At 40.5% G+C, this 288,358-nt stretch overlaps 2 protein-coding genes and 3 long non-coding RNA genes across 17 annotated transcripts in view; 3 read left to right on the top strand and 2 right to left on the bottom strand.

Annotated features, from left to right (window-relative positions):
* On the top strand, window positions 47,942–93,819 carry LOC110257606. Its single transcript, XR_002340464.1, has 3 exons — window positions 47,942–48,034; window positions 85,921–86,039; window positions 91,815–93,819. It is a non-coding gene; the product is annotated as an uncharacterized LOC110257606 (long non-coding RNA).
* PTN (pleiotrophin) lies at window positions 85,002–174,339 on the bottom strand. Of its 3 annotated transcripts, XM_013985586.2 has the most exons (6): window positions 174,001–174,339; window positions 128,639–128,696; window positions 106,086–106,201; window positions 105,003–105,176; window positions 102,642–102,803; window positions 85,002–85,747 (listed from the first exon to the last, which is right to left on the bottom strand). In XM_013985586.2, exons 3-6 carry the CDS (start codon window positions 106,198–106,200, stop codon window positions 85,692–85,694), a joined length of 507 nt encoding a protein of 168 aa, XP_013841040.1. In that variant the 5' UTR covers window position 106,201; window positions 128,639–128,696; window positions 174,001–174,339; the 3' UTR covers window positions 85,002–85,691.
* On the top strand, window positions 106,587–173,990 carry LOC106506761. Its single transcript, XR_002340463.1, has 9 exons — window positions 106,587–107,363; window positions 111,019–111,099; window positions 117,537–117,674; window positions 128,539–128,628; window positions 133,945–134,098; window positions 151,611–151,804; window positions 166,154–166,381; window positions 172,240–172,301; window positions 173,473–173,990. It is a non-coding gene; the product is annotated as an uncharacterized LOC106506761 (long non-coding RNA).
* On the top strand, window positions 191,215–235,150 carry LOC110257584. The gene is made up of 2 exons (XR_002340405.1): window positions 191,215–192,151; window positions 234,869–235,150. It is a non-coding gene; the product is annotated as an uncharacterized LOC110257584 (long non-coding RNA).
* DGKI (diacylglycerol kinase iota) overlaps window positions 206,949–288,358 on the bottom strand; it is a 482,044-nt gene continuing 400,634 nt past the window's right edge. For all 11 annotated transcript variants that reach the window (XM_021079007.1, XM_021079008.1, XM_021079004.1 and 8 more), the window contains 6 exons: window positions 271,471–271,496; window positions 239,972–240,009; window positions 235,822–235,942; window positions 222,387–222,423; window positions 220,614–220,713; window positions 206,949–217,304 (listed from right to left, as the gene is read on the bottom strand). In XM_021079007.1, coding sequence (XP_020934666.1) covers window positions 217,188–217,304; window positions 220,614–220,713; window positions 222,387–222,423; window positions 235,822–235,942; window positions 239,972–240,009; window positions 271,471–271,496 — 439 coding nt within the window. In that variant the 3' untranslated portion in view covers window positions 206,949–217,187. The remainder of the gene's footprint in view (window positions 217,305–220,613; window positions 220,714–222,386; window positions 222,424–235,821; window positions 235,943–239,971; window positions 240,010–271,470; window positions 271,497–288,358) is intronic.

Below are 288,358 nucleotides of genomic sequence, written 5' to 3'. Positions count from 1 at the left end.
AACTAAGTATGATGAGGCTACACATTTGACTAAGACCCAGTCTCTGCCCTCTAACATGGCAAGAGTGAATCATTGACAAGGGCAAGAATGGAAGAGAAGTCTAGCACAGAGTTGTTGCAAAACTCTGCAATCTCATGCACGTGCACTAAAGGAATGGAGAGATAGAGCAGCATAGAGAAAGGGAAATGTGGCAGGATGCTGGGAACCTTCGCATGGGGTTTTCTAGGTTTCCATGGAAACAGTTAGACTTGAATGCATGGGTGCATCAGACAGTCTTACCAGGTGCCTGTTATTGGTTTGGAGGAGGAAAAAATTACATTTCCATGACAGATACAGATTAGCTGAGCAAGTAGCTTTCCAAAGTGATGTACTTGCAAAAAAACAGATAAACACTGTCCAGAGTGAAAATGTTTGTATTCTCCAGTGCCAGCTGTGTAATTAGATCTCCCCTTAGAAAGGCCGAGATTGCAGTTTGTACTTTCTGACCATTTTACCCAAGATAGCAAGATCTACACAGAAGCAATTTTCGGGGGGGGGGGGGTGGAAATCTCATAATATATAGGTAGACAGTAAGAAAGAAAATTGAAAATGGGGAAAAATTGCCCCAAAGAGAACGATGCAGACCGTTTGGAGGTTACTAAAATAAGACAAGGAGTAAGAATGTGTGTCCACATAGGAGGTTATGAAATATTTATGACAGCATTGAGACATTGAGGCATTTGGCAGTGTAGTGAAGCAATACTTTCTGTTGTGAATTGGGATTTAAGAAAGCAACACCCAGCCATCCATCACAGATCAAGAGGTGACATAGAAAAAATGAAAATTAGACACTGTTGCAGGAAGAATCTAACTATGTGGGTATAAGCTGAGTTTAGCAAAATATACAGTTTAGTTCCACACATGTAGGGTTACAGAAGATAAAACTTTGTATTGCTTCTTCCAAACAAGATAGATTAAGTAGATAGATAGATAGATAGATACTATTATGCAATGAGTTATTTTTTTAATCCTAATAGTATAAATAATAGTGATGAAAGTCACAACAAACCCTCAAAAAACATAAAAACAATGACAACACATGCAAAACCCTGCCAAAAAGTTGTAGTATAAATTAAGGACTCTTTCTTAAATAAATGGGTCTTGCAGTGTTCAGAAGGGACTAGTTAATTGGAAAAAATCTTTGGAAAGGAGGTGAGTTTTGAGTCAGATTTCAAAGATATAGTTGACTAAAAAAAAAGATGTAGTTGATAAAGTGAAGACAGAGGTCTTGTCGGTGCATAGAAATGATATTTGCAACCAGAAATAAAGTCTATAGACTTTAAGCAAACGTTGATAAGTAGATGGTAAATACAAGAGCAAACATGTAAGTTAGTGGTACTGGAAGGAAGCTGTCAGTACTGGATTACCCCTATTCACAGATACAGTGTGATTGCTAAGCTAACTTTAAGTGTTGTGCTATCTCTCTGGGCTGGTATTTTTAGTACGAATTTCCGGCTTGTGCTTTTCACATCAAACTTATCATAGAACCAAGAATGATGATAGGAGTAACCAGTCCCCACCCTTGTGTTGCTTTTAGAAGCAAATAAATTATAGAAGTAATGTAGCAGTGTTACCACAAAGTGTATAAAATATAGAAACATACAAAATAACATGTATCCAGCATCCTTATGTAAATGCTATTTTTTAATGTATTCTCCTTTCCTTTCCATTATTTCCCAAGACCCTCACAGTATCTTTTACTGAATGGATGGGTAGGAAAAATGAAAAAGCAAAACATAAAACCTTGTGTGTATCTTTAAGGCCTGTGCAAGGAAATAAAATGTAAATGCTCAATGTTAAAACTCCAAAGACCAGAGAGATAGCGAATAGCTAAAATTAGGCTCTCTGAGGCCATGCTGATGTGGAACTGACTATTGGCTCTTATGTTTACTAGCTATGGAAACTTGGCCAAACTATTTAATATTGATGAGCTACAATTTCTTTAAATGTAAAGTAAGGAAAAACCAAACCCGAAAAGTTATTTGAGGATAAAATAAAGTTATACAAATCATTTACTTCAATACCTAATAAATATTAAGTAACTAGTAATTGTTTTCTCTTTCTTTCTTTCTTTTTCTTTCTTTCTTTCTTTCTTTCTTTCTTTCTTTCTTTCTTTCTTTCTTTCTTTCTCTCTTTCTCTCTCTCTTTCTTCCTTTCCTTTCCTTTCTTTCCCTCCTTTCTTCCTGCCACACCCAAGGCATATGGCAGCTCCTAGGCTAGGGGTTGAATTGGAGCTGCAGCTGCTGGCCTACACCACAGCCACAGTAACACCAGATCCAAGCCGCATCTGGAACCTACACCACAGGTCACAAGGAAACATTGGATCCTTAACCCACTGAGCCGAGCCAGGGATTGAACCTGCATCCTCACAGATGTTAGTCGGGTTTGCTACTGCTGAGTTGCAATAGGAACTCCCAGTTGTTACTGTTTCCAGACCCATAAGTTATTTGTGGCTCCAGATTTTAAAATGCTAAAATTAATAGTTTTAAAGTTAAATTATTTTTCAAAAATCAAATGTACAAAAGCTCCAAAACATTTATTCTTACTCCCTTACTGTCATCTCCACCCCCACCAAGAGCCCAGGAAAACCACTAATCTGCTTTCTAGAAAAAGAAATGATTTTTGTGTTTTCAGTTATGTTCTACATATGGAAACTATTTGAAATCTTTTGTGTCTAGCTTCTTTAACTGAGCATGATGTTTGAGACACATCCAAGTAATTGTATATATTGGCAAGAAATTGACAGTTTTTTTTTTTCTTCAGGCTTTTGTTATTATGTACAGGGCAACTATGTATTCTTGTACACACATCCTGGCGTACACATGCTAAAGTTCAATCCTGGCCAGTAGGCCCCATATTCATAGGCTATGTGAGTGTTCACCTCCCGTTGTGGCGCAGTGGAAACAAATCCGACTAGAAACCATGAGGTTGAGGGTTCCATTCCTGGCCTCGCTCAGTGGGTTAAGGATCCGGCATTGCCGTGAGCTGTGGTGTAGGTCTCAGACGCAGCCCAGATCTGGCAGTGGAACCTCCGTATGCCATAGGTGCGGCCCTAAAAAGACTAAATAAATAAATAAGGAACACAATTTTGTTTTTCAGGGTGGCTCATAACAATTTGCACTGTCACCATTAATGGCTAAGGACATTTCATCATTTCCTGTATTTTTCAATACTTGGTGTTTTCAGGTGTCTTAAATTTTGACAAGTGGTTGTGCAATAGTATTTTTTGAGGTTGTATTTATTTTTCTCAATGACTGAATTTCCAAAGAGATCAAACTTCTCTTCCAGTGTTTATTGGTTGTATTTTTTTTCTTTGTATTTTATTCGCTCATGTTTATCGTTCCTGTTTCTAGCGATTCTTCTTTTGAGTCTGAAGATTATTATTATTATTTGCTACTACTCCTTTATCAACTTTATATATGGAAGTAGTTGCCCTCAGTTTGTAGCTTTCATTGGCACCTTATTTTAAAGAGAAGTCCTAATTTTATGTGGTCTTATGTAACAGTTTCTTTCACTGGCAGATAATGCTCCTTCTCTCTTATTCAATACATTTACCTCTTGTTGCTTCACATAATTTCTTCCAGATGTTAAACTGTTAAACTGTGTTGTTGCTAAATGGTGCTGTTCCTCTGGAACATTAAGCCATGTGGCAGAATCTGTTTTCATTAGCCACCAGATCTATTGATTAACTAGGTCCTCCTTCCTCTTTTAGTTGGCAGTGTATCTCTGAACTCTACCTCCTTTTCACTCATGCATGTGTCTGATACTGCATTTACTCTTAAATCACTCCATTTTCCTATCCATGTCACAGTACCATTGTCCCTTACTTCCTATTGTTTCATTATGTCTTTATATTTATTAGGGTAATTCTCCCCTTCTTTATACTTTTTCAGATTATTCTGGCTCTTTCGGTCCTTTACGCACCCATGAACATTTCCTAATCAAGTGGTCAATTTTCACAAAATTGTCTTGCAATGTTAAATGGAGTTATATTTAATATAAGACCTAATGGTATTTATGGATGCTATGGGGACCAGTCTGTCTGTCCTATACAAGTTCATTTCATGGACGAAGATAAAACAGAGCTTTTTTTTTTAATTGTTAATTTCCCCAATACAGGCTTTTTTCTACTGTACAGCAAGGTTACCCAGTTACACATACATGTACACATTCTATTTTCTCACATTATGCTCCATCATAAGTGACTTTGACATAGTTCCCAGTGCCACACAGCAGGATCTCATTGCTAATCCATTCTAAGGGCAATAGTTTGCATCTGTTAACCCCAAGCTACCCATCCACCCCATTCCCTCAAAACTAGAGCTTTTAAGTAGAAGCGATTCCATCTTTCCATCTCCAGATAGCTCCATATGCATTTTCTCCCTTTTCACATGGTTGTTAATCTTAGTGCACGGCAAAATGCATCTTTTTGCTGATTCTCCATACTAGACATATAACTTTGTAGAGAAGTTAAGTTCTGCTCTCTGAATAATTTTGAGAAGAAATACTATCATTACCATAGCAGTTTTTTGTATTCATTAGCACATGCTATCTTTCCTTCCATCTAAGTATTTTTAATATTCTTTGGTAAGGCAGGTTTTTTTGTTTGTTTTGCTTTGCTTTTGTTTTTGCCTTTTTAGGGGCACACCTGTGGCATATGGAGGTTCCCAGGGGTAGGGGTCAAATTGGAGCTATAGCTGCCTGTCTACACCACAGTCACAGCAACACGGGATCTGAGCTGCGTTTGCTACACCACAGCTCACAGCAATGCCAGATCCCCAACCCACTAAGAGAGGCCAGGGTTTGAACCTGCAACCTCATGGTTCCTAGTCAGATTCATTTCTGCTGCATCACGACAGGAACTCTGGGTTTTATAATTTTATACGCACAACTTGAACATCATCTCTACGCCCAGAGAGTTGATAGTTTTTATTGCTATTATAAATGGTAGTATCCTTTTTATTTAAGTTATGCTTTCTAATTGTTGTGGTGGCTAGATCTGAATTGATATTTTATGTTTAGTCTCATTTCTAGCAACCTCGCTCTAATTCTGCTGATACTCTAATTTTCCTATGAGAACAGAAATGTATGAATTATAAGACTTTTAGTTATTCCTTTGTAATGTTTATACCTTAATTTATTTTACTTAATTTCATTCCAGTCTTTGACTTCTATAGGTGCTAAATAGAAATAGTAAAAGTCGAAATCCCTACCTTGTTCCTAAATCGAAAGGGAACAATTCCAATGAACCATTTATAATTTTGTGTATTATAGGCAGTTTGTTATCTTGTGTCAAGTTAGTTTCTATTTTTAGCTTATTAACTCAGTATTGAATATAATAATTTTTTCTATATCTTTGAGGTGAGCAGATGGCTTTTTCTAAGATCTGTTAATGCAGTGAATTAAATGCGTATACATTTTCTATTAAAACATTATTGCATTCCTGGAAAGTACCTAGTTTGTTTGTGGTGCATTTCTTCTTTTTCGAGAGTACTGAGTTTCTTTTGCTATTATTTTGTTTAGGATTCTTGCAATCATGAGGAAAAATGGACTATAATATTTATTTTAATTGATCTAGTTTTGGGTTGCATCAGAGTGAATTATGCTGCACCACAGGAAAAACACTTTCAAAATTTTAGTAGCTAAAACATTATGGTTTTATTTATTGCTCATGCTACATGCTCATCTCACATCAGTCACACAGAGACTTGGGATGACAGCACTTTTACCATCTGGAACATTGCCAGTCACCAGGGAGAGAGGGACATAACAAAGCCTGCACTGACTATTAAAGACTTTTTTTATGGAAGTCACACAAATCATAGCTACTCATATTTCCTTAGGCAAAACCAGGTCAGATGGCCAGGGCTCTCATGAAAAGATTAGGCAATTGCAGTCTTGTCAAAATGTCGGCTGCCTCTGTACACCAATGCCAAATAGAAACATAGAGACAAAGTTGGAGGAAGCAGAAAAATAAGCTTTAATTGCCAGGGAAAGAGGGGAACACAGCAGGCTAGTGTCTTGAGGACCCTGAACCCGCTCCCCTTGGAGGGGTAATGAGGTGTCTTAACAGTGTTTGAGGAGCAGGGCGTGATGAGCCCATGGACATTTTCCTGATTGGTGGGTGGTGAGGTAATTGGGAGTCAGCCTCATCAACCTTCTGGTTCCAGCGGCTCTGGGGTTTATGTGCTTGTGGGCAGCATACAGTTGACTTCTTCCACTGGTGGGGGCTTCAGCACCTGCAAAACAGCTTCAAGGACGTGGTTCAGAATATTATCCATAGTCTTTGAAGAATTGAATGTCCTCGACTTTGTTGAATGGCTGAATTATTATGACAGTTTTCATTTTGCTCTGTATTTTTTTCACCTCTCTGAGTAAATTGGTTCTTTGACTAAAGTTTTCTACAGATAAAACGGCAGGTAGAGGACATGAGTTGGGAGGGTCCACTCTGGGGAGGCCTCGCAGGGTCCTGCTCGGTTACATTCTCAGGTTCACAGAAGGGGAATCACTAAAAGACTGTTAAGTGACTCAAAGGACAACCATAGTCCATATTTCTGGTAAGAAAACATTTAGTTTTCTCCTCTCCTCCCCAAATATGTTCCCCTCCTCCAAAGGAATGAGTATAAAAGCCCTTTCTAGTCATGACATCAAATCCACAGCCCAGAATGTCTAGGGAATATGGTGGTTTTGTGCAGTATCTTGATATTAGGTCTAGAGATGGCTCGCTTGGTCTGAAAGCCTGTGAACGTCTCCCAAATCCAGTATGAACTTATGGAAGAAGGGCAGATAACTGCAGTAAACATTCTGGCAGAGAAAGAATTAGAGCCATACAATGGACAATGGTCCCAGGTAACAAAGATTTGTCTGTAATAATTCTGAAAAACATACTGAAGATTGCCCCCAAAAGTTGAGGAATGATTTTTAGCAGGCACTAATTCTCCTCTTTAGGGTAGCTAACTTGTCCATTTATCTCCCTGGATAATTATTTTTCTTTCCCCTTCTCCCTTCTCTATTACATTAGTCTCCTTGTCTGTGTCTGGACTGGACATCGGCGAGATGTTCTTCTTGGCACTGGAACCACTGTCTCAGCTGACTTTTTGCTTATGGACAGTTAGGAGACCCAGAATCTTTTTAAATATCAAACAGTCATGTCTATTTTAGTCTGAACTTAGATTTGGTTTCTCTAGTTTATTGTGGTCAACTCTATGAGCAATGACCACAACCGAGTTGCTTTTGAATCACAATTCTCACCTTGACTATTTCTTTGCCATCTCTTCTCTTTGCCTCTCTCTCTTTCTCTCCTCAGGTATGGGTATCTAAAACCTGTATCAATGCCTCAGTTTCTGTAGTTGTGCTTTTACCAACTATTTAGCCCCAAATTATAAAGACCCTCACTCTTATAGTCTGTGGTAAAAACCGTCCTTACTATCAAGTATACAACCCAGTAGGTCAATGCCACAAAGTTAGGGTTATTTGAGAGCACTTCCTGTATTAAGGTTCCAATATCTGTATCAGTCAGCACAAGCTTGATTTGCCATGTGTAATGTTATGATTTATAATAAGAAATACATATCCGGTCTTTGTCCACTATTCTTGGCATAGAGTTCCTTAAAACTCTTGGAATTTGAAGAGTGATAAAGGTGTCTATTGGTAGGTGAATAAGGAGACTTTGGACCAGCTGATTTCCAGAGCCCTGTGATTAGATGGAGGTTTAAAAGTACACACACCCCCATGCCCTGACTTCCAGGGAGGGGAGAGGGGTTGGATGTTGAGTCTAGCTGCCAATGACCATTGATTTCATCAGTTATGCCGATGTATAGGAGTATCGCCCTGCCGACCCATCCCCCAAAAGGAGAGGAATTGGAGATCTTCTAAGTTGATGAACATGTGGACATCTGGAAAGAATGACATGCCTGGAAGCTCTGTGCCCTTTTCCTATACCTCCCTCTATGCATTTCTTCCATCTGGTTCTTCCTGAGTTACATCCTTTTCTAATAAGCCAGTGATCTATTAAGTAAAATATTTCTCTGACTCTTGTGAGCCACTCTAGAAAATTAATCAAACCTAAGGAGGGCATTTGGGAACCTCCATCTATAGCCAGATGGTCAGAATCAGAGGTTATAACCTAGCCTTGTGACTGGCATCTTTATTATTATTGAGCGAGGAGGGTGTCTTATGGAACCGAGTGTTCAACCTGTGGATTCTGATGCTGTCTTCAGGTATAGTGTCAGAATTGTGTTACACTGTAGGACATCCAGCTGGGTCCAGAGAATTGCTTATTGGTGGTATGAGGGGAATCTCTCTCTCTCTCTCTCTCTCTCTCTCACACCACACCACTCTTCTGCTTCTGAATGAGGATGACCTGGTGGAGTCTAAACCAACCCCAAATTATAAGCATGATGTAAAACTTTGTTATTTTAAGCCTTAAGTTTGGAGTATTGCTTGCATTGCAAATGCCATGGTATTTTCAGTATGGATCCATTCCTGTGTGTGTGTGTGGTGTGTGTGTGTGTGTGTGTGTGCGCGCGCGCATGTGTGCACACACTTAGAAGCACAGGATTATGAAGTCCTCACTAATCATCCTGGTAGGATAAGGGAAATGTGGCAGACTACATACTGGCTCTTAATGGCATCCAATCTCAACTAATTGGCCAAAGGAAATCATATGCTCATGCCTAAATTCAATAAGATGCGAAGGTGCAATATTATTACATACCTAGAGAAGAAAGAAAATAATATGAGAAATTATTATGCTATCTACTGTATGTATCAAATCAATTTTTTTTCAGCTGTCAAAGTATGAAGGGAAAAAATGGACACAAATTTTGTGTGAGACTGTTTCAGCTCTGACCATGATGGAACCCTTAGGCTAATATGAGCACTGGGTCTTTCTGATTAGGTCTATTATAAAGATGGAAGCATCAAGCAATTAGTCCTGATACCACTAAACAGTCTCAACATCATACTAACTCATTTTATTCCAACCCATGCTCACCAAATTATCTTCTAATGAGTAATATTCTATTTAGTTTGTTCTCAAGGAGAAAAATGCACTTGGGAGATGTGAACAGTCTGTTCCTTTATGGTCATAATTCCCAGTGAAATTCAGTAAACCAGCATTATGCTTTTATATCTTGTATGAGATTTGTAGCATGAGTTGGCATCATCAAATCTGATCAGTTCTGCTACACGGACATGATCAAACTCAGAAAAGTGGTCAAGTCCAAAAAAAACTACTGATCAAAAATCTGAAGGCTGGAGGAATCAAACCTGATTTTTTTTTCTTTTGACTCAGGGCCACACAAAGCTGCATTTCTAAAAATCAAAAACAAACCCAAAGTCTTCCTTTCTCCTTTTCTTCAAAAGATATAAAGTAAAATAAATAAATAAATAAAAATTATACACACACACACACACACGACAAGGAGGTGTTTTTGGATCAGAATGAGATGGAGATACCTGCTTGTAAGGGAAAATCTGGGCACTAGATCAGAGACTACAGCTTAAAAAAAAGTCAAGTCAGAAAACAAACATGAGTATAATGCATGGTAATGAGTTGCTGAAGTGAAAAGCAGCCCTGGCTGATGGAAGGTGCAGAGGATGCAGGACGGACTCAGCAGATCTCCACTTGGTTCAGAACATGCTCCCTGTCCCACTGGCCTTTTCGTTGGTCCTGATGCACAACAACTTCAACCTTAACTGATTGACTTTACATTGGTTGTTACCTCTGCCTAAACGTGTTCTCACTAAATTGTTCATGCCACATAACAAACCTGGGCAAAAGAATTTCTTGGGGAAAGCATGTTCTGGCTGTACTGGCAAGTTCTTCTTCTCTTTATGCATCATGAGAGTAAAAATAAATACTTACAATGTGCTTTTTGAATAAATATGAGAGCAATAAGCAGCAAAGTCATTTAGTCCTTTCTTAGAAGAAAAGGCCAGTTGCCAAGCCCTTGGTGATACCATATACTGACAAAGGAGGCAGAGGAACAAACAGAAAGCTTCAAATATGATATCTTCACAGGCTACTCCTTAGTAGAACTAATCATAGTAGGATAATACTATGGTAAAACACGGGACAAGAAGTAAGAGTCAGGAAGTTCTAAGTTTATAGATCCTGGTTAATAGATGGTAAATAAATGCTGCATCATTGCACAGAATACCTATTAGATGAGTAGCTTCAGCACAAGCCAGAAAGAATTCCTGTCAGCCTGGAGCAGGGCAGGTATCTGAACACAAGAATGAGGATGAGCTTAAGTTCTGGGATGCCCACATCTCCTGTTTTCTACCCCTAAACTTCTATGTCCATCCCTCTTAAAGAACAAGCTCCATTTAGAGGTGAATAAAAACCAAAAATGGAATATCTTGTGTCCATCAGATTCAAGTTAAGAGGAAAGGCTGAACTATGTCCTCCCCTCTCCCACAAAAATGAGATATATGACTAGGCATCAGAAATATATAATTTTCATAAATTAAAATAATTTGATTAAAATATGAAATTAAAGAAAATAATTAAAAATTAGGAAATAAAGAAATCATTGCTGGAAAAAATAACTCAAGTAACACATGCAAGCTCTCAAGTCAGAGATGAAAAAAGGAGTTTAAAAAATGTAGAGAGAGGACTCAAATCAATAAAATTAGAAATGAAAAAGGAGAAGTAACAATGGACATCACAGAAATACAGAGGATCATAAGAGACTACTATATTCAACTATATGCCAATAAAATGGAAAATCTAGAAGAAATGGACAAATGCTTAGAAAAGTACAATCTTCCGAGACTAAACCAAGATGAGATAGAAAAGATGAATGGACCCATCACAAGAACTGAAATTGAAACTGTGATTAAAAAACTTCCAACAAACAAAAGTCCAGGACCAGATGGCTTCACAGGCAAATTCTATCAAACATTTAGAGAAGAGCTAACACCTCTCCTTCTGAAACTATTTCAAAAAATTGCACAGGAAGAGATACCCCAAACACATTCTATGAGGAAACCATCACCCTGGTACCAAAACCGGACAAAGAGTCCACAAAAAAAGAAAACTACAGGCCAATTTCACTGATGAACATCAATGCAAAAATCCTCAACAAAATACTAGCAAACCACATCCAACAATACACTGAAAGGATTGTACATCACGACCAAGTGAGATTTATCCCAGGAATGCAAGGATTCTTCAATATCTGCAAATCAATCAGTGTGGTACACCACATTAATAAACTGAAGAATAAAAACCATATGATCCTCTCAATAGACACGGAAAAAGCCTTTGACAAAATCCAACACCCATTTCTGATAAAAACCCTTCAGAAAGTGGGCATAACAGGAACCTACCTCAACATGATAAACTCCATATACAACAAACCCACAGCAAACATCATTCTCAATGGTGAAAAGCTGAAAGAATTCCTGCTGAGATCAGGACAAGACAAGGATGTCTGCTCTCGCCTCTACTCTTCAACATAGTTTTGGAAGTCATAGCCACAGCAATCAGAGAAGTAAAAGAAATAAAGGATCCAAATGGGAAAGGAAGAAGTAAAACTATCCCTATTTGCAGATGACATGATACTATACCTAGAGAATCCTAAAGACTCTACCAGAAAATGGTTAGAGCTCATCCACAAATCTGGCAAAGTCTCAGGATACAAAATCAATACACAGAAATTGATGGCATTTCTATATATTAACAATGAAAGATAAGAAAGAGAAATTAGGGAAGCAATCCCGTTTACCATCACACCCAAAAGAATAAAATACCTAGGAGTAAACCTACCTAAAGAGACATGAGGCCTGTACTCTGAAAACTATAAGCCACTGATGAAAGAAATCAAAGATGACACCAATAGATAGAAAGACATACCATGCTCTTGGATTGGAAGAGTCAATGTCATCAAAATGACTATACTACCTAAGGCAATCTACAGATTCAATGCAATCCCTATCAAATCACCAAGGACATTTTTCACAGAACTCGAACAAATATTTTAAAGTTTGTTTGGAAGCACAAAAGACCCAGGATAGCCAAAGACATCCTGAAAAAGAAAAATGGAATTGGAGGAATCATCAGGCTGCCTGACCTCAGACTATACTGCAAAGCAACAGTCATCAAAACTGTATGGTACTGGCACAAAGCAGAAATAGAGATCAGTGGAACAGGATAGAAAGCCCAGAATTAAACCCACACACCTAGAGCCAACTCATCTATGACAAAGGAGGCAAGAATATACAACGGAGAAAAGACAGCCTGTTCAATAAGTGGTGCTGGGAAAACTGGACAGCCACATAGAAAAGAATGAATTTAGGACACTCCCTACCACCATACACAAAAATAAACTCCAAATGGATTAAAGACCTACATATAAGACCAGACACTATCAAACTCCTAGAGGAAAACATAGGCCAAACACTCTCTGACATAAACAACAGCAACATCTTCTCAGATCCACCTTTTGGAGTGATAACAATAAAAACAAAAATAAACAAATGGGACCTAATCAAACTTCAAAGTTTCTGCACAGCAAAGGAAACCCTAAACAACACAAAAAGACAACCCACAGAATGGGAGAAAATCTTTGCAAGTGAATCAACTGACAAGGATTCATCTCCAAAATTTATAAACAACTTCTGCAGCTCCATACCAAAAAACAAACAACCCCATCAACAAATGGGGAGTTCCCGTCATGGCGCAGTGGTTAACGAATCCGACTAGGAACCATGAGGTTGCGGGTTCGGTCCCTGCCCTTGCTCAGTGGGTTAACGATCCGGCGTTGCCGTGAGCTGTGGTGTAGGTCGCAGATGCGGCTCGGATCCCGCGTTGCTGTGGCTCTGGCGTAGGCCGGTGGCTACAGCTCCGATTCGACCCCTAGCCTGGGAACCTCCATATGCTGCAGGAGCGGCCCAAGAAATGGCAACAACAGCAACAACAACAACAACAGACAAAAAGACAAAAGACAAAAAAAAAAAAAAAATGGGCAGGAGATCTAAACAGACAATTCTCCAAAGAAGACATATAGGTGGCTGAGAAACACATGAAAGGATGTTCAACATCACTCATTATTAGAGAGGTGCAAATCAAAACCACTCTGAGGTACCAGCTTACACCAGCCAGAACGGCCAGCATCCAAAAGTCTACAAACAATAAGTGCTGGAGAGGGTGTGGAGAAAAAGGAACCCTAGTACACTGTTGGTGGGATTGTAAATTGGTGCAGCCACTGTGGAATACAGTATGGACATGCCTCAGAAACCTAAACATAGAACTACCATTTGATCCAGCAATCCCACTTCTGGGCATTTATTCAGAGAAAACCACGACTTGAAAAGACACATGTACTCCAATGTTCATTGCAGCACTATTTGCAATAGCCAAGACATGGAAACAACCTAAATGTCCATTGACAGAGGAGTGAATCCAGAAGATGTGGTACATATATATACACAATGGAATACTACTCAGCCATTAAAAGAAATGAAATAAAGGCATTTTTAGCAACATGGATGGACCTAGAAACTATCATGCTAAGTGAAGTCAGCCGTACAATGAGACATCAACATCAAATGCTATCACTGACATGTGGAATCTGAAAAAAGGACAGACTGAACTTCTTTGCAGAACAGATGCTGACTCACAGACACTGAAAAACTTATGGTCTCCAGAGGAGACAGTTTGGGGGGTGGGGGGATGTGCTTGGGCTGTGGGATGGAAATCCTGTGAAATCAGGTTGTTATGATCATTATACAACTACAGATGTGATAAATTCATTTGAGTAATAAAAAAAATAAATAAAATTTTTAAAAATGTAGCTTGAAAAAATCCAGTGGAAAAAAATCCATCAATAAGGGTTAAATATATTTTAGAATTTTAGAAAATTAAGGGGTATAGGAAGCACAAAGGAAGTCCAGAGATATATAGATATAGATATACAGATATGAAAAACATGATGCTGGAATAAAATTTCTAAACTAAATTCAAAACTGGCTCATCTTACAGAGGAAAAATATATAACCTTTAGATTTATCTTCTTTTCTGGAGAAAGTCATTTGCATCTAATTAGCTTCCTATAAAATTACATCCACCTTTAAAGAGTTGTTAAATGTCTGCTGCTAATCAATGGTACGTCAAACAAAGACATATGTCTCTCCAGACAGAAAATCTTTAGGCAGGTTTATCAGCACAGCATGACAATGAAGGTCATGTTGCCATCCTTCTGCCTTGTGTCTATTTGGGATAACGTTCCTACCAATCCTTTCTTGTGATAAAAAGGAGTCACCAAATAGTATTTAATTTACCTAAATGACATTAGAATATGAGTACGTGACTTCATTTATTTTTTCACTTCCAATATTTCCTCTTTTTCTATTAGATGGTTAGAGAAAGTGAGATTTTTGTGGTTTTTTTGCCAGTGTGAGGTATTCCATGTGCTTTCACATGGTGCAGAGCTATGTTCAGGAAAAGGAAAGAGTTTAATGTGACGGAACATAAGGTCCATGGAAAGAAGTCTAGAAGGTAAAGCTGATTATGTCAACTAAGGACAGTCTCTAAGGGTATGTAATATAATGGTTTTTTGTTGTAGGTGATGATAGTAATGTAATACTAAGTTTCTATTCTTAGAAATTCATCCATTCTATTCACTGATTATTCCAGTCACCAAATATTTTCAAAGAGTGATATATGAAAAAAAATATATATGTATATACAATGAGTTAAAGATAAAATGTCTCATGTAACAAGATAGGTTTATTTTCCATCCATCAAAATGAAACACATTACACAGGTGACTCATTTCCTCAAAATTAGTTGCTTCACCCTTTTACCTATAAAACCCCTTCTCATCCTTAGGGCCTACTACAGATTCTACATCTTTTGAGGAAATCTCTTTGATTATCTCAAGCTGAGTTAAGCACACAACCATGGTCCTTAGTAGATGCTTCTGTTATCGGACTATTGTGTTAACACAGGGTGTTATTATTCACAGTGTGTGATTATTGCTGGTTTATTTATCTGGCTCCCCATTGAATTTTTTACTGCTTCTATTATATTGACTTTTTTTTCTGGTAGACAAATAACCTTTTATATGTGTTAGGTGAACTGAAAAATCAGTGACTAAAGAAATGAATTCTCTAGCAGAGAAACATAGTGTAAAAACAACAGCAATGATGAAAAGCCACTATGATTTTGTATGCCCTTTTAATTATACAAAGGACAGGAAGTCCTGGAAACTGATATTAAGGAAATAATTAAACGGGATGGAGATATTCATTGTAATGTTATATGTAACTATGAAAAGTTGAAAAACAAACCAACACCAAATATTATCAGAGGACCATGTAAATAATGGTATATTAACTGGTTGATTGATTTTTCATTAAAATTATGCTACAGTTTGGACAGTGTATAATAGTATGGAAAATATTTAAAATATAATTTATGGAATATTTTCTCAGGGCAGTCTCCCAAAGCAGTAGAAATAAGAGCAAAAATAAACCCATGAGACCTAATCAAACTGAAAAGCTTTTGCACAGCAAAGGAAACCAAAAAGAAAACAAAAAGACAACTTACAGGATGGGAGAAAATAGTGTCAAATGATGCAATGGACAAGGGCTTAATCTCTAGAATATATAAGCAACTTATACAACCCAACAGCAAAGAAGCCATTCAATCAATGGAAAATGGGCAAAAGACTGAATAGATTGTTCTCCAAGGAAGAAATACAGATGACCAGCAAATACATGAGAAAATGCTCAACATTGTTGATTATAAGAGAAATGCAAATCAAAACTACCATGAGATACCACCTCACACCAGTCAGAATGGCCATCATTAATAAGTCCACAAATAACAAGTGCTGGAGGGGGTGCGGAGAAAAGGGAACCCTCCTGCACTGTTGGTGGGAATGTAAACTGGTACAGCCACTATGGAGAACAGTTTGGAGATACCTTAGAAATCTATACATAGAACTTCCATATGACCCCCCAATCCCATTCTTGGGCATATATCCGGACAAAACTCTACTTAAAGAGACACATGCACCCGCATGTTCATTGCAGCACTATTCACAATAGCCAGGACATGGAAACAACCCAAATGTCCATCGACAGATGATTGGATTCGGAAGATGTGGTATATATACACAATGGAATACTACTCAGCCATAGAAAAGAATGACATAATGCCACTTGCAGCAACATGGATGGAACTAGAGACTCTCATACTAAGTGAAGTAAGTCAGAAAGACAAAGACAAATACCATATGATATCACTTATAACTGGAATCTAATATCCAGCACAAATGAACATCTCCACAGAAAAGAAAATCATGGACTTGGAAAACAGACTTGTGGCTGCCTGATGGGAGAGGGAGGGAGTGGGAGGGATTGGGAGCTTGGGATTATCAGATACAACTTAGAATAGATTTACAAGGAGATCCTGCTGAGTAGCATTGAGAACTATGTCTAGATACTCATGTTGCAACAGAACAAAGGGTGGGGGAAAAAATGTGTACATGTAAGGATAACTTGATCCCCTTGCTGTACAGTGGGAAAATAAAATTTTAAAAAATTAACTAAAAAATAAAATAAATAAAATAAAATATAAATTTAAAAATCTAAAAAATATATAGTCTGAAGAAATTTAATTATATTATAATCTGCGAAGGCAATCGTCAAATCAGGTGCTGATAAGATGAAACTATTTAACTCTTTTTATGTTATAAACACTTTGAATATATATACTTAAGAATTTAATTGAAATAACCCACTGTTACCTGATGCTAAAGCAAAATTTAAAGTGCAAAGTATTGGAAATAAATCATTTGTTAACTGGACATTTAAATACAAATGTTTGTTTCCCCAAAATTTAAGTTGAGTGTATTATTTTTCCTGTCACTTTATAGCCAAGATCTGTAGAGCTGAGCTAATGATGAATTTCAATTGAAGGGAGAGTGGACATGATTAATTTGGACTCTGGAAAGTACAACAGGAGCTGATTGCACTTTCAGCATCAGGGCATCAGGAGAATTTTCCATGTTTTTGACTCTCTTCCTTTTACTTAAACTTAAACACAAAGAGAAGAAGGTCTATCACATTTACCTACACAGTCTTACAGATGGTTCAGCTCCAACTCTGCTGATTGGATCAAGTTAGGTTCAAATTAAACTGTGTGAGCCATTACATCTCAAAATCAACATTTTCAGTTGTTTGTTTGATTTTTAAATCTTGTACAATGTCTATTGGCATCACTAATAGAAATAAAAATGATTATTAATCATATTTCTAATAAAGTAAAATTTATATTATTTAGAATTATAGCAAACTGAGATATTTAAGCTACTGGATAATTAACCATCAGGTGTATCCCTTCTGTTCAGAGCTGAGGAAACTCAGCTACCCCACCCTTCCCAAATTAAGGTATTTTTAACAGATGAACTTAAAAGAAATCAAGTATATTGCTTCTTTATTCTGTGCTATTACAACCTCAGAATTACCCTGATGTCTTTCCTTGTCAGGAAAAAAAAATTTCCATATTCAAATTATGTCATGTTTTTAATTCCTTCTCTGTAGAAAGTAATGCTAACAAATACTTAATTAAAGTATGTACACATCAGAAAAACACCTCTGGAGTCTTGTTTATTTGTGATATCATACCATTTTTCTCTCCATCTTTTGTCTTTGTGTTAAGCAGGAAGAACTCAGTTCAGGGAGAGCTTCCAGAACAGAGTAGCAGAGAAAGAGAGGTGTGCAGAGGAAGATCTCTGGAGATCTGCAGAGGACCTCCCTTAGGTATTCTACTGGATACTTACCAGCACACGCAAGGTGAAGAAACAAACTGAGGCCAGGGGAAGAATCACTCAACACCACTTAAAAGGATAAGAGGTAAGAGTATTCAGCACAGTTCCCTGACCGTGCTTATTCCCCTGAAGATTCTGATGATTTATGAGCCATTGTATCAAATACACAGAGGCTCTTTTCTCATTAATGCGTATTTACTTAGTCTGAGAAGTGCTCTGATCTCACCTAACAAATCTTAAAAGCTGCAATCAATAGCATCAAACTATCTTCAAATAACTCAACTACATTCTAGTACAAAGTTAAATGTTACTTATAGAAACAACAAAAATAACTTGCTCCCAATAAGGTCAAGTTCACAGTGTTTTCATCCAATCAAAAATTACCAAGCATGAAAAGAAACAAGGAAAATAAGACCCATAACAAGCATATAAACCAACTAATTGAAACCTACCCAGGACTGAAATAGATGTTAGAATTAGCAGATAAGTACATTAAAACATCATTATCACTACAACCAGAGTTATGAAAATGCAATGTGTTCAAAAAACTTAAGTAGCAGCATTGAAGGTAACAACAAGACCCAAATCAAACTCTTAGAAATAAAAACTACAATGAATGAGGTGAAAATACACTGGATAAAGTTAAAAGAAGATTAGACTTTGGAACAAAATATTAATGAATCTGAAGGGATAACAATAGAATGAATCCAAATAAACACAGAATAATAGAGAATGAGGGAAAATGAACAGAGTCTCAGTGAGCTGAGCTGTAGGAAAACTTTAGGAGTTCTAATATACCAGTCTATAAATAATGTCTATAAAAGAGGAAAGAGAGAACAGGATCAAAAAAATGTTTAAAGAAATAAATGGCTGAAATTTTCCAAAATTTGATGAAAGCTGTAAACACACAGATCCAAGAAACTCAATAAATGAAAAAATTTAAGAAGACACAAATAAACTACTCAAAATGGATAAAATTATACAAAGTAGCCAGAGAAAAAGAGGCACCTAACATTTAGAGGAATGTAAGGATGGTAGCAGATTTACCATTGAAAATAATGCAAAAGAGAAGACAATAAAATATTTTATTGTACTGAGGGAAAAAAAGAAAAACCTGTCAACTAAAATTCTATACCCTGTCAAAATCTCTTTCAAAATTTAAGTGAAATAAAGACATTTTCATACATGTAATTTCTAAAAGGATCATCATTAGCAGATCCACTATGTGAGTGTCAAATTAAGATCTTCAGGCAGAAAGAATGATAAATATCAGAAGAAAATATGGATCCATATAAAGAAATGAAGAGGATCAGAAAAGACAATTACATAATAAGTATATAAGACGTTTTTCTTATTACATCAAAAATATTATCTTTAAGGAGTTCCCATCATGGTCAGTGGAAACAAATCCGACTAAGAACCATGAGGTTGCATATTCAATCCCTGGCCTTGCTCAGTGGGTTGATGATCCAGTGTTTCCATGAGCTGTGGTATAAGCCACAGATGCGGCTCAAATCTGGCATTGCTGTGGCTCTGGCATAGGCCGGCAGCAACAGCTCCAATTAGACCCCTAGTCTGGGAACCTCCATATGCAGCGGATGCAGCCCTGAAAAGACAAAAGGCAAAAAAAAAAAATTATCCTTAAAATATAACTGAGTCTTTAAACAAAAATAAGAACAATGCAATGTTAAGTTTTCAACATATCTAAAAGTACAATTGGCCCCTGAACAACATGGTTTTTAACTGCACAGTTCCACTTATACTCAAATTTTTTCAATAAATGTGGGTTCAACTTCCTCTAATTGCTTGAATCTGCAAATGCAAAACTCACAGATACAAAAGGCCAACTCTATTTATTGAACTCTGCCTGTTTATATAAGGATCTTGAGCATCCTGGATTTTGGTATACCTGGAAACTCCTGAAACCAATCCCCTGTGGATACTCAGGGGCAACTGTGAAATATACGACCACCATTGCACAAAAATCAGGAAGAAAGAAGTCAAAGTGTGTTATTGTATTCTTACATAACACATGACTGTCATTTGAAGATAGACTTTGGTAAGTTAAAGATATAAACTGCAAAACCTCAAATAGGAAAATAAACTATAGCTAACATGCCAATTAAAGAGATTAAATGGAATAATAAATATATACCTATGATCCAATAAAAGACAGGAACATAAAGATAAGGGGGACAAGATCAGATGGGATAAATAGAAAACAAATAGTAAGGTATTTAAATATAATGTTATAAATAATGATTAAGTTAAATATAAATAGTCTAATTATCTCAATTAATAAAGAGCGATTGTCCGAACAGATAAAAAAGCAAGACCTAGCTATTTGCTGCCTGTAAGAAATACACCTCAAAATAAAAAGGCAGAAATAGTCATTTGACAATAATGATTCTGCAATCCAAGAACATGGTATATCTTTCCATCTGTTTGTGTCATCTTTGATTTCTTTCGTCAGCATCTTAACAGTTTTCAGAGTAGAGGTCTTTTGTCTCTTTACACTGTTGGTGGGAATGTAAAGTGGTACAACCATTATGGAAAACACTTCCTTGAAAAACTAAAAATTGAAGTTCCATGTGATCCAGCAATCCCACTCTTGGGCCTCTATCCAGAGAAAACTATAACTCAAAAAGATACATGTATAGCCCAATGTTCATTGCAGCACTATTTACAATAGCCAAGACATGGAAGCAACTTAAATGTCCATCAACAGAGGAATGGATAAAGATGTGGTATGTGCAATAGAATATTACTCAGCCATAAAAAATAATGAAATAATGTCATTTGCAGCAACATAGGTAGATCTAGAGAGATTATCATACTAAGTAATGTTAGACAATGAAAAACAAACATCATATGATATCACTTATATGTGGAATCTAAAAAAAAGGATACAAATAAACTTATTTGCAGAACAGAAACAGACTCACAGACTTTGAAAACAAACACGGTTATCAAAGGGGACAGGCGATGTAGGGGATGGACTGGTGGGTTTGGGATTAGCATATGCACACTGAGGTATATGGAATGATAGCACAGAAATCTCTACCCAATATTCTGTCATAATCTATATGGAAAATAATCTGAGAAAAAGAATGGATGTGTGTGTGTGTGTATATATATATATATATATATATATATATCTGAATCATTTTGTAGTAAAGCAGATATCACAAGAGGAGTTCCCATTGTGGCTCAGCAGGTTAAGGACCTGACATTGTCTCTGTGAGGATGTGGGTTCAATCCTTGGCCATATTCAGTGGGTTAAGGATCTGGTATTGTCATAAGTAAGCTTTGGCATAGTTTGCAGATGTGTCTCAAATACAGTGTTGTCATAGCTTTGGGGTAGGCCTCAGCTACAGCTCTGATTCAGCTTCTAACCTGGGAACTTCTATATGCAGCAGATATGGCCATAAAAATTAAAGAAAAGAAATTACCACAACATTGTAAATCAACTATACTTCAATAAAGCCTTAAAAAATAAAAGAAGGAAAACAAATTATAAGTAGAGGAGAAAACTACACCATGTGAAGTTCAAAGTCAGAGTGACTGTTTAAATAATAGATAAAGTATATTTCTTTTTTATAATGATTTTTATTTTTTCCATTATAGTTGGTTTACAGTGTTCTGTCAGTTTTCTGCTATACAGCAAAGTGACCCAGTCACACATACACATATACTTTTTTTTTCTCACATTATCCTCCATCATGCTCCATCGTAAGTGACTAGATATAGTTCCCAGTGCTATACAGCAGGATCTCATTGCCAAAGGGCAATAGTTCGCCTCTATTAACCCCAGATTCCCATCTATCCCACTCCCTCCCACTCCCTGTTGGCAACTGCAAGTCTGTTCTCCAAGGCCATGAGTTTCTTTTCTGTGGAAAGGTTCATTTGTGCCATATATTAGATTCCAGAAATAGGTGATACCATTTGGTGTTTGTCTTTCTCTTTCTGACTTCACTTAGTTTGAGAGTCTCTATTTCCATCCATGTTGCTGCAAATGGCATAACTTTGTTCTTTTCCATGCTGAGTAGTATTTCATCGTGTATCTATACCACATTTCTTAATCCATTCATCTGTCAATGGACATTTAGGTTGTTTCTGTGTCTTGGCTATTGTGAATAGTGCTGCAATGAATATGTGGTGCATATGTCTTTTTCAAGGAAAGTTTTGTCTGGGTATATGCCCAAGAATAGGATTGCTGGATCATTTGGTAGTTCTATATTTAGTTTTCTGAGATACCTCCATACTGTTTTCCATAGTGGTTGTACCAGCTTACATTCCCATCAGCAGTTCAGGAGGGTTCCCTTTTCTCCACACCCTCTCAGCATTTGTTATTTGTGGGCTTATTAATAATGGCCATTCTGACTGGCATGAGGTGGTACCTCATGGTAGTTTTGATTTGCATTTGTCTAATAATCAGTGCTGTTGAGCATTTTTTCATGTGCTTGTTGGCTATCAGTATATCTTCTTTGGAGAAATGTCTATTCAGGTCTTTTGCCCATTTTTCAATTGGGTTGTTGGTTTTTTTCTGTTGCGTTCTATAAGTTGTTTGTGTATTTTAGAGATTATGCCCTTGTCAGTTGAATGGTTTGAAACTACTTTCTCCTATTCTGTAGGTTGTCTTTTTGTGGGTTTTTTTTTTTTTTTTGTATGGTTTCCTTTGCTGTGATAAGCTTGTTAAGTTTGATTAGGTCCCATTGGTTCATTTTTGCTTTTATTTCTGTTGCCTTGGGAGACTGACCTAAGAAAACATTTGTAACGTTGATGGTAGAGAACGTTTTGCCTATAGATAAAGTATATTTCAAATCAACTATTATCAGCAAAAAAGAAAGTTATTACATAATATTAAGGGGATAATTTAATCAATTGGAAGTAATGGTCCTAATCATTTGTACCATAATAACACAGCCGTGAAATAGTTTAAGCAAAACCTACAGAACTGCAAATAAAGATAGAGAAAGCCACCACCAGAGATTTCAATGTCTCTCTCTATATAACTGACAGGAAATGCTGGCAGAATTATTAAGGATATAGAATATTTGAACACAATCAACAAACAACCTAATTGATAGTTGTAAAATACACTGCCCAGCAGAATACACACTTTTTTCAAGAACACAGGATGTTTATTAAAATAGACCATGTTTTATTCCATAAAACATGTCTGAATAATTTTTTTTTCACAAATGCAAGTGAAAATTTTATTCCTTATTCATGGTCCTAATTTAATGATATATTCTTAGCATTACCCCTGCTATTTCATATCTTAACAGACATTTAATGTTATTGTTTTTGTGCAGAATAAGTTTTAAAAGATTCAATTCATACAATGTATGTTCTCTGACAATGAGGAAATTAAATCAGAAATCACAGAATGATGTTAACTAGACTTATTGTGATGATCATTTCACAATGTACACAAATAGCAGCTTACTATGTTGTACACCTGAAACTAATGAAATATTATCTGTCAATTATACCTCAATTAAAATGATATAATAAGCAAGACAGGTGACAACACTGAAAATTCTACAGATATGAAAAGAATGATAATGAAATGCTATTACTTTAAAACTTGAAGACCATAAATTCAACTATTTAGATGAATACACAAATTCTTTGACAGACATAATATATCCAGACTCACTCATAAGTAAATAATATGACTATATGATATCTTTAAGGAAGTTAAATTTGTAGTTGGCAACATTCTCTCAAGGAAACGGCAGTCCTAAATGGCTTTACTGGGGAAGGAGCCCATCCTTTCAGGAGTAAGTGATGCTCATTCTATACACACTCTTCCAGGAAGTTGAAATGGACAGCATGCCCCCGTCTTAGTCTGCTCAGGCGGCCATGACAAAATACCACAGACAGAATGGCGTAAACAACAGAAACTTGTTTCTCATAATTCTGGAGGCTGGAAAGTCCAAGATCAAGGTGCCATCAAGGTAGGTTTCAATCTGAGGCCTCTTCTCTTGGCTTGTCGATGGCCACCATCTCATTGTGTGCTTATATAACCTCTTCTTTGTGCATGCATGGGGATAGAGGCTGGGGAGGGGCCAAAGTGTGAGAGAGAGAGAGAGAGACAGATTGAGCACTCACTCAAGATCTTCATCTTTTTGTCTTTTTTAGGGCCGCATCTGGGGTGTATGGAAGTTCCCAGGCTAAGGGTTGAATCAGAGCTGCAGCTGCCAGCCTGAGCCACCAGCCACAGCAGTGTGGGTCCAAGCCTTGTCTGTGAGCTACACCAACAGCTCATGGCAACACCGGATCCTTAATCCACTGAACGAGACCAGGTATCAAACCTGTGTCTTTATGGATCCCAGTCAGGTTTGTTAACTGCTGAACCATGACGGGAACTCCCTCGCTCAAGATCTTTGGAGTCTCCTCTTATAAGGTCACTAATGTCCTCATGAGGGCGCCACACTCATAACTTTATCTACCCCTAACTACCCGCTAAGGACCCCATCTCCAGATAATATCACATTAGGGGTTAGAGCCTCAACATTTGAATTTGGGAGGGACACAAACATTCAGTCCATAATACTCACAACTTGTTCTGCAAAATGAATATTACTTTGATGTCAAAACTAGACAAAGACATTTTTTAAAAAGTACAGATAAATATCCCTCATGAGCATAAATGCAAAAAATGAGTAAATTTTAATGGCAAAAAAAATTGTTTAAAAATTGAATCTAACAACGTATAAAAAAAATAACACATCATGATCAAGTGGAGTTTATCCTAGGAATCCAAGAATGGTTTATCATTCAAATGCTCTATCAGTGCACACAACATACTAACAAACCAAAAAAGAAGGAAATATAAGATAATATTTGTCCAGTACAGAAATGCATTTGGCCAAATTCAACTTCCATTTCTGATTAAAAAATACTCCTAGCAAACCAGGATTAGAAGGAAATTTTTGCAACCTGATAAAGGGAATATATTTTAAAAACTACAAAAATCATAATTTATTATGATTTTAGTTCTGACTATAGGAGATAATTCCATTACTGAAATTTATCTAACTGTTCACTTGAAGTGGGTGAAAATTATTTTATATAAGTGGTACCTCAATGAAGTTGGGGAAAAGTCATGTAATAAAATCTCTCATGCAGAATATTCTTTTGCATTGCACGCTTCTAATCATTATCTGGTCAGCACTTACATATTTCCATTGAAAGGGACTTCACAACCCCATGGGAAAAGAAAATCCCTATTCTATTTGAAAACAGCACAAATTGTGCTATTTCTTTCATCAAGACAATTATATATATATATGTCCCTGTAGGGTCTTCCTAAGAATTTTCATCCTATTTTCTTCAGTGACATTGTCCTGTCAACAATTCATCATATGTTTCTGTTTGAAGACCTTTTATAATGTTATAAATTTTTGTGCATCAACAGTATTGTAATAACATTTCTACACCTTTCCTTCTGATTATTTTGTTTTTTCCACTCAGTGAACAAATGTCCCTTGTTACTTCAAACTGCCTTTGTCCTGGAGAGTTTTATGTTTTATTTACCTCAACAAAATGATTAGCAAAAAAAAAAAAATGAATATCTTATCACTATTACATGATAGTGTCCTCAGGCAGAACCTGAAGTCTTGTTGGAACTAAAGCTACTAGAAGCTATTGCTATTTTTATCCAATCGTAGGTGAGACAACAGAGAGATATCAACATGAGTTGCTAACAGAAGGACCAGCTGGTCTCATTAATGCAACACAGATGAAAAAAGTCAAGAGTAGTCACAGGGTACAAAAATAAATGATCAATACATAAAAACAAGGAAATTAGAGCAAGTGATGGAAGAGCCAGGGAGAGAACTAATCTGAGAATGGTGGGATGCATTAAGACCAAACTAAAAATCAGAAAGTGTTGTCTACAAAAGTAGAGGAATTGGAATCGATGAATCACTGGAATCTTCAGAATCATACAAAAATGGAGAGGATGCATTCACAGGGATTAAGCTTGAGAACATGTGCCTGGTAGACACGTCATTTGCAGAAAATTCCTCCCATGTTTCTGTCTACAGTCAGTAACTTTAATTGAATGTTCCTCCTTGCCTAAACTCAAATAGATCCTGCTGATCCAGGAAACCCTTGGACCAGAAATCAGGGAAGAGGTTTATAAGAATGAGGGGGTCGGGGGGGAGATAAAGTGGCGGTCGGGGGAGATAAAGACAAACCATGTAATTAAAATAATCCTTCTAGCTGAATTATCAAGTCATTCATGTCCAGACCAGCTATCCCTCCTACTTTCAATTTCTGCTTCTACCCTATATTGTAATTTCTTTTGGTACCACCTTATAAAACCCTGTTATTAGCTCTCACCTGTTCATCCCCTGATTCACTGCTGTGGATGGTAGAATAGAGCTGTAGCTGATTTAAGGATGTGGCTAGAAACTGGCATGTCATTAGTTTCTTACTCAGCCTCATCCCAGCTTCATAGTGGCAGCAGGCATCATACACTGACAAGATGTATTGTTTGGAAGGCCTTTCTAAGATTTACAGAGAGTGCTTAGTGGAGATATGCCTTTGTGCTTAATGTTACTAAAAACACAGGAAGTTAATACTGTATCAGAATCCAAATGAACACTTTGGATTTAAGCAAAAGAGCTGAGAGCCCTTATTGAACTAGGCATAGAAGGCCAGAGTCAAATTATACCTGTTATTATGGGGGCCACATACTTTACTTGAACAAAATGAAGCTGTGAGTAAAATAGAAGAATATGAATTAGAAAGAGAAGTTCTGATTAAGAAGTTGTACAGAGTTCAGGGAAGTTGGGAAAACTCAGAGAATCACTAAATTGTTTATTTCCCCCCCAACACACACACACACACACACACACACTATAATGGAACCAAAATTTACCTTAAAATGCCATCAATCATCATTCTTATTAATATGTTTCCCATTTTGTCATTTTTATGAATCTGTTCACCCTTAATCCTATTACATGATCCCTTGGATATTAGTTGTAGTTTTTAAAAGGGGCATTTCCTAGCAGGTGTGCTCTTCATTGAGGTCTCTGTCAGCAGGTGAAGTTCAGTGGCCCTGACCAATAGGGAAAATTCCACTGATCTTTGCACAGGAATGTGCCTATTAGTCCTGAATACTGAATCATAGATCACTCAACAACTGCACCCACTGTATCTAAGCTATGTGCTTTCTCATTAGGTAAACTATATTATTTCTTGGTCTCCCTGCCCCCAAAACATACTCAGTTGTCATAAAGATTCTGTAAGACAATTTTGGGTAACACAGAAGGCATGGATGTGGTATGATATTGAGGCCATAATAAATATACAAAGTGATTTATGGCAAGTCACAAGCGACTCTGTCTCCTCTGAGGGATTTTTTTGTAGTTTTATTCAGAAAAATGAAAAATATATGCAGCAGATAGTGGACTGGAAAATATATAGAATAATTTGTTTTTTACCAAGGAGCAACCCCCCCCAAATCCAACAGGAGCCCCCAATTCTGTTCAGGCCTTTTAATTCCAGGATGGAATGGAATTATTTTATGGTAAATGTATTTTAATGTGATAGTTTTAAAGGGAGAAGTTGAGAGAGACACATAGAGGGGGGTGTTTTGACCTTAGGAGAGTAAAGGAAAATACTTGCAGTAATCTGCAAGTGTTATTCCATTTATGTCTCCAATCAGCACATGGCTGCAGCCGTCTCACTGAGCAATGCTCTGTCATGGAGCTGGATTCCTGTTGTAAAGCCCGCTGCTGCTGTCTTCCTTCCCCTATTCCATTTCTAGACGTTGCACTGTTGTGATGCCACAGAACTCACAGATGGTACTAGACAGTATGGTGGGAGATATTCGAGTCTTACTGCTGCCTCACGTACCCTTGACAGTAACTGCAGAATGAAGCCCTGGTTAGAGGGAGGAATTCAGTGACTGGTATTCCTGCCTGTGTTATTAATTAGAAGTCCTCTACACATAAACACGATGTGCAGAGGAGCCTGTTTTGAATGTAGCAAAGAGAGCCTTTCAGTATCTGCAATTCACACTGGCACAGCAGTTCCCAGGCATTCCCAGAAACTGTTCCTACCAGTCAGATCAAATTGTTTAGAACACATGGTCAGATTCCTCTCCTCTCCCCTCCCCTGGGCAGGACATGCTGGAATTAGTTATTGAGGCAGAATTTAATAGTAATACTATTAATTCATACATGCATATACTTCTCAGCAGTTTGTAAAACACATGCATACATGTTACATCAATTTGCACAACCACATGAGACAGATTATTAATATCACAGCCATTTTTACAAATAAGAAAAATGAAGTCTCTCAAGCATAAGAAATTTGCTAAAACTGTGTGGCTTTTAAATAGTGGAGCTGGAGTTGCTACACACACACACACCACACACACACACACACACACACACACACACTTTAATTGCAAGTTTGGGGGAGGGCTATCTAAACCAAACTAAAAAGTACCCAACTAGCTTCAAAACTGAATAGTACTCATCTGCTATTAGGCACGGCTCTGTCTGAACAAGGCAAGTTCTCTTTGCTGAGCACTCCGTGTCCATTCTAGGCGTAGGAGCAGAGACCGTTTTGAGCTTTTACCGCCTCTGCAGCTGCCCCCCTCAGAACACGGTTTCCGAGCTGGTGCTGGTCCCCTGTTTGTGACTGATGTGCTGTGTGATATGCCTCGAAATGGAAAGCGAGCAAGCATTTGGAACATTTTATGGCAGTTTGGCAGCGTCATTTTATGTCTGCTGAATAATAAAAAATTGAGGCCTGCATTTCATATGTCCTTTGTAAAACGTTTTATTTTTCTACTCATTTATGTTTACTGTATTTTACAGAAGGATCGGCCCACAACAGAATGGGGTGGGGGGGAATCCCTCTCCAAAATTTGCATGAGAAGCACTGCTTTAGGGAGGCTTGTCTTGTTCTGCCAGAGAGCAGACCTGTGTTCAAGTTCATCCGGGGGCTGTAGGTAGGCTCTTCTCTGTTGAAACCACTTAGTGCAGATTTTCGCTAAGGGCCCCTTTCTCATCGTTTTCTGAAGAAATCTGTGTTTACAACAAGCATGTCCTTCAGGGTCTGTAATGCCCACTTCTGAAGAGTGGTTGCGTCAGTTTTCGAATGCCGCATAACAAATTACCAGAAATGTAGTGACTGAAAACCACACCCCTCTGTTGTCCCCCAGATTCTGTAGATCAGAAGGCTGAGCATGACAGAACTGGGTTCTCTGCTCAGGGTTTCACAAGACCGACGTTAAGGTGCTGGCAGGGCTGCAGGCTCATCTAGAGTTGGAGGTGCTTTTCCAAGCTTATTCAGGTTGTTGGCAGAATCCAGTTTCCTGCAGGACTGAAGGACTTGTTCCTTACTGGCTGTTCGTGGGGTCACTCTCAGCTTCAAGAAGCTGCTCTCGGGTTTCAGCCTCATGGCCTTTCTCCAAGGCAGCTCGCAACATGTTTGTTTGCTTTCTTCCGATCGGCAGGAGAGGGATTCCAACATTTGACCCTCTGGAAAGGGGTCGCCTGATTAGATCAGGCCCATCCAGGACAAATTCCTTTCCAATTAACCTAAAGTCAACTGATGAGTGACCTAATCACTGGGCTGATATCCTGTCATGGTGGCTGCTCCCAGCCACAGTAAAAGGGAGAGAATTATACAGGGCATGTACACCAGGGGTGCAAATTTGAGGTACAGCTTAGAATTTTGCCACGATGATCAATACATGATTTAAAAAAAAAAAAAAAAAAGAAGAGAAAACATGTTGCCAGATGAACTTGTCTTACTACTTTCTTTAACTGATTTACTGGAAAGTATTATTAATTAAAATATGTGGGGAAAAAATGTAATTGTAATGTATACATGTAAGGATAACCTGACCCCCTTGCTGTACAGTGGGAAAATAAAAAAAATAAAAATAAATAAAATAAAATAAAATAAAATTAGGAGCCATCAAAACAAACAAACAAAAAAATAAAACCTAAAAAAAAAAATATGTGGGTTTCCACTCATGTTGAGTTACAATATGCCTGCTTGTGCCCTCAATTTCACAGCAGGAGGAATCATCTGCCCCAAGAGGCATTTTGATCTTCAGATATCAAAACAGCAGAGGTCACTAACGCCTTCAGGTAGCAAACCAGACTCCTCAAGGTTTTCCACTGTGGCACTGCCAGATTGCTGGAATGAATGCTCCTTAGAGCCAGTAGTTATGAGGTTACGGGACTGTGAATGGAATAGAGCATGTCATTTCAGGGATGAGGTCGGGAAAAGTCAGGCTCTGACACTAACAAAATCGACACATAGTACAACCATGCATGACAGCATCTGTAACTCATCCTGCAGTAGGTTTTTTGAGAGAGTTTACTTCTAAAACTAGCATAGGGGACAATATCCAGTCACTTGGAATGGAACATGATGGAGGATAAAGGAAGAAGAAGAATATTAAAAAAAAAATAAAACTAAGATATCAAAAATCAAAAACACACAAAATGAAAATAACAAAATAAGCTACAATTGTGGAACTCATAACAGTTCTGTTGAGAAATAATATGACAGAACACTTCGGACACTGATAAAACATACTAAAGAAGCCATTAAAAATTAGAAAATTTCCTTCTGTCTAGAGGACTACCTAAAGATGATGAAGCTCCAAATTATTACCATAAAAAAACAATATCTTTAATAGTTACATCCCCAGTAGGAAGGAATACCACAAGAGTTTTAATAATTATTCTCTTACTATGATTCAGTTCCATTAATCAGCAACAGAAACTAACAGTTTATGATATTTTCAAAAATAATATTTTATTATTTCTTGGATGTACTTTTACTTATTTTAAACTTCAGGTCTCAAAACAACCTTCTTGTCAATTTTTTTATTTTTTCTGGTCTAATTGATTTATAGTGTTCTGTCAATTTCTCCTGCACAGCAAAGTGACCCGGTCATACACATATATATATACATTCTATTTCTCACATTATCCTCCATCATGTTCAATCACAAGTGATAGAGCAGGATCTCATTGCTTATCCACTTCAGATGCAATAGTTTGCATCTACTAACCCCAAACTTCCAGTCCAGCTCACTCCCTCCCCCTGCCCCTTGGCAACCACAAGTCTGTTCTCCAAGTCCATGAGATGTTTTTCTTTTTTGTAGATAGGTTCATTTGTGCCATTTATTAGATTCCAGATATATGTGATGTCATATGGTATTTGTCTTTCTCTTTCTGGCTTACTTCACTTAGTATGAGAGTCTCTAGTTCCATCCATGTTGCTGCAAATGGCGCAAAATTGTTCTTTTTTATGGCTGAGTAGTATTCCATTGCGTATATATACACCACACCTTAATCCATTCATCGTCAATGGACATTTAGGTTGTTTCCATGGCTTGGCTTCTTGTCATTTATTTTTTGACAAGTTGATTTCCCTAATTGAGAAAAATAGTTTTTTTATATAGTTTGAACTCTTTAGTGCAAGTAACAGAAATTACTAATTAAAATAAGCAAAAAAAAAAAGTGAGGGTCATTTTTCAAGAATGGCAAAAAATAATTTTTTTTTTTTTTTTGCTTTTTATCCGCACCCACAGCATATGGAAGTTCCCAGACTAGGGGTCCAATTGCAGCTGTAGCCGCTGGCCTATGCACACAGCCACAGCAACTCAGGATCTGAGCCATGTCTGTGACTTACACCACAGCTCACAGCAATGCCAGATCCTTAACCCACTGAGGGAGGCCAGGGATCGAACCTGCAGCCTCATGGTTGCTAGTCTGATTCATTTCTGCTGTGCCACAACAGGAACTCCAAATGATAATTCTTAAAAAAGGATATACACATGGCTCATATACAGATGTAGAATAAGCACATGGCAAATGCTTTATTTAACTCTTTAGTTAATAAGGGAAACAACAGATGCTACAACTTATTCAAAAGAGAAAGAGTACCACACATTTACATACATGTAAGGAAGGCTGACACAAATATACAAATGTACAAAGTTACTCTGATATGAACTAAATAAATTGAATTTTTGTCCTAAGGGACAAAACCTGGACTTCTTTGGACTCTACCAAAATACAGCCAATATGTGAGACTCATACTGAATGAAGCAAGTGAATTTTTTATCATTAACATTAATGTAGACCATGGCATGATCAAATCAGCCATGTCAGTGGGCTGCAGGCGAGGAGAGAATTACCAAATTAAACTGTCTCAGTCTGGTTTTGCCAGTTAATTGATCTCATATAGATTAAGGCTTGGATTTATCTGCTTACGGTTTGAAATGAGAATTAGACTTACAACTTCTTTAAGCTTTCTGACTCTATCCTGTTGCAGACACAGATCAATGCATCTTTTTACTCAACCTTTCCTTCCCTAAAGACAGCCTTCCTGTTCCAGATTTGCTAACAGAAGGGGACACTGCAGGAACATCTTGATAATTGAGACATCGTTAGTCTAATTACTCTATCACACCCCTCTTCACCTTCGCCCTCCCCCACTTCTTGGAGAAGCATCTGCTAAATGTCAGTAGTTAAGATGTGTCAGACAGAATCCAGAACTGCATAGCTTAGTTTGTTGGGAGGCAGCCAGAGAGGAGAAGAGGAAGAAAAATATTTCTTTCCAATTCTTTTTTCAGTTGTCATCCTGATTGTTTTACAAAGAGAGAGGAGTCCAACAAAAATCTAAGGAGAGGTTATTTGTGTACCTGTGTGAGTACGTGTGAGGATATTGTGTGGGTGTGTTTGTGTCTATATGAGAAGGAGAGAGAGAAACAGAGAGAGAGAGATTTTCCCATCAGCCGAAGGTAGGGGTATACATGTATATATTCAGGAAAAAATGTGACTTCATGGGCAAGATTTATATGCCCATCAATGAGTTAATGGTTCAATGGCTTTTAAAATAGACCGGGGAGTAGAACATATATAAAACTCAGCATACCGCTTGTATCCATCCCTGGTGAATCAGACATTAAAATTTAGCCGCTGAACTAGGTGACAGTTATCTGTATGTCTATTTGGGGATGATATCTGTTATTAGCTCGTGATGATCAAAATTACATATACTGCTGTGCAGCACTGGGAACTATGTCTGGTCACTTAGGATGGAGCATAATAATGTGAGAAAAAAGAATGTATACATGTATGTGTGACTGGGTCATCTTGCTGTACAGCAGAAAATTGACAGAACACTGTAAACCAGCTATAATGGGAAAAAATAAACATCATTATATAAAAAAAGAATATAAAACTCTCGTTAAAAAAAGAAAATGTAAGGCATACATGTATGGAATACTATTCAACCTTAAAAAATTACATATACTCTCTATTCACTGCAAAGGTTATATAAAAGCAAAAACTTTTCTCATCTACAATAAGTGTTTCACACAATCTCTTTAAGTGTGGAATGGGGCTACCACCAACAGCAAAATAGGAATTCTTTCCTCAGTCTCTCAAAGGAATGGCTGCTTCACTGAAGCCATCAACATGGTAGTATTTGTGGAGAAAGCATTTAGGGAAGAAAGATCTATTTGTTCAAATGTTGCCACTTTATTTTGTAAATAGTGATGTCATCTGCTTCACTAGTATGTGTGTTTATTCCCATAGAACAGTGGCTTTCAACTTGGGGTACACCTAGAACCGCATATCTCCATGTAGACCTCCCATGTCATAATACCCAGAGGAAAGGCCCGTTTTTAAAGCCCCACAGTTGATTCTCATGTATACCCGTCTCCAAGAACCAGTTTAGAAACTTCTGCTCCCCATGAGCTGCCACATCAGTAGTCATTACGGGCAAATGGACACATGCACTTCTGCATGGGAATACACAAAGGAAAGAAAATATTCTTAATTTTTTTTGTCTTTTTTTTTTTTTTAGGACCGCACCCACAGCATATAGAAGTTCGTAGGTTAGGGTTCGAATCGGAGTTGCAGCGGCAGGCCTTCCCCACAGCCACAGTAATGCCAGATCCGAGCTGCTTCTGTGACCCATGCTGCAGCTTTTGGCAATGCCGGATTCTTAACCCACTGAGGGAGGCCAGGGATTGAACCTGCATCCTCATGGATACTAGTAGGGTTCTTAACCTGCGGAATCACAGTGGGGAAAGTATTTTTTGGAAAATAGTAATAATTAACATAGAAATCATTTAATAGTTTCATCAGTGGATAAAAACGAAGACCAAATAAAGGGATATAAACAAAGACCAAGGAAAATACACACTAATTCCCTCTACCTAAGCTTATCAGTAATTTTGATCACCACTGACCCCTGTTGCTCCTCACCAGACTGAACCCACAGCACTCTGTGATTTCAATGAAGGCATGGACTTTGCCATACTCTTTGCTGTAATTGTCCAGTTTGTTTTTGGTTTTGTTTTCTTCCTTGGCTGCCGCTTGGTATATGGAGTTCCTGGGCCAGGGATCAGATCTGAGTCAGCCGCAGTTGCAACCTGAGTCACAGCTGCGACAGAGCCAGAGCCTTTAAAATGCACTATGCCACGCCAGGGATCAAACCTGCATCCTGGCACTGCAGAGACACTGCCGATCCATTGCACCACAGCAGGAACTCCGATTTTCATTTTCATTGTTTAGAACAATCTCAAGCATAAAATGTGGACTTAATTGGTATTTGCTGAATGAAAGAATTGTGTTTTCTGAGCCAACTCACTTGGGGAGGGAACAGCTCTGCTCAGACACAACCCTTTTGTTTCCATGTCTCTGGGCACTTTTTTTTTTTTCCAATGTAAAAATTTGAATCAGTGATTCTATTACAAATACCTTCCAAGCCTTGCCCCCGCCCCACCGATAGCCAGGACCATATGTGAGCCATTCTTTTCCTTAATACCTACTCCTCTGCCTCTCAAGTCTAATATCCAGCTCTCTGTGCTCCCTAATGGAAGAAACTTGCCACCAAATTGTTATTTTCTGCTCCAAGGTCTGAATGCTGTTCTCAGGGACCGAAAACAAAGGTAAAGAAAGGAAATTGTAATGGTTAAATGCACCTTGTATCTACAACCCTTCCCCAGGCCTCCTTCTTTGAGAGATCTTTTCTCCCATCAGAAAGAGGTTTCTTTTGGCCGTGAAATCACTCACTTCCCTCTTCCACCTGTAGCAGACAGTCATACAAGCAGTGTTTTTGCTTACTTCTCTGGTTTCTGCGATTTACTGTTTGGCTCAGGCCTCTGGTTGAAAGAGCTCTGAATTATTCAAGGGAACAGTGTGTTTTCCTCTCTCTGAACGCTTTACAGCATTTAATAAAACAACGTATTCATTCACTTAAAGATATTTATTGGACACCTACTATGCTCCAGAGGACAGATTTTGTTCCGCAGCAGTGCAGAAGCGGGATCTCAAAATGTGACACACTTCTAAAGAAAGACTGTTTCGTGGAAGGAGGACTTGAATGGAGGTTTTGAAGACATGAAAGAGCTGCATGGTAAGGATGAGCGGATTGGAGGATGGAAGAAATTCTTACGGGAAAGAGAATAACACTGTCAGGTATGAAAGTGTGAACTACAGGAAGACTTCCTCAGGAAACTGCCATCTGGCAGAACAGGGAAGTATATGGAAGTGTGAAGGGAGATTGGATAAGAAAGAGCAGTAGGGTGAGATGGGGAATAAATGGAAATGAAACAGAAATGAATAAACTGATCAGGAGTGAGTCCAGAAACTGACTTAAATCTAATTTAGTATATGACAAAAGTGTTATTTCAAATATGAAAGAAAAAATGATTCTTCAATAGCAGCTTGGGCAACTGACTAGTCATTTTGGCAAAAAATTCAAACTATACTTCTGTCTCACTTCTAATAGCAAATGAAATTCCAGATGCCTCAAAATGCAGAAATCAAACCATAAAGGCTTGAGAAGACGATATACGTAATGATTGAGAATAATCCCTTCTAGGACATGATATGCGTTCTCCTGACTTTAAAAGAGCAGGAAGAAGTTCCCCCTGTGGTGTGGTGGGTTAGGAATCTGACTGCAGTGGCTAGGGTTGCTCTGGAGTTTGGGTTTGATCCCTAGCCCAGGGCAGTGGGTTAAAGTTTCCGGCATTGCTGCAGCTACAGCTCATATTCAGTCCCTGGTCTGGGAACTTCTGTATGCTGCGGGTGCAGCCACACAAAGAAGCATTTTTTAATTTAAAAAAATAAAAGAACAAACAATTTTGCATATCATAAAACAGCTAAAGAAAGTACAAATGATAGAATGAAAATATATTTCTGCAATATATTTTAATAGTAACCATCTCAGTAGCTACTCTTGTTTTATTAAGTGCCAAGCCAACTTTCAGCATTTAGGTACATCATTTACTTCAATATTCACAACTCTGTACTCTTATTTTACAAATAAAGGAACCTTGAAGCTTGGTGATCTTGTTCCCTAGGTCCCAGAATCAGTAATTCTAGAAACTGGAGTTCACACTAAGCTTGCATTGATTCCAAAGTCTGTGTGCTTAATTATAAAACTGATTCATAAGAGGTTAGCTACCTATTTATATAAAATTCATGCAGATCAATGAGGACAAAAAAAAAAAAAAAAAAAAGATGTCCCAAAGACAAATGGGAAAAATAGAAAAACAAAGGGCATCTCTCTCCCCTTCCTCAACATCTTTATCACTCTTATGTTGTCACATACATACAGATGGGAACTAAGTATTTTAAAAAACCAAACTTGAAAAAATTGGAAAAAAGATATTACTTTTCACCCATCAGACTGACAAAGATCAATAAGAGTCTATCTATTTTGAAAATAATGTGAGGGGCGTATACTCACTGATATTTTTATTGTAAGTGTAAATATGTATAAACTTCTGGAGAATACTCTGGAGATATTCATCGAAGTTTTAGTTGTACACATCCATTGAATCAGTGGTTACATCCAGGAAAATTTCCTAAATTGATGTCTGTATAAGCAGGCAACTTTATAACATGATATACAAATAAATTACCACAGTGTTATTTAAAGTATTACAAAGACTAGAAACAACTGAATGTCCACTATTATGAGATTTATTATATATAGCATGGCCATATAGCCTACTATATTTCTTTAACCAATACATTTCTCTATTGCTATTTAAAATGATATTAATCCATATCATCTGATACTAAATGTCATATGTAACATAGTATTAAGTAAAAAAAGCAGTGTATAAAACAGGTTATGAAATATAACTACTTACTTAAATACATATTTATATGCATACTCATTTTCCTATTGATAGTTATCTATCCTCAAATATGATAAATTATTAACTGGTTGTTACATAAATCTCCTAGAAGAAAACATGGATAGTATGCTCTTTGACATAGATCATAGTAATATCCTTCTAGATATGTCTACTCAGGCGAAGGAAGCAAAAGCAAAATTAATCAGGTGAGTGAACTAGAAATCTTCTGCACAGTGAAGGAAGCCACAAATAAAATGAAAAGGCAGCCTACCCAATGAGAAAATGTATTTGCAAATGATGTAGTCAATAGAGGGTTAATATCCAAAATATGTAAAGAATCATACAATTCAACAACAAAAATACCAACAAACTAATTTAAAAGTGGGCAGAGGAACTGAATAGATGTTTCCCCAAAGAAGACATACAGAGGGTCAACAGACACATGAAAAGATGGTCAGCATCACTGATTGTTAGGGAAATGCAAATCAAAACCACAGTTAGATATCACCTCCCACCTGTTAAAATGGCTATTATCAAAAAGGCAAGAAATAACAAATGTTGGAAAGGATGTGGAGAAAAGGGAACCCTCACACATTTTTGGTGAGAATGTAAATTGGTACAGCTGCTATGGAAAACAAACAGGATGGCAGTTCCATGAAAAATTAAGACTAGAACTACCATATAATCCAGCTATCTTGCTTCTGGGTAATTATCCAAAGTATACAAAAAAACACAAATCTAAACAGACACATATCCCTATAGTCACCACGGGACTATTTACAATAGCCAAGATATGGAAACCAACATGAAGGAGTGAATAAATTGTCCACCAAGAAGGAATGAATGGATAAAGAAGTTGTGTGTGTGTGTATAGATATAGATATATAGTACTACTTAGCCATGAAAAAGATGGAATCTTGCCATGTGCAACAGCATGGATGGACCTTGAAGGTATGCTAAGTAAAATAGCTGGAGAGAGACAAACATTGTGATTTCACTCATAAGTGGAATATAAAAAAGTAATAAACCCAAAATAAATGAACAAACCAAACCAAAATGAAGGATAGATACAAGAACAGAGTTCTGGTTAGCTGAGGGGTGGGACTGAGAAGGAGGGTGAAATGCAACCAAATATTTGGTGGTGGATGAAGATTGAATATTTGGTAGTGAGCACACTGGAGAACATACAGAAGCAGAAATAGACTTCATTCCCATGAAACATATAATGTAATAAATCAGTAATATTACCTAAATTAAGTAAATGAATCTGAGAATATTAAAAAATAAACAAATCATGTCCAATATGAACATGAAAGAAAAATACCTGTACATTGGACTTCAGGCATATTTTATTTTATTTTTTATAGTTTTATAGTTTGAACTTTTATAACAAATATGTATTATAAATTTTAAAATTAGGCTGTTTTTATTTGAGGAAAAGTTACAAACATGTTGATATCTGGTAAATAAGATCATATATAAGAAAATATTGTTGGCCAAGTTGCTTGTGCTCGTTAGATATTAAACTCTGCAGGTTAAAATATATTTAGTATTGATTAGGTCCTGCTGTATAGCACAGGGAACTGTGTCCAATCTCTTGGGGTAGAAAATGATGGGGGGTAGTATGAGAAAAAGAATGTAGATGTATATATGTGACGGGGTCACTTTGCTCCACAGAAGAAAATTGGCACGATATTGTAATTCAACTATACTTCATTAAAAAAATCTATATTCTATGAAAAGATACAAAGGATCATAAAATTCAGTGTTGAATACTAATGTTTAATAAAGAGATCAGAGGTAAATAGATAATTGTTCAAAAACTGAAGTCCCCAAGAATTTCATCAAAGAACCCTTAGGTCGTTTTCTTGGTGCTCTATTTAGTGTTTGATTTCATAGGCCCGTCTTAGGCCACTTGCTAAATACCAGCAGCTACTAAATCAACTAAAGTTGCTTAGAACGATCTCTGGCTTCTGCAGTTTTGCTACCGAATAGTTGATAATGGCAGTATCCTTAACGGAAAAAGATTGTGAAACAAACAAACAGACAAAACCAAAACTTTTTTCACTTCTGTCCTCTGAACTCTACTTCCCCCTGTCCTGCACTTAATGTCAGAGCTTTGAAAAGGGTGACAAAAGGAATTTCTTTAACGGCTGGAAACAAAGATAAAGCTGGATTTCATTTAAGTGTCGGATGCCTAATTGCCACTTTGTTCTTTCCCTCTAGTCACATACTAGACTTTTTTTCCTTTTTTTTTCATTTATTTTATAGAAAGTAGCTGAGAGCAAGTGTTACTATGGAGTAATATGCAGGAACAAAGCCAAAATCAAGACTCTGGGTTTGCCTGTCTTTTATTATAATTGTCCTTATTTTAATTTGCTTGCCTCCCAAGTTTTATTTGGAAAAAGCATTATTCCTCAGAGAGAGATGTAAAAATCACTAGTTCTGCAGAATCAGAAAAGTTTTGGTGCTCTTATAAAACTGTCTTTAATTCATAAGTGTCATTTTGAAAATTTGATATTTAATCCTTTAAATTACAATTAATAGGTACTTAGGTACTTTGATGATAAATAGGATGTACTATCTCTGTAGGGTCTGTATCTGTTTTTCAATCAAAATCAACAAAGGCCATAGGTTAAAAAATATAATTGATGACAAACCACCACTGAAGTACTAGAAAGACGACAAGACTTTCTGACTAAACTCTGCCACTTTGTTTATCCCTGTGAATAGTGATCGTTGAAAGTTTTTCAGAAATTTCCTTGTGACATGCGGGTTGGTTTTAATGCCATTGGAAGGCTTTCCCCCGCCTTCTACCACCAAGATCTGTCTTTCAGCCAGTGGACACAAATTCTGGAAAACTTTTAAGCAGATGTCAAGGGAAGGTGGACGACACATTTTAAGTGACCGTCAAGGTTGTCAGGATAACCCTGGCATTTGGAATGTTCCAAAGACTGTATACTTGGTACTTGGTCACTTTTGAGCAGGGATTCTAAACTTCAGAGGGTCCAGAGATACATTGTGTGCAACATTTATGCAACTGTAGACAAGCTAGAGGCTGCATCTTAATGATGACTTCCTTTCCCTTTGTGATGACTGTTATCCAAAAAGTTTATGAACACCTGATCCTGGGAGAAAACCAACAAAAGGTGGAATGATTCATTCAGATGAGGATAGGAGGTAAAGTCTAAGTCATACAGCCTGACTTCAGATCCTGGTGATCCTTTTCTTACCAACTGAGTGATCTGAAAAGGCTACCTAACCTCCTTATTCCTCAATTTTCTTATCTATAAAATAGGCATAAAAATAGTATCCACCTCATATGTCTTTGGAGAGGAGCAAGTGAATCGAATATATCAAGCTCTTTAAATCATGCCTGGTATATGGTTGATGCTATGTACGTGTTAGCTCTTATTATTATGAAATTCTGCCAGGGACTTGGTTTCAAACGCCTTGCTCCCAGCTATAAGCCCAAATAGAGATTTAGTATTTGGAGAGGTAAAACATTTTGCTCCTTAAAAAAAAAAAAAAAAAAAGTGTCTGGAAATTAACTTTTTTTTTTAATCACTCAAATGAATTTATCACATCTGTAGTTGTAAAATGTCATAACAATCCAACTTCACAGGATTTCCATCCCACAGCCCCAGCACATCCTCCTATCCCCCAAACTGTCTTCTCCGGAGACCGTAAGTTTTTCAATGTCTGTGAGTCAGCATCTGTTCTGCAAAGAAGTTCAGTCTGTCCTTTTTTCAGATTCCACACGTCAGTGATAGCATTTGATGTTGGTGTCTCATTGTATGGCTGACTTAGCATGATAGTTTCTAGGTCCATCCATGTTGCTAAAAATGCCTTTATTTCATTCCTTTTAATGGCTGAGTAATAGCCCATTGTGCATATGTACCACATCTTCTGGATCCACTCCTTTGTCGATGGACATTTAGGTTGTTTCCATGTCTTGGCTATTGCAAATAGTGCTGCAATGAACATTGGAGTACATGTGTCTTTTCAAGTAGTGGTTTTCTCTGAATAAATGCCCAGAAGTGGGATTGCTGGATCAAATGGTAGTTCTGTGTTTCATTTTCTAAGGCATCTCCATACTGCTTTCCACAGTGGATGCACCAATTTACAATCCCACCAACAGTGTACTAGGGTTCCTTTTTCTCTACACCCTCTCCAGCACTTACTGTTTGTAGACTTTTGGATGCTGGCCATTCTGGCTGGTGTAAGCTGGTACCTCATCGTGGTTTTGATTTGCATTTCTCTAATAATGAGTGATGTTGAACATCCTTTCATGTGTTTCTTGGCCATCTGTATGTCTTCTTTGGAGAACTGTCTGTTTAGATCTTCTGCCCATTTTTTGATGGGGTTGTTTTGGAAATTAACTCTTAATATTAGAAAAGTGAATGGAAAATTTTAAAACAATATCTATATGTAAATCTGATAAAAAAATATTGATGTTAAAAAGAAGTTCAACTTAAAGAAATTTTTTTTGTCTTTTGAGGGCCACACCCACGGCATGTGGAGGTTCCCAGGCTAGGGGTCTAATTTGAGCTATAGCTGCCAGCCTACGCCAGAGCCAGAGCCACAGCAATGCCAGATCCAAGCCACATCTGTGACTTACACCACAGCTCATGGCGACACTGGATCCTTAACCCACTGAGTGAGGCCAGGGATTGAACCTGCCACCTCATGGTTCCTAGTCGGATTCGTTTCCACTGAGCCACGATGGGAACTCCAACTTAAAGAAATTTGGAGAATGAACATCCTCTAAAATGTCTGTATAGCCAGAAAAAAAATTATGAAAAAAGTTTTAAATTTTCTAATTAAAAAAATTTTTTGCTTCCATGGACTAGGGAAAACACCAAAAAAGGACATAGGCTAATTTAAAGACAAAACAAGGGACAATGTATTAGAGACAGGTGGGATAAGAATTTCCCATACAGCTAAAAAGAAGAATATTAACCTTATTTGGCAGCCATAATGAGCAGAATTGGCACTATAGAAAATTGAATTAGTGCTATATCAGACAAACTTGGAAAGTTTCCCATAAGGCAGAAGGAAAGGGCAAGATAAGAAAGGAACAACAAGTACAAGAGATAATGAGAAGAAATAATGAAGATACAAACCAAGAGTAACAGTTGTTCCTAAATGAGCCACAGAGTGATTAGATCTAAAGCAACAACACAAACCTAATGAACATGCCCTTCGCTGAATATCCAACAAATAATTAGAAAAACATGAGCATGAAGATAGACTTTGATCCTTCATGTGCCCAAGAATTCAGTAAAATAAATCCACACTGAAATCCACACAACATTTTTCTTCCTATTACAAGGACAAAAGAGAAATTTCTATAGATATTCAGGATTAAAAAAAAAAAAAACTGAAACCAAAATGTTAAAAAAAGAAAAGCTGGTTATTTTCAAAAAAACAAAATCTGCCTGTACGTAGACTACCTTCTGCAAGAATGAGGTAAGGAATGAGAAAACAAACTCACTAGTTATCTGAAGATGGTGAAATTGTGTATCTAGAAAACCCAGGTAATTTAACAGAAAATATATTAGGAAAAATAAACCTCAGAATTAAGGAAATGAAAGGGCTGCAGGATAGCCACCCAGGCTTATGCTGTTTTTATGCTAGTTAATGTGCCTATAGAATTTATTAAAAATTGGCTGTAGTTTTTGTTTCAGCCATGGTTTGAACTATCCAATATGTCTTCTCACCACTCATTCCATTTAGTCATATTATATAGTGAAAATTAAAGCACTTTCTCATTGAAGAGTTCCTAATATGTTGACAAAGATGGATCATATACGCTTCCTCAAAAGAAGCCTCAATAAATTCAAAAAGCAGAAATTATCATGTCAGAAGCTTGGATAACTAGGTAATAAAACTAGAAATTAAAGCAAGATTTGAACAAAATAACACCAAAGACACTAAGAAATTAAAGTTCTTTTAAGTAGCTCCGGCAATGCTTCAAGGATTCCAAAGTAACCTTCCAGAGGAGAAAAATGTCTGGAACTGTCTCATTCCCAAGATAATTGTTTCTCTCTGACCAGCCTACCAGCCTTAGCACATCCTCTCTCCTCAGGGGTCAGACGCCTCTGGCTAGGATGTCTTCCCCGTCTTGCTGCCAGGCTTGGGATCGATTACACATCTTCATGACCTAATCAGTCTGTGCACGGAATGTGGAATGGATTCAGCAGTCAGAGGAGGAAGTGGCAGAAAAACAAGGCTGCTGTGATGTCAGATGCGGGATGACGTCGGTAAAAGCTGTGTTTGAAGCAACTGTATCCAAAGTCTGCAGCAGTCCCGTCTGGCTCTCCACACGGGTGTGCTTCTCTTCTCATATTTGATGCAGGGTGCTCGAACCCTAGACACACATATGTTTCCTCGATCCTTTTCAAAACAGGATGACTTTGTGTTGCCCACACTGCTGAAAACCAAGGGAGGCAGCAGTCTGAAGGAAAGGATGCAGTCGGATGTCCGTACTGCTGGGAAATAAAGTCAGAAAACTATGATGGTTGCGTTTTTTCTAGAGAACCAAAGCAAGTATAGAACATTCTCGTCTAGTCAAAATGAAAGCTGTTTTAATAATTGGAACAAATGGTTGCCAATAGAAATGTCTTGGGACCTCAATCACAGGTTCATAACGACTAGTCCCACTCTTCAGCAAATGATGGATTTGGTCCATTTAAAACTAAATAAAAAACATCTCTGAGAGGAGGAAGTCTGGGAAGAAGCATACTGTCTTGTCCCCTCTACTTCCCTAGAAAGATGAAATGAAAAATGTCCAGGGGCGAGTCCAGGAAGGGTTTGGGACAGAGAGAAATGTATAGAAAGCCAGAATTTTGTTTCAGAGAAGAGAATTTGTTGCAAGTGGGTAAACACCTTTAAGTTATTCTGGTGTTTTAATTCTAAAGGGTGGTATTATTTCACATAAGAGCAAAGATGAGCAATGGGCTTAAAGAAATCTTACCAGACAGGTGAACTGTCCATCTTAGGTTCCCTACTTTGTTGTCCTTTACTGCTCCAAGCTTGTCCCTTGACCCATCGTAATGTGACTGTTGAAGCGTGTGTGTCAGTTGCCATTAGACTCAGAAACAGAGAGGCAGGCTACCTGCCTGTCTGTTGGTTGTGCAGCACCTGGTGAGGATAACTGCTTGCGAGAAAATAAATGACATAGTTACATGGAGGAGAATTAGTGGTCAGACATATAGTCAGACCTCCAGCTGACAGCAGGCATCCCCTAGAGCTGATAATTTGGACTTTTTGGAATAGCTTCAGGAATAAAAAGCTCATTACTTGTAAAGGCAATTCGAGTAATTTAAATTATTGGGTAATTAATTAACAAATTTAGATGATTAGAGTATATTACATTAAATTCCTCTTCTTTTATGGATTTTGCCTTATAAAACTAACTGGAATACGTATTCTTCTGTGTATCCCATTTTTTTCTTAATTGAAGTATAGTTCATTTACTGTATTGTGTTACTTTCTGGTGTGCAGCAAAGTGATATATATATGTGTGTGTGTATATGTGTATATAAGTATATATACATATTTTCTTTTCCATTATTATTTATTATAAGATATTGAATATAATTTCCTGTGCTATGCAAATCTCATCTTCAAGATCTAACTTCTGTAGCATTTTGTCTCTTTTTCACTATTATTGTAAGCAGTTTAAGTACATGGAAACTCAGACTCAAATTAACTTCTCCAAATTCACAATGCTAGGGTTACTGGTTATTCTAGGACTTGAACTCAGTTCTTTTTGACTCCATAATCTGTGAGCTTAATCGCTCTGCTGAAAATAACTATAGTTCCTTAAAATGAACCTTTAATTAATTTTTTTTTTTTTTTTTTTACTTTTTAGGGCCATACTCACAGCATATGAAGGTTCCTAGGGTAGGGGTCTCATCAGAGCTACAGCTGCAGGCCTACACCACAGCCACAGCAATGCCAGATCCAAGCCACATCTACAACCTACATCATAGCTCACGGCAACACTGGATCCTTAACCCACTGAGCGAGGCCAGGGATCAAACCTGCAACCTCATGGTTCCTAGTCGGATTCATTTCCACTGCACCACGATGGGGCCTCCAAAAATGAACCTTTTAAAGGGGGACTGGGAGCTTGGGGTAAATAGATGCAGAATGTTGCTTTCGGGATGGATTAGCAATGGGATCCTGCTGTGTAGCACTAGGAACTCTGTCTAGTCACTTATGATGGAACATGTAATGTGAGAAAAAAAGAATGTATGCATGTAAGTGTAACTGGGTCACCATGCTGTTCAGTAGAAAAAAATATATATATATAAATAAATGATTAAAAAGTGGCTTCTGCAACACTTACCATGTCAAAATCCTTTCTACATACACCATTTAATTAGTATTTCTCGCAAAGTACAGCACAAAAATGAACACTGTATCTCAGATATTATCTTATGAGGACAGAGTATGGTGGGATTATTACCTATTTTGATTTGGGCCCAACAGTTCCATTTTATTAAAATAAATTTATGGGATGTAACCAAACCTATATTTATTTTTTAGTAAACAAAACTTCCAGATTATTTTTATACACATTATTCCAACTAAAAATCTTCCCAATCCAGTTGTAAAACTTACCGTCTTGACTAAAATGCAAGATCATTTATCTTTGTTAAATTTCAACATTTTGAATTAGACCTGCCACAAGCATTTTCAAGCTTGATTGTGACATCTATCATATTACCCAGCCTTCAAATGGGATGACATCTGCCCATTTGATAAGCATATTTTCTAAGCATTTGCTCATGTCATTGCTAAACTATTAAAAGGACAAAATAAATATTTACCAATGTTCTATTATTAATTCCCCTGGATATAGGAAAAAAAAAAAAAAAACAAACATCTCTAGACGAATTGCTCAAGTGTTTGCAGACAATAATGCAGACTGTGTTTCACTATATTATTAATCAGGAAATAAGAGTAACCTTTGTTTAAATGCCATGTATAAGTCATTACACCCTACATGCCTAACAAATTAGCCTCCCTACATACTCTTAGTGAATCCATATTGGCTCCTGGTAATTGCACAGTCTTTTCTACAAGCTCAGAAAGCTGAAGGTTAATAGTATGTCCTGAAATTTTCTAGGGAGCACATATCTGTGTGCTTGGGAGTACTTCCTAAAAAAAAAAAAAAAAAAAAAAAGAAAGAAAACAGGGATCTTTCTGTGGAATATAATGGTGCAAACGCAGATTATATTATTTGCAGTACCATGTTTTAGTACATAATCCAGTTCTCTTTCATTTTCTTCAGCATACAACTTTGGTCATTTCATTGACTTCACAGTTACTTGAGCTTGCATCTCATGCATTTGAATAGTTTGAAACACTGTTGATATTACATACTATGTTACAAACTAGAAGATAGACGATGTGTAGAATTGTTTTAGGAATAGGCTAGGTTCCTTGATATTGCCAAAGCAATTTGCCAATTGGAAGAAGACCTCTCGTCATTTCAAGTCTTCCTAATGACTGACCACACTGGCTTGAATACCTTTCAAAAAGAATAACTCATCCCATAGCATTTATTTTATTTAATTTAAAATCTATAGCTCCTCTTATAATAAAGATTTCCAAAAAGTTTCCTGTTCAAAAGTGTGAATTTCACCCAATGTTGCACTTCAAACTTTACCATGTAAACCCTGATTTCAGCAAGCACAGGTTTGACTAAGTCTCCATTTTACCTTTTATGATTTCATTGATTTTGAACACATATCTAGTTATTTCAGTCTATCTTTTATTTCTTTTGATGCAGTAATTGGTCTTCTCTGAACCTTCTCTGAATCGTCTCCAGGTTTCTCGCACATTTCCTAGGTACATTAAGCAGGCGTGCCGAAGTTTTCTCCTGTGAATTCACTTGGCCTTTGAGTCTCCCCCAGGCAATGGGGACGTGAATCTCACTGCAGTGCCATCAAACTCCACATGGTGGCGGCGTTGTCTCCGCAAACCAGACTTCAGGTCTCTATGTGCTAGAAGTTTATTGGCCTTCGTTTCAAGCTCCCTTAATAAAGCGGCTGTCAGCCTGCCAGAAGCCCTGTCAAACGGCTCAGGTTTTCAGCTTGGGCTCCACACCTGTGGCTGAAACGCAGGAATTGCTAGCTGTCTGGTGTTTGCAGAACAGCAGCAATGTCTGAACACTTTCAGATGCTTCTTATGTACACTGCAGTGCTTGGGTTTTGACTTTCCTTTTTTTGGGGGGGGAATATTTTTCTAACACAAAATTCACATTTTCAGGATGGAGGATGAAGATGCAGAGTGAAAACTTAAATAATAGTATGGTCCAAATTGAGATCTGCACTAAGTGTAAAACATACACAGGATTTCAAAGATTTAATAGGAAAAAAGACTAAAATTATTTATACTTATTTCATATGAAAATGATCATAACTGAGGGGTATATTGGGTTAAATAAAGTACATTATTAAATTGAATTTCACCTGTGACTTGTTACTTTTTAAAACGTGGCCACTAGAAAATTTAACACTGCACATTACTTGCATTTGTGGCTCACATTGTGTTTATACTGGACTGAGCTTGTCTAAAAGGCGGTGAGCAATGCTTGCTAAGTACTGAGAGGTCCTATATTCCTCTGAAATATTTCCTTAGGAAACCTCTAACTTCTTCAGCACGTTATCAGATCTACTCCAGAATCTGAATTCTCAGGAAGTGTTGGAAGCCTCTGTATGGTATGGTATGGTATGGATTCACTTTACAGCAGTCCCAAACAAGAGTTTCTGGATCATAACTCTTTATCAGAATTATACAGGAGCAGTTTTCTGATTGATTTCTGATCCTCTCTGCAGAGATTGATTCTAAGAATACGGATGCACTGAAGTTGAACTGTCCTCTATTTGTTTTCTTTCTTCTTCCCTCTTCTCCAGTTCCTGTACCTGCGAGGAGGGAGTGACTTCCAGGTAGAATATGGTGCTGCCTGAAGAAAATGATGTGAAAGAGACATGATGATAGGAGAGCTGCAGAGAAAGTGAGTTGAACAAGCATGAACTGAGGGTTGCTGCCTTCAGTGCTACTCCAGGGTGGTTGTGGTATTTCAGAGTAGGGCGTCTTTAGTTATATGATCAGACCGTCACTGGAAAACCAGCCAGTTGACCCTAATGTCTAAGAGGTTGATTTACAACTATCAAAATTATACAGAATTTCTGGAGTTCCTGTTGTGTCTCAGCAGAAACAAACCCGACTAGTATCCATGAAGATGTGGGTTTAATCCCTGGCCCCACTCAGTGGGTTAAGGATCTGGCATTGCTGTGAGCTGTGGTGTAGGTGGCAGACGTAGCTCAGATCTGGCGTTGCTTCGACCCCTAGCCTGGGAACTTCCATACGCCACAAGTGCAGCCCTTAAAACAAACAGACAAACAAACAACCCCCCACAGAATTTCTGCTTACTACTTTGTTATCCTAAACGTGATTGTAAAATTGCATATGCTGATGTGTTTTAAACTGGAGAGCCATCGGCCCTCCCCTCCGTTACTTAAATACAACTTTCCTACATTTCGAAGCACACCGAGATTTGCTTGAGCTGCATACGCTTTCTTCAGAGGAAACAAAAGCCTCTAAAAAAGTAAAATGCATTAATTTGGGGCATCCTACAGGATCAAGTTGTGTAGTTAGTGTACTTTTGACCATTTACTAGTTTCACTGTAACTTTTTGAGAGAGTTATAGTAATGTCACTATTTTGCTGGTAGGAAAATTTAGGTTTACTGAGATTAAGTTGAAAGTCACACAAGACTTGAAGAATCTGTGATATTAATACAAGTTGTCTAGTGGCACTATTCGCACAACCATTGAAGAATAGTACAAAGAAAATAATTTTACTTGCCATGACAAAAAATGAAATGTCTTAACCATCCAACATGGGCTTGCACCAAGGCTCAGAGCAAATGCCCCTTACCTTGTGAAATAATTGAATTGACCCCACCAAAAAATGAAAGAGAACTTCTCATCATTGTGTGCATATATTTTTCAGAAACAAATTACTTCCAAATTGTATGAACCATGGTAACAAATACCACTTTACAATATCTACCTATCACACAACTTTAATGATGAAGTTTTTAAGTCAATGAAAGTTTCTCCATTCCCTCAGCCTTCTCTTTTTATACGCCCATTCTTATGTCAGTACTCTTCCGCCTCAAGAAGAGAAAAACTACATAATTCAGACTAGCCCAGGCACCTTGGCAAGAAGAGGTAAATATATTCAGCCCTGGACCGCAGTAGGTGACCCCTAGATAAGAATGGAACCTTGGAGTTCCCTGGTGGTGCAGCAGGTTAAGGATCCCATACTGTCACTGTTCTGGCATGGGCTTGATCCCTGGAATGGGAACTGGTGCATGCCACAGGGGCAGTCAAAAAATAAAAGAGTGGAACACAGCAGGAAGAGCTGGATAGTAGCAATGGAAAGATTTATATCCCCACACCTCAAGTCACTGTGAGGTCTGAGACTCCCTTCACCATGTGCATGTCATTGAAAGGGCATCAGTTATTCCAGGGACCAGCCTGCATATTGTACCCATTCTTCTAACACTGATTTGTGAACTGGGCGAGAACAAAGCAAACGCATGGAACTCATGTTTCCTGAGATTACATTTTCCTTTTGAACATACAGTAGAGATAGATGGGGCAAGGTTCTTTGACTCTTATCATGGGTTTATATCTACTTTACTGGTTGAAGTGTGTGCTAATATAGTTAAGTGTTTTCACAATTACTATGCCCACCCAACATCCCTGAATGATACAAAATCCCATTTACTCTAGACTAATGGTTCTCAGGTAACAAAATTGCATGACCAAAACTGGCCTAAAGCCATGCTGTTCTGAAACACTTGTTCCCAGATAGGTCCTGATATCCCCCCCCTTTTTTTTTCTTGTTTGAATATTGGCTTGTTTTGCTGTCTAGGTAATCACAATTTGTGGTTAGATTTAAAGACCACAGCTCAAGACCAAAAAGAAAATATACTTAATAAGATTCAAAAAAATAATTTAGGTGAGAACTAATTTTCTCTTGCTCAAAGACTTCTAGTTTATATGGCAAACTATGCACATATATAATGATCCTCATTACTAGTGGATTCTACACTTGTGAATTTGCCTACTTGCTAAAATTTATCTATAACCCTCACATAAATAATCGCAGCATCTGCATGGTCAATCGCAGACACGCATGCAGTGTGGCGGAAAATTGGAGTGTCTCACTGGCAGGTCCCCAGCTGAGGGTAACAAAATGACCCTCTGCCTTCATATTTCAGCTCTCATACCAAGAACAAATGTCCTTTGAACAGTCTATTTAGTGTGATTTTTTCACAGTTTTGTGCCTTTTGTTGGTGATTTTTATATGACTGAAGGACACACAAGCATTTATAATGCAACGCTGTCTAGTGTTCTGATGCACAAGGATCTGGGATGTGTCTTATGGAGAAAATACATGTGTTAGATACACTTAGTTCAAGCATGAGTTACAGTGCTGTTGACCATGAGCTCAACATCAAAGAACCAACAATCTATGTTAAATACGGTGCCTTTAAACAGTAACACACATAGGAGTTCCTGTCATGACATAGTGGAAAACGAATCTGACTAGGAACCATGAGGTTGCAGGTTCGATCCCTGGCCTTGCTCAGTGAGTTAAGGATCCAGCGTTGCCGTGAGCTGTGGTGTAGGTTGCAGACATGGCTCAGATCCCGTGTTGCTGTGGCTCTGGCATAGGCTGGCGGCTACAGCTCCGATTGGACCCCTAGCCTGGGAACCTCCATATGCTGCGGGTGCAGTCCTACAAAGCAAAAATAAAATAAAATAAACAGTAACACATAAAACAAGGTTTTTTATTGATTGATTGATGAAACTGTTGTGAGCAGTTTCCCAGGAACCTAACTCTATAGTTTCAATTTCTTTACTATAATGTAAAGATTTTTTTTTTTTAATCTAAGACTTCTGGGTACCTGAAGACATTGGTGGCTGCCTAGGTCCCTGCTGCCTCCCAGTATTTCATCCCAAAACAATAAAAAGAAAATGAAAACAAAAACTACACAATAAAATCCTCAGTATAATTGGATCAGAAGAATGTTCAGACTGCTACAAGGCTTATGGCAGTCAGAGGCAGGCTGACTTTACTGCAGGGAAGAGAAATAGGGAAGTAAGATGAATAAGAGTAAGTCTACACTGAAGCTGAAAATATATTTTTATGTACTGGTAGGTCAGAACACATTTTACAAGGAAGAGACTTAAAAGTATGTCCAATCTGAAAAGTCAAAAAGAAGTAAAAAAGTTTTGTGTGTGGAAAAACAAGACTACAAAATGACTGAAGGACATACAAGCACTTTCCCACCAACACAAAAATAAAATATTCATAAAGAATCAGGACTTTGTTAAACAAAAAGATGCTGGTGCCATTAAACTAGAATCTTTAAAAAGCACCCAGTTCCAGAAAAATAAAGAGAAAAGAACAAATAAACCATACTTAAATTGTAATAAAAATAATCAGGAGTTCCTGTCGTGGTGCAGTGGTTAATGAATCCGACTGGGAACAATGAGGTTGTGGGTTCAATCCCTGGCCTTGCTCAGCGGGTCGACGATCCAGCGTTGCCGTGAGCTGTGGTGTGGGTTGCAGACGCGACTCGGATCCGGCATTGCTGTGGCTCTGGCGTAGGCTGGGCGGCTACAGCTCCGATTAGACCCCTGGCCTGGGAACCTCCACATGCCACGGGAGCGCCCCTCGAAAAGGCAAAAAGACAAAAAAAAAAAAAAAAATCGGAAAACAAAGAGCCAACACACACCCACTGGAGGGGTGGGGGAAACTCTCAAAATAACAAAAAAGAAAAAAAAAAAATACCAAACATGAAACAAAAGAAAACTGTAACACAGTTATGGTAACAGACTAAGATGTTCATAGTCCCATTTAAAGTCAGCATAAATCGTCTAAAATCAGACATGCAATCCTTAAAAACAGTGATTATCAAAAAAAAAAAACCAGAAATAAAGGTATTAAAAATATAGAATGGTAACCTCTAGAACGAAAATTCAACCTTCTTAAAGATAGATAGATAAATAGATAGCTAAATAGATACGTTTTACAAATTGAGGGGTAAAGAATACCTATCTTACAGAGAAAGTAAGATAGCACCAAAGATAGTAGGCCACAGAATATTAGCCAGAAACGTTCTGTTAAAGTGTAAGTGGATGGCAAGGCTGTATCCAGAAAAATGTCATCTATGCTAATAAACAATTGACCAGTGGGGGACGGAGATAGAAAACAGAAACGATGAGTAGGCGGGACCAGGGCATACACAGGGAAGTCGTGTCCTCGCCCTGGGTCCGGGCGACTAGTTGCTGGGAATGACTGTCTAAGCAAAGGACTTCCTGTGGGGATGAGTCGGGAGATTTTCAAGCCCATCCCATCCCTGTGAAGCACCTGCAGGTATTATTCCACCCTGAGAATGCAAGAGGAGCCTCCCTCATCTACTCAGCCTGTCTGAGCTTCACTGACCCACACGGCAACCCCTCCAACAAACTCACATTCTTGTTAGTGCCCAATAGTCTCTCTCTCTCTCTGTCCTTCCATTTTTTGATTCGGGATAGTAGAGAAAGAAGTCTGAATATTGCTGCTTAAAAGCCAGGTCATGACTTCCCCGTACTCTATGTCACTTTTATAAACTCAAAACTTTAGACAAAGTAAAAGAAATACCTCCTCAAACTGGTGCCAAGAACTTCACACATTATTTGGGCTTTGCCTGACCAAGGTAAAGACAGTGGAATTTTATCGCTGTGATACAGGCAATGCATTTACACTAGCACCAAGAGGGACTCAGATTTTTTTTTTTTTTTTTCCTTTTTTGGTATCATGGAGTTCCCAGGCCAGGGATCAGATCCAAGCCACAGTTGCTACCTACTCAGCAGCTGCAGCAACAGCGAACCCTTCATCCATTGTGCTGGGCTGAGCATCAAACCCGCATCCCAGTGCTGCAGAGATGTCACTGATGCCATTGCACCATAGCAGGAACTCCAAAGACTCAGATTTTTTAATGTTATTGATTCATACTGCCATTTGGATAGCTGTTCTTCTGGATGTAACCTGTTCTTTTCCTCCAGCTGGTATCAAGGTTTTCCTTCTGTCACTGGGTTCCACTAGTTTTACCATAATGTGCTGAGCAGTGGTTTTCTTCCTCTTCATTCTAATTGGCATTCACTCAGCCTTAAAATCAGAACATCAGAAAACCTCAAAAATTAAATTTGTCTCTCACTAAATTTGAGGATTTTACAGCCATTAAAAATTTTTCCTCCTCCTCCTCTTTCTGAAACTTTAAGTCCAGACCTTATGTATGTTAGACCTTATGTATGTTAGACCTTTTGACATCGCCCCCCAAGTTCTTGAGGCTGTTATTTGTTTTCAGTGTTTTCCCCCCAACTTTTATTGGTCTTCCATGCATTGTCTTTCTGCCATGTTATCTCCATTTGCCATTAATTCCATACTCCATTAATTTCCATTATTTTTGACTATTTTCCTCATTCTATTTCATTTCAAGCATTAAAAAAAATAATAACCATGAGTTTCAATATTACTGCTTTAAAATCTGCCTGTTTCTAATTCCAAAATCTGGGTCACTTTGCTATTATTCTCTGTCAGTGGTCTTTTGTTTTGACAATGAGTCATACTTTTCCCCCCATTATTTTAGTATCAAATAATTATAAATTTTTTTTCCTGGGTATTATGAATATTGTGACTGGATTCTGTTACAGTCTTCCAATGATGCATTTTGTTTTGTTTTTAACTTTAACAGCCAACCAACTGACCTTCTTGGATTTAAACTGCCAGCACTTGGGTGGCACCTGACGTTACATTATAGTTCTTTGGTTGGTTGGTTTGTTTTTGTTTTTATTTTGGTGGGCTGCTTTGAGTCTACCTGATGTAATGATATATATATATATATATATATACACATACATACATACATATATACGTACATATGGACCCAAGTGTCAGCCTGAGATTTGGGCAGAGATTTCCACAAATCTTGGGATGGCCTCTCTCTGGTTCCTTCCTCTCTAAAATTCCTCCCTCATAGTCCATTGGCTGTGGCCTCCCTGAACTCTCTAGACATAAAATGAATGTAGATTTCCCAGCAGAGATTTTGCCATAATGTGTGCTGAAGACCACGAGCTTTCGAAGGCTGAAAACCATACTAAGTGGGAAACTTACCCTATGCCTTTTTCATCTGTCGAGTGTTGGCTTTCCTCCCAAATCTCTGTGCTTATATCCTCTTTCAAGTGCTTTCAAGTAATAATATTTAATGCTTTGGCCAGGCCTTATAGTTGTTGCCTGATTGAGCCATGATGGAACTTGATTTTCTCCCCTTTGTCATTTCTTATTTTGTAAATTTGTGCTTTCTCCATTTTCCCGTTTGATTACTAGCTAGTGCTTTGTCTCTGTTTCTTCTTTTTCACCTTCCAGGATTTTGATTTATTAATTCTATTTAAAGATTTTCTGTTCTCTTCTCATTTTTCTGTCTTTAATGTTTCCTTCTTTTGGCTTTTTTGGTTTTTTTATTGCTCATATCTACCTTTTATAATAATGATTTAAATAATATATTTTTTCATGCTTTTATTTATATATTTATTATAATTATACAAAAATAACATGAATGTAGTCTGTGAAGTCTGTACATATATTTTTAGAGCAAAAGAGAGTTTTTGCTCCCTTTTTCCCTTATGTGTGTCTTTGATTTTTTAAATTAATTTATAAACTTTATGAGAAACAATAAACAAACATTGCCACACTGTTCCTTTTATGATTCCAATCAGTTTAATCTAATAACATCATTTATAAGTCCTGGAAAAGTTAAAATGGCTGTAAATAATTTTTAAATTAATATTTAATTTAATATTTAATTAACATTAATATTTATTTAATATTAAATTTAATTTTAAATTAAAATTAAATTTAAAATTAAAATTTTAAAATAAAATTTTAAATTAAATTTAAATTTAAATTAAATTAATATTTATTTAATATTAATATTTAATTTTTAAAAATTATAATATTTTAATTTTTAAAAATTTTACTGCTGTAAAATGCTAAATGCTGTGCATTTTCCTTTGAGTATTGCTTTCAAAGTATAAATACATGTATTCAGTATCTGATTTTCATTACCATTATTTTTCAAAAAAATTAAATTGCTGACATCTGTATCCTTTTATTCAAGAGTTGTTTAACAAAAAGTTCTTGAATTTATAGGTCATCCTTGGTCAAAAGAGAAATGAACATGAGATTTAGAGTGTGGAACAGAAGACGCAGCCATTCTTATGCTCAAATGGTGTGATGGTGGGTGTAGACCTCAGGGCAATGCGATGGTGGGTGTAGGACTCAGGGTCAATTCGATGGTGGGTGTAGGACTCTGGGCAATGTGGCACCCATTTGTGAAGTTTCATCTGCTAATTCAGTTGTTGGCATATGGCAGCATCCAATGCAGCCCCCTACTCCCATCAGATCTTCTCCTTTTGTTTCTCAAGTCCTGGCCTACTACGTGCATAAGCAGCTTCTTTATAAAAGTCTCCAGTTTTTTCTACAGGCCTTCAGCATCATCCTGGTAGGTCAGAAACAGACTCTGGTTCCAGTTTGTCTTTCTGGATTCTGGTTTATTTCCACAAGCTACAGTTTTCTCTGCTCTGGCTTCATAAAGACTTCAAGCCCAATCCAGCTTCAGGGGCAAGATTTGCATAGATTTGTCCATAGATACCAGTTGAGTATGGCCTAGTGTTCATACTAAATCTCTTGTTCTGTATCACTTATAAGAAGAGCTTCTCCGATAAAACCCTGACTTTAGAAATTGCTGTTGGAAGTGGTTCTCAAGAAACAGATCTTAAGAAGGTTCTTTACTCATAAAAGCAGCCTTTTAAGTCCAATAAGAGGAGTTAGTCCTCTTGTCTAAAGACCATGTAATGGCTTATTCTGATATAATTTCAGAATAATTTCATGATTTTATAAGTTTAGGGATCTATTGATCCTATTGACTCCCCCCCACACTACTCCTTATTGTTTCTAGTTCTATAAACAGACTCAATCAGTCCTCAGAGTGTAAAGCACAAAGTATAATCTCTGAGAAGGTGTAACACACACACACAAAGAATTACAAAAATTTGCCATTTTATAGCAATAGAAATAAATCTTGGAAAGGAGTTCCCGTCGTGGTGCAGCGGAAATGAATCCCACTAGGAACCATGAGGTTGCGGGTTTGATCCCTGGCCTCCATCAGTGGGTTAAGGATCTGGCATTGCCATGAGCTGTGGTGTGGGTCGCAGACGTGGCTCGGATCTGGCATGGCCATGGTGAAGGTCAGTGGCTACAGCTCTGATTAGACCCCTAGCCTGGGACCCTCCATATGCCGCGGGTGCGGCCCTAAAAGGAGAAAAAGACAAAAAAAGAAAAAGAAACCTTGGAAAGATGCATGGGAATGGATCCTAAGGTATTTGATGAGAGTGGAAGGAATCTACTGTTAGGTTGGTTCTAAATGTAGCTGTTGGCGAATTAAGACACAATTCTGTATTTACAACTTTAGCAAAGATGCCTGGAGGGGCCCTAATAGTTTGCTTGCTTGGTTGATGAAAACTTGGATCCAAAAGTGATCTATACAAAATGAGGATGAAACTTGCTAGATCTTCCTCGTTATGCCGTAAAGAAAGGTATCCAAAGGTTTAGGAGGCCTGGAATGCTATGGTGGTGTAAGAATATGCTCATAGTATTTGTTCCCTAAATACATCCCCTAGAAGGTCCAGAAGACACTTCCTTCATGATGGGCAGGGTGCATGGTGTGTGTGTATGTGTGCCAAAGAGCTTTGTGAGAGGGGTTCTGACATCTTACGGTGGCTATTCTCTTAGGCCAGGTTTGGTGGTGGGAATTGCTGCTGTCAAATGGAATTGCCTGATTTTCATGATGATGATGGGATTCCTGGGTGTCATGGGCCAAGTGGTGGCACTAAATCACCAAAGACAAGAACTGTACCGCTACCGGAAGGAGAGGCAAAGACAGAATCAGTAATAGGATGGTCTCACTGGTAGAATCTTTAGTATTAGCTAGTGGATCCTGGTACCCCTAGAACTGATACAGTTGGACAGCCCACTAACATTTTCCTAATTTATCATTAGAAAGCTCTGGATTTGTTCAACAGAGGACTGACTGAAATCACTGTAATTACCAAATGGATCTGAACCAGGACCATGCAGGCACCCTTGCTGGCTTCCTCGGGTTAGAAGTACCTCTATAATAATGATATCATGGAGTTCAAGACATCCTGCCATTGAAATTAAAAAGCAACTGCAGTATGGAGGTTCCTCAGAACACTAAGTATAGTATCACTATATGATCCAGAAATCCACTCATGGGCATATATTCAGACAAAACTATAATTCAAAAAGATACATGCATTCCTATCTTCATTGCAGCACTATTCACAATAGCCAAGATATGGAAACAACCTAAATGTCCATAGACAGATGAATGGATTAAAAATGTGCAGTACATATAGACAATGGAATACTACTCAGCATAACCAAAGAATGAAATAATGCCATTTAAAGCAACATAGGTACAACTGGAGATTCTCATACTAAGTGAAGTAAGTCAGAAAGAGAAAGATAATTATCATATGATATCACTTATATGTGAAATCTAAACTATGGCACATATGATCCTATCTACAAAATGGAGATAGACTCATAGACATAGAGAAGAGACTTGTGGTCGTGAAGAGGGAGAGGGAGGGGACAGGATGGCCTGGGAGTTTGGGGGTGAGTAGATGCAAACTGTTACACTTAGAATGGGTAAACAATGAAGTCCTGCTGTACAGCACAGGGAACTATATCCAGCTCATGGAATAGACCATGATGGAAGAGAAAAAAGAAAGGGAATGCATTTGTGTGTATGACTGGGTCACTTTGCTGTTCAGCAGAAATTGGCACAACACTGTAAATCAACTATAATAAAAATTTTAAAAGAATATTTAAACTTAAAAAAAGCAATTGTGGCAGAAAGATATCAATGATATAGCAAGCGCCCCCCCCCCATAGCAAAGCTGTTTAATCAGTGGGCAAATCATGTCTCCAGGTCATGATTTGGGGCTGCATGCTAAACCTGTGAGCTCAGTAATCTCTTGGGTACTGCAGGCCTTTTAGGGGTCCTGCTGATGTGACGACGGACAGTGTCAGCAAAATACCCAGCAACTTGGATATTAGGATAGATAGAAGAGACAGGCAGGCTATATCTGACTTCACATTCCTTATGGAACACTAGAGATCCATGACCTGCTCCTTTTGAAGTTTTCAGAATTGCTCGTAAATGACCATTTTCCAGGTCTAGTCCTGGTAAGGTCCACCTCTACTGAGATTTCTCCATCCCCTGATAAATCTTTGGGGTTTATTTTTTTCATATCTAATTGAAGTTATTACTAGAATAATTCCATTATTTCTACAATTTCTTTAATGTAACTCCATAAGTATTGATTTAAAACTATCAGAAATTCTTAGGATTTTTCTCAATGTTGTGTCTATAGGAAGGATATGATTTCTGATCAGCACGGCTTTGAGATGCTTTTGTGATGCTTTATAAAATCTGTCATATATGTAGTTACCATTGGTAGAGATTAATCTGTGGCAGCTGTTAACAACTGCATGTTTGTGTCCCCCTAAATTGTATGTTGGAACCCTAGCCTCCTATGGAATTAGGGGGTAATTCAGTCTTCAGGAGGCAATTAGATTCAGCTGAGCTCAGGAGGATGGCGCCCCCATGATGATGGGATTGGTGTTTTCATAAGAAGCAACTCTCGTCTTTCTCTCCCCCTGCCCCTTTCCCTTGTCTCCCTGCCATGTGACAGCATAGCAGATGGCCATCTGCAAACAAGAAAAAGGGCCCTCATCGGACACAAAGTCCACTGGCACCTTGATCTTGGACTTCTCAGCCTACAGAACTGTAAGAAGTAGTGTTTGTTGTTCAGGCCTCTTGGTCTTGGTCCTAGCAGCCCAAACTGACTAATACAGCAGCATTGGTCCTGCTTTGTTCTTTGAGGCAGTCAGATGTGGCATGTGTGTGGGACTGGGCAGTATCTGCCTGTGCACAGCCATTTAGCAGTATGTTTAAGTGGTTATTTAAATAAACAATAATTTAAGTAAACACATGTAAGAAACGCATCAGTTTGAGTTCCTGGATAGGGAAACTATGTGAGAGATTTTGCTGGAAAACCCAAAAGGCAAATTCACTTTGTTGTGGATTCTATCCGATTAATCAAGATAGTGATAGAAAGACCACATCTCTCATATGTTTTCCACATTGCCAAAATATTTTATTCCTTAGTAATTCCTGCTGGGCTTAGAATATACTGGAGTATCATTAAAAAATATGCCCATGACAGAAAGAAAATAAACCTCCCTTTGCTACATGTTATCCATCTCTGCCCTATTAAAATTTCCTTCTCAAATTGGCTTTTTAGCCAGCCAGAACATTTTGGTAATGACACAGTCTGCACACACTTTTTCTATGCGCCTTTATACAGCTCATATAAATACTGTAAGAAGTGTCATTCTGGTCTTGAAGATTTTTCTTGATATAGAAGGACTCTCCTCTCCCTATGTATCATCTCGAAGTCTCTCTCTTCTCCACTCCCATAAAATGTGAGAAGAGACTTCTTTCAGAAGGTTATTAAAGTTTGTTTTTCAGTCCACTGTTGGGAACACGATTTTCTGGTAATTTAGTTCTGATGTGTTTCCTAACTTGGGTTTAATTCTGTTCATCCCAATAGATATAAAAATAAAAACATACACATTACTATGAATATGTATTGTATTACTATGATGCTAATATTTTAAATAATTTAATACAGAGCACTTTCCACTGACAATTGTAATGACATATCAACTGTAGAAATTTCAGAAAGAGTGACATGAAACAGAAGTATCACTTGGAAAAGGCGAACAATACGCTGGAAATTATCCCACAGGGCAGTGTTACATTGAGTAGTATTTCTTGGTTCAAGGACTGACCCCCAACTTCCTCAAAGATTGAATTATCAGTGTAATAACTTTGAACACACTTGGCAAGGAAGACTCCCCAAAACCATGTCAGAGACCTGAAATATAAAATCATATTCTCCATGTATTAATTTATAATGATGAAAATAACTCTGTCTCAGGCTGAAATACTTGTCTTGACATGGTGCTGACTTTCTTCCTACATGTAGACATAAATGGGGTACAGATATTTGCTCAGCAAGATAAGTTCTGTCTCGGTAATGGTTATGGGCAGGATGGAGTGTTTTTGCTTCAAGTTCTCCCTGGTTCTGAGCATGCTCATAATAGCACTGCAACGTGGGCTACTGCAACTCTCCCTTCACTGTGTTGACCATCCTTTTCACCTCCAAGCCTCCCAGTTTCGATCAATGCATCCTTTTTGGATAACTCTGTAACATTAATCTCGCACCATTTAATTTCTTGATCTAACAGCCATGGTTTTTAAGTTTTATTTGCATATGACCTAGTAAACATTGATTCCTGGAGTTCCCATGGTGGCACAGCGGTTAACGAATCCGACTAGGAACCATGAGGTTGCGGGTTCGGTCCCTGCCCTTGCTCAGTGGGTTAACGATCCGGCGTTGCCGTGAGCTGTGGTGTAGGTTGCAGACGCGGCTCGGATCCCGCGTTGCTGTGGCTCTGGCGTAGGCCAGTGGCTACAGCTCCGATTCGACCCCTAGCCTGGGAATCTCCATATGCCGCGGGAGCGGCCCAAGAAATAGCAACAACAACCACAACAACAAAAAAGACAAAAGACAAAAAAAATAAAATAAAAAAAAAACATTGATTCCTTAGATTCACTTTCAGAGGTAATCTATTTCTTTTTTCTTTCTTTTTTTTTTTTTTTTTTTTTTTCTTTTTATGGCCATAGCTGTGTCATGTGGAATTTCCCAGGCTAGGGGTCGAATTGGAGCTATAGCTGCCAGCCTACGCCACAGCCACAGCAACACAGGACCCGAGGCACCTCTGCAACCTACACCACAGCTCATGGCAACAATGGATCCTTGTAATCCACTGAGTGAGGCCAAAGATCAAACCTGCATCCTCATGGATACTGGTTGAGTTTGTAATCTGCTCAGCCACAATGGGAATTCCAGGTATTTATTTCTTTTTAAAATCCATTTTGAAATGATTGGAGACTTCCTCTTCCTGGAATTCAACTACCGATAATTGATATCAATAATTTGACATAGTTGATTAGAAATTGAAATATGGTAAATTAAAAATAACTCTGAAAAGAGAAACATAATTAGGAATTATGAAGCAGTGCGTGGCGGTTGGCCATTGAAAAAACCAAGTACAAAGTAGAGATCAGAAAAAACATCCATGACTCTTGGAAATAATGTGACTTTCTTTGGCAAATCACACATTTATTATCAAAACTAAACAAAAGGCAAAGTATAAAAAAGTGAAAGACCCATATTATAAACATTTTCCTATACTGGTATTAATTTATAATGAGAAAAATGATGGCCTCTCAGGCTGGAATCATCGCTTTAACATGGAATTAATATTCTCTCTTAACGTAAAGATTAATATCTATTTTTTCAGACTAAACTAACCTTATTCATCACCATAGACAGTGGCTGTGGGCTCTTTAAGTCTCAGAGATAACAGAGCCCAGGGCAATATTCAGGATCACTGTTTCAGAGACGAAAGATTCTTACTTAGAGGATGTTAAATATACAAATAGGCAATGGGAAGAAAAGTAAAGAATATGGTCATTCATCCATGCATGATTAATATTTGAATGGAATTTTCATTTTTTCTCAGATGTTCTAGCATCCTCGAGACTTCGCTATCTCAGAGACAGAGCCAAATGCATCTGCATGGAGAGAGTAACCTTCTCTCCTTCTCCCGAATATGTTAAACTCAGCTACCCACATTTTTTATCATTATTTTTTATTTATGTATATACTTATACATTTATTTATTTATATATCTTCTTCTTCCTTTTTTTCTAAGATCTCAAGAATTAGAATATTATAATGTATTTTGAGGAATCTGAGATGGAAGTAATTAACAATATAAGAAAAAAAATTGCAAAGTATCAATTCCAGCCTGAGAGGCCATCATTTTTCTCATTATAAATTAATACCAGTATAGGAAAATTGTTTATAATATGGGTCTTTCACTTTTTTATACTTTGCCTTTTGTTTAGTTTTGATAAACTTCTGAAGCTTCCTTCTTTCCTTCCATATTATAAAAATTTATTTTCCCTGATTTTTAAAAAATTGCTATTTTCAGTGGAAGGAACTTTGGGTCTCAGATACTTTGCTTCTACTTATAAAAAACTGCCATCTACAACAGGCAACAGTGCTTAGAAATAAGGCTTTTTCCTCCCAGACAGATAGTATGAAATAGTATAAAAATTGGTTAAGTTTATATTTATTTCTTAATAACGCTGAGAAAAAACTCCCATACTCTACCAGTGGGGATGCAAATTTTGTGCAATAAATATGCAAGAATTTGCTTGCTTCAGAATTCCAAGGGCCTGTCGTAATATTTCCCCTGGGGTTCACCATGGCTGGATATATATATATGCAATGTCATGGAGTCTGCTAAATCATAATGCCCAATCTTCAGGGCTCCTCACACCATAGCTCAGGCCTGTCACTGAGTCTTTTCCTAAATAAGAGCCACACAATGTTGGCAGTATATAAGCCAAAACCGTAAGTCCTATCTATGGAATGTGTTATCTCCATGTGACTTCCGTTTAAGAAACACACATTTTTTTCCCCTTTTATAACTTTATTTTTTAAAATTTTTTCCATTATATCTGGTTTAGAGTGTCCTGTCAATTTTCTACTATACAGCAAGGTGACCCAGTCACACCTACATATATACATTCTTTTTTCTCACATTATCATGCTCCATCAAAAGTGACTAGACATAGTTCCTAGTGCTATACAACAGGATCTCATTGCTTATCCACTCCAAAGGCAATAGTTTGCATCTATTAACACCAAATTTCCAGTTCATCCCACTACTTCCCCCTCTCCCTCGGCAATCACAAATCTGTTCTCCAAGTCCATGAGTTTCTTTCCTGTGGAAAGGTTCATTTGTGCCCTGTATTAGATTCTTGAAATAAGTGATATCATATGGTATTTGTCTTTCTCTTCTGACTTACTTCACTTTGTATGAGAGTATCTGATTCCATCCATGTTGCAGCAAATGGCATTATTTTGTTCTTTTTTAATGGCTGAGTAGTATTCTATTGTGTATATACACCACATCTTCCTAATCCATTCATCTGTCAATGGACATTTAGGTTGTTTCCATGTCTTAGCTGTTGTGAATAGTGCTGCAGTGGACATGCGGGTACGTGTGTTTAATGTAAGTTTTATCCAGATATATGCCCAAGAGTGGAATTGCTGTGTCACATGATGGTTCTATATTTAGTTTTCTGAGATACCTCCATACTGTTTTCCATAGTGGTTGCACCAATTTACATTCCCACCAACAGTGCAGGAGGGTTCCTTTTTCTCCACACCCTCTCCAGCATTTGTTATTTGTGGACTTATTAATGATGGCCATTCTGACAGGTGTGAGGTGGTACCTCATAGTAGTTTTGATTTGCATTTCTTTAATAATCAGTGATGTTGAGTATTTTTTCATGTGCTTGTTGGCCATCTCTGTATCTTCTTTGGAGAAATGTTGACTCAGGTCTTTTGCCCATGTTTCCATTAGGTTCTTGGCTTTTTTGCTGTTGAGTTGTATAAGTTTGTGTATTTTAGAGATTAGGTCCTCATCAGATGCATCATTTGAAACTATTTTCTCCCATTCTGTAAATTGCCATCTTGGTTTTTTTGTTGTTTTTGTTTTTTTTTTTTTTTATGGTTTCCTTTGCTGTGCAAAAGCTTGTCAGTTTGATTAGGTCCCATTGGTTTATTTATGCTTTTATTTCTGTTGCTTTGGGAGACTGCCCTGAGAAAACATTTGTTAAGGTTGATGTCAAAGAATGTTTGGCTATGTTCTCTTCTAGGAGTTTGATGGTGTCTTGTCTTACATTTAAGTCTTTAAGCCATTTTGAGTTTATTTTTTGCATGGTATGATGGCATGTTCCAGTTTCATGGATTTACATACAGTTGTCCAATTTCTCCGGAATCACTTACTGTCTTTTTCCCATTTTATATTCTTGCCTCCTTTGTTGAAGATTAATTGATCGTAGGTGTCTGGGTTTATTTCTGGGTTGTCTATTCTGTTCATTTGGTCTGCATGTCTGTTTTTGTGCCAGTACCACACTGTCTTAATTACTGTGGCTTTGTAATATTGCCTGAAGTCTGGGAGAGTTATGCCTTCTGCTTGGTTTTTGTTCTTCAGGATTGCTTTGGCAATTCTGGGTCTTTTGTGGTTTCATATAAATGTTTGGATTGTTTGTTGTAGTTCTGTGAAAACTGTCATGGGTAATTTGTTAGGGATTACATTGAATCTGTAGATTGCTTTGGGCAGTATGGCATCCTTATGATATTAATTTTTCCAACCCAGGAGCATGGAATATCTTTCCATTTCTTTGATCCTCATCAGTTTCCTTGATTAATGTTTTATGGTTCTCAGCATATAAGTCTTTCACCTCCTTGGTCAGGTTTATTCCGAAGTATTTGATTTTTTAGGGTGCAATTTTAAAAGGTATTGGTATTTTTGTATTCCTTTTCTAATATTTCATTTTTAGTATACATAAATGCAACTGATTTCTGAATGTTAATCTTGTATCCTGCTACTTTGCTGAATTCATTGATCAATTCCAGTAGTTTTGGGATTGAGTCCTTAGGGTTTTCTATATACACTATCATGTCATCTGCATAAAGTGACAATGTTATCTTTTCTCTTCCAGTTTAGATATCTTGTATTTCTTTTGTTTGATTGCTGAAGCTAAGACTTCCAATACTATGTTGAATAAAAGTGGTGAGAGTGGACATTCTTGTCTTGTTCCAGATTTTAGTGGGAAGGCTTTCGGCTTTTCTCCATTGAGTATTATATTAGCTGTGGGTTTGTCATAAATGGCTTTTATTATGTTAAGGTATGTTCCCTCTATACCCACTTTGGTAAGAGTTTTTAATCATGAATGGATGTTGGACTTTGTCAAATGCTTTCTTTGCATCTATTGAGATGATCATGTGGTTTTGGACTTTTGTTAATGTGTGGTATATGATGTTGATTGATTTGTATATGTTGAACCATCCTTGTGAACCTGGGATGAATCCCACTTGGTCATGGTATATGATCTTTTTTATATTTTGTTGGATTTGGTTGGCTAAAATTTTGTTGAGAATTTTTGTGTCTGTATTCATCAAAGATATTGGCCTATAATTTTCTTTTTTGGTAGTATCTTTGTCTGGTTTTGGTATTAGGGTGATGATGGAATATCTTTGGGAATATTCCTTCATCTTCAACCTTTTGGAAAAGTTTAAGGAGGATGGTATAAGGTCTTCTTGGTATGTTTGGTAGAATTCACCTGTGAAGCCATCTGGTCCTGGATTTTATTTGTAGGCAGTGTTTTTATTATATACTCAATTTTATTTCTAGTGCTTGGTCTGTTCAGTTGATCTATTTCTTCTTGGTTCAGTTTTGGCAGGCTGTAAGTCAGTAGACAGTTGTCCACTTCTACGTTGTCAAATTTGTTGGCATATAATTGTTCATGGTATTCTCTTATTTTTGTTTTTTCTGCAGTATCCATTGTGATTTCTCCTTTTTCATTTCTTAAATTGTTTATTTGGGTTTTTTCCTCTCCTTTTATTGGTGAGTCTGGCCAGAGGTTTGTCAATTTTGTTTACCTTTTCAAAGAACAAGCTCTTGATTTTACTGATTTTTTTCTATTGTTTTTTGAATCTCTATTTTATTGATTTCCTCTCTGATTTTTTATTTCCTTCCTTCTGCTGAATTTAGGGTTTTTTTGTTCTTCTTTTTCTAATTCATTTAGGTGTTGTGTTAAGTTGTTGATTTGAGATTTTTCTTCTTTTTTGAGGAGGGCCTGTATCACTATGAATTTCCCTCTAAGCACTGCTTTTGTGGCATCCCATAGATTTCAAATGGTTTTGTCTTCATTATCATTTGTCTTGAGGTATTTTTAAATTTTTTTCTTGATTTCCTCATTGACCCATTGTTTTTTTAGTAGCATGTTGTTTAGTCTCCATGTAGTTTTTTCTCGTTTCTTTTCCTGTGGTTGATTTCTAGTTTCATGCCATTGTGGTCAGAGAAGATACTTGAAATAGTTTCTATACTCTTAAATTTGTTGAGGTTAGTTTTGTGCCCCAATATGTGATCAATCCTTGAGAATATTCCAAGTGCACTTGAGAAGAATGTATATTCCAGTTTTGTTTTGATGTAATGTCCTAAAAATTTCAATTAGGCCTAACTTTTCTATTGCATCATTTAGATTTCTGTTGCCTTATTGAGTTTCTGTCTAGAGGATTTGTCCATTGACGTGAGTGGGGTGTTAAAATCTCCTACTGTTATTGTATTCCCATCAATTTCTCCTTTTATGTCTGTTAGTATTTGTTGTATGTATTTGGGTGCTCCTATATTAGGAACATATGTATTGATAATTGTAATATCCTTTTCTTGTATGGATCCTTTTACCATTAAACAGTGTCCTTCTTTGTCTTTCTTTATGTCCTTCATTTTAAAGTCTGTTTTGTCTGATATGAGTATTGCAACTCCTGCTTTCCTGTCTTGTCTATTGGCATGAAATATCATTTCCCATCCCTTCACTTTCAATCTATATGGGCCTTTTGCTATAAGATGAGTCTCTTGTAGACAGCAGATTGTAGGTTTTTCCTTTTTTATCCAATCTGCCACTCTGTGTCTTTTGATTGGAGCATTCGGGACATTGACATTTAAAGTAATTATTGATAAATATGTATTTATTGCCATTTTAAACCTTGTTTTTCAGTTGATTCTATGTTTCTCCTTTGTTCCTTTCTTTTTTTGGATGGTTGATTTTCACTTTTTTTATGCTTGTATAATTTTCTTTTTGGTTTCTGTGAATGTAATGTTTGGTTTTGATTTGTGATTGTCCTGTATTGTAAGTATGTTAATGCCTTCCTGTATCTGCTTGCTTCAGCCTGATACTCATATAGGCTCAGACACATTGTTTAAAAAAAAAAAAGAGAGAGAGACAGTCTAGATTTTCTTACTTTCCTTCCCCACATTCTATGATTTTGAAGTCCTTTTTTAACATCTTCATGTTTGTCCTTTTGCTATTTCTTGTGTTTATCATCACTTGTACAGTAGTTTTTTTCTTTCCCCCTTTGAGTTCTGTATGCTGGCTTATTTAAGTAGTTGATTTCCAATTGTGGTTTCCTTCATCCTATTTCTTCTTACTTTTTTATTTAGAGAAGCCCTTTCAGTATTTCTTTTTTTAAATTACTCAATGAATTTTATTACATTTATAGATGTACAACAATTATCACAACTGGAGTTTCCTTCGTGGTACAGTGGAAACGAATCCACCTAGGAACCATAAGGTTCTGGGTTCGATCCCTGGCCTCGCTTAGTGGATTAAGGATCTGGTGTTGCCATGAGCTGTGGTGTAGGTTGCAGCTGTGGCTCTGATCTGATGTTGCTGTGGCTGTTGCATAGGCTGGCAGCTATAGCTCCAGTTAGACCCGTAGCCTGGGAACCTCCATATGCTGCTAGTGCAGCCCTAAAAAAAAGCAAAAAAGAAAACAGAAAAGATAGGATGCTTGTGAGAGGTGCAAGTGGGCAGGCGTGGAAGCTGCCCCGAGGATCCTGTGGGCTACAGTTTTATTATCCAAGGGGAGTGGGGGTTGGAAAAGACCACCTCTTGCTTTCTGGGAGTACTAGCTCCTCTTTAGTATCTGGTAAGGTGTGTATTCAAATCAGCAGAAGGGTGGTCCTCAAACTCCTGCCTTTGATCTGAATCTGAATACAGGCCTCATCCCATCCCCCACCCAATGACCTGAGGCAATTCTCGCACCTCCACTAGTCAAGCAAGCCTGCCTTGTTTTGAAGGCTATTTTGAGCAATTTATTAACTTACAGTGATCTCCCAAAATTCCCTGGATTTTGCTCTCTATCTGTGATCCTCTACTGGGACTTCTACAACTAACTGTGCCCACTCCATCCCTATCAAATCCACATTATAAACAATTTTCTTATCCTACTATCAATTTATAATGAAAGAAATGATAACATCTCAGGCAGAATAATCCCTTTCATATAATGCAAAGTCTACCAGGCCTTGTGTTTTCTTTGTGGTTGCAGGAATTTACTTTTTACTTTAGAGTAGCATATATCTTGGTAAGCTCCTTACCCATGGACCCCTGTAAAAACTTCACTGAAGTGTCAGTTCCCTGAATTTTCATAGGGCTTATCTTCCACTCTCTGGAGCACAAGTGCCTTATCAAGGTCTCCCACTTTCTGGCCCCCTCTTTCTCATCCTAGTTATTTGCATGATGTCCTTGTCTTAATTGGCTTTTTGTTTCGTAGGATATCCAGGTGGCCCAGATCTCCTCAGAATACACTACTCAGAGAATGGGATCATTTATATAGTCCTGCAGCAAAACTATAAATGAATAGTGTCTGTTCCACAAATGCAAACTGTTTTTAATTCTCTTTTACAGTTGGAATCAAAAGGAACACATTCGCCAAATTCATGGCTGCCTACAGTGTTCCAGAGGCATCCTTAATCTTCTCTCACAATGATAACAGGCCTGGCTCAGCTGCTCCAATTGGGGCTTCTACTTGGTTAAGCTTGAAGTTCTACAGTAATCTTCTACAGTTATTTCTGGGGCTATGTTGTGAAATTAAAGAGAGAGAGGGGCAGGGCCACTTCCCCATGTATCCTTGAAGTTTATAGTCGTGGCATTACTCTCTAGTCTCCCTGAGGATGGGATAGCATTTTTGCTGAACTGTGGTGGCTGCGGTGGGAGGTGTCCTATGGAATCTTTTACTCGAGGCCAATAACCCAGCATGACTAAGTACATCAATTCCAGTTACCCATTCTGAGACTGGAAAATGACCCCTGGGTGGGTCTTTATTATTTTTTTCCCATCTTTAACATTGCTATTGAAGTCTAGTTGATGCACAAGGTTGTGGTCATTTCTGCTGTGCAACAAAGTGATTTGGTTATACACAGACACACAATCATTCTTTCTCAGCTTCTTTTCCCCTATGTAGATGGAATGGGCCCACTCTGTCCTGAGCTTTATCTAGAGCACCATTTTTTACTTATTCCCTTAAGACCCCACTCAAGCCAAATGTAGAAGGTAGCAAATAATGATGGCAGGGGCTCTCAGTATTAATCTCAAGTCAGAAACTTTGTCACGATTTCTCAAAATGTCTAAATAGTCTCCTTTCCTCAGTGTACAGTCGTCTTGTTTAAGTATTCATATCCTTTGGGGAACAAACTCAAGGGATTATTGTAGTATGTTCTTACCACAGTATTGCTGTCTTTCCTTTCACAACCTGGACAAAAAGTAGCTCAGATTTAGTAAGGGAACAATAAATCATAATCACTTTGGGGGCAAATGCCCTGGTCCTTCTGCTCTTTTATTCTTACCTTTCTTGGTTGTGGATGTTCAGAGTCAACGTTGTGCACTGGCTTGCTTTACCATCTTGCCTCTAGAAACAATGGACTCCATTAATCATTTCCAAAACTCCCTGGAAGTCAATTCCAACTGGCTGCCCCTCAGGCTTTGCTAGTCCTTAATGTAATGACAGCCTCCTGGCTGCTGGCTTTTAAGCATCAACACCTGGCCTCTATTACTTGGGGGCCTCGTCATCCCCTTGGATATTAACCAACCCAGTCGGTGAACCACTGCTGAATCTGGCACCTTCCCTGTGATACAGTTCAGCGCCCAAACTCCACAGGTCTTGTTCCCAAGCTCACACATTAGCTGAGCTTTTATGAAGCCATTCTAAAGTTCTAAAGGACCAGCAGCTTCAGGCAATGCTGTACAATTTTAGGACCAGAGGATCCTGTGGTTGCTTGCCTATTGCTGTGTCTTTTTTGCTGTAAAATGAGGCAGTTTTCTGAAGGTTGTCAGTCAGTCTGGGACTCTGAGCTCTTACATAATGAGGGTGGCAGATTAGGGGAACTCATATCTAGAACATCAGTCAATCCTGTTAAGTATGACTTGGCTACCCACTCCAGGATTCTAGTCCCTTCTGATCTGGCTGAATACCTAAGAACATTTGCATGTATTATACACAGAGAATATTTTGGAATAATACATATAAGATGTTAACATTAATTACCTCTAGAAAATATTACAAAGTTATTAATTTTTCTAATATTTTTTCTTTTTGTTAGGGTTACTTTTTTAAAAAAATGAAAGCAGAGCTACCACAAAAGAATCTAGTAAATGTTTATAATATGTGAGTAATTCTTTAGGTACTTTTTCTTAATCTTGTTTCCCAGTCTACAATTTCTGAATTAACTTGATGAAATAATCATTATTCTTTTACTGTAAGAAAAATTTCAGGATTTTACCTCATCATTGAAATGAAGACAATATTTTTCTATTTAGACAGAAAGAACAAAAATTTGTTTATAACAAAGTATAGACTCCTAACAATGAGAGGAGTTGCAATAGAAAATACAACATACCAAAATTTGTAGCTGTGCTTAATGTATAATATATATCAATGCATAAGTTACTCTTCAAGTACAACTGAAGGTTGGTATTTGTACATTTTACCTGCAGAAGGGAGTTTTGAGGAGTTCCCGTGGTAGCGCAGTGGTTAACGAATCTGACTGGGAACCATGAGGTTGCAGGTTCAATCCCTGCCCTTGCTCAGTGGATTAACGATCTGGCGTTGCCGTGAGCTGTGGTGTAGGTCGCAGACGCGGCTCGGATCCTACACTGCTGTGGCTCTGGTGTAGGCCAGTGGCTATAGCCGCGATTCGACCCCTAGCCTGGGTACCTCCATATGCCACAGGAGCGGCCCAAGAAAAGGCAAAAAGACAAAAAAAAAAAAAAAAAAAAAAAAGAAGGGAGTTTTGAGATTCCTCTTATCTTGTGTTTTACAGCTGTTCCTCAGCTTAATAACTTCCAGCAGTAGTTTATATAAAATTAGCAGAATGGAGTCCATATTATTTAAATACGGGTAAACATTACAATACATGGTCATTTAACTATGAATTTATATAATTTTCATTCCACATAATGGGTGGGTGGAAAGGTGGCTAAGACAACTATTGATACAATTTCTTTTGTTCCTCAGTAATGAGTGTCCTTGGACAATCTATTTAACCTCTGCAAATTAGTTTCTTTATAAAATGAAGGTATTAATAGCTCCTATCTCTCAGAGTTATGAGACTTAAAGAGATAATCCACAATAAGCACTTATAATGGTGTTTAATGCATACCAGGCACTTAATAAAACTAAGTTATTATTAGTTTTGCCTTCAAAGGGTTCTACATTTTCAAGTCCACTATGGGATTTGATCTGTAGAAAAGGAAAATTATTATTAATATTATCCACCCAAAGGAAAGTATCATATTTGTAAATGTGCATCATGTATAATTGTAACTACTGACTTCCTAGCTATTAAAAAAGTTGAGTGTGAGAAATGCTGTTTTTAGAGGTCCGTATCAAGCAATGAGATGGAAAAGGAATTATTAAGCAGGGAATAGATTTTGAAATCTAATCTGGACAGAGATGTCATGCGCCTTTTTTGTAGCACTTTAAAAACTGTTGGTTGAATTAATGAATAGATCAATGTATGAGTTTGACAATGATGAGTAAGAAGGAAGCTAGGTGAGACTTGGGGAAGGAGATGCTGGTGGCCTTGGTGGAAGGACAACTAACATCCCAAATGGAGGAAATAACGGGAATGAAGGAGAAAAGAGGGGTATTTGGGGCTTTGCAGGAAGGGCAGTGTAGTGTTTGGGAGGAAAGGCAGATCCCAGTGTGAAAAAAGTAGTGAATAGGGCCACCAAGGAGCACAGTGCAACACTCTTTTCTGCCCTGTGACTGTGACTTCCATTGGGCTAGGGATCTTAAGTAACAGGTGCCTGGGGTGAACCTGGAGTCCAGGATTTAAATAGGAAAATGAGTCATGTTTATTTTCATTTGTCTTTCACCAAACTAAAATTTTACATTTTCTTCCATTGCAAATGTGGGCAACAGACCACAGCAGGATTAGCCAGATTTGTGACTTTGTCGTGAGTAGAAATCACAGTCTCATCATGTTACAGCTGTTGTGGATACTGCAAATGCCATGTATATGCATCACTGCTTTCATTAGTTATTAGACTTCACTCTAGATCTTATTATTCAATAAACTTAAATATTTAGTATTAGTTAAATAGTGAAACAAAACATTTCTTCATCACATATTTTTCTTGGTATAGTGACAGCAACATTTCAATATCATTGGAATCATTTATAATCCAATATGATTCATTTTAAGCATTTACAAACATGATTCTTTCTGAGAAGAAGGGATCCATAGGCTTCCCCAGACTGCCCAAGGAGCTCATGGAACAAAAAATGTTAAGAACCCTACATTAGAATTAGTAGTTTGGTTTTAGTGATCCTCACCTCTCTCTCTATCAAATCAGTAGCTCTGCAGCGGTCTCGGAGTAAACAAGTCCATCTATTAGCTCTCTCCAGGATTCTTATGTAATTGATATCTAGGACAGTTGCTATTAGTGTATATGTGGAGAAGGCAAAGAATGTTTACATTGCCCCTTTGCATTGTTTTCCTTACTGTCACTTTTGTCCAGTTCTCTTCCACTTAAATCAATTCTCTATCTCAGCACATACCTGGAGACAAAAAGAATAACTTCAAGCAGATAGGGAGATTCTGAAGGACTTCAATATAAAAGCAGAGCTCTCCACCCAAGGATAGGAGCTGCTGAATGGAGGGAAAGGAGAGGAAGGTGATGGAGGAGGAGAGAGAGTTACAGATGGTAGGAAGAAAGCCCAACCCAGCCGAGAGAACCCAGCACTCAGCATCTGGAAGATACAGACGTGGGCCACAGGTTGGCCAGAGGCTGGCATCAAGGACATCCAGAAAAAAGTGAAGTGTTGCTGAAATGTAGCCCAGGGAACATGGCAGCAAGTACTCTAAAATCAATCAAAATATGCATATCTACCCTGGCCTGGATATTTGATTTGCATCAGATGGGTCTGTCCAGATATGGAAGAGATTCAGAGCAGGACTATCCCTGGAATGGTGGTGGTGTGTTTGGAGCAGCGGATTGAGAAGGGAAAACAGTGCCCAGTCTTGTAAGAATTAGACTGCAAGGAAGTGCATTAAGGGCACAGTAGAAGAGGGTGATAAAGTGGAGGCTTCTTAGACCTGGACACAATGTGAGTGCAAGGAAGTAACACTGGCTTGACGACAGATTTTTCATTACACTGTTGAATCAGATTATCGTATATAACTAAAGGAGAGGACGGTTCACAAACCCATACAGGGACTAAGTCTGTCAGTCACAGTGACCTGATTTATGTTAATGGAAATGGAAGGCTCTGAAGGCAGAGAACCGGAAAGTTTACAACAACTCATCAGCTCACCAAACCGGCTTCACTCTCTCAGGTATCTCCTCGACGTGGCATCTGGTTTCCAAAGCATGAAGCAGAATGTGTTATTGTCAGATCTCTTTGGATCACAAAGAAAATACCAAGGCAACAGTGATAGAAGAAGAGGAAAAAGAAACAATCCAAAGGAAAAATGACTGGGTAGCCAGAGGCAAAATGTATGACAGATCCAAATGGCCACGATTCCTCAGCTGGAAAATTCCAACAACTTCCTAAATTACCTCCCCATCTTAAGTGCTTCTCTATTCAAATTCATCTTCTAAACCACTTCCAGGTGACAGACTAAAATTTTTCAAGTGTAAATACGGTTTCTCACTTCAGTTTTCTACTAAAAAATAGCAACAACTCTGTCACCTAGCAAGCTCGTTTGCATTTTCATTTCTGTGCCATATGATTCCAACCCATGTCAAGGCTTATTTCCTAATATTCTTTATTTTTAATACTGAATATCTTTAGAATAAACAAAATATTATTTTAGTGCCTCATTTGTACTACTTCGTTTTTGTTTCTGACACGTATGCCCTTCTTTGAGGAGTTTCTCAGCTTCATTTCCATGTGATTCTGGATGGGCTGCCATGCTGAAGACCACTTTTGACAAGAGGAGCTCCATGTGGCCCAAGTTAGGCCACCCAGGGTTTCCTTCCCTGGAGGAATGTCCCATGAATGCAAGGACAGAGAAGGACCAAAAATGATTGGAACTGAGGCTTGTGAGGAATTCTTGGGTATTTGTGTCTTTTATCTTAATGTTCCTCTGATCCTCTCTCCTTCTCTAGAATCTTCCAAGCAATTCTTTAGGCTACTCAGTATCCCTTCAAGAAATTCCTTTGTGCATGCACACACAGGCACACACACTTCAGTTTAAGGATAGTAGTAGTTTCTCTTGCTTGCAACCAAAGAACACTAAATGTTGCAGAAATGAGTGCAAAAGCACAGGAGAGGCTGTTAGAACAGGGCACAGACCCTGAGGGGTGATTCATTGTATGTGGAATTAATTATCAAGCTAAGATGTCATAAAAAGCAATGGAACTGACATGAAAATTCTAAGATGGAAAACTAAAAGTCCATGATAAATTTTGGAGAGCTAGTAAATAAGGTCGTTGGCTGGGCTGCCTGGAGCACTATGGGCAAAACTTCTAGGAACTATTGGCTTTGGCAATAGACCTGGATAAATAAAACTGAGGGAATTATGAGCTCAAATGTTGAAATTTTCATTTTGGTTAACAGACGAACATCCAGAATCTTCCTGTCACCATGCCCCAAGCCTCTCGTTTTACTAGTTGTCATGGACCTGGGATTGATGAAAACCAAACTCAGAGCTGCATCCTTTAGCCTATTAAATGAGATCAGGGCAATTGAGAATGTTGCCGCATATTCTGCATAAATCTTGAGGAAAATAATGGGATATGAGCTGTTCAGCAGTTATATGAGCTACCCAGTTGATCTTGAAGAAACCTGAACCACCGAAGCTCAGGCCAACATTCCCCCCTTGATTGAGGAAGCAGGTCTCCCACAGGAGAAATAAAATGATTCCTCTGGCACCAAACCTCACTGGTTCTGATCTCACCTTCCATTATGCTGGTGATCCCTGACTCCTTTGTCCTTTGCTTACTTTGCAGGCTCTCTGCTAACCTTTGAAAAAGCTGGAACCTCCCAGCTCAGAGCTTTCGCATTTACCACCCTTACTGCCCTCTCTTCCTGTAATGCTCTCCCTCCAGATAACCGAGAACGGATGACTGCCTAACTGGCTCCCTCATTTCCTTCCGGTTTTGACTGTCTTGAACGTCACCTTCTCCTGGAGGCTCCCTCTGGCCGTTGCATTGGAAACAGCAACACTTGCACAACATCGTGTTGCCTTTCAGTACTTTATTTCTCTCTGTTGCACTTACCATCTAATATATATATGTACTTTTGTATATATTTGATCCCTAAATCTGGTCCCCAATTAACCCTGCCTCCCAGGATTCACTCCCTGGGGGGAGTCCCTTCCTCTAAAATCTGGGCTGGCCCTGTGACTCTTTTTAACCATGAGAATGTGGCAGAAAAGATGCTGCCCCAGTTCCTGGCTTAAGCCTTAAGAGGTTGTGGGGGCTTCCAACTTTGTGCTTTGGAGAGCTCTGGGCTGCCCTGTGAAAAGGCTAGTTCCTCTGCTGGGTAGACTCTAAAGAGAAAGACAGTCCATGTGGAAAGAGCGAGTCCTTGGAGTACAGGCAGAAATAGACCTAACCCTCCAGTGTCCTGCTTGAGTCCAGGTCTCCAGCTATTTCCACTAAGAAGTCAGCCCTGTGAGTGAGCCATGCGGGACATCCCAGCCCTTCCAGCTAACATCACATGGCACAAAAGGGTCATTCAGATGAGAGTCATGAGATAATTGTGTCAAGCCACTAGGTTGTTTGTTATGCAGAGATATGTAACCAAAACATTATTCACTGTGTTCCTTGTGTGTCCCCAGCAAGATTGTTAATTCCATGAAAACGGGAGCTTCGAGCGTCCATGTTGTTCTTTGCTGCACCTGTAACAGTACTGAGCACTTAAACATTTTGAGCGCAAGAGTACATCAATTAGTTAATGAATTTAAACTAGTCACAGCCTATGGGTGACATGTGCAGTCACAAGTTGGAAGGGGAAATATACTCAAAGAGATTTATAGGAATCAATTAATCTCTGTTAATCAATATAATTATCATAGGGTGCTATTTGCTTAAACAGACTTTAGAGAAGCACTTCCTAGGAGAATGGAATCCTGTTTTGGATACAGTCAAATTTTTTGCTGAGGATGCACTCACCAAAAGGTCTGAATTCGGGAGTTCTCATCATGGCTCAGTGGTTAATGAATCCCACTAGGAACCACGAGGTTGCAGTTTTGATCCCTGGCTTCACTCAGTGGGTTAAGGATCCGGTGTTGCCGTGAGCTGTGGTGTAGGTTGCAGACACGGCTCAGATCTGGCGTTGCTGTGGCTGTGGCGTAGGCCAGCAGCTGTAGCTCCGATTAGACCCATAGCCTGAGAATCTCCATATGCTTTGGGTGCAGCCCTAAAATGACAAAATTAATTAATTAATTAATTAAAGGTATCATTCTAAAAAAAAAGGTCTGAATTCAATTTCCCAGCACTGGTTAAGTAGTTGCCTAATTTGATTAACACAAACCTAAACCAAATGCTGCCCAAAGGAAATTACCTTAGATGGCCAGACAGTGTTTGGCTTGATAGTGAGGGAAGGAATTCAGAGATTTCAGAAATCCTTGATCAGAGCAGTGGCATACAACTTGCCCACTTTCTTCCCTAACCACATCCCAACGGATCCTTGATAACTCTCCCGTTCTCCTTGCTAAAAGATAACAGACTGGCAAATCTCTAAAAAATTAAGACTTTTTTTTTAAATTTTTTTATTTTCCCACTGTACAGCAAGGGGGTCAGGTTATCCTTACATGTATACATTACAATTACATTTTTTCCCCCACCCTTTGTTCTGTTGCAACATGAGTATCTAGACAAAGTTCTCAATGCTATTTAGCAGGATCTCCTTGTAAATCTATTCTAAGTTGTGTCTGATAAGTCCAAGCTCCCGATCCCTCCCACTCCCTCCCCCTCCTGTCAGGCAGCCACAAGTCTTTTCTCCAAGTCCATGATTTTCTTTTCTGAGGAGATGTTCATTTGTGCTGGATATTAGATTCCAGTTATAAGTGATCTCATATGGTATTGTCTTTCTGGCTCATTTCACTCAGTATGAGATTCTCTAGTTCCATCCATGTTGCTGCAAGTGGCATTATGTCCTTCTTTTCTATGGCTGAGTAGTATTCCATTGTGTATATATACCACATCTTCCGAATCCAATCATCTGTCGATGGACATTTGGGTTGTTTCCATGTCCTGGCTATTGTGAATAGTGCTGCAATGAACATGCGGGTGCATGTCTCTCTTTTAAGTAGAACTTTGTCCGGATAGATGCCCAAGAGTGGGATTGCAGGGTCATATGGAAGTTCTATGTATAGATTTCTAAGGTATCTCCAAACTGTTCTCCATAGTGGCTGTACCAGTTTACATTCCCACCAACAGTGCAGGAGGGTTCCCTTTTCTCCGCACCCCCTCCAGCACTTGTTATTTGTGGACTTATTAATGATGGCCATTCTGACTGGTGTGAGGTGGTATCTCATGGTAGTTTTGATTTGCATTTCTCTTATAATCAGCGATGTTGAGCATTTTTTCATGTGTTTGTTGGCCATCTGTATATCTTCTTTGGAGAAATGTCTATTCAGGTCTTTTGCCCATTTTTCCATTGATTGATTGGCTTTTTTGCTGTTGGGTTGTATAAGTTGTTTATATATTCTAGAGATTAAGCCCTTGTTGGTTGCATCATTTGAAACTGTTTTCTCCCATCCTGTAAGTTGTCTTTTTGTTTTCTTTTGGGTTTCCTTTGCTGTGCAAAAGCTTTTCAGTTTGATGAGGTCCCATGGGTTTGTTTTTTCTCTAGTTTCTATTGCTTTGGGAGACTGACCTGAGAAAATATTCATGATGTTGATGTCAGAGAGTGTTTTGCCTATGTTTTCTTCTAGGAGTTTGATGGTGTCCTGTCGTATATTTAAGTCTTTCAGCCATTTGGAGTTTATTTTTGTGCATGGTGTGAGGGTGTGTTCTAGTTTCATTGCTTTGCATGCAGCTGTCCAGGTTTCCCAGCAATGCTTGCTGAATAGACTTTCTTTTTCCCATTTTATGTTCTTGCCTCCCTTGTCAAAGATTAACTGACCATAGGTGTCAGGGTTTATTTCCAGGTTCTCTATTCTGTTCCATTGGTCGGTCTGTCTGTTTTGATACCAGTACCACACTGTTTTGATGACTGTGGCTTTGTAATATTTCTTGAAGTCTGGGAGAGTTATGCCCCCTGCTTGGTTTTTGTTTCTCAGGATTGCTTTGGCGATTCTGGGTCTTTTGTTGTTCCATATAAATTTTTGGATTGTTTGTTCTAGTTCTGTGAAAAATGTCCTGGGTAATTTGATAGGGATTGCACTGAATCTGTAGATTGCTTTGGGTAGTATGGCCATTTTTACAATATTGATTTTCCCAACCCAGGAGCATGGAATATCTTTCCATTTCTTTACATCTTCTTTGATTTCTTTGATTAATGTTTTATAGTTCTCGGCATATAGGTCCTTTACCTCCTTGGTCAGGTGTATTCCGAGGTATTTGATTTTGTGAGGTGCAATTTTAAAAGGTATCGTATTTTTGTATTCCTTTTCTAATATTTAATTGCTGGTATACAGAAATGCAACTGACTTCTGAGTGTAATCTTATATCCTGCTACTTTGCTGAATTTATTAATCAGTTCAAGTAGTTTTGGGGTTGAGTCCTTAGGGTTTTCTATGTATAGTATCAAGTCATCTGCATACAGTGACAGTTTGATCTCTTCTCTTCCTATATGGATGCCTTTTATTTCTTTTGTTTGTCGAATTGCTGTGGCTAGGACTTCCAAAACTACGTTGAAGAGCAGTGGTGAGAGTGGGCATCCCTGTCTTGTTCCAGATTTGAGTGAGAAGGCTTTCAGTTTTTCCCCATTGAGGATTATATTTGCTGTGGGTTTATCATAAATGGCTTTGATTATATTCAGGAATGTTCCCTCTATACCCACTTTGGCGAGGGTCTTGATCATGAATGGATGTTGAACTTTGTCAAATGCTTTTTCTGCGTCTATTGAGATGATCATATGATTTTTGACTTTTTTTTTGTTAATGTGGTGTATGATGCTGATTGATTTGCATATGTTGAACCATCCTTGTGAACCTGGGATGAACCCAACCTGGTCATGGTGTATAATTTTTTTGATATGTTGTTGGATTCGGATGGCTAAGATTTTGTTGAGAATTTTTGCATCTATATTCATCAATGATATTGGCCGATAGTTTTCTTTTTTGGTGGTATCTCTGTCTGGTTTTGGAATGAGGGTGATGGTGGCGTCATAGAATGTCTTTGGGAGTATTCCTTTTTCTTCAACCTTTTGAAACAGTTTAAGGAGGATGGGCACCAATTCCTCTTTATATGTTTGATAGAATTCGCCTGTGAAGCCATCTGGTCCTGGACTTTTATTTGTAGGGAGTGATTTTATGACCTCTTCAACTTCATTTCTAGTGATCAGTTTGTTCAGTTGGTCTGTTTCTGCTTGATTCAGTTTTGGCAGGCTGTAAGATTCTAGAAAATTGTCCATTTCTTCCAGATTGTCAAACTTGTTGCCATATAGTTGTTCATAGTATTCTCTTATGGTTTTTTGTATTTCTGCTGTATCCGTTGTGATTTCTCCTTTTTCATTTATAATTTTGTTTATTTGAGTTCTTTCTCTCCTCTTTTTAGTGAGTCTGGCCAGGGGTTTGTCAATTTTGTTTACCTTTTCAAAGAACCAGCTCTTGGTTTTATTAATTTTCTCTATTGTTTTTTGAGTCTCTATTTTATTGATTTCTTCTTTAATCTTTATAATTTCCTTCCTTCTGCTGACTTTAGGCCTTTTTTGTTCTTTTTCTAATTCGTTTAGGTGGAGGGTTAAGTTGTCAATTTGGGATCTTTCTTCTTTTTTGAGAAAGGCCTGTATCGCTATAAATTTCCCTCTGAGCACTGCTTTCACAGCATCCCATAGATTTTGAAAGGTTGTGTCTTCATTATCATTTGTTTCAAGGTAATTTTTAATTTCCTTCTTGATTTCCTCATTGACCCATTGGTTTTTTAGTAGCATGTTGTTTAGTCTCCATGTGGTAGGTTTTTTCTCTTTCCTTTCCCCATGGTTGATTTCTAATTTCATGGCATTGTGGTCGGAGAAGATACTTGAGATAATTTCTATGCTCCTAAATTTATTGAGGTTAGCTTTGTGTCCCAATATGTGGTCGATTCTTGAGAATGTTCCATGAGCATTTGAGGAGAATGTGTATTCTGATTTTTTTGGAATGTAGTGTCCTGAAGATATCAATCAAGTCTAACTTTTTTATTGTTTCCTTTAGGATCTCTGTTGCTTTATTGGTTTTCTGTCTAGAGGATCTGTCCATTGATGTGAGGGGGGTATTAAGGTCTCCTACTATGATTGTATTCTCATCAATATCTCCTTTTATGTCTGTTAATATTTGTTGCATGTATCTGGGTGCTCCTGGATTTGGGGCATATATGTTGATGATAGTAACATCCTCTCCTTGGATGGATCCCTTAATCATTAAGTAGTGTCCTTCTTTGTCTTTCTTTATGTTGTTAAGACATTTCATTATTAGCCGTGACTAACTTTAAAGCATACAACTTTGAGCTTAGAAGTGTAAAATGTATATCACTTATTGCACGCATCTCAGTCTGTTGGTCCTTGATAGTGATTGAGTGACTCATGTAATTCTCCAAGCATCTCATAAACTAAGATCCTTGATATCTTTGTCCTGTATTTGATGGATCTGACAATCAAAAGGCAGAGGACAAAATATCATTCTCTGTGATGAATGTATTTTATGTAACATTTGTATCTCCACTAAGAGCAAGTTGAGTGTGTGGATTCAATCACTGTATCTGTATCCTCTCTAAGGCATCCTTCTAGTCCCAGGAGTTTAGGGATTTGATGTCACAATTTTCCATGTTGCCATTCTGTAATGTAAATTGTTTGGCTTCCCTGCACATTTCCAAAGAAAAAAGAAAATCTGTGGCAATAAGCTAGACATATAACCTCATTAGCAAACCCCAGGAATAACTTAATACAGTGGTTGGAATGGATATGTATATAATATATACAGCACTGTTCTGCTGGTTGAGGTTTTACTGTATATATTACATTACAGATGTTAGATACCGAAAGTGAATCGTTCTTTATTTTTCTTCTTAAATTAAGAAAAAACAAACATACGCTGGTCTGCATTCTTTTGTGTTGAAATATTCTTGAATTACATGATTTTACTTGAGATCCTAAGAGGACTGAGCATTTGCTTTACACTGGGTGCCTTGTTTAGAAAACTGAAAGATTGAGAAGAGCAGAAGCAGTGGGGGAGGCAGTGGATTTCTAAGATCATGATATGTTTTCCTCTGATTAAAATGTTCCATATCTTTTATTTCTAGGGGAATTAGAGTGCATATAAGTTTGAGGTGGGCATTACTTGCTGACGCTCAGAATAACATTGTATGCTTTCCTCCTTCTGTAAATGTATTCCAGGCCTCAATACCTTCTTTGAAAAGTGATTGAAAATGCATCTATGTGGCAGACTTGGAGCAGTTACTCTCTGCTGCTTAGGTCCTCTTAGTAACTAATTGCAGCAGCCCAGATGGAATGGGGGAATACGGGAGAGAAACATGTAATATAGGAAAAAATACGGAGAGGATTGTTGCAACTCAAATAAGCTTGCAGACAGTGAAAGGCCTGTTTTACTCCAGAGAAAAATCTAAAATTTGAATTTACATGAGATGAGGTGGAATATTAATCTTCCTACACCCCTGCCTTCTGTATTGATTCCACTTTTAAAAGCTTAAGGGTTAAAATTAATTCAATTAAAAGCAAGCTAGGAGTTCCTGTCGCAGCTCAGTGATTAACGAATCTGACTAGGAACCATGAGGTTGCTAGTTTAACTCGCTCAGTGGGTTAAACATCTGGTGTTGCCATGAGCTGTGGTGTAGGTCGCAGACGCGACTTGGATCTGGTGTGGCTGTGGCTGTGGCTGTGGCCAGCAGCTGTAGCTCCGATTAGACCCATGGCTTGGGAACCTCCATATGCTGTGGGTGTGGCCCTAGAAAAAGGCAAAAAGACAAAACAAAAAAAAAAAAAAGAAAGAAAGAAAGAAAAAAGCAAGCTAGAAAAATAAAGAGAGAATTATTGAATGTTTGATATTCTACCCTCAAGGATGCTGATCTGCCTTTCTTTTTTTGGAGATTAATGGGAAGAAAGCCCTTCGCTTCACTCCACTGGAAAAATCCTGTGACTAAAGTTTGATAAAACTCGAATTTTTATGTTTGGGAACTATTTTAAAATAATTCAATTTGTGAAAGATAGTATTTTCTATCGCCTCATTCAGTGCCTTCTAAAGCATATTTATCTCTGTTTTTCATTTAACGAAGTTGTAAAACAATTTAAGGCTTTCAGAAATATGAAGCCAAGAACGTGCATGTCTTTTTCCTAAAGTAATAGCTGTCTTCTCAATGAGATAAGGACTGTAGCCTTTCCTTCCTCAAATAACGCTTCTTATGGTCAAAGACCCACCAGTGAAAGTATTTCATTATTTTTTATATCCTTGCCTTCCCACCCACACAATTTAGAACTTGATATCCATTCAGGGCACCAAATGCTGTTTGGAGTTCTGCTCCTACAAAGTTAAGATGTCACAATGTCATTCCAGGAGGAGAGTGTGATAGGATTCAGACATTCAGGGTACATCAGAAAGTCCACTCGAGTGCGTGTGTGGAGGGTGGAGTCACTGAGCAGAATGAGGACCTGCTCCTCTTCCGGTCCCTGAAGGATCGGATCGGAAGGAAAGCTTGTCTTCAGTTTATTCCATTTCCATTTCCCTTTCAGTCCTCAAGGTTTAAAGAACCCCAGAGTAAATAAAGTTCATAAAACTCAGAACAACTGGGAAGCAAGTTTTCTGGGGGCCTCCATGAAATACTGAAGATAGTCTTTTTTTTTAATTTCCTATTCGTGAGAGTCAGGGATTTTTTAGAGCCTGTCCTTTTGTATTTATGTTTTCAATACTTCAGTGAGGTTTGGCAAGATGTTTAAAGCTGGGCCTGGGGTGCAATAATTCTTGAGACTTTTATTTCATGCCTTACTCAGTAGAAATTAGCATTCCCATCCTTGCTTTAACGGAGAACCAGAGAGTTAGTGTATGGCTATATGGCTTTAGGAATCACCTGCCACATGGTCAAGAACCCCTGGCTTCCTGTCATGTTCTGGGACTAAAGGGGAATGCCACGATTGCTTACAGGACTGTTTTTTCCTTTGGAAGATTTTGTTTTAGTTCACTTTAGCTCACTCCTGATTCATGGGTTGCTATTTTTGACTAAATGATGATGGAGGAACATTATTCAGTAAGAGGCTCACAAAGTAAGCTGCAGGCTCTTCCACCATCCCTATCCTTATAGGGTCTTTGCTGTCAAAAAATAAAACCCAGTCAAGATAACGCCTTCCTTTCATCTCCTCCGTCCATCTCCATGAGCACTTTTCTCCTATGAAGTTTCACTTATAAACGCACCGCATTCACCATCCGTGTCTCAGCATTTGCACTTTACATGGTATTCTGCTTTTATTTAGCACCAGGCCATAAAATGTTCATCCCTTTTTCTCCTCCCCGCTGGCAGGTGGCTTTGACTTAGTGAGGAGTTATGGATCCCTCTAACATTCCTAGCTCAAGTGGAGTCTCCCACTGGATGGCCAAAGTAGTTTACCTTTGAAGACACTTTGGCTGCATCATTAGATCAGTTTGCAATTATTTTATGGCTAGCCCATGGTGTGTTGTACTATCATTTCTGAAAATGGATTTAGAGTTTTCTTGGTAGATATGTGTTTGTTTATTGAGTCTCATTACTTTAAAATTGGAAGTGACAGAGTTCCCGTTGTGGCACAGTGGTTAACAAATCTGACTAGGAACCATGAGGTTGCAGGTTCAGTCCCTGGCCTTACTCAGTGGGTTAAGGATCCGGTGTTGCCGTGAGCTGTGGTGTAGGTTGCAGACGCGGCTCGGATCCCACGTTGCTGTGGCTGTGGTGTAGGCCGGCAGCTACAGCTCCGATTAGACCCCTAGCCTGGGAACCTCCATCTGCCATGGGAGCGGCCCTAGAAAAGGCAAAAAAAAAAAAAGATGGAAAAAAAAAAAAAAAGAAGAAGTGGCTTTTTCAAGAGAATACTTTGAGGCTAATTCCCACAGACTTCTGAGATGTTATTCCTCCAAGTAGTAGAATACAGACTTGTTTACTTAAAGACTGTTTCTAGCCCAGGAGATAAGGGAGTTCATTGTACAGAGAGTCTGTGGCGCTTGTGTGGTGGAATAGGAATACTTGTATGTTAGCGTATGAACATTGGTTCATAGAAACCACTACAAGCTACCATTTTGTGTGGTGTTACTAATTTGGACTGTGCAAGCTCAAACTTATTCAACACAGGGTGTTTTTCTCTTCCTAACCCTAGACTTCTTTGGAACTTTTGTCTAATCCAACAGCACCAGCCTAGCCTACTATGTACTTATAGAAAGTTAAAAATATACATATAGTTAGAGATCTATATCTACCACTACATCTATGCAAACTCTCTATAACATTTGTGCCCAAGAGTGATTTAGTTAGTTTGTATCATCAGTTCTCACTGCTAACAGGTTGGCTGGGCGAGTATAGGTGACAAAGGGAGGAAGATTACAATATCAAATCATTGCACACAAAAGCACTTTTTTTGACATCACCTTGATTTATTTTCCTAGTCCTTTTTTTTTTTTTTTTTGCTCATAAGGAAAAATAATTTCATCAAGAGAGCAAATATTTCTGCCAAAGTGAAACAATTTCATGTTTTAATGCTTTTCTTTAAAAAAAGAAATCAACATTGAACTAGGACATGCTCTGACCCCTCCCCTCATTTTGCAGACTAAAAGTTTTTTAAATCCACTGGCAGAAAACATATTTTCCTCAAATAGGATAATCATATTTTATTGTTGCTTTGTTTAGTATATATTTTTCTTAATTGGGAAAAAAAAAGTCTAGGTGAAAAAAATTACCTAACAAGAAAAGTAGTTTACATGGTCATAACATTTAAATTGCTGCCAAAAGAAAAAAAAATGTAAAAAAAAGATTTTAAATGTAAAATATCACATGACTTCAAAAAACTTACCTCAATTTCCTATCATTTATCATGTACTATAAGTCAACATTCTAAATAGGATTACAGTCCTTTATTATAAGCCCCTAATTGTACTATGGTATATATTTTAAAAATGCTACTACAAAATTTTTCTTTTCTTTTTATTTCTGCCTATTGTATACTTAAGCTATAGATAATTTTGGAATAAAAAGCCTACGGTAGGTATAAATGCAATAGTTAACTGATCCTGTTTGCTGATGTCCTTTTCCTGTTCCACAGAAGGTGGTGTCATTTAGTCCAGCATCTTCTCCTGTTTCTTGCCTTCCTTTTTCTTCTTCTTAGATTCTGCTGTGATTAAAAGTAAAAGAAAGAAAAAGAGCATCACATTAGTAAGCTATAGGGGAGGGAGCCACTTTTCATATAAGTGGCCAGGAATGAAATGATTAGATATACAGACAAGGTATCTGACAATTTCAAATGCTTCCACCCCTGATCTGCCCTCTGTTTACACATTTGGACAGCTCTTCATACATGGAGGACCACCTATGAATCAACCAAACTTGGAGCTTTGACCCTGCAGAAACACCTAGCCTTGGAGGAAGCAAATGGAATGTTCCAGCTTGGGCTAAACTAAGGGAAGGTAAGTGAAACTAAGAGGGATTTAAACCACTCAACCATCTGCCATCTCCCCTTTCCTAAGCAGAGGAGTATGCAGGATAGAACAGGACATGTCAGCCTTGGCTCCAAAGATATGAATGGTCAGCATCACCAGGCTAAGGAGTGAAAGGACATGGCTAAATATCTCTAGGAGGATTCCCCCATTCAGTCCACAAAAGTGGCAGAAATGTGTAGGTAAGGAGTTGGAGCCAGACTGCTGGAGTTTAAATTCTGACTCCATCACTAAGTTTCTGTGAGACTCTGAGAAAGTTAATTCATGTATCTGTGAACCGGCATATGAGTAGTACCACTTTGTAGGGTTATTATCCAAATTAAATGAATTGTATAAAATCCACTGAGAACAGAACATGGCACAATAACATGTACGCATAAAGATTAGCACTTATCATTACTGTGCTAATAGAGTAAGAGGAAGAGGTAATTTCTCTGTAAAATTAATATTATTTGTCATCACCAGGACATGTGCACTGAGCAGGTCACTAAATGTGCTAAGCAACAGAGAAATACTGGGATGAAAACAATGGCCAGCAGGGACTAGGGCACTGTTCATCCTAGGACACGTGCCCAAGAGGGTCCTGAGGCTTACGATGAGAGTGGACATGACACCAGCCACAAAAGTTGTACAAAACCCAGCTCATAATTGGGCTTGAATTTTTTCCATTCTTATCCTTACCACTTATTCAGATAAATTCCAAAGTCCATTGTATAATAGGCAAAGTAGGAATTCTGTACAAAGTAATTGTCCTAAACTTCCTTTACCGAAGCTTCAAGAGTGCAACATACGCAATTGGGTGAGAAGTTGCTAAAATTTTGCTAAACTGCTGCTCCTAAGTATTCATTTTGTTCTTTTACATCCTCAGCTTTCCCTTTCACTGTAGTGAAGAGACAATATTTTTAGTCCCACTCTTTTTACTTGTCATTATAAATATCTCTTTCTTCTGACCTACGAAAGGTGAAATGACCAGAACATCCAAGTTTAAAAATACCTCTAAGGGCAAAGAAGGTATTCTGCTGTTTTTTTTTTGTTTGTTTGTTTGTTTGTTTTTGTTTTTTCTTTTTAGGGCCTCACTCGCAGCATATGGAAGCTCCCAGGCTAGGGATTGAATTGGAGCTGCAGCTGCCAGCCTACACCACAGCCACAGCAATGCCAGATTTGAGCCACATCTGCAACCTATGCCACAACTTAGGGCAATGCTAAGGACAAGGATTGGACCCACATCCTCATGGACACTATGTCTGGTTCTTAACCCATTAAGCCACAACAGGAACTTCCATTCTGTTCAATTTCTGCAAAATCAGTGTCTGAACATTTAATAATTCCCAGTCTTTGGTTGACATTTTAAGCAATGGCTGCATATTAAAACAGTATCCTCAAGGAATAATCTAGGATGACAACTGAAATATCACTCTGATTTCCCTTGTCTCAGTTTCTCCAAATCCCTGGGAACCCTTAGTAATTTATAATCTTCTAGCTCTCCAGTGGAGTGGATGTTTGGGGCAGTAATTTATATATTTTGGCCAGCATGTCCCTATTTCACACAGAAGTAAATAGATACCATCCTGATCAGGTGTTAGTAAAATTTTATTTTATAAAATTTAAAGTTGTTCTTTAAATAAGAATAACTATATAAATTGGTACAACCACTATGGAAAACATTATGGAGGTTCCTCAGAAAACTAAATGTAGAACTACCATATGATCCAGCAACCCCACTCCTGGGCATATATCCAGACAACACTTTCACTGAAAAAGATACACGCACCCCTATGTTCACAGAAGCACTATTTGCAATAGCCAAGACATGGGAACAACCTAAATGTTCATCCATATATGACTGGATTAAGAAGATGTGGTATATATACATAGTAGAATACCACTCAGTCATAAAAAAGAACAAAATAATGCCATTTGCAGCAACATGGATGGAACTAGAGACTCTCATACTAAGTAAAGTAAGTCAGAAAGAGAAAGACAAATACCATATGATATCATTATATCTGAAATCTAATATATGGCCCAAATGAACCTATCTACAGAAAGAAAACAAACTCACAGACGTGGAGAAAGACTTGTGGTTGCCAAGGGGGAGGAGGAGGGAGTGGGGTGGATGGGGAGTTTGGTGTTAGTAAATGCAAAACTATTGCATTTGGAATGAAATCCTGGAGGTTAATGTGAGAAAAAGAAATGTATATATATTTATAACTGCGTCACTCTGCTGTGTAGCAGAAATTGAGAGAACATTATAAATCGACTCAATAATTTTTTTAAATAAGTAAGAACTATTCTTATAATTATTCCATAAGGATAACTAGCTTGCTAAGGTAGGTTGTTCATTTCAGTGAGAAGCTGGAGCATGGAAGTCTCTCCTCATTTTTCCTTGGTAAAGTCAAAATCACATCCTCTCTCTGCTATTTGAGCCTGACATTTATTTTATATTATCAATAAACAACTAGCTAAATACTAAGAAATCAACCAATTGCCTACTTAGTCTGCACAATGTCAATCAATTTATTTTGACCCAACTGGCAAGTTATCATGGCATTTGTCTGACACTACAGACCTTAAGTTCACTCTGGGTTCAATCGAACAGAAAAACAAAGAGTTTTCAGTAAAAAGTAGTGGAAAGAAGGAAGAATTTGCATAAGGTCAATTTCATTTCTCATGGAACAATTTGCTCAAATTTGAGAATAAAGAAGAAAATCAGGTCAGTAAAATTGCTTCCAATCAAAAGCATTTTTTTGTGACTTTCATGTACATTTTACTGACAAACAAAATGAGTTTTTCACTACTTGTCTCTGTGGCCTCAAAAATTTATGAACAAGCCCTCAAGCCTTACCTCATCTACATGAGAGTATTTAAATACTATCACAGAATCTATGATTTGGGAACAACTTAATCCAACCCCCCTATGTAATCCATGCAGAAATAGAGGCCAAAAGAGTATCAAGGTTGACAATGATTCAGCATTAGAATCAGATAAGAAGCCATTCGCTGACCCTTTGACCTCTTCACTCAACACAGCATAGCCTCTGCTAATCATCCCATCTGTAGCAAGTGCCTACCAGTCTTATTTTGTGCTTATATGTCACCCATTGTTCAAATCAACACCCCCCCCCAACCGCCCTTTACTTGAACTGATACATTTATTTCAATTCCCCAAGCACATCATTCCTTCTCTCTCCTAGTCTCTGGCCTTCAAACCCATTTTTCATGCCGTCAACCCTGCACTTCCACTACCACCTCTACCTCCCATCCTCCAGGTACCAGTTTTGACACCACTTCTAGTTTATTGACTTCTTGATCTGAGTTAGAAGCCCTATCAGAACACTTATCTTTAGTACTATAATTGCCACTATAAGCTGTGAGATGGCAGAATCTCAATGACTAGTAAACCCTTGGCCCCTAGCATAGTGCCTACTGCATGAGAGATAACTAGTACATCTTTAGTGAACCAAAGAAATCTTCAGCACGGCAAGAACACATGCTTCACTGGCTTACTGTGCACCCAGTTAACTTACGGTGGTTCCTGGAATTTTCCTTGGTTATTTCCACCTCAGTCTTTTCAAATTATGTTCTTCTCACCTGAGTGTTTTTATTCCTACTCTCTCAGCTTTGCTTAGCCAACCTCAACTCATCTTTAGGACCATCGATTTCACTTCTTCAAGTAAGCTCTTTCCAAACTTCCAGGCTAAGCATATTCCACCAATGGTTAGATACTTCCATCATGCCTCTCACTGACCTTATCAAAATTATAATTGAACAAGTAATATTGTATATGATTATTTGATATGCATGTTCCCCTTCCTATGAGGGTTGAGACCACCTGTCTTTTGCATCTGTGTCTTCTGTGCCTGATACACGATAAGCACTCATAAAATATTTGCTGCATGCAGAGCAAAGAAATAATAAACACTTGAAGGGTAGATAGAGTTAGCTCATTAGTATATAGAAAAGTAGTATTTCTTGAGGAAAGTAAATCAGAATCTTGTAATATTTTAATAAAATATTTAACGTTCTTTAGTCTTCAAAGAATTTTTATGAAGAATAAAATTATAAACATATATACATGAAATTGATCTAAGCAACTCAACAGTTTTTCTTTAAAGTGGAATCCTGAATTAATTCTGTGGGTGAAAAATCAATGTCTGATTTTAGTAGCCTTTCAAGGTTGCAGTGAAGTCTGATATATCCTCCTCAAAGGGCCATCATAATATCATGTGAGATTATGACCTCTAAGATCCCATTTGATGACTCTACAAAAAAGTTCATAGAGCAGGAGTTCCCATTGTGGCTCAGTGGTAACAAAACAGCCTAAATCCATGAAGACGCAGGTTCGATCCCTGACCTGGCTCAGTGGGTTAAGGATCTGGCTTAGTGATGCGCTGTGGTGTAGGTTGCAGATGCAGCTCGGATCTGGCTTTGCTGTGGCTTTGTCATACGCCAGCAGGTGCAGCTTGGATTCAGCCTCTAGCCTGGGAATTTCCATATGCTGCAGGTTTTTTCCTAAAAATAAACAAAAAATTCATAGAGCAAATATACACTGTATATCCACTACATGTCAGATGCTGTTCTGGGTGCTTTTATATCATGGCAAACCAGACAAAATTCTGCTCTCAGAGCTTATATTACAAGTAGTGTCTTAAGACTGCTTTATGTGAGAGTCTTTCAAACTTGTAAAGTATTCTAAAAGTGTCCATATATTTATTTTGAAGATCATGGTATATGGCCACTATTTTTATGTCTTCAAGGCTTAGTTCTCTTGCTACATCACAGATGCATGTGATGTAAAAGAGAAGGAATTAGTAGGGAGAAAAAGTGTCCATGGTAAGATACAGCCTGAAAGGGAGAGAGAATTTCTCCACTCTGAATTATTTTATTCTTCTTAAAAAATATTAATTAGCTTTCCAGTTTTAAAAGTGATATCAGCTTATCTAGAAAATGAAGAAACATATGGTAAAGAAATTACCCATGGTTTCACAATCCAGAGATAACACTTTGAGCAGCAAGTTCTATTGATGTTTCCTTTCTATAAGTCCCTCTAATGTATACTTTAGAAACATACTGACAGCTCGTACAGTATATTATACTCAAAGTTATATTGTGTTACTTTTCATGCCATTGTATAGTCTTTGAAACATGAACAAACGTAGTATTCCTAGACATCCCAACCCGTATTTTTGGTAACCTTTCTTCTTTTGTTGGTCAGTTGTGTTCTAACATTTTGCTTTTATAAATAATGATGCAGTGTCTGTTTTTGCAGACAAATAATTGTATGTTTAAGTTTTGCCCTAGTATTTATTATCAGAAGCGGATCTACTAGATCAAAAACAGAGTATTTTTAAAGCTCTAGGTGTGTGCTGGCATATTTCTTTCTTGAAAGGAAGTTCCAATTTAAATTTTTATCAGAACTTATATAAGAGTCTGTCATAGCAAACTCATTCTCAAAAGGCAAATAATCAAACAGCATGTATCGTCTCTTTTCCATCTAGTCACAGGGCCTTTTAGAAATAGGGTTGCTACGTGGTTGGTACAAGTAAACACCCACTCTCGTTTCCAATACAGGGAAATCTGGAAGAAATAAAATTGTGAGTGGGCATTGAAAGAAAGACATCAATTTCAAGATTTTGAAAACCTTAAGAGGAGATGTTATTCTAAGAAGCAGAAGAGTTGAAAATTCTAGAATAAGCTTATCCCATTTTCTTAGCAAAATGTCTTGGTTTGATTTCTTTTTTTCAGATGACCTATTGTGCATACAGAGAACATAAAATGAAAATTAAGAGATGAAATGACAGGAGAGCTGCTTGAATTTTAACTAAGTGAGTTGACTTCTATGTGCTACTGATTCAAATAAAATGGCTTTGGGTCATTCAACCAATGGGAGGGACTACTGATTAGAATAGGAAAAAGATTTTTTTTCTTGGCTTTTTAGGACCATACCTGCAGCATATAGCAGTTCCCAGGCTAAGGGTCAAATTGGGACTGTAGCTACTGGCCTACACCATAGCTCATGGCACTGCCAGATCCTTAACCCACTGAGTGAAACCAGGGATCAAACTTGAGTCCTCATGGATGCTAGTCAGATTTTTTACCACTGAGCCATGACGGGAACTCCTGGAAAAAGAGATTTGTACCTTCTAAGGAGAATTTCTGTGTGAGGAAGTGATGAACGGATGCTGAAGATTCAGAGGTCAAGAGTGCCAGTGGACAGGGACAGCAGGAAGCATGCCACAGAGATACGATAACATGTGGAGACTGATTCAATAAATCATGAAAGCCGAGCAGAGGAAAAGGCTCAGGTGACTGTCAAACAGTAACATCACAACATAAATACATCCAAAAGTCTAGGTACCACCAACACACTTTTAATGCTTCATGAACCTATTTAAAGGAACTCACTTGTGCTTGAGAATTAGCTTTCTAGTCAGCTGGGAATATCTAATTCCTGTACCATGCTGGCTGTGTCTCAGAACCTGTAACAAGGCTGGCTGATTGTAAATGTGCAGCTCAGTGATCCACCAGGAATCCAGGTACTAGTTGGCTACGCTTCTGGTTGGTGCCATTCATTAAATTTACCAATATTTTGGTTTAGACTGGGGTAGCATCTAGTAAAAGGCACAATACAGGAAGCCATTTCTACATATTTAAAATCGAAAGTATAATCTCATTTTTTTTTCTTAATATATTATTTTCAGATGTGGTCCAGTCCCTCATCTGTGTAATAATTTGTTGTTTCTTGATTTCTTATTTTGTAGTGTTCCTTGCTTCATTTCCTCTTTTATGGACTCGCTGCATTTGCTTCTAGGATTGTGTACGGAATACATACATACCTGTATACCTACATACCCACCCATATAAGGCTGCTCCTCAGTGCTGCCCACGTGTTGATACCTGCCCTTTCCCACTGCCCACATCCTTTTTGCTCTTCAAGTCTACTTGTTAAACCCTGCTGCTCCCTCCCAACTATCTGCCCCTCTACATGCTTGCTTTCTGCTATCAAGTAGATGCGCATAAAAACTAGTACACATTTGTGTCTAGACGCAAACTCAACATGTTGGGGCTTTTTTAGGAACCTGTTTCTCCCCCATTTACTCTAAGAGGCTTTTAACTGCATCACCTCCAAATACAAAGCTCAGCTATGAAAGCGGTGTTGTGTAATGTGGACTTAACAAAAGGTTTAATGGAGATGAGGACATTATTTCATCACCCACCCAGAGCAAGTTCAGTAAAAGTTCAGTTATGTTCCAAAGCAACTCTCCCCATCTCAATAGACTAAGCCCTTCTCCCCTCACCCAGAGATTTCTCTTTTAAGCCTTTTCCCTCTCCTGTCTTTCCCTTTTCCTTTCTTTAAGGGAGGCAGTTGAGATAACAGTTGGCTTCTCCATCCCATCAAGAAAGGAATCCTTTCTAGAAAGTGTTTTCTTTATATGGTAGACACGAGTGTGCTGGGGTCACTCTGTGATCTTACCTACACACATGTGTGTCCGAGGTGGGGAGTCACCAAGACAAACCCTTACTTTTAGCTCAGCCCGTTCACATGGTCCTAATGCATTCATGTGTTTGGAAATGTAAAAACAACTGAAATTTTTTGAAATTTTCTTCTGAGAGTCATGAGAGAAGAACAGTGAAGGAGGGAATCAGAAGTACTTCATTTGTACATCCTTTAATCTCAATGTGTTTGCATTCATATTCAGCTGCTAAATTTTGTCTTTTTCACCTTTGGCAAAAAAAAAAAAAAAAAAAAGTTTAAAATGAAGAGAGACCAATACAGATGAAGGAAGTAAAACTCTTCAAAGAATGCGTAATCTTATATAGGTAGCTTTGAGAATGTAGATTATAATTATGCCCATATATTTTCAGGTGCAATAGCAAGCAATTCTGATACTTGTGTTAGAGTCTCAGGGCGAGTGTGTGTGTGTGTGTGTGTGTGTGTGGTGTGTGTGTGGTGTGTGTGTGCTGGCAGTTGCTATGTGCTGTGATACTACCAGCCCTAACCCCATTCCCACATCTTCCATGTCTTTAGAAGTCAGCTAGACTAGAGAGATATACTTAAGCCCACATCTCTTTCTCTTTCTCTCTCTCTCTCTCTCTCTCTCACACACACACACACACACACACACACACACACACACACACACGCTTGCACACAAAACCATATATGTGGGAAAGAATGTTTAGGTTTTCTCTGTTCAGCAAAAGCATCTGCGCCTTCCTCAGTCCGTAGGCCACTCTCAGGACCCTGTGTGTCTTCACAGTGACCTCCCCCCCCACAGTTTAACTGACTTTTACATCAAAAGCAAAAAAGAAGAACATTTATTTCTAATATGACATTTAAATGTTTAAAAGCTTGTTTCTGCAATAATGAGGGCATAGGTAAAGAATGTATCTTGTTATAAAATATTATGTTATATTGTACCCTAAATCAGAAATGAAATGTATCATTAAAAACATTAAGTCTTTCCCACATCAGTGCATCAGTGCATCATCACTTTGCTATTATCATATCTGATGTTTAATACTGTATGACTGTACATTCAAATTACGATTTATGGGAAAAGGGAAAACCTTGAACTCTAGAATATTTAAAATTTCAATAAGTACAGCTCCATAAATCATTTTTATTCACTCTCAAATATATGTATATCTATCAAAAAATTGTGTACATATAATGTATATATAACAATTTATATCATATACATTATATATACATTACATATAATGCATATATTTATATACACATTATATAATATATACACACATTATATACATATATACACATTATATATAAATATATATATACACACACACATTAAAATCAGTTGTTGTGGGATGAATTATGTCCCCCTCAAAAACTCATGTTAAATTCCTAAACCTGATACTTCAAAATGTGAACATCTTTGGAGACAGAGTCTTAACAGAGGTAATTTCGGAGTAAGCCCTAATCCAGTATGACTGGTGTCTTTGTAAGAAGAGGAGATCTGGGCACAGACATGCACAGAAGGAAGATGACATGCCATCTGGAATCCCAGGAAAGAAGCCTAGAACAGACCCTTCCCTCATGGCATTCAGAAGGAATCAGCCCAGCTGAAATCTTGATCTCAGACTTCTGGCCCCCAGAACTGTGAAAAAATAAATTTGTGTTTTTAAGCCACCCAGGCTATAGTACTTTGTTATAGCAGCGCTAGCAAACAAATACATCAGCGACCTGGCACTAGGTTTCACTTTTGGATATCCTTCAGATCGCCCTCATTGGTTGTAGAGATGCAAAATGTATGCATTTATTGTTATTTTTTTAAAAACAATGTTCCCAGATTTTAAATAACATCATTAATATACATGACTTTGGGGGAGTTCCTGTTGTGGCTCAGCAGGTTATGAATCCAACTAGTATCCATTAGGATGTGGGTTCAATCCCTGGCCCCACTCAGTGGGTTGGGAATCTGGTGTTGTTGTGTGAGCTGTGGCGTTGGTCGCAGGCACGGCTCCAATCCTGAGTTGCTGTGGCTGTGGTATAGGCTGGTAGCTGCAGCTCCAATTCGATCCCTAACCTGGGAACTTCCATATGCCACAGGTGTGGCCCTAAAAAGGAAATAAATAAATAAATAAATAAATAAATAAATAAATAAATAGAAAAATAAATAAATGTGTGACTTTGGTACTGCCTACTCTAGGATTTTATGTTCATTAATGGTTTCACAAATGCTCGCTGCATTTGTCCTTGCACCCGTCTCCCTCTTTAAAGAATCTTTAAAGAATGCTGCTATGTTTTCTGTAGAATGAAAGCAATTCCTGGAATTATTTTTGCCTTGCAAGAGTGAGGATGAATGTGAGAACCTGCGGTAAACAGCTCTGGGCCTTGCCCCCTGCGTGCCCCTGCAGGAGGACACCGGCAAGATGTTTACCTGCTGCTTACTCTTTGGATTTCAGATGAGCTCTTCTACAAATACTGTTTATTCCTCTAGAAAAGGTCTTTTCATCTTCTCCTGGCCTCTGTGTGCCCAGCAACAGCCAGCCTCCTTTGATTTCCCTGTGGATTCCTGAAGGCTTTGCATCAGAACAAAGCTGGCTGAGTCACCAGGAGTGCAAAGTGTCTCACTGGCAGCACTTGTTACCAAGACACTGGGTGCCTTGGATCCTGAAAAAGCAGGACTGTCTCTATGAATCTCAAAGTGAAGAGAAGGTAGCCCTGAATCCAGCCCTAGGTTGAACCTGGAAGGCTACAGAGTGTAATGGAATGGGATGCGCTGGAGGAACTCAGCCCCTTTCCAGAACCCCAGCTGAGAAATGTGGCACTAAAAGGTATTATTTGGTTCCATGCAATGATTACACAAAGACAAGCTTGAGTCAAAAATTATCTGACATGACTCAATGATAAATGACCCCAAACATGCTTATACTAATGTCTTAGAATTATCATTAAAACAAAAACCAAAATTATTCATCTGTTTAGAATACCCAGAAACCCCACCAGAAGCACTCAGTTTAGAAAGCATTGGCATAGCAGAAAGGATCACTAGACAGAGATTGTGCTGACTTGAAGTTCAAGCCTGACCCTTCATGGCCAGTGACCTTGTGCAAGCTGCAACCTCAGTGTCCTCGTTTGTAAAATGTGAACCAAACTCCTTGGGGATAAAGTGAGACAGTGCATGCTAAGGGCTTAATATAATGCCTGTCACATAGTAAATACTCAATAAATAACAACTACTTGTGGGATGATTAAGAAATGCTGGTGTTAATAGCTGCAACCTAAAACAAAGCAGAAATTCTCAATCTGGAAGACATTAGAAAGGAGAAATGCAAAAGCTTCCAGGGGGGAAAAAAAAGAAGGTCCCTCAACCCAGTAACTAATTAATGAGAACATTGTTGTATTATGCAGCCTTCCTTAATACTAATTATTATATAGCTGTTTTGTGTGTGCACAGCTAATGAGCCTCCGAGCGTGGAATTTACCCAGGGAGATGAAAGCAGACGCACAGTGTGAAGTAAACGCTGCAAATATTTATAGTTCCTAGTTCTCACATCTGTCCCAGCAATTAGAACCAAAAATTCTTTAATAAGGATACAAGTACATCATCCAGGTGACTCTTCTTCCAAGTGAATGTCCTGTTTTTTAATGGTTTTCTCTGCACATTTTTTTTTGCAGACAGTGAATGAATGATGTGCTCTAGAGAACCAGACCAGGCCAGTCTAGTTGGACACATCATTCGTTCACTAAGTCAATACTATTCATCGGGCTCCTCTCACGGACTAGGGACAGGAGATGCAGTAACTTGTGAGAGTGAATGCACTGTGGCTCCTGCCCTGGAGAGGTGCAGCGTGGGACAAGGCAGACATGCATCCACTTCAGAGGAAGGGACAAGTCTTAATTGAGGAGTCAGCCCCCGGAAAGAGGCAGCGATTCAAGGCTTGGGAAGGGAAGTCTGGCAAGTTCTCATACTGATCTCTTTTCTAATTCCTGAACAAAATAAGCTCTTTTTGGCCTCAGGGACTTTGAACTTCCCCTTGTTTCATTGAGAACACAGTATGGCTAGTTGCTTCTCTGTCTTCAAGTCCAAGTTCCAAAGTTACCTCTTAAAGGAGCTTTCCCCAGTGACTCTATCTAACTTAGCCCCTTCCTCTTAGCCACTCTAACACTTGTCTTTAGATCTTAAGACCACTCATGCTAATGTGTAGTTCTCATTTTAATTATGAGGTATATGTTTTGTTCACTATCTGCCCACCCCAAGCACTAGAATATAGCGGTACAAGGAAAGGAAACATGTTTCATATCAGCAGCACCTAATAGACAATCTGCTCCATTGCAGGTTCTTAATAGATTTTAGAAATAAAAAAACAGATTGAAAATAATGCCAGAGAACTATGGGCTTCTCTCCTTCATAGCATTGGTCACTCTGTTTAGGACTTTGGGATTTACTGCCTTTTAATGCACTACAGGTTTATACAGATCCTTGATTTTTGTCCTGGTGCTAACTCTAGCATATAGCACACAATCCAGAAATATTTGCTGAATGAGGGAGCTGGGTTTTACAAAATGAAATATATCAAGGATAGAAGAAGGAGAACAGGTTCCAGGTTTTTAGGACCACGGGTACCAAGAAATGGACATATAAGAAATCACGGTCCATTCAGCCATCTCCAGGAGTGGCTGGAGCAGAGTATACAGGCAATGTCTGGAGCAAAGATCCAGCCGGAGTTAAACTGGATGACACGTGAGCAGCATGTCCTGCTAAGGAGCCAGGATCTGATTCTGTTGCTAGTGGCAAGTGATGACAAAAGTGGGATCTTAGCACAAATGAGTGGGTCTGAAGCTCATTACCTTTCTTGGATAAGAAACTGAGATGCCCATGTTGAGTAGATACATGGGAAGGAGCTGTACATAGTGCAGGCGATCTAGAGTCAGACTGCCTTGTATTTAAGTCCTGGCTCTTGTGTTTATTGGCTGTATCACCTTACCCTAGGTATCTAAAATCCTCTAAGCCATAATAATTTCCTTATATGTAAAACTGGGGATAATCAGAGTCACTTGCAGAGTTGTGAATATTCAGTGACACAATGTGTGAACAGTGTACCAAGCTATAATCAAAACTTATAGGTTCTTAAGTATTACCTATTGTTGTAATCACCATAATTCTCTTTCCTGAAAAGTGCTGAAGGAAACACCTCAAGGAATCCATTTGGAAGGAAGGAAATGGTCTTAAAAATACTGCACATTTATCAAGCATTTTTACCTAAATTATTTCATCTTTACAACAGGCTATGAGATCTTCATTATAGACTTTAGTTTACAGAAGACAAAACAGACATTATAATAAGAAAGGGGCAGATATAGATCTCACCTTAAGTACAGTGTCATGGATAAGAAGTAAAATATAGACGTTCAAAGATTTCCACAAGCAGAATAAAAAAAGAAGTGAAAACCTTGAGGCCAAACTGAATAAGAGTAGTTTCCTCTGATCAAGAACAAAATTCCCATAAGACATCCGAGCTGCCTCTTTCTGGTCAAACGCAAGGGCAGCAGTCATCAATCCCACTGGGGGTCTTAGAAGGGCGGGAGCCCATCCCAGGTCAGCCTACAGTGGGATTCTGTGCATTCACCTCTCTCGACACAGTTAAAAGACTCAGCCTACCTAAGCTCATCTACAGAGTGCTGCGCTGCTCATTCCCAAGAAATGTCAGAGCCTAGAAAATAGAAAGAAATTGTGGGGAGTGTCTTTTCTCTTTCAGAGAATTAACCAAAGAATCTATTTAGCAGGAGAGAACTGAGAATGCTGAGAATATCTCTTTACTGACCCCTTTTCCATTTAATAATCAGCTGCCAAATGTTGTGTCCTGCACACAGCTGAGTCTCGCACTTAGATGGTTGCCATTTTTTATCTTTCAAGATGAGTTGTCAAACCTGAGAGGGCTAGGCAATGAGCCAGAAAGGAAGAGTAGCAGCATGGAAAAACTTTTAGAAATAGGTAGGAAAAAATAAAAGGAATTAGGGTTAGCATGAGCAGGGAAATTTAACAAGGATCTGGTACCAGCAGAGTGTCAAGTGATGGAAAGGACAGAGGCAGAGATGAAAACTCTTGCCTGGACCACCTGTAACATAGACATCGGCCCATGTGCTCCCACCTCTGCCTGAGAATACCCTCCCAGACACTTGAAAGCAGATATATGCCAGGCTGGTCTGCTGATATCAAAAAGGAGCCTCACAATACTTCACAGTACTTACGTATCTTGATTATAAAGTAACTCATAACTTCCGCATCAACGATCACTCAAGATTCTTGAATGGTCCAAGACGATCATTAGGCTATATCATTTGTGGCACCTGGGCAAATCTTAGCTCTTCTAGGAACCTTTCACACAAACCCCCACCTCAGCCTCATCTTTGACTCTGCATTCTGGTGATGGTTACTGCTGGGCTGCACCTGCTCCCACAGACCAGTCTGCCTATGGGGTCACAGCTCCCCCACACACGAGCCCATCTTGCCGGCCCCACCCAGCTTAGCCATCTTCTAATTCTACAGGGAGTCCATCCTCCAAGGGGACCACTAAGCAACACTTGCAGTGGCTTGGAGAAGAGTTATATTATGCCCTCTATAGGGTTCTTTGCTCCGACCTTTTTTGATATAGCACTGTCTGCCCAGACTGGCCATGATCCCTACTTTCTCTCCCATTGTTCACAGTGCAGTTATCCCTGGGCATTGTTTTTTAATGTAAAGGCTGTAATGACTCAACAAAAAATGAAAAGTGGCTCTAATGAGACCTAACTCACCCTTCAGTGGGATACTCCACTGGCCCAATATGATTGCTCTCAGCAACTTCTTATCCTAGAAATGGCATCAATGCCTCTTCTAGCCCAGAAGGAGAGAGGACTAGGAGTAAAGATGCAGTCCAACACATCGTGACATTCCTGCATACTCCCCAGCTCCTGGCAGATCACTTACTAAATACCAAAACAAATCCCTTTCAGCTTCTCTTCTCATATTTAGAGGTAGAATTCAGAAGGTTAAAGACATTTCCCAGACTCCCTTGTGGCAGGATTTTATATGTGACCTAGTTTCCACTCTGCAGGCACCCTTAAATGAGTCTTAGAGGTAGAAGTGAACAAGCAGAAAATAAGGTCAAATTTGGGGAGACTGGCTATTTTGGCAAGAAAGGAGGTAGGAGTGTCTGGGTACAGAGATGAAGTTTCCAGTGTCCAGTTCTTAGCCTTATAGTGTGCTGAGCAGTGAGTAATTTCAGCAAGAGTATCTCTGCCATATCAGTCACATATGGTGTGATTAGACACATCTCTTGGATCTGTTGCCTTCTTGCAGTATTGCTGGATCCACGTCAAATACTCTGGCCCCTCTGGAGATTCTGTAAGCTATATGATATTCTTCAATCAACCCCTTTCTGCCTCACTAGCTAGAATAGATCTTGCTGCAGCTAAAAAACTCTGACAGATACAGGATTTTCTTAATTAAGAATTTTAATTAATGCTCTCAATCTCTTTTCCTAAGAAATTAAAATCTCAAGCGCCCAACATGATTGCTCACTAATTTATCTCTGCCACATTCTGGCAATGATTAAGCAAACTCTAGTTACAATCTTTCAGTCAATCAGTGACCTTCCCCAGAGCAATCTATCCCCATCCCAAAGAAAACTACATTCCAATTGTGCGTCTTTCAATTCTTGTATCTACCTAAGAATATCAATAGTCTCCCTTCTTCTGAGCATATAATTTAGAAGTGGATGACAAACAGCTCTCTTCAGATTAAGTGGGATTCCAACAAAAGAGAGACTTTGGATAGGATCTCCAATCTGGTACCGGGCATCGCTGAAATTGTGAACAAGGGCTAGAGTACAGAGTTTGTACAATATTGACATAGCAATAGGAAGGACCCTTTCTTTACCTCAAAAGATAATGCTGTTAAACTGAAGTGTAATAAATTTAAAGACAATTTTTTAATCAAAGCAACTGGAAAACTTAATTTCCCCAAATTTAGATTGCAATTCTAGATATTAAGCACTTTCCCTATGCAAGTCTGTTAATCTTTTAGCCTCATTAATAATCTAATCACAATAATTTTCCCACAAGGGGGATGTCCTCCCACCTTTCCTCAATTTAGTGCTGAGTCGTCACAGCCTTACCAACATCTTCACACTCCATTCTAAAATGTAAAGGGGATGCTTTCAGACTTCCTTCAGTGTTTATGTGTCCTAATCTCCTAGTCCTATATGCCAGTCATAGGGGATCAGGGTCCACACACATGACTTCATTTAATTCCAGGTACCTCTTTCAAGGCCCTCTCTCCAGGTACAGTCTCTGTGGTACTGAAAGTTAGGGCATGAACATCTGAATTTGGAGGATGTAACTCGGCTCACACAACCATGACCTAAGAGTGTAATACCTCCTTGTCTTCCCTCAGCTGGGATTTTGTTTGTGTGAAAACACAGCCATGACGTTTGGTGTAGTTTATTTTCTCCAGCATGAGAGCAGAGTCTAATTTTCTGGGTATGAATAGAAAGATAGCTCTACATAATTTTGAAATTCCAAGACAAATGAACTTGGTACGTTAATCTAACTAAACAAATATGAAGACTTTGAAAGGAGGAATAGACATACAGACCCTATCAAGTGATGTGGTAGACAAGGAAAGAGATAAAATAACTGATTTCCTGAAAACTGTAGATGTTGATAATCTAAGAAAGACTCGATTTTGAATTTTCAGCCTTGTGAACTGCCTAAGTTTGTTCGTATTTGTCAGGATGTAGTCCTGATTTAGGACTTGGATATATTGTCAACATACAGCTGTCTTAATTGGCCTATTTTGCTAAGTTGTTTATTTGTGCTAGAAGACTGCTCTAGTTCCCCAGTCTGGGCAGAGCACTTCAAGTTGAACTCATCAATTGCCTGCTGTAAAGTACTTGTGTAATGCTCAGTGTATTTTTTTTTTCAATCCCTTTCCTTAAAGAAATTCACCCAAGATTTCCTTCTGGAAAATTTGAGTTTGCACATCTGAAGGTCTTGCCTGAGTCCATCAATCCAGCCACATTAAACATGTAGTGTCATGGTGCAAAGGCAGAGCCTACCTTGAGGTTTGGGCTTAGTCACTTTGCCACAGGGCTTGGAGATGGTGACTGTCTTCTGGCAGTCGGCGTTGTGGAGAGCTCGCTTCAGGCTTCCGGTTCTGGTCTTCAAGGCCGTGTTCAGGTCACATTCGCCCCAGGCCTGGAACTGGTATTTGCACTCCGCTAGAGGCAGGAAGGCAGGACCAAACAGAAATCTCTGAATTCCTCTTGGAGTGCCAAAAATTAGACACACTTCTGTTTTCAACTTTTTATAGTGAGGTAAGTGTAGGTTCACATGCAGTTGTAAGAAAGGATACTGAGCATCCCCATATACCCTGCACCCAGATTCCCTCAGTGGTTATAACCTGTGTGACTACAGTCGAAAGGCACAACCAGAAAATTGAGTGGACACATCCCATAGAAGTTCCTTAGGTCTCCCCAGTTTCACATACACTCAGTGTGTATATGTGTGCGAACATTTAGTTCTGTGTGCAGATAAATATGAACACCCAACCATTAATATTCACACAAGTTCTAACCCAAGGGCCCCGTGGGTTATCCTCTTACATCATAGCTTAGCTACCTTCTTCCTTTCCCACCTCCTCTGCCCTTGGCAATTATCTGTTCTCCATGTCTATAATTTTGTTATTTAAGGAGTGTTACTTAAATGGAATCATATAGTTTGTAAGCTTTTGAGACTGGCTCTTTGCCCTCAGTAAAATCTCCTGGACGTCCATCCAAGTTGTGTGTATCAGTAGCCTATTCCTTTTATTGCTCAGTAGTACTCTGTGGTACAGATGTACCCCAGCTGATTAGCCATTCACTAGTGGAAGGACATCTGGGTTCTTTCCAGATTTTGGCTATGACAAGTAAAGCTGCAATATACATTGCTGTATAGATTTTTATAGGAACATAAGTTTCCATTTCTCTAGAGTGAGACCACTGCATTGTATGGTAAATACAAGTTGCGTTTTGTGAAAAACTACCATTCTCTCTTCCAATGTGGCTTCTGTATGTACCTTCCCATCACCAATGCATGCATGATCTAGTTTCTCTGCATCCTCACTAGCATCTGATGTGATTTCTAATGTTAGCCATTCTAATAGGTAATACAGAATGATAGCTCATTGGTGTTCATTTTAATTTCTCTAATAGGAAAAAGATATTGAACACTTTTTCAAATGTTTATTTGCCATGTATTTATCCCCTTCAGTAAAATGTTTGTTCCTATCTTTTGCCCACTTTCTAACTGGATTGTTGGTTTTGAGAGTTCTTATATATTCTAGACACAAGACCTTGAAGACACAGTTTTTAAGACATTTTGCATATCATTCTTAGGGTATCCATATACAATTCAAGATTAAATGTATCTGAATTTTACCATCCTTTTACAGAATTTACCTCTACTCATAAAAAGTTATAACCCCCAAAGTTATAAAGAATGAAAAAGATATAGTGTGTCTATTCATTATTCTTCTCCATTGGTCACTAGGTCAAAGCACCTTCCTGTAGACCAGGGAGAATATCTGGGGCATCGTGTCCCACTAGGCATGTGAAAAAATCAAGGAACTGGGTGTTCAGTGGTGGGTTTAAAGTTGAAGGAGTTGAAAGATTCTTCTCAAGTAGGTAGATGAAGTCAGCATGAAACTGGCAGTATTTGGTGAGAGAAAAATCTATGAAAAGGGGCTCACAGCAACCCTGCTGGGTTTGGAAAGTGAATCTACAAACCCATGTGGAAAGTGGAGAGAGAGCAAAAGAGAGAGAGGGCCTGCAAGTGACAGAAAGAGATCGGGAGAAGGAGAATAAATAAGAAAAAAGGAAGGGGAGACAGAAGGAATCTAGAAATAGAAGAAGGAAAGAGAACACTGTTAAGAGGGATCAAGGGTTCATTTCTATCCCTATTGGTAAAGCCTGTGGCCTCAGTCAGGGACTATTGCACCCCCCACTCACCCCAGGAAATGTGCAGCACTATCTGGAGGAATTTTCTTTATATGTGTGTGTGTGTGTGTGTGTGTGTAATGATTTTTATTTTTTTCCATTATAACTGGATTACACTGGAGATATTTTCAGTTGCTGCAGTTGGTAAGGTGGAGGGCATGCTCCCAGAAACTCATGGGTAAAAGCCAGAGAGTCAGCTAAATACCCTACAGTGCACAGAATAACCCTCCATCCAGGACAAAAAAATTATCTGAGCCCTCCCATGCTAGTAGTACTGAAAATGAGGTACCTGGGGGTAGGCAAAGTGCCCGGTTAGGCTGCATCTGAGAAAATAAATGTGTTAAAATAAATAGAATCGACCTCAAAAAGGTATTTGGTAGAAGAATGCAAGAATTATCTCAGGGTAGAAGATGACATCAACAGGACTGCAGGGGTGGGACTTACCTCCAAACTGCTTTTTCCAGTTGCACGGGATCTTACATCTCTGGGTCTTCATGGTTTGTTTACACTCAGCTCCAGTCCGGGTGCCCTCCCGGGTGCCCAGCCCACAGTCCCCACTGGTGGGCACACACACACTCCACTGCCATTCTCCACAGTCAGACTTCTTCACCTTTTTTTCTGGAAGGGAGGAAAGAAAAATAATCAACATCCAGAAAAATCTTTAACTCCTAGATATAACTAAGTCCATTCCTGATCTCCTTAATTGCATGGTCTGGGCATTTTACCTTTGTCTTCAGTGTTCAGTAAGAGTAGGAACTTGATAGGTGTTAGCTGAATGGTTCAATCAACCAATGACCAAGAGAAGGGAGAAAGAAAACTGTGGAGCTAGAACTGTTATTCATTTTAATTCTTATTATGTATCAAGGACTGTGCTAAGTGATTCACTGATCTCTCCTTTTAGAAGCAAACATTTCTGTAAAAAGAGAAGATGGTCAAAGTCAGTTAAACCTGAAAAATGAGAAACTAGTCTATGAGAAGTAAGAGTTGTCAGGTTAGCCAGTTCGACGCATGTCTCAACGTTCCTTTCTCGTACAGGAGGAATAGCGTAAGGCGAGTGTGGTGGACGCAGCTGTAAACAGACTCCCAGCTGCACAGCCCCTTAGGACAAGGGGAGTGACATAGAAAAGGTGCTTCATCCTCTCTGAGCTTCGCCTTCCTCCTTTTTCAATATGAGATAAAACAAAAATTCCTTTTAGGACTCTTTGGGAGGAAGGTATGAGCATAAGCAAAACACCTGATCGCTGCTGGTCGGTTTTCCAAACGCAGTAGCTGCTGCTGTGGTCTTTACTGTGATCACTGTCATGCGGCTCAAGTTAATGATCCTCATCCCTTTTTTAGGACTTACAGTTGAGGGGGATGGAAGTGAGAGGGGATGTCTCTTAGGTTCCTCTGAATACTTGGAGAGAGGAAAGGTAGGAAGAAAATGACGGAGGGAGGGGGAGGGAAGGAGAAAGGACAAAATCAGGTAGTTGGATTAAGGGGACATTACTTAAGGAAGAGTTTCGTGCTCATAACCGTATTGCTTACCTGGTTTCTCTTTCTTTCCTGCTTCAGCGGTATCCACAACTGCCAAAAGGAAAATGAATGCCAAGAAGGCAGCTGCAAATTTTCGACGCTGCTGCAGGAACTGTGGGGTCTGCATTCTGGGAATAAACAGAGAAACAGAAGACAGGGGTGTCAACCCAGGTCAGAGAGGAAGGCGCACTGAACTCCCTGATGAAGGCCTCCATTTTCCATTTCTGGAATACTCGATTTTAAGAAGATTTATATCAGGAGTTCCCATTGTGGCTCAGTGGTTAATAAACCCCACTAGTATCCATGAGGATGTGGGTTCAATCCCTGGCCTCGCTCAGTGGGTTTAAGGATCTGTTGAGGCCACGCAGATCTGACGTTGCTGTGGCTGGGGTGTAGACCAGTGGCTACAGCTCCTATTCCACCCCTAGCCTGGGAACCTCCACACACTGCGGGTGTGGCCCTAAAATAAAAAAAGACAAAAAAAAAAAGAAAAAAAGAAATTTTATATCATGAAGCAGTCCTATCTTCTCCAACAGTCTCTGAAATGTGTTCTTCTGCAATCAGTCATGTATTCACTAATTAAATACAACTGTTTTCCGTAGAAGACTTCACACACCACCGTTTGCTAAGTATGACTCAAGAATTATGTCTCAAAGAATTTTGATGGCATGTGTTTGAACAGACTCCTACAGTAAGTCTTGCTGATACTGACACTTGGTAATGTCAGTAACTACAGCCATCCTTACAACTCCTGGCCATTCCTAGAAACAAGCATGGTGCTGTAGTCCATGTGGATAATTGAATGGACACAATGAATGGATTATCTGCACAAGGATAGGTTTGCTGTTATCTTTAGATGCATCATTAATGACTGATATCTGATTTTTAAAATCATTTTCATGGTCATGATTATCTTATCATCCTTGTTCCATTTTTCACTGGTCCACCAAAGAGTGAAGCACGAAACAGAAGTAGAGCTGGCCCCTTTGATATATATCAAGAACACTTTTGTAAACTCTCATGTGGTGAAAATCCTCTAAATTCTAGGATGGAATGAAGAATTTATACTCACTCATGATTTGAAATTCTCCACATTTGATCTGAATCAAAATCCCAGGAAAGACTCATTAGAAAGACTCTCCTATAACTTGAAGTTACCTGTGACAGCCTCGTGTCACAAGTGGTCACCTTGACACAGCAGACTTGGGAGCCTCAGTCCAAGCCCCAGGACATCCACTTCTTGAAGCTACACACGTCACTGGCTGCAGCCACTCACCTGGCAGTCATCTGGTATGTTCATGGTATTTCATACTTCGTATAATAATGACAGTAATGACCTATGGCCATTAACTCTGAACATTTTTTTTTGAAGCGGTAGAGATTAGTTTAGGTGATTTTACATTCTCTTGAGTATGAACAATAAAACTGCTCATATATAAGGTGCTGAGATTACTCTCTTCTGCAATTTGCTTTTCTTCATTCAATCATAGCTATGAAATAATATCCTTGTCAGTGAATTTTTCCCTTTTATGTGACATTGGAAATGCTATTCTTTATTAGTGTTTTTTTATGAATGACTTTTTTTCATTTTTTAAAGTTTTATTGAAGTATAGTTGATTTATAACAGGCTAATTTCTACTGTACAACAAAGTAATTCAGTTATGCACATACATAATACATCCATTCTTTTTCACATTCTTTTCCCATACAGATAATCACAGACTATTGGGAGAGTTCCCTGATCCACTCCTAAGAGTAATGAAAATAAAAACAAAAATAAATAAATGGGACCTAATTTAAATTTAATTTGTACAGCAAAGGAAACCATAAGACAACCCACAGAATGGGAGAAAATATTTGCAAATGAAGTGACTGCCGAGGGATTAATATCCAAAATATATAATGAGTGACTTTGGATTCTATGTATGGATGAATCACATTTCTTCTACCAGTTAAAGTCACTATTTTGGTCATTTGGTCCTTTCGCTAAATCACAAGTCCTAATTAGCTGCTCAGCATCTCCATTGCTTTCTAAAATCTAAAATTAGGTGCTTTGTTCCTCCTCTGAATGCTAAATTTTATAACTATACCTCACTGACCATCAGACAGAAAAGTTCTGACTCTGAGGCTTTTCCTAGGACTTTCATTAGACGTGAATGATAAGAGAAGCCAGTCTAGACTTACTGGTTGGCAAGTCTTCTCAGAGTTGAATACCCCAGTGCATTTATACTACAGGACATACATCACATATTCCAATATCATTTACAATTATTAGCTTTAATGTAAACCACTTAAGGTCTCCTGGTTGTTTTCTTCAAAGGCTGTGTGACAGACAACATGCTCTCAGTGACTAACCACTTGGAGGCAGAGATGTTTCACTTCACTCTCCTTAAAGGGTGTGTTAACATTTAAATACAGAACTTTCAAATTTTTAAGTATTTGTTTCCAAGTTGGAATATACTTTTATTTTTAATGATTACCTACGAATACCTGAAGTATTTAGATTGTGAATTAGATGATTGTGCGAATGCGGAAATATCCATCATGAAAGCCCAGCTCTTGAGAGGACTTTCTGAACAAGTGATGAAGTGATCCTTGCAGAGCCTAGTACACATACAGCAGAAAGAGAGGTCACTGAAGAAACACGGCCATTCAGCGGAAACAGAAAGAACTCTTCCATAAATAACACATGCACACACAGAGTTATTAATAGAAAGGTGCTATCACTGGCTACTTTAACCTCAGCATTTCTAGTTTGACATTGCCCAGCTCTAACTTTTATAATTATTTTCAAAAAGCTTTCTCTCAATCAAGTCAAATTCACTTAATTTCAATAAAAAAAGTCTCGCAGGGCCAGAATTTCCTGACCATCCACTTTTTGGCATCATAGAATGGTCTATTCAACAAGTGATCTTAACTATAGTGAGAGCAAAGACGGAGGAGGGATAGAGGGATTGGGATGAAAGTTGGAGAATTGTTTATTTGTGCCGTATATTAGATTTCAGATATAATGATACTATATGGTATCTGTCTTTCTCTGACTTACTTCACTCAGTATGAGAGTCTCTAGTTCCATCCATGTTGCTGCAAATGGCATTATTTAGTTCTTTTTTGTGGCTGAGTAGTATTCCATTGTGTATATATACCACATCTTCCTAATCCAATTGTCTGTTGATGGACATTTAGGTTGTTTCCATGTCTTGGTTATTGTGAATAGTGCTGCAGTGAACATGTGGGTGCATGTGTCTTTTTTGTCCAGATATATGCCCAAATCTGGGATTGATGGCTCATATGGTAGTTTTATGTATAGTTTTCTAAGGTATCTCCATACTGTTCTCAATAGTGGTTGTACCAGCTAACATTTCCACCACCTTTTCTCCACACCTCCTCCAACATTTATAATTTGTGGACATATTAATGATGGCCATTCTGACTGGTGTGAGGTGGTATCTCATGGTAGTTTTGATTTGCATTTCTCTAATAATCAGTGATGTTGAGCATTTTTTCATGTGCTTGTTGGCCATCTGTGTATCCTCCTTGGAATAATGTCTATTCAGGTCTTTTGCCCATTTTTCAACTGGGTTGTTGGCTTTTTTGCTGTCGAGTTCTGTAAGTCATTTGTGTATTTTAGAGATTAAGCCCTGTCAGTTGCACTGTTTGAAACGATTTTCACCCATTCTATAAGTTGTCTTTTTGTTTTCGGTACAGTAGAAAAAAAAATAATGTATTGGGGAAATAAAAAAATAAAAATAAAAAAGTTGGAGAATGAATAGAATGGAAGTGCACTCTATTCTATAGTGTTTGTCCTATTAATTCAGAAAATTTCAGAATCTTACTGGCCAAATGGTTAATTTCAACTTTTAAAGAAAAATGCATGCAATTCCACGTATGCAAGGAAAATGTGTAAAATATGTGATCAGCAATTGTTTGAGTAGAATAATATCTTTCTCCTCAACCTCTCTCCCCTCTCCTCCTGTTTTGCCCGCCATTCTGCATAAGCCTATATTTTGACAGCTTAGGATTTTTCTGGGTAGAGCAAATGAGCAAAGGTTATTTAAAAGAAAAGAGTAAGAGGGTTTAGAAAAGGGGTGACTCAAATTATCCAAAAACCCAAGGAGCATGCTGGTGCCTTGCTGTGGTGGTAGGTTTCATTGTACTTACTCTGGCAGATTCAATTTCAAAGGATTTAATGGTTAAGTTGAAGACTACTAAAGAAGGATGCTGGTGTCTGGAATCATTGTTATCTCAACCATTAATAAGAATGAAGCTCAAATATGAAAGGAAATTAGTTAAAGAAGCCAACTCGGGGGAAAAGCGTTAATTTATTCAGTCCTGGCCACTTCGCTCAATCCTCGTGTCACTTCTATAGAGAAATTGCTGATGAGAAAGAAAAGAGCCTTCTTTTTAAATAGGATCTGGAATCTTTAAAGATGATTGACATCATTAACATCTGGTGTAAACATAAGGCGAGGATGTTGGACACTGTCTCTTAGTGATCTCCTTGGAATGACTGACATTGGTTTTAGAGGCAGAAGATTTGGCTTAAACTCCAGCTCCACCATATGATTTTTGGAATTTCTTGAGCAAATCACAACCATTTGAACCTCTGTTTTGACATCTACAAAGTGAGAGTGATTATAATAACAATTTAAGAGGTTTGTTGTGAAAATCAAGTTATGGACACAAAGCTAATCCAGAATACCAAGAAATATATCATTAGTCACTGAATATAGTTAATTCACCCCTACACTCTTATTATGTACCAAAGGGAAGTACTTCTTTTAATAAGAAATAGCAAGCATTACACTTTGAGTGATTTGATATTATCTAAAAGCAAAGACGAAAAATTTTAAAAAGACAGAGATGTGTTTTAACTAATGCCAACTAAAGACTCGTTTAGCTTTATTAGGGCATAAATTCATTCTGCTTTTTGACTTCTTGAAAGGTTAAAATAAACTCAAGGACCTTCATCCTCAGTATTCCCTTGAAGTTCACAGAAGTCAAGAGGCTCCATGTTGAAAATCAGGTAAAATATGAATGAAATTTAACATGCTTTTGTTTTATATTTTCACTTGATTGGTTTACTTAATACTAATAATTTCTTCTGTCTCCTAAGTTAGTTTTGAGAGATATTTGTTCCTATAGGCAGTTCAATAGTTTTAATTTTATCTTTCCTTATCTATAGGTCACTTTTCTTAATTTTCACTCCTCTCCAAGTCATAAAACACTCATATTGATTTATCCCCAAATGGTTTGATCATTGCCTTAGATTCCTAATGTCTCGTATAATAGCCATTGTGTTTATAATGGAATCTGTTGCTAAATCAGTCCCTCACTTTGACCTTGTTAAACTGCCTTATTTAAACACTAAGCCTTGAAGAGAATGTATCCCCAGCCTGTGTGTACATGACCTTAGGTATACTCTACTCACAGCACAGCAATCAGCAGTGTTCCATCTTTAATTTTAAATAAGTGCCTATCAAATCAATTGATAAACCAGAACCTAATTTCAGTGACTGCACTTAATTTTATATCACTGAATATCTCGAAAACAGGGAACTTTGAGGCTGAAATATTTTCATGACACGGTGGTTCCTGCAGGAGGAAGTGTGATATTTTTAGGGCATTTTCCTTGGACATCTATTCACTGATTTTCAGAGCAACTACTAAGGGCCGGGTGTATGTTGGGCATGGAAACATGATAAATAAGTGGGGTTCAGCCCCCCCCCAAAGAGTTCTAAGTGGGAGAAAAGGAAGAGGGATGAGTGTCATGATCCCCGTGGTAAATATCATGAAGAAAGTATGTGTTTGGGGCTGAGGACACAGTTCAAGTGGTAGTTTTGCTTAACAAGTTGAATGAAGTAGAGGGTTGGGGTATATTTTAACTGTTTGGGGGGAGAAAAACACTTGAAGTCTCCTAAATAAAGAAAGGAGAGAAGGAAGGAAACTTCAGGGAGAAGGGATGAAATAAGTGAATGTGTGGAGATGATGTTTATAATATATTCAGTGACAAAAATGTGATTAGAATAGAGGATTCAGTAGCAAGTAACAGTGGTTGGATCTCAGAAGGAGAGAGAGGAAATGAATTAATCCTTGCAGAAGTGAGGGAGGAAGGTTGAAAGTGCCCTTAACTGGTCTGGAGAAGAAAAGCAAAGGAAGTCAGGGAGAGAGGAAAAGCCTGTATCTTGTATACACATGACCAAGATCCTAAGTCACCCCCAAAGGGGCAGCCCCCACCCTCAACCAGTCATCCAGGTAGTACATTGGTTACTCTTTTGGCTTTGCTTTTATTTTTGTTTATCAGCAGTGTGGCTATTCTATGTACTTTGCTTCATTTGGGGGTGTTTATTACCCTAAGTACTATAATTGGAAGGGAAGAATAAGCCTAAAGACTTGAAAACTTTATACTCAGAAACTTTATGCACACACAGATTAAAAAAAAAAAAAATCCCTTGTGGAGTTCCCATCATAGCTCAGTGGAAACAAACCCAACTAGTATTCAAGAGGACATGGGTTCAATCCTGGCCTTGCTCAGTGGGTTAAGGATCTGGCATTGCTGTGAGCTGTGGTGTAGGTCACAGATGCAACTCAGATCTCACGTTGCTGTGGCTGTGATGTAGGCCAGCGGCTACAGCTTGGATTCAACCCCTAGCCTGGGAACTTCCATATGCCGTGGGTGTGGCCCCAAAAAGACAAAAAAAAAAAAAAAAAATCCCTTCTGATTTTCATGAGAAAAATAAAGTTGCTAAAGCAGTGATTTTTCAAACATCTGTGCTTCTGGGGAGGTCAAGGGCTGTGGCAAGGCGTTAACAGATCCCGAGCAGGTGTGTTGAAAGCCACCCCTCGGACCCCATATCTCCTACCCTTATCTCCGCTTCAACTAGAGCAGCAAGCTCCTCTTTAACTACTTTGCTTATTAGCTTCCTTGAAAGGTTTCATTTTTCAAGGAAAAAAATTACATTTAAAAGTCACCTGTCTGGCCCATCTGAAGGTTTATCATATCCAGCAGGGGATATGATGGTACAAAATGGTATTTTTTCAAAAGGTAGAAATGGGAAAATGCCTCAGGTAGGAGATATAAATACAAAATACATTTTGAGCATGCAAATGCCTTACTCATGATAGCAAAAATAACAAGCAATTTTGTGATAGGAAATTTATAAGTGTATGTTTTAACTATCCCGTACTTTGCATACAGTAAAGTTTGACGTGATTATGTATTCTTATCAGACATCAAACACACAGTATATAACAAGTGTGATTAAATTATGAGGAAAATATGACAGAAAATCATAAAGCATTAAAAACATTTTTTTTTTAATACTGGGAAAGAGAAGGGGCTCTGGAGTCAGCCAGATTTCTTCCACCCAAGTGTCATCACGTACGACATCTGTGATCCAGACAAAGCAGTCACTCCCTTTCCCTCCTCAAAGGAAATCTCGAGTTTTATTATGCAGACCCTTGGTTTGTTTAAAGATTACACTGAGATAACAGATATAAAATTCTTGGCATCTTGTCAGGCATGCCATAGATGCTCCAGCAGTGGTGTCTCTTGTGGCCCTTAGAGGAGAGAGTGGAGGTGGAAGAGTGTATATATATCTTCTTTAAAAAAAAAAAAATTATTGAGGTATCGTTGATTTACAATGTTGTGTTAGTTTCAGGTGCTGTAACTAAAACAAAGGTTATTTATGATAAAAGAGCAGTGTCTAGTATTTTTGCAAAAACTCTTCTGTGAAGTTGAAGGAATATTTATCAGTTTGGGTTAGGAAAAAATCAAAAGAAAAGTGTCTGAATTGGCAAACTGAATTAGTTTCTTTTTTTTGCTTTTTTCTTTTTTTTTTTTTTTTTTTTCTTTTTAGGGCTGCACCCAGTGCATGTGGAAGTTCCCAGGCTAGGGGTAGAATCTGAGTTACAGCTGCCGGCCTACACCACAGCCACAGCAACGCCAGAACTGAGCCACATCTGTGACCTACACCACAGCTCATGGCAACGCCAGATCCTTAATTCATTGAGCAAGGCCAGGAATCAAACCCACAACGTCATGGACAGGATTTGTTTCCGCTGAGCCATGACAGGAACTCCCCTGAATTAGTTTCTTAAAGCAAGAGTCAATGGTGTTAATAAGTTATGGATAAATGCCCCATGTTGACTGAAAACCCAAGTCCATATTCATTCAGCCTTGCCCAATAAGAAACCACATTTTAAAAAATATGTGGATCTCAGCTTCAAATAAAAAGGTATTTCCAGAGTTCCCATTGTGGCTCAGTGGCTAACAAATCCAACTAGGAACCACGAGGTTGTGGGTTAGATCCCTGGCCTTGCTCAGTGGGTTAGGGATCTGGCGTTGCTGTGAGCTATGGTGTAGGTGGCAGATGTGGCTCGGATCTCGAGTTGCTGTGGCTCTGGCATAGGCTGGCAGCTACAGCTCTGATTAGACCCCTAGCCTGGGGACCTCCATGTGCCGTGGGAGTGGCCCTAGAAAAGGCAAAAAAAAAAAAAAGTATTTCCTTCAGGATTACTACCACATTCTCATGCTCTTCTAAATAATCAAGTACAACTTTATTAACTACTGAGTTCAGATGGCATCTGACTAATAACTATTTGTTCAGATGAAGTGACTCAATCAAAAATAGTGGGTTTTTTTGGTTTTTGTTTGTTTTGTCTTTTTAGGGCTACACCCACAGCATATGGAGGTTCCCAGGCTAGGGGTCAAATCGGAGCTACAGCTGCCTACCTACACCACAGCCACAGCCACGCCAGATCCAAGCCACGTCTGCAACCTACACCACAGCTCAGGGCAATGCCATACCCTTAACCCACTGAGCAGGGCCAGGGATTGAACCCACAACCTCATGGTTCCTAGTCAGATTCGTTTCCGCTGCGCCATGACAGGAACTCCTCAATCAAAAATATAATTAACAGGACAGCATGCAGTTTCATGTTCACTAACATCCTGCTAAGCATTAGAAGAATATTTCTTCATCTTTGTATAGCACAGGCAACTATATCCAGTCTCTTGGGATAGAACATGATGGAAGATAATATGAACAAAAGAATGTATATATACATATATATTCATGTATATGTATACAGACATATATATTTATGCCTGGGTCACTTTGTTGCATAGCAGAAATTGGTACAACATTGTAAATAAATGATAATTTAATAAAAATAAAATAAAATAAGTATTTCACATTATTATATGAGAGGAGCTAAAGAATAAATATCGTATGGCTGTGTGAGGCAAAGATTTCACGGGCAGCATCAACTCAGAGAAGTTCTGTATTTGTCACAAAGGTTAGACACCTAATGAAAGTGTTACACCTGGCAAGAGAGAATTTTGAAAAGGGGTCTAAATTTGTTGAAGGGACCAGTAATTAAGCATTACTTTTGACCACAAAGAAATCACAGAAAATCTTAACCAGTAAATTTTGATTTTATCAGAGAGTCTATAACAGGTCTCTTACTTTGATCCCTAGAATTACCAAAGAGCTGGCAAGAAATAGGTTCCTATTTACAATTCAGTGCAATCCCCCCATCAAAAAAAAAAAAAAAAAAAAAAGCTACCATTACTAATAAGGGAATTCAATAATGTTGTAGGATACAAGTATCAACTACATAACTGTATATTTGTAAATATGTATCCATCAAAGGGTTTCTATCTAGAATACATAAAGAGCATTTACAACTCAATAGGAGAAAACATAAAAATATGGACAAAAGAATTGAATATTTTTCAAAAAAAAAATATCTGCAAATGACAAATAAGCAAATCAGAAGATGTCCAACATTATTAGGAAATTACAAACCCACTCCGCCGATTGAAAGTTAAAGACTAACCACACCAAGTGTTGGCAAGGAACGAAAGTAACTCTTAACTGTCATCATCTGCTGGCTGCAACCACTTTGAAAATCATCTTGGCAGTTTTTAAAGAATTTAAATATACACCTATCATACAACCCAACTAATTAGATATTTCCCCAAGAGAAATATGAAGAATTTTGAGCGAAGGAGGACCCCGACCAGCTGTGAATCTGAGAGAAAATCAGCAACCAGTAAGCAGAGTGATTGGAGGGTGATGAGCCTTGACTCAGGGTGGCTAAGAAAAGGGCATTTGCATGATCCAAGTAAGACACTATGAAAACCTAAACTGTGACACTGGAAAGGAAGTAAAGAGAAAAAGAAAAGTTATTTAAGAGATAAAATGTATTGGACTTATCACATTGACCAAATACATTATGGAAGGAAAAATCTAGGACATCTCCCAGATTCTAATCTTCAATCCAGAGATAAGTGCCAACATAGAGAATATGGTTTTAAAGTTTCGTAAGTGATACCATGATCTGTCCTAAGGACGGTGTTCTCTGCAACTGACATATATTAAATATCAGAATGTATAATATGGATTAATACATGCAACATAATTAATATAATACATTAATATATTAATTCTCAGACATCTGATTATTTAGGTTCTTTTACTATCCTTACTTTTCAGATCAGTCACTAAGGCTGAAATGAATAATGTTAAGGAAAGATAGTAAGGCTCTGTTTGTACATGTTGAATTTGAGGTATCAGTGGGACATCTAGGTTGAAAGAGACAGTAGTTATGGATCTGGAAGACAGTTCTGATCCTTAGTTCAAAATTAAAGTGAAGTCAACATATGCTATTTGAATTAGTAGGTGAACTTGAGATTTCCTAAATAAACCATAGAGGAGGAAGATAGAAAGTAAGAATCGAGGATGTACAGAAGAGATGAAGAATTCTAGTTCTTACCTAAGTGACTCAGATGTAGCAGCTGAGGAGGAGAGGCAAGCAAAGGAAGCTGGATCACGGAAACCAAGCAAATGGGAAGTTTCAAGAAATAAGAAATGGTGAACAAGGTCAAATTCTACAGTAAGTGCCTATGGCAATTAGCAGTAAGGAATCACTGCGGTGCAATGGAAAAAGACTCTGTCCAAGGGTGGAGGGACTAGGTCCCTGCTCATGGAATTGACAGTAAAGACAATAATTCACATCAGAAATAAAATCCCATGGGACTCTTTCAGATAATTTGGGTTAGAAGAAGGAATCCTTTATTCATAAAAGAATGAGAGAGATGAGACACCATCGCACTTCCTTTGGTTGTGATTCAGAGTGCCAGGCAGTGGCTACTTTGTGTTTTTATAAAGCTCTAAGCTTCCTTCTGAAGCCCTTGCTCCACAAAACACTACTCTAAGAACCAGCAGCACCAGCATCTCCTGGCAGCTTATTAGAAATGTGGACTGTCAGGCCCCACTTTCAACTTTAAAAAAAAAAAAAAAAAAAAAGGAGACTTTGAACCTAAACCAGTCAAAACCAAATTAGAACTGTGTTCTTAACCACAGAGTTGAACAGGGAAGTTCAAATACAAAGTGCCTGTGATGTACTGTTTTTACTGTTCAATAATTTACCCACATTTGGCTCTGTCCTTTCTAGAAGCTGATACGAACCAGAATATAAGAACAACTCTACAGAGTCCATATTTAATTCTCTGCCTATCAGAAGGCTATTCGTGGGTAGAGAAGAGACTTCACTACTTTTTAGAGGACATGCACATCCTTGTAAACATGTGAGGTATGTAAAACCTCTGCTAACTGAAATGTACACCATGGGTGTAAGTCTCCTTTCTTTAGCCATATCTATATAAGGTATATCCAAAGAACTCTGAATACTGGAGCAAAATCTTGAACGAACTGTAAACAGAGAACTGACGATGTATTATTCTGAACTAGAATATGGTGGGGGTGGGGTGGGATAATTGGTGAAGAAGAATAGACAGTCAGAACAGACAGTCAGGAACTAATCCCTTTCATCTGTGGCTATTTCATCCATTGGTTTCTATATTCAGAGCATCTACCCCCCCGCCCCCCACAGGCTTCTTGGAGACCTTCAAAAAAAAAAAAAGGAAATGTTCGATATACAGAAAAAAGATGTCTCTAAAAGAAAAAAATAACAAGACCCGAAAGTAGTGTTTAATAATGGCTATAAAACGAAGTGTTATTATCAGTCTTTAGACTGTCACTAGGTGTATTCAAGAATACCACAAAGTGAGCAAATCTAATCCAGGGATTATTTTTCACATATAGTGAATTTTTTATTTATATTATACCTTAGGAAGAATTTGCAGGAATTCTTGAATACACTTAGTGACAGTCTAAAAATGAATTACTTGAAGACAAATAATTTCCCAAAGCAAAATTTCAAATAATTTTTACCCCCAAAATGTGTATGTATGGAAATAGAGAAAGAGATAGAAAGTGAATAGATCTATATGGAGAGATATAGCTGTAGATACATATCTTCTGCAAAAATATTAGAAATCCTTGCCCTTCGTATAACTGCTAAAGTAGATGGAGATGCCTGACTTCAGAGCTCCTAGTTTCCCCTCCATTTATAGTTCAGGCCCCAAGCTAGGCAAGGCTAGAACAGGAAAGATGAAAAAGCCTGAAGGCTACCCTCTCAACACACCCACCCCCAACCAGGAGTATGTAAAATCCCTTCTAATGCAGTTCCCACACTGCTAGGAAGTGTCCAAATGGGTCCTGAGCCACTTCAAGGTAAAGATGTGATGTGTATTTCCTTGGTTTAGCATGCAAAGGCTGAGTTATTAATGCCTGGTACCATACCAGGAACAAAGTGCTAGAATCATCAAACAATTGCCCAGGAAGCCATTTGGATTGAAGTTTGTCTCTCCTTCAAGAACGGAAGAGCTGAAACTTGCCAGCTTTGATTTACACGCCTTTCAGCTACTATTTCCAGCCAATTCAGTTCATACAACTCCAGCTTTCATTTAGGGCTGAGCTCATTGACTAAAAAAATAAAGAACAGAAAAAAAAATAGAAAAGAAATCAAGGAAAGGCTTAATTGATTATGCAGAGTGTTGCTTTGGGAAAGAGGAAAATCTTGTTAGAAGCCTGGCAAATTCACTTCATTAGGGACCTAGTGACATCTTCTAAAACCAGAACATTCCATCAGGTTAGTTTAAAACATCAAGTAACCTTGTAGTTTTGTAGGATACTTCATTTGATTCCTTATGTCTGCCTCATTCTTTGCATCTTCCTCGTATTTTAACAATGGTGAAAAGTTTGCTACAAAGAATATGCCACAAGAGATGTATCAGTGGAAATTACAAACATTAAAATCATGTATTGTGATGCTGCTCACTCGCCTTGGCCTCTAAAATCCCATTTTTCTTTTTTCTGCTTACATGGTTATTTTCACCTCATTTCCACATCCTTACCCCTCATACACATAGTTCCTTCCACTCATTCTTCTTTCATCTAGTGAGTCGCTGTACGTACTTTTGGTAAATGAATGTGGACATGAGGATCAGGTCTCATGATGGTGCCTGAGAATCAATTGCTTCTTATCTCTTCAGAGATCCTGTGAAGTTCTTCTGCCTGGTTTCCACGTCCAAGAAGATGTTGCTTTTTTCCCCCTTCCTTTCTTTGGGAGCATCAAATGCCCCACTGATTGAATTTCCTTCTTTCTAGAAATAATTAGCCCGAGGGCTAAAACTACCATTGACATTTATAAAAAGAGTAACAAAAAAGATCAAAATGGTTCCTCCATGTCAAATAAATCTTAGTTGTGTGAGAAAGTGGTTAATAATAGTGATCCTATAGCCAGAGAGCATCTTGGTTTCAGGAAGCTTTGACATATTCTGAAAACATACATCTGAGTAAGACATTATGAGGTAGATACACAGTCACATAACTACCCAGTCTACCAGAGAACACTCATATTGAAAGGGAAGAAAACCTAAAATCAGTAATTTAATCTTCCATCCAAAAAGCTTGAAAAATTCAAATCCAAATTAAATACAGGCAGGAAATAAGGTCAGAATAGAAACTGACAAATAGAAAAGAGGAAAGATAACAGAGAAAGTCAAGGAGATGCCCACAAGAAGTTCACAGAAGATTCCTCGTTTAATTCTGTTATGTAAAATTTTATACTAATACTTGGAATTAAAATATCAAAAGGATCCTAGATAATGTGCAGGCTACTTCAAACTGGGACAAATATCAAATTACATTGATGATGAATTCAAGATTAATCATATTCTGAGTGGGCCACGACTTTGAAACAAATGAGTTGAAATTTAACAGTGATAACTGGGAAGCCCTGCCTTTGAATGTGTTTAAATCCACATCTTAATTACAGCTCTAAAGTATTCTGAATTCTAGAAATGCAAACCCTGTGACTGCATTCCTTTACCCAGAGGCAGTGGTAAGGGATTTGGGGTGGGGGGAGGGTGGTTTGAGGAATGCTGGAGCGAAGACATTCAATAAAATGACAGATGACTGAAAAAAAAAAAAAACTTAATAGACAATAACTTGCTTCACAATGGTTTCCAGGATAGAGTGAAGGGTAATTGGACTGAAAGCTTAACATATACAAATGGTAAATATGTGTGGAAAAACCAAACTAATGTGAAAATCAGTACATTCTATTTTTAAGAAGTTCAAAAAGTTATAAAGTTCTTGCTTATACAAGCTGGAATCTATCCACTGTAAATTTCATTTAATTTTTTCTTGGGGATAAATGAGGTGAATTCCTGGCAACTCATACATAGACAATAAGATACAAATTAACTCTGATTATAATATGTCTAACCTGACAAGGATAGCAGGGAACAACCCTCAAGTAGATTTGAGATTATTATCTTGCAGCCGCAAAGCTTAACGAGATTTAAATTACTTGCTAACCTACATCATATTATTTCTTTTAAACCATATAATAACATCTTGTTTTATTTGCAAATAAGTCCAGCAATTTTATATGTCCAAAAATTGTGTTGTATACATCTTTCAATTTCCATACTTAGTAAGTACCTAAGTAATCAGCAAATATCTACTGAATGAACAAAATTTAAAAGACTGACCAGCCAAACCCAATGAAACAATATCATGTGCTTGATACCACAGAATATTGATTATTATCTTTTGAATTTTATATTTTATTCTGCAGGTTTGGCTCTTTGGTTTTCAGGCCTGTAGTGAATTAGAAGGAAGCAAATAAATGCTATCACCAAGTATATCAGTAGCATCATAAAGATAAAGGAAAATATGGGCAAATTATTTTTAAAACCTGATGTGCATATGAATAATTTAGGATATCATCAAATAGCCCCTAACAACTCAGTTGTCCCTGATTAGAGCACCAGATGTCACAGTATTGATACCTGCAAGACAGCTAAGGTCATCAGTGTACTCTGATGCTTCTCAATGCGATCAGAAACCTAGAAAGAAGTATGCTAGTCACTGTACAAGGCTATAGCTACAAAGTTAACTAGTTGAAAGAATTAGTGCATAAAAGCATAAACTCTCAGCTCTTCCAAAAACTTCAAACTCCACTTTTTGTGGCTACTTGCTTCCTCTGGGACGCTGACAGTCTGAGTTTCATTACACTTCCAGAAAACCTCCAGAGCAACTTAAGTGACTAGCTTCCAGTGATTCTTGCTTTCACCTCAATTATCATAATACCTCAGAGTGGTAGAATAAGGACATTATATCCAATTTATGGATATCTAAAATCCAAATTAACACAAAAGAAAGTAAATCAGGAGAAACTGAGACAAGCCCCTCAAAGGTAAAGTTTTTATGTTTCACTTAATCTTCCACTTCGACTGAACAAATTGATGGTGTGTGTATGTACTGAACACCAGGCATCAGACTGGGTAAGGCAAACATAGGGATAAGGCAGTTCTCTTGGGCAAAGATACATAAACAAATTGGGAGGAGCAGTTTCAGGATGGATTAAAAATGGAGAGGTTGTTATGTTTAGATACTATACTATATACATGGTATTAATTTTTTTTCCTTTAAAGTACTTTTCATTTTAAAGCACTAATTAGACTAAATAACCAATAAATACTTTTCAACCCCCAAATGGTATGATTCCATCTCGTTCAGTTCCACAAAATCACTGTGGGATAAACCTTGGCAGGCACTGTTAATTTTCAGTTAATAGACTATGAAATTGAAGATTGAAAAGATTGCATGACTTATGCAAAACCACACAGCTAGTTAATAGTGAAGCCAGATAAGACGTTAAACTTGATTTGAATCCTAATTAATTATTTGATTTATTATACATTTCATTCATGTTTTATGGCAGAAATCATCAGCTATCCCATTTCATAGCTTGAGATCTCATTCTAGTGGTATGTTTACAAAGGAGCATATTAAATAAACAAAGCTTGTTTCCCAAGTGGTATAATATTCTCTGTTCTGCTAGAAAAGTTTTTCTGTCTTCTCTCAACATTCCACACACACAATTTGTGAACAAATTCACTGTTAACCTCTGCTTATCGTGCTTCTTTTGAGTAACTGCTGTTTCTAGAGGACTTGTAAAAAGAAATTGATGAATTACCAAATGGAAAGCTTGTCAGGCGTTTTGGGGTTGACATGGACTTCCTTTCTGCTCAGGGTAATTTAGGATGTGATCTACGTACAAACAAAATGTATATTTTTCCGGAGAATTGTATAAAGAGGAGTGACCTTAAATTGATCTTTCAGCTCCTAATCCATCACCTAGACTTTATTGTGTCCTTAAGTACAAGACTCTGTGGACATAAAATTCATATATAATCATGACCCTATCCATAAAGTAGTTAAACTAAAACTTGAAGGTTTTCTTTAAAATGTAAATGTAACTCCTTTGTTCAGTGACACTGTGTCCCATAGAATTAAAAGCCTTATATCGCATGTGCTTCTCAAAATGTTAACAATATGATCCAGGAAGCCAGGAAGACCTATTTACTTGATGACTTCCTTTCTTTAGTATATTTTCTCCACATTATAAAAGGTGCATAGGATAATTATTATCAACTGTGGACTCCCCTCCAGAAGACTAACCAGAAAAATTTATTAACTAAACAAAGCTAATTTTACTAAACCTGCTAGTGTAAGGAAGATATAACCTGGACCAAGTCTCAGTGTCTCAGAGTAGGTTCAGGAAGATATTTATAGGTTTCGGCAGGGGTTGGGGGGTCTGGTCTCAAGTAGTTGAAGTCAAATCTTTCAAGGCAAGGAGGTGACTAGGATTGAGTAAAGTTCATACTATAGAGCTTTAGTGAGGCAAAGGTCACAGAGTGAGTCTTGATAAGTGAACTGCTGTTTAGTAAGCAAACGGTTTATCCAGGTAAGCAAGCTATTGCTATAAAGGGAGAACAGTTTGCCTAGAGGAGTAAACGAGTGTATTTGGATATATTGGCTCTCAGGAATTTTACAAAGCAACAAAGTTATGAGTTCATTTTATAGCCCTATCTTCCTGGCCAAATATTTCCTAGAAAAATGGGAGTAACTCATAAGTTCTCTCTGGCTTCATTCTTAGTTTTGCTCCTCACTTTCTAGTTCACTTATATGCTGAGTCTGATTTGTGATGCTTGTTTATACTTTAGAGGGTATCTGACCACATTCTAGGGGCCTCCAATAAAAATCACACCCACATTATCAAGTGTATTTAGTTAATGTTTTCAAAAGCCAAATGTGGTTTTCATTTTATTTAATATAGTGTTGTGACCTAAAAATCAGGAATAAATATTTGCATAGAGACATAAAGAAGCATTTATTTGACGAAAACAAATTTTCATTTGGAATTTGGAAAATTTAGATCCATCACTTCTCAAGAAAACTAAAAATCATTAATACTATATTATTACGGATATCACTTTCAGTAACAGCACAAAAACAGCAGAGTCAGCCCTTCTGCTTGATGGTGGATTTAATTTAAAAGGAAAAAGAATCTAAATCTGTACCTTTTTTTGCTTTCCTTCCCACTGAATCGATCTGAAATTACTGTTTATCTTGCATTTAAATGCAGGTGCTATACAGTAGCTTTGTACATACATATTCTTATTAATAGTCCCAATGACCTTGCAAAACAGGTAGTATTATTGCCATTTTATAGGAAGAAAATATTGAATAAATCAAACAGGTTAAGCATCTTGCCCAATTTGGAGTTCCCTTCATGGCTCAGTGGAAACAAATCTGACTAGTATCCATGAGAATGCAGGTTCAGTCCCTGGCCTCACTCAGTGGGTTAAGGATCCAGCGTTGCAGTGAGCTGTGGTGTAGGCTGAAGAGGCAGCTTGGATCTGGTGTGGCTGTGGCTGTGGAGTAGGCCAGTGGCTACAGCTCTAATTCAACCCCTAGCCTGGGAAGCTCCATATGCTTCGATTGCAGCCCTAAAAAGACAAAAAAAAAAAAAAAAGGAATCTTGCCCAATTCATATAGGTTTTGGCAGAAACAGGATTTGAACATTGTATATCAGATTTACCTGATATCTTAGGACTGCTAAGAGGAGGTTAGCATGACTGTCATTGTGAAATCGGAATGTCAGTAATGAAATGGGATCTTCCAGCTTTCTAGAACTCAGATTTCCTAATGACTTTTGTACTGGAGGATCTGTTTTTTGGTTTTGTTTTGTTTTCAGAAAGAGCAGCCCTTTGAGTCATTGGCTTTGGGGGTATGACAAGCAGAATTCTAAAAGCCCCTGACAGACACATACCTTCTGAGTATTCACACAAAGTGTTTCCATAAAGGATTTCACAGATGCAATTAGGGCTCAAATCAATGGACCTTAACATATGGAGATTATCTGCGTGGGGCTGACGTGGGGCCACTAAATTAGGGTCATGTGGTCGGAGACAGGGGAAGTGTGAGAGGGATTTGGCACAAGGGACAGTCTCCTGCTGGCTTTGAGATGGGGGGGTTACATGGCAAGAAGGGCGGATGGCCTCTAGGAAGCCAGTGGCCCCCCGCTGAGCGCCAGCAAGGAAACAGGGACTTCAGTCCTACAGCTACAAGGAACTGGAGACGACTAATAACCTGAATGAGCTTGGAAGCAAATTCTTCCTCAGATCCTCCAGAAAGAGACACAGCCCAGTCGACCCCCGAGTGCAGTCTCAACACCCTGAGCAGAGAAACCAACCATGCCCTACTTCTAACCTACAGAACTATGAGCTAGTAAACGGGTGGTGTTTTAAGTTTACAGTAGTTTGTCACATGGCAGCAGAAAACAAAGACAAGGGGCTAAACACTTACTTTTTTTTTTTTTTAGGGCCCCACCAGCAGCATATGGAAATTCCCAAGCTAGGGGTCGAATTGGAGCTGCAGCTGCAAGCCTACACCACAGCTCTCAGCAACACCAGATCCTTAACCCACTGAGCAGGACCAGGGGTCAAACCCACATCCTCATGGATCCTAGTTGGGTTCTTTACTGCTGAGCCACAATGAGAATTCCTAAACACTTTCATAAGGCAAGAGGATTAATAATGGATACTTTGGGTTTGCTTCAAAATGAGCCTGCCTTATCTAGAAATAGTCTAATCCATTTTCTACAAACAAATAAATTGTAGGTCTTCAAATTCCTCTGGTCATCTAATCACGTGGACTTATGGACAATGATAATAACAGTAATAATAATAAAAAGAAGGAAATAATGCTTTAGAGTTCAGTGTCCGTCCCTATTCATGATATCATTTGAGCCTTGTTATAAGCCAGGGGAGTAGACAAGCAGTATTTATTAGTATCTCTTCTTACAGCACAGGAACTGAATATGTGGAAAAGGGAAGTTATTGACTGACAGTCAACCACAAGAATTTGGGGGTGCAATGGGGTGGCTAATAGATGGCAATCAAAGTCTTCTGATTTTTCTCAAAACCCTTTTTGTTCTCAGGGCTGCCTTAAAATAATTTGTCAAAACAAAGGAGTTGAGCCCCTCTCTCCATCCTCTTCCTATTTCAAGAAATAAAAGAATAACTAAATCCTTTTATATTTGGAATAATAATTTTCTCCCACATCACATGTCCCTATTCTTCACACATTATTTTGTAAACATTTATTTTTATGTTTTAAAATAATTTAAAAAACACAAGTGGATTTTGTAAAAGTTTGATCTAAGCTGCAAAATAGCATGTATGATAATGGAAAATTATTAACACCCAACATGAACTCATTAAATACATCTATGAAATGGAATTCTATATAGCCATTAATATTATCCATAAGAAAATGTGTGATATATAATTATTTATGTGAGAAAATGTTGATTTCATTTATACACTACAATCCCCATTTAATAAAAAAGTATGTAAACATGCACGCACACACACACATATAATCATATACCAAAATTTTAAAGGTCATCTGTGGAATGTAAGACATTTTAATTTACTTTTTAATGTTTTCTAAATTTTCTGGATTTTTATAAGCACTGTATTTTATGGTGTATTTCACCATCCATAAAATACACTAAAGTCATTTTCAGTTTACCAAATGATTTGGCATCAACTCTCAGTCTAGTTGTATAAAAGCAACTTGATTACTATTAAATATCCAAGAGTCTATACGAAGGTTGAGAATTAAAGATGGAGTTCAGGGGCTCATCTTCAGCAGATCACTCCTGTTCCCATTAATGTAGCTGAGCGCACACCTGTAGATGACATGCTCAGCATCTCTAGGTCCAAGACCAGTGCCTGCAGATCCCTGACTACTCTGACCGCCAGTTTTGGACTGAGTTGCAAGTGCCAATTAACACTCCCAATAGCATCCTAAACCTGCCTAGGCACGCTGAGCAAATAAACAGGCCCTGACTCTTTCTTCAAGGCTCCAACTGAAGTAAATTGAAGGGAAGTTTCTTCTTTTACTTTCTCCTTCATGGGCTGTGAAAATGTCAGTCTTTTTAAATGGAGCGTCCCATCAGAGTTGTTGAAACCTGTAAAGTTCCAGCCAAAGGCAGTGGATAAAAATGACTGCGAGTTCTTTCGACACACTTGAAAAGTCGGTGGAACTTGGCCATGGTTTCAACTGCCCACTCTTACTGGGACTGTGTCCTTTGGCATTCTCCTCTAGTGACCTAAAGTCATTCACTCCTCATGTCCCTTTGTGTCTGAGGAATAAAACTAGGATTCTAATAAAGCATGAGCACCCTTAGGTCTTTGGCTCAGAACCAAAGAAAATGCACATGAATTTTATAGTTTTCTATTGCCACCACTGGAAAATACTCCATTTAGGGTCAAGTCAGTAAGTTTTAGCACTTTGGTGGGATCATCTTCAAAAGGGGGAAAATAAGTAATAAAAATGTGAAATAAAACAATACTTTAATAATTAAAAAGAAAAAATCTGAATCCTTAGTCCAGCAAAATTAATTTTTAGTTAGCTTTAATACTTTGCTCACTTTCATACTTATTTTTTCGTAGTCATCTATCTCATGATACTCACAATTCTAGTCATTATTCTCAAAATATAACAAGCCCATAAGAGTTTTTTGTTTTTTTTTTTTTTTGTTTGTTTGTTTTTTTGTTTTTTTTTTTTTTTGTCTTTTTAGCTATTTCTTGGGCTACTCCCGCGGCATATGGAGGTTCCCAGGCTAGGGGTCGAATCTGAGCTGTAGCCACCGGTCTACACCAGAGCCACAGCAACGTGGGATCTGAGCCATGTCTGCAACCTACACCACAGCTCACGGCAATGCCAGATCATTAACCCACTGAGCAAGGGCAGGGACCGAACCCGCAACCTCATGGTTCCTAGTCGGATTCGTTAACCACTGCGCCATGACGGGAACTCCCATAAGAGCTTTTTTGATGCTTCTTTGTTATGTCTTAACTTCTGTTTTTAATGTTGGCATAATCCCAACCAAGTAGACGTGCCACACTCTGATATGCCAAATTTTTTCCCTTTTCACTAATTCCCAAAAATGAGGATTCTTACCTAAATGTTAGGCAAAAATATGCAAGTGGCAAGACCACATCCTGCAGCCCACCAGCCTCAGACTAGCTCTTCCAGGCGTAACCCCCAGGGCAGTCTCCTTTGCTAGAGCTATGGCTGATTCAATAAACGCGTTAGCATAAACCGGGTCTTGTGATGGAGCTAAACAAGGCAGTTTGTTTAGGCTTAAAACTGCTTCACAGCAAAGTCAACAGATAAGAGAGAAAAAGAAGAATCTCTAAATAGATGGCGAGGAACCAGGTCCTACTTTCTGACTCATGGAATAGAAATAAGTAATTGAAACTGTTGTGTGCTGATACTGGGCAGGCATGCTTTCACCTCCCAAGCAGTATAACTACTTGCTGGGGAAAACGCAGAATGCAAGCACTCCTAAATACTTTTACAAGCCATTCATCCAACAATTGATAAAGTTTGTGGGTGAACATGCTTCAAATGCCAGTAATTAAGACAGGAATTAGTCCTTCATGGTGCTAAGGGAAGATAGAAATGTGTATCTTGGAAAGTGGAGCCCTGCGAGATTCTACAAGGTGCAGCACCATGAAGATGGCAACTGATGTCCTGACCTTACGTTTTCAACCGAATGATTATGGAAACAGATCACGTTAAGAAAGGTAGAGCAGTGAATCTTAAATGCCATTTTTACTAGATATAGTAATGGTATTGTGGCTATAAGTTTTTAAAAAACTTTTATTTGGCATTTTCAGATGAAATAATGAAATGTCTAGGATGTGCTTTAAAATACTTCGGGAAAGGCTCTGGCGTACCACCCAAGGAAAAAGAGTTGACAGAGCATTGTAAGTATACCTCAAATCTTCTTACGCATGTATTCACAGTTTTGTTGCTTCTTGTTTCCTTTTATTTCCTAGAAAGAAGTAATGCTCCAATTTAGACCAATTTGAAGTATGTAAGGGCTTCCACATTTTAGGATTTCGATTTAGCGCAAACTGACTTTTTTCTTATTGTTGTTACCTTTTTTTTTTTAAGGCCGCCTGGGGCATTTGGAAGTTCCCAGGCTACGGGTCAAATCAGGCAGCCTATGCCACAGCCACAGCAATGCTGGATCCTTAACCTACTGAGTAAGACCAGGGATTGAACCTGCATCCTCAGGGATATTAGTTAGGTTCGTTTCCCCCGAGCCACAATGGGAACTCCTGTTACTTTTTTTTTATAGCTTAGCCAAAGGAGTTCTTCCTCCTAGCCATGGCTTTCAGTGTTGAACATGGCTACTTAAGTCCTAACGTGGGCTGCTAGTGGCCCATAAAGTGTCCTGGTACAAAATTTAACAATTCTTCTCTCCCTTCAGCTGAATACAAGCCCCTCAGCAGGGTATACTGGGTGTAGATTTTACCACTCACCCCCCCTGTGACTGCCACCCCTCTGCAGGGAAAAATTTTGCATTATGTTGCATGATGTGCAACAGCCCCAGTCATGAACACTGATGTTCCTTTTTTTTTTTTTTTTAATTTAGATTCGGCTGCTTTGCTTGGCAGTCAAGTATCTAGTCAGAAGCCAAATTAGGATCACTTGCTCCCCACCAGGACATCTCTTGCCCCACCAAGAGAGTTTGGCCTGTTAGTAAGTTTCTCTGCCATCTGCCCCAAGCTACCAGAAAACAGGCCAAGCTGTTCCTGAAAAGCCCATTATCTACTACTGTGTTTTTAACTTCTCCTCTTAGTGCTTCTAGTTACATGCCTTTGTAGTATTGCATATTTGTACATCTTGGGGAAGGTGAGGAGGCAAATAAAAATGTATTCCATTTCCATTAGCCAGATTATCTGGATTGCTAATGAAAGTAATAGTAGTGGTTTTGGTCGAGTAGGTGTAGGATTAGTTGTGAATGTCACATACCTTAGCTACTGTTTCCTCTATTCTAAGGAAATTCATGATTTTAAATTGGAACTCAGGCTTTCAGAGATGTTGGGTGACAAAAAACAGGAATAAATTAACTTGCCTTGGGTCATACATCTAGTGATTCATGTTGGTGATGGAGTCAGTCTTATATCCCAAGAATCTATATTATCCCATATATATATCCTTGTAATGCCAACAATACCTATCCTGTCTAGCACAATAGCCACGAGTCACATGTGGCTACTGAGCATGTGAAATGCAGGTAATCTGAATTGAGATGTGTAATAAATGTGTAATACATGCCAGATCATTCCATCGATAATTCATTTATTCAAGAGTTGGGCACTATGCCAGTCATTAAAAATAGACAAGCTCAGTCCTGGCCCTCATGGAGCTTAAAGTCTAGTAGACATTGTTCAAAATTGTCTTCCTTTATTGGTTGGACTTTTGCATAAATACCCTGACTATACTTCTGATATTCTCACAACAGACACCACCTAGTCCTGGTGCAATGTCAAGGACAGGGGTATGTGCCAGTGGTATATCTCACCTGCCACCTGGCAGGGGTGCCTTTCTCATTACTTGAGAGCCTCACTGTTCAATAAAATAACCACCCATCCCAGGCAACTGCTTGAAATGTGACTGGTCTGATTGTGATGGGCTGCAAGTATAAAATACACGCTGAATTTCAAAGACAAGATAAAAAATGAATATCATGTATCTCATTCAATTTTATATTGATTACATCATGAAATGATAATATTTTGTATATAATGGATTAAATAAAATGTATTATTAAAATTAATTTCTTAACTTACTGTTTTTACTTTTTAATGTGGTTACAAGAAAAATTAAGATTGCATTTTGGTTCCCATACTATTTATATTGGCCAGCACTTCTCTGTACTGATTTTTTTTCCCACTCTAGCAGTGCAAGGAGCCACACTGGATGCAGCTTTGCCCTCCAGAAAGCTGTGGAACAGCTGATGGAGGAACTTGAAACTGACTAGGGCGCTAATAAGCTGCCTGAGCTTCTCTGTCTTTTCTTTTCTCTTTGAGGATCACTTGTACCTAAAGTGATGAGCAGACATGATTCAAATGTCTAGGCCGCATGATGCAATGGAGAGGCAGTAGCTGCTAATCAGAAAACCTTGTTTCTACTGGTCTCAGAGTTCTCATTTACTTACTGAAAAATCAAAGCACGAAGTCTTGCAGAATCTCCATATCTTCAGATATACATATAAAAATAATCCGTTCTATTTCAGATAGAATTGTAGTAAGGGAGATAAATATATATGAAGTCACCTGATACACTATAAGCCATATTACCATTATCATCTTTTATAATGATGATCATAAAAAATACGTCCATTCGCAATCAAGAAAACTTTTGAGATGTAGAAGATTAAAATACCGTAATTCTGGGAAAATTCCAAAAGGAGCAAAAATTCAAATAGAGATATTACAACGCTAGTGTTTAAATAGCAAAGTTGACGAAGGAAGGTGTGAGTTAAAGGAGGCATGTGGAAGAGTAGGGACAGTTGGTTTGGGAGCTCACACCTCTATCAAACTGCCTGATGCCAGGCGATCACTTTGGCATCACTTGTCTTTTCAACGAACGCCCTCTTATACACACCACCCATTTAAAACAACAACTATTAGCCATCTCACCCCATTTATATTGTGGCCATCTGTGTGAGTATTTCTGCAGTGGTGAAAGGTAGGCACCAGGTCTCTAATTTCACACGGCCTAAGTGAAGCGTGTTGAAACAGAGGACGCTTTGTACAGTTTCTGGCTTAGCCATCCCAGGCACCGCACCACTTAGCCCATAATTGCACACTAGTGAGATACAGAGACACGATTATTTTTCCAGGTATCTGAGCTGGTCCTAACATTCCTGGTCTCCATCAGACCTTGAAAATCAAGGCAGATCCAGTGGCCTCAGAAGTACTGGTTTGGTTGTGCTTATTAGAGTATGGGAAGTTTGGTACAGTGTGGATATGAAGCTGTCTCATGCTTACTTGACTGCACAAACAATTCAAAAAGTATCCCAAAATAGAGTTAATTTTAATTCATAAATGTACTTTTTATTGTGTGTGACAAAGAGGTTGACATCATGGGGAAATGTATAGAATTGAAAGAAATGGGAGTTTCCCTCATGGCTTAGCAGAAACGAATCCACCTAGTATCCAAGAGGATGCGGGTTCGATCCCTGGCCTCACTCCGTGGGTCGGGTATCTGGCATTGCCATGAGCTGTAGTGTAGGTCACAGATGTGGCCCAGATCCTGTGTTGCTGTGGCTGTGGTGTAGGCTGGTAGCTGTAGCTCTGATTCGACCCCTTGCCTGGGAACTTCCATATGCTATGGGTGCAGCCCTAAAAAAAAACAATAAATAAAATAAAAAAAGAAAGAGGTGTACTTTGCCCAAAGAAGCCTCCATAAGATATAACTATATAGATAATGTTGAATAATACATATATATTTTAAAAAGCATGTTATAAAATAGCACATGATCATTTTTTCCGAAGACTCTCTGCCACCACTTTCCTCTGGAGCGGCTGGTTGAGTGATCATGGTTCAGTTTGGTTTCAGTGTGATTTTGTGCTATGAAGGGGCATGGAACTTTACCCACGTGCAGGAAGAAAAGCCGCAGAAGATACTGAGACAGTAGGTAATCTCGTCAGAGGTGGACTGGAGGTTTCCCTTAGTGGTGCAGAGAGGAGTGTGAGCAGGCAGCGGATGGCATGCTGTCGGGGATTCATCAAGGAGCCTGTCATGAGTACGTTATTTTAAGTGGCAGGAGAAGAGTTAAGGGAAGCCAAAGGGAGGTGTTGAAACCTCCTGAGGTGAGCCACGAGGCGGTTCCACCATCTTTGGGTCCGAGGTGGAAAGTGGAACACATAATTGTCCGGACCTCAAGGAAGCTTGAACTGAGGGAGAGGACAGCGCAAGAGGATCCAGAAAACAGCCTAGACGCGTTCCTTCCCTCCTCTTTGACCTCTTGATGGCGCCTCCACTGGCCAAAGTCAGTGGCAGAGGAATCTGTTAACGTTTCCTACAAAGGTCAGCCTCCTGGTTTTCGGAGCAGAACAGGAAAGATTGGAGAGGGAAATTGAAGGGGCGAAAAGGACAGATCCCAAAGAGCCAGATAAGTCAGATCAGGAGGATCCGAAGGGATCCATGCTTTCCTCCTGTGGGCTGGGTGGGGAAATGCTGATATTTCCTGCCAGCAGCACCTGATCCTGTGACAAGCTTGCTCTGTATCTATTTCCCATTGTCCACCTGCCAGAAGAAGCAGGCAGCAAAGAACAGTTAGAAACAGCTATGCTATAGACTCTCGACAGGAAATACCTATGAGATCCTGCTGTGAAGCACTGGGAACTATGTCTAGTCACTTACGATGGAGCATGATAATGTGAGAAAAAAGAATGTATATGTGTATGTGTAATTGGGTCACCTTGCTGTACAGTAGAAAATTGACTGAACACTGTAAGCCAGCTATAATGGAAAAAGTAAAAATCATTATTAAAAAAAAATTAAGGAGCAACTTCATGATGCTTAAAGTTCCCATGGGCAACTTGCAGAGTACAGTAAGGATTCTTCGATACAAAAACATTATTGTTTCTCATCTTGAGTTTTCTAAAATCCTGAGATTTGTATTAATCCAAATTTTGATTAAACTTTGAACTAATCCCCAACTCTGTATTCATTAGCTGAGTAAATATGCTTTAGATTTTCTTTTTCCTCACTTAGCCAGATATTGATCTGAACTGTCCAAAACCTTTCTGACTCTCTGAGAAGACACTGGACAAAGGAAAGTATCCTAGGCATTTAATTCGGTAGATTCTTTAACGTTAATGTTTTTCAAAATTTCAAGTCTTTCTGTAGCTTTTAACATAAAAATGTTGGTAATTAAGGAGCTATCAACCTCTTACTCTAATTCATGTTAATGAATACGTGGCCACTGGGTGGCTGGCCCCTGAGACCCGGTGACACCAGTCAAAATTCTGTTCACGTTCTTGGTGGCTCCGCATACCGTATTGAGAACAGATTGTTTTCATAGAAGCCCTGCTTTATTCCTGGCCCTGCTGCCCATAATTATTGTAAATCAGGACTATTTCCTGCCTTCCTGCCCAAAATAGCAGGAAGCGTCCAACTCTTTCAACCCACTTTGCTCATGGGCACCACCTCTCTGCAGGGGTTAGGGTTCACTGCCAGGAATTTCAAAAGAGCTAACTCTGTTTTGGTTTCTTATCCAGAACTTAGCTTGCGAGCAAAGAAACGAAGCAAGATGTGTAACATATCCAGGGATTTAGAGGAATGGCACAGCTTCAGTCCTGGTTAATAACCCCAAGTCGCTGGCGAAATGAGAGCCTTTGCTCTTTTCCAGATTCTTCGTGGAATCATTTCCAGGTGAGACTTGGTGAGCCTGTGACTAATGGAAATAATCGGGGAACTCTAGAGAGTGTCTTACTAAGTACTGAGAGCAAAGAGAATGTTCACTGCCCTCGGGATTCAATAAAAAACTGCACTGAGCTTTCCCACATGCCTCCTCTGTGGGCCCATGCTACTTACCAGGGGGCATTCACAGCCAGAATACTGTTCATTGACAATGTATCCAGCCCTATATCCAACTTTGGTAGCCCCTGAGGTCATGTTATTTGGGCATCCTGGTGCCAAAAATGGACTGCTTCTACCCAGTTCACACCAACTGACTGATATTCGCTGTTATTGCTGTTTTTCTTTTCTTTCTTTTTCTTTCTTCTTTTTTTTTTTTTTTTTTTTGCGGGGGGAGGTTCCGGGCACACTACTAAATGCTTTGCACTCTCTTATCTCATTTAATCCTCATATGATCCCACTAGCCATCACTACTAACCCATTTTACAAACAGGAATGCTGCGTTTTAAAAAGATCAAGTCATAAGGAAAAGAGCTAGAGCCTGAACTAGGAAGTGCCATACCCGTCAGTGCAAAGTGCATCCTGGTCTGTACCTCGGAGAGGCCTCTGAGGGACACAACAGCCTCCTGACAAGACCACCAAGTACAGTGGGTAGTCATCTCCAAGGAGGAGGCAGACGGTGTCAATATTACCAAAAACCATGCTCCCATCCAATGTACAACCTGAGACCTTGGACAGGGAACCTGCCCCGACTCCTCCTTCTTGTTTCTGCCCTTGTGAAAAGGACAGGTGTCAAGAAACACTACCCTTCTATTTTGAACTTCTCTGCCTGAGGATCAGTCCTAAGGAACTAAACCTCTGACCCTTGTACCAGAAATCCTGTCCTGACCCTAGAATCACAGGGGCTGCCAAGTTAACAGTGCTCTTTGCTTAGAAGGCCAGAGAAGCCCCGCATTCTACCATAAGGGCCAAATTCTCCAAGGTCCCCTTCACTGGGGCTATGCTTAAAATCCTTTCACGGAGAGCCCATGCCCTTTGACCTTAAATCTTGTAGTGGAAGCAATGTGGGAACCAAAGGCCTCAGTGAGGGGACTGTCCCCTATGAGGTAGCAATGACACTTCTCTCTTTAAAATGTGAATCCTGTTTCTCTCTTGATAGATTAGATAGATAGATAGATAGATAGATAGATAGATAGATGGATGGATGGATAGATGATAGAGCATTAGCATTACATTAAAATTCACTATTTAAACACTTTTATATCTTTTACCGCATTTGACTCAGAGTTCTGTGACCATCAGAGTGTCCATAGCACCTAAGGCACAGGTGGTTGATCCCAGCAGTGTAATTGAGAAACATAAAAATGCACCAGCTGTTTTAAATACACTCACCAATCTTTCCCTTATTTCTTCATGCATTAATTCTCATTAATATTTATCATGTGTTTTGTAGGTGTCAGCCATGGTTCTAGATACCAGAGACAGAGAGTGAAACATAGCTTGGTACCCGCCCTCAAGGAGCTCACCTTGGGGTGTAGAGGAGACTGGCCAATAAGCCAACGATAGAGAGGATGCAGGAGCATCATGGAATCAGGGAGGAGCAAGGATCTCGCTTTTTCTTGAGAGTCAGGGGTGAGTTAGGGAAGGTGTTTCAGAGACAGTAAAGCCTGGTAGGCGCTGGAAGGGATGAGCAGGCATCAGCGTTAGATGCTCCAATGGCAGAGACAAAGAGGCACCAGGGCCCAGCAGGCCTACTCGCGGCTGGTCTCCTGACTAGTGAGGGAGGACTGTGGGTGTTGGGAGAAGGGCTGCGGAAGGGCATGGAGGCAGCTCTTCTCTGTGTCTCAGATTACCTGCACAGGCTTTCACTTTTTCCTGAGTTCATCAGTTCAACCCCAAGGGAACGTAACTCCAATTCCTGAGCACGACCTTGCCTAGCTGAAGGTTCCATTTCCAAAATCCTATTCGAATATAGTACAAAGTTCGTCTAATCCATTCCCGCTGTGTTGTTAGGGATTAACTCTTTTATTTATTTATTTTTATTTTTATTTTGTTATTTTTTTGGCTTTTAAGGGCCACACCCGTGGCACATGGAGGTTCCCAGGCTAGGGGTCCAATCGGAGCTGTAGCCGCCGGCCTACACCACAGCCACAGCAACGCGAGGTCCGAGCCACATCTGTGACCTACACCACAGCTCACGGCAACGCCAGATCCTTCACCCACTGAGCAAGGCCAGGGATGGAACCTCATGGTTCCTAGTGGGATTCGTTTCCACTGCTCCACGATGGGAACTCCCATGGGATTAACTCTTTTATAATGGAGTTATTCCACATGTACCTTAAGCTGAATTCTCTCTTGTTCACCATTTGTTGTGCAAATAGGCTCTTCAAGAGTATTTGGGATAATTGCAAAGGGGGCAGGCTGATGGTCCAGTGAGAGAAAAAATATAAAAGGTATTGTACTGTATGTGCTAAAAACGTGGCTTCTCCAATCAGCATCCTTATATGGCTCGAGTTTCCTAAACGTATCCTGAAGATTTGCCAAATATGTCAAGCAGAGAAATGAACTAAGGCAGTTGGGGAAATAGAACTGACATAGGACAGTAAAGCACTCCTGCAGTTAAGACTGACATGGGAAAGAAAGCAGGAAGGCGGGAGCCCTAAGCCATGGCGAGGAACCCATGGGTGGTATACAGAACAATGCTGGGGGGAGGGGACCTTCACTGCACATGGCTGCAAATCCACCAGGAGAGAGACAGCAGTGAGGGTGTCACAGTGCTGGAGGTGAACCGGCTCACAGAAAGACTGGACAGGACGTTGAAAAAGAGAGAGGAGGAGTGAGCATACTGCTCAATTCAGATATATAGGTAATAAATAGAAAGGTCCAGAGTTTCTCTTCCATTTTCTTGTTCTTTGAACTCAATATGGTTTTTCAGTTAATAGCATGATTTAAAAATACATCTTAGCATCTGAGGATCACAACCTAACAAAGTAGAGGTAACCTTTACTCTTGATTGTCGAAAATCCAGGATAAGAAGCACAACATTAATATGTACTTCCTAAAAGTTCTAGTAATTAATTATTTTTGTTATGTCTTGGGTTTTTGAATAATTCATCTTAAGGGCATCCTTTTTAGAAATAAATATTATAAAAATTATTTCTGTGTAGAATGATAATTAATGAGGAAAGAAAGTAAAGCCCAAAAGGTCCCTACATTTATTCAGTAGTTTATGATTTAGAAGGAGTATTGCGCAGACTTCCTAAACTTGATCTCAACAATTTTGTGAAGCAAGCGGGGCAGTCTGTATGATCCCCATGCTCCAGAGGTGAAACCTAATCCTCAGAGCAGAAGTTGACATAGCTAGTAAGAAACAAAACAGAGGCAACATCCCATGTGTGCTGCTTCTCACTTACCAAACTGGCTTGAATGTTGTTGATATTGCAACACAGTATCTTACTAGTGGTCAAAGGAAGAGTCTGACTGCTTTTAAAATGAAAATAAATAGTTCTAGCCATCAAGTGAAATTTGGTGAAAAAACATCTTCAGAATCGACTAGATAAAGCAAAGAATGGAAATCAAAAATGAATGCAAAGTTGAATATATCACCAACCAAGGCCAAATATCACAGGAAGTTTTACTGGGCCACCAGCACCCTCTCCCTCAAATCCCTTCTGAGTTATGTTTTCCAGATTAACAATTTCACAAGGTATTCAATATTGACATCGCTGTCATTGAACTGAAATTTTGTTAAGAAGAATGCAATAGTAGACTCCAGCTTATACTTACTTAGTGCTTTTATAATATTAAGCCATTTCTATTTGAATTACCTCATTTTATTTTCTTGGTAGGTGGCTGGAATATAGAACATGTGCTATTTAATGGTAGGACATAGTTGCATAAATATCTCAAAATAACTCAAAAAGTATATCAGTTCTGCTCTGGTCTCCACTCTCTCCATGTAAACTGTATGCAATTTAGTTTTCTTCACAAAACAATAGCTATTACTTATATGGCCTCAAAGAGAAGCACTGATGTTCATGTTTATTCATTGTATAGTATTTATTGTAATCATATCAATAAGGCACTGTTTCTATGGGCCAGCTGCATCAGACATGGAAATAGCTTTGTTTTATAACCCTCTCTCTCTGCTATTTATTTATTTATTTATTTATTTTGCTATTGTTATAATGGAATTTTGTTGTATATGCCTCTGAAACGTACTAAGTGCTTCAGACTTGAGGAGTTTATTTGCAAGACTTATTCTTTCTTTATTTTCCTTGAGCTATGACAGTAGTTTACAAAACAAGTGACACATCAGAATCACCAGCTATGAAGCCCAGGAAGAAGAATGTTTAAGTTTCCCAAGTAATTCTGATGAATTGCCGATTTTAAGCTGACTGTTTTATGGAACACCCATCTATCTTATTGTAGACTTAGGTTGAATGGTTGTATTTTGAGGAGTCCATTTGATTATTAATGTATTATTAGAATGAAAAATCTTACCCCAGACAAAACTGAAGCCTAATCACATGAAAACTTCTCTTAGGATGACTATCAATTTGTATTAAGATTATTTGATATAAACCAAGTCATATCCTAGCATGTAAAAAGTACCTAAGATGACTAAAAATTCTTAAACCCCCTTTGTCTAACTTTCATTCTTTCCACACACAATTACTGAACACTGCTGAGGTTAGTGCTGTGGACATAAAGAACAGATGGAGACCAAGCCTTTAAAAGTCCAGTGGGAAAATTACAGTTTGATCTTGTTGTGAATCCATTCCCCATCACAATTATATCTGAGGGTGTTAAAATTGCACATATGAGTGAAGAACGAACATCACTAAATACTTTTACAGAATTTCTGGCAGTTTAGCCAAGAGCTAATCACAAAGACAATAAAGCAGATAAACTTAAGTGCGTATATAAATGCCCAATAAGGCCAACAAATGGCCTGTTGAGTGCTGCTCTGGCAAGTCTCTATAAAATAAAATAAATTTAACATGTAGCATAACCTTTCCCTGAAGCTTTGATGTTGCACAATAGTGTGCCACCTCATTAAATAGTTTTAAATAAAGTTGTCTACAAGGTAGGGAGGCAGTATTCTGCATACAGGCTGCACAGTATATTCAGGTCCACCCCTTGAGAAGATACACTGAGTGGTACAAAGCATAATGGCTCTTGCATGCAGTCACCAAACACAATCTTAAAAAACACTGCAAATAGCATTAACTGATCCCGGAGTTTGCATTCCTCCCCTTCCCCCTGATCTTCCCTCCTTTTTCTCTCCTCTCTCCCTTTGCTTTGAGCCTTCTGACAGTCAAGTACTTGCACAGTTACTCTGGGTGACAATATGTTATCCCCAGTGGAAATCAGAAGCTTTAATTCAAAAGGTGGCCACTCTTGACCTCTGACCCCAGTGCCTCCCACCCTGCTGCTTCTCTCCGTTTTCTGTCTCCATGGAACTGGACAGTCAAGTGGAAAAATGGGAGCAGGCAAAGTCTATAGCTATTCATAGATTACCCCCTTGTGTATCTCCCCCCCCCCAAAAAAAAAGGAAAGAGAGAAAGATGAATGAAACTCATTCATCAATAAGCAGGAGATGAAGAAGAAAGCCCAACTGGCTGAAAAGCAAGCTAAGAAACAGAGAGGGCAAAAGAAGAGGAGTGCCAGGAGAGAAATGGAGAGAGTAGGAGGCTGGCGTGGAGTACACGTTGTGAGTTCATGAAAATAAAAGCCCAGGGGCTGAAAAGCACCACAGCACATTTCCCAAATCGAATTATCTAGAAGGGGCCAACTGTTTCAAACGCAGATGCCTATTACTGGTGTCACATCTTCTTAAGACAAGAGTGCAGCTAAAGGCCTGGGCCTCTGGGATTGTTCTTTCTTGAAACAACTTGATGGCACCATTTGGGAGCTGGGCAATGTAGCAGCTGGGACACCTGCTCAGAGCGTTGGGAACTAAAAACATAAAATATACACTCATCCAGAGGAAATGCTTTTATAGGTGGGAAAGCAAGTGTAGCAGATGTAGTCTCTGGGCTCCACAGAATCAATCTTTATTTCAATAATCTTGGCCAAGCAACTCAATGTCCCCAAGATGAAACTGCAACCTAAGAAAGTGACTGGCCAGTGGCCTCACGGTCAAGCAACTTGGTAACCACGCAGAGGCCAGAAAACAACGAGTATGTACTCTTAGTCTAAGAATGTTAAGTGTGAATGTTAAATTCAGATCAATCTCAAACTTAAATTATTGGTGAGAATTCAATAATTCTGCAGCATCCACCATATGTCCTCCTCCCTCCCAAGATGTAAACGTTTAATAATCTATTACTCATCTGTCTGAAACCTGGTTTTGTTTTTTTTTCCATCTATCTCTGGGATTAGCACCCAAAGTAAAAATTTCTCATTTTATGTGAATCCAAGGCAACACTATACGCGTCTGTATGTTCAGGCAAGAAGATGTTTCTGCTGAGATCCATTCCTGGTCTACCAGTGGATCATCACCTGCGCCCTGACAGCTTGATAGGAAAGGTATTTGCAAGAAACACATTCCCCCTAGTTACTGACATATTCTGGCAAATTTCAAATAGAAATCTAAAACTACTTTGCCAGAAAATTTGGCATTAGTCCTAAATAACCATTTTGCACCTTTCCTAGTTTTTCCATCTGTAAGTGACACTTTTCTGACCATCTACATTTTCTAGCACTGTCAGGTTTTGAGCTAAGAAGATGCATGACGGAGAAAATAAAGATGAGACAGATAGTAAACCTGGCAAATTCACGTGAGCTCGAATCAAGGGGAAACCTCGTGACTATCAAGTGTACATACTTAACCACACAGCAAGAGCAAGGCCCTTGAGCATCTCACAAAATGAGACTAGACTGTGGAAGACTCTCTCAGAGAAGAAACAATCAGAGGTTCTATTGTCAGTGTTATAAGCAAGACAGACACTAACCTGCAGCAAATACTCTTGTGCCCACCCCTCCCTGCACGGCTCCCTTACCTCTTCCTCCACACCCCCACAGATTCTCATGAAAAGCAGTGAAAGGCAGACTAGAATGCAGAGGCAAAGTGGATTCAGCTCCTTTTGGGCCTCTGCCAGATTCTCATTAGGTCCTGGACATGTGAGCCAATGCTGATTGCCATGGCTGATCTACCCTAAACCTGCCCTTCCTGAAACACGAGCCTTTGTCCTTCCAGTCGCCGTCTCTAAATGGGGATTTGGGTGAGAGCAATACCAAAGGGACCGTCATTATACACCCATTATTATGAAATTGATGGCCTCTAAGTCTTTCTGGCTGAAAGCTTTGACAGGGTGAGATCACATTGGATTGTAGAATCCTTGCTTTCCCTGGTAAATCGGGTTACAAATGAGAACCCGAGTGGGGAGGGAGGGTGAGGAGGAGGATAAAGGAAGAGTGTTTTTCCTCAAATTCACCTCACTTCATCCTGGAGTGAGAGGCCATCCATACTCACGAAAGGCTAATTATATAAATCAGATGCCCTGGCTTAGTTTCCACCCCCCTGGGAGCAGGGAGAGCTAGGAATAAATGAGGTCTTCTGCAGAATGAAAGAAACCCTTTGAAAAAACGCCAAAACCAATGGTTATACAGCTTAACTCACAAATTTCTTTTATAGAAACAGAAAAATCTGGACCAAGGATAACAAAAATAGCTGAGTTTTCATCTTCCAGCAGATTTGGAAATGTACTCTGAATTTATTTACCTCCTTGCTCGTATCTACTTGTCCTTACTTTGCATCACTAAATGTGACAACTCCTGAGATGTTCAGATATCTGAACACCTCAAAAATAAAATCCATCCTGTGTTTTAGGAAGATCATATTTGCGTTACAATGCCCTAATAAGAAGCTGTCATTCAAGTAACAGAGCTAAATAAGGTGGGAAAAATCACAGCATTGAGAAAGAGGTATCTGGCCCTTTAGTTCTGGCTTCGCCACTTTCTAACATGCAATCCTGGGCAGGCACTTCACTCTTCAAGGCTTCAAATTCCTCACATGAGAAGAACTGGATTAATGTACACCACCATCATGATCAATGTCACTAATTTTCCACAAATGCCACAAGCAGTCACTGCTTAGAGGAGCAACTCAAATTCGCTAGATAACAATGGCTTACATGACAGTTTCCTTGAATTTAAGATTTAAATGTGGATATTGACACTTCCCTATGGTTGGTCTCAGCTTCCATGAAGTTCTCACTGATAATTTATTCTGCTGGATCCACTGAGGTATAGCATCTGAAGCTATTTCATTCCTGACAATGTAATTCTTTTTAGGGCAGAACAGGAAGGGTACCTGGATTCCCCAAACCTGGTACCTGGAAATCACTCGATACATATCTGTTAGAGTAAAACATTACATAAATGTATGAATGGGAAGGCCACTTAAATATTTTGAAGAATGCTTCTAACTGGACAGAGAGCTGACTTATTCATGTCATTAAAATGGCCATAATACCCAAAGCAATCTACAGATTCAGTGCAATCTCTATCAAATTACCCATGACATTTTTTTTTTTCACAGAACTACAACAAACAACCCAAACATTTATATGGAACCATAAAAGACCCAGAATTGCCAAAGCAATCCTGAGGAACAAAAACAAGCAGGAAGCATAACTCTCCCAAACTTCAGACAATATTACAAAGCTATAGTCATAAAGACAGTGTGGTACTGGTACAAAAACAAACGTACAGACCAATGGAACAGAATGCACAACCCAGAAATAAACCCAGACACCTACGGTCAATTAAACTTTGACAAAGGAGGCGAGAATATAAAATGGGGAAAAGGCAGTCTCTTCAGCAGTGGTGCTGGGTAAACTCCATGGCTGCATGTAAATCAATGAAACTAGAACACACCCTCACACTATGCACAAAAACAAACCTGAAACGGCTTAAAAACATAAACATAAGACAAGACACCATAAAATTCCTAGAAGAAAACGTAGGCAAAACATATTCTTACATCAACCATACAAATGTTTTCTTAGGTCAGTCTCCAAAGCAACAGAAATAAAAGCAAAAATAAACCAGTGGGACCTAATCAACTGACAAGCTTTTGCACAGCAGTAAACCATAAAAGAACAACCTACAGAATGGGTGAAAATAGTTGCAAATGATGCAACCAACAAGGGCTTAATCTCCAAAATATATGAACAATCCATATAACCCAACAGCAAAGAAAGAAAGAAAAAATCCAATTGAAAAATGAGCAGAAGCCATGAATAGACATTTCTCTGAAGAAGACGTACAGATGTCCAACAGACCCATGAAAAAATGTTCAACGTTATTAGAGAAATACAAATCAAAACTACAATGAGGTACCATTTCACACCAGTCAGAATAGCTATTATTAGTAGTCTACAAAGCACAAATGCTAGAGAGGGTGTGGAGAAAAGGGAACCCTCCTGCACTGTTGCTGGGAATCTAAATTGTTAAAACCACTATGGAAAACAGTATGGAGGTACCTCAGAAAACTAAATATAGAACTACCATATGATCCAGCAATCCCACTCCCGGACATATATCTGGACAACTCTTCCATTGGAAAAGATACAAGCCCCCGTGTGTTCACTGCAGCACTCTTCCAATAGCCAAGATACGGAAACAACCTAAATATCCATCCACAGATGAAAGGATTAAGAAGATGGGGAATATATACACAATGGAATACTACTCAGCCCTAAAAAAGAACAAAATAATGCCATTCGCAGCAACATGGATGAAAGTAGAGACTCTCATATTAAGTGAAGTAAGTCAGAAGGAGAACTACAAATACCATATCACTTATATCTGGAACCCAATATATGGCACAAATGAACCTTTCCACAGAAAAGAAAATCATGGACTTGAAGAACAGACTTGTGGTTGCCAAAGGGGAGGGGGAGGGAGTAGGATGGACTGGGAATTTGGGGTTAGTAGATGCAAACTATTGCCTTTGGAATGGATAAGTAATGAGACCCTGATGTATTGCCCTGGAAACTATATCTAGACACTTATGATGGAGCATGATAATGTGAGAAAAAGAGAAATTGGAATACTGTAAACCAGCTATACTGGAAAAAAATAAAAAATTGAGAAAAAAAAATCTAATTTGAGAAAGGACCTATCTACAGAAAAGAAACAAACTCTTGGACATGGAGAACAATCTTGTGATTGCCACAGGGGATAGGAAGGGAGTGGGATGGACTGGGACTTTTGGGTTAGTAGATGCAAACTATTGCATTGGAGGTGGATAAGCAGTGAGATCCTGCCATATAGCACAGGGAACTATATCTAATCACTTGTGATGGAGCATGATGGAGGATAATGTGAGAAAAAGAATATATTTTATATATTTATATATATATATATATTTATAAAACTGGGTAACTTTGCTGTACAGCAGAAATGGACCAAACACTATACTCAACTATAATAAAAAATAAACTCATCAAAAAGTCTACAAACAATAAGTGCTAGAGAGGGTGTGGAGAAAAAGGAACCCTAGTACACTGTTGGTGGGATTGTAAATTGGTGCAACCACTGTGGAAAACTGTATGGAGATTCCTCAGAAAACTAAAAATAGAACTATGTTTGATCCAGCAATCCCACTCCTGGGCATCTACCCAGAGAAAACCATGACTTGCAAAGACACATGTACTCCAGTGTTCATTGCAGCACTATTTGCAATAGCCAAGACATGGAAACAACCTAAATGTCCATGGACAGAGGAGTGGATCAAGAAGAAGTGGTACATATACACAATGGAATATTACTCAGCCATTAAAAGGAACGAAATAAAGGCATTTTTAGCAACATGGATGGACCTAGAAATTATCATGCTAAGTGAAGTCAGTCAGACAATGAGACACCAACATCAAATGCTTTCACTGACATGTGGAATCTGAAAAAAGGACAGAATGAATTTCTTTGCAGAACAGATGCTGACTCACAGACTTTGAAAAACTTATGGTTCCAGAGGAGACAGTTTGGGGGGTGGGGGATGTGCTGGGGTTGTGGGATGGAAATCCTATAAAATTGGATTGTGATGATCATTGTACAACTGTAAATGTAATACATTCATTGCGTAATTAAAAAAAAAAAAAAAACTCATGGAGTTCCCGTCGTGGCTCATGGTTAATGAATCCAACCAGGAACCATGAGGTTGTGGGTTTGATCCCTGGCCTTGCTCAGTGGGTTAAGGATCTGGCATTGCACTGAGCTGTGGTGTAGGTCACAGATGTGGCTTAAATCTGGCATTTCCCTGGCTCTGGCATTAGGCCTGGGGCTACAGCTACGATTATACCCCTACCCTGGAACCTACATATGCTGCGGGTGTGGCCCTAGAAAAAGACAAAAAAATAAAATAAATAAATAAAGTCATAATCTCTCTTTAAAAAAATAGATAAAATATGTGTGCACTTCTAAAGCTCTGAGAAATCTATAAAAACTACAAGACAATACCAACATGGGGGAGTTGTGATGTTTTCTGAAGGATGGCACATTAATTATTGTCTATTTTTGGTACCAGTAGTTCTCAAAGCCAGTTTTAAAATTTTACAGTTGTAATCATACTCCAGTGAAAAATGAATATAAATTAGGGGGTGGGGCAATGAGGCAGCCAAATGACCCACCCATTTCTCTTCGAGTCTCTGCGGTGTACATTTCTTAGGACAGTTTACTTGCTTTACTTCCAATCAAAGAGAGCTGATAAATGAGGCAGGGCACAGACAAGGGATGCCTACTAAAGGCGGAGATGGAAGATGCTGAAGATGCTTTGCCTGGCTTGACATCCTGTCTGGGCAGCTTGTTCTGTCTATTTCCTGTCTTTGCATATGTTTAGCCACAATCGCTACAGTTTCTGAGCTGCCTTCTTTATCTCAGCTTTCAAATTCACTTTAAATACCTACCTTTTGAAAGAATGTTGCTGTTTATTATTTAAACTACTCTCCCATCCCTCCCTCATATTTAATGAACAGGGAAGATTTTTAGTATGTAGTCCAAGAGCTGACCAAAAAAAGTAAGGTGGAAAGAGAGCTAGAAAAGTCTATTATTTTTAACAAAAATTAAAAAAACTGAATTTTAAATAGAACCATACTCTAATTTACTATAAAACAAATGTGTAAAACATAAATTATGGAGGGAAGGAATTAGTTGATATTCAAACCAATTCCCTTACTTTTTTACCTGTTGAGATTATTGCATCAGATGAAAATTCAAAGATTGAACATGGTAAAAATGCTGACATAATTTTATACTATGGTCCATGTTATTTATCCTATAAAGTTTTTACAAAATGCTTCTAGGTGTTTTACCCCGGGTATTTTAGTAACACTCTCTCCTCCTGTGGGTTGCCTACCCCTCACCCAGCCTCTGGAAGCCAAGAATCCTCCTGACTGCCCTTACTCCCACACGGGTCTCCAGACAGACTTCTCTGAGTCATCTGACTTGTCTTTCTCCAAGTCTGTATCATGTATTGGCTGATTCAACACCCATCTCTAACCTCTTCCAAGAAGCAGAAAGTGAAAAGCAAAAAGCAGAAAGAGTAACAAAACAGAACATTTTTTTTAAAGGAAAAGTAAGAGTTCTGGTTGTGGCACAATAAGATCAGTAGCATCTCGGGAGGGCAGGTTCGATCCCTGGACTGGCACAGTGGCTTAAGGATCTGGGCTTAGGTCAGGACTGCAGCTCAGATCTGATCCGTGGCCTGGGAACTCCATATATCGTGGGGTGGCCAAAAGATAGATAGATAGATAGATAGATAGATAGATAGATAGATAGATAGATAGATAGATAATTATTTCCCAGTCCATCTTAGAGATGTTTTGCAGGTGGTTTAGGGAATTACGATCAGGTGCCTCATAAGAAACTTAGGGAATGCCATCGGCAAATGTAAAGGGTGTGGCACCTGGTTAATGGGTGAGGATTGTAGTAGGACAACTTGGTTCTGGAGGCTGTAGCCTTGTTATTTGTCTTGCGGTTTAGCCAGGAATCCTGATTTCCATCCTTCCAGTTTGCAGCAGAAATGGGGTGAGCACTGTGCTAGCAGCTTCCTGAATCTAAGTTATTTGATTGTGGCAAAGACAGCAACTCCTATAGTAGCTCAGCTCTGCAGTGTGTCTTTAAAAGTCATTGTCAGACGTCCAAACTAGAATCTATTTGTTCATCTCTCTCAATAATTGTGGGACCTATCTCTTTCCCTTATTCATCTCTCACTGCTTATACTAGTCAGGTGGGATTTTGTTTGCAACAACAACAACAACAACAACAACAACAAAAAATTGACCTAAACTCACTTTTTCCCTTGTCAGGTTCTGCACTCAGCCAACCCTTTCATAACTGTCAAAGGATGAAATAAATTCTAAGATTTTTCATTTCAATTCACATATGGGTAGTTTTCTGAAAATTCATAAGGCAAGTACAAATCTTGTCCCTCTCTCTAAACAGATTTGAAATCAGTGGTCTATAGATATCCTATCAGTCTTGTTGGGAAGCTTCATTTAATCCACCTAAGAACCCAACAAGAACTTACATCCTCTTGGAACATAACCTGTTCTCCACATTGGATGTTCATCATGCACAGTCTTGCTGGACCAGCATAGATGTCCATTTATTATTCAGTCTCTCTTATTAGTTGCTGAGAAATCACATTAGAATGGCTGAAGAAAGTATCTGATTTGGAGTCATAGAAGGAGAGCATTAGGCTATGCAACAGGGCCAAAATTTTCCAAAAACCATACAATACCCTGAAGATAGAATCCCAAGACAGGCCCTCTCTCCAGAATAGGGTCTCTACTGAGTAACTCAGGCTCAGCAGTATTATGACTCATTATTCTCTTCTATATGTATTGACCTACTTTGTTTCATGTTTCAGGGCATATAGCAGAGATGAGTCACCACTGAGGAAAGCACACATGTATAGAGATATTAATAGCACAATGCAAGCTGGCATGGGAGAAGTAATTAAAAAGTGCTATAAGAATGCAGACTCGGTCTCAGCAGATTTGATAGGCTTAGAAGTCAAAGAAAAGTATATAAATGAATGTGCAATATATATTACACCTATTTTTATGTTCTCTTAGGTCCAGACCCATCCTTCTATGTGTTGCTTTGGGATGCTTCATGATTCCTTAATGTTTTATTTTTAGTCCCCTAGTTAATAACTTTACATATAGTTAATTTTTATGTGCACTCTCTCTGTTAAAATAAATGATGTGGTTTATCTCATGTCTGGTCCTGATTGACAGAGAAATTGACAGCAGGTATAAGATCAGCAATCAGGGGCCCATCAATGGCATTTAGGGATTGATTTGGCTGTGTCCTTGTGTCTGAACATGGTGAGGGGCTCACCATGATAAATAGGAGACTAATAATGATGCAATGCAGTGCATCGTAATTAATCCAATGAACACCTGTGGCTGATTGTGATAAAGTGCCTCCTCAAGGACCTTCAGAGCCCAGATGGCTGATGTCCTTGACCACTATGGCAGCCATGACAACTGTGAGGGCTGTGGTGTGGGCTGGGTTCTTCTGAGTGATTAGAGAAAGAAGTGACAAGCTCAGGTCTAAGTTCTTGTCACAAATCACAGAGGAGAAGTTATGTGGCAGCCCTCTATCTCTTATAGCCTCTGGGCTGATAGTGCTGAAAATCAAACACAACATTTAACTGTGAGCATTACGGAATCACAAACTAGGTTTAAATCACAACTTCGCCAGCTCTCTAATGTGTTGTTTGTGAAGTAGAGTCCTGAAATTTGGAAAGAAGAAATCTAGTTGGACTCAGACAAAAAAATCCAACCAGCCCACAAACAAACAAAACCCCAGACACTTAAACCTCTGAGTTACTCTGAAGCTCCCTCTAGTACCTCTTATTGACAGCTTAACCTGGAGCCAACTGGAAAACAGTAACGTGTTCTCCAGGCCCCAACCCCAGCAGCACAGGGAGAGTGTAGAAGGGCGGGTTTGGAGCAGAGAGACCAGAGCCCAGCACCAACGTGCAGCTGAATTGTAGAGTGTGAGAGGGAGCGTGCTGTACCCGAAAGACCTAGTGCTGGCGCTTCTGGGATCTTAAGTAAGTCTCTGCCTTTGCTTCTGCATTTGCACATTGAAAAGAAAATGCTGGACTAGACTGGCAGATCCACTTTTGTTTTAAGTAGCAAAAACCTCATCAAACAAAGGTATGTGTAAGACTCTAATCTATAAAACAGATAAAAACACGCTGCTCTGATTATATTTTGTACCAAAACGGGGGCCTCCCCTTGACTGCTGCATCCCCCCTTTAGAACCCCAAGTCTCTACGGAAGGCAGCCAGTAAACCTCTCAGTAGGGACATTGCTCAAGATCCTTCTTACTCTAAAGGTACCTGATTCTGAGATTCTCTCTTCAAGTCTCAGGTACCCTGTTCTTAAAGTGCAGCTCTCTGACCAGCAACATCCCATCCCCGGAGACTTGGTAGAAATGACAGTTGTCAAGATGCTGGAGTCAGACAGCCTGAGCTCCCATCTCGGCCTCCCCAGTCACTCGCTGGGCACCCTGGGAGCCAGGTGCTTTCATTCCGCTGCTTCCATCGCTACCCCTGGAATTTCCGTCTTGACGGCCTCCTCTGTCACACAGGAACACAAATACCATCAGAAAATCCTTTGGGAGGACAAGCAAATCATGTTCCTGAGAAATGCAAAGTGAAGCCTTTTCCATAACTGCGTATGTCAGGTGGCACAATGGAACAAAACGTATAAAGACAGGCCAAGGTCACCTCACATTAAGAAGAGGGGCCTCATGTCTTTTTAAACAGGAGGTCATTTTTTTTTTATTTCAAAAAATGACCAATGGCAGAGACCAAAGGATCAAGGGAGCCCAAAAGAGACTGGAAAGCACTTTCTTCGCTGTAGAAACCAGCTGGCAATTCAGCAAGAACAATAAGCTGGGGGACTAAAGCCCTCCAGGGGTGCATTGGGTCGCAGAATGGGTTCCCAAAGCATCACCTTTCCTACAAATTAGCCAGCTGCCAGATTTGGTAAACATCATAAATCTCTAAGAACAGGGCTGCACTCATGAGGTAACCCAGGTGTTTGACCACGGAGGATGTTGAAATATGCAAGGCCAGCAGCGCCTGTGCCAAATGGGTCACAGCCGCCCCTCTGTGCTCGAGTTTCCCAGGCCCCTTAGTGGAACTGCTCACAATTAACTGCTTTGTCTGTCCCCGAGCCTGCCTCTCTGCTGGGCACGGGGTTCTTCTCAGGTTGGTGGTCTCTCTCTCTGTGTCTCCCTCTGTCTCTTTCTTCTTTCCACACATGCATAGCAATCTTAATCAGAAACCACATCAGTCATCTAGAGCTTTTCTGAGGCTGTGTTAGCAAATGCCTCACTTAGGATGTCAGGCTTGACGAAAGAGGCCCTGGGTGAGCGCAGAGAGAGCAGAGGGCTGGGACCCGGGACATGGATGCAGGCTCTGGGTCCTCCCCCACCCCGTCCTGTCCTCTGCTATCCTCAGCTCAGGAAGCAGCCCATGATTTTTAGGTTTCCTCCCATTGTGGTTATATAAGTTTGAATATCAAGAATTTTATAAATGCCCAAGCACCTCCAGCATCATCATCTCTTCTTTAAACTTTCTAACTGAGCAGAGGGCGTGAGAATGTGGGTAAAGAATATGAAAGGAATCCCCGAGGTTCCCAAGGTTGTAGCTTCAGTGGCCCTGACCACATGCACAGGAGTCTCAACTTTGGGAAATCCAGCAGGTCTTGAAACATCACTGGCTTCCTTTTTCTCCATTTCAGAAACGTTCAAAGGTTCTGGTCCCACATCAACAAACACAGTAATGGATACCTGTGTGTGTCTTCTCTGTCTGCCTCTGGATTTTATAGGGCCTTACTGAGAGAATACCTTAATTAAATACGGTAAAATGGTTATAGAGGAAGCACTTAATATGGAAGCAGTGATGGCTTGCAAGGAATTCTGCTATACTTAAAAAGACATAGTCCTTCCTTGTATTTGCTGGAAGAAGATACGTCAAAGAAACTGAGTGACATAGGACATGTGAATAAGGACTGACATGAGTAAGTCCTTACTTGGAACTCAAGGAGTGGATGGTCAGCTTGGCTACAAGGTTTAAGATTTCCTGGATGAAATGAACTTGAACTTTTCTTCACCAGAAACCCTCTAGTGGCAGAGAGCCCATCAGAGATGAGGCTTTGCAATGGACCTCATCACTGTGTCATTCCCAGGCTGGCCCTGACGGTAATGCCAGCAGTTCCAGAGATGTCACAGAATGAAAACAAAATCTTTTACACAGCATTTTATCACCTGTGGTGCCATGTTAAATATTAATTTTATATACTTCAGGCTCATCATTATAATTTGGGGACAAAAAGTGGTAGGCATTATGTTTCATTTAACTCTGTGTTCCATTTCAGAGACCTGACACATAAATGGGTGTAGTATGAATGAATGACTGATGAATGAGTGTGTGCGCGATGGCCACAGGCATTTCTGAATGGAGTGCGGTCCCTCTTTTATCTTTCAGGGCATTTGCTTTCAATCTCCATGAGGATATAAACAATGTGGATTTTGGAGTCAAACAGCTGGAGTTCAAATCGAGCCTTTGCCAATCATTGGCTGATGACCTTCAGAAATCTACTTAACTCTCCTAAGATCTCAGTTGCTTTATTTGCAAAATGGGATAATAGATCTTCAGGTGAAATAAGGTATTTGAAAGCGGTAAGCATAGCGCTCAATACATAGAGTTAACTTCCTCTCAATCAGTACCCACCTTGCTTTGTTGTCTGGCATTTTAATTGACTGTGTCATCCATCTCTCCCTTTTTACTTTAGTAAAAAAAGCTCTTAATCCACCCATCTATCTACCGACCTCCCTATTTATTTCTCTATCCATCAGCCCATACCACTAATACCTAAGATCTGTGATATTGCATAACCACTGAGAGCTTGAGTGCTGGAATAACACACAGGAGCTTTCAGATCTCACCTACCAACCCAGAGACCTTGTGCAACTCGCAGCCTCAGGGGTCTCATCTGTAAAATGGGATTCATTAGTTTCCATCCTTATAGAATTATGGTATGAATCGAAGTCATATACATAGAGCATGTATCAGAATTTCCAGGCTCAAAAAAATGTTAGCTATTGCAAAAGTTAGCTTTCCATTTCTTCTCAGGAAGCTTACATCTCCAAAGAAGGCATGACCTGAATGCCCATAACCTGAGAGTTCTGAGTATTTCCTTAAAACTTGACATGGAATCAAGGGATGGAAAGAAAACATCTCTGCCATTTCCCCCAAGACAGCGGCTCTCCTCACACACCTCACAGGGCTTTTTTTGGCTGTTCAGCTTCCTCGGTAGTCACTGAAATGGAAAACTCAGGGTTTCTCTCCTGTAGGTTTTCTTTTCCACTTTATCAGAATCTGACTGAGATCTCAGGCTGTTTCTCACCATCCATAAAGGGCACTCACACCTGCCCAGATGAGGAGGACAAACTGCCAAGACCTCGGGACCCTGAGGCTGGGCGCAGACCTGGCTTATCTTGCTGACACGGGCAGTGCCCTACTGCCCGGTCTCCAGCCGCTCCCAGCTTTGCTAGGTCTTCTGGACGCTATATTTTTCTACATCCAGGGTAGGATTTAAGTGACATCAAAGGGTCAGAAGGAATGTTAAGAGGACCCAGGTCACTGTTTCAGCCCTTAGTCAATACTACCTCCCTCCTTAATGTGCCCCCTGGATACACAGTCCACTAACTAAGAATCCTCATCTGTACGAGTTCCCACTGCATTCTAAAAGGCAGAAAGCAAATCGTTTGTTCTTTCTAGCTCTGAAATGCCCTTGCACACACACTGTGTGCATGTCCGAAATGTTCTTGGAAGATAGAAATTATGCATTCATATCTAAGTGACAACCATTGAGCACCTTCAATTTTACTTTTATTGTTATTAATTGTTATCATTTCATGCCACAGGGGGACAAAACAGGCCTACCATGTTTTCTCCCACTAATTGTTCACCATTTCACCCCCACATTCCTACACAGCTCACACTGGCTTCTCACTTAACTGATAGAAAAAGCAAAAACCACAGGTGGGGTTGAAAATCCTTCTTTAAAGCAGAATGTTTTAGCATCAAATTTAAAATGTGAACTATAGTTTCTAACTATTCTGTTCTGTCATTTCCTCAGTTTAATGCCTGATCATGAAATAGTAATATATATAAAATAAAGATTATGAACGCTTTTACTTCATCTTCAATGTAAAGCTATGGTTGGGAGGGATAAAGAGGGAAAATTCCGCTGGAAGGTATTTAGCGAAGAGAAAGAGAGCTCAGATAGGAATCAGGAGTACTACAGAAAGAAACGTGACCCTGGACATGCAATAGAGAAAAAAGTAAACTCTTATAATATTGTGGGTTTTTATCCCCCAAGTTTGCACTATCGATTTTCTCTTGAGTTTCTGACATTAGGTTGTCAATTGCATTTCACTCCTAACAGCAGCAGCCTTACATAATCCGGCACTCTGGCTGATCTGGTCCAGCAGCTCATTGTCGACCTGCCCCACAGGAGACCTTGTTATTCCTCTTCAGAGGTCGGGATGTGATGGTTATTCATCTCGCAGAGCAAGCTGGGATTGGGGGAACCCTCTGTGTTATAACTTCTCAAAGTTGGCTTTGAGGTGAACGGTATGTGCTGTGCTCTGTAATGAGTATTCAGCAATGTACCGTGTGTCCACAGGTGTCCCATTCAGAGCATTCCAGCTAATGGACAGTTAAGGAAAGGACCCGACAGCTGGTAGGCCTCCCTTGCTAGTGCCAATATTGTTTTCACGCTCCAGGCGGTGGTGCGTTATAACACATGCACAGCTAAACAAGCAAAGGAGCTCCACGTGCACCACTCTCTGTCCCTCCAAACGCTAAGGTTAATACCACTTATCAAACTGGCTTTGGGGCAGCCTTCTCCTGCTCACAGCTGGGCTAAGAATCAAAAAAATGTTTGCTCTGCAAGAACAAAATCCTTTAAACCCAGTAGAGCTTGGATTTCTGTTTGACTTTAAAATAGTTTTTCAATACTCTCTCTCTCTCTCCCTATACATACGTACACACACACACACACACACACACACATATATACACACACATCTATATATACATACATAGTTCATTCCTATGCATATTATATATGCATCTATATATACATATGGTCACAGTTTCATGTCTCACCATCTAAACAGGTAATCCAATGTCTTTGCCGATGCCCATGTGCTAACTACAAAATTCATATGGCTATAATGGCAATATTTCTCTTGTCATTAATAGTATTTGTCCTTGATACCAAGTTCTTAGGTGATAGATGATAAAAGATATTTCACCTGTGGATTTATAATTTCTCTGTAACGATATTATTTTTGCTAGATATTTACTAGCGCTTGAGCAGCGTGTTTTTTTTTTTTTAAAATGAACATCAGCATATGGTTTCCTGTCCTTGTCTAAACTCTGTTTAATATTCATTTCTCAGTTGAAGTGTAGCCACAGTCTTTGGAATTTAAGTATATAATCCCAGATTTAAATATATGTGATCAATAAAAATAAAATACTGTTTAGTGCTTAAATTAACTCTTGAGTTAAGGTTGTAGTCATAAATTTATTATTAGGGTTTTGATTTGTTTTACTTAAAACAGACCATACATGACTAGGATAAGTAAAACAGTATGTTTACTATTAATAACTTTAATTTGCATAAACATATTGTACTAAAAATAACAAAATAAGAAGTTTGGACTTAGTTATTAAATTATATAAGATTTAATAGCTGTTTTTAATCCCTGCCCAGGGACAGAAAAGCGTTTGGTGGAAACCCAATAAACCTTTCCTGATACTCTCCCACCTAAACCATCCCTGCTTCCCTCACACGGTCATTCTCTAATTACCCTGTTGTGTTTTCTCCATAAACTACCACTAACTGAAATTATGTCTACTCATTTGGTTCTTCAGTTACCAAGAATGAAAGTAGGCACCTTTTACATTTTCACCCTCGTGTGGCAGAAGAGTATAGTACATAGTATGTGTATGTGGGCATCCTGTAAATATTTGATGAGTGAATTAATGGACGGATGTTTTCATCTATACTCTATTTTAAAAATCCAGTTATTTCTCAGGAGTGGTATACAGACAGACACATACAGGCAGTCGTTGCTTTGCCCTGAAGCACAGGACCATAAAAACGATCGTGTAAACTGAAGCCATGGAAAGCAACCTTAGTAATCGTGGGGAAAAACTGTCATTGTTCCTTGAACTTCATTAAAAACTCTTCCTCTCAGTTGTAAATGTACAGGAAAGTTAAAAAATATAGCAAAGCTCATACTTATTGAGAACACGGTAATTTAGAACATTAAAAATATTGAGATTTAAATGTTTTGTTTTTTGGTAAAATACTTATCAAGAGTACTTTGAACAGCTTGCTCTTTTTCTCACTGTATAAATTACTGTACAGAGGGAGCATCTTTTCTATGCCTTAGCCAACTGTCATGCTTCTTTCTAGGTCGGGATTAGCCTCCGACATTTTATTCTTCATGCTTTTGCTATCCTAAAATATACTTGGGAATTCCATTAAAGTGAGTTTTTTGCCAGCATCGGTTCCTCCGGGACATCTTCATCTCTTTGTTTTGTCTGTCTTCCTCACTTATACCGACAAGTTTGTCTCCACTGCGTGTCTTTGGCTGCACATGTAGAGCCTCTCAACTGGCAGCAGTGGCAGTTTTCCCATCTACAGATTTTTCTTCTCTAACTCCATTTCTGTTTCATTTGAATTCCACTTCCAGAGTTAAATCACTTCTCATTTCTTGCCTGCACGTTCATCTCTGTCCGTCAATTTCTGCTTTAAATGATCTGTTTTTGAGAAATGTCATTGGGTTTATACTGGGCGACAAGTAGGCAATAATACTCTATGCTTCCCTGTCTGTGCCAAAAATGAATAGCAGATGCAAAGGGACCAGTGATGGACAAAGAATGAAAGGAACGATGTGATTGGTCACTGATCATAAAGCACATCTGTTATTTATGGAGTGATTTGTGGACTGAGGAGCTAGCAGTAAAACTTGTACTTTATGTAATCACTTATAATTAACACACTAAAATTTGAGCCATGTTGTTGGAGAATTGGTGTTAATTAACCAAACTGTAATAACCAAAATTCATCCACATTGGATCCATGCAAAGCAAAAACTGCCTGGAATTGAACATTTCATTTCTCCCCCAAACTTTCATATGATCTCTAACTACATCTATATATGAGAGAAGCTACTTTAGAAATGTGCAAAATTGGCTTTTTACTCGCAGAAGTCATATATGAAAAACAGAGAGGTTATACTTTCCTAAATGTCCTTCTCTTAGAAGTAGACAGCTGTAGATTTTTGATGATTGCATAGGTCAAAGTAAACAAAATTTGTAATTGTACAGTTATACATTTGCATTGCAGGATCAGAATGCATAAATCAATGGTTTTCAAACTCCATCACGTGTTAGAATCACCTCAAGGGGCTGTTAACACAGATAGCTGACCCTACCCTCAGTGTTTCTGATATAGTAGGTGAGGGTGCCGCCTGGTACTCTGCATTTCTAAGGAGATCCCAGGTGAAACTGATGCTGTGGGTCAGGAACCACATTTTAGGAACCATCTACTTAAACACAACTGGCAGGGTATTCATGGGGAGAGAGGAAAGAATCAGGAGCCCCACATCTGGCAGGAGCACAGAGCCTGAATCAAAAAGCTTAGGTCATTAGAGATCTTTTATTTTAGGCCCCTTGTTTTACAGTGAAGGAAGTGGAAGCCTGCAAATTCAAATGATTTAATTCAGATACAAAGTTAACCATTCTTAGAATCTGCTCTAAAACCTAGAATCAATTTCTGATTTCTGGAAGACAGCTAGCATCATAATAGATCCTATTCTCAATAATTATAAGGTGAAACTATTACACACACACACACACACACACACACACGCACTTTGCTGCATATGAAATGGCCTAGTTAAAAAATAACATTCCTGAGCCCCTACCTAAGGGTTCTGATTTCAGAGGTGGAGGATGGGCCTTCTGGATTGTTCCCCCTGAGATTCAAATGAAGGTAAACTGTTGTTTAAGCAAATGCTCTAGAATTGTGCGGACCAACATTTTAAAGCAAGAATCTATACACAAGAAAGAATAGAATACCAACTTGTCTTTCATTTCTTTTTTTTTACTAAATACTTTCCCAGACTATGAAAAATGCCCAGACCATCCTACGAGGTGGATGAGTACCTTCCTGGAGAAACCTTAGTCAAGTGTCTCTGCTAATCTTGAAGCCTCCTTTTCCTCATCTGTATAAGGGGTAAAATTATAAAACTGATTTCATACCATTGTCCTGAGGATAAAATGAAAAAACGACATGAGAGAATTTATGAATGGTAAAATATTACATGGAAGTTAGTAGTCTGCTTCATTATAGAGAAGCCTAAATAAAGTAGGATTTTTTTTAATGTCAGTGGGGAATCTGCAGATAAAAGATTCTGTATTACAATAGGGTCACCCAGGTAAGAAACTTATTTATTGGTCAAAGAACCAGAAGAGATAAAAGCTCCGTAAAAAAAAAAAAATCACAAGATGTCACCTTCACGGCCCCTAAATTACTTGGAACAGGAAATGGAGACTGAATCCTAATCTGGGATAAGAAAAAATAATACATCCTAGGCTCAATGGCTTTCTTAGAAAACATTTTGTCTAATCTCTGTCCCCAGGACATTTCCTGCCCCTTCTGTTTCTCGAATACACGGGGGATTGGAAACCAGACAATAGTGACATCCTGAGCTTTCCTTTTCTTTAGCAAAGCTGAAAAAATAATGTAAGGAAGGAAAATGAAAATGATCCCTTTACCTGGACTCTGCCCTCACTATGAAGGAGGACCTGAAGCTGGAAAAAAAAGGAACTGGAAAGGGAGGAAGAGTCTTCCTTCCCCGCAGGGCGTGCGGTAGGAAGAAGTGCTGACTGGGGACAGCAGAGAGGCAACCATGTAACAAAAAACAAAAGAACAGAAGACACTCTCTCCCTTTGAAGGCCCAGCATTTGTTTTTCTCCACATAATTTAATCGATATTTGTTGAGCCACCACCATTCGGCTTTCACGGTCACTCTGGTGTTGAGTTTCATGAGCAACTACTTTTTTCCACTGGCTGCAGAAGCACTGGCTCTAGGCACGACTGGCAGAAGATCATTCCTTTGAGCAAAGCAAAACTGGCACCATCAAGGGAAGCAAGGGTACCTCTGTGTGGGTGATCAGACCCCGTCTTAACGTGCAGTTAAATGACAGAAGGCTTTCACAGGCCAATTAAGCACTTTTGGAAGATGTGGCTTCAGACCATTCAGTGTGCACGTGAAATGCCTAGACCTGATGACAGAACTTTCTTGAAAGCTGGTGCATCCAAGGAAACCTCAGCACAAGGAACAGAGCAATAACATATATTCTCCAGAAAATAAAACATGGCCTTACCTCATTCGAGCAAAAGTATATTGAAAGCTCTCCTTTCTAGGTTCAGTAATAAGCCTGGGAATTTGGTTTTACACAGGAGCCTGGTCCCCACTGCCCAAGGGCTATATGCCTGCCGCGCCTTCTCAGGACACAGCCTCCCGGAGGTCGAGGTGCAGATCAAGTTCTTCAGAGACCTGAAAAGCTGGGGTCTGGCTCATGCTCCATTCTGAGGACAGTCCTGTCTCTCCACAAGGACGCTCGCCTCTTCCCCCATTTCAGCTCTTTCTCTAGATTTTCTTCTATCGATGCCACTGGCATGCTTTCAAACTGATCAGCATCTCATTTTTCAGTCACCCTTCATGCCACCGCCCTCCATCCGAACGTTTAGACTTCCATCCTAATGTCACAGGGCTTTTGTTTTCTTCCACGGTATCTCCAGAAAGGATTCCTCCTAAGTAGCTAGTTATTTATGTCAAGGCATCAGAAATCCATCCATCCATCCATTCATTCATGCATTCATTCTTTCAGACATTTGGTATCGTGCAAAGCACTGGCCTAAGAGCTCTGAGGTTAAATAGGGAGGAGCAGACACTTAAAATCACTGCGATGTGATAAGAACGAAGTCAGGATTCGCACTACTGTCTCTACCTGGAACTTACACTTTCTCCCTTGTCTACTTCAGTCTTTAAATACAAATGAGGAGACACTGCCTCCTGGAAGCCTGCCCTGAATCCACTCCCAGCTGAATTAGGTGTCTCTCCTGAGGGTTTTCAGAAGTGCCTATCTAGACCCTTGCACCAATTAGCTGTTTACATGCCTGACCCCCAATTAGAAACTGAGAGATTTGAAGGCAGACACTGTGTCATGTTCATCTCTGTATTCCTAGTACTTAACATAGAGCCAGTAGGTTGTACCCAGTGCATATTTTTGAATGAATGACCATATATATATATATATATAAAAGAAATACCATAGAAAGTTCTGAACTAGAATAAGGAGTTAGTACTCATTTGAACTAGAGGAATAAAGACAGTTTTCATGGAGGAGTGGTATGTAAGCAAAGTGCTGAAGCGTGAATAGGATTTTCAGAATTTGAAAAGATCAAGGGCTTGGAGGAAGGGGTGGTACACAGAGGATTACTTTTTACAACCTAAAGGATTCTCTCCATCTCTGATCCATTACTCCTCAAGAAAAGTAACCTTTGTTATATTCTACCAAGGGTTTTCTCTTTTCCTTCCTTGCTTGTGGAGAACCTTCCATGATGCCTTACTATCTAACAGGGTAGAATCCAGGTGGGTTAGCTTGCACTATAAGGGTCTTGCTATTATTTTTACCCAACACTTTTTTTCTAATCCTAACTTTCAGCCCTTGGCCATCCACTACCTGCGCACATCAGGCCCATCTCCTTTTGTCCCCCAATATCTTGCTTTTTATCATCTCTCTGGCGTTCCTCTTTCTCCATCCCTTACCTGGAATGCTTTCCCCGGGCCTTCCTGCCCTAGATGGTCCCATGCTGTCTTTGAAAACCCGACCCGCTTCATGCAGCCTCCCTTTTCCACTCCAGATCAGAATAGCTTCTTCCTCTAGACAACTTGATTGAACCACGCTTTTACCATTTAATCATATGCTACATTGTATGGTTTTCTAACCAGAATCTGTTTTGGTCCTTTATGCGGACCTGGATAAGGTACCTACCAGTTAGGATCATAGATGGCGTCTTTTTGTAACAGGCCCAGTGTCTCAGACAAATAGTCCATTGATGAAAAATTCTTGATAACTTAAGCACTTCTCTAAGGACATATGAGGAATCTTTACTTTAGGCAGATATCTTATTATTCAGCTACCAGCAAATGGAGGTGCTTACCCTGGAGAGAAGATTTCACTTAATGAAAAGAAATAAATTATCCATTTTCAGTGTGTCTATGTCATAAAATCACTGAATTTTCCTATGTTATGAAATAAAAACCTCCTTCTTTCCTGTAACATTCAGAAATCAGTTGCAATCCTATATATTAACAATGAAATATTACAAAAGGAATACAAAAACATGATACCTTTTAAAATTGCACCCCAAAAAATCAAATACCTAGGAATAAACTTGACCAGGGAGGTGAAAGACTTATATGCTGAGAACTATAAAACATTCATCAAGGAAATTAAAGAGGATTCAAGGAAATGGAAAGATGTCCCATGCTCCTGGGTTGGAAAAATTAATATCGTAAAGATGGCCATACTACCTAAAGCAATCTACAGATTAACTGCAATCCCTATCAAATTACCCATGACATTTTTCGCAGAACTACAACAAACAACCCAAACATTTATATGGAACCATAACAGACCCAGAATTGCCAAAGCGACTCTGAGGAACAAAAACCAAGCAGGAGGCATAATTCTCCCAGACTTCAGACAATATTACAAAGCCACAGTCATCAAGAGAGTGTGGTGCTGGCACAAAAACAGACATACAGACCAATGGGACAGAATAGAGAACCCAGAAATAAACCCAGACACCTACGGTCAATTTTCAACAAAGGAGGCAAGAATATAAAATGGGGAAAAGGCAGTCTCTTCAGCAAGTGGTGCTGGGAAAACTGGACAGCCACATGTAAACCCATGAAACTGGAACACACCCTCACGCCCTGCACAAAAATAAACTCAAAATGGCTTAAGGATTTAAACATAAGACAAGACACCTTCAAACTCCTAGGGGAGAACACAGGCAAACATTCTCTGACATCAACCTTACAAATGTTTTCTTAGGTCAGTCTCCCAAGGCAACAGAAATAAAAGCAAAAATAAACCAGTGGGATCTAATCAAACTGACAAGTTTTTGCACAGCAAAAGAAGCCATTAAAAAAAAAAGTCAACCTGTTTCACTGATAGAACTATAGTCATAGTTATTTTTACCACTTCCATGTAGCCAAAGTAATGACATTTTAAAAAATTGTGCGACTAGCCCTTTAAGATAGGTGCATCCGTGTCACGTTTTTACCCTTGCCCTTGTAATCCTGGGACGCCTTCCAGGCTTTGCCCCTCGTCAAACCACATCAATATCAGTCTCAAACCTTAATCGTAAAAGACATCTAGAGGGATAGAGGCTCAACGCGTCCTGTAAAGGCGCAACTTCATTACACACAACAGGCTGCAGGGCATGGAGAATCCATCCCCTAACCTTTCCCAGCCTCTATCCATCTGTGCCCCACTGTTGGATGCCCACACTTGATGGTGAATGCTTTCCAATGGGAAACTGTAGCTGGATATTTTTCCCATCCTTTGGTCCCTATTGTATGTTCAGCTGCACTGGAGCTAACTGCTAATCAACGCCAGAGACTCTCATACACAAACAAACACAGCATTGTGGCCTCCCCCAGGGCTGGAACACAGCAATCCAGCAAACAATTTAGTCAGGTGATAGCAGGCTGGAGGAACAGACAACGCAGCACCCAGACACCCTCCTGCCTACACTCCCTGTGGCCCCGTCCTCCCCACAAACCAACTGAACTGCCAGGCCAGGCAAAAATGATACTTGAGAAAACAATGGAGACTAAAACAATATGCAGTAACGTGCAATCAAAGAGTCTGGTCTGACAACAGGATTCTTTGTCCAAGAGAGTGGATTCTCCTGATCGTGGTGATGTAGACATAAAATACACAGTATGAGAGCATCTTCTGGACAGAGGGGAGGGGAGAGAGGAAGAAGCGTCAATGCGCGCGATATCTTCAGATACGCCTCGGGCCCTGGCCATAGAACAGGGGGATGGAGGTGGAAGAACGCCATGTTTAATAGCTTTGTGGTTAGATATGCCTGATCTACAATCTCAGGTCTACCTCTGGGTCTCTTCTTTGATCTCCTTTCATGCTCCACCCCTCCCCACCCCACGGTGGAGAGAACATGATTGGAAGCAATGGGGTAGAGGGTGTAAGCTTTGTGGAAGAGGTGACTCCAGTGACCAGACTGTCTAACCCACGGCCCAGCATCTAAGACCGTTCAGGTCCTATCAAAGCAGCAATTCTTCGCTAGAACAACTGATCATGGTTTTGTCTTCAAATGCTTCCTCTGCGAAGAACAAGGTGGGAATAGGCTTGGACTGACTTCATGGCATTTTTACCCCAAAAGACATCTAGAGCTTAAGAGACATAGAAAGCAGACAGGACAACTCCACTGGAGAGAAAGCTCCTAACAATGCCCACTAGAGTTAAATGGGCCCAAAGGATCCAGAGGCAGTTGCCCGGTCATTCAGCCAGAGTGGAGGGAAACTCACCACGAACTAATAGAGTTTTCTGTGAGGTCTGAAGTGCCTTTCCCCAAGCATAAGGCTTCTGTTTATCAGAGTTTTTAGATGTTTTCCCTAAGAGCTCAGTTCAAGTCCACTTCTATTTCTTTTGTTTCCTGGTTCCACTGTCTTTGAAGTTAACTGCTCTCATTTTCACCTCTTGCAAGAGCACATCACTGGGTGGGATGTTAGAAACCCACGGGAGTCAGCTGGCTTTTAGGAAGTGCGCATCGAGTTAGGCGAGAACTCGACAGAAATCCACCTCTACCCATTTATTCCTGCTGCATTGCTTTTGATCTGTTTCTCCAAATCAAATTCATTTATGACAGCCTTGAAGTACATCTTCATATCCCCAGAGAGCATATATCAGAGGGCAAACTCTGTGATCTGTAACCATCAGACTCAAACCGCTATTTTAAAAGGCTAGAAACCATTTCAGGTTGGTTTGAAATCCCAATACTGGCATAGACAGTAAAAGCATTTAACTTTCACTCTTCCTTTACAAATGAGAATGCGGGTGACAAACCCAAATTTGATCTGACTCACTTTAATCTAGAGCCAATCTGTACACTAGTCATTCCAAATAATAACAGAGCGGATAAGTAATTCCCCAAAGGGTGCCAAGCCCTGGGGTGATGTGCATCAAAGAGATTTGCTGCCCTTGCAAGTTTACCCACCTGCAGTGCATTAGGCCCACTCCACTTAGCCCAGAGCAGCTCAGAAGTTCTCGAGGCTCCTGGGGCCGCTAAGGGGGCCCGATTCCACCTGGTCGGGATCAGCCAGCTGCGGCTTCCCCGGGGAGACTTCAACCCTGGGTATGTATCTGAAAGGGTCCTCAGGGCTCATAATGGAAGATACTGTTCGTTCAGCTTGACCTTTAATGGGCACACACTAAATTCTCTAGGATTATTTGTTCCCGTTTAATGGACACACCCATTGCTGGGAAAAATATTTTCGTTTGCTTCATGGGGTTATGTTTGTCTGTTTGCGTTTTTCTATTTCCAAATATTTAATGAGAGCCCATCATATTAATTTACTAAGCGTTTTATAATGGTTCAACTTTATCCACGTCAAGCTAAATAAACTGAATTTCCATCTTAATTGGTCCACTTAGCAGAAACAAATGCACATGATAATGTGCGTAAAGCTATAAAAATAGAGGGCACATCCAATGGCAATGTTGATCTAAAAAGCAAGGCACACGGTTATTCACAGAACTATTTTTAAAAATTAAATTGAAAAAATACAAAAGTATACCAGAGTGTTAATAGTGCTGCCTGCTTTGAGAAGAATTATAAGTCAGTTTTTCCCTTCTCCATAATTTTAAAAATTTGAATATCCTCTACCATGGACACATTTTTCAAGAATGAAAAGAAATAATGTGTTTCTTTGAGTACCTATTTTTGTATTCCTAATAACAAACCTAATAGTTGAAAGACCCTTTTTATTATTTTCACATCATTAAAATTAATCTTTTCACAAGTTTGAATTACACTAAGCTGTATTTACGATTCCGCTTCTCCCAGAGACACTGCAATTGATAGTTAAATATACTTCGTAAACATGAAAAGAGGATGGGAAGACAGGCTTTATTGTTTCAAAAATTAAGTATCTAAACCAGTTAAAATAACCTAGTAATCTCCCTCCTTTCTCTCCTTTAGCAGCTTCAGGCTTCCTTATTTGATCACCGTGAAGCATATCTAAAGAAATACACTCGACACAGAAGGCAATATTTTGGGGGTAGAAACTATTTTTGGAAGAACTAAATTGATGCTTGCATAGGATTCTCCAAAGCTGAAGGATATTGTTTTTAAGCCAAAGATCCAACTTTTGGCGTAACGTGGACACCCTATTGGACCAGCTGGCAGATGCCCAGTGGAAGCCCTTCTGATGTTCGAACACTCAGAAATAATGGCCACTGTAGGTTAAAACCTTGAAGACGCTTCTCTGCTATTGGAAGCAATCATGTCCCGGGCAGGTTTGGAAGAGGCCGTGTTATTAGCAAATAAGGAAGGCCATTATGAAAACATTACTTTAAAGTTTTATATGATCTCCATTTGTTTTATTCTGCATGAAGATTTTCTCTATTACCTAAGATTCTTAGGTAATAGATTGATTGATTAAATCTGGACTCTGAGGCAAAAGCCCTTGGCTCCTTCCCTGGGCAGCCCAGTGTCTCCCAGGAAGTCACATGGAGGGATGGTCCCTGCTCTACTTCCTTAAGGTATGGAAGGGGACGATTCAAGGGAGAAATAGCTGCTGAAACCTTAAAGGAGAGAGTTCTCTAGCATGACAAAAAAATATTCCATTGCCCTCCTCCTCATAATAAGAATGAAGGTTCCCACACCCTTCTCATGAGCTTTGAGAGCAATTTACAAAGGCAATAGCTGACTCATTTACACCTTCTCAGGGAAAGGCTCAAGCAGAAGCACTCATAAGAGGCCCAAGTACACACCTAGCAAGGGGCCTTACATTCTCAAGGGGCATCAGCAGAGCCAACAGCAAGTCAGATGGTGAGTGCAAATTTCTTATATAAATAAGCACTGTTGATATTATTTGGACAGGAAGGTATAGGTGTGAGCTTTTGCATATGGCAAGAAATGTTACTACCAATGACACTCATTGTTTGTATTGAGTGATGGGTGTCATGACTAGAGAGTTCTGACTCCTCTCCTAGTCCTCCAAGTTTGTGGAACCAAACCTAGTGGTTGGCGTCTGAAAGTGAAGTTCCCAGGCCAGCAGCTGCCACCTCCAGGGAGCTTGTTAGAAGGGCAGACTCAGAGTCAGCCAGAGACCTAGTGAACCAGAATCTCCATTTCAGCAGGTGACTGATAAGCACATTAAAATATGAGAAGCATGGCTCCACTATAAACAAAGTGCTACTCATCAACCATAAACCTAAACGTAGTGAGAATAACTGACTGACATTTTAGGTATGAGCCCTCGACAAGTCTTAGGAAGCACTTAATATTTAGTAAAACCACTCATTACCATTTTGGTTTAACCTTTTTTAGAATTGCCTACTCACTTTTTTTTTTTTTTCACTATGACTCAGATTTCCTTTTCTTCACATCAATCACACATCTTTTCTTCTACTCACTGCATCTGGACAAACTTACCTTCTGGTGGCACAGGAAATCTCTAGGTGTCCTGAAAAGATGACAATGACGAGCAGCCGAATTGGGGAAAGAAAAAGGCAGAAATGACCCCACTGACTTTATGAATCGTCGCTCCTGTTTAGTGCCACTGTTTAGAGTTTATAAACATTGTATTCTCACAGTTTACTTCTACCACCAGCCCATCCCCGTCACCGTCATCACCACCGCCACCATCATCACCATCTTACAGCTGGAAAACCTGAGGCTCCAGGGGATACAGAGACCTACTCAGCGTTGGGCAGAACTGCCAGGAGGCAATGCAGGCTCCTGAACTCAAACCTGGACGCTTCCTCTGAGCTGACAGCTCCACAGCGGCGGCAGGGCCAGGAAGGGCACAGCTATGAGCATCACCAGCATCAGCAGTGAGGTGGGTGCACCTTGGCTTGGGAGTGCCCTGTATACACAATGCTTTCCTAGATACCATGGGAAAGGCCAAGGCCAACTGTCTGATTGGGGGATTTTCTATGTCAGATTCCCCAGGGTCTCAAGCTTGATCACATGTCCTGTGTTTCTTTTGAGAAGGGTTTTTGGATCTCCATGTAGAGGGAATGATCTGAGAGGGTAGAGGGAAGAAGTGTCTCAGGAAGCAGAAAGTTTCACCTAGGTTTCTCTTTGTCAGTTTGTGAGAGAACCCAGCTGTGCCTGAGAAATAAAATAGTGGCGGACTTAGCACAAGGTCCATAGCCAGGAGGGGGCTGCCTCCCTGTAATCAGCATTTTCATTATCCTCACCAAACACTCCCTAGCAACCGGACTCTGGGTTCAGTCCTTCGCACTCCTTTTCTAGATTAATACTCATGTCAATCCTACGAGGGAAGCATTAGTGCCCTCATTTTAGGGATAAAAACATTGAAACAAGAAAGACCATGATACTTGCCAATGCAAGAAGTATACCTGGTTTATACCTGATGTCTTTCCTCTTAGAGCTCAGATGTTGGAGTGGTGCAGCCAGTGTTTCTCAAATACCACCTGAATCCAAGTGGCCTCTCACATGTCCAGGTTCCTTAACTTCACCTCTCAAATCAGAATCTCTGGGGATGGGGCCCAGGCATCTGGATGCTGAGACATGCCTCTAGTTATTCTGGTAAACATTGAAGATAAGAAACCACCACCCTGGGTGATTTGGCTGCTTCCTGTATATACATTGGAGTTTAGGTTTGTCGTGAGAGGCAACTGAGAGAGAAAATTAATTAGCCAAAGGAAGAGATGGCATTGTAGAGGAGAAAAAAAAAAACAAAAAACAAAAAACAAAAAAACCCAAACTAGGAATTTTAAGGTCTTTGTTTTAATTCTTATATGGCATTTAAGGGCATCATCTTAACCTCTTTAAACTTGTGTTCTTATCAGTTAAAAAAAAATCCTTCTCCGCCTACCTAAGTAGAAGTGCGATGAAAATATGATGAGAAAATAAATGTTATTAGTTCTGAAATGCAAAGGCCATATGAAAATGGTGTTCCAAGTGTTCAGTCTATGACTTTGATTGAAACAGTTCATTACCGAAGAGATAAGATCTCTCTCTCTCCATTATGGAGGAAGCAGTGAATCAGAGACTTTGCCAAGTTGGGGGCCTTGAAACAAACAAGGTGAAACATGACTAGAAGGATCCATCAGAGAACTGGTAGGCTTGGGTGATGTTTGTAATAAAGGAGGTGAGGAAAGAAAGAAGAGGAGGCTTCTTCTAGAGGTCTGAGGTTGAGCATGGGGTGCTTGGCTTTAAACATGAAGTTGGTACCAGATGGTGTTTAGAGGGATTGAATATAGAACACAGGTCCTTGGAGCAGGAAGAGGAGCGGAGAGAATGGTATTCAGAGTCATCTCCTCATTTTGTCACTCATTTGCTAGACATTTATCAGGCATTTCAACGGGCTTTCTCTAGATATTGCGGGGTTCTGGAGATGAATAAGGGAGTCCCTGCCTTCAAGGGGTGGATGGTGTGGGTGAGATGGATCTGATCATAAAGGTGAGTAATTCCAAGAGGTAAATGATGTGCGATTCCAGGGTTAATGCTGCTGGGAAAGGAGCTGAAGTCATCAGAAGGGGTGACAGAAGGGCTGAGAGTAGAGGAGGCGGGGAGAATTAGAGCGCCCCCTACAGGGAAGATTTGCCTGGAAAACCCTCCCTTGGCGCCTTTAATCCTCGGACTCATTCACAGCCTCACCCACGATCCACAGGGGAAGTCAGAGGATTTGCTATCTTTCCTCCAAGTCTAATTTCACTGAAGGACAATCATCCCATAGAAATTTCCTAAAAAGAGCATCTAGGGCAAGGTGCCATGCCTTTAAAATTATAGTTATTCTAAATAATTCAAACTAATTTTTTTCATTTAAAAAAATTTTAAGATGTCACTTGCAATAATTTTTCCTGCTCTATTACATAGCAAATGTGAAATGATAATACGAAAGAATTGAGAATGCAGTTTCTCTTCCAGGATAAACAACATTAAAGAAAAAAGACAATGATGCTTTTGAAATAGATATTATCACCCTCTCCATTTAGCCTTTTGTGAATTACTTTCCTTTCTGGCATAAAAATGTTTTTATCTCTTTGTCTCTAGAACTGCTTAGGATGAAAATATTGTTTGTATGTGTCTTACTCTAAGTTGTGCTGCGGCAATTTGTGTTTTAATCTTATTACTCGCATATATATGGAGTAGACCGTACGATGCTTGAAGACATATTTATCTTTGTATCCCCTGTCTTCCCACCTAACATATAACAAGGCAGCCAATATATATAAATTCTTTCACTTTAATCCCCTTCCCCAAATAGGGCTGTACTCAAACCATTCCCTTCAGTATTCCTTCGAAAAAAAAAATTTTAATATGAGACTAAAACTCAAATGAAAATGGAGGCATTTGAGGGTTTTGAAACTCAAAGAAGAGTCTTGATCGGCACTGAAGCATTTAGAAGGAGGGAGAGGGAAAGGGGGGTGGATGGAGAGGGAGGAGTAGAATACTGAAATATTTGGAAATGAATATCCACATTCAGAAAGTGAGGGAAACAAAAGAGCAAAGAATGAGAGGCGTGGCCAAAGAAGTTGGAAAAAAATAAGATAATACCATGTCAAGAAGGTTACATTAAAAGATAATTATAAGAAGGCAGTGCTGACAGGCAATGCTGCCTTATAGAAAGGAAAAGGAAGACTTACAAAAAGCTACTGCTTTGATGAACTAAACTGTGACTTTTAACGTGTTTTTTCCAGAGGTGGTTGGCAGTATTGTGGATTTTCATTGTTTGAGCTCTCTTTTAAGTGAATCCCTTAATACAAGATTTCACAGGTTAGCACCATTTACTGAATAGGAAGTGTTTGGAATTGAAAACTCTGACCCCTAGAGAAAAGAAACTCTGTACCGTATTTCTTAAATATACCACATTGCCGAGGACAGTATTAAGCATCCGGCATACATATAATAAATACCATTTACGACTGTCAAATCGACTTGCCAAAGCAGCAAGAAACACTGTATTGTTGAGATAGGAACGGGGAGGATGCGATGGAGAAGGGAAATCTAGGTCCACCTCCTAAATGAAGTTGAGACACTGAGAGTGACGTCTACATTTATCGTGGTGATGAAGCTGTAAACTGATCCCGGCCAGGTCTGAGTCAACAAGGAAAAAGGTCCAGTGGAGTTGATAGCGAGAGTACAATCTGAGAACAGATTTGAGTGGACGAAGTCAGAAAAATGTCAGAATTTCAGCTGGCAAGGTCCAACCTTCCATGCATTCCAGGATATGGACAAACACTTCTGATACATATGTGCTTTCTGAGTATGTGCTATCACAGATACGGGCAAGGAATTGGGCAAGACAGCAAGGGACTTTTTGGATGGGAAATGATGGCAACTGGATCAATAAAAGGGAGAAATGAGAGCAAGAGAAGGAGCAACTAGGTAAGCATAAAAGTTGGAAGAAGTGAGAGATACAGAATGCTAGCTGTGCCTTAAAGTGATGTTGTCATTTATATGAAGCACGATTCTAAGAATTAAGAGTCCAAGTGCCATTACTCTTTTCAAAATTACAGCAATAGCTTTTTTCCACTATAAGTTTAAGAATTAAGAATTCTGCTTTTAGGAAACCCATTATGATTTTTTTTATTGGAAATGTCACTTTTGCTAAGCCTACTATGAAGAAATGGCTCCAAAATAAAGCCCAGTAAAAGAAATTAAATTATTTCTCAAACTATCTTAAGCATGAACTTAAGATATTCTCTGCCTGCTTTTAAGAACTAAGGATTTGTTGTGAATGTGATCTACATAATCAAATCTGCAGTACTACCATAATTACAATGCCCTCTGATGACAATCCATTATAGCTGTCCTTTTAAACCACAGAAATCTGAACTCCTCATTTTACCAAACACTAGAACAGGGAGGAACAAAAGGCTTGTTATATTTGACAATCTAGAAAGATCATATGACACCTGGAAAACTATGCCACAGACAAGACTGGCATGAAGTGCATGGAAACATGGCCCAGTGGATGGAAACTTGAATTGGCCACAATCATCAAGAATGGAGAACAACTTTCCAACATGAGGCCACGGCCTAAATTCCACTCAGGCCAATTGACTCTGGAAGGAAAAAAGCAAGCCCAGCTTGGAAGGATAAGCTTCATATCTAACTAGCATTTTATCCCAGGGCAGTGACATGGTCTTGTGTCAAGAGGAAACAAAAGTTCTCTGATTATTCATTAGAACTGCAGCCAGAAGGGACATCATTGCTCACCCTTAGGCAAGTTCCACTCAGCATCCACCCAAGGGAACAAGAGCTGTTGGAGAGGCCTGACCCAATGGATGCTCCACAGGGAAGCCACTCTTTAAACTGCACTGACCTGTACTCAGGTGTAAACACACATGCTGCTTGAGCACCCTGGGTGGTCTCAGTTTGGGCATCACCTTTAGGAGGAAAGTCAAGGACAGCTCCCCTTCTTCCTCTGGCACCATATTTGTAGGTGTTTAGAGAACTAGAATTTGCAATCTGAATTCTAACTCTTGGCCCTCAATCTACCACTAACTTATACGTGGTTTTGAATAAGCCAACCAAACTAAGTCTCCTGAGAAAATTTTGAAGAGTAATAAAATACCACAAGTCAAATAGGAATATGATCAGAATTCATGTGAGAATGCTGTTTAAATGAGAAAGCAAGAGTGTCTTCAAAAGGAAAAAAAAATTTAAACTCAAAATATTTAATTTCGAAGATTGATTTTATTTTTGCATATGGAGGTTCCCAGGCTGGGGGTCTAATCGGAGCTGTAGCCGCTGGCCACAGCCACAGCCATGTCAGATCCAAGCCGTGCCTGCGACCTACACCACAGCTCACTGCAATGCCGAATCCTTAACCCACTGAGCAAGGCCAGGGACCGAACCCGCAACCTCATGGTTCCTAGTCAGATTCGTTAACCACTGAGCCACAACAGGAACTCCTTGAAGATTGATTTTATAATCAAAATGATTAAATGTTAAGGGACCTTATTTCTCTCAAGTTATTTCCAATAATAAGGTTCTATGAAAATTTTCTAGGATAAAAACACCAAAAATGTTCATTAAAAATGTGAGTTTTGGGTGTTCCTATTGTGACTCAGTGGTAATGAACCCAACTAGTATCCATGATGATGCAGGGTCAGTCTCTGGCCTCACTGAGTGGGTTAAGGATCTGGCATTGCCATGATCTGTGGTGTATGTAGGTCATAGATGTGGCTCAGATCCTGCATTGCTGTGGCTGTGGTGTAGGCCAGCAGCTGCAGCTCCAATTCAACCTCTAGCCTGGGAACTTCCATATGCCACAGGTGGGGCCCTAAAAAGCCAAAAAAAAAACCCAAAAAGTTGGTCCTGGGATTCCCACTGTGGCGCAGCGGGTGGTTTAAGGATCTGGTGTTGTCTCTGCAGTAGCTCCAGTAACTGCTGAGTCAGGGGTTCAGTCCCTGGCCCAGAAACTTCCATATACCTCCAGCGTGGTGAAAAAAAGGAAAAAAAAAGGTGGGTTCTGCTACATATTGCGTATGTGGGAAGACTAAATGAGGTACATGGAAATTTTTAATAAATTAGTAAATTTATTATTCCCAATACCATGGAAAGAGGTCTGTCTAGGGAACTACAGGTTATATATTGTATTCATAATATACTATAAGTATTCTTAAGTATGATATTATTTTCATTCTATATAATACCCCACTGAGAAGTCAGATAATAAAAAGTCACATATTAACAGTAGTTTCTCTTCTCTCACAGTTCTACCTTTGAGGATTTAATACATTTGTATCTACAAGCAAACAGCTGGAATACAGCTTCAGGTGGGTTCCTTATAGAGGCCTTTCACTAAATGAGAAAAAAAAAAAGTTCTAAAAGGGGCCTGGTACAGGAGGAGAGGAAAAATCACTTTCTACAGATTTAAAAGTACAATTAGAGAACTCGAAGCACCAAGGTTTATTAAAGCCCAAATAATGGCATTAGGTTTTTTGATAATAAAATAATTTTTAAAAAGCTCATCCTCTAATTTAAATCGAAAAAACAAACATAACCATTCTGAAATAATCCCAAAGGGAAGAAAATAGGTAATGTCCACACTAATTTCCTTTGAATTTAACTGGAGTATAATTTTTTTTTTTTTTAAGGATTTGGTCTTCATATAATATACTTAAAAAAGAACAGAACGATGATGGAAAATAAAAGCTTTATTTTCAATGCTGGGAGACACGTCTTTTGTTTCACTCCCATTACCTCTTATAGTATTTCAAGTATTAGTTCATCCCCAGATGATCCAGGGGCAAAAATGGGCTTTGCTGTTTCATCAACTCCACATTTGCCTGAGATCATAAAACTGCTTCATTATGTTATTAGTTCAAAAGCTCTTCTTGGTAGTTCCTGGATCTCCTCCCAGGCCCTTCCCACACACACACACACACACACCACACACACACACACACACACACACACACATCACCTTTCTCAAACCCTTAAAGCAAAATTCCTAAATAACCCCCAAGATGAAGATGAAAGATGCAGAAAGACTGCACTTTGATTTCTCTGGAAAAGTTCACTCTCCCCACTCATCACCTCCCCTCCCCCCCACATGCCACTCCTATTTTTTCAGTGTGTCCTCAAAACTATTAACAGAGGTGGGGGTGAGTAAAACTCAATGTGTCTTCTTGTGTCTGTGTTTTGTGTTAAAGAAAAAGGTGTGTGTGTGTGTGTGTTGAAGAGACAGGAAGTTTTATGTTGTGTTTGTTAAGTAGGGAAGGGAAGGAGTAGAACACATTTCTCCCTTTGAAGATATTTTAACTTATTAGAAACATCAACCAGAAACTAAGTATCTAGCAGACTAGTAATAAATATATCCTAGCTGTAGGTGAGTGAAATAAAAAGTTCAAGTGCCTCTGTACAGGGAAGTTATTAAAATTATCATTCAAATAAGAAATGGGATTCAAGGTGTGTCTTTCAAACTTTGAATGTAACCATTTCTAGAACCATTCCTGGGCTGGCAGGCAGAACAAAGAATGCCAGATGCTCTGCAAGAGATGCTCAATGTCAGCTGGCACTGGGAGGAACAAGCCCCCACTTGGTACCCAGAAATGCCAGCTAAGATGCATCAGCTGGTAAGCCCTGGGGCAATCCGGGAAGCAGAAGGATGGGAAAATGAGCCCTGCTTGCTCAGGCTGCTTACTTTCTTCTCTACCCAGCCATGGACACACCTACTAACTCCGGTTTTACAAAAAGCAAAGCTCCTGCATGTTCTCCAGCTGGACTCAGGAACACAGGCAAAATCATGCATAACATCGCATAAGCTTCTTTCCTTCCACTCATCTAAGGGCACCCTGAACTATCCTGACCTGACTTCCCCCAAATATGCCTCTGGAGCAGATCAGTTTTGAAAGCAGCCTCAGGAGTAAAGGCACCAGCAGCTTTTCACCCACTCCTGCCACGATCATCCGCTGGCACCCTGAACAGTGGCTGGAGACACCTCAGAGAAATCGCGCGTCGCCTTCCACTTACTTGGAGTTGCAAACGTGTGGTGCGCGCTCAGGCTGCCTTTGTTGATGGGGCGAGGTTTCCTGCCTGGAGTCCAGGTACCCCAGTCGCTGCTGCTCGCGGAAGCGGCTGCTCCCTGACTGCCACACGGTGACTCACAGGTCTCTTTCGTCCCCTCTCCCCACTTTGGCTTTTCCTCTGCTCTTCGGCTCCCTTGGCGGGATTTTCGGACTGGAAGGCGGGGACCCCGATCCTGCCTTGGGCTCGAGCACGCCCAGACTGGGAGGGAACGGAAGGGAAATGGAGAATGGGAGGGATGCGGGAAGCGGGCCGGGAGAGGACGCGAGCTGGGCGAGGGAGGGGGCGCGCCTGGCCCTCGCGAGCTGATTGGGAAGCTCATTAAAAGCAGGCTTCTCCAGGGGCCTCTCTCCCCGCCGGCGCCAGCACGGGGATTTGAACCCAGGGGCCAGAGCAGGAAACAAAATTTCTTTTTTCAGCAGAGACCTGGGCATTGTCTCTTTTCCCAACTTTGTGCGTGACCTCGCTTTTAGGTGGGCGCATACTCCAGCCCATGTCATATCAAGTAGGACATTTTAAACAGACACTTATGGCATTTCAGGTGACAACTTTGGTCTCAGGTGTTTGTTTTGTTTTGGTTTTGGTTTTAATGATGCTGCGTGAAAAACACAATCTTCAAAGCCAGGCTCTCATTTGCCCCCCCCCCCCCCACAGCTCCCGTCACTTCAGCTGTCAGTTCCATCCCACCTGTGAGTCACGAAATGTGCAAAGGAATTTTTTTTGCACTTGTCACAAAGAGTGACAGATGTCTGAAAGTTCCCAATGAAATGCCGCTTTCCTTTGGGGGCTCTTTCCTTTTCTGGCTTCCTTGGTGCCTTTGACACCCAAGAATTTAGGAGATTAATCAACGTCGCCCAAACTCTGAGGTTTGGAAAACCCAGAGGCTGGGCTTCCGTGGCTTTCTGTAATTTCCATTTTGTTCGAATGAGGGAAAAAGCTAAGTAATATACCTAGGATTGTTTAAGTAGCACATAGTTGAATATTTGTGATATAGATGAGATCAAATTATTGTGTAAAATATTTAAATGTAAAACCAATTTTCCCAAACAAAAAGGAAGTTTTGAGATTCTCCTCTGTTCTTTCGTTTTTCCTGCTCCTGGTCTTGCTCCCTTTACTTCCTTTTAGCTTATTATTTGGTGCCCACCCCAAAAGTGGTTGCAAAATACGTTTCTGTGTGCCGTACTTCTGAGGTTACATCCTTTCAATTCAATTTGATGAATATCTATGAAGCGCCTTATATAACTCTTAAAATTTACTTTAAACTCTACCTAAAAGCCCAAACAAGAAGCTCTGTGTTATGGGAAGTAGTTCGTAGGACTTTGGGCTGTGTGGATAAACACACCGTGGTGGGGCTACATTGGGCAGAGAGGTGTGTCTGCAAGTAGAGCTTCTCATCAATGAACTAGTCAGCCCTTTCTTTTCAAAAGGAGCAGCATCGGATAGTGACTGGCCCACCTCCAGTCTCTCCCTGTAACTAAACTCTCCATACACCTGCCTCACGCCATCTGCCAATGAAACGAATGAATAAGGAACTGTCTTCCTTCCACACACAGACTTCAGGTCACCTGTTTCCTTTTGTGATTCCAATTCCTCAATGAAGTAAAGCAATGTGGGTTTTCTTCTGATTTGGCCTGTATAAATTGTGGACGGAATGCACGTCATCATTTTTTGTTATTTTTTCCCCCAGCCCCCTTCCTGAAAGCCTTCTCAATGTTCACTATCACTCCATAGCAGTGGCACATCCAGGCCTTTAAAAAGGAGTTACAGGAGTTCCCATCAAGGCGCAGTGGAAACGAATCCGACCAGGAACCATGAGGTTGCAGGTTGATCCCTGGCCTCACTCAGTGGGTTAAGGATCCAGCGTTGCCATGAGCTGTGGTGTAGCTCATAGACATGGCTTGGATCTGGTGTTGCTGTGGCTGTGGCATAGGCTGGCAGCTGTAGCTCCAATTCGACCCCTAGCCTGGGAACCTCCATATGCCAAGGGTGAGGCAAAAAAAAAAAAAAAAAAAAAAAAAGAAAGGAGCTATGCATTCTATACCTTCTCAAATGTTATCTTAACATCTACAAATGCAGCATGTTGCTGCCAGTTATTATGGTTCTTATCTACCGGGTGATACAGTTAGCACGGAGTCCCCGTGATTTCCACTCCATTACATGTGCTATATCAAAACCATAACCCTTTATTCAAACAGGAATGTGTGAATAATATAAATTATTTACATCCGTGGTTCTCAACCAGGGACAGCTTTGCCATCGAGTGGACACTTGACAATGACTAGAGATGTTTTTGGTTGTCAGAGCTTGGGGAAGGGGTTGCTACTGGCATCCAGTGACTGGAGGCCAGGAATGCAGCTCAACACCTGCAATGCACAGGACAGCCCCCCATAGCAAAGTGAGCAACCCTGACAAATATTATTAACATTGTATTTCTTTTTTCATTTAAAATTTTTTATTTACTTTAACTTTTCTATGGTGGAAAATACACAATGACTTTTAAGTGTACAGTTTGGTGGCATTAACGACACTCATGTAGTTTTGTAGCTGTCAACCCCCATCCTTCCAAGATTCTTAATGAGAGGTTATAATGGCTGAAAGGGGCCATAACAACAATTTTTCTTTTTCTTTTTAGGGCCGCACCTGCAGCATATAGAAGTTCCCAGGCTAGGGCTCAAATCGAAGCTGCAGCTGCCAGCCCATGCCACAGCCACAGCAACACAGGATCTGAGCCGCGTCTGTGACCTATGCTGCAGCTTGCAGTATCAGCACATCCTTAACCCACTAAGTGAGGCCAGGGATAGAAGCCGCATCCTCATGGATACTAGTCAGGTTCTAACCTGCTGAGCCACAATGGGAACTCCAGTAGCAATCTTTGATCATTGTATTTTAAAAATCTAAAGGAAGGGTAAAGAGGGTTTTCTCTTTTTAAGAAATAGAAATGCGTGAGGGTGAGACTGGTTCAGCATATACACTAACATTTAAGATGTTTTCTAATGCCCTCGGAAATGTTCAGCTTCAAATCCAGACTTCTTCCTGTGGCACAGTCATGGGTCTGTCCATTTACAATTGCAAGTGATTTCATTCATTCAACTGACATTCTTTGAGCCCTTAAGTTTTTGAGCGACTAGAGCCATGAATGCAAACAGATGAAAATCCCCACTCTCGTATAGCTTACATTTTTTGTTTATAGAAATAAACAAGCAAATGAAGTTAAGTAACAAATAAGTTAAATTTTTAAAAGATGTGATAAGTGCCATGGAAAAAAATAAGAGCACGAAGGAAGAGGACGGCATCACTCTAGGAGAGGAAATGAGAGTGAAGACTTAAAAGAGGTGACGGGGTCGGCTGAGTAAAGCTTTGGAAGAAGGACCCCCAGGCAAAGGCATCAGCAAGTGCACGAAGGCCCTGAGGTCCGACTTTGCCCCCTGTGACAGAGGACAAGTTGTGGGGGGCTGGGGGGTGGTCACTGTTGTGGGAATGTGGTGAGTAGACATAGACTTGGAGGCGAGGAAGGCAGCGGCCCAGATCACGCAAGGCCTGTGTCCATTGTAAGGAATTCCACTTTTATTCTGAATGAAGTGGAACACCACTCAGAGTGGCCAGACCAGACTCTTTTTTAACAGGGTCTCTCTGCTGTGTTGAATGGACCACACGAGGGCAAGGATGGAAGCAGAGATTCCGGTTGGGAGGCCAGGGGGTAATCCGCTGTCCAGACTTCTGCTTGTCCTGGTGAAAAATAACTAACTCCAGACTTAGGCTTTCATACTTTCTCTGCCCCCAAAAGCTCCTGTCAGCAGTTCTTTGCTCATGCTCGCCTTCTCTGCCAGCTCCCAGCCTCTCCAGGTATAATAAATGAGCCCCTTGCATGGGTGTTACCAGGCTAAAATATAATTAATGCAAGATGATTTGAAATCATAGGAATTATAACGTGTCCTAAGGGTGTTTTGGAAATGAGGTGTTTTGGAAATGTCACTGCTGATTCTGCAGTGACAAATACAAGAAGTGTGATCAGCATGAAGTGAAAAAATATGAAGGAAGCTGATGAAAAATTGGCCACCGAGTCTCCTGGATTGCCTGTCTGACAGGATGTTTAGATTCTTGATTACTGCCCTGAGTTCGTCAGCACCCCTAGAATGCAACTGGACGATTCATCATGCTCTCACACTTTGATGGAAGTCCCATTAATACAGTTCTCATCCTTTCTCTGGAATATCTCAAAGGTAATATAAAAAAAACTGTTAATTTATTTTTTGATGGCTGTGACTAGATGACAAAACGTATTTCAATTTCAGGTGATTTTTTAAAATGAGTTTGCTGGGTTTTGTTAATAAACCAGAAAACCTCACCTAAGAAAAGCTTAAGAAATTCAGAAATTTATCTCACAAACAACACAGGTTGGTTACAGTCAGTGTTTCAAAGTCCTCAAGGACCCACGCCTTTCCATCTTTTGACTCTGCATCTTCAACTGGTAAACTGAGTCTCTTCCGGAGTCCCGGAACGTCGGGCATATGTGGTTTACAGTAAAGAAGGCTCAAACCCCAGTGGAGAATAGGAAGCTTCCCTCGTCACACACGTACAAACTCTGCCAGCAAAAGGAAGAGGTGGAAAGAATCTGGGAAGCAACCCACAATGCCTGCTAGAATTTCTCCCTGGAATTTTAGACAGTGCTCTTTACCAGTCAGTCACTTATAAATCGAAGTAACCTGACTCAAGGCCCTCAGTCTTGCCCTTTTTGTCCAGAACTGCTAAAATCAAACTTCTAAACTGGCAAAGCCGAGGAGCAGGCCTGGATAATGGCCTCTCCCAGACTCGTCCAGAAAATCAAGCTGAAATACCCAAAGGAGAGGGATCACACATTATAAGAAAGCAAAATCTGCAGACCAATAGCCCTCCTGAGTTAGAATGTAGAAGTCCTTGACAAAAAACATTAAATCAGCACTAGTGATGTAGAAAAAAATATATAATACTGTACATCATATGGGCTGATTATCCCTGGAAAGCAAGTTTGGTTTAATATGTGAAAATCAAACAACTGAATTCACTGATTAACTAGTGAAACAAAAGGAAAACATTAAGTATATAGGGCAAGCATTTGAAAAAATTCAGCACGTACTCAGGATAAGGATTCTCAGCAACTTCAGAATGTTAATGAATATCCTTGTTCTGATAAGACATTCCTGCAGAAAACCTCCAGCTAATACTTAATAGTGGAAGTGGGTGTTTTCCATCCAAGATGAGCAACAAGGCAGGAATGACCACTCTCACCACTTTTATTTATTTATTATTTTTTTGTTTTTTTGTATTTTTTAGGGCCGCACCCACAGCACATGGAGATTCCCAGGCTAGGGGTCCAGTCGGAGCTGTAGCCGCCAGCCTACACCACAGCCACAGCAATGCGGGATCCGAGCCGCATCTGCGACCTACGGCACAGCTCACGGCAATTCAGGATCCTTAACCTGCTGAGCAAGACCGGGGATCAAACCCGCAACCCCATGGTTCCTAGTTGGATTCATTAACCACTGAGCCACGATGGGAACTCCTTACCACTTTTATTTTAATATTGTACTGGAGACTTTAGCCAATAAAATAAGGCCAGAAAAAGAAGCATAATAATGGAAAGGAAGAAATGCAATTGTTTTTATTCTCAGGCAACATGAGTGTGTGCATAAAAAATTGTCAGGAAGAAACAGAAAAGCTTCTAGAATTAATAAATGTCTTTAACTGGATACAAGTTCAAATTATAAAAAATAATTTTATGTCCATATTTGAGCAATGAAAAATTGGAAATAAAATATTAAAAATATGTAACAAAAGCAAGAACTACTTTGTGGGATAAATTTAACAAAATATATCAAAGATTTATACACTGCAAAATCCCAAACATTTCTGATAAGCAATATAAAACATCTAAAGAAATGGGAGAAGTTCATTATGTTCATGGTTTGGAAAATTTAAGATTGTTAGGATGAAATCATCTCCATATTTATGTAGATTAAATTCAATCCAAACCCAATCCCAAGGGGCTTTTTTGTAGAAGTTGACGAACCAATACCAAAGTTTTCTTGGCAGTGCAAAGGATCTAAGATAGGCAAAACAATTTTAATTTTTTTAATTAATTTTTTATTGAAGTATAGTTGATTTACAGGATTATATTAGTTTCAGATGTACAACGTAGTGATTCAGTATTTTAATGGATTATACTCCATTTAAAGTTATCACAAATAATGGTTGTGTTTCCCTGTGCTGTACAATATACCCTTGTTTTTTGTTTATTTCATACATAGTAATTGTTTCTCTTAATGTCATATCCCTAGTTCATGCACCTCCACTCTCCTACTGGTAATCATGAGTTTGTTCTTTATATCTGTGAGTCTGTTTCTGTTTTGTTATATACATTCTTTTGTTTTAATTTTTGTCTTTTGACCTTTTAGGGCTGCACCCACAGCATATGGAGGTTCCCAGGCTAGGGGGGTATTCGGAGCTGTAGCTGCCGGCCTACACCACAGCCACAGCAACACCAGATCTTAGCCATGTCTGCGACCTACACCACTGCTCATGGCAACGCCGGATCCTTAATCCACTAAGCGAGGCCAAGGATCAAACCTGCAACCTCACGGTTCCTAGACAGATTAGTTTCCACTGTGCCACGTTGGGGACTCCTGTTTTATTTTTTAGATGCTGCATATATAATAACATAGACTATTTCTCTTTCTCTGATTTATTTTGCTAAGCATAATACTCTCTAGGTCTATCTCCATTGTTGCAAATAGGAGAACTTCATTCATTTTTGTGGCTGAGCAACATTCCTGTGTGTGTTTGTGTGTGTGTGTGTGTGTGTGTGTGTACCACATCTTCTTTATCCAGTCATCTGATAGGCACTTAGGTCATTTCCATATGTGTAAAGAATGCTGGTGTGAACAGAACACTGGGGCGAATGTATCTTTCCAAATGAGTGTTTTCATTTTCTTTGGATATATACCCAGCAGTGGAATTGCTGGATCATGTGGTAGCTCTCTTCTTAGTTTTTTGAGGGCCTCCATGCTGTTTTCCACAGCAGCTGCACCAATTTATAATCTCACCAACAATGTCCTAAAGGTCCCTTTTCTCCATATCCTCACCAGCATATCCTCACCTACAGGTTATTTGTAGACCTTTTGATGCTGGCCATTTTGACAGGTGCGGGGGGATAAGCTCTTGTGTTTTGATTTGCCTTTGATGAGCGCCATGATGAGCATCTGCCGATGTAACTCTGGGCCGTCTGTATATCCTCTTTGGAAAAATGTCTATTGAATAGACAACACCTTTTTAGAAACAAAGAACAAAGTTGGAAACCTCCCACTGCTTGGTACCAAGTAAAAATAATCAAAATTAGTGTTTAGTACTGGCACAAATACACTTACGGGTCAGTGGAGAACAAAACTATCAATTCACAAAGAGACCCAAACTTATTTCAGTGAAGAAAAGATGTTCTTTCCAACAAATGGTTCTGAAAGAACTAAATATCCATATGGAAAGCAATAAACTTTGAAACCATAGAAAAAAATTAATCCCAAGTTGCTCATAGACCTACATGTAGAAGCAAATGCTGTATATTTCTAGAAAAATAGTGGGAGAAAATCTTTATTACCCTGGAATAAGCAAAGATTTCTTAGTTTGGACATAAAGAGCAAAAACTATTGTTAAAACTTTGATAAATTGCACTTCAGAAGAATTAAAATTTTGCTGTTTGAAAAATACCTTTCAAAATACCAAGAGTCTGGTATTCCCATCATGGCTCAGTAGTTAACTAACCCGACTGGTATCCATAAAGACATGGGATCGATCCCTGGCCTCACTCAGTGGGTTAAGGATCTGGCGTTGGTGTGGGCTGTGGTGTAGGTTGAAGACACGGCTCAGATCTCACATTGCTGTGGCTCTGCTGTAGGCTGGCAGATACAGCTCTATTTGACCCCTCACCTGGAAACTTCCATATACCACGGGTGTGGCCCTAAAAAAACAAAAGACAAAAAATAAAATTTTTAAATAAGGTAAATAAAATAGTAAAATACTAAGAGTCAATCCTGACAATGCAAGTAGATGCAATCGTCCCTCTGTATTTGTGGGGGAGATTGGTCCCAGAACTCCCATGAAGCTGAAATCTACCCATGGTCAAGTTCCTTATATAAAACGGACAGTTGGCTCTCTGCATCCGTGGAGTCCACATTTACAGATACAGGAGCGCTGGCTGTTGTCTCAAAATACATGTCTGACCAAGACTGTGATCCATATTAAAGATCCTATATACCTCAGTAATCAGAACCAGTCGACCTAATAAAAAATAACCAGAAGATCTCAACAGAGACATCACAAAAGAAAATATGTAAATGCCAAAAAGCACAGGAAAAAAATGCTGACCAGGAGTTCCCATCGTGGCTCAGCAGAAAACAAATCTGACTAGTATCCATGAGGATGCAGGTTCAATCCCTGGCCTTGCTCAGTGGGTTATGGATCCAGAGTTACCTTGAGCTATGGTGTAGGTTGCAGCCACGACTTGGATCCCACGTTGCAGTGGCTGTGGTATAGGCCAGCAGCTGCAAATCCAATTGGACCCCTATCCTGGGAACTTCCACATGCTGCAGGTGCGGCTCTAAAAAGAAAAAAGAAAAGAAAAGAAAAAGAAAGAGAGGTTTGCCATTATTTGCCCTGTCAGAAAAATGCAAACTCAAACTCCAGTGAGATACCATTGCATACCAACTCAAAGAGCTAAAATTTAAAAGATTGACAATCCTAAGCATTGGTGGAAACATAAAATGATACAACCACTTTGGAAAAGAGTTCGGCAAATGTTAATAAATGAAGCATACATCTGCCATATCATCTAGACTTTTCACTCTTAGGTATTTGCTCAAGTTAAATAAAAATAGATGCCCTGTACAAAAGTTCATACATAAATGTTAACAACATCTTTATTCTTAATAGCCCCAAATTGGAAATCCATCAATTGGTAAATATGTTAATAAAATGTAGTACATCCACCCAACAAGATATTATTCAACTATGAAAGAATAAACTACTGATACATGGAACAACATGGATTAACTTCAAAAGCATGACACTGAGCAAAACAAGCCAGACACTTATGAGCACATATGATTATATCACATAAAATTCTAGAAAGAACAAACCTAATCTACATTGACAAAAAACAGATCAGGGGTTGCCTGGAACTGCAAGTTGAGTTTGGCTGCGGTTGTTAGAAATACCGAATAATCTATTCATGTGGTATTTACATGGAAATATCACAGCTATTAAAAATTTTCAAACTGTACATTTAACATAGGTACATTTTATTGTATGTAACTAAAATTCTTCAATGGACCTCAATAAAATTTATTTACAAAATCAAATAATGAGGGAGCTCTGTGTAGTGGTGAATAACATTGACTCCAGTCAAACTGCCTGATTTCGAAGCCCAGGACTTTCGCTTTTTGGCTCCATGACCTTTGGTAACTTACTTAACCCCTCTGTGCTTTCTTTTGGTTTACCATTTGAAAAGTAAGGATATTAACAGGCCTGTCTCAGAGGTTTGTAAAGAAAACTAAGCTTTTCACATGTTTACAATACTATTTGGAAATTAAAAATTAATAAACTTTAAAATCCCTGCCTTACAATCTGGGCCAGACATTGCATTAAATTGGGACTAGATCCATGTGGAAAGGAGACACATGTTATGAAGTGACAAGTCCTTTAAATATATACATTCCCTTAAATAAAAGCTGCCTAAGACTTTCACAAGTCAACCACTTTTTTAAGAAATCAGTTTTTCTTTTTTTTTCTTTTATTTATTTATTTTTTATTGTTATTTCCCCCATACAGTTTTTTTTTTTTTCGACTGTGCAGCATGGTGACCCAGTTACACGTACATGTACACAGTCTTTTTTCTGCCATTATCATACTCCGTCGTAAGTAACAAAAAAAATCAGTTTTTCTTTGCTCATTTTCCAAAGTAGATTGCTAACCCTTGTTAGTAGATATTAGGTGGATAGTCAACCAGGAAGGATGTCTGCAGTGTGTACGTGCCTGACAGCCCAGCTCACCCAGGGCCAAACTTTCACTAAGAGACACAGAGACAAAGCACCACGTGCAGACACCTGCGCCCTGTCCTCAGAGAGATTACACAGGCTTTATTGACCAGTGCACATGAGTTTATAATGAAGGGTTGTTTCCTTTGTTCAGAGGAAGAAGCCACTGCAGCAAAAGTCAGGAAAAATTAAAGAATATTTAATAGAAATGGAAAGAGTTAGACTGGGTTTTGGAAAATGGCTTAAAAATGGGATGAGTAGGGTCCAAGATGGCAATGATTCCATGAAGTCCAGGGAGCATGCTGGGTCTGGTTTGTGGGCAATTCGGCTGAAGTAGAAGCCAGGTCTGGGAGCAGACTTGCCTTGGAATGGTGGTAACTTTGTGGCAGATCCTGAGTCTGCTTTTATTGTAGACCCCCCGCAGGCACCTGGTGGTTTCTGAAACAGACTGACACAGTGCAAGCAGTATTTTAGCAAGATTCATTTGGCATATGCATCAAGCATGGAGACAGATTAAAAGAAAGAAAACCTTGTAAGAACTTGTCCTCTTGTCAGTGTTTGATTCAATAATCCAAACTCTGACAGTGTCTCATCTAAAATGTGGCCCTTTGTGATGTGCTTAATTTCTTATTGTCTGCAGTATCCATTTCCATTGTACCTGAGTAGCTCTCCCCAGTGGCTTCTTTATACCTCGTAGACTCTTGCTATTTCTCTGTGCTGATAGGACGTCCCCGCTCTATTGCCTTTAGCCAAACCCTGTTCTCCAGTCAAGCTTCCCCTGCACCATGAAGACTTCCCTGTTTTACCCAGTGGCACTGAGCTGCCCCACCACCTCCACCACCTCTCTCCGAGCTCGTCATTCATTTCAAAAAGAGAGAGAGAGAGTCCTTGTCATTTGTAAGAAATGCAGGACACAGAATACAGGACTTAAAATGAGCAGAGTCAGATTCCCTTGATTTGCTGCTTGTTAGTTTTCTGACTTTGGGTAAATCGTATCTTTTCTCTAAGACATAACAGGCAATCTAAGATTTCTGTTATTCTGAATATGAGATTGGGCATTTTAATGACAATGTTAGGAATTCTATAGTTAATATATATTCATCTGAACAAAATCCATCTTTCATTTTCCCTCATATCACCATCTTCAAGTGTGACAGCCAACAAACACTACTTTCTTTAAATAATGTAAGTTTTACAAAGTCTTTCACAAATATTTTCTCCTTTGATACACATTAGGGTAGATATCATTATTACTCTGTCAGAACTGAGGAAGCAGTTAACCCCCTGATGACAATGGTGACAACATTTCATAGAAGCATTTTTATCTTTTTTTGTTTGTCTTAGGGCCTTACCTGAAGCACATGGACGTTCCCCGGCTAGGAGTCGAATCGGAGCTTCGGCTGCTGGCCTGCACCACAGCCACAGCCATGCAGGATCCAAGCCGCATCTTTGACCTACACCATAGCTCACGGCAACTCTGGATCCTTAACCCACTGAGCGAGGCCAGGGATCGAACCCGCATCCTCAGGGGTACTAGTCAGATTCCTTTCTGCTGCGCCACAGTGGGAACTCCCCAGAGGCATTTCTATCTTGTCTAAACCTCTCTCCCCTCTTCCTGCCCTGCTTCTCTCTCTCTCTTTCTTACTCCCTCTGCCACACAGCAGGTTCTGAAAGTGCACATATTTTACATCTGAGCTTAACTACTTTCTCACTAATGGCAATTCTGCAATAGGAAAGGATCAAGGTTGTGCCCATGTACACAGTTTCGACCCCCCTTCAGACATTACTGTTTTCTTCCTTATATCAGAAGATTTTTTAGAGGAATCAGGCAAAGAGATGTAAGCCTGAGTCATCCTGTTATGATATGTTGGGGCTCTGTGGTTTATTTTAGGATCAGTTGCTATTTAGTAATTCATGGTTATAGTTTTATTTTGGAAATGACTTTCATTTTCCATTGGGCATGAATATGTAAGACAAGATTATTATTATTAGAGACCAAAGGTTAGCCTATGGAACTTAGCAAAACATTTTACAAGGCTCAAGTAGAATGTGGCTCTAGGACCTATGACTACAGATGGTCTGCAAAGCATCTATCACCTACCTACACAAGATACACAATCATGTACACACATGCAAGGAAGGAATCAAAGGTGATCTGTCCACAAATGATATATTGTGTGTAGCCTTTTGGCAAAGGGTACACACACACATAAACACACATCTAGAAATGAAAGGAAATTTGCCCGCAAATTACATTGACCAAAATTGCTCCTTGAGATGAAATTTCAGAATAGTCATGAGTTCACTGGAGAGAAAGAGAAGGAGAGTGAGAAAGCAAAAGAAGCCTGAAGATACAGAATACCTTGTTTGTTCAAGGCTAACTTGCAGTATCTTACATCTCTAAGGCAATTTTTCTTTCAAGGATATACCAAACTACCCATTTCCTGCTAAATGTGCATAACGAAATAGGTGCAGGTGGTGGATAACTGAGCTGGAAACGTCCTTCTTACTCCAGGAGCACAAGAGCTCAGAGTTCACAGCAATTTCTGCTTCTGCTCTCTCTCCCCCCCACCCTGCCCCCCGCACGGGTTTGGGTTGTGCATGAAAAGGAGATTCTGTGACTAATATCAATGAGACAAAGAAATGAAAGCTCTCTAATCCCTGGGCCAGGCGCCAGCCGTCCCACTGTACGGGGCCATTGGCCAGAAATCCCACTGTATGCTGGGCCCAAAGCCAACCAGGATTGGATACAATGAGTTTCACAGCCACCTTTTCAGAGCTGACAGCAAATGTCGGGGCACCAACAGCCTTTGATAAGAGCTCCAACTTTCTCTCTAACATTTCTACCCAATAATAATAAAGCTTTTTTTTTTTTTATTTATTAAGCGGTACGCTCTTGAAGATTGCTTAGTGCTTTTAGAGACACACACTCATTCATCTCAATGCCTACAGTGAGAAGGGGTGGGGCTGGTGGCCAAAACTGAGAAACCAATATTCTCTTCCTGTTGAGAGAGAGAGAGAGAAAAAGGGGGCACAGTACTTTAGGCAACAGTTCATTCTATGATTGAAATTTCTAGACAAAGGTCTCACATGAATATTCTTCCTTGGATGAAATGCGTTTGTCGGGAGCTAACTGGACCTTGCTGTGTGATTCCTAATGAGTTGTTTACTTAAAAATGTCTCCTCTCTTCTTAAGACCAGGGGCTTTTGAAAGGCCAAACACATACACAAACCAGTTAATACTGGCACCCCTCATGGAATTTTCTGGCTGTTTCAGATTTAAATATTGATTTCTTTCTCTCACTCCCCCTGTCTCTTCACCATGGCAGCAGCTGTCAGGAAGTTGGGACCTTCATGCCAAGAAAGCACCCGGGAGAACATGTACACCATTAAAATATTTTTTACCTTTTACCTTATTATTGTTCTCAAAAAGCTCTTGAGTAGCTGGCTGAATATTGGGTAACCAAGAAGGGTTGCTCCTCCACCGGGGAAACAGTGGATCCGATTTCCATTAGAGATTCTGAATTATTTAGTGGGAATTGAGGCCCCAATCAGCTGCCTTCTGAGCACTTGCCCCCAGGCGTCCATCCCCATTCCCGTGCCTTAAGGTCTTCTCTTGAGAACAGAACATGCACAACTTGAAATGTGTTCCTTTTTATTTAGACGGGTTAGGAAAAAGCTTACTTGCCACGAATTAGGTTGCACATGATACATATCCAGGATGCAAAGTGAGAGTCTAGTATATTGAAAGTTAACAGAATTGTGAATACCACATGCAGCCACAACCCATTGTCATTTCAAATTCTTATCATAATTTTCAGATTTTGCATTCTTTCAAACTGTAAATGGATAGTAAGTAACACTTAATTCAAGAAGTTAAATTCCTAGTATTCGGTACTTTGCTGACTAACTGCTATATATTTCATGGATTGACATTTTTGATTGACACGAGTGGAAATTTCAGTGGAAAGCTAGACAAGAAAATCAAATGCTGGGTTGAAGGAAGAAGCTAACATATGGATACATATACTTCCCTTTCTATTTCTGTGTTCATGTGAAAGAGTCATTAAAACTGAAACAATGTGATTGACCACATATTATAGATTTGCCTCTTTTTTTCATCACAAACTATGCTTACAAAGAGTTTTTAGGGGATGGATTTGAAGAGATGAACATGGGTCAGATTTGTGGATAACTTTGCCAACATTTTTGAGGAAGTTAGACTTTATCGTTATAGGAATTTCTTGGTATGTGTTATTAGGCCACAAAGTATAATACATCAGATTCCTACTTTAAAGATCTTACTTGGGCTGCGTTGAGCATGTAAAATAGAAAGAGTGAAGCTGAAACATGGACACCAATTGAGATAATCTAGCTGAGAAATCACATGCTTCGAATAAGTAAACCAGCAATGTTGATAGAAAGAGAGTCAAGAAAAAAAATCATTGTCAAGGAGCAGTGGATGACTGGCTGGGACTGGCGAAAGGAAAAAAATGATTCTAAAAAATTCCTAGTTTTCCCCCTTTGTAGATGATGATGACAGCCTTTGAGATAAGGAACAGGATTGGGCTACTAGAGATGAGACCACCTTTAGAAATGTTGAGTTCAAGTAGAGAGTGTATCATTTAAGCAAAATTTAAAAGACATATTATACCATGGCGTAAACCGACAATTTTAAATTCACTTTTTATGTGTTTTTCAAGAAAGATCCAAAACTATGGGCCACTTGCTTTAATTAGTCCATTTATAATGCCTCCCTAAATCAATTTTTGTAAGAGGCTCTCAACCCTTTAATAAAAATCTTTTCAAGCTAGAGTTTGCCCTTTTAAAAGGGGTATTTAATTTATCTTCTTGATGTTTCTATGTGTAGGGTAAAAAGAAACTTAGCTAAAGACTAATTCTTTCATTTCTCCCCAACTTGGGGGTAACTATATCTCGGCGGTTCCCCACATGAGAGTGGCCGGAGAAAAGGGAAATCACCTCGGTGTTTAGATAAAACTCTGGTTATCTGCTGCTTGACAAAATCAGAAGCTTACCTAAGTCTTGTTTCCCAGCTCATCCCCCCCCCATGCCCTTCTCTTACCCACTTAAGCAATTATTCTAATGACGCATTAATAAACTTGCAAGCAGAATTTTGCTATTACCAAAGGCTTACAATTTCAGTGTCTTAAATTCTGTTTGCTTTTTGTTGTGTACCTCTTTGTGAGTCTTCTTTTTTGCTTTGTCATTCTTTTCTTTTTGGCTTTCTGTATGTATGCATGAGAGCATCAGAGCTACCTTAAGCTCAGCTCTATTCCCTACCCCAGCCAGGTGAAATTTCACCAGCACTGATTTTACATGTATTGGGCTGGGTACTTGTCTCCAGTTAACTTGACATTCCCATGCTGTTCCCTTCCCTGCTTGCGGGACACTGATTTTGGCTTCATCCCAGTTAGGTGAGTGAGGGAGAGGTTGATGAGAGGAGTACCACGGTTGGTTTATGCATACTCTTGAAAGGACTGGAATAACTACTGAGGAAGAAAACTGGTACCAATGAGAATTTTGTCAAAAAGGAAAAATGAGTAGACTGAGAAGTACAGAATAAAATTTTCCTGAAAAACTTGAAAATTGCACGTTGAGATCAAGAAGATGACTCTAAAATTGAACATTTATTTTGCAGATTAATTCAGGAGTGTATAATAATAACAGGCTATAATCATCTTCATCTTCCAGGCACTAGGGTAAGCAATTTACAAATATCACTTGTAATTCTCACAACCACTCTATGAGGTAAATGACTCATTATCCTACATTTTGGATGAGATCACACAGCTAGAGGGGGTCAAGCTGAGGTCTGAGCCAAGCCTGACCCAGAATATACTCTGGTCTTTTTTAGTCATCATCTGCCTCAATTTTTCATTACATTTTTGCCACATCCTATAACATTTTGATCTGTGGGAAATGAATTATTATGATTGTTCATTTTTTGAAACTGTAAATTGCTGGAGAAAAATCATGATGGAATTCAGATAAGTAGATAGGTTACTATCCTAAAGTGCAGCCTCCATTTTTAAGGATAATTAGGAATGCTCTTAGCTTCAAATAACAGAAAACCTGAGTAGCAATATCTCATGGAACAAGACTTTTGGAACTAGGTGGTTGCTGGCATTGATTCAATGTGTCAAATATTTCCATTCAGCTTGGTGTTTCTGCCATACTGCTGTCCTGCAATTATGTCTACGAGATGTCTGTATCGGGTGGAGCTGGAATGAGGGTTTCCCCTTGAGCATCTCTTTCTTATGGGGAAGGAATAAATCCTTCCAAAGGCAGAAGACCCCTTACATGTTCTTAGTGATTGATGTAGAAGGAGGATTAAGTTGAAGATAGGATTTATTTTCAGCCTCTATGTGAAAGGGAGACAAAGGAAATGCAGGTTGAAGAAAGCTACGGTGTAGCCAACAAACACATCTGCTACAACTATTTCATGACATGCATAGATTGCCCCCCCTCCAATATGATGAACAAATTGTAATTATATGATCTTTTCTGGGAAGACCAAACATAGTTACTTGCACCTAGCTGGGGTTTTTATTGTTGTTGTTTGGTTGGTTGGTTTGTTGGTTGGTTTTTGCTTTTTAAGCCACACCTGAGGCATATGGAAGTTTCCAGGCTAGGGGTCAAATTGGGCTGTAGCTGCCAGTCTACACCACAGCCACAGCAACATGGGATCTGAGCCGTGTCTGCAACCTATATCGCAGCTCACGGCAATGCCAGATCCCCAACCCACTGAGCAAAGCCAGGGGTCGAACCTGCATCCTCATGGATACTAGTCAGGTTTGTTTCCACTGAGCCACAGTGGGAACTTCCTACTCTCACTTTAGAGCCATCTAACTTTATACAATTCCTTCACCTCACCCTTTTCTTCTCAAAGACTTGAATATCAGCATATACTATGTGCTCTGATGTGGATATAGATGAAATGACATAGATGATACTATATCAGAGGACATAGAGCTGGAGGCTCTAGAATAACATTAGTGGGAAAAATGTGGTGATGAAAACAAATTAATTCACATGAACATAGCATTTACTATGTTCCCGGTGGTGTTAACAGGGGTCCAATTCCATGGCAGTGTTGAAGATCACTGGAGTCAACATGGTACAGATCCTGGAAGAATCACAGAACTCGGATCCTCTCCCCAGCTTCATCTTTCTGGAATCCATTTTTCTTTTTAATTTTCAAAACGGAGAGTCTGAAAATGAGCTTTTGCGAGGATGCTCCAACTCCATAATTCCATGATTCTATAGTGTAGTAGTTAGGGTCACTCTAGTACCACAAATTCATTATTAAATAGGCCAAAAACCATGTAACAGCCCCTCCTGTCCCCGTTCACAAATGGTGTAGACAGCTGGGTTGCCTTTTTTCAGAGAGCAAGATTCTGATTCAATTATCTATGCTGTGTTGTAACAGAGAAGGTTTGTACTCTATTACAACCTAATCACTAAAGGGATGGCCCACTTCTGGGAACGCTGCCTCTCAAGTAATGAGCATTAAGTTCAAATACCTTTGTTTATCTCGTAGGAAACAGCCTAACCAGGCCCACCTGTGAATGACTGCCGGAAACAGGAAATGTTTGACGTTACGCCCGCCCCTTTCAGTATAAAAGAAGCCTGACCCCCGCCCTCGGGCAAGATGGTTTGTTGGGGGAAGTGTTCTACATGTGCGTGGTTTGCTGGCTTTCTGAATAAAGTCACTATTTCTTGCCCCAACAACTCACCTCTGGATTTCCTGGACTGTTGTGTGGCGAGCAGCACAGCATAGACTTGATTAAAAAAAAAAAAAAAAATTGGTGCAGCCAGCCAGGAGGTTTGTTACTCTCCTCGTGGTCCGCCAGGCCCGGTTGGGGAATTTTCGGGGAAGCTCCTAGCAGCTGCCGGGACCACTTGTCCTGAGGATCTTCTCTTCAAAATTCCCCACTGCAGCACTGGTTGCCCCAGCGCTTGGCATTTGGAGCAAGGCATCAACATTTGGGAGCCGGCGGACTCCGTGCAGAAGGGTAAGTGGCTCCCTCTGGGTGTGTACAGACGGGGACTCTCTCTTCTCCTGTTGGGGTCTTTTTCTCTGGAATAAGCCAATTTGTTTTGCGTTTGAGTGTGACACCCTCTCGGAAAGAGCAAAGAGTAGTTGGGCTTTTACTTGATTTGTGAACCAGTTTGTTTCTTTGGATGCTAGCGTTTGTGCGTGCAGGTCGTGTTTTGTCTGTTTTGAATTTCTGTCTTTCAAAATGGAAAGTATTTCAACACTGTCTCAGAAAAGTTCTCCGAGGTGTGTTTGGGATAAGTGATCTGATGATAGGTATGAACCCAGAGGTGAGAGGAAGATACTTGATTAGGAAAATGTGTGGCCACTGTACCCGTTAGGATCTCCACTAGGGGCTTCGGTGTGGTTATCTTGGGACCCTGAGCCCCAGGTTCTGCCACCTTTGCTGTGTTAATGACGTCATGTATGGTCTCCTGTGTTGTTGGTTTATAATATGTGAAGCCCCAAGACCAAACTTTTGTCTGAGGAGTTTGTTGAGGATTTTCCGCTTGTCCTTTGGGTTATTCATTTCGCTTTCCTTGGCATTATTTCTCCATTGACAACCAAGTCAGTTTTGTGATGTTTAAAACTTTTACTGATGTTGAGTGGAGGACAGGAACAGGAAAAAAACAAAACTCAAACCTGTCTTGTTCTTGCCCCAAAGGGGGACATTCCCAGGAAGAAAAATGTTCTGCTTGGTTCCTAAAATCACCAGAAGGTACACATGGAATTAGAAGTCTTTTTCATCAATATTAGTAAAAGGAGTTTAGTTATCTAGACAGGTGACCTTTATCTCTCATCTACCAAAAAACCCAATTGGAAACCCAAGCTCTTTGTAACCTACAGGTTTTATTGTTGTACCGATTCATGGCTGAAATTTTGAAATGGGAACTACAAGTTCCCTGTGTTTGTATGTGTGTTATTGATGTGTGGCATTGCCAAAATTAGTGTGTGAAAGAGCTCTACGTTATTGATTTAAAGGAAATTAAGCACTTCTATAAATACTCAATTATAAAAAATGGGCCAGAATGAATTACGGGTCTAAATGGTACAGGAAATAGGCAGTATTGAATTAATATCTGGCACTAAAGTTAATTTAAGCTGGTTGGTTTGATGGACAGACATGTCTTTAGAGTCATCAGCATTAAGTATGATACTTTTACTGTACCTGAGTTTACTAGAACTCAAAAATCTCATTATTCCTGTTACAAAACTTGTCAGCAAGAAAATTAACAATATGACAAAGCTTTTAAGTAAAAAAAAAAAAAAAGTAAGAATTTTAGGCAAACTATAGGAATGTTGATGTTTGAGGAACGTCTATCTAAATTAGTCTCTCCAGCTTTTTGTAACTAGAAACTAAACTAAGTTAAATGAAAAGAATCTACTGACTATCTGGGTCATTTCAAATAGGATAAAATATTAGAATATTAATTGCTGGGCAGGTGTAAGTTTACCTCCTTTCTTAGAGAAAGACCAAAGCATGTTTCTCAATCACGAGATGCTGGTATGACAGTTTACAACTACTTGCTCCCTGGTTTTCTTTAGCAATTAAGGTTTTAATGTTAAAAATTATAAGGGAAATATTTTGATATGTAAAAATGTAGGATATGTGTTCAGCGAAAAAGGTGTGGGGGATAAAAATGCCTTTTTTTAAAGGGAAAGGATGCTTTTGTCCTAGAGAAAGTGGAAGCACAGATTAATAGGGATACAGAAATCCTGGAACGTTTGTGGAGGAGGAACACTGAAAAGTTTTGTGCATGGTCCAGACTGGCTAGAATAAGACTGAATTTAAGAAAATTATTTTTAAAGGTAAAGTGGTATAAAACCTGAATTTGGTTCTCGAAGAGGACAACGTTTTATTTTGATAACTGAGCGTCTTTGTTTAAGTGATAGCTATTTGGCTTTGAGATCTTTTATCACTGGTTAGAACTTTTTTGATATTTTTTGACAAACTGCCTAAAGATCAAATTCTAAATGAAGTACATTTGACCTCTAGCTAAATTTGAGTTTTCCCAAAGGGTCCCCAGAATGCCTCAAATTATGTTTGCTCTCCATCTCAGGAGAGGATTATTAAATGAATGGGCTTATTTGGTGTGCTAATGAAGTGGGAAGCATTGTCAAATAAGTGGTGATAAAACTTCTGAGGTTCTATCATATGGGTAAATGTTATTAATATACACATTCTGAAAATTGGATGGAACTCCTAAAATTCTGGTATTTCCTTGCAAGTGATACGCCATCATTTTAGCCGTTATCTTAAATTGTCATATGTCACAACAGCAACCAAGTTTCTCTTCAGTGGCATTGTAATCCTGGTTCGTGGATGCCAAAGCATGAAGGCATTCTTTTTTTCTTTTGCCTTTTAATATATTTAGTATTTTATTGAAGTATGGTTGATTTACAACACTCTATCAACTTCTCTGCAGCAAAGTGACTCAGTTATACATATATATTCTTTTCCATTATGATTTATCACGGGATATTGAATATAGTTCCTTGTGCTATATATTATATATTGTTTAAAAAGGTCTCCTTGTAATGGTTAGAGATGATCAATTGCTATTACGGTTTTACAGTGCCTTTTGGAGAACTCTATTTTGTGAAGAAGTGGGGAAGAATGATAAAATCCTTTTATGTGAATGAGTTTGTGCTATTATATCAGGGACAATAAAGGGAAGAGAATGGACTTGAGGATATGTGGCTTCAAACCTTGCCTTGTGGCTGAGCTAGCTGTCTCACCACTCTGGTGGTTATGCCGCTACCTTCTGTTCCTATCCAGCCCCAATTCCTGACACTGGGGCTGAGCACTTGCCCTCTTCTAAGGATCAATTAGAGAACACTGTGTTAGTTTCTAGGCGCAGGGACTTGATCTCGTGTCATAATCTAAGACCCAAGAGGGCAGCCAAGTTGGCCAGGAGCCACTCCCAGGGCAGGGTAATTTCCATTGCTGTTACACATAGAGGGGGCTAAATGCAAAAGACCAGCCAGCTGCGTTGCTCAGACTTGTTCACTGGGAAGATTGCAACCCTCCTTGATAGGGAAGACCCTTTATACCTGAAGCCCTTGGCAGCCCCCACAGCTGAACTGAATCTGGATCCCAGTGAGGATCCAGACCTTATTAGGGCACTGCTTATTAGTGCATCTTGGCAGGGCTTTGAAAAGCAGAACTAAAGCAAAAGAGTTTGAATAAAATTCAAGAAACTCAGTGAAAAATGCCAAAAAAAAAAAAAAAAAACCAAAAACAAAACAAAACAAAACAAAAAACCAACAAATGGATACCTCTCTGAATTTTTGGAAGAAATTTATCAGACGTTGTACTAATGCCAGGGCCCCTGAAAATGCCAAAATGGTAAATTTGACCTTTATTTGGGCAAAGTGTCAGTTATCAGGAGAAAGTTGCAACAATTTGATGGTGCATTTGGAATGAACCCTTCTCAGTTGGTAGATGTTATTTTTAAAGTGGTCAACAGGGAACAATAACAGGAAAAAAAAAAAAAGATGCAAATGAAACGACACTTTTTTGGCAGCGCCACTGGTTCCCAGAAGGCTGGAAAGGTTAGCCACCTTTGGGGAAGGAACAGTGTGCTTCCGGGAAGGAGCTAGAACCTTGGGAAAGAGGCTGAAACCTGAGACACAGAAGAGTAAGAGCCTCTGCTGCTGTAGAGAGGAACACTGATGAATAAAGGAGCCCGAGGGCTCCTTGGACTGACCTGCCTAATTGCCTACAGGCGCCCTGGGTGAAATCAACAATGGGGAATGAGATGGTAACTTTCTTTTTTATTTTTTATATACAATTTTATTTTTTTCCATTATAGCTGGTTTACAGTGTTCTGTCAATTTTCTCCTGGACAGCATGGTGACCCAGTTACACATACATGTATACATTGTTTTTTCTCACAATATCATGCTCCATCATAAGTGACCAGACATAGTTCCCAGTGCTACATGGCAGGATCTCATTGCTAATCCATTCCAAAGGCAATAATCTGCATATATTAATCCCCCCAAGCACCCCATCCATCCCACTCTCTCCCCCTTCCCCTCGGCAACCACAAATCTGTGTTCCAAGTCCATGATTTTCTTTTCTGTGGAAAGGTTCATTTGTGCTGTATGTTAGATTCCAGATGTAAGTGATATCATATGGTATCTGTCTCTCTCTTTGCGACTACTTCACTCAGTATGAGAGTCTCTGGTTCCATCCATGTTGCTGAAAATGGCATTATTTGGTTTCTTTTATGGCTGAGTAGTATTCCATTGTGTATATATACCACATCTTCCTAATCCAATCTTCTGTCATGGACATTGGGGTTCTTTCCATGTCTTGGCTATTGTGAATAGTGCTGCATGAACATGCAGGTGCATGTGCCTTTTTCAAGGAAGTTTTGTCTGGATATGTGCCCAGGACTGGGGTTGCTGGGTCCAAACTTTCTGATAGCCTCAACCTGAGGATTGTCACCAGAACAGCTTGACCCCAGGGTCCCACCAGAACATAAGCTTGAAGCTTGCAGACGGTGCTCCTGGAAACCCCAGGAAAGGAGACAGCCCTTTCCCCGCAGGTCTATGGAAAGGTAAGACCCCAAGTGTGTGCTCTGGGTACTCTGAGGCCAGGACGAATCCCAGCAAAAGGGACTTGGAGACAGCTAATCTGGAACCGTATCCTCTGAGGCAAGAGGGTCCCTTCTCCCCCTGAGTGACCTGTCAAAATCCCAGCCAGTGTATTCAGAAAGGGAAAAAGAGAGGGCCAAAGAGTGGGGTTTCATCTGGCTCACACTTGGCTGAAAATAGGGTGAGTGATTGGCTCCCTGAGGTACTCTGGAACACTGTGCTGTAGCACATTCATAATAGCACCCACTACGGGAGAGCTGCCACCGGACAGTGGATTCAGAAGCATATAATGGGGCCTAACCTACGAAAGACCATTCGGCCAGTCGCTCAGAATTGCGGGATTGGAAGACTGTTGCCAGACCTCCCCAGATGGGGACGCACTACTGAGGTAACTGCCCCACTGAGGACTGGAAAATAGACTTGACTCAAACACCTCGAGCTGTAAGAAATTTCAGATGAGCTACTGGTGTCTGTGGACATCGTTCAGGATGGGTGGAAGCATATCCACTTGGACAATATTTCTGAAGTGGTTAAAGCCCTTCTTAGGGTGTTTTTCTCCTGATTTGGATTAAGGCATTGAAGCTACACTCATCCTGGAGAACACAACAGGAAAAACCAAGAAAATGAATTGTACATTAAAAAGGAACATCTCGGAGTTCCCGTTGTAGCTCAGTGGAAACAAATCTGACTAGTATCCATGAGGACGCAGGTTGATCCCTGGCCTCATTCGGTGGGTTAAGGCTCTGGTGTTGCTGTGAGCTGTGGTGTAGGTCACAGATGAAGCTTGGATCTGGCATTGCTGTGGCTGTGGTGTAGGCCAGCGGCTACAGCTCCGATTCAACACCTGGCCTGGGAACTTCCACTTGCCAAGGGTGGGGCCCTAAAAAAGACCAAAAAAAAGGAACATCTCAAATATGTCAAGAGCCCCTAATTTAACTTGGGCAAAGCCTCACCAGTTGGCTGCTACAGATCAGTGGCTCCTGGAAGCAGGCTTAAATTAAGCCCTTTTAAAATGCTGTCTGGTTGGCCATTCCAGGTGTTTGCCCAGGCAGGAGAATCTGTAAATGCTCTAGGAGACCCAGCAGCTGGCAGTTGTGTTCAGACTTGCACACTATGCCAGCCTCTATTCATGAGCTTGCCTCCAACAGGTCTGCCTAACCAACTGAAGTAGATGGTAATTTTATTTTAGCTGGAGAAGGGTCAACCATAAATTTTGTCTACATAACTAGCATAGGAATTTAGTATGTATATTGGGAACGGGAACTAAAACCTAAGTTGAATACAAATCAGACAATAAAGTTCTAACGGGTTTCATCAGGTTCAAAGAGTTGTGGATGAAAAGGACTTAATCAAGATTCTAAGGCATATGTGTTGCCTTGTTCAGCAGGACGCAGCCAGGGCAGTCAGTGTTCATCCTTTATCCCTCAAGATTGTGGATTGGACATTGACAGTGGGAGTTGTCATAGAGAAGGATCCTTGAATTCTACACAAGTTAATCACTAAAGGGATGGTGCCTGTTAGCTTGAATTGTACATAATGACCCATCTCTGGGAACCCTGCCTCCCAGGTAATGAGTGGTAAGTGCAAATACCTTTGTTTAGCTCACAGAGAACATCCTGATCTGGCCACCTGCTCTGGCCCAACCTGTGAATGACCACGAGGAGAAAGAAGTGCATACAGCCCCTCCGGAGGCTGAGGGAACCAGGAAATGTTTGACTTGACTTCCTCCCCTTTTAGTACCAAGAAGTCAGAGTCCTCACACAGGCAAGATGGTTCTTCGCGAGAAGAATCCACTGTCTGCTCAGTTTGCTGGCTTTCTAAATAAAGTTGATATTTCTTGCCCCAACAACTCATCTCTTGTCCCTTCGCCTGTTGTGTGGTGAGCAGTACGAGCTCGGATTCAGCAACACCATTACAAGCCACCGGGAACCCAGTGGGAGCTATTTGCTCCTGATTGTGCAGATGGGACAGGGCTTGTCAGGCCATTTCTACTCTGCATCATGCTGGGACCAGAATGTCCGAGCAGTTGTCTTCAATTGTCTGTCTCAGTGCCTTAGCTGGGTAGCTGGGTGTCTCTCCCTTTCTGTGTTCCTCCCATGTGGCTGATAGGGGATTTGTCATAAGGCTGCTGGGTTTCCAGAAGGAGCAGACCAAAGGGATAAGACTGAATATGCAAGTGCCTATCAAACCACACAAGAGAAAGTCCCATTAGCAAAAGGGACAAACCCAAAGTTAATGTGAGAGGGGACTCTACGGGACATCAATATCAGGAGGCAGGATTCATTGGGGCCATAAATGAATAATCAGCCAGAGACACCAATATGGGATCTCCGGTTCAAACAACATATACCATGGAATACACTTGGCCAGATCCTCACCCAGGTGCCTACAATCTATGTTTTACTCTTTGAAAATAAAAGTTACAACAGAACAGGAGTTCCCATTGTGGCTCAGTGGAAAGGAATTTGACTAGTATCCGTGAGATCACAGGTTCAATGCCTGGCTTTGCTCAATGGGTCACTGATCTGGCATTGCTGTGAGCTGTGGTGTTGGTGTAGGTAGCAGATGTGGCTCAGTTCTTGCATTGCTGTGGCTGTGGCGCAGGCTGGTGGCTATAGCTCCAATTCGGCCCCTAGCCTGGGACTTCTATATGTCTTGGTGCAGCTCTAAAAAGACAAAAAAAAAAAAAAAAAATTAAAACAACTAATAAATGTGAGAGATGCATTTGTCTTGAGTGGACCTAGTAAATCAAATAACTAATTCCTTATTCTGTTACAAACTACATGGATGCTGTTTCGTGTTTGTCACTCAGCCAACGTTCACTCCCTACTCTTTAGACAAAGATAAATAAAATGGAAAATATGAGCTGCTTTGGATTAGAACTAGAAAATTCCATGCCTTCAGTATCACCCTTCTCTTGACAACCTAAATGGCTGTTTCACAGTGGGTGATTAAGTGTATACTTTTTACCAGAGGCTACTGCTAAAAAGAGTGAAAACCCCACTCCTGGTTGCCTCTGTCAGAGGAATGAGTGTGTCATTGACAGAACAGCTGTAACCTCTTCCTGCAATAAGCCAGCAGTGCACTGAGCTCCCACAAACTGCTGCCATTGATTTTCTTTTTTTCATACAGATAATTGAAAACAGCTCGGATGCCTGTATTACATACCCATCAACAATGACAAAGAAAAGGCCTTAATTCCTGTGAATACGTCATGGTCCTCGTTGCACACCTTAGGTTTGGGCTGAGGAAGAATTTGCCTTCTGTGGAAGTGCAAAAAAAAAAAACAAACAAACAAAACAAAAAAAGCACAAATTCGAGAAGCCTAGCCAAACATAATTTTAGAACGGAGATGAAAAGTTAGGGATAGAGGAAATTTTAAAGAGATTTCAAGCAATGAGACTAAACACAAAAACGGAAATACCCTATGGGGGTATCTGGAGTATGTATAGAATCTATCAATACGACTTAAATGTTGTCGGAGGTTCTGAGGCTACAAAAGAATTTAAAAATTTTTGGATCTCTAGCATCTGAGTTGGCACATTTGGTGGTTCTCTGAAGAATAAAGTGTTTTAAACCAGTTAATCTAAAATAAATCCAAAGGCTTTAAAAACTGAATTATTAACATTCTTTGCATGCATTTCCCAAAAGCCCACTATCTAACCTATGACTTAGACTGTAGGTCAAGCTGATTAAATTCTTTTCCATTTTCATTTCAAAATTTGAGTGTATTTTTGCATGTTTTCTTTCAGTCTGAGTTTTCAGAGTTGTACCTTATTAATCGCTGTCAAAATTTGTATATTTTTCGTTTTTTAAGGTATGTTCATAAGTAGCATGGGATATAAAGGATTGAGGCAAACTTAAGGTTAGACTTCTATGTCAGGCCAAGTGGATTTAAGGAACTAAGTCCACCAAGGTGAATGCATTTTGCCTGTCTCCTGCCCCTCAGTGCAGGGAACAAGGCTAGAAATACAATATGTGGAGTTCCTGTCATGACTCAGAGGAAACGAATCTGGGTAGTAACCATGAGGATGAAGGTTTGATCCCTGGCCTTGCTCAGTGGGTTAAGGATCCAACATTGCCATGAGCTATGGTGTAGGCTGGCTGCTGCAGCTCTGATTTGAACCCTAGCCTGAGAACCTCCAGAAGCCGTGGGTGTGGCCCTAAAAAGACCAAAAAAAAAGTGTTCCTTCAATGTCATCATTCCCAGTATATGTTCGTAGGTATAACTCATGGAGCACTTACTGTGTACTAGGCATTGTTCTAAATATTTTTCCAGCCAATATCTTGGTTGGTGGTGATATTTTCTGTATTTCTGAAGAAAAGGAGGCTCAGAAAGAGAAAGAGAGCTATGTGAACAAGTTCACCCAGTGTATAATGAGCAACATAAGTACCAAACCCAGGGCTGTCCACACAGATTCAGAGGGTGCGAGCGGAAAAGAAATCCACAACCTAATGAGACTGAGCAGTGAAGGAGAACATCCTTCAGTGTTACGATGCATGTATCCTTCATGTAGTTGTGACGCAGATGGTATTAAGCCTCTGTGCTCTGGGTAAGTTTTGCTCCTTTTCATCTGTATGAAACAGTGAAATATCTTTATGCTTTTGAAGTGATAGCCTTGTATAGTTGAAGATCTAGTGACCTGTGGCTCACTATCAATTTCTGGAATAAACATATACACACAATTTCAAGTGTTGAATCCTACAGAAGGTGTGTGATAGATATCTTAGCTTTAAAAATGCCCACCAGTATGAATGCTATGGTAAATACCGCTCAAATGGTATACTTTAGCGGTAGCTTTAGTGATTCCCAAAGTGAGGGCTTTCCATGGAGATCATTTTGGAGGTTTTCCCATCTTTATAATGAGTCTTCTATTAAAAAATCTTGTTGAGAGAATACCCCCATTTGAGAGAAGAGGCCTAGACCACATTAATTGTACAGTCTTGTTTTACAGAAGAGGAAACTTGGTCCCAAAGAAAGTAAGAAACTTACTCTGCCCTCTGGAGCAGAACTGACGCTGGGATCCAGTATATTCTTTTCTACCACAAGTACCCATTTCATCATTTAAAAAAAAATCTAATTATAGTTGATTTACAATATTCTGTCAATGTTTGCTGTACAGCAAAGTGACCCACTTATACACATATATACATTCTTTTTCACACATTATCCTCCACCATGCTCCATCACAAGTGATTAGATATAGTTCCCTGTGTTATACAGCAGGATCTCATTGCTTATCCACTCCAAATGCAATAGTTTGCATCTTCTAACCCCAAACTCCTAGTCCATCCCACTCCTTCCCCCTCCCCCTAAAAAACCACAAGTCTGTTCTCCAAGTCCATGAGTTTGTCTCTTTTCTGTAGATAGGTTCATTTGTGTCATATTTAGGATTCCAGGTGTAAGTGATATCATATGGTGTTTGTCTTTCTGACTTACTTCACTTAGTTTGAGAGTCTTTAGTTTCAACCCTGTTGCTGCAAATGGCATTATTTTGTTCTTTTTTATGGCTGAGTAGTATTCCATTGTGTATATGTACCTCATCTTCTTAATCCCTTCATCTGTGGATGGACATTTAGGTTGTTTCCACCTCTTGGCTGTTGTCAGTAGTGCTGCAGTGAACATATGGGTCCATGTATCTTTCTCAATGATAAGTTTTGTCCAGTTAGATGCCCAGGAGTAGGATTGCTGGGTCATATGGTAGTTCTATATTTAGTTTTTTGAGGTACCTCCATACTATTTTCCATTGTGGTTGTACTAATTTACACTCCCACCAGAAGTGTCGAAGGTTCCTTTTTCTCCACATCCTCTCCAGCATTTATTTGTTCATTTATTAAGGATGGCTATTCTGACTGGTGTGAGGTAGTATCTCGTGGTAGTTTTGATTTGCATTTCTCTAATAATCAGTGATGATGAGCATTTTTTCACGTGCTTTTGGCCATCTGTATGTATTCTTTGGAGAAATGTCTATTCAGATCTTCTGCCCATTTTTAAGTTTGTTTTTACTGTTGAGTTGTATGAATTATTTGTGTATTTTGGAGATTAAGACCTTGTCAGTTGCGTTGTTTGAAACTATTTTCTCCCATTCTGTAGGGTATCTTTTTTTTTTTTTTTAATGGTTTCCTTTGCTGTGCAAAAGCTTATCAGTTTTATGATGTCCCATTGGTTTATTTTTGTTTTTATTTCTATTACTTTGGGAAACTGACCTAAGAAAACATGTGTGGTTGATGTCAGAGAATGTTTGCCTATGTTCTCTTCTAGGAGTTTGAAGGTGTCTTGTCTTATATTTAAGTCTTTAAGCCATTCGAGTTTATTTTTGTGCATGGTGTGAGGGTGTGTTCTGGTTTCATGGATTTACATGTCGCTGTCCAGTTTTCCCAGCACCACTTGCTGAAGAGACCGTCTTTTTCCCATCTTATATTCTTGACTACTTTGTCAAAGATTAATTGACCATAGGTGTCTGGGTTTATTTCTGGGTTCTCTGTTCCATTGGTCGGCATGTGTCTTTTGGTACCAGTACCACACCATCTTGATGACTGTAGCTTTATAATATTGTCCGAAGTCTGGGAGAGTTATGCCTCCTGTTTGGTTTTTGTCTCTCAGAATTGCTTTGGCAATTCTGGGTCTTTTGTGGTTGCATGTAAAATTTTGGATCGTTTGTTCTGGTTCTGTGAAAAATGTCATGGGTAATTTGATAAGGATTGCATTGAATCTGTACATTGCTTTGGGTAGTATGGCTATTTTTATGATATTAATTCATCCAATACAGGAGCATGAAATAGCTTTCTAGTTCTTTGAATCCTCTTTAATTTCCTTGATTAATGTTTTATAGTTCTCAGCATAAAAGTCTTTCACCTCTTTGGTCAGGTTTATTCCTAGGTATTTAATTTTGGGGGGCGCAATTATAAAAGCTGGGCTGTGGGATGGAAATCCTGTGAAATCAGATTGTTATGATAATTATACAACTACAGATGTGATAAATTCATTGGAGTAATTAAAAAAATAAAAAGTTACTGTATTTTTATATCCTTTTCTAATATTTCATTGTTAGTAAACAAAAATGCAACCAACTTCTGGATGTTAATCTCATTTCTGCTACTTACGCTGAATTTGTAGATCAGTTCGAATAGTTTGTTGTGTGGAGTCCTTAGGGTTTTCTGTATATAGTATCATGGCATCTGCATAGAGTGGCAGTGTTACCTCATCTCTTCCAATTTGGGTATCTTTTATTTCTTTCGTTTGTCTGATTGCTGTGGCTAGGACTTCCAATACTATGTTGAATAAAAGTGGTGAGAGTGGGCATGCTGTTTCATCTTAATAGTGCCTTCAGCTGGAACCTAAGCATTTTTAAAAAAAACTTTATTGAAATATAGTCGATTATACAATGTTAATTTTTGCTGCATCAAAGTGACTCAGTTGTATATGAATAATTTTTCATACCCTTTTCCATTAGGTTTTATCAACAGGAGAGGTTCAATATAGTTTCCTGGGCTATGTAGTAGGACCTTGTTTATCTGTTCTATATATACCCGTTTGCATCTGCTAACCTCAAACTCCCACTCCATCCCTGCACTACCCCCTTCTCCTTTGGCAACCTCAAATCTCTTCTCTCTGTGAGTCTATTTCATAGATAAGTTCATTTTAGATTCCACATATCAGTGATATCATAAGATATTTTGCTTTTTGACTTACTTCACTTACTATGATAATCTCTAGGTTCCTCCATGTTGCTGCAAATGGTATTATTTCATTCTTTTTTTTACAGCCAATATTCCATTGTATATATGCAGCATATTTCCTTTATTCATTCATCTGTGGATGGACACTTAGGTTGTTTCCATGTCTTACCTATTGTGAATAGTGCTTCTATGAACATAGGGGTACATACGTCTTTCCTAATAACAGTTTTATCTGGGTGTAAGTCCAGGAGTGGGATGGCTGGATCATACAGCAACCCTATTTTTAGTTTTTTGAGGACACCCTTTGCCACAGTGGCTGTAGCAGTTACATTCCCACCAATAGTGTGAGAGGGTGGAACCCAAAATTTGACTCTTGTATTGAGATATAAGTTGCAGATGAGGAGTCCCTGAGCTTTGAAGTCTCCTATCACTAGTCAGTATCACTACTAGCTGTATGACCTTGGGCAGTGTGTTCATCTCTGAACCAGTTTTCTCCTCCACACAAGGCAGTTGTGCAACACGGTGTCTAGAGTCATTGTGTTACCACAACACGTGACTCTGATTTCAACCTATTTGTGAATGAACTTCTCCTTTTCACAAAGCACATGGCTGCCTTTTTACCTCATTAAGATTCTCTGCATTTCTAATGGAAAATGATGTTGGCACAATAATTCCAAATATGAACAAACGCTAAAAGATAAAATACACATTTTCCAAACATGAAAGAACTCAGAGAATTTATCTCCCTAGTTCCTAGTTTTAATAAGCCATTAGTGGCTATCCTTGAGCAAGTCAGGGAACTAAGACATATGTGGGAGCCAAGAAGCGATAAGACAAATGCAGACGCCCCAAAGAGGGACATCCTGAGGGGATAACTGGTCAGCATCCTTAGGAAACAATTCATCAAAATTAGGACAGGAAGCCAGTGGACTCCAAGAAGGATGCCTTCAGGAGAAAGAATGGAACGGATTCAAAGAACGATGAGAGAGCCAGATAATACTAGTGACCTATCTTAAAAAAATCACATGTTTATGTGGGTGTGTTACCGTTCCGTAAGAACACAGAAAAATAACCAACACCAAGAGAAAGAAATTCATAAAAACTAAATGGAAGAGTCCCAGATATGAGGCAGAGCAATTTAAAAAAGATAAAAAAGAGAACTTATTTGATCCAGATGACAGGAACACTGTCCTTCATTGGCTTTGGGGTCATGACCTTGAATGATTTCAGAAAGTAGTGTGGTTGTAGCCGCGGGGCACCCCTACATGCCATGCTAATGGCATTCCATGTTTCCACTTTGAATTCTTAGAGTAAAATTGGGCAACACATACACCTTTGAAGGCCGGTAGTAAATAGGATGTCAAAGTGGATGTCTGTGACAGGGAGTAGAGTTAACGGAGGTTGACAGTGGAAAGGGGGGGAAAGACAGGGTGTGCTAAGAGTCACCGCAAACCGTCACAGCGGCTGCCTCGTGACTGGAGCTGGGGAGGGAGTGGGGCTGAGGTGGGAGAAAAGAGGAGCCCCGAGTGTTCTGTTAAGAAATCAAGGCCTGGTAGACAGGACGGGTGCGGCGTGGCTCACAGGTGGGATTCCCAGCTTCGCGTGAGCTGGGTTGGTTCCTTCTCATCATTCTGGATGGCCTTTTGTCCAGTTTGTGGCAGTTTCCTCACTCTCATATAGTGAGAAGTATTTTATAGAATAAATGCTTGGGTGGAGGTCTCTGAAGCTCTTGGAGGTCCTTTCTGCTCCTCTGCTCCATAAGCTCCAGCTGCCTTGGTCTCCCAAACTCTTATCTCCCCCAGTCAGGAAGCCTGCCAGGCTCTGCCTCAGTTTCCCCTGCTGGAGCCACTGCCGGGAAACTCTGATGCCCATAAAATGGAGCCATCATAGAGCTTTTCTTACTTGATTCCCATCTCTCGGGGATTACTGTCCTTTTTGCCTGAGGTCCCGAGTCTTAGCAATTATTTAATATATCAGTGTTTTACTAGGAGAGTAAATCTGGCCTCTCTTAGTCCCTCTTGAAATAAGTCTTAAGGCAGATAAGGCAGACCTTTTTTTTTTTTTATCACTTTTAGTTTCTGCCTTCACAAACAGCCAACTCTTTGCTTACCTCTTTTTTTATTTTTTTATTTATTTTTTCAGTCTTTTTGCCATTTCATGGGTTGCTCTATGGCATATGGAGGTTCCCAGGCTAGAGGTCTAATCGGAGCTGTAGCCACCGGCCTATGCCAGAGCCACAGCAACGCGGGATCCGAGCCATGTCTGTGACCTACACCACTGCTCACGGCAACGCCGGATCCCTAACCCACTGAGCAAGGCCAGGGATCGAACCCGCAACCTCATGGTTCCTAGTCAGATTCGTTAACCACTGAGCCACGACGGGACCTCCTTTGCTTGCCTCTTGATTTTGAAAATCTAAATTATCCTCCTTAAGGATACTATTCACACCAATTCCATTGAGCAGCCAGTTACAGAAAAAATGAAACGAATTATATTTCTTAATTTTTATTCTGTACAGTTCCACACAATTCACAATACAGAAAAAAAGTGTCCAAAAAGTAATGTAACTAGTCAGTTTCTTTTTCAGAGATTAGTTCCGTCTCCCGAATTAATTCCATTGAAAATCTCTGTAGAGCAACACAGTGATCAAGATACTTTGTATAAATAGGAAATGCAAGAAAATTAGGGAAAAATACTTTATGACTTTGTTACAAAAAAACTCCATTCTTCCCCACCCTACCCTTCCCACCCACCCACCCTCCCTCCATTTCATATTATCTAGATCCCACTTTACCCGGAAATAAAACTCCATCTTCCTCCTGTCACAGATGCTACTTTTTTTGGATTCCAACCTGCCAGCTGGCAGCTTGGCAAAAGCATGGCTCTGGGATGTGATAGGGCAGAATCAGAAATCATGAAACAGCCCTTTGTAATGTGACTGGACCTCTTCCTACAGATGGAGCCTCTCAGAGTGGGCGACACAGAGCCGAGGGTCCCCTGCATGCCCAGAATCGGCTTCTCATTCCGAAATCAAATGGAAGAATGTTCGTTTTTACAGAACTGAGATTGTCCTCTATTCCTTAGTTCTTTACAGGAATGGTTTTCCTCATTTTCAATCAGCCATAGTCTGATTCATGGTTGCCCATTTAATCATTGGCAATCCTAAAAAACTAGCTAACCTTGAACTGAGACTAAATCGGACTCTAACTTTTCAAAGATGTGTTTCGCAAACTACTCTATCTCGCTAGAGTATTTTGTTTATAAAATTCCCCCAAATCTCACTCCCCAGGATGGCAAGATCCCCACACTTCCCAGCCCAGAATCAGGGTGTTAGCAAGCATCAATGTAGGTTCTGGTTGCACTGGAAATTCTGCATGTGATCAAAGCCTCAGTCCAGCCATTGGGGGAGGGGGCAGTGAATGAACACTTTTAATAAGACTCCAAAGGTCAGAAAATATTTGGATTCATTATATAAGGTACAGTAAATATCAAAGCTAGAAGCTAAGTTAAAAGTTGATAGATCTCACCAACATATTTCAGAGAAATGCCCCTAAAATTGAATGATAGGGTAACGAGTTTAGGGTTGTCATGTTTATAAGAGAATTTGTAAACAGCTATCTTGATAATATTTTTAAGAGGAAAGGTTACATATAAACCCCCAAATAAGAAAGTCCTAATCTCAGAATTTGTAAGGATTATGGAAAACTCCCTAAGTTGTCCTTATTTTTCTCAAATTTGATCACAGACAAGTCTATGGTCTAACCTGCTATGAAGCACTCCTTTAAAAAAAAACAAAAAACAAAACCTAGTTCTAATAGAAAGCTCTATTGGAAAGTTCTTCTATTAGCAGAGTCCCGGTTTCCCCTAAATTCTAGACATAATCTATTTCTTCGAAGCTGTATAAAGTGAAAATTTTACAGTCAATAGTCTCTGAAGCCACCCTAATCAAGTTCAGTTATTTTCTGTATCTTGTGAATTTGCTTTTCATGAAGATCAACATTTGCTGAGAGTATATATTTATTTGCGGGTTGCCATGGCAATTTGTTTTAAGACTAGAGGCTTATTTTCCTATTACTCTTAAGAATCTTTTTTTTTTTTTTTTTTTCCTCCATAACTCTGTTCTTTCTTAGCTTCCCAAGCCAGAGGCAAGGAGTTGGGTGGGGGAAGGTACAGTGGGAGCAGTTCTGCGAACAAGACTCCAGACAGGAGCCCACTTTTTAGGACTTATCTCCAGACCAACTTCCTCCCCCACCCATCCAACCTGAAATCTAGGAACTCATGGAAGTAAGGGAAGGCGGGCAGTTTAAACTAGTTCACACAAAAATATCCTAGTAACCTTAGTCTGGGGATCTGAAGTGAAGTCTTACTTCATGGCAATAAATTACAGAAATTGCCTCCATGCTTTTTTAATTTTTTTAAAGCCAGAAAATACAGAGCTCTTCTGCCCCTTCTCCAAGCCCCCAGTCGCACCTGCACACTTCAACCCCCAAAAGGGGGGGGGGTGAACACTACGTCCTTTGTTTCCGCTTTAATTTCTGAGTTGGTGACTCGTCTACCTTAGTGGAAACATATATCTTCTGCAGGAGATTTGGGGATTGACTAGCAGTGGTGTGTGAGCATGTGTATGTGTGTGTGTGTAGAAGAAAAGCCAACTTTTTTTTTAGGGTCATGAAATACCAGCTTCTACATGATCTGGGATATATTTGGAATGTCTGGTGTTTTTACAAAAATGCTTTCATTGCATCTAGATGGCAGGGACCTGAAAAAAAGGGGGGCTCTAAGTGAGTTCTGTTCCAGTCTAAAATCACAGAAATCTATACCTGGAAAATATCACAGAAGTCTTTTAGTTCAAGCTCCCTCACAATTCAGGAATTGTCTCATAATCCCTGACCTGGTTGTTCAATTTTCATTTAAATACTAGAAGAAATACTGTGGGAAGTTACCTGTTTTATCGAAAGCCCAGTACATTTTTTTCTGGATGTAATGTTTAGAGAAAAATGAATCCTTATATAAGTAGTAAAGCTACCTCCTTTCCATGTCCCTTCCTGGTTTCTTCTGTCCTTGTTTTAATGTCTTCCCTGCAGAACTTGAACCTCACAGTCCCATCTAAGTAGCATCCTTCTGATCCAGATCAAACACCTCTCTTACATGTTCACCGAATGGTCCATACAGATGCCTTGTCAACTGCAAGATTCAGAACGGAAGACTATCTCAGGCCTCTTTGTTCTTTCTGTCTCAAGTGCAGCATCTTCCCAATGACCTCTCTGTATGACAGTGGATGTTGAACATAGCCTTGCAAACTCGCCCCAAACCGCAAGCAGTGGCAAGACTATCCTCAACAGCGTTTGGTGCAGCACTCTGAATACTGTTATTCCATCAGGGACTTCCAAGAAGGGGAAATGATAATAACATTTAAAAAGGCTGAGAATTAAAAAGTAACCCAGGAAGTCGCCCCCTCTCCAGTGTTATTTTCTTAACATGAAAACCATCCTTGTACCAAAACATTTGACCTTTCTCCCCTTGAAATACGTTCAAGCTGATAAGCCTCGGAGAGCAAAACCCCTACATTTTTTTTGTTGTTGTTGTTCTTTTTTTGCCATTTCTTGGGCCGCACCCACGGCATATGGAGGTTCCCAGGCTAGGGGTCTAATTGGAGCTGTAGCTGCCGGCCTACACCACAGCAACAGCCACAGCAACACGGGATCTGAGCTGCATCTGCGATCTACACCACAGCTCACAGCAACACCGGATCCTCAACCCACTGAGCAAGGGCAGGGACCAAACCCGCAACCTCATGGTTCCTAGTCGGATTCGCTAACCACTGCGCCACGACAGGACCTCCCAAACCCCTACATTTTCAATGTCCTGTTCTCCATCAGTCCTAACACACTCGAGCTGTGGAATCTTGGGTAAATAGTTTTTCAAGGAGACACCTTTTAATCAATGGAAATCTGAATGATGGATGTCAAAGAGCACTGCAGGCAACGGGGGACAATTATTTACCTAGAAAATATCTACAGTAGACACGTTCGTCTGTAGTATCTAAAGGTCTTAATTCTGCTGCCGCTCTGCCACTTACTGCATGAATCTGTGTGGGTTGAATTCATTGCTCTGAGGTTTCATTTGTCCATTTAAAATGCATGATCTGCATTATCCACCTCAGGAGCTTGTATTGAAGCTCAAGTGTCAAAAATGCATCAAAATGCTAAAGCGTTACCATTATAAAATGACTGAAATTGTTACTCATCGGTTGCACAGATTCGAGTTGTCGAAACTCTTTTGTTGAAAAGTGTATGTAGGAAAGATTGAGAAGCAAGAGGGTGTCGGCCCTTCCCACCACTGAAGTCTCCTCCGTCAGATGCCATTTGGCTCAAAATACTGAAACTATGGAAAAGGGGTAAAAAGCAGAATCATCACTTTCTCATTTCCATGGGTAAGCCCTCCCTTGTAATTAGCAGGCCCGGAACAGAGGCCAAGCACTTTTCATGACTGCCTTTCATGTACATTTACTTGGACTCCAAATATCTGCCAGGCAGAATTTTATTCTGTGGTTATACTTTATTCTCAGAATATCAAACCACAGCACTTCTTTATATGGCATGAGTGACAAAACAGAGTTCAAAGAGGACTTAAGAATGTCTGAGAATATTCATCAAAATCTATAATGTTTCCAGAAGTTATTTTGAGTAAGTTATACTTCTGAGTATGTTTTCTTTGCGTTAGCTCTTAAATCTGTGCTTAGTTTGAAGACTTGAAAATAGCTCCAAAATTGAAAGACTCTGTTACCGAGTAGTGTCTTAAAAGATTGAAGGTTTTTTTTAAATTTTACAATGAAATGCTGCCATTGAACAAATTCATTTTTAAAGGAACATTTCTTAGAACTCCCAGGACCCAGTTCCAGCCCCTCAGAAACACGTCCCTAATCACAGCTCCCCCCAGGTGCTCATGTATCCTCTGCTTAAATATTCCAAGGGACATAGTTTCTAACTCATGTATCCTCTGCTTAAGTATTCCAAGGGACACAGTTTCTAACTCGGCCCACTCTGCTGTTTGATGATATTTATAGTTCATCTTTATACTCAAAACCCACTGCAAGTTTTGCCTCCTGTTTCTGGTTCAGTCATTGAGAAGATAAATATTTTGGCTCTCATTTTAGTAGTGTTTCTAAGTCTCATCTTAAAGTCTCGGTTTCAAATCCATTCTTAAAGAACAGTACCAAGACTCCAAGAAGAAAGAAATGGAAAATATTTTTATTTCATAGTCTCTCTTCATCTTTCATAGACCTAAAACATTGCTGGCTAAGGAGCGGTATCATAACAAACACTGACACGAAGCTGCAGGGCGTGTTCCCCGGTACCGTGGGGTTCTCCTGCCCAGAGCTTAGCAGTTTAGAATTTGCATTTTCTCCTAGACTGAGCTCTATGAGGTCAGGAATTTTGTCTTTTGCATTTATTCTTATATTCTTGGTATGGTGCCTGCATCAGAGTAAATGATAAACATATTTTAAAATCAGTGATTAAATACATGACTGATTGATTCGTGAACAGATGATTGCGTGTAAAAGGACAGAATACATCTGTAAACAGACCCTGGAATCTGTCCACCACGAGAATACCATCCAATATGCAAATTTCTACTTTGAAATGTAATGCTTCAATGGCTAAGAATTATTTGCTCTTTTTTTTTTTTTTTTTTTTTTTTCCTTCCAGGACCAGGTCAGTAACTCACGGTGTCCTGGGCGAGCAGGCTGGCAGGGGCACTACATTTTGCTTAGTTGCTATTTTTAGGTTTCTCCAAAAAACCTAAGGGGAGATAGCCTACAATCCATAGATAGCCAGCAAAGGTAAACATTCATATGATACCGTCACCCAGGTGACTTCCTGGGTCACACGGTTGATATCGCTGCGTGTGTACAAAGCCACTGCGATTGTGCCCTCACGGTGGGACTAGGAAAGAAATTGGCTTAACACACCTGGGAGACTGCGTCTCAGAATAAGGCCTAGAGTAACTACCCAAGATGATGAAGGTCCCTGGAAGTCTATTTGTCCTTCAGGCAAAACAGATACTTGCTCCAGAGGGTAATTTCATTTTGAACCATTTTGAGCACAGTATCTGGGGGAGATTTGGGCATCTGTATGACAAAACTGTTGAAGGCAATGACAGAGAAAGTCCTGGAGTAGGACTATTGGCAAGGTCAGAAAACTGGAGGGCCTGGAGATGAGTGATGACCAGAGCACAGAAAAGAGCTGGAGCCAAAGTCAGTCTGAGAAGCTTGGCCAAGAAAAAGCTTAATAGGACTTAAAATAATGACCTGAATATGGCATTTAGAGACTAAGACAGCTGAGATATTCAGAGATGGTTCTACAGACCTGGGCAGAAGCTATTTTATACTAAATAAATGTTAAAGATTAACCAGAAACCTCTCTCGTTTAATGGGTGTTCTACTTTTTCCCCTAAAATGAAAATAATCCATTTAAGTAGAGCAATTAGTAGTTTTATTTGATGGTTATGATGGGCCACTTTGACAATGATCTCTTATTTTTCTATGGCATAGTCAAATAATATAGTGACTCTAAGCTACTCCTACTGGAAGGAAGCAGACCCCACCCATAGCCAAGTTATTACACCTTTTTGGCCATCGCTTGCCTGAATTAAATATCATGAGGCAAAGCAATGAGCATCAGTCCTGTAAACTCAGCCTTGTAGAGTGGTGTGAGCCTCCCAAAGGAAGAAACTCTCCACTGGAAATCCAGTAATAGCAAAAACAAGTCTGTGGGCTCAGGCAGGTTCCATGCTTCACAGAAGGTAACAAAAACAATTACAAGCCCTCTTGGTCATGGATTTTATGACACGAGCAATAGCAAATGCCATGTGCTGCTGAAGTGCTGCAATCATAGAACTAAGCATAGAATAATACAAAAAAGAATAAATGAAAATTTTCTGTTACCTTCTCTTTGCCAGTTGGTGTTAACTACACACGTACAGATGGCTGGCATGCTTCTAAAATGTTCTTTTTTAAACCTATGCAGTGTGTGTATAGGATATATACACATGTAGGTTTTGAAAGAAATAGACGTCTGTATGTACGTTAGGGCTTGTATATGCACAGAATGGATCTGACATGACACACAAGCAACGATGTTGATGAGTGTCCACGCTGTTTGTCTCTAGGGAGTTAGTCGGAGACACTAGACCAGCTCAGAGGACCACCTTGACTTTGCATGGGATGCTCATTGGTGGTATTAGAACTTTCTATACAAGGCATGTTCTCCTTTTATCCTTTAAACATTTGAGACATTTAAAATAAAATTGACATGTAAACAAACAAAACTGCTGCCCCCCATTTTCTAAGACAGGGATGTTATGAGGAGTCTAGTAATAAATTCCAGAAGTCCTTTCAGCAGAGAAACTTGCTAGGTCTAAATGAACCCTACCCACGGGTTGAGCATCTCTCTGTGCACATGGATCTGCCTATGCACTAAGGCCAGCGAGCAGGCAAGGATGGGGCGTGATGGGGCCTGTGCGGCTTTCTCTCAGCTGTCCCTAGTTTCATGGCTGTGTACCTGCCAGCTAAAGTCTGTGTTTCTGAAACTGCATTCATTTTAGGTTATAACCTCTAGAGAAGTAACCAAAACTCTCCAAGTGCAATTCCTAGCCCTGGTGTTTTTGTTTTTCTTCTTGGTTTCTGTTCTTTTTCAAGTCCTTGAATGTGATAAAGCATAGCTTAACTGGGTTCTTTTTCATTAAATGTGTAACAGGGGACTATAAGGCTTCAGAAATGACTACTTTTAAGGTGATACAATGTTGTCTTTTAATAACTGCATTTCTCATCCCTCATCAGCCTCACCTAAAAATGGAATCCCAGAGCAGACAGTGCCACAAGACGAAGGGCTCTGCCGAGCCAAACACAGAGGAATGTCTGCTAAGTCAGCCATTCTTGGCAGTGCCGTCTCAATAGGTTTTTGTAGAAAATGGTATTTCTATAGGTATATACTTTTATCTTTTAAAGTCCTGTGGATTTTCAGGCCAGGGCTTGTCTACCTTCTGATGGCTCATAAGAGGGGAGAGTGCCAGCCTGAGCTAGTTGGAAACTCCTGGAGCACATGTCCTTAGCTTTTTCTAAAGCCCAGGATGGTGACATGCAGTGGCCAATTTAAAAAATAAAATAAAAGCTACAGGAGGTAGATTTAATGTTGAAGAAATTGAACGGATCGCTATTCTGCTCATTTTTTGATGCTTTTAATTTACTTTTTTGCCGAAACCCAAGTTCTCAGGGTGTTTGCTTGTTCAAAGAGATAGTTGCTTTGGTCATGAGTCATTCCCTATCAATAATGTAGGAAATTACTATCTTTTGGGTTGGAAACAACTTCCAAATGCACCAGGGCCCCTACAGTAGTTGTTACCTCATCTCTTTCCATACCAAGAATTTGCATGTGACTTCAGTTGGAGCTATTTGAATTGGCCCATAGCCACCTCTACCCTCAGTTTTCTCTGGGCTGCTTTGAAGCATCACAGAGAAATAGGAGATGGCAGTTGGTGAAAACCGAGTCCCTCATCCCAGCAAGGGCAGCTGGTAACTGGCTGCATGGCTAAATGTTTGGCTCAATCTAGGGAATGGAAGGCACCATTGCAAAGCCAGATTCCAGTCTGTTTTAAGGATTATATTTCTGTCATCACATCATCTCTTTGACAGTCCCCCAGCTGACAAACTCCCAGCAAAAGCCCAGTGATTAAATTCTCCTGAAATGCACTTTTTTCCAACTTCTGGAAACCATTTTCTGCAGTCCTTTTTGCCCTCACCAGAAAACCCCAAAGACAGTCCCACTTCTAAGACTGATGTATGGAAACAGATGTCTCACAGCCAACCCACCGTCCCAGAGCTGGAAATAATGCCAACAATTTGATTTAGTGAAACAACTAAGGACAGAGTTAGTCCCTACCCACTGAGAGGCTATTCCGATCCAACACAGAGTATCAGCTCCGTCCTTTCAAACGGCTGGGTGACCAAAAGTGATTCAGATAAGCATGGTCTCATCACTAGACCTTTAAATAAATGCAGAGAGACGATCATGTATGTCCATGCAGAAACACGAGCAAACACTTGCCTTGTGTCTAAGAGCGAAATGGAAAAAGGCTCAGAAGACATCACTTTAGTCTGAAGCAAAAATGTCACCCACTTTCACTTTTGCCTTATTATACCCAAGTCAGGTAGATAATCCCCCAAAAGCCAGAAGACCGATGCTTTCATTATCACAGAGTTGCTAACAGAGGGACCTGTAAGTACCAGCTGATCTGCGGCGGGATTAGAAGATGCATTCCACTGCCAGCCAGACTCCTACAGTAGTCTGCACTAGGAACATTCTGGTAGGGGAACTATAGAGAAAAGAATATATTAGCCCACCCCGTACATGAAAAATGGGGCTACAGGGCATAACCTTGGAACCTGACAAGCAGTAAGTGAGGCATCCATCTGAAAGATGCAGGCATCTCAGAAATCTGGCAGTGGAACTCAAAACACAAGGCTTTGTCCTTGGGACAAGGCTTACTTGGAGTAGTGAAAATCAAAAACTGAGAAGGAAAACCTAACATCAGCCCCCCTCACTACTGTACCCAAGAGCCTATGAGCCTCTGTGCAACATTCCAGCGACTGTTTTCTTGCTTAAGTGAGTTATTTTGACATATGCTGCTACTTTTGCTTTCACTGTTTTATTTCAAGTCGATTAGCCTGCTTTCTATTATCAAAAAAGTAAAAGTAAACTGCTGTCACAGCGCCCCATTTCCTGTAACCACAGTTCCCACACACGGTTTTCTGCTCAGCAGTTTCAACAGCACTTAAAATTGAGTGCTTCTGCCAACCAGCTCTGGGCCTTTGTTTAATCCATCGCTCATCTCGATGGCAGCCAAAGGCCGAGATGGCTACACGAAGGCAGAACGGAGCTGGACAGACAGACAGCCCAAGCGGAACCCGTCCTCCGCGGCCATCGGCAGCAGCCCCGCACCCTGGGTCACCCCCGGGTCACCTCTCCGAGAACAGCTGGGCGCAGACAACGCCCACGCCACCTTGCCACACCTCAGAGGTATCACGAGTTGACATTATCCACGTGGCACTCCCCAGCTTGAGATAAGGAGAAGGGGTCAGGGAGGGAGAGGAGACATGCAGAGAGTCACTAAGGAGTCTTGGTATGTTTCGTCTCAGAAATGGAAGCGGTTTTACAGTTACATTTCTGCAGGACATCCAGAGGGACTGTAGAGACCTTCAGGGTCTCATGGTCTTCAAAGACTGAATGTAAAGAGAACAGATCATATCATGTTTGTTTTTGGTTTTTTTTTTTTTAACCGATGGGTAGTTACAGTAGAATTGTGCGGTACAGGGGAGAGATGAGCGCATGGGGCGGAGGGAGCAGTGCCATTTATATGAACATCCTTGAATCTTTAAAATAAATGATACAGGTGAACACAGAAGTTCATGCTACTTGCTGGAAGCAATAAGGATCGAATTTTGTGGACCTGTGTTCCACAAATCTCCAGGTATCCTGCCTCATCCTCAGTGGGCTATCGTGTTCTCTTGTACATCTTGGTAGCCCTTAAAACTGGTGGCCTGGTCTCAGATTCTTGCAGGAGAGAGACAGATTTATGGATTCCATCAGCTTCTTCCAGGGGAGCTGCCCAATCGCCAGGAGGGCACAGGCGATGTGCTCGTTCAGGTTCACTCAGCGTGTCCACCAGGGTCAAACCGCAGTTTCCAGGTCCTCATGGCCAATGATCTTATAGTTCTGGCGGCTTTCTAGGTAAGCAGCCAAATCGGGGTCCCCCGCCTGCTGTGCTCTTTCTTGAGGTGTCTTACCCTGTAGGTAACAGTGAAAAGCAAAGAGACACACACACATGGGATGAGATTTAAAACAAAACACCAAAGCAGACCTACTCAAAGATGACTCACTAAAAAGGATCTTTCCAGGGTTGCTTGTTTAGAGGTCTCAAGATGCTTTCAAATTTATTACTTGCCAGAAGCATCACATTGAACACGGGAGATACGCAAGTTCAAGAGAAAGAGTAGATCACTTTTCAGAGGTGGGGCTTCCAGCTAAGGAAGGGGAAAGTCGCAGGGTCCCTAAGTACACAGCAGCTGACTCTGGCTCCTGACAGAGATTGGCAACCCGGATCTTGTTCAGAGGAGGAGAGAAATCCCTCAAGAGAAAAGGAGGGAAGCAGAAGAAATTCTGAGCTCCAGTTTGGAACGCTTCTGTTACTCTAAACCCTGGGAAGTAACAGGCAGAAACGAAACGGATGGTCAGAAACAATCTAAAGAGTTTCTTTGTCGGTTGCAGTCTTCCACTAGGTTTTCCTCAGTTGAGCATTACCTCCTCTGCCAAAAAGGGAGTTGATTTCTCACTGTAAGATCAATGGATGTTGATATTAAAGACATCTTGGGATGGTAGAGAAGCATCAGAAAGAAGATAAAAATCACCAACAATTCCACTAGACTAAGCTGTTACCCTTCCATCGTGTAACTATTTTACCTTTTTCCTGTGGCTCTACACATCACTGTTTTTATAAAAATAAAACCATCCTGTGTTTATGTACTATTACATAATGTTTTTCACTTAATATATCAGCCTTTTAAAATGTTCTTCTCATCATTTTACATGATTGTATAATTTTTGCAGTCCGTTATGTTAAATGTCTCTTTACACCCACTGTATTTCTGAAAGGAGGCCAGTGACCAGAAGTCAGTAGGAAAAGGAAGAAGGTTCTCTGTGCTCTTGAATGTTTAGAGATAGTGACACTCCTTGAAGCTTCTAATTTTTGTTCAGTGATACCTATTTAAAAATGACATTGAGTTCTAAGGAGAGGACAGAGGCATGATAACTGCACCAAAGAAATAGCTCCCTGTGTAAAAATGCACACAAGTATTGCAGACATAATCGAACATGTCTCAGCTTTCATCTCCCCACCACAGTGACACGGGGAGTAGACGATAAAAGGAAGGATTAGCGGCTCTGGACCTTTCTAAAATGTTACTCCTTCAGTTGGGATTTAATATTTAACCACCAGCTTCGAGTTCCCATAATAATTTTACTCAGCTTGTTTGCAGAATCTGTAGCCTCTCTTATCTTTGCGTTAGTGTTAACTAACAGTGGGATTCCCAGTTTCCAAATATTCGAAGAGATGGACTGTGGTGGGTTTTCTGTGGATTTTTAAGGAGCCATTCTCTATCCAGAGAAATTCTCAAAATACTGCTCTCTCCGAAAACCTCTAGGAGAAGGCCCAGTCATATTTATCATATTAAGCGTTGACTGAGCAAAAAATTATAGCAGGAAAAAAATAATAGGTTCCCTGGAAAGGAAGGAGCGTAGCTCTATCACTCCATACAGCTAAGATCTCTAAATATGCTGGGTGAACACCTAGTGCAAGAGCATGTGCAGTAGGGCTTTATCTACTGAAAGAAAGTGACAGAGAAAAGCAGACACACCCACACGTGTAGAGAGATCATTAAAGCTTTAAGAGTATATAGGTCTAGAGGGTGGAACGTCTAGTGATTGTCCCTTTGTAGTATTTTTATGTTTTGCATTGCTAGGGTTTTCTGTGTGACCAGGCACTATATTTATAGCCATAAAATAATAAAGTTGTTTGTGTTGTGAAAAAAGCACACACACACATATATATATCACAGAATAGAAAGGAACCTGAAGGAATGTTGAGCCCATTTATCTGTCAGAAACTTAAAAAGACAAAAAAAAAAAAAAAAAAAAAAAAAAAGAGCCATCCGCCCGGGGACCAGCTGTTGGGCCCCATCTTCTATTTGTCCCTCTATGTCACGGTGTTCCTCCCTCCTCTTTGACCACCTGCCTTGAGACCAGTCTGTGTGTGGTGAACAGGCCCTGGCCCATGGCTCACTGATCTGCCTGCACCATGGGCTGTGTTTCTCAATCAGGTTACACATCAAAGCCCTGATGTGGCAGTGCCATCTGAGAAGAATATCCCTCTGAGCAGCTGTGTGCCACTGAGAATCCTACACCCAATTAGTTGACCAGACGGAGAACAGGCCAGCTAGAAACCAGGATCTAGCTTTGGGAGCTTTGGGCTATCAGAACTGAGGCAGCCAGGGACCTCAGAGAGCGAGGACCTGGAGGGGCACCAGCCAGGTGGAGAATCACGCCAGGCCGCTGGCTCCAGAAGGGAAGGAAGCGCCTCACCAGAGAGCAAGTGGTTACAATGTGCACAGCTGATGGAAGAGACCCCAGTGTGAACACTGGAGGTGATAGGTGCTTAGCTCTCAAATCTTAGGGGGCTTTAGTCATCCTTAGGCTTCTCCGTCATCTGTGGAGGTTTCTTGGCGATGCTCATGAACCCCAACCTTGGGCTACGTAGAACCCACTTGTTGAAATCCTCATCTCTGTGTTAGAATGCCTCTCTGAAACCCTCTCCATTAAGTGGTCTGTCCTTGGCTGGAGTCCACTCGGGGGGCTCTAACATTCGCAGAGCTTATCGTGAACATGACCATGACCTCAGATCATCAGAGAACGCCACTGTGGGGCTGACCTTCTGTATTAACTTTTCCCTGCCCCCTCTCTCATGGGCGGCAGCCCTAGGTCAACCGTACTGGGCTTCAGCTCCTGTTTTATTGCAGCTTTCAACCCTTTCCTTGGGTGCTCTCTGTAAACTAGACCAACTCATGGTGCAGCCTGACCTCCTGTCCTGGGAGTGACCGTAAGCCCTTGGGCACCCACATGTGGGGCCATTAAATCATGGACCTTAGCTGTTCTGGATTCAGTGGCTGAAGGAGAAATCCCCGAGGGGCTTCTTGGAAGCCAGGCCAATGTCTTGGGAACATGATGGTGACCCCTCTCCCAGCGCTTTGAACCTCACCTCCCCGCAGCTTGGCTGCTGGCATTCATCAGGAGAACCCCAAAGTCCGAAGGGCAGCGCATTCAGAGTCTATAAAGTCCCATAGGCAAGCGCACACCCTCCCTTTGTGCTTATACATTTAAACTGCAGTTTCTCTAAATGAAACACTTTATTTTTTCCTCCTTTTTCCAAAGCCCCAGGCACTTCCATAAGTGCAGAAAGGACGCCTTTGCTGTGGGCACAAATAAAGGCGAGGGTGCCAGAGACTTGCCCAGTGGGAGGATGCTTGCACTCACTCCTCAAGTTACCTTGGAGTCCGTCTTTCTCAGAGATGCTCCTGCGTCCACCAGAAGCTGGCACACAGCCCGGTTCCGCTGGCAGGCGGCCTTGTGCAGTGCGGTCTCACCCCTAAATCAAAGATGAAATGGGAAACCACCCATAAGAGGCCTGGAGGCGGAGTGGGGGTGGGCTGGAGGCAGCGGGGAGGAGAGGAGGGTAGTGCCCTGTGCTGCTGCTGACGTTTGCTGTGCGTTCGGTGCCCTTCAGCTTCTTTCCCGATTTGTGTGTGAGACCAAGGCTGCGGGGCAAGGCCAGGGAAGGCAGGAGAGGGGGTCCTGAAAGTGCCTTGAGTTGGTCATCAACTCCGCATGATACCTGACCCCAGCCTGCTTTTTAAAACCCTGTCGCTTGGTTAACTAGGCTGAGTGATTCCATTTTCAACTACTGGCATCTCATTTAAGGAATACTCACTGGCGCTATGAGATAGGCCGACGTGAGGAGACGTGTCTGAATTGTGTTGAGCCATGCACTCTGTGTAGACGCCTGGGCAGAGCAGGGATGACCCCGGATGGAGGCGCACGGGAGAGGGGGTGGGGGTGGGGGAGAACCACATAACCGTGCTTGGTAGGTTGGTAGGTGGTTTGGTTTGGGAGGGGATTCTCCTGGCAACATCCACTCTGCCCAACCACTGACTCCTTGAGTGGCAGATGGCAGGGGAGGGGCAGGAAGACCGTGGGGGAGTTGAGGAACCAGAGCTGCCCCCATTGGCAGCAGGCCTGTGGTCAGCCACTCAGGATGGGAAAGCGCCAAGGGAAAGGGGCCCTTTTCCCCATCCCTACCCCTCAGGCTGTATAGAGGGAAGGATCTTTCCATTCTGAGTCCAAATTTGAGGAGACACTTAAGGCCAAAGCGTTTTATGGAAAATCAAAGGCACTCCTCAGAGAGGCAAACTGGGGTGACGGACCCTCTCAGCAACGGGATGTGCGCGGTGTGGACAAGTTCGCCAGCCGGGACGGTTTCTTCCGAGTCAGTCACTTAAGGCTAAACCCTCCTACGTGTCCTCTGTCCTGTTCTTCCTGCTTTTCCTCCTCCTCATCTTCTTGGCCCCTCCCCTCCCCACCCCACCCATTCTTTATGCCTTTTGGAATCACACTGACGTTCTCTAGAGGCACCACGTGGCTTCCTGGGTGAGATGTTTAGCCTTTCTTTGTTCCTGTTTGGGGAACGGTAGCGCTTTTGCTACTCTGGCAATAAGGAAGGTGAAAATAAGCGTTACTGGTTTCAGGACCATCACAGTGATTTTTCTCAACTAGGGTTCCTCTTCCGAGACACACACACAAAACCACGGCAATGGAGCTACCGTGTTTCGGTTGTCCGGTGGTGGTATATAACGCGTCCCAGTCTAGACCCAGCAAGAAGTTGTCGCACTACACACAAAGGCTGCCTCAGGGCACGAGGGCTTAATTTTCTTACAAACCTCAGTTGAGAAGGAATCAACGTGAGGGGTAATTCAGAGCTAAGGACTGTAATTTGGATTTCTCTGCCGTTGAGGATGCGGCGGAGCGAAAGGACTTGATGACCAGCCAGGGCTGCATGCACGATCAGCATGACGCAGGCCTGCCCTTCTTGCTGTGTAATTTTTGATCTAGAAGACGGGTCCTGCACCGTTAGGAAGGCCACGGAAAGCCCACGTTCTTATCACAGACACAAAAAGATGGGCTGTATGATGCCCTCGAGGCTGCGTCCTTCTCTTAGACATGTTCTGAAGATAATCGAGGCCTTGTAGCAAAGGCAACACTCACGTTTCACTGTCTGCCATATCCAGTAGCTCAGAAGGTCCTGAAGGAGAGGAGAGAAAGTCGTCCATCAGCAATAACGTCAAAAAGTAACCACGCACCAAAAATCTACAGTCACAGCATGAAACACGTTGGGAAGCGGAATGAGAGGAGTGTTCGGATACATTCATGGCTCAGCGGTTAACGAACCTTACTAATATCCATGTGGGTTTGATCCCTGGCCTCACTCAGTGGGTTAAGCTGCAGCTCCAATTCGACCCCTAGCCTGGGAACTTCCATATGCTCTACCTGTCGGCCCTAAAAAGCAAAAACAACACCACCAACAACAAAAAAGAGTGGAGTGTTTGGTGATGGAGACAATAAGACCACCTCCCCGCCAAAAAAGAAAGGATCCATCAACCTCCTTCTCCTCAGTCTCCCAAACACCACCAGCCAGTATCGCAGGCTGGGAAATACAAAAGAATGACATGGCCCCTGCCTCCAAAACCCTTTCAAACAAGCTGAAGAAACATTAATTGGAATAGAATAACATTAATTGGAATAGAATAAATGAAAGTAATTAAGTGGCTACCTAGAAAGGAAAGGGACAATCAGGTGGGCTCTAAGGACTGTTGCTCACTCATTCATTCATTCATTCTCTGGCAGCAGGTTGTTTAGGCTGGAGTCTTGAGTGGTATGATGTTAAAGCTACAAGAGACCATGTTACTAAGTTGTCCGTTTCTCGGACATAACACAGCAGGTTATGCTCAAGAGTCGGTGTTTTCCAGTCCGATCTCTTTATTTTTAGAAATGGGAAAAATTCTATTTTTCCTAAAATGCCCCTTTCAAGACCTGGAAGAAAAGTTAGGCAGGAGCATCCAATGATTATAGATGCTTTGTTGGGAACTGAAATGTCCTGCATTTGCACAGTCACACTTTCTCCCTTGTTCATGAATTAATTCACCTGCTAATACCGCTGGACGCCCACCTTTCCCCCTTTGGCACCACTGCTTTCCTCTCAACCTTCCCTGCACTTCCTTAGCTGCTGGGATTGGCTGACACATGCTGTCCACGAAGCTGTCTGTGACTCCACTCCTAATATCCCGTCAAACACCCTGCCCATGTGTTCCGCCGCTTTGCGGACGAACTCTCCTTCCCATCATCGGGAGGGTAATGGAATTCATCACTCAGATTGAGACTCCCCCAGATGAGTCAGGATACGTGATCATCTTCTTGGTCATGACACGTGTCAAGCCATGTTGAAGTCACCTGCTGGCTTGTCACTACAGCTAGACTCTGGAAAACCCCTTGAAGTCGTGGCCTAAGTCTTGTCCACTACTGTGTCCTTCCTCGGCACCGGGCACAGAGCCTGGGGCCAAGGAGGGCCCTAAACGTTTGGTTGACTTAATGAATAAAAGTGGAAATGCCCATCACGGCTCTGTAGTCTTCAGAAGTGTGATCCTGGTGATGCGCTCGCCACGTTGGTGGGTACCATTATCAGTGAAAACTTCCTTACGTCATTACTTATCACGTAATTAGAAGAAAGGGAAGATTCTAACTAGAAAGTCACTGGCCAAGGAGAAGATGCCTTGGATATTCTCCATCCTCCTGGTCCTCCGGGAGCTAAATCATAACTCCGCCTCTTCTCTTTCTCATGGCCTAGTCAACAAGGCCCGGGGAATCTTCTCTTGCCATGTTTGTCCTATCTGTTGCTCCTACTTGTCTTCCTGGACAAAGAAGCTTCCTAAGAAGTCTCTGTTGGGAACATAATTATCATGCAGGACTGTTCTAAGAAAACATAAAAAGAATCCTGTAATATTTACATTTCCAGGTTTCAAATACATTCTGTGTCTCCCCAGGTACTTAAACATAGAGGTTCATACGCTTGCACCTGGAACTCCCCTTTTTCAATTTGTTCTCAAGGTTCTATTTTTAATTTTTTTTTTTTTTGCATAAGCTAAACTGGTAGCTGCACAATCCCCCAACTCTCCCTGAGGCTCTCTCTGCCCTGGAGCTCGCCCCCTCCACTCTCCCCACACAGACAGGATTTTCCACCCACACACCTAAAGCCTACACACTCTGAGTCCAGTGTGTGACGACCTGCTCTGAAAAGGCCACTTTTGATGGAAGGAAGCAACCTTGTTTCTGAAGTCCCCTAACACTTATCTGGCTCTGCCCTTACACTATGAATTTGCTTTTTGAATGGATGCCCTGTTTCCACAAATTATTCTAAATCTTTTTTCTTTTTTTTTTTTGCTGTATAGGGCCTCACCACAGCTTATGGAAGTTCCCAGGCTACGGGTGGATCCTAGCACCTCTCCTATTTTATAGCTTCAACAAGGATTTCGTTCATTCATTTTTGTTCCCCAGTCCTGTGGTTCTAAGGAAACAGGAATTTCGATCTGCACCCCGCCCCGATACTCCCCTAAGGAAGTGCAAGGCTGGGGAGCTCCTGATATTGCTCAGTGGTAATGAACTAAACTAGCATCTATGAGGATGAGGGTTTGATTCCTGGCCCCGCTCAGTGGGTTAAGGATCCAGCATTGCTGTGAGCTGTGGTGTAGGTCACAGATGTGGTTCGGATCCTGTGTAGCTGTGGTGTAGGCTGGCAGCTGCAGCTCCAGTTCAACCTCTAGCCTGGGAACTTCCACATGCCACGGCTGTGGCCCTTAAAAAGAAAAAAAAAAAAAAAAAAAAAAAAAATGCAAAGCAGTCCAGTGATGAAAAGCGATGGTTCTGGAGCTGAACCTCTTTGGTTTAAAGTCCCAGCTCTATCTGCCACTTACCAGATCTTGGGCAAGTTCGTTTCCTTTCTCAGTCCCTTTATTGTCATGTATGTAAATTTTTCTCACAGGTGTGTTATGAAGTTTCATAAGTAAATACAAACAATGTGCTTAAAGCCGTAGCTGGAATGAGAGTTGGCTGTGTCGCACTGGGAACTGTGTCTAGTCACTTATGATGGAGCATGTTGTGCAAAAATAGAATGTGTCCATGTATGTGTAGCTGGGTCACCATGCTGTCCAGTAGAAAAAAATTGTATTGGGGAAATAAAAAAAAGAAAAATAAAAAAAAAGGAAATTGACTCTTAGGTTAAATAAATGTCTAAGGTTGGAAAAAAAAACCGTACCTGGGACACTATCTGCAATGCCTCAGGTTGAGAGAGGACTGAGTGTCCCATTCACTGACACGACTCAGCAGGTCAGGCTAAGTCAAGTCAGAGGAACATCAGTGAAGAAGGGGACAAAAAAGGGCCCCTCGGCTCCCACTGACATTTGAAGTGCGTGTTGACTCAGATTCTGCGTCCTGACAACCAAGTGTTCCAGGCTCTCCAATCCCTGATGAGGCCGAGGCAGCCCCCACAAGGTCAGGAGCAAGAAGGCTTCCAGCACCCAGGGTCCTTTCAAAGGGCTCCTGTCGGAGGAGTTCCCGCTATGGTGCAACAGGATCAAAGGCGCCTTGGGAGCACTGGAGGCAGGTTCCATCCCGGCCCGGCACAGTGGGTTAAGGATCCAGTGTTGCCGAAGCTTAGGCTGAAACTGCGGGTGGGATCTGATCCCTGGCCCAGGAAGCCCATATGCTGAAGGGCAGCCAAAAATGAGAAAAATGAAAAGCAAAAAAAAGAGGGCTCCTGTCACCTTCAGCAAATTTTCAAGCCATTCACTCGAAAGGAATTCCATAAACCCTGAGCAGCCCGGCCTCACCAGGGTCTGTCCCCACGATGACGGCCAATGGCACAGATGTTTAGGGAGCAGAGGCTTTATCACCCCTCCTTTGCTCAGCGCCGTCATTGGGTGCTCAGCGCTGCACCCTCTGTGTCCATGGACTCGGGGTCGGTGCCTTCCTGGAGGAGGATGCTGAAGCGGTCTGATCTGTGCTGAGATGGCAGGGGGTTGACAAAAGTGGGGCAAGCAAGAGAAAGAACCATGTTCCTCAAATGTCTGACAAGAATCATGAGGAACGAAGCCAAGCCAGAAGGATTCCAGAGGTGATGATCTAATCTGAGAGGCAGGCAGGCTGCTTATCCTTTCCTGTCTCTCTCTAATCCTCTGCAGCTGACAGAAGTGAGAGACGGAGGTGCGGATACTAAAACAAGATACTTTTGCCTTTAATTACCATCCAAAGAAACTCCAATTAAAGGTTTCAGGAAGAGCTCTGAAATGATGGACGTAATTAATTGACAGCAAGAAGGGGCTGCGGAAGAGGAAAGAGGAGGGGTGGGTGCCAGGCGCCACCAAAGGCAAGGCTGCAGTTTCTCTTCTTATTTGTGTCTTCAGTAATCCCTTGGGAGCTACTTTGCATAGTGTATCACGCTATTTAACAGTGCCCTGTGTGGAGTGGTAGCATTGGTGTAAGATTCAGAGGAAGAGGAATGGCCAGACAAACAAAAACCATCAATAGAGATGTCACACAAATTTTCTCTTGAAAGAAAAAAATGTGTAACAAAAAAATAGCATTTAAGGAGTTCCCGCTGTGGTACAGTGGGTAAAGAACCTGACTGCAGCAGCTCAGGTTGCTGTGAAGGTGCTGGTTCGATCCCCAGCCCGGTGCAGTAAGTTTAAAGGATCCAGCACTGCTGCAGCTATAGTTCAGATTCAATTCCTGGCCTGGGAATTTCCATATGCCGTGGATATGGCCATAAAAATAAAGCAACTATGATTTTTGCGAAAGTTAATTTGAGTCTTACTCCTAAGGGAGAGAATGGGAGAAAGAGAGGAAAAGAAAGATGATGGAATTCCTTCCATATATATCCACAGGGAACATTTGGCTTTGGAGCCTCGTTTGCATTTCATGTATACATATGTTTTGATTGCGGGTAACCTTACATCTCCACTAAGGAATTTGAAGGAATGCCATTAAATTGTCAGCAGAGAACTCACAATTGTTCCCTGAATAGAAAAGTCAATCTTGGTGTTCCCGTTGTGGTGCAGTGGAAACGAATCCAACTAGTATCCATGAGGATGCGGGTTCGATCCCTGGCCTCGCTTAGTGGGTCGGGGATCTGGCGTTGCTGTGAGCTGTGTGCAGGTTGCAGACACGGCTTGGATCTGGCATGGCTGTGTCGTAGGCCAGCAGCTGCAGCTTAGATTTGACCCCTAGCCTGGGAACTTACATATGCCGAAGGTACAGCCCCGAAAAGCAAACAAACCAACAAACAAAATAAAAGTAAATCTTGGCTCTCTGCCCCTCCCAGGGTTTACTAAAATATCTGTGCTCCATCTCACAGCTGACCTGCACCAGAAAAAACGGTGGAGTCTCTATCGAGGAGGTATAGGTACACATGTCCCCATGAAATTGTCAGAGGCTGATCGCTGCCTTCCAAAGCCCAGTACCAGTTATCACTAGAACCCTGCATGTGATGCTCATTTCAAGCTGCCCTGCTTGGTGGTGGTTTATCCATGTTTTATTTGCCTTGCTGGGTTTCAGGAACAAGGAGGGCAGAAACTGTATCTCATATTACTTCTGAGTTTTGGCCAGTCTCCTAACTTCAGCATGCTCCAGCTTTTACCACCTCTCAAACAGAGATAAGAGAACTTACCTTGCAGGGTGGTTGTAAGAAATGTATGAGCACACAGAAAGCATTTAGAACAATAAAGGTGAGCAGCGATTATTACCATAACATTTTTCCTAAAAAGTGCATAGGACAAAATTCATATTTTTTTTTAGGGCCACACTTGTGACATATGGAGGTTCCCAGGCTAGGGGTCGCATCAGAGTTCCAGCTGCCAGCCTATGCTATAGCCACAGCAACACCAGATCTGAGCCGTGTCTGTGACCTACACTACAGCTCACAGCAACACCAGATCCTTAACCCACTGAGGGAGGCCAGGGATCAAACCCTCGTCCTCATGGATAGTAGTCAGGTTTGTTAACCACTGAGCCACGATGGGAACTCCCAAAATTCATTTTTGAACGGATGAAAGTCATTTAAAAATCCACTTGGATCCTGGCCAATATCATTTTTCCCTCTAAGAGAGATTCATAAATAGAATGTGGATTCAAAAAAAGGCCATGCTCCATAAGAAATGGTCTGAAAAATAAGGGACAGAACAATGATGAGGGGATCCACACACCAGTATTCCCGTGAAGGCCAGGGAATTCGAAAGAAAGCAAAGCATCCCCAGTCTCCTAAGGCGAAAAACTGAACAGCCTAGAAAGCAGTCAGCCCTTCCACATCTCGGGTCCCTGCTCTTCCCCGCCGTAGCCCGGTTGCTGCGACGGCAGTTTTAGCATCAATACCTCGGTGGTGTTATATACGGTGTGTCTTTTGTCACATGGGTCCTTTAATTTGCTTCCCACACTGAGGCATCCAAATCCCCTTTGCTCTTCCTTCCACCTCCCTGCAGCCGCTCTCCCTCTGGACCTCATTTCCCATTAGTCTCCCTGACGCTGCCAGCAGACCATCCCAAATCCTCCTCTGCCCCGGGACAAAAGCTGCACAGATGTGGGGAGAGCTGGCACTGGGAACTCGCACCGCAGCGTCATCCCGTCCCAGCGGGATGGTGGTCTGTTCTCTTGGGGACCAGCGGCAGCAAAAAGGGGGGTGAAGAAAAAAGAAAGACTGAAGGCCCCCAAAAGAGGGAAGACAAAATAAGCCATTGAAATCAGCAAGGAAATGCATGAGTGAGATTTCTATCAGGAAACACGGCAGGGGGCGGGGGGCTGGGAGCTGGGAGCATAAAAACAAAGGAGCAAAATGGGCCCGGTGGTAAAAGCCTAAAACCCCACAAAAGTCTCTCGGAGGAGTAAAGCGAGGGAGGAGGGAGTGGGTGAAAATATGGTTGAAAGGAGTTGAAAAGGAGGGACCCCTGTGGGGGGTGGGATGGGGGGCTCTCAGCTGCAATCCCTCGCATCCTCCTCGCTCCACCCTGTCCCTGTGGAATTCTTTCAGCGCTCTCCCTCCTCCGTTCTCCTTTCAACCCTCCGAATGCCCAAATTCCAGTTTTTCATAAAGGAAAGCAGCGTGTCGTGTATTTGAGAGGAGGCGTCCCAAAGAAGACGCAGGGCGAGAAAAATTCACGGCTCCTGTGGCTTTTCAGAAGAAACCACAGGTCCCCTGCCCCCGCCCAGCCCCCCAGCGTGGCTTTAAAAGAGCCCTGGAGAAGCATGTGGCTGAATGCGGCGTCCGGAGAATGACTAATCTCCAGGACTCCGGTCCAGGGGGCGTCCTCCTGACCCTGGGCCCCCTGCTCCCCATCAGTAACCAGTGAGGAGGAGGAGAAGCAGAGGGAAGAGGGGGCTCCCAGGAGGAAGGACGCAGGAAGCAAACAAGCCTTGTCGTCCTGAGCCCTGGAGAAAAGGACCCACGGATTTCTTAGAAACTCATCCTTAAAGGTGTCTTCACAGGCAGCTCTTTGAAAAGTTTTTCAGGATTTATGTAATACAAAGCCGCAGGAAAGACTTGAATCAAATTTTTTAATTAAAAAAAAAAAAGCCCTAAAACTTGAAGAGTTTCACAACAATTGGGATGATTAGGAGGGGTGTCTCGATCTCTGGCACAGCATAACGTTTGTATTCATTTATTTTTTTAATTTTTTTGGTTTTTTTTCAATTTTCTACTGTACAGCATGGTGACTCACACATACATGTGTACATTGTTTTTTCTCACATTTTTAATTTGCATAAATTCAAACTGATCAGACCTACCTATTACAAATCTGATGCTAATTTTTAAAAAAAAAAACTGAAATGTACATAATTTACAATGTGTTAATTTCTGCTGACAGCAAAATGACTCAGGTATACAGATAGACTTTTTCATATTCGTTTTCATTCTGGCTCACCGTGGGATATTGAATATAGCTCCCTGTGCTACACAGTAGGACCTTTTTGCTTATCCATCCTATATATAACAGTTTCCCTCTGCTATTCCCAAACCCCAATCCTTCCCTCCTCCACTCCCTATCCCCGGGCAACCACAAGTTTGTTCTCTGAATTTGTGAACCTGTTTTTGTTTTGTAGATACGTTGGTTTGGGTTGTATTTTAGATTCCATATAGAAGTGAAATTATATGGTATTTGCCTTTCTCTTTCTGCTATGCTTCACTTAGTACGATGATCTCGAGATCCATCCATATTGCTGCAAATGGCAACATTTCATTCTTTTTTATGGCCAGGTAGTATTCCATTGCATATACGCCCCACATCTTCTTTATCCCTTCCTCTGTCGATGGCATTTAGGTTGTTTCCTTGTCCTAGCTGTTGTAAGTAGTGCTACTGTGACAGGGGGATGCAGATATCTTTTCGAATTCCTGTTTTGTCTAGGTATAGGCCCAGGAACGGGGTTACTGGATCATATGGCAACTGGATTTTTAGTTTTTTGAGTAACCTCCCACTGTTTTCCATAGTGCTGATGTTAATCTATAAATTCACTGCCACAGATTGGTGTATTTCTCTGAATCCCAGCTACACAGAAATGTCTTGGAAAAGGTTTTTTTCCAGTCACCTCGAGGGGATTTCAGAGTCATCAGCCTTATTAAATGAGGTGAGACTATTTCGCTGAGCAGAGATCACATTAAGAAGATGATGACAGAGTAGAGGAGGGTCGTGCTCCCCGGGTACAGGTCCCTGCCTTCAAGACCACGTGATTCAAAGGCGGTTTGTAATTTAAAAGAAATGAGTGGTTCTGCAAAGAGAGTTTTCAATTCCAACATGCACGGGTTCCCATAAATCATATCAGCCGCTAAAGATATTAAAACAAACGACAATAACAACAGAAATGGTTGAGCCAGAGTGCTTAGCTCTTAAGGAATGCGGAGGACTAGGCTGATGTTGTCAAAAGATGTTACATTCACATTCCTGAATAACAAGAAACAATGAGAATGCAATTGGTCGTGCCTCTTGGGTTGATTAAATCCTGATTTTCATAAAAATCAACTCCAACTCAGTGTCCGTTATTTCACTGCAGTACTAAGACATTGCAATTGCTATCCATCAAATACACAGTGATCCTTGGACTGTAGATCATAATAAGATTTTATTTTCCAACAGAAGAGACGGATTTTGTTACACGGGGGAATCTACGGGCCAGTTAGACACCCTAGGGAGGCAGACACGGCCCCTGGTGACCACAGGAACTGTTTGTGTGTGACTCAAGTTGAGATGATTACAAGAATCTCAAAGGTTTTCTTGATAGGATAAATATTAAACCTAATTTTAAAAAGCTAACCCAAGAAATTGGAGAAATAATTCTTCTCCCTATGCCAAGTTCCTAACAAATTCCTTATGTCCTTCAGTTTTGACACAGACCTATATCGCATGATTCACTCCTTGCAAAAGACACGGGAGAAAGAAGAGAAGCCTGTTAATACTGGAATGCAAGCTTTGGTCAAAGCATTGAGAGATTAATGTGCCAGCTGGATTTCATGTCATCCATGGCTGAGGTCACAAACTCGAAGCCCTGTGAGCTTGATTTACAGGACGACGACTTCTTTTTTTTTTTTTTTCCTCTTTGCTTTTTAGGGCTATCAGTAGCAGCACATGGAGGTTCCCAGACTAGGGGGTCTAATCAGAGCTGTAGCTGCTGGCCACAGCCACAGCAACACAGGATCTGAGCCGAATCTGTGCCCGACACCCCAGCTGGGTCCTTAACCCACTGAGCAAGGCCAGGGATTGAACCGTTGTCCTCACGGATGCCAGTCAGATTCATTAACCACTGAGCCATGACGGGAATTCCTACTGGACTTTTTAAAGGCCGTTTTACTCAAGCCAGTAGAAAGAGAAGCAGCCTGGGGAGTGACAACCGCTGATGTTAGAGCAATGTCATCTCGGCCCTCACCATTTAAGCCCTTGGGGAGACCCACTGAAAGGAGGATTTTTGGGTTTTAGTGTAAGTATGTCCCAAATGCTGTATGGGACATACTTATGCAAAAAAAAAAAAAAAAAAAAAAAGAAGAAGAAGAAGAAGAAGAAGTATAGTTGTCATGTATTGTTATGTGCTAAATGTTGCAACCCTAGTTTAGGACCCAGAACCAAAGGAAAGTATAAAAGTGGAGCTCCAGGAAATTCTAAGGGAGTCTGTCGTTCAGGATGTTGAGAACAGAGGGTCATACCAACTGAGAAAGACAGAGAGTGAGGGAGGGGAGTGGGTTAAAGACAGCCATGAATTATTTGCAGCTCTTTCCGTGAAGCCGAAGAGCCTGCGCCCCCACCCGCACCCAAGCTGGGGTTAGCTCTGTGACTTGCTTTAGCTGTCGGAATGCCACAGGGATGAGGCCAACTTCGGCAGCCTGGCCTCAGGGGGTCAGGAAGCTTCCATCCTCACCCCTGAGGACTCCGAGGACCGTCATGCAGTGGTAAAGCCTGAGATGCAAGACCAGGTGTCGAGAAAGGCTCAGGTGTCCCGGCTGCAAGCCCCAAACACACGAGAGTCTGTCTTCAACATAGACTCCGTCAAAAAGGCAGCTCCAAGTGAGATTCGAGATCAGGGACACAGGGAGGATCCCAGAGCCAGGGGGGCAATGCTTGTTGTTCATGACAGACAGAATCCCCGCGAGTATCTCATCACCCAAATTGAGGGCCAGGGTCTCGCCTAACTCCAAGGAGATAAATGGGTACTGAGCCGTCTGAGGTGTGTGGACAAGCACGCAACCTCACGGGGTAAAGGGCAAACCAGGAAAGAAGAACCGCGAGCGATCAAGATGAACGCCGGCAGGGGTACTTCAACCCAAGCTGAAGGCACACAGAGTAAGAGCACCTGAACTCTGGGCAGTGGAAATTGTGAGATCTTGTCTATTGAGAGAAAAAGAACCATGGCAGCTTTGTGACCTTTTTGAACTGTCTGTGGGGCTGGGTTCTATAATTTGGTTCTGCCTCTCACCAGCTTTTGGAGAAGTCACCTGGGAAGAGAAAACATCTATGATTTGTGTGTACAAGTCTGTGTTGCAGGAGGCAAGCAGAATTTATGCCACCATTGCTTTTTTCAGTCGTGTTCAAAGAGGAATGCTTTGATTGCAGGGGAGTAGGAGAATGAATACGCACACCCCAGACACAGCACCAATGATACATCTAGGCTTTCTGGGGCAGACAGGCTTGGGATTATCTAACTCAGCCTACCAGGGGGAAAGAAATCCTCTAATGACCGCCACCCTACTTCAGCACCCTTTTCTTTTCCTGAACCCATCTTTCTGCCGCAAGTCAGGCCAAGCAAGACCTCAGGCAAACTCTTTATGTCAGAAGATAGTGAAGACAAAGGAAGGTGAATCTAGGAATTTGGGGTAACAGATACAAACTATTGCCTTTGGGATGGATACGCCATGAGATCCTGCTGTATAGCATTGGGAACTATATATAGTCACTTATGATAATGTGAGAAAAAGAATATATATACGTATGTGTGACTGGGTCACCTTCCTGTACAGGAGAAAATTGACAGAACACTGTAAACCAACTATAACGGGAAAAATAAAAATCATTATAGTTCAAAAAAATTGACCAACAGTCTAAGATGCACCTTACAAGATTCTTGTAAAGATTAAACATAGGATGTGTTCAGTTACAAGCACCTGGCATATAATCTGTGCTTGAGAAATGGCAGCTCTGTTACCTACTTGTGGCTTTACAATAGGACTTAAGCCATCTACATAGGACTGCTTTAAAGTTAGTGATGTGTATGGTTATATTTTAGAACTGCTTAAAAACAGTGACGTATTGTATTTGTGTGTGTGTGTGTGTGCTGGTCTAAAACAGGCAGTTCCCCTGAAGCACTCCACAAATAGTTGATAAATGAATGGAATAACACGCGTTTGCTGGATTGAACAAAAAGAATAATAATAAGGAATGCGAATAAGACAGAGAACACACTTACAGTTACCAAAGGGGAAAGCGCGAGGGAGGGATAAACTGGGAAATGCGTATGAACCGACACACACTACTGTAGATAAAAGAGATAAACAACAAAGACTTGCTATATGGCACAGGGAGCTATATTCAATATCTTGTAAATACCTATAAAGGAAAAGAACCTGAAAAGGAATATAGCTGAATCACTTGGCTGTACACCTGAAACTAACACAATATTATAAATCAAATATACTTCAATTTCAAAAAAGGGAATGTGTGGCGTTCCCACTGTGGCTCAGCTGTAAAGAACCTGACTAGTATCATGAGGATGTGGGTTCGATCTCCGGCCTTGCTCAGTGGGTTAAGGATCCAGCATTGCCTTGAGCTGTGGTATAGGTCACAGACATGGCTTGATCCCGTGTTGCTGTGGTGTAGACTGGCAGCTACAGCTCCCTCCCATTCAACCCTTAGCCCGGGAACTTCCATATGCCACGGTGTGACCCTAAAAGCGGGGGGGGGGGGGGGGGGAATGTGAATGTGTACCTCTATGCTTACTATTTATAGCCGAAGTCTGGATACAAGAGGGCAGGCCACACAGGCTCAGTGCTGGGGTTCACAGAAACTTCCAAGGTCTCTGAGTACCTGTACCCAGCACAGGTTAGAGACTCCTCTAAAACAGCCAAGCCAGGGGGACTTTTTATCCCCTTCATTCCTGTTTGGTTTTTTTTTCAGTCCTAGAAACACTATCAACATGGGAAGCGCCAAGTATGGTCAAGATGTGCTATTCCTCTGGTGTGTTTGTGCTTCTAAAGGGCTACAACGGAGGTGGACGCTAAGGTACATGACCTAACACCCAATCGCAAGCCCAGTCAGGAAGCCACCTGGGAAGTGACCGTGGCCTGCACAGAGAACATGAGCGGATCAGCTGTTTTCAAAGAGAATAGAGTGTGACTTGAGTTGAAAAGATGAATGAGGTTCAAACTAAAAAAAAAAAAAAAAGAAAAAAAAGGAAAGTAGAAAGATGGGGAAAAAACAGGCTCCTTATTCCTCAGAATGATCAGCTACGACTGTGTATGGATTAGGTGCTGGTCCTAACTAGTTAACTTTCCAAAAACATAAAAGCTCTTCCTCAAACAGTAAAGCATATGAGAGCAAGGCCACATTGGGTTTTGTCTTTGATTTTTTTTTTTTTTTTTGTCTTTTTAGGGCCACGCCTGTGGCATATGGAGGTTCCCAGGCTAGGGGGTCCAATCGGAACTGTAGCCACTGGCCCACGCCACAGCCACAGCAACACCAGATCCAAGCTGCGTCTGCAACCTACACAAAGCTCTCAGCAAACCAGATTCTTAACCCACTGAGCGAGACCAGGGATCGAACCTGCAACCTCATGGTTCCTAGTTGGATTCATTTCTGCTGCGCCACGATGGGAACTCCTGATTTTTTTAATTCATCAGCCCCCAGAATATCCTGCAAAGACCTTGATAGGAAAATTATTTCTATTAATTGCTTGATTAAAGTGACCCACATATGTCAGGGGTCTGCAAACCCAGCAGCCTGAATAAGTGAGGAGAGTCAGCAAGAGCTGGAGAGTATTTCCGCCCTTCTGAGGCAGCCGGGAGGAAAGCAGGGTAGACACTGAGTCTATTTCATGGATAAGTGATCCCTGGGTGGCTGTGCCTACTCACCGTGGTCAAGGATATATTTCACAATCTCCCCGTTGCCGGTTTTAGCTGCGAAGTGAAGGAGTGAACAGTGGTCTGGTCCCTGAATTAGCAGGCTGCCTCCGTTTTTATAGCTTTCTATTAGCTGCAAAAGAGACATAGGAAAAGCAGCTCAGGCAGAGTCCGGAGCAAGGACAACAGCAATCTGGCGATACGAGTAAGGCAGCAAACCACAAACGTCCCCAGCCTCAGAGGACACAGAGAAAAGGCAGAGAGAAGCAACGTTCCTGGGTTGTGTCATTATGCACACAGTTGGCCCGCGTCTCAGTTCCTAACTCCAGGGAGGGTCTGCGGTGTGGACGGCCGAAGGAAGTGAAAAGATGCTAAATGACTTGTTTCTTTCTTGTGTCGTTTTTCTTTTCTGGGCACAGGCCTCTGTCCCAAGGGAATCGAGAGTGGAGAAGACAATAAAAGCTTCCCCGTGTTAGCTCAGCGTTCTCTTGAGTGAAAGAACAATTAAGTCTCCAGGCAGGAAGAGCTTCATAGCTCAGCTCCTTTCCCGTCCTTCAGGTTTTCTTGAGTCTCAAATGACCTTAGCTACCGAGTATAGAAGCTGCTTCCCATCTTTCAGAATGAAACCATGGCTCATGTGCACACAGCAGACACACACACACACACACACATGCCTGGCTCCCTCCTCCATCCAGCTCTGTAGCCCAATCCACATGCTTTCTGACAATTACCTATCACAGACCCAACAAGGCGGGAGAGGATCCATGGCATGTTCAGAGCATGTAGCAGCAGACTCCTAAAAGCCCTCAACTACGAAAACAGACTGGGAAGAAGCAGATTTTGAAGCCCAAGAATTAGGCGGCTCCATGAGGACACAGTCTAAGTCTGAAACACTGAATGTTATGGAAGGTGTAAATGGATCCTCTGTTCGCCAAAGTGCAGGGTATCAGAACAAGAGGAGCCTTTCTGGACTTGCTAACAGGTGGTTCTACGACAAATGAGAACCATATAATCCAGCAGGTAATAAACAAGGAGGGAGTTCCAGTCGTGGGTCAGTGGTTAACGAATTCAACTAGTATCCATGAGGTCACAGGTTGGATGCCTGGCCTCACTCAGTGGGCTGAGGATCTGGCGTTGCCGTGGCTGTGGTGTAGGTCACAGACAGGGTTCAGATATGGTGTGGCTGTGGCTGTGGTGTAGGCCAGCGGCTGCAGCTCCAATTTGGCCTCTAGCCTGGGAACCTCCATGTGCCATGGGTGTGGCCCTAAAAAAAAAAAAAAAAAAAAAAACGGCAAAAGGAATGTCTTCCACCAAGAAGTTAGCACAGCATTATACAAAATCAAACAAATCACATAGCCAAAGAGGGTAAGCCTGTAGTCTCTGCATTCATCAAATACAACCACAGAACTGCCCTGTGCCAGATGCCAGGGAAACAAAGATAAGTATGACTTGGCCACTGGCCTCCAAGACCTCACGTCCACGGAGGAGACCAATGTATGGAGACTCGCACAGAGATGGAGGGAGCCCAGGGTGCTGGGAAAGCCTAAAGGAGGGGATGGGAAAAAGTCATGGAAAACTGCCCAGGAAACTGATCCAACGGGAGTCGTCGGATCCAAGTAAGGCGTATATGAGGGTTTCCTGTCTCAACTGTAAAGCAAAGGAACAGGAAGAAGTAGGTACCCGTCTTCCACAAAAACCTCAGAGGCTCCTGTTGTGTTCAACTGTATGGCTCACAGAGACACTCCCATTCTGGGGGAAGATCCACAGAGGATTCGGCGTCACAGAGCAGCGCAGACCCAGTCCATCAGCTGCCGTGATTCAGCCCTGCTGTGTGGTTACAGACCCCGGCAATGCGACGTTAGCGCGTGGGCGCTTTAGGCAGCCCAGGTACGCCAGCTACTCAGGACAGCCTTATTCACTCTGGGGTGATCCTGGGTCTTGTGTGTTCAGCTCACTGGTCCCTTGGGGGCGGGGGGAGGGGGCTTGCCCCACCCGACCTCCCCGCTTTCTCCTCCCTCCCTCCCTCTCCTCTCCGCTCTCTTTCACACACATGCGCACACAGTTTTATGGTTCACATTCACTGTATTTTCTACATGGGATAGAGAAATGAAAGAAGAAAGGGAAGAAAAAAAAAGTGAGAAAGCAAAGTCCTAAGTTCCTATGTTTCACTTTTCAGCACATGAGCTGTTCTAAAGTCCTTTCTTAGCCTTTTTGAAATTATCACAGGGAATGTAAGGAGACAACCATGATTTCCCGTCTCTCGAATAATTAAGTACAAAAAACAAGTGTGGTTGTGGTCCCAGGGACCTGGAAAAATCCGCTGCCTAGACAAAAAGTCTACGTAAAATAAAATGAAAAGGTTTCAAATGTACCACATTTTGCGAAGTATTCTGGTTCCGTGGCCCTGCGAGGGCCGGGATCAGGTCTTCACTCAGGCCTCTCTTTCCACAGCATCTAATGTAAGGCCTTGCAGGGAGTACAGGATAGGGCTGGCTTAATGCACTGCTGTCACAGGTAAACGGCTTAGAGAGTCCTCTTCTCTTGTGGGGAACAATTCCTAATAACACCTGCTGAGCAGAGTGGCCCAGGCACCGTTTCAGGATTGGGTGTCTAAGGACAGCAGTTTATCAAGATGTTGGCAACCTTCCCACCATTTGTTTTCTGATAGTAACCTGTTAAAAACGTATCACAGGAGTTCCCGCTGTGCTGCAGCCAGAAAGAATCCGACTAGGAACCTTGAGGTTGTGGGTTCGATCTCCGGCCTCGCTCAATGGGTTAAGGATCCAGCATTGCCATGAGCTGTGGTATAGGTTGCAGATGTGGCTTGGACCTGGCGTTGCTGTGGCTGTGGTGTAGGCCAGCAGCTGCAGCTCTGATTCGACCCCTAGCCCGAGAACCTCCATGTGCCACGGGCGCAGCCCTAAAAAGTCAAAAAAAAAAAAAAAAAAAAAAAAAAAAAAGTAGCACAGAGGTTTCTCAGTTGGTTCAAAATATGTGCTGCAAAAGAAGTTGTAGACGAGGGCCGGCTCTCTGCTTTCTCAGTATTGCGATGTGCTGTCCTCCCTGAGTAAGGCAGGGCCTCTGCCCACAGGTGGGTGAACACCCAGTGTGGGTTCTACCAGGATATATGGGCACTCCTAAGTCCTGATGCCTGAAAATAACGTGGGACCAAATAGAGCTTTGAGGGTATTCACAGACTCTTATACAAATATTTGCACCCCCTATTATGTTTAGCTTATTGAAGAAACACAAATTTAACACCACACTGATAAAATAGATATCATTCTAGGGTCCTTCTATGTAACAGGATCCGTCTTAAGAGCTTTACATGAATCTTACATTCATGCCTCAGAATAAAGCAAGAGAGGGGCAAAATGCTTCTATTTGACAGAGGAAGAAAAAAACTTATAAAAAATTATTGTATCATAATCATAGATCATTTTATCAATGAATGCATTATTAAACATTAACAGTATTGGTAAATAAAAAAATTTAAAAAAAGAAACTGAGGCGCAGAAAGAATGGTAATTATGCAAAGGAGGCCCTACAGTGAATGGCAGAGCCTAGACTGGAACCCAGGGCAGTCTGATGTCAAAATCTGCATTGGCTCTCGAGGCAGCAGTGACCACTTCCTTCCCTCTGAACTAGACTCACCAGAAAACATGAGCACAAACATTCAAAGTGGATCAGGCAGGATCTTCTTTGGATTAACAGTGATCCCCCAAACTTAAAAAATGTTGGAAGATCGAGACTCGGGTCTGGAGAATGTATTCCTAGGTGTTGTCCAGGTAATTCTCACAGATGCATTCTCTCTGAAAAGAAGCCTATAAACTTCAAATGGCAGCTTCCAGAGAGCAGGGGTCCCGGACACTATGCACACTGGCTCATGGGGACATGCATCCGTTGTAACTAATCGAGGCCAATGGCACAACGCCTTGGCATAGAGCCTCTGCTGTTAGACGTGCAGATGCTGTGAAGACCCCTCTCACCCTCTCTGCTCAGTTCTCAAGACAGAGTCCTTCCTCCTTCGTTTCAGCGAGCACAGGCAGGGGTGGGACGGATGAGAAATGATACGTGGGGTTGTGACAATTTGGTGGGAAATGACGTTGGTTTCAAGGTCTTAAAAAGAATCACGCAAAGTTCTGGTAGGAAGATATCTTACCTTCATAAGATCACCAGCTATTACTGCCTGCAAAATTGCTGTGGAAAAAAAAGAGATGTCCCATTAGTAGAAGACTCTCTCATTAAAATCTTACAAAGGGCTGGTAAGCCTCCATGTGGGCAGGGCCCGTGGAGGAGAGGCACGCCTAAGGCTGAATCTTGGAACAGACTCCGGTCTTCCCTCCAGCCCTTCCCTTCCGGGTGCTCATTTCATACATCATTCTAGAGCCTCCCTGCGCCCTCTCTAGCCCAGGTACAGTCAAGAGCGTGTGAAATTTAGAGAGATACACATCGGTTCCAAATCTTAGCCCTGACGCTTACAGACTGTGGGACAATGGACAAGGTATTGAACCCCTCTGAGCCGTGCCCACAAGTGTAAAACAGCACGTCTGCATCCTCTAGGATGGTCAAAAGGATTAATTAAATCATACGAATGTCTTAAATCATATAAACGCACGCATTGATGCAGAGGGGGTGCCTGTTCATGACTGTTTCTGCTCCCTTCTTTCCAGTTCCTTCCGTCTTGTCCTCTTGGGGTTCAAAAGGCACCCGTAATTTTGTGTGTTTTGTAATGATAAACATAGGTCTACTGCTGTGGAACTAGGATTAGAGACAGCAAGGAAGAAACACATTGTAATTATGTCCTGAAGGAAATAACCATGTGTTGGGCACATAATTCACTGGCGATTCTTATAGAAAGAACTCGACGAGTCCTAGGTAACCTAAACTGTTTGTAAGACTATGTAACTCAGGGAAAAACAATGTAAGTGCATGTATATTCCTGTGGGGTGTAAGGGAGGAATGAGAAAATGTAACTGGTAACAGGGAAGAGTGCAGGAGTGTCTAAGGACAATTATGGTTCGTGAAGGGAACATTTGCATTAAGTCAAAAATGGCCCCTTTAGAAAAAGAAACACCTTGATTCTAAAACTCAAAAAAATAGATTATTTTAGATGTTAGGTCACCGAAAAAATGAAAATTATTTTCAAAAGTGTCATTTTCTTCTTGTTGTTCGAGAGACCCTCAGAGTTAGCCAAAAATGTAGTACCATGTCGTTCTCGACGTCACCGAACCAACGCCCTTGAAGTTGTTGTCATGAGCAATTACAAGCCCCGGGTGACCAGAGGCAAAGGGCCACCAGCATCTTAGACTTGGTCACCGGCCCGGGGCTGAGTGCCTTCTGTGTGACGCAAGCAGAAGCCTCAAAAACCTGTGGAGATGCTGAGGGTTGCTTGCGCACGGGAGCAAGAAGAACTCAGGAAGAATGGAGACAAAAGAACAGGAAAGAGAGAAGACAGTTGCTTCTCCATAACAAGCTGTAGGCAATAAACTCTCTTCATCTCCCTGTGGCTCCCAGCACAGTGTTCTTCCTACATTATCAATGCCTAAAAATCAACGGAAGCAGAGAGAAAAGGAGTGAGAAGGCACCAGAGATCGAAATAACAGAAGGGGGAGTTCCCATCATGGATCAGCAGTTAATGAACCCGAAGAGCATCCATGAGGATTCGGGTTCGATCCCCGGCCTCACTCAGTGGGTTAAGGATCTGGTGTTGCCATGAGCTGTGGTGTAGGTCTGTAGGTCGCAGACACAGCTCAGATCCAGTGTCACCGTGGCTCTGGCGTAGGCCGGCAGCAACAGCTCTGATTAGACCCCTAGCCTGGGAACCTCCATATGCCTTGGATGTGGCCCTAAAAAGACAAAAATAAAAAGAAAGGGAACGAATAAGATGTTATGTGTCTAAAGAATCTAAGAAACATGTGTCTCACTCTTGCTATTAAAGATGGGACACGGGGCTTCAGAGTAAAGCGATTCTCTTGGGGCACAGAGCCAACGGTGGCCCAGTTACCACCATATGCAGGTCCCTGGAACCAGGTCCCGCCTCTCTCCAGCACCCTCTGGAATGTCGCCTCGTAGCGCTAGGCTAGGCTCTATGCAACCTATAGAAAACGGAAGAAAATGGTCTTTATCAAAGGTTATCAAGCTTACAGACTTATGGAAAAGGCAGTGGATGGGAGTCTGAGTCCCATCTCTGTAATTTGCTAGACACATAAACTGAAGTCATTCAAGTGTTTTGAGCCTACTTTCTTATTTGTAAAATAAGGTTGCTGGCTGCCCCGGTCACCTTTCTGCAGTAACGATGAAACCCAGAAAGTGCTTTGCAAATAGGATGTACTTCTGAGAGAAGGGAGAGTTCAGAGTGCTTCTGAAACGGTACATAAGTACAGGAAAAAGACATACAAACGCTTGAGAAGGAGCCTGGCAACAAGGGTAAATGGTGTGTGAAGTCAGGCAGACATGTGTCTGTTCGTAGGGACCCATCAGAGCTGAGGCACAGATAGAGGAGCCGGCGGGATGGCCGTGCTGAACCCCAAGCTGTCAAGCCTACATCGGGGGACATGGAGGGAGAGCAGGGGAGAGGATGAGCAATTGCAGGTCAGGAAGGACGAATCACTTGGGGCTTTCATAGTCCAGGATGTGGTCTCACCTCCGGTGGAATATCCACCTGGGAAGAAAGAAGGTTAGAGAAACTGCCTGAGGGCGCAGCTAAGGAAGAGCCTGGAACTTTGCACAAAGAAGTTCATACCAGTGGGGAGCCTACATTTTCAAGACCATCCTGAAACATGTCCCAGAAATTTAAAAGAAATAGAAAAGGAAAGAATAGAGGAGCGGGAAAAGAAAAAATGAATCTATTGAAAGCCCTAGTGAATAAAATTTGGTGCATGTAAATCAAGACGATGAAACAATTCCCCAGGACAAAGACTACTGAAAGGGCACTAAAATACAGGAATGAATGAACGCAGGAAGGACGGAGAGCTGGGCAAGCACTCACGGGCTTGCTGCAGAGTTCAAAGGATTGTTGGAGGAGGTGAAGTCTAAGCTGACTCTACCATGATAAGTGGATTTAATTAGCATAAAAAAGAGCTGGAAAATCCTTACAAGAGGAAGGGAGCATATGAACAAGGACCTGCTGTCTGAGGGGCCCTGGGGGAAGTTCTGCATTGTCACACCTGAGGCTGGGTTGTCTTAAGTCATTACTGGGAGTTCCCCAGGGACCACTCCAGTGAGAGCTTCTCTCCATCAAGAGAAGGCACCTGGAGTTCCCATCATGGCTCAGCGGTAATGAACCCGAGTAGTATCCATGAGGACGTGGGTTCGATCCCTGGCCTCGCTCAGTGGGTTAAGGATCCAGCATTGCCGTGAGCTGTGGTATAGGTCACAGACATGGCTTGGATCTGGTGTGGCTGTGGCCAGCAGCTGTAGCTCTGATTCGGCTCCTAGACCCCTAGCCTGGGAACTTCCATATCCCATGGGTGAGGCCCTAAAAAGACCAAGAAAAAAAAAAAAGTACTTCAATTTTTACTCCATGAGTAATGGGAAGCTATGGAGAAGTTCAAAGTCAATCAAAGGATTATATCAGCGTCCTGAAGCAAGCCAGCTGGATTCTGCCCCTCCCCTCCTGCAAACGGAGTTAGGACCTGCTCTCACTCACTTGCTCCAGACTGCTCCCATCCTAGAAGCTTCCCTTGCTACCTAAGAATCGTTCACAGGCATTTTTATTTATGCCTTTTGCTTTCCTACAGAACCCAATTTAAAGTCCCCATGAACAAGTAGAAGGACATGTAAAAGAATCATAACCACCAATAATTTCCAAAGGTACTGGAGCTGGAAAACATGAATATTTATTTTGAAGGCAAGCAATACACTCGAGGGGAGCTATTATGCAAACATGATGAGGCCCACGGCCCTCTCCTCTCTGCAATTCACGTCCTTCCGCCTGAACACTGTTGTTGTAAGATTCCCTCTGCATAAACAGAACCCGGATCCATTAGTACTCAACTCCAGATAACAACCTTTTGAAAGATGAAGCTTAAAAACAAATAACAAGTTGTTAGGATTACTGTATTATTCTCTATCATTCCTTCAGCTCTGCGCTTGCCTTCTTGCCTTTTCCTAAACCCCTTCATGCCGAGGAAACAAATGCTGCCAAATTCAAATGAACGAGGGAAGTCAACGAAATCAGCGGGAGCAGGTGCAAAGTGAGCATCCTGGACAATGAAATCACTTCAACTGCTACAGGCAGACAGCAAGGTGAGAGGGTAGGGAGCTAAAAAGTCCGTCCGTTTTAGAGGTCAGAAGTTGAATCAGATGTTCACAAGAAATGACACTGTGCCTTCCAGTCAAGACTCACCACCTTCCTTCTCACAGCCTCTCTTTCTAAAGCCTGGATGTCCTCACATATCTGTGCATGAAAGGAAAAATGACTCCTATCGCCTGGAGTCAGGATCAGGAGCAAACAGTCCACGGGGCCACTGGCTGGTGCCCCTGCTCCTGCCATGCCTGGCTCTGTTGTAGGCTGTGGGGATAAAAGTGTGCCAGGTAAATGCCGTCCTCTCAGGGAGCTGATGTTCTGGCAAGAATCCATATCAGGAAGGGATGTACTGTGATGAGTCTAGAATCCAACTACCTGAGTTTAAGTCTTATGAGCACCCTTACCCAGCTGTCACCGTGGGCATGTTAGTTCCACCAGGTATCAGCGCTCTCATTAGGAACGTAAAGCTAAAAGCATTGTTTTGAGACCTGCCTGGCACGTCAGCTCAAAAAAACAGCGGATCCGACCACTGCGGTCTTCTGTGTAGAACACCAAGGAATGCTGATGTCTTTAACAGCACTACACAGAAATGAATCACTTCTTATCTACGAAACGAGAAGGTCAGACGAAGGCCAATTACAGCTCTAGAATCTGGCATATGACTACTTCCAAAGGAAGAGTTTAAGGCTGTGAATTTTGCTTTGCAGCATAGTTTTTTACAAATAAAAAGGACACAGATCTTGGCAAAGGCCACCTAGATGTTTATAAATCTCAATAAATCAACTAAAATAACACATCGTACACAAAGGGTCACAACTCTGAGCACATGTGTCTATTTAAAATAGTCATCTTTAAGTTCAGTTATATTTCAGCTTTTAAATTAACATTCTGTTGCGGAGTTGTCACTTGCTAGTAAGAGCCATCATCTAAAGCTTTTTTTAAAAAAATGGTGGAAGAAAAAAAAAAGTAAAAACAAAAACTGTTGAACAAAAAATGGCTTGTGGAGGCCCAGAGGGGAAAATCAGTTGATTGATTGAGAGCCATAAATACACATCTGGCTTTGCCAAGTTTTGCACAGCGTTTACTCTTAAATACTTACATCTGTAAAGCAAGAATCGCAACATAAAACTAAGGCTGCAGAAGCCATCTTCTACGTCTCAGAGCTCTCTCTGGCCTTAGTCTAACCCTCTTATTTCACAGAAGCGGAGAACGGGGCTGCAGAAGTCCACTGACTTCTCCAAGGTCACAGAGATATTCAACAACCCAGCTGAGACACAGAGGGACCCTTGTTTCCTTTATTGCATCTCTTTTGTATTCGCTTTCATTGTTTCTGGCTCTGAAGTCAGAGTCCCCTCCTCTACGCTGTTTCTCCCTCACCTTGGAGCAAGCAAGGCAAAAATAAAAACAATTCAAATCAAAGTTTCACAAAGGCATCCCATACAACATGAAGTCGATTTGTGGCTTTAGGCTCCAACTTTGTATGCCAAAGGAGACACTGAATAACAAGCCTCCCCAGGGCAAATGTTGCATTCATAATTCCCTGATCAGACCATGACTGGTGTCTTTATCCTTTTCATTTATTGCTTAGCTACCAGATAGTCTGTACGGTCAGCTGCCCAAGGGCTGGCTTCTTGGAGATATGTATATCTGCCTAGCTTTTCCTGTAGGTTCTTTATCAGCAGCATTCTGTCCAGTTTTTCCGTTGTGTGAGCAGCCCACCATGGTGTGTGAGCAACAAACTGTGAAGGCTTAGCTCCCCGAAATGGAACGTAATTGTCAAACACGGCAAAAGTCATCCGACATCCATCGGATGGAGTGGATAAGGATCCTGAATTATGCTCATGAGTCAGGAAGGAGGAAGCAGCTCATGAAAGTGACTAATACGATTTTCCTTAGACCCACTGAACGAACACAGGAAGAGGGGAGAGAACGGAGGAATGGGGATCAAAAGACCTCTGCATTTTAATCAAGGCCTAGAGGAAGCACTGACGATAAGATACGCGTTACTCGTTCACAGCTAAGATGCTAAGCGTTCCTCATAATACAGTAGAACAAATTCAAGTTGATTCTTACAGTGACACACAAGTCCGTGTCAGTTCCCCAGTTGTTGCAGAGCAAACCATCCCCAAACACTGTGGCTTGAAATGCAATTACTTATTTTGTCCAAAAGTGCAATTTGGACTGGGTTCAACAGCAACAGTTGTCTCTGCTCCACCTCCTGGAGTCAGTTGGGGCAGCTTCCGGCTTCCAGGACACTTCAAAGAACCACTTTCTTCTTTTTTTCTTTTTTCTTTTTAGGGCTGCATCTGTGGCATATGGAAACTCCCAGGCTAGGGCTTGAATCAGAGCTGTAGCTGCCGGCCTACCTCACAGCCACAGCAACACCAGATCCGAGCCACATCTGTGAACTACACCACAGCTCATGGCAACGCCAGATACTTAACTCACTGAGCAGGGCCAGGGATCAAACCCGCATCCTCATGGATACTAGTCAGGTTCATTGCCACTGAGCCACAAGGGGAACTTCCAAAGAGCCACGTTCAAGATGATCACACAGGTGACTGGCAACTGGGAGCTGGAGTCAGCTGCAAGCTTTGATTCCTCTTGCATGGGCTTCCATGGGCTGTGTGGGCTTCCTCCTGAAAGGGCAACTAAGTTTTGAGAGCAACCACTCCACGGGAGCCCTGTGGAAGTCACCTTGACTTGCAAATCACTTGGCTCTGATACAGTCTTAAGTTTGCCCATATCCAAGGAAAGGAGACACCCCTTAGATCTTGATGAAAAGTAGGTCAAGGTCATGTTGCAACTAGAAGGTGGGGGGTGGGAGATAACGATGTGGCTATTTTTGGAAAATAAATCTGTCACGTTCTACAAGTGCATCACGATGTGCCTGGAGTCAGTAAACTGGTTCCGAGTTTGCCTTAGCGTTGACCATGACCTGTGTCACCTATGGGAGTGTATTCTGCATACATTGTCATCTGCTTTACATCATGGGTGTCTCAGCTGATAAATTAAAAAGACGGAGAAGTGCTTATGTGAAGGACCAGCTTTTTGGAGCAGGAAGAGGAAAAGCAAGTAGAAGGTTTTGCCGACAACTCATTCGGGTGGGACCGAATTAGCAATTCTCTGCAAGGTGAGCTCTCTTTAATCATCAGATGTGCGAAGAGACTGCTCCCTGCTCCTCCTTCTCCAGTCAGGCAGACACAGAACACTCTGCCGAAATACGGAGCAGAGGGGGTACCGAGCACACATCTCCCATATTTTGTCATCATCTCCTCATCCTTGGGGTGAACGTGTCAGTGGCATCTAAAGGCCAGAAAATGCTACTGTGGTCTAGTCCTCAAATACCACCTGTGCCAAATCCCTCTTTAGAGCGAGCCATGGGGGATGGATGACAAAATAGGTTTCCTTTCTCTCTATGACAGAGTTAATCCTCAAAGTCAATTAGTCCCTGCGAGTTGAATGCAGGCATGTATATGGGGTTCCTTCCATCTGCTGTAGCAATCTTTCTGAAGCTACTATTACCATGGAAGAGGTTTTCTGTTTGGAGAAAAAACCAAATGGTCCCCACCTCCTGGCAGAAAACCTGTACCTTGCTGCCAGAGGACCAAGACGTGCTCCTTTCAAAAACAGTTAGTTCCATTTCTCTTACACACCATTGGAATTAACTATAAACAGAGCAGGAACCAGATGTCTTTCCCATAAACGTCCCATTTGTTTATCTCTTGTTGTGAAATTGTTCTCTGGTTGTTTTACATGTTTAAGTTCCATCTCTGCAATTAAGCCACAAGCACAGAGACTGTGTTTTAAATTTTTTCCTCTTCGTTTTATCCATACTCCACCTTTTAGTGAAAACTCTGTAGTACAGGAAGTACATGAAGTGTTTACTAAATACTTGGTTGATACTTAGGGCCTGGTGATTCAGCTGGCTATCATTGCAATATTCTTCAAACTCTGCGTCAAGGAAGACACTCTAAGGAATAGAAGAAAGCCCACTTTGTTGGCCCCTGTTATATCTAGCAGTCAATTTTGGAGTTGAAAATATTTTCATATCTCTTCTGGGTATAAAATGGTGTTTATTTATCAGATGCAGTGAAATCCCATTGAAAGTATCTCAAGAAACCAGACAATTTTTACATTATGGGTCAAATCAGAGCCTTACACTAAACAATCATGCATGTCACTTCCTAGAACATGAGTTAAAACAAATTCAATAGGTTATTTAATGTGCTTTGGGCACTGGGTTAAAGAGGACAGGTTGATAGGTCCATGGGCCAGCGGGGTTCATATTTTTCCATGGTCAGAATATGTTACCTTCCACCATATGTGCTAAAAAGTCACCGGAGGACAAGAGAGGTTCTTGAAAAAAATCTTCTTGACAGTTTTCACCACTCAAAATTAATGTTTTCTCTAGTGATGACAGATTAAGATAACCGTTGTTGGATGAAGTGGATCAACATACTTTTTCAGGCAGTACCATCTTCTAAAGTAATATCCAATAGCTCCTACAAAGCTAGGAGAATATAAATGCAATGTTATAGAATCCTATCGACTACTTTTGTTCAATAAATGCTAAGCTTCCATCAAAGAGGACTTTTTTCTTTTTGTAACGGGTTTTCATCTGATTGCACCTTCCGAAACTTATGAACCCCAAATGATCCTAGTACACAACAGTAATTCTCTCTCTTCTTAACGTCTGAATAAAATCATACATATTAAAATGCTTAGTGCACTGTAAATTGTGTAGCCATGGAAGAGATGAAAAGAAAAAGTTTGAGTCTTCTGCAAAAATCCTTCATCCCTTGAATGCTGAGAGAATTTAATTTAGACAGAGGAACTTTGTTTATTTTTTGCTTTCCCGGCCTTTGGATGATAAAGCGTAATCCTGAGAGGGTAAGGGGACTGGAAGAACTAATAAATAAAGCCCTCGTTAGCCTCCCAGACAAGAGGAAGGGGCCAAGGAGAAGAGGTGCTGCCGCTGGCCATGGGTCCTAGTGACTTCTACCGAGGATCGTCAAGACAGCATCGGGGATTTGGTTTTATCCCTTCCCTCCACGTCAGGCTGGCATGCTTCCTGTGATGGGTCTCCTTGAATGCGTTTGATGGATTTCAGCAGTGTCCTTCAGGGCCTCTAAAAGGAACTTAGGTTGAAAACGTGTACTCATATTTCATTCGGTGATAGCTGCAAGCAGATCTGACGGGGCCTGAAAGTGATGGATGATTATTGGTTTTAACCAAATATCAAGACTGCATGGGAAATGGTGTTTAAGGCCAGGATCCAAGTACAAACGAATGTGCTCGAAAGTTCAAGGAGATGATAGGTTTATGGGTCATTCGGTCACCGGGATGTCCGGTAAGTTCCTTATCACTGCCTAGCAGCGCGCTGACCACTGCGTTAGATGGAGACTTTTATAACTGAGAAGGAGAAGAATGGGTTTGGCCAAAACACTCCTCCCTGGAACAGAAGTAAAGCCAAGGAGGAGTTAACAGAGCAAAGGTCACTTTCCAGGACATCCACCAGCAGAATGCACATATAGCAAAATGATGCCACTTTTTAAAAAAGATAAAATTTCTAGAGTCTGTCCTTACTTATAAGGGTAAAGACAGACCCGGTAGCTTGTATTTGCACTTGTGTTTATAATAAAAACATTAATTTTGACTCTTCATATCAGAACAGAGCAGATATTCACTGGAAGCATAAAAACACTGAGCATTTTATTTCAGAGAGAGGAAAAAGTTTCAACCTCCACTTCAACATTATGCAGAGGTGACTAAGCAATATCACACCTTAGACTTACAAAGTAAACGGCTAGTTCTGAAGCCTGCTCAAAGGTTAAGATCCAAAGCAGAAGAGGGCTCAGTGAGTTGAACTTCAGTGATATTTATTAAAGAGCAGATTTTTGCTGTCTGGTTGCTAAGAGAAATAAAGTGAAAATGAAACCTCCATTCTTCTTAGGGATCCCTATACTCTAAAGACAGAAAAGGCAGTCTCCAGAAACTGAGACGTGTGTTCTTACACAGACACACACAGCCCCCGATTGCTAAGGAAGTACCATGACATAGGAAGTGACTGCTCAGGGAGTTCGTTAGAGGTTGTTCAAAAAAGACGATTCGCATCGGCAAAAGAAATGGGAGGAGAGTTTTCTACAGAGAAGACCGGTGGGCAAGAGGCATGGAGGTCAAAGTGCCAAGCCATTTCACTGGACAAAGAGGGTGCTTCCAAGATCCAGAAAGCAATGGAGGCCAAGACACTTATTAAAAAAAAAAAAAAAAAAAAAAAAAAAAAAAAAAACAATGAAAATCATTCAGCAACTCCATTTTCAGAATATAACCTTGGTCGTGATTATCAATCATTCTTTCCCTCCCAGATAAAAAGAGCTTGAACAGAGACAAAAGGGAAAACTGCCGGGAAATCAGAAAGTTGAAGAAGACCGTCTTGGGTGGGTCAGGCTTTCTGAGAAGAGAAAAGGGCTGCACGGTTAATTGGGGAAGATGAGAACCAGAGAGGCACAAGGTCAGAGGAACAGAACAAACAGTCCCGGAACAGTAAGCTTGACAGGATTTTTTGTTCTCTTGTAAAACAGCACTCTCAGAGTTTCCGTTGTGGCGCAGCGGAAGCGATCCTGACTAGTATTCATGAGGATGTGGGTTCGATCCCTGGCTCTCCGTGGGTCAGGGCTCTGGCGTTGCTGTGAACTGTGGTGTAGGTGGCAGACGAGCCTCGGATCCCGCGTTGCTGTGGCTGTGGTGTTGGCCGGCAGCTGTAGCTCCGATTTGTCCCCTAGCCTGGGAACTTCTGTATGCCACCAGTGCAGCCATAAAAAGCAAAACAAACAAACAAAAACAAACCACATTTTCTTTCTTTTTCTTTTTTCTTTCTTTTTTTTTTTGCAGTGGCTAAAATAATGGCTTTCACTTCCTAGAGTGAAAGAGGGGCTGGAACAGACCGAGTAAAATTGAGTGGATTCTGGCTGATGACAAATCCCTTTTTCAATAAGCAATGGGGCTTTGCTTTGGCAGGAGAGAAGCTGGAAGCTGCATAATTAAATAATAATGTATTTCGTTGCCATGATAAAGCTAGCAGTGGGAAGGCTGCCTGCAGCATTTACAGGCTTGCAAAGTTCAGTTTCTGTCTTTTCAGAAGGTGGGTGCATGGTGAGGTGTGGAAATAGCAGTGCTGCCTGTCATCACAGCAGAAGTAACAGACTGACACTCAGCTGCAGGAATCCATAGAAAACAGGGCACAGGTGTCACCAAAGTACCTTCCAAAATGGAAGACCGACATTTTTGGTTCTGCCTCCGGTGTTTCACTGTCCACTATTCTCTCCTAGCTCCGAGGCTCAAGTCTGTACAACTAGATGTTAACCCACTCAGCCTGTTCAATGAAGAGACCAAGGCTTAAGGGCAGTGCTCTGCCCAAGGTTACCCCACCTGTGAAGAGCAGAGCCAGGATGGTGCCTAGTCCTCCCCAATCCAAGACCAAGGCGCTCGGCTTTGCCTAAAGCGACCATCCATGCTCAAGTGACCATTGCCCAGAATGACACAAGTCTTTCTCTTCCAACTGGGCTGCACTCTAAAGGAGATGTTTCTCTCCAGGGAATTGAGAATACAGCCTTAAAGTCAGAGCTCCATGCAGACAGGATCTAGTGGGTCTATTTATAGAAAAATACATTCCCATGTTGGTAGTTTGGCATTAGTAGTTTCTCTTGCTCTCTCTCGCATTTTTATTCTCCTGATCTCTCTCTCTCTCTCTCTCTCTTAATGTTTGCAAGCCAACTACATGCCAGGCATAGAGGTGACTGCTTTCCCTCGTTCTCTAACGTAACCTTTAGATACGCAGTATTATTATTATCACCCCCATTTGGAGAGTGAAGAAACAGAGGCTTCGTGAGGTTGACACGGGCTCAAGGCCCCCTAACTCAAGTGTAAGAAAGCCCAGGCTGTCACACAGCGCATGAAAGACTGACTAGAGAGCCGGCTCTCCCAAGCGGGGGCCCCACTTATTTGGCTGCACAGACTGTCAAACAGTACTCTGGTGATGAAATGAGGTCCTCTCTTGCCAACACGTCCCTGCTCAGCCACTAGGGATATGGTTTCAGTTGCATCCCCATGCCCCATACTTTTCTGGCTCTGACGACAGAAGGAGCAGTTCAGGGGAAAGGAAGAGAAGCAGTAATGACCTTGTCATAGGTATTATGTGGAGTTACACTGGCTGGAAGAAGGGCTATTGCATGAAGCTAAGAAAGCCATCCCCTAAAATTCAGAGCATCCAAAATGGACCCAGAAAAAGAAACAAATGTAGAAAGCTGACAAAATGAGCAAGCATTCAGTTGACTTATTTTGAAAAAGAGGAGCTAGACTAACGACTCTTTTCCCAACTCTATCCAGGACGGCACAGGCCGAAGTAGCTATAATATGCATCCTGGGCAAACAGAAATGCACACAGAAAAACTTCTTCTGAGATCCTGAAACATACAGGTTGAAGTAACACATCCAGGATTCATTTTTGAGAACCAACTGAAAGAGAGTGACAGTGCATTCTACTCTTTTGCACCTGCGGCTCACAATGAGCCCGGCTTAGTCTAAGACCGTGACTCAGGGAAACAGGCACCTGTACCCACCCAGTTCTTTGCAAGAGAAAGCCATCAAAATGAAAAATCAGCTTTAGGTGGAGTAACGGGGGTGGGGGGATTTTCATTGGGTATTAGTAGAAGACAGACAAATGGATTCACAGCAACAATGATGTTTGTATCAGGACTGTGCTACCTTAACTGTCAGTGTAACTCGGTTATATCGGTAGCAATCTAATCCAGATCGCATTCTATAACATCGAAAGCGTGAATAAACACAGTAAAATTTTAAAACGAAGTACAATTCAACGCTTCCTTTCCCCTCATGGATGACTACCTGGGAACCAAGCCAGTTATTTCCCACTCCCTTTTTCAACACTTACCTAGAGGATAAGGGATGTGTCTGTAGGAATGAGATCTAAGAAAGCTTCATTTGTTGCTGGACAATCCATGACAAAACCGATGGGCTGACCTCTTCTTACCCATTCACTTACAGGCAACCCAGGAGGGTTCGCCTCCCTCCCTTCCTAATGCTCTCCTTTTTTCTCTTACTTTCTCATTTTGCAATGTTTTAAATGCATTCATTTAAATGTTCTCTGAGGCCAAAGGCAATCTGAAACAAAGCCGTAGGTAAATCTTAGTAAAGAATACCTCCCCCCCTCCCAACACACACAGGCATCTATAATAAGGTTTCAAAAGATAATTAGATAATTATCACCAACAAAGCATTCCAAAGAAACCAAAAGGATCAAAGGATTTTATAGTTACAGTCAATAGTCAGAATTAATAAGGGGGAATGAGAGGGAATAGTAGGGTCAGGAGAAAAAAGTAATATAATCTGATTTTGCAAAGTGCAGGCTAGAGGTTGTTTTGCTTTGTTTGCTTGTTCTGCTTTGTTTTTAATCAGCAGTGATGGTCTGTTTTCCTAGGAAATGTGAAAGACCAGCCAAGGAAAAGCACGCTGTCATTTTTGTTCTTTTCTTTTCACACAGCCTTTGGGGAGCATGCAGTGAGACCCCCATAATAGGCCCTCTTTCAGCACATGAGTAACCGAATTTCTTTGGAAAAGGACCAGCACTAACCTATCTTCTACACCACAGAACAATGTTAATGAGGCTACAATGGATCTCAAAGACGTGCATTGAAAGTTTGTTTGCTAACACCACATACTGCAGCAAATGCAACAGTGAGGCGTTGATAGAATCAGTTCTGTGCCAGGACACAGCACAGAATGGGGCAACATCTCTATTCATTGAGTGCAGAGTTCAATAAGAAGGGCGACACCACCCATGGGGAAAAAATTTGGAATACACTCAACAAAAACAGTCTATGAATAGGGAAGGAGAAATCATGGGCATTTGAGTTGTCAGAAAAATCCATTATTGTTTGTCCGTAAAATGGATGGAGGTGGTTCCAGAACATGGGAATTAATGAGCCCAGAGGAGGGACCTGAATAAAGGACAAGAAAGGTGGTCTGCCAGAGACGGTGGGAGGGGACATAAACCTCACGGCTTTGTGGATCCGAGGGAGCGGTGGTCTCGAGAAGGGCCCGTAAGCAGGGAGCAGAAACGATTCACTCAACAACATAAGCAGAACCAGGGTGAGGAAGACCCTCAACGAAGAGCACGAAAACGCTTGAATCCAATTAAAAAGCCGATGGGGGATTCTATGGTCATCAACTGCATCTGACGCGAAACCAAAAAACGAGCAGCTTTGCCTGAGCCAGCCCACGGTCACGGCAAAGTGGCATATGCTGTGATGGCCAGTACTGGAAACTTTTCCTAGCGAGGCAATTAGAGATGGGCAAATGTTTCCATCTGTCTCATCATTTGTTTACTTAGCACATTTTACTCATAAATAGCTGATGGGAAATCAAAGGGAAAAACACCCGACTTCCTTCATCCAATCTACTCTTCCGGTCATAAAGTCATCGTCTTTCCATGTAACAGTTCCGTAAGGAAACAGCTACTTTTTAAAGAATTCTACCTTTTTAAAGAATCAGTGCTACTGCCGGGAAATGAGATCCTCTTCCCTGATTATGGAAGTGTGGCGGTAACAGAAGTGGACCGAGAACATATCTTTAAATTGTTCTTCTGTGTGAGGGTACTGCTCACAGGTACGAGAGAAAAAATAAAAACCTTATTTTTTAATGATCAATCCCCCCTCAATAATTATGAGGTCTCCTTTTACTAAAAAGAATCAAGATTTCCTATCATATTAGCTCAAAACATAGCTGTGCTACTGAGAGACTGTGTAGACGGGTAGCTAAGAATGGGATCTGGATCTAGAGTATCTGAGTTCGAATCCAAGTCTAATCTCACCAGTTATACATGTGACCTTGGACAAGTCACGTAATAGGTTTCCTCATCTGTGAAGTAGAAATAACAGTAGTGCTATGGCTGTTGTGAAGATTAATTATATATAAAATATTTAGAGCAGCTGGTTCAGCATACAGTAGTTTGGTATGACCCTAACATTATTTAACCCCACTAGCCCTCAACAGAACATCCCTTAAGCCACTGCCTGGAACTTACTAAGCTTTAATAAATACTGACCTTTCTTTACGTACACCGAAGAGTATTTTACGCCAAATAATTTCAAAGGAGTAGCTGAAATTATTTTTGCTAAAATGCAAGGATCCAAACCACTAATCCCTCCAACCTTTGTGTCTCAAAAATCAGTTATTTAGTTTTTTTCCATTTCAGCAGGTATAAAAATTTAAAAAACTATAACTCTCAAGATTCATAACTTTTAATGTGAATAAAAATGAATATAGTTTCTCTTCTTGATGATAAGGGGAATGAGATACACTGAACTTTCTTAACAATTTAAGCTAAAATACTGAATTTAAAACATCAGGAAATGTGGGAAGTGGTGGTAACAGGTGCAGCAGACTTGTTGAATATTCCTGAGTGTCCATATACAAACTAAGTAGAAGAACCAAAAACACAGAGGCAACGATTAAGACCAAGTGAGATGTTCTTACAAACCTCAAAATTATGGGTGGCTGGAGAGCAGCCACTAACAGCCACATGAACTGTCCTTTATTAACCTCTGTGTAAGGATGGACCTGAGAAGAGGAAGCCTCAAAAGAGCCAACAGGTGTTCACTGAACAGTAGAGTGGGCCAATGTGAGAACAGATACAGAAACCATCAGAAGCTCTTCCCACACCCACGGCACATTAAATGCAAGGGTCCCCAGTATGGACTAAAGTACCCAGAGCACTGCAGCCCCTGGGAACTTTTAGAACTGATCATCCAGGGTTCCCCCTCAAGACAGGACACAAACTGCAGGTCAACTTCTAAGTGGAACACACACAGAGCAGAACAGTGTGAACAGGAGTAAAGGAAAGAGGACTGGATAAAAGCGAGGATAGGGATCAAAGCTGGGGAGTCTGAGAAAGCAAGGAACCATGTTTTTAACAGTACATAAAACCAACTGAAGAAAGAGCTCTCGGAAGTCAGAAGAGCTAACAAATATTTTTCTAAAATTCAAAAAACTAATTTCATATAAAATAGCAAAAAAGGGGAGTTCCTGTTGTGGCTCAGCAGGTTAAGTACCCAACTAGTATCCATGAGTATGAGGGCTTGATTCCTGGCCTCACTCAGTGGGTTAAGGATCCAGTGTTGCCATAAGCTGTGGTGTAGGTTACAGACACGGCTCGGATCTGGTGTTGCTGTAGCTACAGTGTAGGTCAGCAGCAGCAGCTCCATTTGATCCCTAGCCCTGGAACGTCCATATACTGTGCCTAAAAAGAAAAAAAAAAAAGGAGGTAGAATATCGCATGAAGAAAACAAGAAAGAAGAGAATAACATTCCTACAGACAATGAATGTGTACTACAAAGACCTGCTTTAAAAAAAATTACGTACCATTTCAAAGAATTGTATAGGAAACTCCCAAACTCATTCTATAAGGCCACATGATATATCACTCTGATACCAAAACCAAAGATAGCACAAAAAAAAAAAAAAATTACAGGTCAGTATTACGATGAGCATAGATGTAAAGATCTTTAACAAAATACTAGCAAACTGAATCTAACAATTTATTAAAAGGAGCATACACCATGGGCGAGTTGTGCTAGGGGTACAAGGATTTTTCAATATCTACAAATCAGTCAGGGTGATACACTGCATTAACAAATTGAAGAACAGAACCCATACAATCATCTTGACAGATGCAGAAAAGGCTTTTGATAAAGTTCAACATTCATTTGTGATAACAACGCTCCAGAAAATGGGCTTAGAGGAAACCTACCTCAAAGTAATACAGGCCATATATGACAAATCCACAGCTAACATCATTACCAACACATGAAAAAGAATAAAATACATAGGAATAAACCTACCTAAAGAGGCAAAAGACACATACTCTGAAAACTATAAGATGCTGATCAAGGAAACTGTAAATGACACAAACAGTTGGAAAGATACGCCATTTTCGTGGACTGAAAGAATCAGTATTATCAAAATGACAGTGCTACTCAAGGCAATTTACAGATTCAACACAATTCCTATCAAATTACCAATGCTATTTTTCACAGAACTAGAACAAAAAAAAATTTAATTTGTAAGGAAACACAAAAAAGTTTGAATAACAAAAGCAATACTGAAAAATAAAAATGGAACTGGAAGAATCAGGTTCTCTGACTTCAGACTATACTATAAAGCTATAGTCTTCCAAACAATGCTACTGGAACAGAAACAAAAACAGAGACCAATGGAACAGGATGAAAAGCCAGAAATAAACCCACAAACCTATGATCAATTAACCAATGACAAATGAGCAAGAATATAAAATGGAGAAAAGACAGTCTCTTCAGTAAGTGTGCTGGGAAAACTGGAGAGCTACATGTAAAAGAATGAAATTAGAACATTCTCTAACACTATATACAAAAATAAACTCAAAATGGATTAAAGACCTAAATGTAAGACTAAATACAATTCCTAGAGGAAAATTAGGCATACAGTCCTCGACAAATTGCAGCAATATCTTTTATGCTCCAACTCCTGGAGTAATGACTATTTTAATAAAAACAATACAAAACAAAAAACCCAAATGGGACCTACTTAAAAGCTTCTGCACAGCAAAGAAAACCATAAACAAAACAAAAAGACAACCTATAGGATGGGAGGAAATATTTGCAAATGATGTGACTGACAAAGGATTAATATCCAAAATATATAACCAGCTCATAAAGTTCAATACTGAAAAAACAAATAACCCAAACAAAAAAAATGGGCAGAATACCTAAAAGATATTTCACCAAAGAAGATATACAGATAGCCAAAAGGCGCATGAAAAGATGCTCAGTATCACTAATTATTAGATAAAGCAAGTCAAAACTACAATGAGATATCACCTAACACTGGTCAGAGTGGCCATCATCAAAAAGTCTTAAAAATAATAAATGCTGAAGAGTGTAGAGAGAAAAAGGAACACTCCTACACTGCTGGTGGGAATGTAATTTGATACAATCACCATGGAGAACAGTAGTTCTTAAAAATTATTTTTTAAACTTTATTAAAAGTTTAATTTAAAAGTTCCTTAAAAAACTAAAAATAGAGCCATCATATGATCCCACTCCTGGGCATATATCCAGAGAAAACCATAATTCGAAAAGATACACTCATCCTAACGTTCATTGCAGCACTATTTGCAATAACCAAGACATGGAAGCAACATAATGTCATCAACAGAGGAATGGATAAAGACAATGTGGTACACATATACACTGGAATATTACTCAGCCATAACAAAGAATGAAATAATGCCATTTACAGCTACATGGATGGAACTAGAGATTGTCATACTAAATGAAGTAAGCCAGCCAGAGAAAGATATCATGTGAGATCACTAACATGGGGAATCTAACAAAAAATGATACAAGAGAATTTATAAAAGAGAAATAGACTCAAAGATTTCAAAACCAAATTTATGGTTTCCAAAGGGGAAATGCCGGGAGGAGAGATAAATTCAGAGTTTGGAATTAACATATACATGCTACTATACATAAAATACGTAACAAGGAACTATGTTATAGAATAACATTTCTATAGACAATGCAAGTGTATCACCAAACTTGCAAAAAAAAAAAAAAAGTAGTAATGTGGTAGCATTTCAAATGAGCTTAAAGGCATTAGTAAAGTGACATATAATAAACAGCTTGAATCAGAATAACTCATAAATGAGGTGGCATAACCCAACAAAACACTAGAAATAAAAGAATAAACTCTTTTGCAAGTTAACACTGAACTACAAAGAAAACAAGCACAAATAAATTCAACCAATAAAGCCATAAGAAAGATAGAATATCTGGTATCTAATATAAAGAAACTTTTAAAAATTAAAAAGCAGAAAGGGATAAAAAGAATATGAGAGAAAATGGAAAATGTTAAAGAAGGTAAAACATACACAATTAATTCCTGAAGAAGAAAGCCAAAGCAAAAAAGCAGAACAATTCAAAAACACTGTTCTCAAATTTAAAAAAAATAATAAACAATAATAAACTCTGTTACTAGAGTAACGTCTCAAACTGCTCTACAGCCAGTCTTAGTCTCATAAAATGCTAGACATTAAAGTAAAATATCCTTTGGGTATTAAGACCAGAAAAGTGACTTTTATAAGGAGAATATTACCATCAGACTTTCACAGCAATGCTTTAATGGCAAGAGAAAAAGGCACTATTTGAATATCAAGGAAAGAACATGTACCCCAGGGAGCCTGTAAGCAGCACAACTACTTTTTTAATGATTTTAATTTTTTCCATTATAGTTGATTTAGAGTGTTCTGTCAATTCTACTGTATAGCAACATGACCCAGTCATATATATATATATATATATATATTATATATATATATTCTTTTTCTCACATTATCCTCCATCATATGCCATCATAAGTGACTAGAGATAGTTCCCTGTGCTATACAGCAGGATCTCATTGCTTATGCACTCCAAAGGCAATAGTTAGCATCTGCTAACCCCAGACTCCCAGATCCTTCCCACTCCCTCCCCCTCCCCCCTTGGCAACCACAGTCTGTTACTCTGAGTCTGTGAGTTTCTTATAAGCACAACTAATTTTCAAGAGTAAAAGACACACACTGCTATTGCATAAAAAAACTATTTTCCTAAGAAATCTACTAAACACTGTGGTTCAGACAACCGAAATAACTACAGAGACGTTTACCTAAAGACTAACGATGAGCATTCACTAGTTACTTTTACAACTAAATCAAAAATGATAAAAGGGAGAAATCTTACCACGCAGTGGCTATATGATCTAAACATCAAGATAATATAAACCAATAAAAATGAAAGAAAATATAGGTTTCAATAATCAAATTGAATGTGGTAATATTCTGAGAATATGGTATGATAAACTTTTAAGGCTGTGTACATGCATGTATATACACATACATACACATGTACACACACACATATGGATACATACACCCTTAACCCATATAAAGCTATCTTAGCTCTGATCACTCAGAAACAATGACCAACACTGTCTCACCCACTGTCCAAATTCTGGTCTTGAAATACTATTTCCCATTAGAAGGATCTAAGAGGTTTTAGAGAAATGATGTCCAGGACAAGAAACACACAAGATGAGCCTGAAGCACCTTGTCATGTGAAGGAAGTTATCTAAGAATATCAGGGCAATGTTAGAAGTCTTAAAAGCCAACCGGAAAGTACTCCCTTTAGCCAAAGATAGAATACTTTCAACTTCAATAAGAATAAGAAATGCGGCGTTCCCGTCGTGGCACAGCAGAAATGAATCCGACTAGGAACCATGAGGTTGCAGGTTCAATCCCTGGCCTTGCTCAGTGGGTTAAGGATCCAGTGTTGCTGAGAGCTGTGGTATAGGTTGCAGAGGCGGCTCAGATCTGGTGTGGGTGTGGCTGTGGTGTAGGCCGTCAGCTGTAGCTCCCATTTGACCCCTAGCCTGGGAACCTCTAAATGCTGTGGGCGTGGCCCTAAAAAAGGGAAAAAAATAATAAGAAATGCAGTGCACTGAAGCTCATATGCTATATGAAAATCTTAATTTAAAAGACATTTTAAAAGATTTAGAGCTCCCTCTGTGGAGCCACGGGATTGGTGGTGTCTCTGGAGTGCTGAGATGCAGGTTTGATCCCAGGCCTGGCACAGTGGGTTAAGCTGCAGCTGTGCTGTAGGTTGCAACTGTGGTTCAGATCCAATCCCTGGCCTGGGAACTCTATATGCCATGGGGTGGCCAAAAACAAAAAAAAAAAAAAAAAAAAAAAGGAAAAAAAATTGGTCATTTTATAAGGTGAAGAGGAATGAATTAATTATCTTCATAACCAGATAAATAAAAGGACCGACTCAAACATTTACTCTGTTTTTTTTGGAAGGAACTGTGTCCCTGAGTAACCCAACAGTGGAGAATATGACGTGCCTCTTTATAAAATGATAGAATTAGACAAATCTCAGTGATGGCATGTCACCATTTTACAACTCCAATTACTAAACCTAGGTATCGGGCATCAACACAACAGCGAGATCCAGGCATCATTTGCCCGTGATAAAAGAGCACTCCATTACCAACAGACTTGCCACACAGATCAGACCTAAGTCTTATGAAGCCTCTGGATTTAGTTACTAATTTGCAGAAAACCCAGAGGACAGAAAGCTGTGTGAACTGGGCCGCTAGAGTACACTCGGCAAGGCCCAGTCTCCGTGCAATTCTGCGGTGCAAATGACCTGGGTGTCTCAAAAGTCACGTAAAAATAAAAGGAATAAACGGAGAAACTGCATTTACAAGACACTTAAAAGACATACTGTGTTTTAAAAACTGGGCAAGGGAGTTCCTGTCATGGCTCAGCAGTTTGTACCCCTGAGGATGAACGTTCATCCCTGGCCTTGCTCAGTGGGTTAAGGATCCGGTGTTGCCGTGAGCTGTGGTGTAGGTCGCAGACACAGCTTGGATCCTGCATTGCTGTGGCTGTGCTGTAGGCCAGCAGCTGCAGCTCTGATTCAACCCTGGCCTGGGAACTTCCATATGTTGCAGGTGCAACCCTAAAAAGACAAAAAATAAAAATAAAAACGGCAAGATTTAACTATCATATCTAGAGTAACACACTTGAGTGCTAATACCTCATAGATATCCCAAAGGAAAATTTTGATAAAAGCCAGGGTAGTGAGTTACTTTTAGAGGACTGGAGGAGATGTAATTAGGGTGGAGACACATGGAGGGAATTCTTAATTTTGGGCTGAATGATAGATATAAGGGTATTAACATGATAATATGCTAATACATTGTATTTTACAGCAAAAATGAAATAACCTTTAAAAACTTATGCGCACATGTGCACACTCCTCACTGTTAAGACCAGAATTCACAGATCTTATTAAACAAAGTGAAGTCAATTATACCCAAACTACCAGAGGCCCTTAAGGTTTCTGCCAAACCCCGAGGATACTGAGCCACTCTTTGATGGCTGTGTAGACACAGGAGACAAGACAAAGCCTGGAACCTGCCCACATAGACCCCATATAAAATTGTGCCCCCGAAAAGCCAAGGCAGTAACACCGAGCAAGAAAGACCACAAAAGACTTGGCAAGAAAGTTGGTGCTGTGTGGAATTAAAAACAAAAAATAAAACTCTTATGTCAATCTATTGTCATCATTTGAAGACGAGGCACTCTGAATTAACGTATGTGTTTCCTATGCATTCTAAACCAGAACCAAACAAGTACGTGCATGCACACAAACTCACAAATGGAGGATTTAATTTTAGGAATCAGGTTTGATAGTTTTCTCTGGTGACTGGAAAACCTCTTGAAGGACTGAACAAATTCTCATGCATAAAGGTCCAAGGACATGAGCCACTCAGCGAGAATCATCTTAAATGAACATGAATAAAAATCAGCACAAATGAACAAGAAAATCACTTTGAAGAAACTATCCAGGATGTATTCCAAAGAAACAAAGAGAAGAGAGGGGAAGACACAAAAGGATCGCATAAAAATAATGAACCTGCCTCTAGACGGAACTGCACAAGGAGACACAAAGGGAAGAGAACACACGTAGCTGATGTTTGTACCTAAATGTCTACGTTAGAAAAAAAAAAAAGTAGAAAAAGAATAAAAATATGCCACATGATTAGAAGGAAGGAAATTATTAACATAAGAATCTAATGAAACAGAAGGCAACTGTGTAATAGAGTGAAGGTAAAAAGCACTTTCTTGAAAAATCAGTAACATAAACTGAGCTCCAAGCCTGTAGTGAGAGGAAAAGAGAATAGGGAATTACACACACACACACACACACACACACACACACACACACGAAGCAGGTACAAACCATATTAAAAATCTAACATGCAGCACAAATGAACCTTTCCACAGAAAAGAAAATCATGGACTTGGAGAATAGACTTGTGGCTGCCCAGGGGGAGGGGAGGGAGTGGGAGGGATCGGGAGCTTGGGGTTAACGGATGCAAACTGTTGCTCTTGGACTGGATTTACAATGAGATCCCGCTGTGTAGCGCTGAAAACTATGTCTAGATACTTATATCGCAATACGACAATAGGAGAAAAAATTATGTATACATGTATGTATAGCTTGGTCCCCATGCTGTACAGTGGAAGAAAATAATTAAAAAAAAAAAAATGAAAAGGTGGGAGTTCCCTTTGTGGCTCAGCAGTTAACGAACCTGACTAGGATCTATGAGGATGTGGGTTGATCTCTGGCCTTGCTCAGTAGGTTAAAGATCCGGTGTTGTCATGAGCTGTGGTGTAGGTCGCAGACGCAGCTCTGATCTGGTGTTGCTGTGACTGTGGTGTAGGCCTGTGGCTACAGCTCTGATTGGACCCCTAGCCGGGGAACCTCGATATGCCGCAGGTGTGGCCCTAAAATAGCAAAAAAAAAAATAAATAAATAAAAAGGTAGATGTAAACTCAGATCTCACAAATATTACACAGATAATAAGATATAATTCAAAAATTTATGCCAAGAATGAAAAATAACTCCAATAAAATGGACGAATTCCTTAAAAAATAGTTAACAATACCAATTTAAGAAAAATAGAATTTCTATCTCCCCAAACATTAAAAAATACAAATCTGGCAGTTCCCTTTGTGGCTTCAGCAGCTAATGAACCTGACTAGGATACATGAGGATGCAGGTTCCATCCCTGGCCTTACTCAGTGGGTTTAAGGGTCTGGTGTTGCTGTGGGCTGTGGTGTAGGTTGCAGATGCAGCTTGGATCCCGCATTGCTGTGGCTCTGGCATAGGCCAGCAGCTGTAGTTCCAATATGACCCCTAGTCTGGGAACTTTCATTTGCCGGGGGTGCAGCTCTAAAAAACAAAAACAAGCAAACAAAAACCAAATCTATCGGAGTTCCCTGGTGGTCAAGTGGTTAGGACTTGGTACTTTCACCACTGAACCCTGGGTTCAATCCCTTGTCTGGAAACTGAGATCCCACATCAAGCCACTGCACGCTGTTGCCAATAACAACAACAACAATAATAAATTTATGATGGAAATTTTTCCCACAAAGGAAATGCCAGACCCAGATATTAGAAAATGAGGAACTACTTTGCAATTCCATTTTTTGTCGTGTCTCTGATCCGGCGTTGCTGTGGCTGTGGTGCAGGCCTGCAGCTACAGCTCTGATTGGACCCCTAGCCTGGGAACCTCCATATGCCACGGGTATGGCCCTAAAAAGACAAAGTAATAATAATAGTAAAAAAATAAAATGACATGATATTGTGCAGGGAAAGACATATGGATCAATAAAACAGAAAAGGGAATCTGGAAACACAGCAGTATGGGGTGACAGAAGAGGCTTGCAAGTCAGTGAAGGAATAAATAATGATTAGCTATGTTTATAAAAAAATCAAAGAAAAACTGAACCTTTACCTCTCACAAAACCACAAAATCACTTCCAAGAGATTAAAGACACAACTGAAAGGCAACATGATAAAAACTGTAGAGAAGGTCATGGACAATATCTGTATTATTACCCTACAAAAGAATTCGCTCAAGAACATAGCAAAGGTGTAAACCATAGAGAAAACATTAATAATTTGATTAAAGAATACCTAGAGAAACCACAAACTGGAGAAAACTTGCAACACATATACTCAACAAACTATTTTCCACCTAAAACACATAAACATGTTTATGAATCATTAAGAAAAAGACAACCCAGTGGGAGAAAATTTTGTAGATGAGTGAACACAAATGATCTATGAATATAAGAAAAAATGCTCTATCTGATCTGTAACCTTATACAGGATTCTGGACATGAAAACCTACAGAAGCGGCAAAGACGCAAATCTGTCCTACCCTATAGGCTGGCACTTAATGCTGGACACAGGAAGGAGCGGGTCCTAGTCTCTGAAGTCATATAAATACAGGATATTTTATAGCAGTAGATAAGCATTAAATACTAGTCACTGAAGTTTCATACTCCAGCAAAAAATGCTCCCTCTTAATGTGAGATACGTATTTAAGGCAGATTAAAACCATGAGATACCATTTGACACGCCTACCAAACTGGCAGAAAAAAATCCTCATCAGTTAATATCAAGTGTTGGCAAGGATGTGGATCAGCAGGTGCTCTTGCTGCAGCTGGGAGTATAAATGAGAATGATCACCTGGGAAAAGAGCTTGTCACCATGTGCTAAGTATGTCATAACCTCCCACCTAACTATGCCACATTCCCAGGTTTAAACCCCAGAGGAATTCCTGCATGTGGACACCAGGAGGAGTTATGAGGAAGAATGTTCATAATACTGTTTGCAAGAGCAAAAAAAATAAAAACACAAACAAAAACCCTGGAGTCTACCTGAACATTCATCAGCAGAATTTGGATATAGAAATAGTCATATATTTATCCAACAGAATGCTATACAACATGAAAAATGAATGAAAGGAATGTGATACCCATCAACAAGGATACATCGTAAAAACATTCTGAAACAAAAGAAGCAAATAATAGGTTTGCAAAAGAATTCAATTTATAAGAGTTCAAAATTAGTAAAACTACATACATATATACACATATATATGCAGACTACATATATGATGTATACATGCACACATATATGCATATGTAGAATGTGCATATGTGTAGTAAAATGAGATAAAGAAGGAAATTTTTTTTTTTTTTTTTTTTTTGTCTTTTTAGGGCCGCAACCATGGCACAGGGAGGTTCCCAGGCTAGGGGTCCAGTCAGAGCTGTTACTGCCGGCCTACGCCAGAGCCACAGCACTGCCAGATCTGAGCCACATCTGCGACCTACACCACAGTTCACAGCAGTGCCGGATCTTCAACCCGCTGAGTGAGGCCAGGGATTGAACCCGCAACCTCCTGCTTCCTAGTGAGATTCATCTCCGCCACGCCACAACGGGAACTCCAAGAAGGAGATTCTTAACGGAAAGGCAGGATGGTGGTTATCCCCATGGGAGAGGGAAGAGAAGGTAATCAGAAAGGCAAACACGAAGTTTCTAGATGACTGCAAATATTTTATTTTTAGAATGGGGGCTAAGCGCACAGTAGTTCCTTCAGCTATAATTTAAACTGAGCTGATAATTTTTTTTAATTTATTTTTTTTGCTTTTTCAGGGCCACACCTGTGGCATATGGACATTCTCAGGCTAGGGGTTCAAGCAGAGCTGCAGCTGCTGGCCTACACCACAGCCACAGCCACAGCGGCTCCTTAACCCACTGAGAGAGGCCAGGGATTCAACCCGTGTCCTCGTGGATCCTCGTCGGGTTTGTTACCACTGAGCCACAATAGGAAGTCCCCAAGCTGATACATTTTAGACATGTTATGAATATTAACCATTTCAGTAAAACTCTATATACACATATATTTACACTAGAAAGAAAACTGAATCTACGGTATTTGAGCCAGAGACAGCCATTGATGTCCTAGTGGATGTAAGTCACTCCACAACGTGTCTCCAGGCACAACTCACCACCACGTGCATCTGCCTCCAGGCCTGCCAGTGACCGCATCCTTGGGCACTTAACACAAGCGATCGCGGCTGTTACAACTTGCTCTCCAGGTAACCCTCCCTCCCATTCTCAGCCACGGAGTTACCGCAGCAACAGAAAAACTACCATAGAATGTGAGAACCACTTTTTACCAACAGCTGGTCTGAGGGATAAGACAGGAGAGGGGTGCCCGCTCCAGACATGCCAGTGGGAGTCAGATTTGGCACGTCTTCTCAAGGGAGTCAACGAACGTCTTTGAGTCTGGAAGCGAACAGACGTTGCCTGGTTGGAAGCAGACGCTGTGTCAATGCCCGGGCACTGGCATCAGCAGCAGGGGCGCTCCGTGAGGCCAGGGAAGCAAGCGGGCTAAGAAGACACAACAGCCTCTCTGGGAGCAGGCGAAGCAGCCCGGGCACCTGAAGTGGCTCCAGGAGCAGTTCAGATGATGAAGTGATAGACACTAAAGGCCGAGGCAGCTCCTAGGATAAGGCAATCCATCACTGCCAAACTTACCTTCCGACAAGAGGTAGGACGCAGGCTTCCAGCTGTAACATTAAAATGTAATGTTCCCACTGGGGCTCAGCATGGCACGCTTCCCTGAAGCTTCAGTTTCACTCAGTTAACTAATTATGAGAGAATGTGACATTGGGATTTACTTTTTCTACAGGAACAAATCATTCCCAGCAGGAGGGAGAAGTGGTTATTTTCGGTCTGTTTTGCTTTGTCATTAAAAAGAAATTACTCACCCAGTCATAAATAAATTCTTGTTAGAGGGTTTTTTTTTTTTCCCTCCCCTCTATCATTCTGTCAATTCACCTGAATGGGGACGACCATTTCTTTTGTTTTCTGGGGACAAGGTGGGTAATGAGCAAGAGTTGAGTGCTGCAACTGGCTCTGACCATGCACGCTACCACTCGCTGGCTGTGTGATGTTTAGGGAGTTATTATGTAAGTATTCTGAGCCCGTTTCCCCCACTAGACAGTGAAGAGAACACGTGTACTGTGTAGTGTGATGTGTTAAAGATGAAATAGTGTCGCTGAAACACTAGCACAGTGACTCTGCGTAAGAAGCACTCAATAAACTTTAGCCTTTTTTTTTTTTCCCCCTTTCTGTCTTTTTTAGGGCTGCATCTGCAGCATTTGAAAGTTTCCAGGCTAGGGGTCGCATCAGAGCTGCAGCTGCCGGCCTCCACCACAGCCACAGCAATGCAGGATCTGAGCTGTGTCTGCAACCTACACCACAGCTCATGGCAACCCCAGATCCTTAACCCACTGAGCAAGGCCAGGGACCAACCCCGTGTCCTCATGGATACTAACTGGGGTTCGTTCACCCTGAGCCACAGCAGGAACTCCTTCAGCCTGGATTCGTAATGACTCTGAAACTCTATGACAGAAATAGACATTCCACATGTCATCAACTCCCATAACTAATGACCCCGTACAACATCAGGAACTGTCCCCTTGTCATGCAGCCTAAATTATGTATTAACCATTTTACTCCTCCTCACCCAGATGTAAAAAGGTTTCCAATAAAACTTAATATTTAATGATGATGTTGAAAGAAACATTTTTCACACACCTGCTCCTCCCCCGAACATCTTTTTACTTGTCAAAGGCAGTATGTAATGCTGAGCAAACATCATAGCAAACACACACGTCCTCATCCACCGCCAACCATAACAGCATCATGTTTGGGGTGCTTTTTAGCAAACTGGAAAGCGATTTCATGAATGATTTCGCATTTGAACACAGAACAACCCGTTAGGTAGGCTGGGTAGATACAAAGAGCCCCACTTTACAGCCAAGGAAACTGAAATTAAGAGGGAACATAACAGAGCCACAGTGTTTAAGTTTATCTTCAATGAAAGAGTCATCTGAGGGGTTTGGGCCTATCAGGGTGACCGGACTTTGGAAAATTGGATTTTTCTTAGGAACGAAGTCTGTTGTGGAGACAGTTAGAGTGACCTGCTATTAGCAACTGGAATAGGCTCATTGGTGGAAAGCAAACAAAAGAGAAAGTCAAAAGGCGCAGAGATTAATTTTCCAATTTCAGAATCCACTTGCCCAGTGTGCCTTGATTTTTTTTTTTATCCATAATTTTCAGAAGTCAAAAATGCTACCTTACTTCTCTTACGAGTATATTGCCATGTCACTGTTGTGTACAAGTGCAAGCTGGATGATAGGATATTCAAGGCTTTATGCTAACCACAACAATCACAAAAACCTTAAGAATTTGTAAACCTAAGAAAAAATATTTTAAGTGCTATAAGAAAATCCTAGTGATAAAAAAAAGGATATTTTGCCGAGGACACCGAAGTACAAGAGGATAAAAATTTGGTAAATCAGCATGATTATTTTACCATGTATACTTGAATACTCTTTGGACGTTGCTGAATCAAACTAAAACAGACAGGTCCTAAATATTTTAAAATAATGAGAATGTAAATGCTCTCTAATTTGGATAATGTTTCTTCAACACATATGCCCATTCTTAAAAATCAATTCTGAAGTGCTATTGACACTGAGCAAGTCTTCCGGGGAGCGGTCACCTTTCAGGACTCGCCAGGACATGGACATATGCTCACTGATAGCTCGTGACCCCTTAAGAATTCCCAGTGGAGTAGAGACTTGCAATTTAGAAGCCTCACCCCTTTATTCCAGAATGGGAAATAAGTTCTTCCACAAAGGAAGGCACATGGACACAAGGTCATTAGGGGAAACAGGAGTTCAAAATAAAAATGAAATACAAGTGTCCAGTTTATCACCTGAACCTGAAAAAGCCCAAGGACCTCTACGTATGAAATAAGAAACCTAATCCTACCCACACCGATCAGAACAGAAGATAACGCTAAGTCATTATTAGGCGGTTGCTGCCTAATTCTGACTTTACTCAGCCTGTACAGCATTGGCCCAATGATGTTCCACTGAACATGAAACCACTTCATTCCAATATTGGGAGAGAGTTAATGATACGGCAGCAGAACAGGCCTGTTTAAAAACTCCCTCTCTCTCTCCCTTTAATGTATTCAGTTAATAAACATCTTTGGAATGTCACAGTTTGTTGGGATCTATATCCAAGAGCTTCTGGCTGAGCAGGGGAGACAGATGAATCAGGCATCACATTTTTAAGTTAAGTTTGAGAATGAAGAAAAAATATTTGATGCAAGGAAAAGTAGGGCAGACAGCTTCAGGGAGGATGAGATGCTTAATGAGGTCTCAAATGTAAGGAGAAACCACACACGGCTAAAAGAAGGAGCAGCTTCTATCGAACAATCTGGCTAAAAGTGGGGACACATGAAAAATAGGGTGAGTTTCAGAAACTAGATGTAGCCCTGGGTGGCTGGAGCACAGACCATGGACAGAAGGGGGAAAGGCACCAAAAGAAGCACTAAGCGGTAGAGGAAGACAAAGAGTTCATTCTCTGGGACTTTCTATTCCATGTTAAAATTCGATGTTAGCAAGACGAACACATTATAGGTCTACTGGCAAGATTCCACCCTACAGGCAACGGGCATAGATTTTCACCACGGAACAACCAGGTTGGTGCTATCTGGGTATGCAGATACTAAGAAATAACGAAGAGAAGGAATTCCAGAGGCATGGCTATCAGTTATGAGACAACTTTAAAGGTCCAAGCAAGACGTGGGGTGGAGGGGGCCAACCCAGAGAAAGGGAATGGAAAAGAAAGTAGAGATTGATGGAGTATGAGAAACAGAGTTGACGGCATTGAGTGACCAGGTAGAAATGGGAGGGTGAGGAGACACGCTTAAACCAGCTGTCACGTTTTTACTGGCTCAGTGGATCCTGGTGCCTTGGCTGAATGAGGGACAGTATCAAGAGGAATGCCAGCGGTGGTCTCAGAGCCCTGATTCCTCCCCTTTATAAGATTAAGGCACATTGCACACTGCATGGCGCTAGGCATGTGGCATTCCACCACCCCTCCCTGCACAGACCCACGGAGCTCCTTGGGGAAAATATTCTGTCACACATCACATGATCCCTGCATACGGCGTGTCTATATAACACATTATATGATCTAACTGACCCACGGTCCACACAACAAAAACATTTCTGATTGACTGACTGAATAAACGTACCATGCCCAGGTTCAATGTGCTGCAACTACCCATTTTATCCTTTGCATAAAACAGTCATCTCCAAAGGCAGATAACTCACCTCAAGGGTGTAGCAACTCAGACTACTACCAAGTAGCTTCATTTCAGACCCTGACATCCTCTGCAAATCTCAGTGTCCAATCTGCAAGAGACTTTTGGAAAGATCTACTACAAATCCCCACTTGAAAGGTGAAATCTGTGACTCAGAGAAGTTACATGACTAGCCCAAGGTCCCCTAAAATACAGGCGATCCTTGAACACCACAAGTTTGAACCACGCAGATCCACTTACGGGAGGGATTTTTTTGTTTTCAATAGTAAATACCATTGTACTACATGGACCTCAGCTGGTTGAATCTACCAGTACAGAGGGAAGTGCAGATACCGAAGGGCCGACTCTTAAGTGATACACACACTGTCCACAACAGCAGAAGGGAGGGTCAGTGTCCCCACGCCCTGCCTTGTTCACGGGCTCACTGTATCTGGTGATGCAGCAGAAATCAAAGGGAATACATGACACTTTGTAATATCTGTCGGCCGAAGTAGCTGTAACAGATTTGAAGATAAGGCACGATATCAAATGTAGCGAGGACGAAGTAAGTTGTTAAAAGTACTTGGTATTGTGCTCTAACAAAATACAAAGCAAACATCTCAGAGACATTTTCTTAAGTGATTTTTCCATCTGACAGTGAAATGCAAGGACCACAGCTCAACTCTGAATCCCGAATTAGTGTAAGTAAAACAGATTCTTACCGTGATCTTCTGAAGAGACTGGTGACCTAAAAGGAGATAATAAGCATGGTAAATCTTTTGTCAGTGATAGTTTTTTATAACCACAATGATCAAGAAGCATCTCATGAAAACCCCAAAATTCAGTTAAAGAGAAACTTAATATAATAGATGGCATAATCAACATCTGATTGTATGATTTACCCCAAATAGTAACTCCCAAAGCTTACCTGGATTGGGGGAGTGTGAGATGTGACTAAAATGTCAACCTATTATCATGGTGACATAAGACTGGAACACACCTAAGTCTGGATTTATCACACACACAAAACAAACACCTAGAGATGTGGTAACAAAGGAAATGCTGTGATATCACAGTGCTCCAGGCCAGGCCTCCAGAGAAAACTTCAGGGATAGAAATAAGCCCTCGATCAAGTGTTGTCTGAAGGTAAAAAGAAAGCTACTTGAACAATAAAAAAATGAGACAGAAGTAAAAGAAATGGCAGGCGCCCTTATCATGATAGTTTTTCGCTTCCACTCTTTGTGGAATTTAATGTTCGCGTGAACATGAGGTAGATCCTCTAGGTGGTGGCCTTACGTCTGTAAATCTACAAGAATCAGGATGAGGCAAGAGTCCCCGCTGGGGTCCCATGGAACGTGTACAAACCAATGACTTGCATATAATTTGAGGCTTCGTTCTCATTACAATAGTTACTGCAACAGATTATTAGATCAACCACGTTCACAGTAAAAAAAAACCCTTCTTTCTCAGCTGGTTATTCATTGGGTTATTTTGAGCAATACAGACACAACCTTGTGGATGAATACAGCTCAAGCTTGAGAGGTACAGTCTTGAGGACAAACGCAGGCTTCTCTTAAGAGATACATAATTCTGTCTTCAGAGGGGTTAGTATTTTCAAAGGAAAGGCAAGAAACCAAGAGAGAGGAGTTCTTTTCTCTAAATGATGGGCCTGCCAGAGCCTATAGCAGGGAGACGACCCAAGGCAAATGCCTGAGTTTGGTACTAAAGCTACCAAACTTTATGTCACTCAATTTACATATAGTCATCATATCAGTGAGACACGATGACAAATGTTGGAGCAAGAATGATTCAGTGGGTACATAGCGGTTGAGGAAAATTCTAGCTACTTTGGGATTCTTGATACTTCTGTCCTTTACTGATCAGAAATACTTCTGTCCATTATGTGAACAAAGAGTACAGTATAAAGACACAGGAGGAAGGGCGAGAGAGCTGTGAACTTGCACTGGGTGGCTAGGTGTGAAATCCTGTCAACCCTCTAGGGCTCTTCAAGTAGACTTTTGGATGTGAAAACTCTAGAGGGTCCCAAGAGTGGAGAGACAATTCGCCTCTGGGGGGTGGATTCAGGGAGCAGAAGGAAGGAACCTGACGTAGTGCTGGGCCACCACTGCGGAGGGGGCTGCTCGAGAAGAGCCACTCAGCTTCCCCAGGTGAGGCTGACGCATCCTCTCCCCGCATTTCCCCGACGTTGCGCTGTGCACACATTCATCTTCCCCACGAGGCTGGGAGCGCCCTGGAAACTAGGACCGTGCTCTTGAGGACACAGTGGGCTCTGATTAAAATGTATTAAATTGCGGGAGTTCCCGTTGGCTCAGTGGAAATGAATCTGATTAGAATCCATGAGGATTAGGGTTCAATCCCTGGCCTCTGCTCACTGGGTTAAGGATCCAGGGTTGCCAAGATCTGTGGGGTAGGTCAGATGCAGTTCAGATCCTGAACTGCTGTGGCTGTGGTGTAGGCCAGCAGCGGTAGTTCTGATTCGACCCCTAGCCTGGGAACTTCCATATGCTGTGGGCGTGGCCCTAAAAAAAGCAAAAAAAAAAAAAAAGTATTAAGTTGCATTAATTTCAGCATCGCATGCTAGTATGTGGACCCAAATATATCCAGGACCTCCTCAAAAATCACCAGATTCCCCTTCAAACTACCTTCAAGTTTGCGGGCTCCCAGGTCAGCTGTGAGGGAAGGGCCTCAGGAGTGACCCGATGCTTCAAATGAGTGACAGTGTGGACACTCTCAGAGCCGAAAGATACCCAGTTTTCCCCGGTAACAGAAACACCCACAAACAAAGGGGTGGAAGGGGCTGAGGAGAGGTGAACTATGATTGGAAGTGGAGTCTAAAGAGAAGCATATACATGGAGTTCCCATCATGGCTCAGTGGAAATGAATCTGACTAGCATCCATGCGGACTCGGGTTCGATCCCTGGCCTTGCTCAGTGGGTTAAGGATCCGGTGTTACCATGAGCTGTGGTGTAGGTCGCAGACATGGCTCGGATCCCATGTTGCTGTCGCTCTGGTGTAGGCTGGCAGCTACAGCTCTGATTTGACCCCTAGCCTCTGGGAGCCTCCATATGCCACGGGTGTGACCCTAAAAAAACAAACCAAAGAAAGAGAGAAAAGAGAGAAACTTATACTTGAAGTCAGAGAATTCTTTAAGCGGCCCAGGGCATGAACAAAGAATCGGCAGCAAGGAAACCTCTTCACTCCTGGCGTTTCGGGATGGGAGGTGAGCAAGAGCATGTTTGGCTGGTTCGCAGTGAATTTCTCACAGAGCTACAGGAATCAAGGCCCATCCAAGCCGCTGGATGACTCACTGTCTCAGGTGGAAGGCTCGTGAAGAAGGGCTTTTGCTGCCTTTCTGTAAAAGCCAAGCACTAACGTTAAACCTGAGAAATTCCAGATGGCCCCGCGGGAGCCCCAGGGGGACGCCTTCTGCGGAACGTCCAGGCAGCCGGGAAGAACGATCGATTTCAGACTCTTTCCTGAGGATTAGTCATGTTGCGTTTCTGTGCTGAATGTCTCCCACGTGCCTGGCTTTGTGGAATTTTAAGACATATGGAGTATGTCAGTCCTCACTCAGGACTTCACCTTCCACCGTAACGAGTCACTCAAGTGTACCACTGAGACCTACGCATCATCCATTACTGCTGGCAACGGGCACGGCAAGTTTTATGGAACTTAGCGCAGGCGAGAAGAAATAGCATGAAATCAGCACGACGTGCAGTTATTTTTGAAACAGAGAGGTTGAATCCCGGGAAGAGACGATCTTCAACCTGACCACAAAGAAGGGCCGAGAGCTCACTGCCCCTCCTCCGCCTCTGGCCGAAGGACCTGCGGTTTTGTCCAGCACTGTCTTTTTCTTCTCCACATGCACTTCGTCTTGGAAAACACGTCTGCTCTCAGAATGCAGACCATCACTCTACCGGTGCTCAAAGAGCTCCAGGATTTAGAGTTCTCCTCGTCACCTCTTTCCTCACCTCTAGTCGTTTCCTATGGGCTACAGATATTTATATTGATTTCTCTTTGCTTTATTTGTTTGGTATTATTTGACGCTTTTATTGCCATCCCATTCACATTTGGCAAAGTAAGACAAGGAAAACAAAAAAAAAAGTCCTGCGTTTAAAAATCTTCCTCCTATTGACCCAGAATAGTTATCATGCAGATTTGAATCTCTCCACTTATGTTGATTCAAACCTGAATGCTAATTATTATGAGACCCTACTAAGTACCAGGCCCTTGTGCCAAGCGATGCAGATTTTATTTTTTTTTTTTTAATTTTTTATTTTTTGTCTTCCTGTCTTTTCCAGGGCCGTGCTTGTGGCATATGGAGGGTCCCAGGCCAGGGGTCCAATCAGAGCTGTAGCCGCTGGCCTATACTACAGCCACAGCAATGCTAGATCCGAGCCATGTCTGCAACCCACACCACAGCTCACAGTAACACCAGATCCTTAACCCACTGAGCAAGGCCAGGGATCTAACCCACACTCTATGGTTCCTAGTTGGATTTGTTAACCACTGAGTCACAACAGGAACTCCGATGCAAATTTTAAAAAGTAACAAGATATCAATTTCAAGGAACTTATAACCTAGTGGAAGAGAAACTATGTAAACAAATGATTATAATATAGTGGGAAAAGTGCAACGATCAAGACAGGCATAAAGCCATAGCAGAGAAGAAAGGTAGACCAATTTTCTTCCCCAAAAAGGTGAAAAAAAAAAAGTCTTCAAAATGCAAGAGCCATCTGAGCTGGCTTTGAAAGATAAGTAGATGCTTATTAGGTAAGCAAGAAAAAAATTCCAGGTAGAAGCAACAGGTCTAGGAAAAAGGTTATAGAGAGGAACTTTCATCACACGTTATCAGATATACAAGCAACTCAGCGTTGCTCAAAGGTGAAAGACAAATGAACATCAGGACTAGAGGCATAAGAGGGAGGGGCCACTTCATAGGGGGAGTGAGGGGCCACCTTGAGCACTTGTAATTGACCTTCTCAGCTACGCAGAGAAGTCACACAGTCTCATTTGCTCTGTTGATGGGGCGGCTGTGGAGGGTAGAGTATGAAACAGCAAGAACAAAGGCGGAAGACAAGACGGTTATCCCCAAACTCCTCCATCAGTACCTCTGCTCTTAATTCTTCTTGAAATTCATGAAAAATAACAGAGAGAATGAGACACCGAAAAGGAAACATCATCTCTGGCTAAAACTAGATGATGTCCATGCACTGCAAGTACCCTAAATGAAGAAGAGCTACTAAGGGTAGTAACACAGGACCAGATTTCAGGGAGACAGAGAGTGTTTTGATCTTGTTAACTGAGGAGACACAAGCTCTGTCATGTACCACAAAACCGCTGACAGAAAGCCCTCTGCCCTGAGCCATTCAGTAGCAGAATCAAACTCTGGAGAACAGCACTGCTAAGAAAGAGTATGAAGACAACAGACCCAAAGTCAAGCTTCCAGAAACACATCAACCCACTATCCCTAATTATCCATCCCAAACTAGCAGTTCCAAAAACAACTCTCATAAGGCAAATACGAGTAATGAATAAAAAGGAACCAGCATGCTACCTACACAAAAATACTCCAAGAAGTGAGCAGAATAAGGATCTCCTGACAAAGCAGTAAAAAGACGATGGCATGAAACAGGTAAAAATTGCTAACAGATCTCCATGAAATTGAGAAATGGATAAAGGGACGGAAGAGAGGGAGGAGAGGCAAGGGCAGGAAATACAGTCTCTGTGAAGAGAAACTTACAGAAGAAACCCAATGATTTTAAAACACAGTTACAACAGCAGAGGAAAAGAACAAGGGTTTGCCTCGATCTTTGAACTCTTTTAAGTTACAGGAAAAAAAGCAAAAACAAAAACCTGTGGGCTTTTTCTCTGCGTCACCACTGCAGTGGGAGAAAAAAGGATTAAGAGGAAATGAATAACAATTAAAAAATATGTTAGGAAAGAATCCATTCATTTATTCATCCTTTTCAGTATCTGCTTTGTGGAAGTGTTTTGCTTTTTAGCCACTTTGATTCACCTTTCAATGAATTTTAATCTGAAGATTTCCTGGTAAAAGTCCCCTTGCCAACATTAACCTTGCTTAACCGAGTATTCAACTTTCCTTTCCTTATAAATGAAGACAAGACTTTCCAAGCTAGGGGACACGTGGGAACTTGAAAATGAGGGTAAGTCCAAGAAAACTAGACACCCTTTTTAAATGGGGACTTACATAATTTAACTGGTAAAATATTTTTTAAACCTACTTTTATACTGAAATTGGCACAGCCATATAATGGATTCCCAAAGAAAGCAAATGTGGCTTGAATTCTTAAAGTAATCGAGTTTGGAAAAAAAAGTCTGTTTGAGATAGTCAGCTTGAGGGAGTTCCCGTCGTGGCTCAGAGGAAACACATCTGACCAGCATCTATGAGGACACAATTTTGATCCCTAGCCTAGCTCCGTGGGTTAAGGATCTGGTGTTGCTGTGGCTGTGGTAGAGGCCAGAGGCTACAGCTCTGATTATACCCGTAGCCTGGGAACTTCCACATGCTGCAGGTGTTGCCCTAAAAAAAAAAAAAAAAAAAAAAAAAAAAAAAAAAAGATGGTCGGCTTCAGTCATTGTCTCCAAGGTACCCAAGGGGGTGTTTCCAAGGAAAAGACAAACTATGACATGATCTGCTTGCATACAGCTATCACATCTCGGAATGAATGATTGTATAAGATTAATGTATGCAGATATCCAAAGGCTGAGGCTACTGAATTAGCTGTCACTGCTTCTGGACCTTGTCACCACGAAGACACAAGGAGTCTCCGAGAAACTCAAAGGTGCATAGATTGCCTTCTATCAGCAAGTTTCCCTTCAAGGCCTCTCATCTTTCAAGTAGATCAATCCGGAGGCTTAAAGGACACTTGGGGACTGCCAGCCTCAGAATGCGTAAGAGCAAAAGTGTCATGGGTACGAAAGCCAACGTCTTTATGAAGCATTGCCTTCACTACTTGTGATGTTTTATTGTTTTTAATCAGTGAACCTAGAGCTGATACGATGGGCATTGTGCTGAATTCAGCCTTTACGATGGGATACATTTTGGATGCAGGCATTGGCATCCTCCATGAAACCGTATCTTTTTACCATTATTATTATTTGAGGAACACTGCCCTGACTCTGCTTTTTCAAAGCCTCTATAAATATTCACTATTTTTCTTCATCTCTTCTTTTTGATTTGATATCATCTAAGGCTCTCCTACGTGGCCCTTCTTTGGAATAGCTGTATCATGTCCTTCCTGCCAGAGAGAGAAGTCAATAGACTATCCATTTTATAGACTCTTTCCTGAAGACAGAGTCAATGAAGACTGGGGACCCAGCTACTAGGTGGGTCTGTTCCTTTTTGGAGAGACTCATCCACAAATGAACACTGATCTCCCTTCCCAGCATCTCCAACAGATATACCCTCTGCCTAGCTTTTCTTTTTTCACTTTTTTTTAGGACTGCACTCACAGCATATGGAAGTTCCCAAGCTAGGGGCTGTATTGGAGCTTGTGGCCTACACAGCAATGCTAGATCTGAGCCACGTCTGCAGCCTACACCACAGCTCACAGCAACACCGGATCCTTAACCCACTGAGCAAAGCCAGGGATGGAACCCATGTCTTCATGGATCCTAGTTGGGTTCGTTACCACTGAGTCATGACAGGAACTCCAATGCTTAGAATTTCGAAACCACCACCCAGAAGGGAGTTGGTCAACAGAGGAGGTTACCACAGCGAGGTGAGGATGGAATAAAATATAGAACAGGTGTAAGAGGCACCTAACTAGGCACAAAAGCAGAGATGCATATTCTGAAAATACTTAGCCATGGAGTATTTCTATAAATAGACTGTGGTGGGGGAGAGGCGCTCTGAGCTATTCATACCCACTCCCAGGCCTGGCTGGAGGAGCTCAGACCCCTTCATTCACTAGTCACCATCATGGAATTAGAACAGAAAACACAGGAGAGACAGTAGGTTCGTCTAGAAGCTATGCTACCTCTAGACTCTGCGGGGCGCACTGCAAATAAACCATTCATTGCCTGGCAGCCAAGTCCTCATGAACAAGGCAGTCTATGACCATGCACTGAAAGCAAGTCTCTCTGTGTATATTTCACCAATTCTCCTTTCCAGGTCTGTCTTTCCTTTTTACCCGCTAGCTTCTGGGATGGGCCCACAGCAAAGACAGTGTTCTCCATAAGCACAGAGATCGCCCATCCTACTCGGGGAAAGACAGACAAGTGTCTGGTTTCTAGCTTCATGGTCACTCCCAATGTCCTTTCCCTCTCTCCTCTGTCTTCCTACTTTATTTCTTCTTCCCTCCCCTGATCACAGCCCTGGAAGTTCCCTGGGCTTATCTCATCCACCTCTCACACATGGGTGAAATCCACTATCTCTCTGTAAGTGATCGGCTCCCCATCATGTGCTGATATGCCTGTCCCTACTGAAGAACATCAAGAATATTCAGGCCCGGACAAGGCTCCCTGGGCGGACCTCGGTCTCCTGCCTGGACCCTTACTGCCACTTGTCCGTTCACAAACTCTCGAGAAATGGCCCAAGTGGAAACCGATTTCCCAGCTGGACATGCCTTCCAGGTACCGTTTGAGAGTCCCCACACCACGGAGGCAGAAGCACCATCTTTACTTTTCTTTTTTACCTGGGAGTGAAGAGGCCACACAGTTCAATTTATTTCCTGAAACAGCAGATGGACAAATAACTTTCATTTAAATCAAGCCAGCCAAGGGATGACTGACTGGGGTCTGAAAGCAGGGCTGTAGGTTATCATCCTGGGCCAGAGCTTTCTCCCCGGAGCTGGCCTCAAGGAAGTATCCTGCCCAGGGACTGCTATGACCAGCCCATGACATCCTTTTGCGGGAGCCACAGGGAGATCACAGATCTAGGTAACACCTTCAGCGCCATCACTCTAGCCCCCAAGCATCCCTCACGAGGTAAAACAGAACCAGAAATCCCTCAGCACTGAGCATCTCCACCCATGATACAATCCTCCCTTTGTTTGCTTTTGCTCCCTCTAATTATGAATATTGCTATTAAGACAATGAACAAAGCACATGCAGTAAAAGAGAGAGCAGGCGAGAGTGAGAGCGAGAGAGATGAAAGTTACAGCAACCACACAAAGTGGCATTGAAATGAGAGAAAGACAAACGCATTCTCTATTCAAGTGGCCACAAACCCATTCAGGGAATGCCAAACAGCCTCAAAGGTAACATTCACCACCAACAGAGGGGAGGAGGGCAGAAGGAGCAAAATCACCGAGGGGGGAGAAGAGATGGGTATTTGCGTAGAGGTAAGGAAATAAGTCCCAAAACTCAAGTGATAAAGGCTGTTTGGGAGCTCCTTGTTTGATATAAATTTCCTCTAAATCTGTTCATGCTCATCATGTCCTATTCTTGAAGACTCTCCTATTCAAGTAGGTATCCGATGACCCCCATGGGAGCTGTACCTGAAGTTCCTCTGTGTTTTTTAAATTAAGTTCCGGTGTTTACTTATATTTGATGTTTCAAAAACACCGCTGTTTTCCCACTAGCTTGTATAATTTGATTTTCCCTGTACCCCCTCCTTGTTCAATCTGCAGAGGAGGAAGCCCCTATACACCCTTTGCGCTTGAAATTGTACTGCCACCTACTGTTCATCTATAAGAACTGCAACAAAAGAGGGCAAGGCGTTTCTTCCTAATCCTTGGGTGGAGATGAAGAGAAATGGGCCAAAGTGGGCAGTGGATAGAAGAAACAGATTTTTAAAACAGAAGGATGAGGTGGAAGAAACTATATACTGTCCAGGTTCATTCAACAAGAAAACTTAATCATGATGCTTTTTATTGTGTAAAACATGAACACTCTTGGGAAATACTTGAGCATTTTAAAGATGTTAAAAAAAATTGTACATCAGGCATAGTACAGTCATGCAGAGAAAAAAGATGTGATATTTCACATTACAAATCGCTCTCTGAAATACAGTTGCCTGCCTAAGTGCTAAAAAAGGGATTAAAGGAAGAGAAAAGTCATGTTATTCTAAAATCTGACCAAGGGAGATATATGCCTGCAAAGAGCTGGTAGGGTATCTTTCAGAGAGAGCTTCTGGCTTTATCCTAATGATGCTTGAGCTCTGGCCAACAACTCCTGATGAGACACCATCTATCTGGAGTTCTGTGAATGTGGACTTTTTTTAAAGCATCAATTGAAACACGAAGCTCTAAATTGTGAAGCCATATCACAGGAGTGCTACGTTCAGTATTAACACAAGAAACTTACACAAAAGGTCATCTCACATATTACATGATTCAGGATTGGCAATATCTACCTTATGGGGCCAAGGTAACTGAGCAAGGGCTTACCCACAGCTAATTACTTTTATGAAATGCAATAAGGATTTCTGAATCTAGCTTTAGAAAATGGAAGGAAGAAAGAAACAGGTGGAATTGGGAGCTGCTCTGGCACTTCTTTTTTTTTTTTGGTCTTTTTAGGGCCACACTGGTAGCATATGGAGGGTCTCAGGCTAAGGGTCAAATCATAGCTGTAGCCGCTGGTCTATACCACAGTCCACAGCAATGCCAGATCCTAGCTGTGTCTGCAACCTACACCGCAGCTCATGGCAACGTGCTCTGGCACTTCTCCTGAAGATAACTGTAATATATTCCAGAAGTTTTCCTATCAACACCTCCTTCACTTCTTAAAAGAGGGAATTCACGTATAAGACACCTGCAAGGGAAACAAAACCTGAAAAAAAAACTGTGTTTCTCTCTTCCCAACTTTCTGTGTCTAAGGATAGGGAAATTTCTAAGTAATCTAATATGAACAACCCAAAACAGTAAAGGAGAGCTATGAGAAAATGATACACTGATACCAAAAAATGGTAATAATTATGGTAATACAGACAAGAAGTAGAAATGGGCTCCACAGACTCTATGAGAATAAGTCAAGTCAATGTTTTCATATTAAACACTCTTACATGCTAACTCCAGTCCAGTAGTTGTGGAGGATACTGAACGTATAGCAGCCCATCCCACATCAGCGAGATTCTAAGGGGGCTGTGGAGTGAGCCTACCGTTAGAGAGAGTACTGGAGAAAATCACGGTGTCTGCCACTGTAGTTGCTCTTATGCTTGGCGATCAGCACAAGAGCCAGAAAATTTATGAAGAGGGAAAACGTGGTCCGAGTTCCCTTAATTCCCAAAGTAATTTCTCTACATTGTAGAGAACTTTCTTGTCTTGGTCTCCTAAGGGTTGTGGGTTCAAAAGTCCCTAGAGGTTCCGGAGAGAAGTTCCACACTCCATATACCCCCTCCCTCATTTCCGCATCCGTCCCTTTCATATCCCTGACCCCACACCTGAGCACACCAGGCAATTACCGGTGAATATACCTCCAACCTGAGATTACCAGGCAAATATTTTTGGAGGGATTTCAAAACTATCATTCATTCTTTAAACCAATTAATCAAACTGTTCATCTAAGGCAAATGCACTGAAAAAAAAAAAAAAAAAAAAAACAACCAGAGTTTGGGTGGGAGTTTGAGTTTGAGAAAGCAGCAAGAGGACGGGAGGGTTATTTTGGAGGTAAGTGACTAGAGACATTGTCAGGAGGCTGCTGAAACCTTGAAACGGACTTTTGAACATGGAACAAAAGAAGAAGTCAGGTGAATGGAAAGAGGACACAGGAGCAGGCCACAGAGCTCACTTCCTCTCCCCCGCACAGCCTCATCGGCGTGCCTTGAAAGCTCTGCCCTCTCTGGAGGTGAGGAGGAGGGCAAGAGGCTAGATAGCAGTGAACTTATTTCCCAGGGGCCTTGTGAGCAATGAGAGGGGGCGAGGGCAGCCTTTGAAGGGTAAGTCCCAAAAGCAGTGGTCAAGAGAGAGGACTTACACACAGAAACATTCCGTGTCACAGGCAGATGTTCCAAAGTCACAGTCAGAAGGGCCTCTTCTCTGACTGTGAGTTAAAAACAGATATGTAGCTCAGATCCTGATAGGCATCCTTACTTATAAAGCGACAGTCTGTAGGAAACAGCAGTGGCCCCACCGTCCCCTCCATGGTCAAAACCTCCATGGAAGCCCAGTGACAAGGCACATGTCAAGGACCAGCTCCCACAGGGTGGGATCCTCTAAGAGTGATGTGACAGAAGACTTAACTTTGCATACTTTCCCCCTTTCAGAAAGGAAGGAAAAGTCCTTGTTAGAGCCCTCAGAAACTGTGGGCACTTTCCTGATGGCAGGGACATTTGCCCAACAGTCCTAGGGGATGGTTCTTGACTAAATTATAATTCTAATGCTTAAAAAAACTAAGCCCTTAACATTTTGTAGAGCTAACATCTATCTATGCCAACTTTTTCTAGTTGAACCCCATCCAGTACACCCTACATCCCTACTCTATTTACCAAACTGATTAGATTGCAGAGTCAAGCCCTCAAGCAAGATCCAGCAACAGTTTCAGGGAACAGAGGACCAACTGCACAAAAACATGTTGCCTTGTGACCATGCACCAGCACGGCACAGCTCCCAGAGGATCCAAGACAGAGGAATAAAAGGTGGTCCCTTGTGTGCCCAAGTCCAACTACCCACTTCTAGCACAGCCACTGACAACAAAAACTCCCATTCCTACTGGCAGACTCCCTCTAACTCCCTGAGAGCAGAGGAGATGAAGTTATTTTCCCAATTTTAAAATGGTGCCTAAGTGATTTTGTCACAAAAGACTCTTGTTACCTTCCTAACTGCTTTCCTTAATGCCCTAAGGCAGAGCATGCTGGAAGGAAAGAGAAATCTCCTCTGTATTGTTTCTAAAGAAGATTCAGTAATTCCCTGCGAGGCTCTTTCCACTGCTCTCTGCCTATTAGGAAACTCAAGAAAAGTGCTTTTCTGCTCAAATTGCCCTCAGACTTCCTAATGCTCTGGCTTTGCCTTGCCTTCTTTAGTTGGAAACCTGAGAATTCTGTTCCACCCATAAAATTTTGATGGTTATGGTTGGTTCCCCACATGCCTAATTTCTTCCCTTCCATCCAAAACCTCTTCAAGGACCAAACTTCACTAACATAACCAAAATAATATGACATGGAGGTAGGACATGGAGACATGCTGACATTCCACTACAGGCTTCTAGAAACACCACGTCCTCCCTGACGTACCCTCTCACTGTGCTTATCAACAGTGCCTACAACTGCTTATATCCACCTTTTACTTTCTGATTTATAAAAAAGCACCATGTCTCTGAGTCATGGAGTCAGGGCATGTTTATTATGTTATAATGTTAATTCCTTGGATTAAATTGAGGAATAATTATAGAAAGGACAGCAAAATTTCTTATGAAGTATTTTGCAGAGCTTCATTATGTGCTTGGCTAAATAGGATAACAACTGGAGGTGAGGCAAGGAGAAAAAGAAGGAGAGGGGAAGATACATGTCAGCTAAATTGCAGATTTTTCCAGCTTGAGTGATCAGCAAGGGAGAGCAAGATTGAAACCAGCCAAAGCTAAGTAGGGGCGGGACCCGACTATCTTAGTGAAGCAGATGCAAGGGACCATCTCTATCCTGACAGCATGATTTCATCTCTAAGATAAATTCCAGAAACACCTGCATCCTCCTAAGAAGATTAATTTTCCCTCTTATCTGATTGTGATGCTCGAGGGCTATTTCCACCACCAAAATCACTGCCCAAAAGTCTGTCTTCCTGTTGAGAGCCTGAAGCTTTGACAATAAGCACAACTATCCTTTTTATTGGCATGGGACTATCACCTAATGTTTCAGGAAGAAATTGGGTAAAGGAAATAGCTGAAGGCAAGAGAGGCATGAAGCTAGTACTCCTAAGGTCAGCCCAGAACTTCTGTGTTTTGGGAAGAGAAGGGCTATCTTCTTGATAAGGTGGTTCAGAATTGGAGACTGCACTAAAAAGTCCATTTTTTTTTCAGTTTAAGGTATTATTAGGTCTTTTGGATATCCCTAAATAACCTGCCAGTTGTATAAACTTCCTCAGGTACACATTAGGTAGAGTGGAATGATGTGAAACAGTCGTGGAGTTCATTCAGTTATTTGAGAGGTATTGCTGGGGATAGAATGATGAAAAGGAGCTATTTATCTGTTCATGGGAAAAAGCTAAAGAAAATAATCATAGAGCCCTTAAAAAACCTATTTTTCTCCCTTAGAGGCACACATTTCCATTAATCTTTAAACACTCATCTTTTTCCTATAAAAATAAAAAGGTACAATCTGGAGGAAGCAGAAAATTCCTTTTCCTCTTCTTTCCAGAGCACTCTATGTATAGATCCATCATAGCATTTATCAGAGGAAACTATAATAACTGGTTTATGTAATATTTCCCCTTTGAGTAAAGGTTCCTCAAAGATAATAATTTCTCCTTTAGTTTTATATCATCAATGCCTAGGTATATATATTGCTACCTGGAAGGTGCTCTCTCTATGTTTTCTCAATAAGTGAATGACTAATTGAATAGTTTGACATAGTTCTTAGAATTCCAATGAAATCATAAATCATACCTGATCTATTAAAGTTCAATTTTTGATAACATTGTCTCTTGTCGGAGATATAAATGCTCTACTGATCATAAAAATCCATCAACCCTGCTTAGCTAAGCAAGTAACAGATATCTGAGTACACAGATGTCTTGGGTGGTTGCCCACACTGTCTCGCTCCTCAGTCTCTTAGTCTGGTGGCAAGATATTTTATTTCTACCTCTATGACCTATATGAGCACTTTCGGGCTCAGGACTTGAAGATACTAAGAAAAAGTACCACTCCTTCAGTTAATTTTAGGGATTTTGCATAAACCACAAAATGTAAGAACAGAAAAGATTACTTTAATTCATAAAGAATACCTCCCAGTCTCTTTACCTGTTTTTCCCTTAACCCAACTGACTCAGAGGTAAGCCTGTCCTCTTCTCAAAGATAACTTTTTAATCTCATAGATTCTTTAGTTGGGAAAAGTCCAAGAACCAGACAAAGACACTACCAAAAAAGAAAATTATAGGCCAATATCTTGATGAATATAGACACAAAAATTCTCAACAAAATTTTAGCCAACCAAATCCAACAACATATAAAAAAGATCATACACCACGACCAAGTGGGATTCATCCCAGGTTCACAAGGATGGATCAACATATGCAAATCAATCAACATCATACACCACATTAACAAAAGAAAAGTCAAAAACACACATTATCATCTCAATAGATGCAGAAAAAGCATTTGACAAAGCCCAACATCCATTCATGATAAAAATCTTTATCAAAGTGGGTATAGAGGGAACATACCTTAACATAATAAACACCATTTATGACAAACCCACAGTGAATATAATACTCAGCGGAGAAAAGCTGAAAGCCTTCCCACTAAAATCTGGAACAAGACAAGGATGTCCACTCTCACCACTGTTATTCAACATAGTATTGAAAGTCTTAGTCACAGCAATCAGACAAACAAAAGAAATATAAGGTATCCAAACTCGAAATGAAGAGGTAACACTGTCACTCTATGCAGATGACATGATACTAGATATAGAAAACCCTAAGGACTCAACCCCAAAACTCCTCCAACTGATCAACAAATTCAGCAAAGTAGCAGGATATAAGATTAACATTCAGAAATCAGGCGCATTTCTGTATACTAACAATGAAATATTAGAAAAGGAATACAAAAATACCAATACCTTTTAAAATTGCACCCCCAAAAATCAAATACCTGGGAATAAACCTGACCAAGGAGGTGAAAGACTTATATGCTGAGAACTATAAAACATTCAAGGAACTGGAAAGATATTCCATGCTCCTGGGTTGGAAAAATTAATATCATAAGGATGCCATACTACCCAAAGCAATCTACAGATTCAATGTAATCCCTATCAAATTACCCATGACATTTTTCACAGAACTACAACAAACAATCCAAACATTTATATGGAACCACAAAAGAACCAGAATTGCCAAAGCAATCCTGAGGAACAAAAACCAAGTAGGAGGCATAACTTTCCCAGACTTCAGGCAATATTACAAAGCCACAGTCATCAAGACAGTGTGGTACTGAAACCAAAACAGACATAGAGACCAGTGGAACAGAATAATAACCCAGAAATAAACCAAGACACCAATTAACCTTCGACTAAGGAGGCAGGAATATAAAATAGGAAAAAGAGAGTCTTTTCAGCAAGTGGTGCTGGGAAACCTGGACAGCTGCATGTAAATCAATGACACTGGAACACACCCTCATGCCATGCACAAAAATAAACTCAAAACGGCTTAAAGACTTAAACATAAGACAAGATACTATCAAACTCCTAGAAGAGAACATAGGCAAAACATTCTCTGACATCAACCTTAGAAAGGTTTTCTCAGGTCAGTCTCCCAAAGCAACAGAATAAAAGCATAAATAAACCAATGGGACCTAATCAAACTGACAAAATTTCACACAGCAAAGGAAACCATTAAAAAAAAAGACAACTTAAAGAATGGGAGAAAATAGTTTCAAATGATGCAACTGACAAGGGCTTAATCTCTAAAATACACAAACAACTTATACAACTCAACAGCAAAAAAGCCAAGAACCTGATGGAAACATGGGCAAAAGACCTGAATAGACATTTCTCCAAAGAAGATATACTCATGGCCAAAAAGCACATGAAAAAAATGCTCAACATCACTGATTATTAAAGAAATGCAAATCAAAACTTCTATGAGGTACCACCTCACACCAGTCAGAACGGCCATCATTAATAAGTCCACAAATAACAAATGCTGGAGAGGGTATGGAGAAAACGGAACTCTCCTGCACTGTTGGTGGGAATGTAAACTGGTACAACCACTATGGGAAACAGCATGGTGTTATCTTAGAAAACTAAATATAGAACTACCATATTACCCAGCAATCCCACTCTTGGACATATACCTGGACAAAACTCTCCTTGAAAAAGACACATGCACCTGCATGTTCATTGCAGCACTATTCACAATAACCAAGACATCGAAAAAACCTAAATATCCATCAACAGATGAATGGATTAAGAAGATGTGTTATATATACACAATGGAATACTACTCAGCCACAAAAAATAACAAAGTAATGCCATTTGCAGCAACATGGATGGAAGTAGATACTCTCATACTAAGTGAAGTAAGTCAGAAGAGAAAGACAAATACCATATGATATCACTTGTATCTGGAATCCAATATACAGCACAAATGAACCTTTCCACAGAAAAGACACTAAAGGACTTGGATAATAGACTTTGGTTGCCTAGTGGGAGGGGAGGGATGGGATAACCGGGAATTTGAGGTTAAGAGATGCAAATTATTGCCTTTGGAATGGATAAACAATGAGATCCTGCTGTATAGCACTGGGAACTATATCTAGTCACTTATGATGGAGCATAATAATGTGAGAAAAAGAATGTATGTATGCATGTATGACTGGGTCACCTTGCTGTAGAGGAGAAAATTGACCGAATACGAATCAGCTATGATGGAAAAAAATAGAAATCATTAAAAAAAATTGGAAACAGTCTTTCTTAGGACTCAAACAGATTCTGTCTGCTAAAATTTTAGTTAATTAATTCCTTAGGAATCTTCTGCCAAA

The sequence above is a fragment of the Sus scrofa genome, chromosome 18, assembly GCF_000003025.6.
Source record: "Sus scrofa isolate TJ Tabasco breed Duroc chromosome 18, Sscrofa11.1, whole genome shotgun sequence".
NCBI lineage: Eukaryota > Metazoa > Chordata > Mammalia > Artiodactyla > Suidae > Sus > Sus scrofa.
The sequence above is the reverse complement of the archived record's forward strand: the minus strand, read 5'-3'. Positions and strand labels throughout refer to the sequence as shown.

Bases quoted from the DNA above. Each gene is read 5' to 3' on its own strand.
- PTN (XM_013985586.2), bottom strand. From the start codon at position 106,200: ATGCAGACCCCACAGTTCCTGCAGCAGCGTCGAAAATTTGCAGCTGCC. The intron at 105,177-106,085 runs GTAAGCAATACG...CCTCCCTTCCAG, and splicing joins AGGAAAGAAAGAGAAACCAG to AAAAAAAGGTGAAGAAGTCT. The intron at 102,804-105,002 runs GTAAGTCCCACC...TCCTGCCTCTAG, and splicing joins CTGGAAAAAGCAGTTTGGAG to CGGAGTGCAAATACCAGTTC.